This window comes from Mesoplodon densirostris, chromosome 1 (genome assembly GCF_025265405.1).
Source record: "Mesoplodon densirostris isolate mMesDen1 chromosome 1, mMesDen1 primary haplotype, whole genome shotgun sequence".
NCBI lineage: Eukaryota > Metazoa > Chordata > Mammalia > Artiodactyla > Ziphiidae > Mesoplodon > Mesoplodon densirostris.
This window is the reverse complement of record NC_082661.1, coordinates 234,267,060-234,555,417: the sequence shown is the minus strand read 5'-3', so window position 1 is coordinate 234,555,417 and position 288,358 is coordinate 234,267,060. Positions and strand designations below refer to the sequence as shown.

The 288,358-nt window shown below is 43.7% G+C and overlaps 2 protein-coding genes across 4 annotated transcripts; one reads left to right on the top strand and one right to left on the bottom strand.

Annotated features, from left to right (window-relative positions):
- Positions 1 to 66,370: 66,370 nt before the first annotated feature.
- On the top strand, positions 66,371 to 148,769 carry GATB (glutamyl-tRNA amidotransferase subunit B). Of its 3 annotated transcripts, XR_009534101.1 has the most exons (15): positions 66,371 to 66,574; positions 68,517 to 68,667; positions 99,336 to 99,449; positions 101,798 to 101,996; positions 102,408 to 102,530; positions 111,455 to 111,568; positions 113,767 to 113,851; positions 114,565 to 114,609; positions 116,601 to 116,790; positions 128,395 to 128,528; positions 135,809 to 135,887; positions 142,607 to 142,741; positions 144,105 to 145,430; positions 148,048 to 148,170; positions 148,610 to 148,769. XR_009534101.1 is itself a non-coding variant. In XM_060116335.1 (13 exons), exons 1-13 carry the CDS (start codon positions 66,399 to 66,401, stop codon positions 144,231 to 144,233), a joined length of 1,674 nt encoding a protein of 557 aa, XP_059972318.1. In that variant the 5' UTR covers positions 66,371 to 66,398; the 3' UTR covers positions 144,234 to 146,365. The 3 variants fall into 3 exon arrangements, 1 of the variants encoding a protein (XP_059972318.1); XR_009534102.1 differs by lacking the exon at positions 148,048 to 148,170 and having other exon boundaries at positions 148,610 to 148,768; XM_060116335.1 differs by lacking the exons at positions 148,048 to 148,170; positions 148,610 to 148,769 and having other exon boundaries at positions 144,105 to 146,365.
- Positions 148,770 to 151,969: 3,200 nt separating this feature from the next.
- Positions 151,970 to 252,711, bottom strand: FHIP1A (FHF complex subunit HOOK interacting protein 1A). Its single transcript, XM_060095220.1, has 11 exons — positions 252,607 to 252,711; positions 241,107 to 241,733; positions 229,707 to 229,865; positions 227,483 to 227,569; positions 186,213 to 186,380; positions 180,644 to 180,723; positions 169,771 to 169,961; positions 165,062 to 166,204; positions 158,367 to 158,545; positions 157,943 to 158,081; positions 151,970 to 152,223 (listed from the first exon to the last, which is right to left on the bottom strand). Exons 1-11 carry the CDS (start codon positions 252,709 to 252,711, stop codon positions 151,970 to 151,972), a joined length of 3,132 nt encoding a protein of 1,043 aa, XP_059951203.1.
- Positions 252,712 to 288,358: the final 35,647 nt, after the last annotated feature.

Here is a 288,358-nt window from a genome sequence, read left to right as displayed (position 1 = left end):
CAAAAACTAATTGCATTGGCATAATAAGCGTGTCAAGTTATGGTATAATGGACATTCTGTGGTCCTTTTATTGAAACTAATAGAGTAACATTAAAGGAATAAAATACTCAAAATGATAACAGTTTATGGCTTTGATTTTTTTTCTAGCCTTTTACATTTGATGGTATAGCATATTGGCTCTCAATCTCCTTGTATGAGTATTTAGTTGGAACCTGTTAAAAATGACAAAGAAATGGCTAAGAAGAAGCATTTTCCCCTCTCTGACCCTTAGCCAGTGTGGTCGAGAAATAGCCACGCTATGGCACCTTCATCTGCGAGGATCATATGTCAGCTGCTGCTGCTGGGAAGATTCAATGAGGGAGAAGAGTTATGATGTTAATGTTGACAAATCAGCCGATCTCAGCTCTTCATTTCAGAAGTACCTCTACCCAAGTAGAATCGGATGAAGTTGAAGTTGGTCATGCTAACCCAGGATGACCTTGAATGAAATAGATCTCTCTGTTTACCAGGCATAAATATTACAGTGGACTCATCCATCAGGAGGCCCACAGTATCATAGACTTATCTTACTAATTTGAACTTTACAGGCATTGGAAACTAAAGCTTCATTGCTAATTATTATTGTGGTTGTTACTTAATGGGATTTGGAAGCCTCCCCCAAAGCAGATGGGCTCTCTTCCTTGATACTTATCACAGTTGTGGCTGATAAGTAGTTTTTGATTATATATTGAATGTTTGACTCCCCCACTAGGCTCTAAGTGCTATGAAGCCAAGAAATGTATTCATCCTCCTAACATGACAGCCCCAGTTGCTAGCACAGGTCCTCAGCAAGTGCAGGGACCAGTTTGTTCAGTATCAGTTTTCACCTGTTGTCTTGTAATAATTATTAAAACCTACAGTCTCTCTATCACTAAGAATGTGTTAGAGAGACAAGTGGATGAGTCAGCACTTGGCCACATATTGGAAATGGCTGTGGGCTTGGGGTCGAGGGTAACTGGTTAGAGTCCTAATGACTCTGTATCAGTTATGTGACTTGAGCAAGTGACTTAAGCTCTCTGAGGTTAAGCTTCTTCACTGTGAGATGAGAAGAATCTAGAGCAAATATAATGCCTACTGCACTGGAACTCCTCAATGCGTATTTCTCTTTTTTCTTCTTCCAATACAACTTTCTGCAATAATGAAAATGTTCAGTACCTGCCCTGCCCAATATGGTAGCCAGCAGCCCCAGGTGTATATTGAGAGGCTGAAATGGGACTAAGGCAACTGAGGACCTGAATTTTGAATTGTATATAATTTTTAATTTAAATAGCCACATGTGGCTAGTGGCTACTATATTGGACAGAACAGATCTAAGGGGTTTTATAGGTTTTAGAAGAGCCAAATGGGGGGATTACATAAATAACTAGTTTTAATAGAGCCCCCAATAACTGTTCTGGGGTCTTCAACATCTAGGATTAATGAGTATATTTCTTTTCTTTTTGTAAATCACGTATTCTGGAGTTGACCAGTTTGCATTGCCTTAGTAAACTGTCAACATTTGGATACTTTTTCAAACCCCAGGACAGTTCTCATAATTGTAACACACATTTGATATGAAATGATTTCTTTCCACCCATGAGAGACCGACCACCCCATAGAATGACACCATGCTAGGAGAACCCTAGTTTTTCAACACTACTTGGCTTCCATCAAAACTGTGAAGCCGCCAAATGTGATTTATTTATGAAGTAAACAACTTGTAGTCACTGGGACTTTTTTTGAACTTTGGTGAGTTATTTAAATGTCAATTTTTTTAATTTGAGAGTTAAATCTAAAGTGAGGGAATAGGTCTTATTCAATAAAAACTTCAGACTTGCATTAGTCCTTGAGCAATAGTTAATTGTTCCCTTGAGGGAGGAGGAAAATGGGGTGATATGTTTTCACTGGATTCCAGAAAAATTAACTGGAAGAATTATGTCAACACTTCACCTGGAAAGAGGACATCATTTAAAAAAACTCAGATGCACTTTCTCTGTAGCTACCATTTAAAGCTGCAGTCATGAGTGGTTCACTCAAAACACAATAGCAGATTGCACTGAAAGCTGATTTTTAGGTGTCGTGTATACATATTAATAGCAGAGCTCATGATCGCTGGAGGAATCGAATGTATACTGGTCAAAAAATACTCAGTATTGGAATTTCAAAAAGCTGAAAGGAGATCACAAACGTATTTTTCATTTGTTTAGATGAATTCTAAAACCAGGTTTCTCTGGAGCTAAAGCAAGTTCTTTCTTCACTGCAGTAGAGAAAGGACCATTAATACCTAATTGCCCAGGCTTACAGGCCACTGCTTAAAAACAGCAGTACTAGAATATCATTTTGTCCCTTTTGGTTCATTTAGGAGTATTTTCTTTATAGACCTTTCAGCATAGGTCTAAATGAGAAATTCATTTTGAGTCATCGTCACCACGCCTCTAGCTAGAAAACCAGCTATATCTGTTCCAAATCAGGACAGACTAAAATCGTGTGCTTCTTACAGGCGGATCCAGTTTCCCAACTGGCTGTCCTCAGAAGCCATTGTGCCCACTTGCCTGGTTCTTGCTGACCAAAAGGCAAGCCAGAAAACATCCCCGGGTAGCTTGGGGCCACCACCCATTCATTCTGACTCCAGTGGAGAGCGGTTCATGAGATTATATACAGTTACAACATGATTAACTCTCTGCTCATCAATTCAATTTTTTATTGGAAATGTCACTGCAAATGTGGCATAAATTTCCTGGGCACAGCATTCGGTTTCACCTTATTATTCAGCACAGCTTTCAGAGATAGGAGGTACTATGGCTAATCCGAATTTAATTTCAGAAGAAGTTAGCTCTCCTGCTTGCTAGAAGCCGAGCTCCATTTCTGATGTTACCCACGACGCTAACCAAGACAGGCGAGAAATACCTGTGTGAATTGTGGTACCAAAGAATAACCCTGAATCCGGGATAAAAGTGCAAAGTCTCAGAAATTTCCTGGCACCGCCAAGTCTATGCCTGCAACAGAAGCAGCTAGATCCTGCAGCACCGTTGACACGTGGCTGTCAGCATCTGTACACACCCAGAATCTCCTCTGAAGAGCATCTCACAATTCTCAGAATCAAGCCACTAGCCTTCCAAGACAGAACTCGGTGTGAAGAGAAGTTCCTCTCTATTAGAGGAAATATATAACTTGATGCCTCTTTAATCTGAGCAGATGCGTGGAATTTCTTATGGGGAATTCTCACAAGGATATTTTTACTTGCATGTTTTTCTGCAAGAGAGAAGGAAGAGCCTGGTATCCTCCTGGATCAAAAGTACAGGTTTTTCATGCACTTGTGATGAATATATATGTATCAAATCCACATCCACTTAAAAAGGTGGAAATTACCCTCATGGTTTATTGCACCAGGCAGGGACTATCAGTTCCATCGGTTCTTAACAGAGCTTTGACAGCTCCATAACTGAAGAAATTCTTCCAGGACCATGGATATTATTTAGCTTTTCTGTTACCTAGGATCCACACCAGGAAGATTATGTGCAAACACAAATCAGATATTCTCCTAGGACTTATTTGCTGAATGTTACTTGGCGAGAATTCCCGCAGCATCAAAATTATGTTTGGAGAAAAAAAAAAAAAGGAAGCCTCATAGCGAACCATGATGCTTTTTGCAGGAACAAAGCAATACAGAAAAATAAAGCCTGTGACAAACTATTTTCCTCCTCAAGTCCACTCTCTTGTCAGAGGCATCTTTTTAAAGTTTGTGGGCCAGCCTGAACGTGAAAGAGCTTCTCAGGCCAACGCTGTGACAGTTTCTGTGTCTGGAGAGTTTTAAAATATGCTGAAGCTAACAAACAAAAAATCTTTATATAGGAACCAAAAATCTTCACATTAGTACATATTTGTGGGTGGATGTGTGGGTACGTGCGCACATGCACACGCAGGAGCTATGAATACCTCACATAACCCCGTGAAGTGAAAATAATATTAAGGATGAAGCATCTTTCAAAAAAATTAAAGTATAGTTGATTTATAATATTGTGCTAGTTTCAGATGTACAGCATCGTGATTTTGCAGATTATATTCCATTATAGATTATTATAAAATATTGGGAAAATTCCCTGTGTCATACAGTAAATCTTTGTTGCTTATCTATTTTATGTATAGTAGTTTGTATCTGTTAATCCCATACTCTTAATTTGCCCCTCCCCCTCCTTTGGTAACCATAAGATTGTTTTCTGTGTCTGTGAGTCTGTTTCTGTTTTGCATGTAGATTCATTTGTATTATTTTTTTGATTCCACATGTAAATGATATCATATAGTTTTTATCCTTCTCTGTCTGACTTATTTCACTAAGCATAATATTCTCTAGTCCATCCACCTTGTTTCAGATGGCAGAATTTCATTCTTTTCATGGTTGAGTAATATTCCATTGTATATACACACCACATCTTCTTAAGCCAATCGCCTGTTGATGGACAGTTAGGTTGTTTCCATGTCTTGGCTATTGTAAATAGTGTTGCTATGAACATCGGTATACATGTGTCTTTTCAAATTAAGGTTTTCATTTTTTCCGGATATATTCCTGGGGGTAGGACTGCTGAATCATATGATATTCCTATGTTTAGTTTTTTAAGGAAACTTCATACTGTTTTACATAGTGGCTGCACCAATTTACTTTCCCACCAACAGTGTACAAGTGTTCCTTATTCCCCACAAGGACTGAAGCATTTTAAATTACAGCTGCTAATTTGTCCCTCCATGATTTTGCAAAAACTTTACAAAATTGTCCAGTTGCTCATCTAGAAAAAGAAACATTCAAGAAGGGGTAAGAAAAAGATTTAAAAGAATAAAGGAGAACTTGCTATACTAGATTTTAATACTTAGGATAAAGCTGCAATAAATAAAACAGTGTAGTACCAGCAAAGCAATAAATGGTTAGACCAATGGAGCATGCACCAAAAAAAACTATATATATGGCTTCTGCCATATATATATGTGTGTGTGTGTGTATATATATATATATATATATATATATATATATATATATATATATATATATATATAAAGAGAGAGAGAGAGAGAGAACATTTGTGGTGTAACCTGGATTTAAATTCCAGTTGTATCACTTCCTAGCTGTGTGCTCTTAAGCAAGTTAATACTCTTACTGAATATAAATTACCTAAATCTAATGGGGTTGATGATATGTGTCTTGAAAAGTGTGAGGACTTGAGGATCAAATGATATCCTGCATGTATCAAGCCAGGTTTTCAGTTCCAAGTAACAGAGATAAACTCTGGCTAACTGAGGCAGAAGAAGAATTTATTCAAGACTATCATGTGGCTTACAAAATTTCTGATAAAGTTGGAGAACCAGACAGGGGAAAGGAAAGATCAAGGAAGACTGGGTGGGAGCCAGGACAGCAGAAATTCATGGCACCAAAGAGCATGCGGAGACTTCCAGCCCCACCACTGAACACCAGGCTGCCACAACTAGCCCTGCTCCATGAGCTCTTGGAAAGCAGGAATTGTTGACATAACACAGCAGAATGGCCCTTGGTCACTCCACCTTCCCGGGATCAATAAATCCAGTTGTGAAGCCTAAATGGGTCCGTTGGTTGATTGAGCCTAAATCACATGTTTCTCGCCTGAGTGCAGAGGAACATGGGAAATAAGCTCTTGGCATTTTCAGGTTTTATAGTCAAGGCAAGCACTCTTTCCCAGCAAGAGTCGTAAGATGGAGAATTTACCAAACAAAGGAAGGAACTTCAGATTCTGAGTCACATAGAAGATGCACAAGCACATTACAAAAGATATCAAAGCTCCTGACACATAAGAGGCATTCAGTAAATGGTGACTATGAATATTTTCCTGAATCATTGGGAAAAGGAACAATCCATTATTCAACAAATGGTGCAGAGACTATTAGTTACTTGGGAGAAAAAAATATACAATTCACCAAAGTAAATTTCAATTGGATCAAAGATTAAAAAGAGAAATCAATCTATAAAAAATTACACATCCCACTGTGCCCATCAGTGCCTCCTGACCCACCCTGAAGGACCTTGTTTTACACATCTTTGAGTCCTATTATGCCTGGCTCAGTGCTTTGAACATAGGAGGCTATCAAGTCAGGATAGAGGAAGAAACCTGAATTGCTTAACCCTAATTGGTTAACTGTTTTGAAATGTCTGGTAATGGTTTCAGCTTTGAGAGGTAATTTAGATAAAGTAACCTCTCTGTTCCTCAATTTCCTTTCTTTTAGAAGAACAAGTACACTTACATTGCCTACTGCCCACATAGTGCTACACTGTGCCTAACTTCACATAACATCAAATATTGATTATTTCAGGCTCGATGAAACAATTCATAGATGACAGCTCTTAGTTCACAGATGGACAGCTTTCCAGAATGTATACCACTTTTTCCTCTCTTATCTATAATCCTTACTGTTCCCAATTTCCAACTGCCACTCCTATATCCAGTTCTGAAAGACTAGTCAAAAATGAGTGAGGTTGGGCTTCCCTGGTGGCGCCGCAGTGGTTAAGAGTCCGCCTGCTGGTTCAGGGCACACGGGTTCGTGCCCCGGTCCGGGAGGATCCCACATGCCGCGGAGCGGCTGGGCCCGTGAGCCATGGCCACTGAGCCTGTGCGTCCAGAGCCTGTGCTCCACAATGGGAGAGGCCACAACAGTGAGAGACCCTCGTACCTCAAAAAAAAAAAAAAAAAAAAATGAGTGAGGTTGGTCAGAAATTCTCTTTTCTAGCTGTATTTCTTGTTGGTTACATTTTTCTTTTTAATTTACTACTTTTCTCTGATGTTAGAATAGACACGGGATCTGAAATATCTGAAACATTACTTTCCTCATGATTGAAGTGATTTTTGCTTTTCCTTTGGCTTTCTAAAAGCTTCTGATGTTATTTATTTAAGTTGAGAGACCACTTTGAGACCCTTAAATGCAAATAAATGAAATATGTATATTACTAATGCTGCTATTGCAAAAAAAGAGGGAAAAATCCATCTCTTACATATACTATATTTCCATATTTAAATCTTAAGAGCAAAAACACTTTTAGCCATGATACATCCCTAAATAACACATAAATAAGGATTTACCGTCTCTGAAAAATTTTCAACTCCAGACCTGAAAAAGGGCATTTGCTGCCCTGTTTGATTCATCTCTGAGAATGAAAAGAACCAAAAGTCATTTCCCTTTAGTACAAACTCTCTTTCATATTTTATTTGCTAATGTACAGCTAATTTCTAAATTAAGAACATGTTTACATGAAAGGTTAGGAAGCTATCCACTCCAATCCATTAGTAAGTCTGGTTTTGACTTAAATTTTAAATAACTTTTGATAATTATTGCATCATGGCTTTTGGATTTCAAGTAAGATGAAAGAATCCGTTTTCTTTTTGATTTAAAATTACAGTAGATTCAGCCCAGTCAAAAGATTCCAGAGTTTCTCCCAATGAAACATTTTGGGAAATTTCTTAATTCTCACAAGGGAAATATGTGCTGACTATATATGCCCATCACCAAATTTTAAGTGGTCATAGTGTTGAACTATATTTGTAATGAGGTCAGAGGTCAGAAAACTTTTTCTGTAAATATCCAGATAGTAAATCTTTTAAGCTACGGTCATATGGACTCTGTCACAACCTCTCAACTCTGCTACTGTAGTGCAAAATCCACCATGGACACTATACAAATGGCTGAGTATAGTTATGTCCCAGTAAAACTTTATTTATAAACACTGAAATTTGAATCTCATATAATTTTCATGTGACATGAAATATTATTCTTCTTTTGATTTTTTTCCAGGAAGTAAACATCATTCTTAGATCATGGGCAATATAAAAACAGATGGTGGGCCATATTTACTGAGTGGGCCATAGTTGCTGACCCCTGCTTAAGGTGAACAAGGGATGAAATTCCTGAGAAGTTTTTGCTTTTATTGATGCCCAAACTTTGCCATATCTTGCATAATTCAAGTCTAAATTCTTTCAATTTATGCTATACATTCATTTAAAAGAAGGATGTGGCTGTTACGTGCTCTGATATTGAATGCTCTCCCAGGCACACGTGTGGAGTAGGCTCTCATTTATGTTTAAAAAGGCAAACTATATACACATATATACCTCTATATGCAAAGACCTTATGAAGGATACACCAGAAAATTGTAACAGTAGTTGCCTCCATCGAGAGGAATTAAATGACAAGGTACAAGAGTGAGAGGGTGATAATTTTCACTATATACCTTTTGGCTTTTGCACCATTTAACTGAACCTACTTTTTATCTTTATTTTTAAATTTTTTATACAATTTTTAAAGGTTACTTTCCATGTACAGTTATTACAAAATATTGACTCTATTCCCCGTGTTGTACAGCACATCCTTGAGCCTGTCTCACCCCCAGTAGTTTGTACCTCTCACTCCCAGACCCCTGTATCGCCACTCCTCCCCACCACAGTGGTAACTACTAGCTTGTTCTCTATATCTACGAGTCTGCTTCTTTCTTGTTATATTCACTAGTTTATTTTCTAGATTCCATGTGTAAGTGATATCATACAGTATTTGTCTGTCTCTGTCTGACTTACTTCACTTAGCATAATGCCCTCCGAGTCTATCTGTGTTGCTGCAAATGGCAAAATTTTATTTTTTTATGTCTGATTAGTATTCAAATGAACCTATTTTTTAAATAATACATTAATTTTTCAAGATTTTAAATGCTGAAAGGAATGACTAGAGGGATCTGAAGCTGGTACTTAATATCCTTCAAATTAAAAGAGGCCCAGAGCAAGAGTACCAATGAAGGTCCTGGCCCAAATGATTCCAACTTGAATTCTCTTAAATTCATTTTCACTGTCACTTGCCATTTTTTCTGCGTCCCAGCCTTGCATCATCTGCTAATCTGGAGATCTGGATTTCTGTCCTTCTGCTCATTGCAGTCTGTAGATGAACTGACAGAGATCCAGTGATTCCCAGAGCTCCTTTCATCAGCTAGCGGCCCTCTTATGCAAGGGGCCTAGGAAGGGAGGGAGGAGGAGAGTATGCAACAGAGACCATATGTGGACACTCAGAGCTGGGAGTAGTTACTATCTGAGCCTTTACGGACAAGTTTGCCAGCCCTTGGTTTTGGAACAACCAAGAGGGTAAATAATACCTTAGAGGTCCAGCGCTTGAAAGAAATCAGGTAGCAGACTGAGAGGGTATCTGTTAGCTATTTTCACAATAATGCTGCAGAGCAAACTATCCCAAATCTCTGTACCTGAATATCGCGGTTTACCTGTCTGTGGATGGGCCAGGCTCAGCGGCAGCAGCTCTGCTGATCTTGGCTGCACTCACTGATGCATCTGTGGGGTAGGGGGTGGACTGAGCTGACACAGGCAAGGCTAGGCTGGGGCAGTCCGCTCCACACTGCAAGTCCGCAGGTCTGGATCTCCAGTGCTGTGTCTCCCCTTCCTTAAACCAGGCGGCTAGCGAGGATATGCTCTTCTCATGGCTGTGACAGAGCCCGAAAGAGAGTGGAAATATGCAGCAGCTCTTAGGGGCCTCCTCTGGGAACTCACACATCGTCACTTACTTCCCCAGCCTGCCACCAGTCAAAGCAAAGCAGCAGGGAGATAGTCACCTCCCTTAGAGGAGATGCCTAGTCTCACGGCAAGGATGTGAATAAGGGAAGAGGGAGAATTGGGGCTGATAATGCAGACTGAAGCTCAATTCACCACATACCGAGCGCCAACACATGCCAGGCACTCTTCTGTGCCAGGGAGCTATCAGCAAACAAGACTGGCTGTTGTCCCCGTGCGGGAGCTTAATTCTAGTGGGATATGGAAGGGATTTAACCTCCTTCTTGTCTGTCTTGTTTTGTTTCACTAGCGGATGAGCCCATTGGCATGTTTGCTCCTGGAGGCCAGGCATCATCTCTGCTTGGCCAGCTTTGTGTCTCCCAGCACCCAGCACTGGGCTTGGGGCAAGGCAAATGTTCACTAATAAGCGAGGGAGGAAGGGAGGCATTTTCTCTCTCTCTTTTCTGGGAATCACTGAATCTCCGTCCATTCATCCACAGATTGCAAGGAGTGAAATGACGGAAATTCAGATCTCCAGATTAGCAGACGATGCAAAGCTGGGACACAGAACACATGACAAGTGACAGTGGAACTGGATGTAAGAGAATTTGAATCATCTGGGTGAGAGAGCCCACAGATGGCACATGCCTGCTCAGGGTAGAAAAATGGGTCATGGCTCCCAAACCAATCACTACACAGCCTCAGAGACCAGAGAGGAAAGCAGAGCCTTTGTGCCGTGGGCCGGTCGTGGAAGAGCGTGGGTAGATGTGTGGGGACTCCTGACACGTGGGGAGCCATGCTCACAGCAGGATGGTAAAGCGAGCTCAAGAGGGCGTGCTGTGCTCAGTGAGCTTCTTGATCTTGGCCTTCCTGGGTAGACTGAGGGCGAGGCTGCCCAGAGGGTACCAGCGCTGCTGCCACCACGGTGCCTGAAAGCGAGAGCCAGCCCTTGGTGTCCAGGATGGCTGGGGACAGGGAGCCAGAGGTCCTCATCCCAGCCCAGCCCTGCTTCCTGAGAAAGGCTCCTTGACCTTGCTTCCTTCCTCTGTGAGGTAGGCCTTATGCTACCTGCCCTACTTACATCACAGGATTTTAGTGAGATTGCAAGAAACAGCAAGTGTAAAAATTAACCCAAATAAGCCCGACTCAGAGAAGATGGGTAGGATTTGGTCTTCTCTTCAGCAAAGCTATGCTACTCTGCATTTGGGGAGGGGATGGAATGCATGGGGATGAAGAAATTTCAGAACCATGCAAGAGATGGTTTCCAAAGTTGAAAGTAAGACACTGAGGAAAAGAAACCGTGAGGAATGAGTTTCCAGAGCTTGACTTGTGAACGTTTCAGAGGCCCAACTGCTTCTCAGGAGGGTAACAACTGTGGGAAATAAATGACTGTTGAAGCACAGTGTGAACAAGCCCAAAACACACCTACATCCTTTTCAAATGAAAGGGAATAGAGACATTAAGAAAGAAGGTCAAGGGGGGTGGTGAGAAAGGGGGCAAGAGGCCAAAGGTCAATGTGGAAAAGACTGACGTGTTCTTTTTCTCAGACGGTTGTGATCTCAGACGTGGTGCTGCACAGGCAGGCAAGTCCCCAGCCCAAGAGCACCCTGTCCCTTCTGACCCGCCAGGGGTGGGTGCAGTGGTACCTGCCATCAGAATGTGCCCTGTGAGCTTCCTCTGATGGTGCCCCCGTTCCTCTTCATGGACCATCACTGTTACCTTTATTTCAAGCCCTTCCTCTCCCAGACCTGCTGAACACTAAGAGGAAGAAGGAGAGGGGTCACAGCGATGTGGTAACAACGTTATACATCCATTGGCCTGAAGCCAACAGCAACAACGGAATTTATGTCATCCATGAAAGCACAGGATTGGGTAGTAAAACTGCATAAATCGTCTCTCTTTAAAAAGCAAATTCTCACCAGCTGCCACCCCGATAACACATGAGAAGCATCGCTCTTCATCTGGACACACCTGCCCCCCTAAAAATGAAGTGCCTGGACACCTCTGAGAATTATGCGAATGTAAGCAGCATTTACACATCGGGGTGATGCATCAAGGATCGGAAGGTGTTTCCAGGTATGAGTTAGTTACAAGGCCTCTAAAGGCAATGACTCCTTTATAGGGTTTTAGATGATGCTGATTTTCTGTAAATCCGGCCCGAGCCACACAATAGGTCAAGAGCAATTAGCCTTAATTAAACGAGCCCCGTAAAGAGGTTGCTGCACTGACACATGGATAACCTGTAAATGCGCTGAGCATGTGAACGTTCTCGAGGGCTTGCCTTCCACAGCACCATGGCTGCAAGGCGGGCCCCTCCTGCCCCAGGACTGCACACACCTGAGTGTAATACTGATCAGCTGGAACCCAGCCCTGGGACCACCGCTCTGCAGGCTGAACCACCTGAGGATCCTGTTAAAATGAGATTCTGACTCAGTAGGTCTGGGGTGGGGCTTGAGAGTCTGCATGTGTAACAAGCTACCCGGCGGTGCTGAGGCTGCTCCACCCCAGACCTCACTCAGAGAAGCAACAGAAGCCCTCTTGACAGTCCCGGGGGGGATGGCCCAGGTCAGGGTCAGGGAGAGCAAGCCAAACCATCCAGTGCACTCCTAATGCGCTGGCCTTTCTGCCCTGCTTTTCTAACCGCCCGGGAGCTATAGTGGAGGAGAAATAAGCAAGCGGTACATTGCGCAGACACTGAAGTTAACCTCTAAGTCACCCCAGATACTGGAAGCCTCATCTTCTATAGAAAGGAGCAGAGATAAAAATCAGCCACTGAGAAAGATGAGTCCAGGAGTATCTCCACCCTTGGGTTCTCTGTATCCCGCGCCTTCCTGGGAGAGTGAGCCGCCAGGGATGCGGCCCACCACTATGATGTGCGGCTTTTCCAGAGATGGAAGGATCGGGAGCCCAGTAAACCTCTCAGTAGCGCCAAGAACCCTTATCCCTAGGCACAGCCTCCTGTTGTAGCCATGAAGGGAAAAAATATAAATATATATTTACAGGAACAATTCCCCATTCTCTGGGACTCTTAGAAAAAAAGATCCATTTTGGGGGGAAGTAAAACAAACAGTGGAGACAGGTGTAGCCCCGTCCCCCAAATCACCAACCGCCAGGTCCCCAGGCCACGCCGGTGCTGACGGGAGGTGAACCCAGGAGTCCTTTGAACCCGCCCTTCTCCAGCCTGGAATTCACACAGGACAGGCTTTATGTCCCTCATCCCTCCCTCCCAACTCCAGGGACACTTAAAGGGTCCTTTGTACTCGTCCACAGGAAATTGGGGGGCTGGGACGGAGGGAGCTGAAAATACACATTTGGTATCAAAAATAAACACTTGGGGGCGGCAGGAAGACCTCCCCCCAGAATCCCTTCCTTCCCACCCGCCCTATCTCAGATGTAGGAAGAGATGCCTCCCTCTCCCCTATTGAAAAGCCCTGTTTAAAAATAGATTATACTACCAAAATGGCAGGGAGTGGGGGACAGGGGGACCTGGAGTACTGGCTGGAGGGGCCCCCCTCTCTGACTTGACACCGTGGTGCACAGAGAGGACCTGGATTTAAAGGCCAGCACAGCATGTGGCCAACAGTGAGGCGGAGGGGGACTGTGCAGGCAGGCAGCGTGTGTGTGTGTGTGTGTGTGTGTGTGTGTGTGTGTGTGTGTAAGGAGAGAATGTGAGCAGTGGGGGTGGCAGGCAATGGGCAAAGATCAAATATTAAAACACAGTTGGCTGAGAAGCTTAGGCAGGACTGACCGTGGTGTGGTGACGGCCCTGAGGAGTTGGCCAGCAGGAGGAAGGAGTATTCCGTCAGGACTGGGCCAGAAAAGTCAGAGAAAATAGTACAGAGAACAAGAGAGAGAAGTTAGGAGGCTCTCAGCACCCATCTTTGGGAGCAGATGTGAGGTATGGAGCAGCCCTATAAAACTGTAGGCCAGCCAGTCATAAAACTATATTATGATAATATAACGATGTGTCTGCAGAAAGCTTCAGTAACAATGTATTGCCTGTGGCCAGTTTCCACTTCAATTCCTTAATGATGTGATTGAAATTAGAAGTCTGCCATGAGGCTATGGAAAGGCGCCTGCGTACTTTTCTTAAAGCAACCTCGTATCAATTTCCTGACCCCAAATAAAGTCCAGCGTGCAAAAAGTGGGGGAGGAAAAGGGGGAATATTTGCTTGGGTGGATGAGATCTTAGCAAAAGAAGTCACAAGAGCCGTGCGGGGAGAGCCCACCGGGGATACCTCCTTTACACAGAGAGCTCTTGGATTCCTTAGAGACTGGAGTCATCTGACCAGGAAATTTGCCCTTGAGCCTGTGGCCTTTCCTTTTTCTTCTCTCTGTGACCCTTCCTCTGTAGCATTTTCACTGCAACTCAAGCTAAGTCGGCTATTTATAGAGCAGGAACAATTTTACCACAGGGTGTGGTGTTTAATTTGAAAAGACTTCAAAGAGAGAGGGGCAGATGGCGGGGCCAGCCGTGCCTTTCGGTGACCTTGACGGGACCCCCAAGCCCACGGACTCACCCTGAATTTCATCCATTGGATCCTGAGTTGATCAAGCTCTGGGGAAGAAAGGATAAATTGATAATCCAGGTGCCTACTTATTAACTTCTAGAGGATCTAGAAATGAGAGCAGTTCAGATGATCCATTCTGAAATTACTCCATTTGAGACACAATATATATCACAAGATCACTTGGATTTGGAAGATCCCAAATCTTTTTTGGGGGGGCGGTACATAATACAAACTGTAATGGCTATGCTACCGTGTGGTCCAATTAAACATTAAGCACCAATTCAGCATCTGGTATTAGCTACCATGGAGGCAGGTTTGGAGGTAACAGTGGCTATGGCTGTTCCCTGCCCTCAAAGATCCCACCATCTATTAGAGGCGGAATGACTATTATATGAGTAACTTACTTAGCTTTTTCTCCCTGGCTGCAGGAGAAAGTTTAAAATGTATTGATGCAGAGGTTCTAGCCCTGACCAATGAAACTAGAGCCCCTGGGATGGGACCAGCAGTATTAGTATATTTTAATAGTTCCCCAGGTATGATGGTCAATTGTATGTATTGACATGACTGGGCTACAGGGTGCCTGGGTATTTGGTCAAACATTATTCTGGTGTTTCTGTGAGGGTTGAAGGTCTGAATAAAACTAAAAGGCTGACCCTCTCCTGAATAAGAGGGAATTCCTCCAGCCTGGTTGTCTTCATGCTGGAACATTGTTTTTTCCCTGCCTTTAAACTTGAACTAAAGCATCGGCTCCTTCTAGATCTTGAGTCTGCTGGCCTTTGGACTAGAACCACACCTTGGCTCTCCTGGTGCTCCAGCTTGCTGACTGCAGATCTTGAGACTTGTCAGCCTTCATAATCATGTGAGTGAATTTCTTATTTTATATATATATATATATATATATATATATATATATATATATATATATAATTTCCTTTGGAGAACCAGGTGATCTTAATATGAAACCAGCATTATTAAGAACCACTGACCTATACATAACAGACAAGGGAATGATTAAGTCTGACTGGCGGGGAGACTTCACAAAAGCCATCACATGTGAGCTGGGCCAGAAAGAACGAGCAGTATTTGCCTTGCCAAGCAGATGGGCACAGAGGAAAGAGTATTAGCAAGGGAAGCAAAGAAGGAGGAGTAATTGGAGATGAAGCTACAATGGAAGAGTTGGGACCTGATTCTGACCTGCTGCAAACACCATGGCTCAATGGTAAGAATATTGAAAAGTGTTACATGTGGGAGTGGGGTGCCATTTCTGCATTTTAGAAAGATGGATCTGAAAACTGTGTAGAAGAGACTGAGAGTGGGGGGAGCAGTTAGGACACCGGTGTAAAAGCCTGCTGTGGACTGAATGTTTGTGTCCCGTCCAAATTCATGTGTTGATACTCTATCCGCCAAATGGTGATATTAGGGGGTGGGGCCTTTGGGAGGTAATTAGGTTTCAACGAGGTCATGATGTTACCAAACTCAGGTCTGGCTGCTTTGCCACTCAAACACCAATACCTGAGAGGCAGCTTTTGGTAGAAAGGAAAGTAGCTTTTAATCAGAATGCCTGCCGGCAGTCTGGGGAGAAGGTGGATTCATATCCCGCCCCCAGAACCAACTACCAAGATTCTGCTCGGCCATGAAATCTTTTAAAGGGAGAAAAGGGAACTCATCTCAGTTAATCATTGACATAGGGGGTCGGAGTGGTCACCATCTCCCACTATGTGCAGGCTTGTCAACTTCTTGTGATCTTTCTGTAGATGCTATCTTGTTCGTGCTGTTTGTTTACACAGTTTGTTTGCGAGATTACTGAAGGGGAAGCTAGGGAAGAGATCTGGTCGTCTGTTAATGACTCCTTCTTCATTTCTACTTATTTGATCTATGGAAAGACCCAACAGGTTAGGCAAGAAGGTATTGTGTGATCAAAAGATTTGCAAGGTGTGCTAGGGCCAGAGATGGGTAGAGCCTGTGGGTGCCTGGTTTCAGGTTAGTTACAATACAGCTCTGCTAAAGTGACAAGACAAAGGGGTTTCCTTCTCAGGGCTATTTCCTGCAAAGAGCTGCTTACAATGAGGGTAGAGACCCTGTGGTTGAATTAATACTCTTGTAAGTAGAGGAAGAGACACCAGAGCTCTCTCTCTCCACTGCACAGCAAGAAGGCAGCCATCTGTAAGCCAGGGAGGGGGCTCTCACCAAGAACCAGATCTGCTGGCACCTTCATCTTGGACTTCCTAACCTGTAAAACTATGAGAGATAAATGTCTGCTGTTTCAGCTGCCCAATCTTTGGTATTTGTTATAGCAGCCCAAACTAACTAAGAAAAATCTCAAGCAAGAGATGCCATGGTCCTGGACTAGAGAAGAACAGAGGATCTTTGGTATGTTTTAGAGCTAGTCAACAGGATTTTGGTGACTGGTCTTGGGAAATGAGGTCGTGTCAAATATAACTTCAAAGTTCCTAACTTAGGTGACTGAGAGGATAGTCCTGTTAAGATTGGGAGGACAGGAGGAGAAACAGATTTTGTGAAGAGCATGATGGATCCACTTAAATTTGAGGTGCCACAGGACATTTGCATGGAGATGTCCAGTCAGCTGATAAAAATAGATTTCCAGCCCTCAAAAAAGGGGTTGTGCTCTTTATAGATAAAATTCAGGAATCATCAGAATAACAGAATTGATAGCAGAATTCATGGGAGTGGGTAAGATTAGCTAGGAGGAAAATGAAGAGGGCTGAAAACAGAAGCCTGGGATATATAACTGTTTAAGGAACAATGAGGCAGGGGAAGTTATCAAAGAAGCTAAAGATGAGTAATCAGTCAAATAAAAGTAAAACAGGTGAGGGTGGGGTAGCAGAAGTCTTCTGAATCTGGATCTAATCAGTAGACAAACCACACATTCAAAACAGAAATAGAATACAAAGAATTATTAAGCAATGATAAAGATAGAGAACTCTCAGGTTTACCCTTAAACTGAGGGAGAGTGTGCAAGGAGGAATAAACTTAGAATTCAGAACTTATTGAAGAATATGTAGGTAGGAACATATCCTCTTCCCATGGAAGTCAAGGAAAGGATTTAATATTTGCCAAGTAATAATCTAATCTAAAACAAAAGTGATGATTGTCCAGTAATTAGAGGGAAACCAGAGAAGAGATACACTTGGCCATCCCTGGGGTAAGTGATTAATATTCCAGAGCATTATCTTTCATTTTAAATCAACTGTGAATATATAATGGAACAGAAGGGAAAATTAGCACAAATTTTAAAGATTAAAAGGAGAATTTCAGGAAGTGTGTTTGCAGGTACATCTAGAACTACTGATACAAAGAACTTGGGTCCTAAGTTCTTCTCCTCTGCCATTAGGGGTGCTTTGTTGGGAGAGTCTGAGCTGGTTCTTCTTGAAGAAAGTGGACCCACTTCTGAGAAAGTGCTCAGAAACTTCAGCTAAGTAAACTACCCCTTGAGTCTAAATTCCAATCTAGGGATTTAGAGCAATCATGGTAGTCCAGTGACTTTTTATTATTATTATTATTTTTTTTTAGAAAAAAGTAAAACCTGGGAGGCAATTTGGCATTTAGCAAGACTCATCTTACTGCTTCCCAGGATTTCTTTTCTTTAGAGAGAAATTATTCAGTTCCACAAACGTTTTCTTCTAATAAAAGCCTATAAAGCAAGAGAAACAGCTTTCCATTGGCTGGTATGAATTCAAATAAGTGGCCATCTGGTCTTCCCATCAAGGCTTTCCAGCGACTCTTTGATCAGTCATGACCTAGTATACTTTGTCTAAAAATATAGCAAAACCTCATTCTCTGAGGCCTGCTCATTGAAAATTGGTCCCTATCTTTTTTTTTTTTTTTTTTTTTTTTTTTTTTTTTTTTTTTGCGGTATGTGGGCCTCTCACTGTTGTGGCCTCTCCTGTTGCGGAGCACAGACTCCAGACGCACAGGCCCAGTGGCCATGGCTCACGGGCCCAGCCGCTCCGCGGCATGTGGGATCTTCCCGGACTGGGGCACAAACCTGCGTCCCCTGCATCGGCAGGCGGACTCTCAACCACTGCGCCACCAGGGAAGCCCTGGTCTCTATCTTTGCAAGACTTCTTTTCTTTGCAAAACAAGTATGGTTTCTTATCTTGCGACTTCTTTAGGAGAAAGCCCAGAACATTCACACAGCCCCTGTGGATGGTAATCATCAAGATCACAATGTCCTCACTGCTTTGGACTAGATGGCTCTAAGATTCTATCTCCCCCGGTCTCAGGGTCTCTTTTAAAAGGATTGCTAGAATGAATGCTCTGCCTTGCCTCTTGTGACAGTTCATTACATTGATGGACCCACAGAACACCCCTCCTGATACATACATGTCCTGGAATTATTGACCTGTGTATTCCCCTCCCACTGAATCAGGGCTAGGCCCGTGACTTGCTTTAACCAAGAGAATGTGGCAGAAGAGACGCTGTTCCTGTTTTAGGACCAAGCCTCACGAAGGCCTGGTAACTCCTACTTCTGCATTCTTGGGAGCCCTGAGGTGCTCTGTGAGACGTCCGGCTTCTCTGCTGGAGAGATCATCTGGAAAAGGTGAGGCCCTGAGCTCTCAAGTAGAGGGAGAGAGAGAAAGAAAAAGAGAAGGATGCAGCCATGCCAGCATCCCAGCTGAGCCAGCTCAGAGCTGCCTGGCTAGCTGACTATAGTCACATGAGGCCAGCAAAAGAATCACCCACTTGAGCTCAGTCCTAATGGCAAATCATGAGCAAGTAAAGTGATTGTTGTCTTTGACCACTACGTTGGAGGGTGGTTTGTTATACAAGAATAGACAGCCAAAAAACAAATACTATTATGATCCTATAAAATGAAGGTTGTCAAGAGTTGTGTGCTATGCCAAGGATCTGACACTTTTCCTTGCAGAGGTGATAAAAGGTAGAATTACTACTTTGCCCAACCGATTACTGTATTAACCATGTCTTTTTATTCTGCATTTTTGATGTTCACCCCAAAAGGATTGCCCCTCCCTGGCATAACCAATTCTTAGAGAAAATAAAGGGCTCCATACCTTTCATATGGAAACCAACCAATCCAGAGCCCATACCCCCACCACCTCCTTTATAAAGTGCTCATACTCTGGGCCACTATTCACCTGCCTTAATCACCCCAGGGCCAGTTACTAGACCACTAGGGTAGCCCCTATGCCCCAGAGCCCACTGAAATCATTCAAACTGGCCAATTCTAAGCCTACTTACCCTGCCTTGCTTATTCCTTCACTCAGAAACCACAATAAAGGCCCTTGTCCAAGTTTTCTCCTGCTCCCTCTGCCTCCTGACTAACCCTGGTGCTTCCCCGTGTGGCTCCCATAGCATGGCACGCCCCCTCCTCTTGGGATATGTGAATATAACAAACTATTTTTTCAATGGCAGTCATCACCTGATCTGTTGGCCTTGCTACAGCTAAATAATAATAAAACCTGTATAATAAGACAATAGCTTGTGAGTAAAAATGAGAGGGCAAATATGGCCAGTGTAACTCTCACAGGAGACTAAGACAGTGAGGCAGAAGTGATTGGGAAGGACCACCTTGTAGCACTGTGCAACAAAAAATAATAACTACTATTTTTGAATGCTCCTCATTAATCCTCAGGATAGGTCTAGAAGGTGGGTTTTATTGTTCCCATTATCCAGAAGGGAAAATTAAAGTTTAGATTAAATAATATGCCACAAGTTTAGTGGCAGAACCAGGATTCCAACCCAGTTTTGCTGGAATCCAAGACCAGAACTCTTCTCCTATGCTGTCCCAACAATCTTTGCCAGACTCACCATAGTTTGCCAAGACTTCCTACATGTTATACCATACCTTGGTAGGTTTTCTGTGTTGAATTTTTGAAAAATTAGTTTTATCTTCTTTAATCACCTGATTATAAAAGTAATAACTCTCACTGACAATTTAAAATATAAGGAAGAAATTTTAAATCACTCCTACAAGCACTCAGAGATAACCACTATTAACATCTCGGTCTATGTCCTTCTGGTCTTTTTTCCATACTTATTTTGCATATATTTTACAAAACTTACATTAAACTCATTCTCTCTTATAACCTATTTTCTTTTTATGCAAAAATATATTGTGAGCATTTTACCATGCCATTCGTTATTCTCCTAAAATAGGAATTTTAATGGCTAATTTTTAGTTTCCTAGTTCATAAATACTATAGCCATTTATTAGTGCTCCATTGTTATGTGAATTATTTCTAATATTTTGCTAATAAAAATGCTCTGCTTGGGCTTCCCTGGTGGCACAGTGGTTGAGAGTCCGCCTGCTGATTCAGGGGACACGGGTTCGTGCCCCGGTCCGGGAAGATCCCACATGTCGCGGAGCGGCTAGGCCTGTGAGACATGGCCGCTGAGCCTGCGCGTCTGGAGCCTGTGCTCCACAACAGGAGAGGCCACAACAGTGAGAGGCCCGCATACTGAAAAAAAAAAAATGCTCTGCTTAATATCCTCATATGTCCTTATGCATAATTTTTTATGAACACCTTTGATATCTTAGGAAAAATCCCTAGGTGTAAGTTGCTGAGTCAAAGAATATGCATATTTTTAAGACTTTTGATACTTTAAAATTTTTTATTGAAGTACAGTTGATGACAATATTACATAAGTTACAGGTGTACAACCTAGTGATTCACAATTTTTAAAGGTGATATTCCATTAATAGTTACTACAAAATACTGGCTATATTCCCTGTGTTGTACAATACATCCTCATAGCTTATTTATTTTATACATAATAGTTTGCACCTCTTAATCCCCTACTCCTATCTTGCCCCTCCCCTCTTCCCTCTCCCCACTGGTAACCACTAGTTTCTTCTCTATATCTGTAAATCTGATAATCATTTGTCAAATTGACCTGCAAAAATGTCATACCAATTCCCACTTACCACAGAGCCCTTTGTTGGTTTTTATTGTTAATGTGTATTTCTGTTTTGAGGTATAGTTGATTTACAATGTTGTGTTAATTTCAGGTGTACAGCACAGTGATTTGTTTTATACACACACACACACACATATATACACACATATATATATATATGTGTGTATATATATATATATATATATTCTTTTTTCAGATTCTTTTCCCTTATAGGTTAGTACAAATTATCAAGTATAGTTCCCTCTGCTATACAGTAGGTCCTTGTTTGTTAACTACTTTATATATACTAGTGTGTATCTGTTAATCCCAAACTCCTAACTTATTCGTTCCCCGCCCCCCACCTTTCCCCTTTGGTAACTGTAAGTTGGTTTTCTATGTCTCTGGGTCTACGTCTTTTTTGTAAATACATTCAGTTGCATTTTTTTTTTTTAAGATTCTACATATAAGCGGCATCATATGATATTTGTCCTTCTCTGTCTGGCTTACTTCACTTAGTGTGATAATCTCTACATCCATTCATGTTGCTACAAATGGCAGTATTTCATTCTTTTCTATGGCTGAGTAATGTTCTATTGTATATATGTATCACATCTTCTTGTTCCATTCAATTGTCGATGGACACTTAGGTTGCTTCCATGTCTTGGTTATTGTAAATAGTGCTGCAATGAACACTGGGGTGCATGTATCTTCTCAAATTATAGTTTTCTCTGAATATATGCCCAAGAGTGGGATTGCAGGATCATATGGTAGCTCTGTTTTTAGTTTTTTAAGGAAACTACATATCATACTCCATAGTGCTGTACCAATTTACATTCCCACCAACAGTGTACAAGGGTTCCTTTTTCTCCACACCCTCTCCAGCATTTATTATTTGTAGACTTTTTGGTGATGGCCATTCTGACTGGTGCAAGGTGTTACCTCATTGTAGTTTTGATTTGCATTTCTCTAATAATTAGTAATGTTGAGTGAGCCTTTTTTCATGTGCCTTGTTGGCCATCTATATGTCTTCTTTGGAGAAATGTCTGTTTATTAGATCTTCTGCCCATTTTTTGATTAGGTTTTTTTATATATATATATTGGCTGTATGAGCTGTTCGTATATTTTGGAAATTAGTCCCTCGTCAGTCTCATTGTTTGCAAATATTTTCTCCCAGTCCATAAGTTGTCATTTAGTTTTGTTTATGGTTTCCTTTGCTGTGCAAAACTTGAGTTTAATTTCTTTATTTTTGTTTTTATTTCCATTACTCTAGGAGATGAATCCAAAAATATATTGCTGTGATTTACGTCAAAGTGTGTTCTGCCTATGTTTTCCTCTAGGAGTTTTATAGTATCTGGTTTTATACTTAGGTCTTTAATCCACTTTGAGTTTATTTTTGTATATGGTGTTAGAGAATGTTCTAATCTCATTCTTTTACATGTAGCTGTCCAGTTTTTCCAGCACACTTCTTGAAGAGACTGTCTTATCTCTATTGGATATTCTTGCCTCCTTTGTCATAGATTAATTGACCATAGGTGCGTGGGCTTATTTCTGGGCTTTCACTCCTGTTCCATTGATCTATGTGTCTGATTTTGTGCCAGTACTATACAGTTTTTTTTTTTTTTTTGCGGTATGCGGGCCTCTCACTGTTGTGGCCTCCCCCGTTGCGGAGCACAGGCTCCGGACGCGCAGGCTCCGGACGCGCAGGCTCAGCGGCCATGGCTCACGGGCCCAGCCGCTCCGCGGCATATGGGATCCTCCCAGACCGGGGCACGAACCCGTATCCCCTGCATCGGCAGGCGGACTCTCAACCACTTGCGCCACCAGGGAGGCCCTATACAGTTTTGATTACTGTAGCTTTGTAGTATAGTCTGAATCCAAGGAGAATGATTTCTCCAGCTCCATTCTGCTTTCTCAAGATTGTTTTGGCTATTTGGGGTCTTTTGTGTTTCCATACAAATTAAAAATTTTTTTGTTCTAGTTCTCTAAAAAAAAAAAAATGCCATTGGTAATTTAGTAAGGGTTGCCTTAAATCTGTTGATTGCCTTGGGTAGTATAGTCATTTGACAATATTGATTCTTCCAATCCAAGAAGATGGTATATCTTTCCATCTGTTTGTGTCGTCTTCAAGTTCTGATTTTTCATTGTTAGTGTATAAAATGCAACAGATTTCTGTGTATTAATTTTGTAACCTGCAACTTTGATGAATTCATTGAGCTCTAGTAGTTTTCTGATGTTGTCTTTAGGATTTTCTATGTATAGTATCATGTCATCTGCAAACAGTGAAAGTTTTATTTCTTCTTTTCCAATTTGGATTCCTTTTATTTCTTTTTCTTCTCTGATTGCTGTGGCTAGGATTTCCAAAACTATGTTGAATTAAAGTGGTGAGAGTCGGCATCCTTGCCTTTTTCCTTATCTTGGATGAAGTGCTTTCAGCTTTTCACCATTGAGTGTGATGTTAGCTGTGGGTTTGTCATATATGGCCTTTATTATGTTGAGGAATGTTCCCTCTGTGCCCACTGTATGAAGAGTTTTTATCATAAATGGGTGTTGAATTTTATCAAAAGCTTTTTCTGCATTTACTGAGATAATCATATGGTTTTCATTCTTCAATTTTTTAATGTGGTGTATCACACTGATTGATTTGCAGATATTAAAAAATCCTTGCATTCCTGGGATAAATCCCCCTTGATCATGGTTTTATCATCCTTTTAATGTATTGTTGGATTCGGTTTGCTAGTTTTTAATTGAGGATATTTGCATCTATGTTCATCAGTGATATTGGCCTGTAGTTTTCTTTTTTTGTGGTATCTTTGTCTGGTTTTGGTACCAGGGCATTGATGGCCTCATAGAATGAGTTCAGAAATGTTTCTTCCTCTGCAGTTTTTGGAATAATTTCAAAAGGATAGGTGTTAACTCTTCTCTAAATGTTTGGTAGAATTTACCTGTGAAGCCATCTGGTGCTACACTTCTGTTTGTTGGGAGTTTTTAAATCACAGATTTGATTCAGTAGTTGAAATTGGTCTGTTCATATTTTCTATTTCTTCCTGGTTCAGTCTTGGGAGAATGTACCTTTCTAAGAATTTGTCCATTTCTTCTAGGTTGTTCCTTTTACTGGCATATAGTTGCTTGTAGTAGTCTCTTATGGTCCTTTGTATTTCTGTGGTGTTGGTTGTAACTTCTCCTTTTTCATTCCTAACTTTATTGATATGGGCCCTCTCCCTTTTCTTCTTGATGAGTCTGGCTAAAGGTTTGTCAATTTTGTTTATCTTTTCAAAGAACTGGCTTTTAGTTTCATTGATCTTTTCTATTCTTTTCTCAGTCTCTATTTCATTTATTTCTGCTCTGATCTTTATGATTTCTTTCCTTCTACTAACTTTGGTTTTTGTTTGTTCTTCTTTCTCTAGTTGCTTTAGGTGTGAGATTAGGTTGTTTATTTGAGATTTGTCTTGCTTCCAGAGGTAAGCCTGTATCACTATAAACTTCCCTCTCAGAACTGCTTTTGCTGTGTCCCATAGGTTTTGGATCATTGTGTTTACATTTTCATTTGTCTCTAGGCATTTTTAAAATTTTCTCTTTGATTTCTTCAGTGATCCTTTGGTTGTTTAGTAGTATATTGTTTAGCCTCCACATGTGTGTGTGTTTTGCAGTTTTTTCTTGTAGTTGATTTCTAATCTCATAGTGTTATGGTCAGAAAAGATGCTTGAGATGATTTCAGTTTTCTTAAATTTACCAAGGCTTGCTTTGTGGCTCAGCATGTTATCTATACTGGAGAATGTTTGATGTGCACTTGAAAAGAATGTGTATTCTACTTTCAGATGGAATGCTCTATAAATATCAATTAAGTCCATCTGCTCTAATGTGTCATTTAAGGCCTGTGTTTCCTTATTGATTTTCTATCTGGATGATCTGTCCATTGATGTAAATGGGGTGTTAAGTTCCCCCAATGTTATTGTGTTACTGTCGATTTCTCCTTTCATGTCTATTAACATTTGCCTTATATATTGAGATGTTCCTGTGTTGAGTGCAGATACATTTACAATTGTCATATCTTCTTCTTGGATTGATCCCTTGATTATTATGTAGTGGTCTTCTTTTTCTTTTGAAACAGTCTTTAAAGTCTATTTTGTCTGATATAAGTATTACTACTCCAGCTTTCCTTTGATTTCCATTTGCATGGGATACTTTTTCCATCCCTTCATTTTCAGTCTGTATGTTTCTGTAGATCTGAAGTGGGTCTCTTATAGACAGAATATATATGGGTCTTGTTTTTGTATCTATTCAGCCAGTCTGTGTCTTTTGGTTGGAGTTTTTAATCCATCTACATTTAATGTAACTATCAATACATATCTTATTGCCATTTTCTTAATTGTTTTGGATTTGCTTTGTAAGGTTTTTTTTCTTTCTTCTTTTATCCTCTTGTGATTTGATGATTATCTTTGGTGTTGCTTTTGAGTTTCTTTTTCTTTTTTGTGTGTATATCTACTATAGATTTTTGTGTAAGATTACGACGGTTACCATGGTAACCATGAGGTTTTGGTATAGCAGTCTATATATAAACAAGATTGTTTTAAGTTCCTGACCCCTTAATTTCAAATGCATTTAAAATATATTGCATTTGTACTCTCCTTCTCTCACAATTACTGATTTCAATATCATATTTGTGTGTGTATGGTTTCATGTCTTTACTGTATGTTTGCCTTTACCAGCAAGCTTTCCCATTTTGTAATTTTCTTGTTTCCAGTTGTGGCCTTTTCTTTTCTGCTTAGAGAAGTTCCTTTGGTATTTGTTGTAAAGCTGGTTTGGTGGTGCTGAACTCTTTTTGCTTTTGCTTGTCTGCAAAGCTTTTGATTTCTCCATCAAATCTAAATGAGAGCCTTGCTGGGTAGGGTGTTCCTGGTTGTATTCCCTTTCATCACTTTAAATATATTGTGCCACTCCCTTCTTGACTGTAGAGTTTCTGCTTGTAACTTCTCACTGTGTGCATCCATTCTTTTCTGGAGGTCTTGGATCATTTTTATGATCATTACTCTTAAGTTTTTCTTGGGTAGATTGCCTACCTCCACTTCACTTATTTGTTCTTCTGAGGTTTTGTCTTGTTCCTTTGTATGGAACATATTCCTTTTCTGTCTCATTTCGTTTAAATTTCTGTTTGTATTTTTATGTATGTAGTAGGTTAGTTATGTTTCTTGATCTTGGAGAAGTAGCACTCTGTAGGAGATGTCCTGTGTGTCCCAGCAGCACACTCCCATCTCATCACCCAAGGCCCAGGGACCAGCTGGTTCCAGGGTAGTTTCTGACCTGTGTTTGCAGACTCTGTTCCACAGGCTGTGGGATCATAGTTTTCTTGCTTCTGGTATCTGCACCCTGGTGTGTGAGGCTGGTATAGAGGCTTGTGCAGGCTTCCTGGTGGGAGGGGCCGGCGCCTGTGCACTGGTAGGTGGAGCTGGGTCTTGGCCCTCTGGTGGACAGGGCCTCTCAAGAGGCATGTCTATGAGCTCAGGATGACTTTAGGCAGCCTGTCTGCTGATGGGTGGGACTGGGTGTTCCCAGTCCCTGATGGGCACCCTGATGGGTGTTGCCACCCTGTTGGTTTTTGGCCTGATGCATCCCAGCACTGAAGCCTACAGGTTGTTGGATGGGGCCAGTTCTTGGTGCTAATGACCAAGGAAGATGTTTGCCTCCAGCAAGAGTTCCCATAGATGAACCCTCTCAGATATGTCTGCCACCAGCTTTTATGACCTTAGGGATAGCCACAATGTCCCCCCACCTCCTCAGGAGACCCTCCAAGACCAGCAGGTAGGTCTGGCCCAGGCTTCTATGAAGTCACTGCTTTTGCCCTGGGACCCGGTGCACATGGAACCTTGTGTGTGTCCTCCAAGAGTGGAGCCTCTGTTTCCCCCAGTACTGTGAGCTCCTGCAATCAAGCCCCACTGGCCTTCAAAGCCAAATGCTCTGGGGTCTCCTCCTTCTGATGCTGGACCCCTAGGCTAGGGAGCCTGACATGGGGCTCAGAGCTCACACTCCTGTGGGAGAACTTCTGTGATATAATTAGTCTCCAGTTTGTGGGTTGCCCACCTAGGTGGTATGGGATTTGATTATATTGCAAGTGAACCCCTCCTACCATCTCACTGTGGTTTCTTCTTTACGTCTTTGGATGTAGAATATCTTTTTTTGTAGGTTCCAATGTTGTTTTTTAATCAATGGTTGTTCAGTGGTTAGTTCTGATTTTGGTGTGCTCATGAGAGGAGGTGAGCAGAGCCCTTTGTTTTTAACATAAAATGACTTACCACTAGGAATTGGTCTCTGTGTCTGTGTGTGTGTGTGTGTGTGCTTGAGTGCGTGTGACTAAACCACACACAGGGTCCTTTTCATGCTAAGTACAAGCAAAGTTTAGTCTTTAATTATCTCTATAGTTGGTGAATAGAGATAGTCCCTAGACTTGAAATCTTTGTTCTAAAAGATCAGCTCCCTTTCTCTGAGGGGCTGGCCAGTCTGATAGTGGAGTCACTATTGTTTTTCAGCCACACAGAACTATGACACATGACTACCTATATTGTTTAAATGACAGGTTTCTCTGTGTCCCTCTAATGTAGTCAAATATATTGTGAGGAAGCTGTATACAGTAAGTCCAGAGAGAGAAGGCCAAAAGGCAGTGCAGTGCATAGACTTCTAATAAAGGAAGTGTGGCTGGAAGGGGTGGCAATTTACCTGATTCTAAAGAAGTGAGAAATGCAGAATCCTGGAATGCAAATAGGAGGCTGGATTGTTCCCCTCCATGCCTGGGCAAAGGAATGCACTACTTACCTGGTATGAATAAAGTGTCCCCCAAACAGATTCCTGCTTCCAAATGCCACTCCCCACCAGCCTTTTGTTGTGTGCCCTAAATTCTAAGTAGTAACACCTTTGGCTTTAAGCTGAAAGGTCCCTGTTAAGATGCAAATAGATGAGTTGGAAGGGCTAACACCTTAAACCATTAGCAGCATTAATAACTTAGCTCAGAGGAGTTTATCAAGTAGCTGTAGTCACCTAGAAAGGCCCCAAGGAAATGAGACCAGAGTATGCAATATTATACAAAAGCCAAAGTCAGGGTACAGTGGGTAGCAAAGTAATGTCCTGGATGATCTGGAGACAGAGGCTGGCTCTGGTGGCAAAGGGGACAACATAGGGTGTTTTTAAGGACCCTGAGGAGAGAGGCTTCTAGGGAAGTGTTCAGTGGGGTTCAGGCAAGTCATTGGACTTGTTGGATTGTTGGACTAAAGCTAGAGTCCCATTCCCTGCTGGTCTCTCAACCACACTGGTTCAGAGCAGAGGTCACATCTGTGGCTTCTACTCGCGGCCACCCACAGAACTTGTAGCAAGCAAATTACTCCAGGTGGCCACACGGCTTATGTCTCCCTCCTCCAGAGGTATAAGCCCCATTGTATCCATTAACAAGGCCCCGGTTCCATCAACGGCAACCCTGAGGAGATTCTTCTGTGCAGAAGGAAGGCACTAAATATAATAGCCTCTTAACTGGCACATTGTTATTAGTATTATTATGGCTTCTTTTTCATGTCTGTCACTGGATTATGGTAAATTTTTTAGTCATGGGTTTTAATCAGAGTTGAAGTCTCTGAGTTACTGACAGCTTGGGAGAGCTGTAACTGCTCCAAGATTGACTTCACACTGTCACAAAATCATAACACAAGGAGAAAGCTAGAGCTTCGCAAAAGCCTCCTTCTGCCAATTAAAATCAAAGCAAGTTTCTAAACAGCAGGCTTTCTTTCCAGGCTCCACACAAAGGGGAGGGAGACACCCCCCTCTTCCTCCCTGCAAAGTTCAAACCAGGAAACATGATCCTGGCAAGGGAGGTCCTAGAAGCAGACATTGCAATTTTGCTAATGGTACCTACAGGAAGCTAGAAATCATTCCTTTGACACACTGAAGCACTTACACAGCATCAGGCCATGTTGAGTTCTCCTGACCTCGCATTGCCTCTTCCCAGACGTTGTCCGCGATCACTCATGTGAATGACCACCATGGACCAGAGTGAACGGGTAGCCGTTCTCTTTGGAGGTGATGAGACAGAGGCAGTCAGGGCCCTGGCCTTGCCTTCTTATCATCACATGTCATGGAAGTCCCTTCCTGACCAGATGGGATGATGACTGCAAGGCATCTAGCATTAGGCCATGTGTTAGGCAGAGATCACTACATCTTTTTCCTGTCACCAACCTTCGACAGACCCTAGATATGGCTCCATTCTGCCTTTGGGGTCCTTCTACTTCCTCCACGTGCAACCGCATTCCCTTTTAGTGCCATAAATCTTGGAACCCCATGACCAGCATCTAACTTAGTTTTGTCCTTCATGTCTATCCAAACCCTCATTGACTGAGGTCCTGATCTCAAGTAACTCTTGTGGAGAGTTGACCTGAATACATCAGGCAGGATAGGCTAGGTGATGCTGCAGTAATAAACAATTCTAAAATTGCAGTGGCCAGAACAAGGGTTTCTCACTCCTGTTGCCCATCCATCGCCAGTTGCCAAAGGGCTCTGCGCCTCAGAGTCACTCAGTGACCCAGGCCACCATCTCAAAAGTTGCAGTCATCATCAAAGGAAAGAAGGCTCCAGAGTCTTTTCCTGGCAATTAAATGCTGTGGTTCAGAAATTATAAATATTACTTCTACTCTCAAGTCATTGGCCAGAATTAACCACATTGCCCCATCTAACCAAAATTATCCAGGAAGTACGGTCCTCTTCCGTGCATCAGAAGTATAGAAATATTGGGTGCATTACATAAATGACTAACACACCAATTCAATAATGTTCACTAAGAAGAAAAAATGAAGATGTACAAGGTGTTACCCCTCCCAGTGGTATTCACTAGTACAGTGATGCTTATGATAGTCAAATCTCCAATGCTGGGCAGGGGCAACCAGATCACAGAAACAAGAAAAACCTCTCAATTCAGACCCTATACTTGCTTGATTTGCTCACAGTTCTCAAAGTGGTTTGCCAGAATGAAGCAATAATTATATACATATGTGCTGATGATAAAAAAGGATGTGGTGAGAATGTTTATCCAAAAAATGCTAAATAATTTAAATTTAATTTGAGGGGATCAGGGTAGAAAGAATTGGAAGCCAAGACAGGAATCTGAAAGGGACTCTGGGATGATGAAACTGGAGCTGGACAAGGATAATGTTTGCCGCTGGCTGCTCACTTTTGGGAAGCAAGAAACCAAAAATGCCAGTATGAAAACCATAACATCAGTCTAACATGGAGCAATGAAGGCTTGGAGTGGAGTTGGAAGGAAAGAGATATCTGATCTCAGAATCTGGGACTCTGGTGAAGGAATCATAGATATGATGAGATGGTGGTGTGGGGAGATGAGGACCCTTGTTGTTCCCAGATCTAGGAAAGCAGCCGGGCACCAGCAGGAACTCTGGACATGGGCAGTGAGAAGCTGAGTTTCAGCAAACAGAAGGATATCAAAATAATCTTGTGCCCTGGCAAATGCACTATATGTGCCCAGGGCAAAAACAGCAAAGGCAGAAACAAACCCCAAGTATGACCCATGGTGTAGTGTTGAGAACTCGTCACCAGAGCAGGGGCAGGAGGGGTCAGAAATCACAAGGATCTCTGTGCACCTGGGCAGCAACTCCAGGCTAGCGGGCCTGAGGGGCGACACCACATCCCACCTGGCAGCCAATTCTGTGGGCTCTTCCTTCAGCATGTAACCAAAAGTGGACTATGTCTTACCACCTCCACCTGCCACCTTCCACCAAACCACTCTACTCTCGTGCCTGGGTTTGTTCAATAGTAGCTTCCTAACTGGTCTCTTACTTAAACTCTTGCCTCCTGAGTGTCCATTTTCTATGAAGCAGCCAGATTAATCCTCTTGAATAATCATTTCTCTGCTCAATGAGAACTCAGTGTCTTCCCAATCCACTCAGAGGATCCCGAGGCCTTCCCATGCCCTAGAAAGCTCTGTAGGATACAGTCCTCTGAACCTCCTGGGACTTCATCCCCTGTCACCCCTTCCCCACCCACTCACCTTTTGTGACATCAGCATTGCTGCTCCTTCTACCAAGCCTTCCACCTCAGGGCCTTTGCACAGACTCTCCTCTCTGCCTGGAAGGCCCTTCCCTCAGAGATCTGCCTCAGGCCCAGCTCTCAGACCTCCTTTGGGTCTCTGCTCAGATACCACCATATCAGGGAGGTCTTTCTTATTCATTCTATTTAAAAGAGCAACCCAGCTCCCGGCCCTGTAGGCCCTATCCCCCCTCAACTCTCTTTCCTTAACCAATTTTGTGTGAAATGACTCGTCACATGGAAATAACATATTTTATATTCTACTTGTTTAGCTGTAGTATAAGTAAGCTCCAAGAGGGCAGGAGGGTGTCTTGCCTGATTTGTTTACGGCTGTAACCTCGGCATCTAGAACATACCCTGCCACATAGTATGAGCTCCATAAATATGTTAACTGAATAGACTGAAATTTATCCCAATCTTACCACCACACAGATTTAACATCAAAACCATATTCAAGAGACAGGCATTTCTTTTTCTTGAAACGCCCTGTGAGGATTCGGAGAATCTGCCTCCTCCTACCTGGTATCAGCTGCCATGGATACAGATTTCTTAAAGGGGTCAAGGATAGGACAGATGCTTTACATTAGCTTTTATATTCTCCATAAAATTAACAACAAGCAAACCCTGAGGAACGGAGCTATAATTCTGTCTTGCAATTCTGATCCAACACAGAGTGTAAGAGCTTGGCTCTAGAGGCTAAAAGCTGTTTCCAGAAACCCTCAATGGAATGATACCTCTGTAATTCATTTACTGTTATTCACTTTATATATGTTTACAGATAGAACCCCCGAAAATCACACAGCCAGCAAAACCAAAGCAAAGAAGAAAAGAAAACCTAGAGGTTTTCATGTTTAAATTACAATCATTATGTAAGATATAATATTTTGTCACCCTACAGCTCTTCTAGACTAAATATGAAATACACTTCACAGCAAAGTAAACATAGTATAAAAGCTTTTTTAAAGAATGAATATCACCTCACTCTGCCTTCAGGGATGTTATTCTCAACAGCAATATCAATTCACAAAGAAAAGTCAAGAGAGTATTACGGCTCTTTAGCCAATAAGACTCATGGATGTGAACAAGAGAAGCAAAAGTATTGGATAAAATCCTTGAAAGTTCTCCACAGTTATTGTTCGGCTACATGACCAAACACAATCCAACAAGCCTTCATCATTTATGTCCCAGTTTCTAATGAAACAAACCTCATGCAAAATAAACAAGTATACAGATGGACTTGGAGAGATCTGGAATCAAATATACCTCATATTTTTTTTATTTAGTTTAGTTTTAAAACCATCCAGGGCAATCAACAGTGGTTTGTTAGAAAGAAACACTGGGGAAAAATGGCATTTTCCACACACCAGAGACAATGTAGATAAAGATAACACGGATACACTTTCTCTAGCCAATGAGCTCCAACCTCACTTGGGAAGGAACGCAGGGACCTAACAGGTTCTTGTGGTGTTGATTTCTATCCACAGGGCATTTGTCTGTCACTTACGACCCATTTCATATATAGGCCGCTGAGCAGCCTCCAGATGGCATGTATAAGATTTTACAAATGTTTTTCTTGTTCCAATCAGACATGACCTTTCAAATGTATAAAAGCATACACAAGAGCACTGCCCACAAGACTCCTAGAAAAATTCAGCAAATTCAATTCACAAATACTTTGGAGCACCTACTGTGTGTGGAACACCATTCTAGGTACTGAGGAAACGCTCATGAACAGAATGGACTTTAAACCCCTGCCTTGATGAAGCTTCTATTCTAGTGTGTGTGTTGGGGTGGGAGAGGGGTGCACAGACAGTAAACAAAATAAATTATATAGGGAGATGCAAGAGGGAAGGGATATGGGAACAGATGTATATGTATAACTGATTCACTTTGTCATAAAGCAGAAACTAACACACCATTGTGAAGTAATTATACTCCAATAAAGTTGTAAAAAAAAAAGTAAAATTAATTAAATAAATAAATTATATATTTTGAAGGTGATACCTGCTAAACTCCTTTCTAAATAGAATTGGAGTAGGCTTCATTGGGAAAGAGACATTTAAGCAAAGACTTGATGGATGCCAATATCTAGAAGAGCCTTCCAAGCAGAGAAAACAGCAAGTGCAAAGGTCCTGGGGTGAAAACTTGCCTGGCGTGTGACTGGAGCAGAGTGAGCCAGAGGAGAGCAGTGGGTGAGGTCAGGGAAGTCGTGGGGGCCGTATTTTTTAATGACTCTGGGCTTCTCTCCCCGTGAGGGAACCATGGAGCAAGGTAGTGACATGTGACCAATGTGTTCAAAGCACCACTCTGGCTACTTTGTCGAGTATAGCTGTTGTAAGTAGGGGGATGGGAGGTGAGGGTGAAAGTAGAAGCAGGGAGACCAGTCAGAAAGCTATGGCATTAATGTAAGCAGGAGAGGATGGCTACCACCCTGGGACCAAGGTAGTAAGTAGCCATGTGGATGATACAACACCGTCAGATCCTGAATATGTTTTGACAATATATAAGGTAAGACGGGAGCAGCAGGACTGGGCCGCTCCCACAGGCTCATATGTGGCTGCTTTAAGTATGTATCATCCTCTTCCAACCAGGTCCAGAGGAGTGTTATTTACATCATCACTCACCCATCAAAACCTCACTGGCATTAATGAAAATTTTGAAGGCTAGTTCAGAAATGTGGCTTATTTTGGAAGATTAAGGACCACCTTAGAATTTGAGTTCCTGAGTCAACACAAGGCGTCACATCTCAATATGACATGTTGGAGGCGGTCAGGCTGACCCATCCCTGTGCTGGGAGCTGCTAGCAGAAGAGCCACCGGGGTACCATACGTGTGCTCAACGACTCCCAGTCTGGGATACGAGGTGACCTCCTCCTTTCTTTCTCTGCTCTTCTTCTCTGGTTTTCTCCTCCCCCTCTATCTCTGCCAGGGCTCCGTGGGGCCCTCGAGGCACCAGGATCCAAAGAGCCGCTGACTCACACTGCTGACAAACATGAAATCCATGGAGACTGCTCTCTCCCGTTTGCTCCTGTGCTCTTGTCTGCTGCCCGATGCCCACTTATGCACAGCTTCCCTCTCGGGAGTGGGGTGGCCCTGCCTCTGACTTCCTTCTATTTCTTTCGTTAGCTCCTAGTTAATAAGGTAAAGCCCAAACCAAACAGGATGCGGCCCTATAAACTCCAGGATCAACCTAAGATTAATGACAACGAGACCTTCTGTGGGGCCTTTAACTTAGATGTTCTTCGACCTGCTCCTACCAGGAAGAAGACGCAGTAGAGCATTCCTTTCTGAACGGCTGTGGTCCATGTTCCAGGTTACTTGGACCTTTCATTAAATGCGCCCTCCCAGTGACGGAGACCTACAGAAAGTCACTACTGTTTGGGTTCCTGATGCCTTTGAAGATACAAAAGTTTTGTACTGGGGATCATGTGGGCCTAGGAAATCAGAGTTTTACTGTCCACTTAGTTTGTACACCAAGTCTTTTTCAGCATATGCTGTGGCAGATGGTAGGTGATACCACGGTGTATTCAGTTAGATGGGCTTCTTGCTAACATCCACCCATCCTACCTGCACGCTCCAGAGGCCGGGACATTCTTCTACCTGTGCTAAGAAATCCACCCAAACCAAGAAGACATTGTAAAATGGTCAGTAACTGTATCGGGTTTGTGCTAATGAAAATTCAGAGCTTCTCCACTCAGTGGAAAAAAACCAAGTTGAAGCCGGTATCAGCGACTTTCCAGCGAGGCTGTCACTGTGATCTGTGATGCGCTATCAAGATGAAACTGGAACCAGTGTACTTTATTCAGGACATCTGTGAGATAAAAAATATAATGCTCCTTTTCTATCTTTGTGACATTGTTCGCAACGATGTGATTTGGCTGTTAAAACCACTTGCGCTCTATCTCAAGGCTAAGGCTGACACTTCAAATAAAAGCCTCTCCCTGTCTTTGGTTTGTTATCAGAGCCGCATTAGCTCTCATGGCTGCTCTACACACAGGGGCCTTGGGGAGCGGGCGAGGCATTTGACTGACCTGCTCTAGCTTCCCATCTGCCTCTGTGTTTCTGATCTCATTTAATTGCCTGGGGGTCCTGGAAAGTTTTTTTTTTTTTCTTTTTCAGTACCCTCAAAACCAAGTGCAGTGTTAAAAGACAAAAATGATGTTTAATTTTTTTTTTCTTTTTTTCGGTACGCGGGCCTCTCACTGCTGTTGTGTGGCCTCTCCCGTTGCGGAGCACAGGCTCCGGACACGCAGGCCCAGCCGCTCTGCAGCATGTGGGATCTTCTCGGACCAGGGCACGAACCCGTGTCCCCTGCATTGGCAGGCAGACTCTCAACCACTGCGCCACCAGGGAAGCCCTGATGTTTAATTTTTAATAATTTTACTGTATGTACTTTGTAGAAATTTTAGAATATACATTATTGGTACAAAAAGGAAAATAGGATGCTACCATTTTCAATTAGCACTTTGAGTATTTCAACGCATTTCCTCCCAATCTTTTATTCTATGCGTTTGTGTGTGTGTGTGTGTGTGTGTGTGTGTGTTGGGCTTGTTTTTGTTCAAGGGCAGGGGTCTGAATGAAAACTTTGTGAACTCCTCTTTAACGATGTATAACAAACCTTATTCCAACAACCTTTAATTCTCACCAGATGTGAGCACGCTATTTTTTTGCCATCATCATTAATCTGCCAGGAACCCCATTTCAGACAAGTGTCTCTCTGATTTGTCATAAATCACTCTAGAAGACAATCAAAAGAAACCCTGTGAAACGTGTCTCTCTACAGAGATGCACTGTTGCAAACAGAGAATCTTACCGAAAACACTCAAGTTCACTGGCCCTTTTGACTAGAGCTGCAGCAAGCACTGCATTCTTGTTTGCTTAATCTCAGAACCTCCAATATGCCTTGGATGGGGGGCCTTTCTGCCCTGCAAAGGGTCCCCCCAGGGGTCCTACTTACTCCTCTTTCTCCCCCAAGAGTGTTTCTGGCTTTCTGCAAAATAAGTCATTCTTACAACTAAACCCAAAGGGATTAGTCCTCTATAAGAATGCAACTTTCAGATAAATATATTTGTACATTCTCACTGGAGAGACTAGGTTATTGAGTTGATATTGAAAATCCATTAAAGGCCCGTGGTGCAAAGCAGGAGAAAGAAGCACAATTTAAATCCCAAAAAAGGAACACTAAAATGTCACCCGCTGGGATCTAGCATTGGCTGACAGCTATTGGGGCACCCCCAGTATGTGGCACTGTCTTGTGACCATGGTATACCCCCCATTAAGGAACCTCAGGAAAGCTGTAGTGGTTTAAGGAGGGGCATTGTGGCCTCCTTGAAAAAATTTCACTTTTGGAATAAGAAAAGGCTGTGCAGTACACTCACTTGTCTTTTGTCCTCTGAACTGACCTGGCATCAAATTGGGGTCAAGATTTCCATCTGGGAGGTGGAGCAGTTAGGACTAGCGGGGGGCTGCCATGTCACTTCAGGTGCCTGGGACCAATGTTCACGCTGACACCTCAGGCAGAGAGTTGCTTGCTTATTTTCTTTTTACCACAGTCAGTGTAGACATCCATTTCCAATTGCATACAACATTTTTAACATTTTGAAAGATGGACATAGAGAAAATGAAGACACAATCATTGTTTCTTGAGGGCTAGAAATGGCAGTGGACTATGAAACAGACCTGAAATCTCATCTCTATCAGCAGGGGATGAAGAAAATCTGTTGTATTAAGTCATTATTAAACTCCCCTTTCCTGGGCTGTGGAAGGCGAGGAAAAGGGAGATGTGCTCAAACTTGACTGGAACATTTAGAAAAAATCTAGCTAAGACATAGCTCATTGATTGCTACTAGAAGAAGCTGCATGTGGGTTCTGTAATAGTCTTATTATTTAAGGGCAATCACAATCCTGCAATGGTTTTTCCATCTCTACCCCTGATGATTTCCCCCTATTCCTTTCATCATTATAAGTTACTATTTCATGTATTTTTAAGTAACTACTGCTATCCAGTAGGTGAATTCCAGGCTTCTAAGCCATGAGAGTTTATTTTTTACATTAGGACACACAACCTGAAGTAAACTCATTGATTGTATAATTAAAAATCCACAGGCATTAGTGGCAGTCTCTCAGCCAGTTGGTTACACTTTGTTATGCTAGTTTTCATGCTAAAATTAACCGAAGATCCAAGTAAAAACTGCCAGTATGGATCAGAGGGGAAAAAAGCTAGGAAAAACAGCTTTCAAGTATAGAAATATTGGGTTCAAGACCCGGCACAAAACTGAGAGAACATAAAATGAAATTTCATTTTTATAGAACAGGTCAGGGTCAAGGGCACTACCATTAAAAATACTATTCTATAAATATGGAAATCGGCCCATTGTTCTCTGGGAAATGTTGTGACACCTAAGAAGAAACTTGCAGGGGCTGGCATTTTCCGTGAGTAACAAATGCTGACCACCAAAGAAATCCATCAACTAGTGCTTAACCTAGAAAAGAATAAAAGGGAACTCTAGGAGAAAAAGACACCTCCAGAGAAAACCTGAGGGGTTCTTGTAAACTGAGGAGGGTGGAGGAACTGGGAAACTTGAGTGGAGAAGTAAATCTCAGATCTGATGGTAGGAGGAGAAAAGAAACCAGCCAAGGGGAACAGGAACACTACATGAAATGGACAAGCTCGCAAAACAGAAATCCCAAGTAAGGGGCATGTAATGGAGGGTGTTTAAAGGACAATTCATTGAAGGGAATTGCCCGAGACACTAACACGGGTACCTCTGGCATCCCCTTGTGTGGAAGGCAAGATTTTACACTGCAGATTGGAACAGTCATTTCCATTTCATAAAGCCTACATCTCTGGAAAATTGGGTTCCATGAATTGAGATTTTTGTTACATTAAGCTTTACTTTTAACTTTCCAGTAGTTTTACAGGGGTAATTTATTTGAACCATTCAAAAGGATAGAACAAGCTTGTAAGATAAAAATGAGTCAAGAGTTTTAAAATTAATTGAATAAATCAATTTGATAAGTAGTCAAACAACACTGATTTTTCAGGAAAAATAAATTGCATATCAATTAATAAATCTGAAATTAAATGCAGTCAATTTTCAAATATCAATGTTAATGGAGAAAAGGCAGAAATGAGAAACAAGATCCACAGAAAATTCTGAAATCTCATTTCCATTCAACCCTTTCCCCCATTTCCATTTCAGTCTTATTATTGAACAAATTCGAGTTTTAAAAAACCTCTCTGTTTCCTTGCTGGTCATTAAATAAACATTTATGAAGCACCTGCTATGTGCCAGGCCCTCAAAAAAACATTCAGAAGAAAGAGACCAGGGCCAAGGGGCTGACCAGGACCCTAATAATAACAGATTTGGTTTCAGTCATTTCTTTTTATCACCCCAGCAAAATGCAGAGCATAAATTAGAATTAATAAAAAAGAAAAAAATGCCCTTAGAACGTATGGATATCCTTATCAATTTTCTTCTCGAAAATAGAGTTTTCACTGGCTCTCATTTTTAATCCTGATCTCTGTATGAGCAAGAAAATAGCAGCTGGGAAAAAATGGAGAAGGAACAGAAACTAGGCAAAAAGCAAACGCAAAGTATATAGAAAATTAAGATACGAACAGAAAAGCAGAGTATAATTCATCTACGAACAACATTGAAGTTAACCTCAATTTTTCCTAGCAGATGAAGAGCTATAAAAATGGATTTATAAATGGGAATGTCCTGCTTGACAAGCAAAAGGCTTATGTAGAGAGGATGTAGGAGTAAGACAGAAATGATGTCCATCCCAACAAATAGCCAGGAGGAAAGGAAGCTGGAGAAATCAGTGAGCAGGACCATCTGATCCACATTCATTACAGAAGAGACCGGTCAGGGAGTCTAGGACACAAGGAGCAAGTCAGGGCCATGATAAGAGGAGCTCCTTCTACAAACTGTTTTCTTTTTTTTTTAAAAAACCATTTTTTTAAATTTAAGTATAGTTAATTGACATGTTGTGTTAGTTTCAGGTCTATAGCAAAGTGATTCAGATAATATATGTTATTCTTTTTCAGATTCTTTTCCATTACAGGTTACTACAAGATATTGAATAGAGTTCCGTGTGTTATACAGTAGGTTCTTGTTGTTTACCTATTGAATATTTTATATATAGTAGTGTGTATCTGTTAATCCCAAACTCCTAATTTATCTCTCCCCCCCACACTGCTATCCCCTTTGGGATAAGTTTGTTTCACAAACCATTTTCTTACCTACTTATTCCACAAACATTGGAGGTGCACCTATTGTGAGCCAGGCAACAAACGAAACCTATCCACCTCAATGGTGTGCAATAAGGTTTTTTTTAACCAATAAATGAAAGAAGAATATAATGAATGATCAAGCCAATGTTTCAGAAAATCCATCTGTCCTTTAATACCTGCAGCCCCTGCTAGGTGTTTCCTTATCCTCGGCTTCTGTTGGGCTCTTTCTCATCTACCCATTAATAAGGACTCTTAAATCCCAGTCGCTATGACTTCAAACTCTCATGGGCCACACCAACCAAGTGAACCCAAGTGAATCTGGTCTATTAATGTTGAGGAACCTGAATAAAGGCAAGCTGTAGAATTTCAAGAAATAAGATTAATAAATATTCTTACTCCCGTCACTCATGGGCAAAATGGAAATATAAGTGTTACATTGCCAAATACCACAGAGAGAGCAGATATCTCCATTAGATAGTTCTAGTGTCTCGTAGAGAAAAGTGCCCCTAACTTGAGCTCTCACGCTCGGCCGCATGCCTTTCTGCTGTAATAAGACATGAACTGTGCATGATGTGATCTCAAGTGTCCATGACACTGGGTGGGATGACATTGCAGGTCTTGACACGTCTGTCCCCAGTGGTCTAACAGTGCAGCACAGGCTCACACTAAAGTCAAATATGTGATGCCAAGGGTTGAGAAGAGATGCATACCAGAGGCTGAAGATTGTCACCCAAACACACGCCAATGCCAACACCCGGAACAGAAGTATCATAGACCCAACTTAACTACAGAAATACAGCAGGAATTCTTCCAGAATTCAGTGCCTGATCAACGCTGTCCCAGAAACCAGAGCTTAAGTAATAATAAACTCTTTACACCTGACATGTATATATATATATTTTTTAAAGCTCCCCAGGTGATCTCAGATTGAGAACCACAACTACAGCATCACAAAACTTCTGGTTCTTCCTCCTCCTCCTCTAGGCTCCTTCGTGAAAATGACAGGTTCTTGAAACATTAAAAATTCACTAGATAGGGTATTTGAGAGCGTCACAAGCCTTGCCCAAGACTAAATCCTTAGGAACATGCTTGTCGATCCAAAATAATTGTGGGAAATTGTAGAGTGAAATTAAGTGGTTGACTGATCAAGGCAGTGGTGAAACGTGGTCCGTGCCTTAAGGAAGAGAACAATACGGTCTCTTGGGGCCCTTCCCCTAAGTTGTTTCCCCCTGTAGGGGAGGAGAAAACCTTTCCTTTACCCATCTTAGGTTCATTGGCTAGAGCCCTGCAAATTAGACTGGCAAGAAAAACCAAACAGATCAACAAGAGAAAAACAAACAGAAGTTTATTCACACATGCATTGCACAGACACACAGGAGTACTCAGCAATAAGTAACTCAAAGGGGTGGTTAGAACTTGGGCTGATATAACATCTTAACAAAAGATGAATAAATTTTGTAGAAAAGTGACAAGACAAAGGAAAAGAGCTTTAGGCTTTCACGGGTAGCAAACTCTGGGGAGGTAAATATATGGGGGAAACTAATGGAAGAGAAGCGTTGTTCTATGGATTTCTGTGGTGCCGCCACCTCTGGGCTGATAAGAGTCTAGAGTTGTCTCCTGTGGTTAACAATTGCCTTACCCTTCCTAATAGGAAGGCAGAGGGCAGAGAGGTTTTCTTGTCTACTTTTTTTTTTTTTAATTGCCTTCGGCTCAAAATAATCCTTATGCCAGAGTGGCATATTTGGATGGAGCATACTCTGAACTCCTACACCCCTTCAAGGCTGTTTGATGGGCTGGAAAGCCCTCTGTGCTCTCCCCACCAAGTTACTCTCTCTATGTCATCACCCAGTTGATTTCTTCTTTGGCACTTGTCACTGAGTAACTAGTAATTACTTAGTATATTCGAAGTGATATTTTGAGAATTATTTAATTAGCTTTTCCTGTTTGCTTTTGTACTAACAGGTCCAAGGTATCCATCTGCCATGGGGGAGATTAGAATTTGCTGTGGGAAGTAACAAACAAAAAGGATAAGGGTGGTATTCACTTGTAACATGCCAAATAGGATTAGGCAGCAAAACAATAGCTTTACTAGCCAGGCCTTTGTATTGAGAGGATTTTCCAAAGTCCTCTAATAGCCACTTTATGAAGGGCCATTGGTAGGGCTCTTCTGTTGTGGTGAGAGAAGCTATCCCTTTCCTCCTAAAACAGGAAAGCTGATGAGGCTTGTTGCTTAATAGGGGGAGGATGTAACAGAGGGGAAGTTAAAGAACTAAAACAAACAACAAAAGCCTGGGGAAGACTGGGGTAGTGGAGAGGAAGAAGAGAGAAGAGAGAGTCTGTGGACCAGCTTTGAACCAGACAAGGGTAGTTGCCGTAGATAAATGAGGATGTGAGGGTAACACCAAGGGCAAGTAGGGGCTCTTGCTCCCACCTTCTGTTAGGGTTCTAGAAGAGACCCCCCGACTTCGAACTTGGCTGCTGCAAATTGGCCCGGCAATGTCATTGGGCAGAGAAGGCTCAGAGCCACTCTTGTTCCCATCGGATAGGAATTGAGTTGGGAACAAAGAATCCTGACATTTTGGTGAGCCTGTGCAGACTTTCTGTAGAAACATGTACCATCTCTGTCAGGTTTATTGAAAGAGTGAAACTAGTATTACAAAGGGAAACTATAGTGTTTGTACCCACTCCAGCCAATATTCTGCAGGATAGTGAATTCTAGACACCCAAGCAGGAGTCAGGGGCCCTTTTCTATCAAGTACCAACATTTCCCCAACTCCCAACCCTGTAACTGTGAATACAGGCATTTGCTTATTCACCCCTCAGTCATCATTTATTAAGCACTGTGGTGTCCCATGTTCTGGGTATGTACAGCTGAGACAGAAGTGTCCTCAAGGGGCTCACAATGCAGTAGGAAGAGGTGACAAGGTAAAAAAAAGATTAAAATACTGCTATGAATTGAATTGAGTCCCCAGAAAGATATGTTAAAGTCCCAATCACTGGTACCTCAGAATGGGACCTCGTTAGGAAATAAGGTTTTTGCAGATGTAATCAGGTGAATGGTAGCAGAATCGACCACCCCAAAAAATGACTGTAGTAGTTCAAGACAGGCCACCTCAAATCATGACCCTTTAGTATTTTGATGATTTTGAGCTGTAAGCACTTGAGAAATAGCAAGTGCAGGGAGAGGATTTCTGTGAACTCCCCTTAACTACCTAAAGACAGATCCTCCAAAAGGAACTCCGTTATCATAAATCCCTACCCGGGGGTTTCATGAACCAGGGAAGATGGACTCTCATCACAGGAGAAGACATTAGAGGTGGGCACCACAGCCAGACAGTCTTGGTCCCAAACCATCACACCTTCTCTTCTTCCAAGGGCTCCTTCATCTTTCCCAAGAATCATTTCCTCTCCCCTAAGAGGCCAACATCCCCCTGCCCCCTTCTCTATTAAGATGGCATTTAAGCCCGAATTCTAAGCCACCTCAGAGAGTTACTCATTTTCCCTTGAGTGTCTCCCATTTATACAAGAGGTATACATGTTAATAAACTTCTGTTTGGTTTTCTCTTTTTAATCTGTCTTTTCTTATAGGGGTCTCAGCTAAGACCTCAGAAGGGTAGAGGGAAGATTATTTTCCTCTCCTACACAAGTTAAGATGAGGTCACACTAGAGAAGGGGGGCCCTAATCCAACACAACTGGTGTCCTTAGATGAAGAGGTTAAGAGACACAGATGCACACAGGGGAGGACACCACGTGGAGGAGTAAACAGAGACTGGGGTTAGGGTGCCACAAGCCGAGGACAACAAGAATTGCAGGCAGCCCCCAGGACCTGGGAGAGAGACGTGGAAACAATTCTCACTCAGAACCTCCAGTGGGACCCAACCCTGCCGACACTTTGATCTGGGACTTCTAGCCTCCAGAGCTATACAAGGATACATTTCTGTTGTGCTAAACCATCCAGTTTGTGGTAATATTTTACAGCAGCCTGAGGAAACCAGCACAAGTACCATGCGAGGGATGCTTCAATGGGGCATTCTTACAGGACTGGGAAGCACAGTGAAAGGAGCATCTTTTTCTGTAGAAAATGGAACTCTCTGTCTCATGGGCATGGTACAGAGGTGACTGCAAGCAGCAGCTGCACGAAGTTGCCAGCTCAGCCAGAAAGACGCAGGAAACCTAAAAAAGAGACTTCTCCGTACACAGAACCTGTTTTGTGGTTCCCAGAGGAAACCAAGCCTATGGTGGACCAAGATGGAAGTTAGTCTCAGCATGTAGGGCAAAGACGTCTCTAACTGTAGAACAAAGGAAATGAGGAATTTATGACAAAGCTTGAAAGCAGGAGATGGAACAATGATTCTCTAAGTCTGTGTGAGTTGCTTTAGTGCCTTAAGTGGAGGAGCCCTAGGAAATGAGGTATCAAGGGAGCAATGGAAATTCATAATATGCAGATGCAGACAGCTGGCCACTGATGTTCTGTGGAGAAAAAGGGACGAAATGATGCTCAATCTCTTTCTCAATGAGATATTATCATCTTTATTAGTATTACTTCCACTTTATCTACTAAGCTGGTATTTCAAGAAAGGATTTCTCAGTTGAAATGAATTCCTATCTTTTTCTACCGGATTCTGAGAATAAATGCCTACCCCCAGAGAATGCATATTTGGAATTCCAAGGGGTATTCTAGGTAAAACCTACTCTGCCATTCTTTTAAAACATACGAGGTTGGTTGCACAAATACATTCAGGCCAAACCATTTCTAAAAGAAATGCACATCAAGCTCCACAGATCATTTTTGAGTTTTTATTCCCATATTAAATGTCATTGTAAATCATAGAAAGAGTAGAGGTAAAAAAACTTGAGCTATTGTTTCACGTTGCAGGAAATGTTATTTTTTCCCGATTCCAGCTTAACTGAAATTATGTACCTTGCAGGGAAATGTTTCAAAATACAGGTAGAAGGAAACACGTACATTTTTCTCAGTCAGACGATTGAGCAGGATCATTGGCAAGTCTTCTGAAAAAAACATATTAACCTTCTGTTTTTCAGAGACTGAGTACCCAGGTCTGACTACTCCCTCCTACTGTTGACTGATCAAAGTCAAGGAGAAAAGGCTGATTGAGTCAGGAGCCTCCCAGGCCCTTCTCAACCCTTCTGATATGTTTGCATTTTAAGCTTTACCTCTATGAAAGGGTATTTGGTTCAGAAAGCATTATTTTATGTGGCACAACCTAAAATTTCAGGACACAGTAAGCAACATTCTCTTCCTCTTATGGATGAGGCCAGCTCTGCAAGTCCAGAAATAAGTGATATTAGAAAGAAAGAAACAAACAGAAAATTTCGATGCAATTAAGGACCCCAAATCCAAATGGGTAATTTTGATTAACATGTACTCTTTTCCTAACGCTCATTCATTCGTTCATTTATTGAATTTCAAAATTGCACCCTATGCCCTCCAGGCTCAGCAAACAAAGACATAATTTAAAATACTGAGACACAAATGTGCTATTTATTACTGTGTAAAAGAGCCATTATTACAGTGACTTCTTTTTCTCCAGGAAGCTAGCTCTTTTCAAGTTATTTACCATGTTGTCAATTATTACTGTCATTAATAATGATAATGATAATCATTAAGAACTAGCCATGCACTAGGGAATAAATAGAGCACAGAGCCAGGCATGGTCCCAAACTAGTGAAACAATGGTGATTTTTGTTTCACCCCAGATTTCACAAAGTGAGGATGACAGATAGCAGGACAGTCTTTACCCATTATCCTCCCTCATCTTTTTCATTTCAAAGCTCCCCTTTTGCAATTCCTTGGGCACACAGAGGGTGCGAATTCACAGTCGCCCTCTTTTGCATGACCTGGCATGTACCCCAGCCCATGCAATTCCTCAGGCTGGCACTAATTGCCAGATTCCCCCAGCAGCTGAGAGGGACTGGATGTTAGTCCCACTGGGTGTGCTATTAGTGGAATCTGTTATCAAGTCACAAGACAAGATGCCAGTCTGGCACTATTCTGCAAACTGGAAGTATATGGGGGAAACACAGACACCCTGTCTGACGATGAATAGCTAAGCTGTGAAACCAAGTGACGGGGCACCTACTAGAAATGAGCCTGTCAAAAATGATTGCACTGTATGAGATGGAACATGATGTATTCTTCTGTCTGTCTCTTCGCCTGCCTGTGCTTCCTTCAGCTTCATAAATGCATGTGTATGTCTATAACAGAGTCAATAACAACTGAATTTCTTGGGAAGTATCTTGCTTGGGTTAATGTGTTCTGATAACATTCTTAACATAAATCTAAGTGAAACAGTAGGGCAAGAGTAGAAACTATATAATAGTTCTTTTCTAAGGAATAAGTCTTTGGAATAATTTATCTCACTATTTTCATGGATGCTTAGAATGAAATAGACAATTTATTTTTATCATATTATAGAGTTTGACTTAATACAAACTTAAAGGCATACCCCTCCCTACAATGTCAATGCTTTTCATCCCAAGATTCTGAAGCTTTACATTAAACATGAGGAATATGGCTATGAAAGAAAAGCAGCAGCCCTTCCTGTTGTCCTCTGCCTCCTTCTTGGCTTAGCTGTCCATACGACAGGGGTTGGAAAGAAAACCACGCAACACTGGCGAGGGGAGCACTGGCGGATCGTACCCTGGTTGGTGACATTTCTGTTTCATGGCCCCATTTCCTATTTATCCTATTTCTCTTCCACCTAGAGACTACCAAATAAACACAGAGGATCGGAAAGGCTCTCCATGTGCATGTGTTTGTGTGCACACACACACAAACCCCTAAAACATAAGCTTTTCTGAAAGCCAGAAGTAGAGATCATGTAACAAGAAGAAAGGCAAGTACTCATTCTCTTAACCCTCGTAACCTAGTTACTCAGTTTTCCAAAACTTTCTCTTCAAAGGCAGTGGATAGAGACCCAGAAAAACTATGCATACATACAAACACTACATAGGGACACAGGACACATACATACATGATACAGATCAACTTCTGCTCTTGAAAATACACATATTATTCTGAGATCCAAATACAACCTTATCTTTTGTATAATTATCTCAGCGGGAGTTATCTGTGTGTATCAAAGGGTGAAATTCAGTCTAGGCTAATTAAGTTTGTTTTCCTTTTATCATTTAGACATGTAGAGTGGTATTCCCAAAATACATTTATTGTGTTTTTAAGAAAAACTTTTTCTTACATACACTTATAAGCTAAAAGTGCTGTGGATAGGACTTCCCTGGTGGCGCAGTGGTTGAGAGTCCGCCTGCCGATGCAAGGGACACGGGTTCGTGCCCGGGTTTGGGAAGATCCCACATGCCGCGGAGCGGCTGGGCCCGTGAGTCATGGCTGCTGAGCCTGCGCGTCCGGAGCCTGTGCTCCACAACGGGAGAGGCCACAACAGTGAGAGGCCTGTGTACCGCAATAAAAAAAAAAAAAAAAAAAAAAAAAAAAAGTGCTATGGATAAGGACTTAGTTGTCAATAACAATCAATTTTTCTTCATTGGGAGTTACAGACCTATATCAGATTATTTCTCATAAAGACATTTTCCTTCAATTTTTAGAAGAGGGAGAAGGTGGAAGGAATATTGAGATTTTTATTTAAATGACCTGAGATTTGTGCCTTTAAACTTCCAATTAAAGAGCACAGTTTTGCAGCTGAACCTTCTGTAAATCTATTAGGTAAAAGCCTGTGTAGTTTGATGGCATGTCACCTCCAACCCCTGATTAGCAAATTGCAGGCCAAGCTTAAACACTAAAGCAATGCTGCTGCTTGTCTCAATTTGGAGGACTAGATCATTACAGTTTGGTAATTTAGATAAATCCTTACAGCCTATACTTCTTCTCTCTGTAGAGATCTGTAGAGAAGGCACTCAGGGCCAAATTACACACTACATTTTCCTTGTAAGAACATGCCAAAGAAATGTGCATTGATGGAATTATAAGAGTTCATTCCATTCACTATCTGAAATTACCTTGTTCGTTTACTCATTTATGGGTAAATGAGATAAACCTCATTTAGGAGGTTTATCTCCTCCTATAAAATGTAAGCTCCATGAGATCACAGACCTCCTCTCTCCTGGGCACTGCTGTATCTCCAGATCATTGCACAGAGCTCAACAAATATTTGTTAAATGGATAGATTCATTCATTCATCCATTCCTCAGGTATTATAGATGAGAAAAATAAATTCCCTGCCTTGGAGAAGTTCAGTCCTTTAGAGGAGACACAAACACCAGACCACTACAGTGCAAGTACGTGAGCCTTGGGGAGGGCAGCAAACACTAGATATTACTCTTAAAAATATAAGTTACATATTACCTTCATGTATCATATATGTGCTATATATGAACATGGACATATTCACTATATTACCCACCAGTGATTACTTATTCAACAAATATTCATTGAGTACTTGGGCAATGCTGCCATGCTTATAATTTAGAACCAAGTCAGAGCATGAAGCTGGCAGTCCCAGGGCAGAGGCAGCTTAGAGTCAAAGGTAAGCCCGGGTAAAGCTGGGGCTGATGAGTGGCTTAGCCAATCTAGTTACTGGTTGAGGTAGGCAACTAGTCTTGGAATATTTGAAAGTCAGGAGGGCAAAGTTCAGTAAGTTCTATAAGTTCTCAAGTTTTTCATCAAATGGAAAGGCCATGATGTCTGAAGCTATTCACAGATGCCCATGAAGTCAGGAAGACTGACTAGGAGGTAATTCAGCCCTCTTTCCCTTGTTGTTTCCCAATTTCAGGGTTCTACTTTTCAAGACAGAATCAGTACTTGGCCCAAAGCCCTGACATCAAAATGTCTTCAAATGTTCTCACTCTATCCACCCCTGGCTTAAGGACCTAGGGGACCAGGGACACAGGACTGGAGGCCCTTTAGATAATGAGCCACCTTGTGCCAGGACAAGTCATCTCTATTTATTTATTATGTGCAAATTTATTTTAGCACTCAGATTAAATTACATGGCTCCAAATGATGACTCAATTCATGGTTGATACAGTTGCTTTGTTGTTTAGCAGCTAATAACAATATAGTAGCTAATATTCACTGAGTGGTGATTATGTGCCAGGGCACCATTCTAGACACTTTCCATTGACTAACCTGTTTAATATTCATAACCACCCTATAGGGTGGCTACTGTTACTATCCCATCTTACAGATGGGCAAACAGGCCCAGAGAGGTTGAGTAATTTGCCCCAAATCACACAACTCATAAATGGTAGGATGTGACAGAACACACACACATGGCTCCAGAACAAGCAAACCCCTAACCACTGAAAATTGCTACCATATTTTGAATGCCAGCTAAGTGCCAGTGGCTTTACATTTATTTTTATCCCTGTAAGTCTGTTTCAAACAGCAACACTGCAAGGTAGGCATTCTTTTCCTCATTTTTCAGACAAAGATATTATGGATGGCCCCAAAAGTTCTGAAATCAGGGTGTGAACCCTGTCTGTCTGTCTGTCTGAAAGGCCTATGCTCCATCCGCTGCTCAGAGCTTCTTCTGTGATCTTCCTTCCCACTGACCTTGAATACTATCTTACCTGAGTCTTGCTTTTTCTATTCCTGATTTATTTAGTTTTCCCTGGTCAAAATAGCAACAACAAATTTTAATTAAGTCTTCATTAGGAGGTGCTGTGTTCCTTTCTGAGAGCCTTAATCTTTCACACTAATATACCACTATATATATTTCCAATAATGTTCATTTACATGCCCTCATTTGATCATCATAACATCCCTAGCATAAAAGGTAGGCATTATTGTCCCCCATTTCTGGAATGAATAAACCTTACGAGAGAGAGAGAGAGAGAGAGAGAGAGAGAGAGAGAGAGAGAGAGAGAGAAACATGCCCAAGGGGCTTGCACCTGGTCCTGCTCTATTTTCATTTACTTGCCTTTGTTTCTACTTTGTGTAAACATCCCGAAGCAAAGGTCGATAGGTGGGAGAATCGGGCTAACAAAAGGAAATATGGCTCCCATCTCAGAGAGACCCATATGGATTTCTGCAGTAGCTCCCCTGCCTGAAATAAAAATATCTGAAAAGATATCACAGGGTTCTAGTTAAATACAGAGGACTGGACACTTGTATTTACCATTTCTTCTTCTTGAAATTATATAAAAATGACAGAAAATGTATAAACAGAGCATAAACCCACAATAACAAAGATATTGAGACAGAAGATGATCAATCTAGGTGGCCCAACATCTGAAGAGTAGGAGCCCTGGGAAGAGAGAACAGAGAGGGATTACTAGAAAAATAATTCAAAATTTTTATCCACAACTGAAAGACATAAATTTTCAGATTGAGATGTTCAATGGAATGCCCAGCTCAAGAGATGAAAAACGACCCACATAAAGAGATAATGTTATGAAATTTCAGAATGTTAGGAATAAAGAGAAGATCCAAAAAGCACCCAGAGAAAAAAACAGGGGACATAAAAAGACTGAGAAGCAAATGGCATAGCACTTCTCAACAGTAGTATTGAAAACTAGAATAAAACAATGCCTTCAGGAAGCCTAGGGGGAAAAGAAAAAAAATTCTGAGGAAAATTATTTGTTAAAAATTATATCTGAATTTTAAGCTCATCCAAATTACCAATCAAGTATGAGGTCAGAACAAAGATGCTGTAAGATATGTGTCTCAAAAATATTTACTGCCAATGCGTCCTTTCTCAAGAAGCTACTAGAAAATGTGCCTTACCAAAACAAGGAAATAAAGCAAGAAAGAAGACAGCAGATGGGAATGAGGAAGTAGAAGGTCCAACATATTCACAAAGTGAATGGGATCCCCAGGATGATGATAGGATTATTCAGGAATACAATTGTGTATCAGGACCAGGAAGCAACCAGCTCAGATTGGAACAAGAGGAAACAGAATGTTCCAGGAGTACGTCTCTAAAACAAAGATGAAATTGATAGACAAATATACGTTTGGCTGTCCTGAGATGCAATTTACACTTAAATTAAAAGCTTAGGAATAAATTAGGGACATACAAAACTAAGCACAGGAAAAATAATTCAGTAAAAATTTTAAAAATATACGTAACTACAATATACTACATAATCCAGCTTTGAATCATATTAACATAATAATATAAACATTGAGTACTGAGTGAATAAAATTATGACATAACTGTATTGGAAGAATGGGTGAAGGAAACTGGGAGTGGTATAGGCATAAGGGTGTAAGAGCGGTAAACTTCTCATTTTCAATAGTAAAATAAATAGATACTATTTAAAACAAGAAAACAATTTGCAGCACAATGTTGTTGTTTTTGTCCGAAAATGAAGGTAAATATTAGGAGAAACAGAAAAAAGAGTTGAAAATAGTTGCCTCTAAGAAATGAGAATCAGAATGAGAAAGAAGATGGCATTGAGGATATAGTTCTTAGCAATTCTGACAGAAATGTTGTTGTCTACCATTCTTCTCTTTTTCCTTGGTAATAGAATCCCAATTTTATTCAGGAGAGCAGTATGCCAAGATAAAATACCAGGTTTCTCTGTACCTCTGCAACTAGATGTGGCAATATGGGCTTCATTCTGGCCACTGAGATGTAAGCAGAAGTTGTTGAGTATGACATAACTTTTATCTTTCCCTTTTTTCCTTTCTGCTTCCTGGAATGCAGACATGAAAATGGCTGGAGCTTATTGTGACTAAGGACAGAGAAGCAGAAAGCTAGAAGGAGCTTATGTTCCTGATAACATCAGGAACTGCCAAACAAGCCCTGGACTATCTAGCACTAAACAGCTTGTACTATAAATAGTAAGCCTTATATATTTAAGACACCATCATTTGGAGGTTTCTGTTAAATGCAGCTGAATCTAATTCTAAGCAATCCATATAATTTAAGTATGTATCTGGCTTATTAAACTATGCATGTGTACCTTGTATCAAAATTAAAATTGAAAGAAGGGATGGATGGTCAGCAAATGCATAAAGAAAAGAACTGCCAAGTACCCACTTTGGAAAAGTTCTTTAGGACCCTGAATATCCATGTGATGAATGACTTCATTGCTAAAGACGAGATAAAAAATACACTGGATGGAACTTATGGTAGATGAGACATTAAAGACATTAAAGACATTAAAGAAAGAAAAAAAAAGATTTCTGACTTGAAGATAACAGTAGTAGAAACTATCTAAATAAAAATGCACAGAGAAAAATGAAATTTAAAAAATGAAAAAACCCTCAGTAAACTGTGGGATATCTTTAAGAAGCCTAATATCTATGAAATTGGAGTTCCTGAAAAAGAGGTGGGGTGAAGGAAGAGATGGATGAAAGAAATATTTGAAGAGATAATGATTGAAATTTTTCCATATATGGTGAAACCTACATATCCACAGATCTAAGAAACTAGACAAATCACAAATAGCATCCTTTAATAGAATAAAAATTTTATTACATTTTAAATTTTTAAAATTTTCTTAAATTGCTAAAATCCAGTGATAAAAAGAAAATCTTAAAATCAGCCAGAGGGGGGAAAATCATGCTAGGTACAGAAGAGCAGTAATGATTACAGCAGATTTCTTATTAGACACAATGGAAGTGAGAAGACATTGGAATGATATCTATAAAGTAAAGGGGGGGGGGAAACCCCAACAATTGTCAACCAAGAATTCTATCATGAGACAAGTAAAATGAAAACCCAATGATCCAAAATCTATGGGATGCAGCTAAAGCAGTTCTAAGAGGGAAGTTTATAGCAAAACAAGTTTACATCAGGAAACAAGAAAACTTTCAGACAACCTAACATCAAACCTAAAGGAGCTAGAAAAAGAAGAACAAACAGAATCCAAAGGTAGTAAAAGGAAAGAAATCATAAAGATCAGAGCACAAATAAATGGAATAGAGACCAAAAAATAGAAAATATGAAACTAAGAGCTTGTACTTTGAAAAGATAAACAAAATTGATAAACCTTTAGCCAGATTCATCAAGAAAAAAAAAAAGAGAGAGGGCCCAAATCAATAAAATCAGAAGTGAAAAAGGAGAAGTTACAACCAACACCACAGAAATACAAAGTGTCATAAAAGATTACTACAAACAATTATATGCCCCAAAAATGGGCAACCTAGAAGAAATGGACAAATTCCTAGGAGCATACAATCTCCCAAGTCTGAACCAGGAAGAAATAGAAAATATGAATACACCAGTAATCAGTAATTTAATTTGAATCAGTAACTTTAAAAACTCCCAACAAACAAAAGTCCAGGACCAGATGGCCTCACAGGTAAATTCTACTAAACATTTAGAGAAGAGTTAACACCTATGCTTCTCAAACTATTCCAAAAAATTTCAGAGGAAGGAATGCTTCCAAACTCATTCTAAAAGGCCAGCATCATAGTGATATAAAAACCAGACAAAGACATTACAAAAAAAAGAAAATTACAAGCCAGTATCACTGACCATAGATGCAAAACTTCTCAACAAAATATTAGCAAACCAAATTCAACAATACACTAAAAGGATCACACACTGTGATCAAGTGAGATTTATCCCAAAGGTGCAAGGATGGTTCAATATCTGCAAATCAATCAACATGATATACTACATTAACAATTGAAAAATAAAAATCATATGATCATAAATGTAGAAAAAGCTTTGGACAAAACTCAACATCCATTTATAATTAAAATCTCTCAACAAAGCGGGTATAGAGGAAACAAAACTCAACGTAATAAAGTCCATATATGACAAACCTTCAGCTAACATCATACTCAATGAAAAGCTGAAAGCATTTTCTCTAAGATTAGGAACAACATGAAGATGCCCATTCTCGCCACTTTTATTCACACATAGTATTGCAAGTCCTAACCACAGCAATCAGACAAGAAAAAGAAATAAAAGGCAACCAAATTTGAAAGAAGTAAAACTGTCAGTGTTTGTAAATGACATGGTATTATGTATAGAAATCCTAAAGATGCCACCAAAAAGCTGTTACAACTAATAAATGAATCTAGTAAAATTGCAGGATACAAAATTAATATGCAGAAATCTGTTGCATTTCCATATACTAATAATGACCTAGTCAAAAAGAGAAATTAAGAAAACAATCTCATTTACAAGTGCATCACAAAGAATAAAATACCTAGGAACAAATCTAACCAAAGAGGTAAAAGGCTTGTACTCTGAAAAATATAAGACATTGATGAAGGAAACTGAAGGTGATATAAATAAGTGGAAAGATATTCCATGCTCATGAATTGGAAGAATTAATATTGTTAAAGTGACCCTACAACCCAAGGCAATCTACAGATTTAATACAATCCCTTTCAAAATACCAAAGGCATTTTTCACAGACAGAACAAACAATTCTAAAATTTGCATAAAAATGCAAAGAACCCTGAATAGCCAAAGCAATCTTGAGAAAGAAGGATAAGGAAATAAGTAAAGCAAAGAAAGACAAGCACCATGTGATTTTATTTATATGTGTGGAATCTAAAAAACAAAGCAACAAAACAGAAACAGACTCCTAGATACAGAGAAGAAACTTGTTGTTGCCAGTGTGGAGGGGACTAGGAGGATGAGGAAAATAGGTGAGGGAGATTAAGAGGTACAAATTTCCATTTATAAGATAAATAAGTCAAAGGAATGTAATGTACAGCATAGGAAATATAGTCAATAATATTGTAATAATTTTGTATGGTGATGGATGGTAATTTGACTTATTATGGTGATCATTTTGTAATATAAAAAAATATTGAATCACTATTTTAGACACCTGAAACTAATATAGTATTGTAAGTCAATTACACTTCAATTAAACAGTGGAAAAATTTACATTTAAAAAAAGAAATTAAAATTTTAAAACAGTACCATCTATAATAGCACCGAATATAATATACTTAAGGATAAAGCTGACAAAATTATGCCAGACATATACACTGAAAACTGTGAAACATTGCTGAGAGAAATTAAAGAAGAACTAAATAAATTACACAAGACTCAATACTGTTAAATGTCAGCTCTCCCCGCCTTAATCTACAGATTCAATGCAATCTCAAAGTCCCAGCAACTTTTTTTGTAGAGATTGAGAAACGGATTCTGAAATTTATATGGAAATACAAAGGACTAGAATAGTCAAAACAACTTTGAAAAAGAACAAAGTTGGAGAACTAACACTAACCAATTTCAAGATTTATTATAAAGCTATAATAATCAACACAGTGTGATACAGGTATAAAGATAGCCATATAAATCAATAGAAGAAAATAGAGAGTCCAGAAATAGATCCAAATATACATGAACAACTAACTTTTTTTTACAGTGGTGCAAAGGCAATTCAGTAGAGAAATGATAGTCTTTTCCACAAATGGTGACAGAACAATTGAATATCCATTAAAAAAAGAGAAAAAGAAAGAAAAAAAAAAGAACTTTGATCCATACCTTACACTACACAAAAACTAACTCAAAATATATCATAGAACTAAATGTAAAATCAAAAACTATAAAAATGTCCAAAAGGAAAATGTATGAGAAAATCTTCGTGACTGGTTCCCAGATTCATAATTATGGAGTTCCTCTTCTACAATGCAAAAACTCTTTTGCACATGCAGGGTGACACCTGGTTATCATGCTGCTCTGAAAGGGGAGAGTAGAATGTGAGGAATATATATATGTTTAATAAACTTTTAAATCACACTATATGCCCCCCACCCCCAGATAACTCCAGCACTCTCATGGTCTTAACCCCCACTTATCTTCTCATGATTCCCAATTTATATTTCTAGTCTAGACTTCTTGGTGTTCACACTGGTATTTTCACTAGCCCTGCGTGCATTCACTGAGATGTCTCACTGACACCTCAAACTCAATGTGTCCAAAACTGCACTTGGTATCCCCCCGCTACATCCACTCATCTCTACCGAGTCACCCATGCCGGAAACCTGGTGATCACCCAATGCCCATGACGGTTAAGAGAGGCAAGATTCACTTATAATTTCAATGCTTGTAGCCAGAATAACTGAGAGAGTAGTTTCTTATTAACAGAAAAAAAAAAAAAGTCCAGGGATGGAACATAACATTCAGGTGGGAAGATGCTGAGATTGTGGACGTGTTGATTTCTAGGTACTGGCAGGGCATCCAGGTGGAGATTCCTAGCAGTCAGTTGGAAATGCCACTGTACCTGACAGATTGCTGATCTTGGTTACAGAAATGAAAGCTCAAGAGCTTTTCTGAAAGTTTAAGCTGTGGTTTGACAGGAATCATACTGTTTCTAAGAGTGAAAACACTCAGAAGCATTCGGCTGTGGAGCACAGACCACAGGGAGGAAGGGAAAGAGAGCATTGAGAAGGTGGAGGCGTGGCATTTGGAGAATGATTCTCTGGCCAGTTAAAGGCCAGGCAGCACCAGTCACAAGTTTTGTGGTAGGTCCTTTACTAGAGAGGTCTTCACTATATGACTTCTCTCTCCTCTGCCTGACAAAATCTCTTCCCTCTACTCCTGTTACATTTCTTTTCCTATTTTTCTACCCTGGAGCCCTGCATGGGAGAAGGCAGCGTGGAGAGCAAAGGTCTGGCTGTAGGTTTTTCACTCCACTGAGTTAGGAAGGCAGACAGTGAGGAAGAGGTTGGTAGGAAAATTCTTAAGGCTTTGGCTGCCCTTTTTTTTTTTGCGGTACGCAGGGGCCTCTCACTGCCGTGGCCTCTCCCGTTGCGGAGCACAGGCTCCGGACGCTCAGGCCCAGCGGCCATGGCTCACGGGCCCAGCCGCTCCGCGGCATGTGGGATCCTCCCGGACCGGGGCACGAATCCGTGTCCCCTGTATCGGCAGGCGGACTCTCAACCACTGCGCCACCAGGGAAGCCCCTGCCCTTTTGATTTGTGCATTAATGCTGTGGAGTTGATAGCCTGCCTCAGAGAGGCTGAAGGGATGTGTGTTCTGCATGTCTGGAATTTATTCCTTTGGCTCTGTAAGATGTGACACCACATAATGGCCATGAAGAAGTAATTTTGATCCTGTGACGGGCGATCTTGGCAAAAGTTCCAGAAAGACATATGGACATAATCTTCTGAACATTTGTAGAGGAGCCTTCCCTTAGGGATGGTCTTTGCCGGCTTGGGTTCACTTCAAGACCTATGGCTCTCACTAAAGCTTTAGTCTGTTGTTACTTAGGAGATAAAAATCTCAATTGTATTCAATTGAAAGAACTAAACATACTCATGTAAGAGCAAGTCTTCATTACTGCCACATATCAATTTCTCACCTCTGAGGCGGTGCACAGAAGCAGGGCTCTGAGTAATAACCCAGCCATGATTAGGACAAAAGAGCTCTAGTGCATCTTAGTACACACTGTGAAAATATGAGTTTTCACCATGATGGGAGCCAGTATCTTCAGCTATAAACTTACAGAGAGGTGACATAAACAAACAAAGTCTTCCTAGGAATGAAAACTTGCTTAAGTATTATTCTGTAACAAGCTATTATGAATCTAGGACCCCACATATCAGGTATATTTAAGGAATTACTTATTTCTCACTGGAACAGATTTCAATCTATATACATTTTTATTTTAAAATAGTTGAGAAAGCACAATAAATCCAGCTAACTTTCCCCTAAGTTTCTGTATGTGTTTGGGAAATAACCACTTATTCAATGTAAACTTCATTTATGGCCTTCATCTAATCCTGGTCCTTGTTTCTTTCCTTGATAAGTCTAATGTGGTGATAGAAAACACTCAGAAAATACCAAAGCCCAACCTCAGTCCATGGAGAATGACCATGCCTGCCCCCAAAGGTGCCCCTTAAAACTAGCTCCCAGAAGAATGCCAGTTAAGAAATCTGCCAGGAGACAATCTTTATTCATTTACTAGTGTTTTGTGAATCCCCTTTGAGAAAACTGTTTGGAGTTGTACTACTGGCAACAGGAGAAAGAGAATGAAACTGTGGAGACAGATGTTCTCTGGGGTATGAGGTCTTCTTTGCTCCATGGTTTTCCCCCAAAGAAGCACTCAGAGTCACCTTGCTAAAAACTTGCCTTGGCTGATGGCCAGCCTTAAAAGGATGGGTTGGTTTTCTTTTTTTTTCTTTCTTTTTTTTTTAAATCTCAGTGGTCACTACACTATCAAGATCTAAGCAAATGACTGTTCTATGAACCTTGGCTGAGAAAAATGAGTGATCACGAACTTTTCTGTATTCCTACTCATCATGGTTATACATGAAGTCAGTCTTATAGAATCTGATGATAGATCCAGAGAATTACAGATCTTGAAAAGGCTCAAGAAGGCATCTGATCCAGCCTCCTGGTGCTCAAGGCTAGTGGATAGTACATTGCAGGGGTGCAGGGACCGCTAGCAAGCTATCAGGACCTTAGCTGATGTTTGGGCATGTACAAACTAAATTCCCCCGCACATGTCTGAGGCAGAGTGGAGGGATGTGTGTTCAGCATGTTGATGGCTTTCTTTTCATGGCTAAAGACTAGACTGCTGAAAGGTCTTCAGTTTTACACAAGTGGGACAAATTGTTTTCTTAGTTCTGGTCCAAAAAAATAAACCAGGAAAGGGCTCCGATTGGTCTTACTTGAATCAGATATTCCCTTCCTCCAGGACCCAAGAAACCATGCTCTGTGTGTACATGCATACACAGTAGGACTGGCTTCATGGGCATGCAACCTGTACAGTGGTATAGGGACCTGTGCTTAGAAGGAACTCATGCTTGGCTCAAGGCTCTGCTGTTGCCACCTAGAAATTTTTAGTAATGTTTGAACAATGGATTCTGCATTTTAATTTTGCACTGGACCCCATCAATTATGCAGCCAACCATGGCATGGAGTCCTACCTCAGCTTGGCAGTCCTGAACGTAGTCACATGGATGGTGTAGGTGGGGAAGGGGAAATGATTCCCATGATCAGTGGGTAGATGTGGTGGCCAGTATAGCTAGCATAGTTCTGAGAACTAAAAGGACATGAAACATAAAAGATATGGTCCTTATACTCAAAAATCTCAGTCTAGTAAGACAGATTCTCTTTTTTAAAATTTGTTTCTGCAGTACACACATATCCAAATGAATATATTTATCTTGGGTGCTAATGGGAATATCCAACTGCTGTAGGAAAGCAGAGGCTCCTCAAGGAAAAAAATAGAACTACCATATGATCCAGTAATTCCACTTCTGGGTATATATCTAAAGTAAAAAAATTGCTTGAAAAGATATCTGTACTATGTTTATTGTAGCACACAATAGCCAAGGCACAGAAGCAACCTAACTGTATATATATGGAGAGAGAGACGTTTAATATATGAATAATAATAGATGGAATATTATTCACCCTTTAAAAAGAAGGAAATCCTGTCATTTGTGACAATATGGATGAAACTGAAGGGCACTATGCTAAGTGAAATAAGCCAGACAGAGAAAGACAAATACTGCATGGTATCACTTACATGTGAAATCTAAAAAAAAAAAAAAAATGGTTGAACTCATAGAAACAGAGAGTAGAGAAGTGGTTACCAGGGGCTGTGGGGTGGAGGAAATAGAAGAAGTTGGAAAAAGGGTATAAACTTTCAGCTGTAAGATGAATAAAATCTGAGGATTTAATGTATAGCCTGGAAACTGTAGTTGATAACACAGTATTATATAATTCAAATTTGCTAAGAGTGTAAAACTTATATGTTCTCACCCCTCCAAAAAAAGATAAATATGTGAGGTGATACATGTGTTAATCAACTCAGTCGTGAGAATCCCTTGACAATGTATCTGTATACCAAATCATCATGTTGTACACTTTAAATATCTTATCATTTTATTTGTCAATTATACTTCAATAAAGCTAGAAAAAATGTAAGTAAAGAAAATATATGGAGAATGTCCATCTTTGCTTTCAATATCACAAAGACTGGTTTTTATAAAACTGTAAGCTAGTCTATGATTACAGATGGAAGTAAGAGTCCCTTGTACAACAAGAGTAACACCATACTAGCAGCAGTCCCTTACTATTACAGACTGTTAAAAAAAAATTCTTTCTACCAAAGATACATGCACCTCAATGTTCATAGCAGCACTATTTACAATAGCCAAGACATGGAAGCAACCTAAATGTCCATCGACAGATGAATGGATAAAGAAGACGTGCTATATATATATATATATATATATATATATATATACACATATGTGCTATATGTGTGAGTATACACACACACACACACACACACACACACACACACACACACACACTGGAATATTACTCAGCCATAAAAAAGAATGAAATAATGCCATTTGCAACAACATGGATGGACCTAGAGATTATCATGCTAAGTGAAGTAAGTCAGACAGAGAAAGACAAATACCATATGATATCACTTACATATGGAACCTAAAAAAAGATACAAATCAAATCAAGTATAAACTTATTTACAAAATAGAAACAGACTCACAGACATAGAAAACAATTTAGCAGATATACACTACTGTACAGATAAACAACAAGAACCTACTGTATAGCACAGGGAACTATATTCAGTATCTTATAATAAACTATAATGGAAAAGAATCTGAAAAAAAATTCTTTCTACCAAGATCCATGAAGACTCGGACAAAGTAAGCCCTGGAATGGTGCCTGTAGCCTAGTAAGGACTCAATGCGTAGATGGACTATAAACAGGAGAAAGAAGTTGAGTGAAGAAGAAAAGGAAGGAACGGAGGAAGGGCGGAGGTAACTTGGCCACGCTCTGTTTTTCAAGGTAAGCAAGTGGTCCAGGAAGATGGTGGGTGGAAACCATAAAAATGAAGGGTAAGCCATAACCAGAGCAATAAATTGTATGAAATGTTAACTGGGTTAACTCTCAGAACTCTTCCTTTCATTATTCTGTTTAACAGCAAACACTAAAAAATTAATCAGAAAATTCCATCTGGCCAACAATTTTGATTTATGAAATTCCTTTTGCTTCTGAAAATTAAAAGCAATCCTTGGAGTGAATTGAGCATTCTAAGAGAGCCCCAAACAGCCCTGAACGAAAACTCTAGAGTGTTGCTTCCTTTTATATTGTAACATCTTTGAGTCACTTACAATCTATAAATAAATTTGCATTTAACAGGAATGGCTCTACAAAAAGCAGCCCCATGCTGGAATTCAGTACACAAGGCTATTTTTTAAAGCGTTTTGATTTTTAAAAATTAATTATAGGCCCTAGATAACACAGCAGTTATAACTTGGCTTACTACAAGTTTTATGTTGCTTAACAAGTCTTTAAAACAATTCTTACACCTGTGCTTTAAGGGCACGTCAATGTTACTTGAAGACTCCATTGAGTGTGGCTGCCCTGTTCTACAGCAGGAAAAATGGGATCACTAATATTCTGAAATCAGCAATTAATATTGTTTACCTTTAAATATATATATTTGGTGCTCCTGTTTTTAGATCTCTTTGGTTTCCCTAGGTGTAAAATAAGAAGCTGTCTGACACCAAAATGAATCTTTGAAACAGAAGCCCTTGCCTTAAAAACTTACAAGAGAAAAGCAAGGAAAATTTTGAGGCAGTGTTCATCTTGGCAGAGAGGCATGTTCAACTGCAATGCTGTGAAAAAAATATCATTATGAAATAATGAAAACTTTTGACCTAAATATATTTTTCCAATTGAACTTGTTAGTTGATCCTATATCGGGGATAACAGAGAAGAGTCCTTGACATAGAGGAGAGTTAGGTGAAACCACTAATGCCTGGGAAATATTATAGCCTTTTTCTTATGTCAAAAGGCATAGATAGTATGATATAGAAGTTGTAGTATTTGGAAATTTTAGGCCTCAGAAAGTAAATGTTAACTGCTCTTTCAAGAGTATGGGATTTAAAAGTATAGGAAGCAAGGTGATTATTTCCGCCACTATCTTAATTAACAAAGATTAAATGCCTAAGTCTTGTCTGGGTTTTGCTCTAGAAGAACAATCTTTGAGGATTTTCTCCTAAGAAGTCCTTTGGAGAGGAGCAGACATTAGCCATAGTCACCAGAGACAGGACAGGACCTTGGATATGTGACTCCTGTAACAGAAACAAATCGATTTTCCATAATTTGGCCTGTCTTGACACATTACATTTCAGACAGAGGGAAGATTACTACTTCCAAGCTTGTTTCTTGCCAATGGAAAATAAATAGCAGCATTTTTTGAAAGAAGAAAGCACAAACACAACATATGATTCAAGGGTGCCATAGAAATACAACAAAAAATATGTACTCAAGTTTACTTTTCAACTCCATGGACAACAACTACTAACTTACACAGTGAGAAGCACAGTTCAGGTGCTCTATTACACAATAGAACCGATGCAAAGGGATATTATCACTTTGAAATAAGTGATACAATAGATGATTTTTCAGAGACATTAGTCCGCCATCTTCTCAGTCTGCCGGCTTTCCAAATAAACTCGTATTCCTTGCCTCAAAAAAAAAAAAAAAAGAAAAGAAAAGAAATAAGTAACACCTTAGATCTCTGTTAGGCAAAGAGAACAGAAGGGCGTAAGGATAATCTAGTTGGAGTTTCTAGAAAGATATAATAAACAATGTAAGCCAACAGCAAAATATTGTTGGTCTTCCTTGGGGAAGTGAGCTGCTATTCCAGTAAACAGAATTGCTATAAGAGAGGTTGTTATACAGCCATGAATGTCCTCTTGCCATAGATCCCAAGAGAAAGGCCCGGGCACCTAAAATGGTTGCTGGTCTAGAGAACTAAGCAAGACGAATTATTTTCTTTCCTAAACTCAAGATTCTTCATTTTGACTTCTGCTCTGGACACTAAACTCTGAGAGACTGTGCAGTGTCAAACCAACCCTCATAAATTGTGAGAAGATTTCATAAGATTGTGTGAGTTTCAGTGTGAAGTAGAAGGTAATGAATTTATTTAATAAATCTACATAAAATTTTAAAAATCATGGGCTCTGAATCACGGCAAAATGTTTCCCAGAGATACTTTACCAACGTACTATGGCAGCCAAAATAAAGATAACAGCTTTAGAGAATGAACACAGAGAGAATATTAGGCTAGATGGGCCCTTGTTATTTGCTAGCATGGCATTTTACATAATCTTACTTTCCCTTGTCTTTTAAAAAACACAGTAACCAGTCCTATTCTTAACATCATTTCTTTTCATTACTACTACATGAGAAAGGGGTGAAAATGCCTTTTAGCAGGAAAGCTGGTCTAAGTGTAGAATCAACATCAACTTGAAATCATTGTTGAGTCAAGCTATCAAATCTTATTCTTTGATAAGAATAGAATCTAGAGTCGGACTCCAAGGAGACATGAATAATGTCTGTGCTGGTCTTTCCCTTCCTAATTAGTATTCATGAATCGCTGGGAATTTTTTTTGCTGTCTCTCTCTTTGCATTTATCTCAGTAGTTGTATCATTTGACTGCTAATGTGTTTGAATTAAGCTGCTTGATTTTAATTCAATCTGGCACCTCTTCGTGGAGTACTAAATTTCCCCTCAACAGCCATACGTTGAACTGTGGGGAGCCCTGAAGGCTCTGCCGCCAACAAGATTTCAGCCTTTATTGCTTTGTGCAGCCCATCCATTCTTGGTTCAATGGCAGCCTAGATACAGAGATCCCAGTTCAGATACTCACAGGTAATGACACCGATTACCTGGCAGGATGTGCAAGGTGATCCTATCTGTTCTCTTCTGTACCACCCTGGTGGACTCTGATATATCTTCCCTTCAATTATCAAGTAGGGGTTCACCCAATGAGGGAAAAGTGTCATCAAAGCTTATGCGTCTGGGCTTCCCTGGTGGCGCAGTGCTTGGGAGTCCGCCTGCCGATGCAGGGGACGCGGGTTCGTGTCCCGGTCTGGGAAGATCCCACATGCCGCAGAGTGGCTGGGCCCGTGAGCCATGGCCGCTGAGCCTGCACGTCCGGAGCCTGTGCTCCACAACGGGAGAGGCCACAACAGTGAGAGGCCTGCGTACCACAAAAAAAAAAAAAAAAAAAAAAAAAAAAAAAGCTTATGCGTCTTGGTGGAGTAGTTCTTCAAAAACAGGCCCTTCTCTAGTGCCAATGTCCTTCCTATGATGCTGTCAGTGTTTGTCATCCGTACATCATCTCAAGTGGACTTTTTTCTTTTTTTTTAGAGAATTTATCCTGACCTTCCTTCCTGCCTCCCCACATGATGTAACATTCAAGACAGCAGGCTAGCTGCTGTAGCCATAGAACAGATAGAAACTAACAGTTGCACAGAGGAACTAAACTCACAACTGTGTTAAAAAATACTAAGATAGCCCTCTACGTCCAGCTCTGTTAGACTGCAAGGGACACTATGTTTATTAGTCTGCTAGATGTCTTTAAAGTGCTGCCTTTGCTTCCACAAAGCAAAAGTCATTCATCAAAGAACAGGTTAGTTAACACAATTTTCAGATTCAAAATTGTATACAAATCGATTTTGAGATATACTGCCAGGATACATTATTAACATGAGGAGTGGAACCTACCTCCTTTTAGTTTTACTTGAAATTTTAATGTTTCCATTAAAACTGTTTATTTCATTAAAAAAAAATGGAAACTTAGAGCCACTTGTCATTCCCTCACATTGTACTCATGATACTGAAGAAGTTCTAAATCCTAGAATACCATGTTTCCACACATCATTTTGCCCACCTCAAACCAGTGAAAGGATGAGAAAGAAAGTGATTACAATTAAACACCACTTAGATTTGGGAGGAAACTTATTTGTATTAAGAAACCAATGTGTTTATACAGATACCTGGGGATCTAGAGTCAAGCACAGAGGTAAGCCAGTCTGTTCCAACTCTCATATTCAAAGACTCTCTGAAGAATACTAAACAAAACCAAGCATGTTATTTTAGGTATACTTCCTAACGACTGCCGTTTATAAGTAACAACTCAAAATTCTGTCCTGGCTTCCATAGCTTTTTAGGGACCTGTTCTAAATTTATTTGTCCTGTGTCAATTATGTGAATAAAATAAGAGCTGAGAGACTCTTCCCTAAGAAAATGTTTTTGCTAGGAACCCTGTCCTGCCACTTTCTGAGCTTCTTGAAAATGAAAATCTCTGTGTCTTCCAGATGACAGCCACCTTTTCGGTGAAACCAAAATAACTCTCTCAGCTAGAGAGCTGTCAGTAAGAATTCTGATAGATATCAGAGTTGGCATGCAGGAGGAACGCAAGAGAAATGGTTCCATGGTAGGAGGTTTGCTGGGAGCCCCTGACTAGGCAGGAGGGGAAACAATGCACCCCCTAGACACTAGACCAAGCACGAGGAAACCAATGGGCTTTTCCGGAAATGACAGATAATCTTGGGGGAGAAGGGAGACATTAGGTCCTGCAGGATTTTTAAAGGACTACGTCATATGCGTCAAGCTGGAAGGTGTCCATTTGTTAAAGCAATCAAATACACTTCCATGCATAGGATTTTCTCTCCCTCTAGTGGTGGGGTGGGATATGCTATTACTACATGATACTACCTTGTAAACAAAGATGAGTTTCCATTATAGCACATTTTGCCCATAAATAAGGATTTTCATGAGGTGTGCTGCTCTCTCTTACGGTGGTTTCCAAACACCCCCAAACCCTTCATGTTAGGGAGTGAATTGCCTCCTAAGCAGGCTGGTTATCAGTGGGAAGGTAGCAAGGATCTCCTTGTCCTTTTGGCTAAAGAATGCCCATGCTCACTTCCAAGATACAGGATGCTCCTCTCCCCTGTAGTCCCGATCAACAGGTTATTGATCAATAACTGCAAATCTATCAGTGTGAAATATATAAAGTATGCAGCTTTCCCCCCTGCTCCATACCATATGCAGTTAGGCATCAATGATGCTTATTTGACTTCTCCTCTTGTATGTCTCCAAGGCAACCAAAGTCATATTTTCCTGCAAACCTGTTTCTTTTCTAGTTTCCTTATCTCAGTGAGTAACTTCATCGGCTATCCAGTTGTACAAGCCAGAAATTCAGGAGTTACTTCACCCCCACCTAGTCTTCCACCATCATATCCAATCCATCACCAAGTCCTTCAATCTCACCCTCCTTAATCTATCTCACAGAGGTCGATTTCTCTCTGCCTCAACCACCCCACTATTTCATCATCTCCTTCATACACAACTAGTACTCCAAAGGGCATCCACTCCATCCCTTGTCAAATGCATTCTTCACACTGCACTACTTCATTCAACACATATTTCTGAGGGGCCTACTCTGTATTCTGGTAGTACTGTGTTGAATAAGGCAGACCAATTCCCCATTCTCAAGGAGCTAGTGGAGACAGGATATAGACATTAGTTAGTGTAAAATAGGGTGATCTAATAGAGCATGGTGAATGGCTATTCTAAATTGTGTGTTCAAATACAAGAAATCAGTGGGAGTTTCAAGAGGGGATGAGTTTTGAAGCAGGAAAACAGAAGAAGTCCACTGGGATGATGGTAGCTGCTATCAAGACTTCCTCGTAGGTAAGGAAATTGTTTCAAATACTGGCCAGGATCCAAAAGAATACGTTAAATGTTCCTGATGTTTGTCTCCATGCACCTCTGCTGAAATATAGTCCTTATTATCTATGTGAAAGCATCCCATTTTCGTTGACTTTTCGGTACGTCTCGTCTACCAGTAACGTAAGCTCCATGAGCAGAACGGCCACAACTGCCTTGCTCATTGCTGAATCCCCAGTGCCTAAGAACTGTGTCTGGTATATAGTTGGCATGCAAATAGTTATTTGTTGCATTAATGCACAAATTGGTGTGTGAAGTGGAAAAGGAAACAAAAAATTTACTGAGTGGGTTTGGGGTTCACGAAGCCTTCGCGGAGATGTCAAGGTCATTTACTTCAGCTCGAAAGGTTAACTGGACTATAAAATCCTGGCCAGGTTTCTCCGCTTTGGATCTCTGGCACCACCTGCTCTCTCTCAAACTCACACACGTGCTCACAGCTACAAAGCTCTCCAACTCCCCGCTAGGAGTCACACCTTCCGACACAGAACCCCTCCCACCCTCTCCCTTATTTCTCATTCCCTCCTCTCCCCTCCCCGCCCGGTTCCGGAAGCCTTCGAGTCGCAGTGCCCCCTGGGAATAGTAGTCTTCCGGTCCGAGCCTAGCGCGGTTTATCCCTTTCCAGAACTACGCTTCCCAGAGAGCCTTGCGGCAGAGGGCGGCTGTATCACCTGACCAGGACTCTGGAGAGGCAATGGCGACGCTCATGCTGCGATGGTTCTGGCCTGGAAGGCGTTGGGTTTTCGCCGGGATTGGCGGCGGTTCTCGCCACGGAAGAGGGGTTCCAACTGGGTCCACGTCCAGCGGGAAGAGAGGGCGGAGCTCAGTCGCTCAGCAGCCCTTCATCACGGCCCAGAAACCGAGGAAAGGGTATATTATTTCGTACCATTACTCCCCGCTTAAGCGTGAGGTGGAATTGCGGGACTGGAGAGATAATGGTCACTGCAGCCCAGCCTTCAATCTAGACGTTTTGGTGGGCGGGAGGTGCTGGGCTATACGTTGCAGCGCTGAAACCTAAATGAAAGCACGAAACTGGCCCTCTATCAGCCCCGCCCCCACACGTAAACCGCTGTCCGCAGGTAGACAGGCATATTTGGGTAATTCGCGAGTGTAAAATAGCTCGTGTTTTCCTGACTCGAAAGCTGCACAGAAGAGTGGATTCAGTCACCTTAACTAATAGCACCAGTAGCGGGGTCGGTGACAGTAGAAGATGAATCTTATTTACCTAACATACATTTAGAGCTATTACGAGTCAGCAGTGTTGTAAATTATTAGTCAGAAAACACCACCTATCTGTGGAGGCGTTTCATTTTGAACATGTGTGTCTAGACCTAGGAGAATGCAGCCAATACAAGAGATCTTCCCTCTGGTTATGTAGAAAGTGTTGCTTATTTTGCTTAATATCCACTGAACAGCTGTTTATATTTCACTATATGAGACCTAAATAGTTTATTTTTAAGTACAGAAACATAAGGCATGTGTCTAATATTCAGTTTTTCTTTTGAGATAGTTAGGTTGCCGTTATTTTGCTTTTCTGTTGGAGGAACAGAGGGAAAATGTCCAGAAACACTGTTTCTGTTCCTTTCATAAATTAGGTTGTCTCACTGTGAATGGAAAGTATTTTTTTCTCTCATGTAATGAAACTGCAAAAATACATTGAATAAGGTTTTGGTGAATGCAAACTTCTGGTAAGTTCTTCGTTTAATTCCTCTCAGTTACAGGTTGTGCTTCCCAACTTTAAAAAGAAGGAATTCATCAGTACAACAGATGTAGAACTTCATGTGTTGAAATGACTGAAACAAAACCAAATACATGTAAACAAAAATTTCGATAATATAGAAAATTGCTTGGGGGAAGAGCAGGATAGGAGCAGGCAGACTGTGGAGAGAGTAGGTGTTCACCAGGTGATCTGCAGATTCCCCAGGATACATGGGTTTAATAATAACCCATGGAATAAGCACACTTATAAGAACCTGGAGAGACCTCTGTATGGAATGTTCATACAGACCCAGTAGAGTTGGGGTGGCCAGATAAGAGATTATTGGAGCATTTAGGTTGCATTATTGCACCTTCTTAGGTTTGGTAGCAATCAAGTATAAAACAAGCAAAGGAACCTGACACTAGATCTTTGGAATTTAAAGTGATCTGGGGAACCAGAAAAAAAAAAAAAGCCACTTGCAATGGTTTAATGTTTCCCTTTGCACAAAATTCCCAGGAAGGGTGTCATTTAGTGGTGATCTATTATATCTTCGTCACTCTGGTTACTTTACTTGCAAACCATTGTTAGAAAATGAATTCCAAACATGACTGAGAATTTCCCTTCCTTTTTAATAATGAGATGTGCAACTATTTACCATTATTTCTCTAGTAAAATCCTGATGTTTATGTTAATTCTAAAAACGTTCACAAGATCAGCTTTCTTCATTTACTGACTGATTAATTGACAAAGCACAGTTAATTTAGAAAATGCTGCTTTTCATTAAAGTCAGCCAAACGGTCACCACCTGATACCCATTTCTAAATTGTTTTCAGATGCCCAATTGTTCTTTTCTGCTACCTTCTTGTTTGCACAGTGAACTCTCCTTATGCCATGTTGTAAGTGAATTTTGCTTTGCCGGCCTTGTAGGTGTTCATTTTGCATTGCTTTTATTTAGTCACCAATACAATAGGACACATTTTTTTAAAGTAGGACATAAAATTTTAATAAGTTAAAAACACAAATAGAAAATTAACATTGGTGGTTTCAGCTCTTAGAAATTCATGCATGGTGACAGATCTAAGAACTTCTTAACCACTTTGTCTTCCTCTGTAGTGAACGGGAGTGGGCAGCTGTGGTAGGTTTGGAGATTCACGCCCAGATTGCCTCCAACTCCAAACTCTTCTCTGGATCTCAAGTCGACTTTGCAGCACCTCCCAATTCGTTGGTATCTTTTTTTGATGCATCTCTGCCTGGAACTTTGCCGGTAAGATTTTTATTGTATGCTGTTTCCATTACACAATGTTCATGTTTTATCGAAAATAACTCTTAGGAAATACTTGTTTAGGGAGCTTTGCATGAAGTGGGTTGGACTAAATGTTTTCCAAAGACTCATCTCTGTAGTTCTGTTCCTAAGTCTAAACGTCATCCGTTTGTTCATGTATTCATTCACTCATCTCACACACAATTTAGATTGTTTACTCAGTACCAGGGTGTGCGGTCTGTGCTATGAACTGAAACAGAAAGATGAGCGACAATCCTTGCCTTTGAGGAGTTCAGAGACTAGCTGGGGAGATGTGTCTTATGCACAGAGTACTGTGTCACTGCTCCTGTGGAGGTCATATGTGGAGTATGGTTTTGGAACCCCATGCAGGGACTTACCGAATTCAGTAAGACAAGGACTGTTGTGAGAAATTGGGGAAGCGATAGGGTTGGTTAAGGAGGGGTTGTTGGAAGAGCAACAACCTTCTGAGCTAGCTGAGAAGGCAGGCGGGAGTCAGGCTGATACATGGAGGAGGGGGAGGAGGGGGAGTCTCGTCAAAGGAAGCAGCATATGTCACGTGATATTACAGTATAAGGTCAATAATGATTGTGGTTTTAGAAAATTAAGAACTGGTCAGTAATGGAGAAAAAGTCAACCACAGTATGCTTTGAGTGAACTACTCATTTATCTCTTCATTCTCACTGAAACTGGCAATGACTGGGTCCAGTGTACTAACTCATCAGCACGATTTTTCGCATATATTTTCACATAAGTGGATGACGTTTTGAAGGAAAGGATGGAAGGAACAATGTGAATATTTGGGCTAATACATGGCTCATGGTCTGTCCGGGACACATAGTATCAACTGGGTGTGGGGTTTCCTGCCCTCCTATCAGGGAATGTGTAAGTGGTGGTGATGCGGGCAGGGAGAGGTTTCCTGGGTGAGTTACACACTTTCTAACATTTAAATACAAGAGAAAACTGGTTGAACTGCGCACTGCCAGGTGTGCAGAGGCAGAGGTTTTCTTTTCCCAGAGTCACTGCCATGGAAGGTCATGGGCAGTGCCTCCAAAGTACCTGCTGCACCCAAGGTTTTGGTTATACTAGGGCAGTGTCTGTGTCTTGGAACTTTTTCCTTACTTGTGCTTTTTGTCATGGAGGACTCCTATTCCTGTAAACCATGCCTACGGTCACCTTTGACTTGCTGTTGGGTCTTTCTGGCAGAAGACAAGTATAGGAGTGTCTGTCCCTCCCTCCCTCCCTTCCTCTGCCCTAGAGTATCTACTGATGGAGAGATTGTTTTGATTTGAGAAGAGACAATTTTCCAGTTATAAATGTACAAATTCTTTTTTGGGGCAGAGACTCAGCTATAGTAGAAATAAAGTAATATCTATCTAGACAAGTGAATGGAAAGCAATTCATCACAACACCTCTTCTTTCTTCCTTCTGAGCTCAAAACATTTTTTTTCCACGTGGTGGTTTGTTCATTATCAAGAGACTAGACATAACTGCTGAGTTCTTTCTAGGTTTCTCCAGCTGGGAATATAGTATCTAGCAAGGTATTTATTATAGTTCACATTGAAAACATCTATTTGCAGGTAGACATGTTTTCTATAGATAGGCTCTTTACTTGTGGCTAACTGTGGTCAGATATTAGAGACAATTCAGAATGACTAAATGTCAACATGCTTTGAAGACATCTTGTTATGCCCCCAAAGAGGAAGATACTTGCCCAGTGATAGGCATATCAACATGACGGTGAAGTCGTTTGGGACATTGGAGCATTGAGAGCTTGGCTTACATTCACTAAATGACAATCAAAAGCTAGAAATCCAGTTTTGCTCGAGCTGGGTTTTGTTTTTCCTCTTTGGAGCCTACCACACTCATTGTTTGAGCAGCCTAATAGATTATTCTCGCAACAGAGCTAACCTGCCTCTTTTTCAGAAATGTTTCTGTCTTTAAAAGAGCTGTGTTGGTGTGTGACCTAAATTATACCACAACTACCAGAATAAAACGTTGTCATTCCCACAGCCCTTCAAAACCCAGTGATTTACCTAGATAGAGATTTTAAATATACTGAAACATTTAGACAGTTGACCTTCTCTAAGCCTGTGGAGATGGTGTGTTGATGCTCTGATATTCTGACTATGCATTTGGTTATTTTTATGCAAAAAATGGTGACCATTTGTTAGATACACTGATAAGAAGATAGAAATAGGCAACCAAAAGAACTTAGGTTATAGTGTCAAGTCTTTTTCTGTAGACCAGATTCATTTGCTCTGCTGGCCCATTAAAGAGAAAATATGATAAAGTGTGTCTTTCTGTAAGTATTTGATTCTCCCCCTCTCTTGATTGTGTCTTTATTCATTCGCTCAACTGACATTTATTGGATGCCTCCCATGCACTAGCCATTGTAGAAGTTCTAATGATACAGGTTTGAAGAAGGTAAAAGATCGCTGTGGGTCTTGTCCTCACGGAGCTTGGACAATTAAGTGGGCAATTGCAGTACTTTTCAATGAACATGCTGGTAGTGGAAATACAGTGTGCTCTAGGAGGGGCGTTCAACACAGATATAGGGAATTTGCAAAATTTGGCCAAATAAAAGTGAATAGGATGCACAAAGACCAGAAGAAAAACAGGGCTTGGCTTGCTCTGGGAACTGAAAGAAGTTCCGCGTGTTGTAGCATAGAACTGGAATATGGTGTGGCAAGAGGTGAGGCCAGTGTGGAAAGCATAGTCTGTACCATACAAGCCCTGCTAAGGAGTGTGCATCCCATTGCAAAGAGGTAAGAAGATGTAAGGAGAGTACCGGGTCAAAGACTCCAAGGGACGGCATATTTTGAGGAGTGAGTACACAGTATCTAACTTACTGAGATTCAAGTAAGGTGAGCACTAGGCAGTGGTCATTGGATCTATTAAGGGGGATATCCTTTATAAGAAGCGTTTCCACGATGGGGTTAGGAGGCAGGTAGCAGAAGGTTGAAGAACTCGGGGATGTTGAGGAAGAGATGAGAGAGTGTGGGCAACTATTTCAAGAAGTTTGGCTTGGAAGGAAAAGAGAATGCAGTAGAGAATTCCCTGACAGTCCAGTGGTTAGGACTCCACGCTCTCACTGCAAAAGGCCTGGGTTCAGTCCCTGGTGAGGGAACTGAGATCCCGCATGCTGCAGGGCGTGGCCAAAAAATAAATAAAGAGAGTCGGTTTAAAAAAAAAAGCCTCATTTTCCTTAATGTTGGAGAAACTTGAGATTGTTTCAGTGCTGATGAGTTATAGTCAACAGTAAGGTATCGTCCACTTAAAAATATGTTAAGAGGGTAGATCTCATGTTAAGTGTTCTTACTGCAATAAAATAAGATTTAAAATAATTTTAATGCTGATGAGAAGGAGCCAATGAGGGGGCAGTTAAAGAGGCTTTGATTAATGTGGCAAATTGAACGTATACATGTTAATCTGTCCTTCTCCTCCTACCCCAAAGAAACCCCACTGAAATGACAGTGAAAGAATTCAAAGTTATAAACCTATGAGAGAATGGGAGAGTAGACCAGCGTGCATGAGAGACGCTAGATGGAGGAGGGCCTGACTTGGCAGAACGAAGTTAAGTGTAACCCAGGAAAAGGACAGAAAGCCTTCAGAAAGAGACACTAGTCAGAAATGAGATGGTGTACCCTATGCAACCCCAGAAAGGGTCCAGATGTGAGATCAACAGGTATTGTGGAGGGCCAGAGGGAGGTGAAGACAAAGGGATTAATTCAGAGTCTGAATACAGAGCAGTTAGACCTGAAGTCCTCTCCTGCCCCTTGGTAGCTGCCCTACCTTCATAGGAATCTATAGTTTGGGGAGAAATTCAGCTTGTGACACACTCCCTCGAGAGACCCCAGGCAGAGCAAGAGGTACTGGTGTCAGAGAGTGTCTGTACTCTGAACCCCAGGGCCTGCCCGATCCTTTCTCTGCCCTGTTTGAGGAGCTCAAGTAAACTGGTATGGCCATCTCTTCTCTTTCCCACCTCCCCCAAGCAGGAACCCATAGGAACCTGACAGAACTTGACATTTAGGGGGATCTCAATTAAAAAAGCTACCTGGCCACCTCATTGATTGTTCTAGAATGAAGGCCACCAATCAGCAAGTCCTGGATATTTACATAGAATGCTTAGTCAGCATTTTAGTACCTTACTTTAAAATATAACTAGACTGGGAGTTCCCTGATGGTGCAGTGGTTGAGAATCCACCTGCCAATGCAGGGGACACGGGTTTGATCCCTGATCTAGGAAGATCCCACATGCCACGAAGCAACTAAGCCTGTGTGCCACAACTACTGAGCCTGCATTCTAGAGCCCGTGAGCCACAGATACTGAAGCCCGTGCACTTAGAGCCCACGCTCAGCAACAAGAGAAGCCACCACAATGAGAAGCCCACACACTGCAACGAAGAGTAGCTCATGCTCGCTGCAACTAGAGAAAGCCCGCATGGAGCAATGAATACCCAACGCAGCCAAAAATAAATAAATTAAAAGTAAATAAATTTCTTAAAAAAAAAAGATCATTTCAAGAGGTAAATTTAAAAAATATATATATGTGTGTGTGTCTGTGTATGTATGTGGTGTGTGTGTTTATATATATATGTGTGTGTGTATATATATATATATATATATACATATATATATATATATATATATATATATATAAATTGACAGCCAAATATCACCAGACATTTGAAGAAATTCTCCAACGTAGTGGACAGAGCCCAAAATAAAAAGAAAACAACAAAATAAGAGGCACCAGATAATGCACAGGGTAAAAGAATTCTTTAAAAATTAAAAGCTTTTATAAATATCCTTAGAAAGATAAGAGAAGGTAGCTGCATCCTTGAAACAAGAACATGATACCACCATTTAAAAATAAACAATCAGGGCTTCCCTGGTGGCGCAGTGTTTGAGAGTCCGCCTGCCGATACAGGGGATACGGGTTCATGCCCCGGTCCGGGAAGATCCCACATGCCGTGGAGCGGCTAGGCCTGTGAGCCATGGCCGCTGAGCCTGCGCGTCCGGAGCCTGTGCTCCACAGTGGGAGAGGCCACAACAGTGAGAGGCCCACGTACCGCAAAAATAAATAAATAAATAAATAAAAATAAAAATAAACAATCAGGGACTTCCCTGGTGGTCCAGCGGTAAAGACTCTGCCTTGCAGTGCAGGGGACGCGGGTTTGATCCCTGGTCAGGGAACTGAGATCCCACATGCCGCGGGGCAACTAAGTGCACATGCCTCAACTACTGAACTTGTGAGCCTCAACTAGAGCCCACGTGCCACAGACTTCAGCGCCTACGTGCCCTGGAGCCTGCGCACCACAACTAGAGAAGAGAAAACCCGCACGCCACAATGAAGAGCCTGCGCGCCGCAACAAAAGATCCCACTTGCCTCAACAAAGACGAGCCTGACTACACATCATTACAGCTACACTTGAATCTCAGAATGTCAGGGTGCCCTCCCGCTCTATTTTTCTAGGTTAAAGTTATGATTGAAAAGTAATTGGCGGGCTTCCCTGGTGGCGCAGTGGTTGAGAGTCTGCCTGCCAGTGCAGGGGACACAGGTTCAGGCCCTGGTCTGGGAAGATCCCACATGCCACGGAGCAGCTAAGCCTGTGCGCCACAACTACTGAGCCTGCGTTCTAGAGCCCGTGAGCCACAGGTACTGAAGCCCGTGCACCTAGAGCGCATGCTCCGCAACAAGAGAAGCCACCACAATGAGAAGCCCACAAACCACAACGAAGAGTAACTCATGCTCGCTGCAACTAGAGAAAGCCCACGCGCAGCAATGAAGACCCAACGCAGCCAAAAATAAATAAATAAAAAGTAAATAAATTTCTTTAAAAAAAAGATCATTTCAAGAGGTAAATTTAGGGCTTCCCTGGTGGCGCAGTGGTTGAGAGTCCGCCTGCCGATGCAGGGGACACGGGTTCGTGCCCCGGTCAGGGAAGATCCCACATGCCGTGGAGCGGCTGGGCCCGTGAGCCATGGCTGCTGAGCCTGCGCATCCAGAGCCTGTGCTCCGCAATGGGAGAGGCCACAACAGTGAGAGGCCCGCGTATCACAAAAAAAAAAAAGAGGTAAATTTAAAAAATATATATATGTGTGTGTGTGTATGTATGTGGTGTGTGTGTTTTTATATATATATATATATATAAATTGACAGCCAAATATCACCAGACGTTTGAAGAAATTCTCCAGTGTAGTGGACAGAGCCCAAAATAAAAAGAAAACAACAAAATAAGAGGCACCAGATAATGCACAGGGTAAAAGAATTCTTTAAAAATTAAAAGCTTTTATAAATATCCTTAGAAAGATAAGAGAAGGTAGCTGCATCCTTGAAACAAGAACGTGATACCACCATTTAAAAATAAAACAATCAGGGCTTCCCTGGTGGCGCAGTGGTTGAGAGTCTGCCTGCCGATGCAGGACATGGGTTCGTGCCCCGGTCAGGGAAGACCCCACATCCCACAGAGCGGCTAGGCCCGTGAGCCATGGCTGCTGATCCTGCACGTCCAGAGCCTGTGCTCCACAGTGGGAGAGGCCACAACAGTGAGAGGCCCACGTACCGCAAAAATAAATAAATAAATAAATAAAAATAAAAATAAACAATCAGGGACTTCCCTGGTGGTCCAGCGGTAAAGACTCTGCCTTGCAGTGCAGGGGACACGGATTTGATCCCTGGTCAGGGAACTAAGATCCCACATGCCGCGGGGCAACTAAGTGCACATACCTGAACTACTGAGCTTGTGAGCCTCAACTAGAGCCCACATGCCACAAACTACAGGGCCTATGTGCCCTGGAGCCTGTGCACCACAACTAGAGAAGAGAAAACCCACACGCCACAATGAAGAGCCTGCGCGCCGCAACAAAAGATCCCACTTGCCTCAACAAAGACGAGCCTGATTACACATCATTACAGCTACACTTGAATCTCAGAATGTCAGGGTGCCCTCCCACTCTATTTTTCTAGGTTAAAGTTATGATTGAAAAGTAATTGGCATATGAAATGTTTTTATCTCACCTGAGATGTATAGAGTAGTATTTTTTCTGAGGATCACTCTTACCTCTTTTAATCTTGACGGCGTTACCCGGCCTACTTCCCGGTTGCCATCACTCAGGAGAGGAGACCAGAGTGGGGCCTGTGCAAGGACTCAGACCCCGAATGCCTTGGGAACCATGATTTTGATGATTTTGCTCTTATGAAACAGCTATATGATTTTTTTTTTTTTTTTTTTTGCGGTACGCGGGCCTCTCACTGTTGTGGCCTCTCCCGTTGCGGAGCACAGGCTCCGGACGCTCAGGCCCAGCGGCCATGGCTCACGGGCCCAGCCGCTCCGCGGCATGTGGGATCCTCCCGGACCGGGGCACGAACCCACATCCCCTGCATCGGCAGGTGGACTCTCAACCACTGCGCCACCAGGGAAGCCCTGTATGATTTTTTTTTTTTGTACTAATATGAAGTTTTTCCTCAAAATTCTTCTTCTCCATCCTAGAGAGAAGCCAGCCCCAGAACGGTGAATACTGTAGCGTTGTTGTGCGATTTCCCCTGTAGTTTTTCTGTCCGTGGACTTGAACCAAGTGCCGCTGCCACATCGGCCTTGAAAGTACAGGCTCAAGTGGGGCCTCCCCAGAGGGTCTCATCATTTGGGGGGAAAGTTTGTATATTTTTTCGGTTGGCTTTTCTTTACCAGTTTCTGGCTTTTATTCTCAATATATTTTTGCTAAACTTGTTTCACAAATTTAAAAAAAAACCACAAAGATCCCATGTGCCACAACTTAAGGCCTGACCCGACGCAGACAGAAATAAATAAAATAAATAAATAATAAATAAATCTTTTAAAAAATTAAAAAATAAACAATCAGAACAAAAGCTCTTAGAAATTAAAATTAGGATGGAAAAAAAAAATCCAGAAGAGTCAGAAGATAAAATCAAGAAAATCTTCCAGAAAGTGTAACACACATGCAATCGGACAATCGGGGAAAAAATAAGAAAATTAGAGAATCAATCCAGGATGTCCAACCTCTGATTAATAGGAGTTCCAGAAGAGAGAAGAGAGGAAGTAGACAAGAGGAAACTATCAAACAAATGACACAGATTAATTTCCCAGAATTGAAGGACATGAGTCTGCAAGTCAGAAGGGCCCGCCAGTGACCCAGTGCAAGGAATAAATAGCCTCCCATGCAGAGCTGTCATCATGAAGTGTAGAATTAGAACACCAGGGGTAAAGATAAGATACTAGAACTTACAGAGAAGGAGAGTCACACGCAAAGGACTGGGAATCAGAAAGGCATCGGACTTCTCAAAGCAGCACTTAAAGCTGGAAGATAATGGAATGGTGCCTTTAAAAATCGTAGGGAAAAAAAAAATCATCCTAACCTAGAATTCTGTATCCAGCACTATAAATCAAGTGTAGCAGTAGAATAATGATATTTCAGACAGGCAGGTTCTCAAAAAATTGTCCTTCCATTAAACGGGAACCTGCTGAAGTCATGGAGAGGCTTCAGATTGCTGGCTGTGTAGCAGTGGGAGAGGAGGAGATGGCTCCAGAACAGAGAGGTTTCGAGAAAAAAAGGGAGGTGGGGAGGGAAGAGCAGGTATCTAATGCTTGTGTAAATAAGAGATTTTACATAGAAACTGGAGTCTTTTTATATATTTTATTGAAGTATAGTTGATTTACAATGTTGTGTTTCTACTGTACAGCAAAGTGACTCAGTTATACATATATGTGCATTCTTTTTCATATTCTTTTTCATTATGGTTTGTCGCAGGATATTGAATATAGTTCCCTGTCTCATAGGACCTTGTGTATCCATTCTATATATATGAGTTTGCCTCTGCTAACCCCAACCTCCCTGTCCATCCCTCCCCCACCACGCCCCGCCTTGGCAACCACAAGTCTGTTCTCTGTGTCTATGAGTCTGAGAAACCAGTCTTTGAGAATAATAAGGAATAGGCAGTAAGAAAATAAAGCAAATGATAAAATGAAAGACCTATCGACTCCAGGAAGAAACAAAACGTTCAAGAAAGGACATGTAATCAGTGTGTACTTTACAGCTCACTGGAGAGACATATTTACATAATAATAACAGAAACACCAACCACTCATGTAAAAAAAACTGTGATATAATTGGGATACTGGCAAGTAAAAGAACTAAATTCTTGTCTACCATAATCAGAAGTCATGTCCTAAATTGATAACGTAAGAAAAAAGTAATGTAGGAATATGCGTCTGGAATATTTTGGGCCACAGATTAAGGGGAGCCTCTTTTTCCTTTTCAGGCCCTAAGTTGATTGATTGGTTTTTGCTTTTGGTTTTGTTTTTTTAATTGGCTGTTACTATTTCTTTTAGCTTTTTATTTTTTTAATAAGATAATGAGTGAAAGATTTAGAGCTCCCAAGAGACAAGTTATTAGGCAAAAGGTTTTTCAACAGTTTTAAAAGTTTTTATATAAAGATAATATTAAGTAATAGTCAGATATCACCTCTGCTGGTTTCTCAGCCTTCTGTTGGTGAAATTTTCTCTTTTTTGTTCCCAAAGTTCGAACAGTGACAGCGTCCCACCTCTTCCCCCACCTGTAACTCCCACCCTTACCCTACTCTTAGGAGGAAAGACTCACCCACATTCCAGATCCTTCACAGCCAAGTTCAGGCATGTGGCAGGAGTCCCTGCTTCCCCATGGGTGGAATGACTTACCTACCTACCAACCTGACTTTTCCACTTCAGTGTCATTCAGGTCATCATGGGCTTGCACTTAGGGGCGGCTTATGTTGTTCTCGAATAGAAATGTGATAAAGTAACAAGCACGGGTAAATTCTATGGGACAGAATAAAACATAAAAGTATTGCAAAATATCTCCCCTTGTAACTGATATACATTCTCTCTTGGGAATGGCATGGGCCTAGTCTGGTGGCTCCATCTTCCAAAAACAAGAACATTGGGTCCTTGGGGCAGTTTGTCAAGTCTGTCTTTTCCCCAGATTTAGGAAGGATTGTTATGTGACAAATGGCCAATAGCCTTGGCCAGAAAGTGATGGATTTTCCAAAGGTCCCCTGGCACAGCATATTATTTAAAAATAGGAAGGTAAATACCAGACATGACAGCTCAAAGATCTGAAGGTGGTTCAGGACTAGCGGCGGAGGGTGGCGGGAACTGCTGCTTTTCGTTGTAAATTGTTTCTAAATACGTGCCTCTAACATTTTGTTAAACAGTCAAAAGTTAGGTTTAAAGGAGTAACATACAGGGGAGAGGAAATTATTGATAGAATCAGGTTCCTGAGAAATCAGGAGCTGTCCCTGGAGCACAGGGGGAAAGACAGCTCTCCCACTGCAACCTCAGGGAAGGGGTGCCCCTCCACCCACAGCTAAAGGCAACTTTTGGGGTTGGCTTGTGGAAGGTTGAGGAGGCCCCCATCTGATTTTTCCTTCTCTAGCAAACACTGTTTCTTGCATCTCACGCTCCTCCCGGGTGCTCTTTCCTGCCTCTGTTAGTGTGTCTTGAGTTCTGGGTCTGTGGGTGATCCACTCCCTCAGCTTTGCTGGCCTCCGGTCCCTTCTGTTTCTCCCTGGCTCTTGAATGACAATGTAGAATCCCAAGCTGACAGTTCTGTCCCCTCAGCACTTGGAAGACGTGATTCCGTTGTCCTCAGACGTCTGTTACTGCCGACGAGAAGTCTGTATCCTTTGTAGGAAATCTGTGTTTCCCCTCTGATAGCTTCGGCCAGGATATGTCCAGGTATGGGTTTGTGTCTGTTTATCCTGCTCAGTACTCAGTGGGATATCTCCACTTAAAGACTCGCCCCTGGACTGTGGCGGCATCTCTGGAAGGAATTCATGGTGACTGTGTTAGGGCCCATTGGGCTTTACTGAGCAGACAGTTTCTCTGTTCATTTATTGGCCCCCAGCTGTCACGCCGCTTGGATGGTGCCGCCCTTCAAGCCCCACACCCACGCCAGGAACTGGGCTGGGGGCTCTAGGTGGGTAGCCTCCTGCATATCAACTCCTCAGTTGGTGGCACAAGATTTTCTGGCTGGACCAGGATTTTGTGGCTCCCGGCTCCCTGCCCCCAGTGGAATGCCAGCCTTGACTTCTGTGCCATAGGTGCTTGAAGTCGCCAACAACCCGTGTCTCTTCAGTGTGGTTGTGGTAACAGTGCTGATGGTAGGAAAGTCAGCTAACATTTACTGAGTGCCTTCTTCGTGTGTGTGTGGTTATTTTCACCTCATAAACTTTATGAGGCAGTTCCTGTCATTATCCCACTTAGAAAGTAAGTGGACAAGCTAGATTCAAACCCTGTAGTCTGGCTTCCAGGTTCATACTCTTAACCCCTTTGCTGTTCTGTCTCCTGCAGTTATACCCCTGGGTGATGTGGGCCCCGGGAGATTTCCTTTCTTTTGAGCTTGGCTGTGTGTATTTATAAATTTATATGTGTATGTAGATGTCTGTGTGTGACGACGTAATACTTGTTCTCATCCCCCATGTCCCCCCCCCCGCCCCAGCATGTCTGCACTACCAGCTCTGTATCACTCAGGCTGCTGTCTTTACCGGTGGTTACAACCTCCCCCCTCCATTCTGATTAGTGACCCTTCTTCTGAATGTTTCTTAGGACTGCAGGCACTTTATCTTCTAATTTTACCTTTAGTTTTAGAATTATGTGGAATCCCACCATAAATCTTCAGACTGAAAAGGTTACTCAGTCTGTTTTCCTGCTGGTAGGCAGGAGTACAGCTAAACCAAGGACAACACCCTTTGTTTTTATGAGCAGGCATTCAGCTTCGCTCCTTGCTTTGACCTAATAAGACCCCTTACTCTGATACAGAATCTCCCTTAATTTATTAAATCATTATTTGTCTGTAGAATTATAGACAGAATCTTAGGTTATTTGCTTCGAGTCAGTTATTTCCTATTTATCAATGTCATTCCAACTCTCTACTTGTAATATTTTGTATGTGAGATGCGAAATGGGAAGAAAAATAGGAAAGGAAATGTATTGGTTTGATAAAACGTCTTGAGATACACAAGTCTATTTGTTCATAATTTACAAATGTTTCCAGTAATGGCGAGATTTCAGCAAGGCATCAAGTCTGTTTGACATTTATGCCTGTGCAGACCACACACACACACACACACACACTCTCTCTCTCTCTCTCTCAGTGCTTGCTCCCTCCTGGTGTTGATCCCTGTGTAGGAGAAAGCAAAGCGAAGAGAACGTTGTTGCTTTGCTGATGCCGGCTGGTGGGTGGCTCATCGGTCTGTGGCCAGGAGGTACCTGCTGCTGCTGATCAGGCTGTGCCACATTCCATTAATGAGAAACTGGTACCTCTAACATGTTAATAAACAATACTGGTCGATTTCATTTCAAAAAAAATATTAAAGAAACTATTCTTTAATATTTTTAATTAAATATCTTTAATTCTGCTCTTGTTTTACTTGTTGGAAAGCGTTTATCTGTACATAACACGGAACTGCCTAGTAACTATGACTGCCTTTTGCTCCTAGAACTGGAGAAAGGGCAATAGAAGCTTTCTTCCCCATGTGTATGCAAGAATGTTCTCCGCTTTTCTCAGGATCAGCCTGTCTGAAAAAGCCTTGGGAGTTTTCCATGTCAGAGATATTTTAGATTGGCCCTGGCAGCTATGTCATGAAAAGTGGAACTGAGATATTACTTACCCATTTTACAGAACTTTTCTTTTATTCACAAGAGTGTTACTACTGTTAGCAAGCAGAAGGGGAATGAAGAGAGAGGAAAATCTGTTGTGAATAAATCCAAAGTGATGCCTGCCCTCTGGGAACTAACAAACAATGCAGTTACCATGCTTTATGTTGGAGATTTCTTCTTGAATGTGTATGCAAATCGCTCTGAAAGGGATCCTGCCCCTTTAAGAAAAGATACTGTGAATGCTTATGTAAAGTACTTTGAGATTAATTTATTTTTAAAATTTCGTACAGCAGATTTATTTAAAGCTGGGTAAATCTGCAATATTCTAGCTCTCTGAACATAGCAGATATTGGTAATAACTTTTGTTTTGAAGGACCTAATAGATTTAGAAATACTTAATAGTTCTAGAGAGCATTAGGCTGAAGCGCTCTTCTGAGCCTTACTTCTAAATGTAATTATAAACCTTTTTTAACTCAAGACTTCTAAACAAAATAGAAATTCAAGAAAAGAGCATTCGGGAAAAGTGTTTAAATGCATACATTTATAGTCAGATCTGCATTTGCCTCTCTGTCCATTCACACTTAAATGATGGTTAGTTATTTGACGAAGAAGACAAAATGTGACAGTTTTCTATTAAAAGGTTTTTCCGTTTCAGTGATTTGCTTTAATGTAACCTGTAGAACTTATAATTACATTGTGTTCTCAGACGCTAATCTTGCTGTTGTCTGAGCCACTGTTACACTTTTTCCTCATCCCTCTGTAGAGTGGGGTGTTCCAGGGGTTGCATTGTTCTGCCCCGTGACCCTTGCTTCTACAGAAGAGGTGTGTCCGCGAGCTCACACGCACACAAACGTGGAGAGGCTCCCTATGAGCTCTTAAACTCTGTGATGGTCCAGACTTGTCCTCTGACATCATTAACTGGATTTCCCCCGTGGACTCGGCTGACGCATGACCATCATGGACCTTCATGTCCAGTAGGCAGCATGACCTCCCCTCCCTTCGGGGAAGCATTTAACTCCTTCCTGCCTTGGATCTTTTTCCAGCGTTCGGTGGGTTCTTGAAAGCCTCCCTCTTCACGACCATTCTTCCTTCCCCCACGCTTCTGCCATTCTCACATGCAGTATTCCCCACAGTGAAATCTAATACTAGTGCTTCTACATTGTATCAATATATATTTTGCAGTTGACTGACCATCCTTTATGTATGTTGTTTATGGGGATTTCTGTGTTTGATTATAAGGTTCTAAAAAGCAGCTCATAGATCATGCTCGGGCCACTTGACAGTACCTTGCACAGAACATGTATATATAACACCCATAATAAATATTTCTCTATATAATTGCAGATACTTATGAGCACATACATGAGTCTACTTGAAAGAATTTTCCAGGTATCTAAAACCCTTTTGATATGTTTTAGCTTCTTTATAGGAATCTTTCTAAAATGTATTTTCGACTTTTCTCCTTTTAAATAGGGTATGTTGAACATAAGCTAACCTTTTCTTGATTGCTCAAGGTTATCAGCAATATGTTGTTGTAATATAATGGTGCCTTCAGGGTCTACTGAGGTGTGTAAAATTATCTGATCCTACAGGAAATGGCTAAAGATAGCCTTTCTTTTTAGGTTTCATATTACAGTCTTTGTTATTGCAGTCATCTACCCGTCAACTCCTTCGTAAAGCTACTGTCAGTATATTTGATTCTAGGAACCACTTCTTGCTCATTTTTCACTTCTCAATTATTACTTCTGGTCTGCTTCAGCCCAGAAAGCCAGATGATTGCATTTCTTAATGTAAGTAAGAACAGGCTCTGGGTAGAGACCTGTCCTACAAAATAAAGTACACGAATGGTATGAAGCTAGTTAGCTTCTCGACATTGTAAACAGTGTGAGAATAGAGTCGGAGGAGATCCTGGAAGTCATTCAATTTAGTTCTTTTAACTTAGATGAGAGAACTGCTGTTGTGACTTGCCCGTTCCCATCCGTCACTCAGTGACTTCATGTCCTAGTCAGATTAGAACTCGTGTTTCTGACCTCAGTTTAATGCTCAGCCTCCAATCTCTGTTCTACCATAACTGTTGGAAGTCTGATTTATGTAGCTGCTATTATTTTGCAGGTATGTGTATATTACAAAACATGGATACCATCAACTGGTGTATATGTGGTAATGTTAATAGATGTATGTCCACATACTGTACACACACACAGGCATTGACTGTTCAGCATTGATGCTGATCATATGTGCTGTTTATTAGTGTCCAGTAGGTGAGAGATCTCAATCTGGGCGGGGGAGAGAAAAGAGGAAAAGCGTGCTCCTTCCAAAGAAGAATGGGTGAAAGGAGATCTGACCAAATAAGCTACCAGTTCAGTGCCCCGGACACTGGATTTCTCCAGACCCCCCACTAAGAGAGCAGCCCTGACTCTGGGCAGCTCCCAGCTATACATTTTACCGTGCAAATAGTAGCCATAATGAAATATTCTTTTAGAATCTTTTATCGATGTTTCATTCTGGGAAATTTTCTCTACATTTTCTTCCAGTTCACTAATTCTCTCTTTGTTATATATACTCTACTCTTTAACATACCCACTGAGTTGTTTTTTGTTTTTTGTTTTTTCACTGAGAGTATCTTTTATTTATAGAAATTCTGTTTTTCTCTTTTAAATCTCTCTTGTCTTTTTGAAAATACCTTGTTCCTTTTTCATGTATTCAGTTCTTCATTTCTTTTTTTTTTTTTTTTTTTTTTTTTTTGCGGTATGTGGGCCTCTCACTGTTGTGGCCTCCCCCGTTGCGGAGCACAGGCTCCGGACGCGCAGGCCCAGCGGCCATGGCTCACGGGCCCAGCCGCTCCGCGGCATATGGGATCCTCCCAGACTGGGGCACGAACCCGCATCCCCTGCATTGGCAGGCGGACTCTCAACCACCTGCGCCACCAGGGAGGCCCCTTCATTTCTTTGGTAACTTTAAATCTAAATATTTTATAGCCTGTGTTCAGAAATTCTATTACCTGAAGTTCTTGGGCTATCTTGTTCTGCTTTTTGATGTGTCTGCTGATTCTGGCAAATGGTAGATGATCTTATTGTTGTATTTTGTATTTTGTATTATGAAGTCACGTTTGATAGGACTTTATTAGCGGGAACCTTCTGGCTGGGGTAAGAGCGAATCTCTCCAAAGAGCTTTTACTTGGGCTTTTGCCAGATACCCCAGGTCTAAGCCAGGCCATTTTTCATGTTTATCGCTTAGCTTGGGGGTTCTCAGACCACAGAGTTAGTAAATTTGAACCCCAGGTTTGCCTGAGAGCAGGTTGTGGCAATCAATTCTTAGGGCAGACTTTTTTGTTTTGTTTTAACCTAAGTCTGGGCTGAGACTTTACTACAATTGAAATTTTACAGGAGGGATCAGAGGGTGTGACCACGTAGCTGGGTCTGCAGCCCAGGCTGTGAAGGTGAGCGACTTAGACTCCGAATGGGACAGGAAGGCATCTTTGTGTTTCTCTCAGGCTTCCTTTCCTCTGCCACCGAGATATCCTTCCTTTCCGATTGCAGCTGAGGCTGAGACCTGTACACCTCCCAGCTCATCCTATCCGTCCTCTTATCACAGACACAGATCAAGTGATTGAGCTCTTTCCAAATTCCCTCTGGTTGTGCAAGGATGCACACTCTCCCCCATTGCCTTTAAAGGTTATCACCTTCCAAAAGCGGTTCAGCCTAAATGAATTGTTCCCTCCACCTTTGTGTGGAAATGGTGACGCCATCTTGTTCGTCTCAAGGGACAACAAAAAGTAAGACAGTAGAATTAAGAGGGACAGCGGATTTTGGTGGAGGGAACCCACGAGGAAGCCGAGGGGTTGTTTTCCCATCCACCCCAGCCTCAGGGAACCTGAGGGACCTTGTCTGGCCTTCTCCCCAGGTGATTCTCTGACGCGGCCACATGCTCCTTTCTGGGAAAGGAACGTCTCCAGGCAGCACACTCATCTCCCCAGAGATTCATTCCTGAGCAAGAAACCTTCAGTATTGGGCTTAGGGCTTTTCTCCCTTTTCCACATCCCATTAGGCAGGTTTATTTTCCTCTCAGAATATGCCCTTGGATGAGACATGGAGTACAATAACACCAAGCCCTTGTTAGAGAAGATAGCGCTCTACTTGGAACTCCTAAGTGTTTAAAACGAATTTTGTACACCACTGCACCCACAAGTCTGTAATGCTAAAAAACGAGGTGGGAATGTGTAGAAAATAAACTGAAAACACATTACCAAAGGTGCCCAGGAGTACGAAAACTTAGAGGTCTTCTGTTGATATAAATAGACAGTAGTTTAAAAAATTACCTAACACTGTTCTGTGACATAGTTTTTGTCTCTGCCGTTCAAGCAGCTCATACTGGCTTTGTTCTGGTGATTTACGTTAGAAGCCTATAATAAAAATGCAGCCTGAAATCATGCAGCTGGGTACCATTCATTTTTCTTCCACGGACAGTTCCAGAGCTTAAAAAATTGCAGCAGACCTGTAAAAGCTCTGCACCCACAGGACATGCATCCTCAGCCATGACAGCTGGCTCTCTCTGGTTTCTTCTACTCTATGGAGTCATTGGTGATGCTGTCGGGGTTTCTGGATTGGTTTAATGCGTACTAGAAAAGAGTTTCCAGGAAGGTATTGTGCGGTTTTAGGGCATCAGTAAAAATAATACTCCCTTCCCCTCTTGAGTCAGAACCAATTGAGAAATCAGCATAGAATTAAGACAAATGGAGATGAACCTACCAGCTTCATTACTGATAACAGCTTGATTGAAAAATGTAACATGGGGCTTCCCTGGTGGCACAGTGGTTGAGAGTCCGCCTGCCGATGCAGGGGACACGGGTTCGTGCCCCGGTCTGGGAAGATCCCACATGCCGCGGAGCGGCTGGGCCCGTGATCCATGGCCGCTGAGCTTGTGGGTCCGGAGCCTGTGCTCTGCAATGGGAGAGGCCACAACAGTGAGAGGCCCGCGTACCGCAAAAAAAAAAAAAGTAACATGATATATCCAAATGGCTTCTAGTACTTTCTGCCTCAGTTGAACTCAGCTCCCCCAAAACCGTAGGCGTTTCACTTGCAGAAAGCTTATCACATGGCCAGAGTAAACCAGAATATACCATCTCGGTGGGCATGCTGATCAGAAAGAGCTGAGACGGGCTGTGTTCTGGTGATTTCTACTAGAGCCTGTAGTAAAAATGCTGGGCCATAAGGAGCCGACCACTTGTGCTCGATTCCTTTTCCCAAAGTCACTCGTCAGAAAAGTCACTCCTCTTTGAGGACAGAAGAATACGGAATAGAGAGCAGAATCCAGCCACATGGAAACATGGGGGCGGGAGAATGGAGGGTGCTCAGTTCTGCCTTCATTAGCCCGAGCCAGTTTTACTGTGTCTGCCTGTGTCTGTGGAATTCTTTCTCTACACCACAGGTATAAACACCTGTCTTCTGAGGCCATTGGGATAGACCTTTCTTACTTGACCATTTCCAGATGTATTTTCAGCTTCATATTTAGTTTGGGGGAAGAAGTTGGCTATTCTCTACACTGCAGCATCTTGGGGAATTTTTCTCCTTAGCTCTTTTAAAAACCTTGGCCAAGTTAAGAAGTCATTTGCCATTGGCATCCCAAATATGACAAGCATAGGCTTGGTGATTCTGGCATAGTTAGTGTAGTCAGGCTGGGCTCCTCTAAAGAGCGTTTTGTTACTCATGGCAGAGGGTTCTTGCTAGCGAGCCTTCATGTTTCCCAGCCTTCCACCACTGGTTGCATCCTTATAATAAAGCCTGGGTGCTGGGGCAGGGAGAATAAGTGGGAATCAGAAAACGTTAGTGTTCCCAGGAGCCTTAAAAGTACTCTATTCCAAATTTTGATGCATGAATCTCTTTTCTCAAGTATAAAAGCGGGAAGCATAGTCAATCAAGAGTCTTTGTCATGCTCTGCAGCTTTCTTAGGAGATGCAGACAGGCAGTAATATGTGATTGTCAACAGCGTCTTGAATTTTCCGTGATGCTTGCCAACTCATAGACCACCCAAGTGAGCAAGGTTGGGGCTCCAACCCCAGTTGGTAGGAGAAGAAATTGAGGGCCTTCTGGACTTATGCAAGGTCACAAGGTCAGGAACCCAGTTAAAAATAGAAGTGAGACTTGCCTGGTTCCCATTCTTAGCATAAAGCACCAGACTGCATTCCCTTCTGCAGAATTTGCTAATTGTTCATTTCTGACAACACAACAGGGAATTTTTCCTTTATAGCTGGTTGTAAACATTTAAGATGCCTGTCATCACTCATAACCTTTGTTTACTTATCACAGCTAGCTAGCTCTCTTATTTACGTATTTCTTGTTCTTTTCCATTTTTACTTCTATGCAGAGAAGTTAATGTATATGAAAGCACTTCATAACTCTCAAGTGGTATGTAAATGTTACTTGTTATTATTATGGTACTCATATTCTTAACTTTGCACCATTAAAATATTATTAATACAGATAGTACTTCTATTTTATAGTGGCCAGTAGGTTTCAGCACTTAAAATGGCACAGCTCACAACAGCATGAATGACAATTAATATGAAGTTCTTCATCACAGATGTATTTCAGAGAAGCACAAATTGAGAAATTGCCTGTGTGTTTACATAGTGAGGCAACAGAATGGAAGCATTAACAGAAAATAAGATACCTATACAAATTTGGGAGACGCTAAAAGTACTTTTCAACTAGAAAAGATATAACTGGGGAAAATTATTTTCCTACCAGGTAAAAGAGCACGTCTTCCCTTCATATTCTTGTTTATATATATGTTGTCTATACTTATATATAGATGGTACAGAATTCCCCGGTAACAGATTTTTCACATGTAAAATGAAATACTTAATAGTCCTATGAGTGTTGTACTATATACTTCATTATCTACACAAGGAACTTAATGTGTTGACAGCATAGGAAAGTTTAAACAGATTATAGTAAGTAGAATATTTTCTTTTCTACAACTGATTTTCAGCAATGCTGAATGGGAGCTTCCAGTACACATGTATGGTTTACAAGTTAGCATCCGTTTAAATAACTCCGGCCTCCTCTAGGCTCTCCTCCTGACTTTAAGGCATGTAACATCTCCCCATCCTCTTAGGTAGGAGAATTATCTACTCCTTTCTTCCTCCCCCAGACTTTTTATTTCGAAAGAATTCAAACTTACAGAAAAGGTGAAAGAATAGTACGTTGAACGTCCATCCTGCACCTAGATTTTTTTTTCCCCCTTTGGATTAGCCATTTGAGAGTAAGTTGCAGACATCATGGCCCTTCACCCCCAAATATTTCAGCATCTGTCTCCTAGGAACAAAAACATGCTCTTACTGATGGCTGTATAATTATCACCCTCAAAAAAGCTTAACCTGGTTACAGTACTGTTATCCAAGACACAGTTCATGGTAATCTTAGTATTAGCCTTTAGTTACTTCTTCCCAACCCAGGATCCAGTCAGAGATCACACACCACATTTAGTTGTCATGACTCTTTAGTCTCATTTTTTCCTTTTCTTTGTCCTTTGCCTTTCTTTCTCTCTCTCCCCAATCTCTTCCTCCTGCTTTCCCTTTTCTTCCTTTCAGGACATTGACATCTGTTTAGAGTCCAGGCCAGTTCTTTTAATACCTACTCTTGAAGCAAACATAGCTAAGGAAATAGGGGGTTTGCCTTATGAAGGTTTGTCTTTTTTTTTTTTTTTTTTTTCCCTTTTAGCCTCCATGATTTCATGGCTTGCCGTGAAGCCTCTAAGGAGATGCCGTATACCTACTGGATGCATAAAATACAGGATGGTTTTTTCTTCCTGAAAACTTGTGTCCTGATAGACTCTTCCAAAGGCCCACTCCTCAGGGCATTCCTGGGACTGAGGAACAGAGCCAGTGCACTTTCAATAGGATGGCAGGTGTCTCTGGGAATTGCTTTCGATATTCACAGGCCTTGTTCCCTATCCAACTTCCCTGTCCATACCAGTAGTGAATACCTAGCTAGCTTTTCTTACAGTTCAGTTGGTTCAAGCCAGTTGCTTCGTTTCTCAGCAATAGTCAAAGCTTTCAACTAAGTACTAACCTTTTATGTAAAGATAAAGTAGATCTCTTTCTGGGTCATTAGAGCTTTTCACTCATGAAATTAATGTTTCTTATCACTATCACTGATTACTCCTTTTTTTTTTTTTTTTTTTTTTTTTTTTTTTTTTTGCGGTACGCGGGTCTCTCACTGGCCTCTCCCGTTGCAGAGCACAGGCTCCGGACGCTCAGGCTCAGCGGCCATGGCTCACGGGCCTAGCTGCTCCGTGGCATGTGGGATCTTCCCGGACCGGGGCACGAACCCATGTCCCCTGCATTGGCAGGCGGACTCTCAACCACTGCGCCACCAGGGAAGCCCACTGATTACTCTTAATATGAAAAAGTTTGTCATTCCATTGAATCTCTAGGTCTTGGGAGTAAATTTTAGGGTAGGTTAGAAAAGATGTGGCCATTTCAGTGTGGGGGCAATGATCTAAAATGAATGGATTTGTATGCTTTAGCCTTTTTAATAGTAATATACTCTTCTTAAAAGCTATAAACAAGAGAAAGACATATTCAGAGTTAAAGTTAGGGGAAATCTTTCTCCATTAAAGATCCTGGCCCGATCCCAAAGTTTTATTCAAAAAGGACAGTTATTGGGACTTCCCTGGTGGCGCAGTGGTTATGAATCCACCTGCCAGTGCAGGAGACACGGGTTCAAGCCCTGGTCTGGGAAGATCCCACATGCCGCGGAGCAGCTAAGCCTGTGCGCCACAACTACTGAGCCTGCGCTCTAGAGCCCATGAGCCACAACTACGGAGCCCACGAGGCACAACTACTGAAGCCTGTGTGCCTAGAGCCTGTGCTCCGCAACAAGAGAAGCCACCCCGATGAGAAGCCCGCGCACCACGACGAAGAGTAGCCCCCGCTCGCCGCAACTAGAGAAAGCCCGTTCGCAGCAACAAAGACCCAACACAGCCAAAAATAAATAAATAAATAAAAACTTTTTAAAAGGGACAGTTATTTTTTTCCCTGAACAAACTCTTTATTTTTTTAATTGAAGTGTAGTTGATTTACAATGTTGTGTTAATTTCTGCCATACAACAAAGTGATTCAGTTATACATACACTCTTTTTTAATATTCTTTTCCATTATGGTTTATCATAGGATCTCGAGTATAGACCTCTGTGCTATACAGTAGGACCTTGTTTATTATATCCATTCTGTATATACTAGTTTGCATCTGCTAACCCTAAACTACCACTCCGTCCCTCCCCCACCCCCTTCCCCCTTGGCAACCACAAGTCTGTTCTCTATGTCCGTGGGCCTGTTTCTGCTTTGTAGACAGGTTCATTTGTGTCGTATTTTAGATTCCACGTATAAGTGATAGCATATGGCATTTGTCTTTGTCTTTCTCTTTCTGCCTTAGTTCGCTTAGTATGATAATCTTTAGGTCCATCCATGTTGCTGCAGGACAGTGATTTTTTTAAAACGTGATTCCCATGTCTCCTTCATGCCTTCCTACATCTCTTCTCCGCAGACTCTCTTTGAATTTCAGAAGTAGCTGGGATCTTAGAAGACAGGAAGTCACAGATATGTGGTGGGCAACAATGAGATGGCAGTAAAAATGGACTCAGTTATCTGGTGTTAACTGTTCAGCTTGTCAGAAGGTAGTTTCTCTCACTTAAGAAGGGGAACTTTTTCCAGCCACAGGCAAGCATACAGTTTATCCAAGAAAATTTTGCTTCACGATAAAACAGAGACAATGAAATCATATAAGGTTCCTGAGACGTTAAGAAATATGATCTCTATTCCTCTGCAGATAACAAACTAATTATCACAAAAGGCGTTGGTTATCATTTAAGCGGGAAGTATGATGTTGACATAACACATAATTTCAGCATCTATTGTGCCTTACTTTGGATTGTAAATCCAGACTAATGGGTCTGTGGAACTGTTTTGACCCTTTCTTATTAGATTCCCTTGCCTCTTAGAAAAGCTTGCATATGAAAGATTCAGTTGATTTGGGCGTTTTGCATTTAATAACACTTCCATTCTGAAACTAGTATAATGTCTACCATATGTCGAGTAATTTTATTGAATTCACCAAACAATCCTGCAAGATAGTTATTTTTTTCCCCCTCACAGATAAGAAAACTGAGGCTGAGAGAGGTTACATGATTTGTGCAGGGTCACACAGCTGATGAGTAGAGAGAAGACTGAGCCTCGGGTCTTTCCGACTCAGTCTCGACCCAGTTTGTCTTCTCGAGATCAGGATAACTGCCATGCTAGTAACTGCCCGAGTGCTCTGGGAGCAAGGAATGGAGACCAGCCAACCTGCACTCCCAGTCTTGCTTTTCACTGGCCACCAACCATTCTCAAACCTTCCTCTCTAACCTGGCTCACTGGCCAGGTCTGAGGCTTCACAAGTGAACACTGTAGTAGTTGTCTTGGCCTCCGACCCCAAAGTGAAGTCCGAACAAACCAGGCTGTGTCACATGAGAGCTCTTTTTACCTGGGCTAGAGGGAGGCCTGGATCTTTCCCTTCTCTCTCCTACAAGCCCAGAGGTGAATGTCAGGTCCTAGTATCCGAATGGTCCATGGAAAAGCAAGAGGGATTGCTCCAGTGTCAAAGGCCAAGATGGTCCAGGCTGCCCTCTCCAGCCCTTCCTTGTGGGGGGAGTGTGGGTACCAGCCTTAGGCCACCTGACCTTGCCAGGGAGGCGGGGGCAGGAGGAGAATGGAATCCCAAGTGAGGAGAGTGGGCCTTCTGGCACTTTGGACCAGGGAAATATCCTTGCCCTTGATCCTGACCCATCCTGGGGAGCGGAATTGGTACAAGAGGGCTGAGAACAGAGAGGATCGTGGAGCTGAGGGACCCCTGAAACTGCCAGACCACACCCCTCCTCTTTGAACAAGAATTGTTTCCTGTGATGGATATTTGATGTTTTTTTCCCTTTTGTGAAAGAGGGAGTTAAACAAAAGAAAAATTGTTGCATTCACGTTCTCCTTTTCCGGAGGCAACGCCCATGTTTAGGTGTAAAGAACATATATATTTATGTGGGCATATCTAGATAAATATTTAGTATCTGCAGAAACCTGGTAACTTGATGGTAGAAGTCCACTTTTTAAAAAAATTGTCTTAACTGAACAGTTTTAGCAAGCTTAGTCGTCAGTGCTCAAAGTGTTTGTATTTGTATCGAGTGTTGATAAAAGAGCTCAGGGATGAGAAGGAATGTGGTGGGGGGAGCCGATGGTATGGGGAACAACTTTCTTTACCATAATGAAAATTTATCTGTGTGGGAACTTTCGCTTTGAATATGAATCAGAGGGAGTTTGTGCTTTGAGACAAATTTATGCTTAGCGGTAAAATAAAAGCACGTTTTAGTGCCTTATTTTTACTTAATAAATCTTATTACTTTCTCTCCATAAATTAAAGCATTTACCATGCTATATCTTAATCATCAGGTTTGTCATGTATAGCATTAATTTCATAGAGTAATTGCCACTTGGGATTTTTGTAAAACATCCCCTTAGAGTCTTTGTTTGAATGCTCCAGAGGAGTTGCTAACTGGATTTTCAGTGAGTTACACTAGTCTTATCATGTTGCCTCAATTTTTTAAGGAGGTACTGGTACCCATTGGACTAACTTTGGGTATCATGTCACTGTTGGGTCACCAGTTGAGGGTAAAGGAGGAAGGGGAGAGAAATGGTGTGAACTGCAGACTCTTTTGAAGACTATGCAGTTTTACTCCTTTGAAGTATATCACAAAGTATTTCCTGGCATAGGTCCCCAAGACTGACTTCTGTGAATTGATTTCTTTGTAATTTGTAGAGTTTCACATAAATGTGCTAAAATCCTAGGGAATGTTTTGTTGACTAAATAAGTTACGGAGTCTTCTTCATTCCGTGAACTTACTTAGCAAATTGCTTCCTAATAGTCAGTGTCACCTTAGAGTTCGGTCCAACCCAAATTGAATTATCACAAATCCTCCTTATAAATTAGTAACATTTCATAATTCTTGGATCCCAGTATGTGAAAAAGGAGTCCACAAGATTTTCATTTGTATGATGATTGGATAGAATTGAGAGTGGCGTCGTTTGATCAATTAGATATTTAACAAAAGAAAGAGTCATAGAAGTGAATATAAAAATGGATGGGATTTGCTGTGTGGTCGTGGCGTGCGTTCCTCAGTTCCTCGCCTCACCATTCGCCCGCTCTTTTGAGTATCACTGCCGGGGGGGGGGGGGCGGGGGGCATGTGCCCCCTCAGGCTGACGTTCCTAGTGTCCCCTCAACCCACCCCCATCAGCTGGCTTCTGACTGGTTGGGCGGGAGGCTCTGATGAAAGACTGGAGCTGGGACGAAAGAAGCAGCAGGGAATTTCTGCTTCCCTCTTCCTCTGTCAGCATCTCAGGTAGTGGAGAGGTCATGTCTACTGTCTCTGCTTCTCCCCACCCAGCCCCTCCATCCCTGGGGTATGAGTGTCTTCCTGCTGCTGAGAAGCTTCTAAGTTGCCTTTTTGACATCCCGGCTCGTCTGTCATCTGTGTAATAAGGTCTCTGCATGAAATCTGTTCTATTTTACATGCTAAGAGTGGTTGCTTTTTCCTGACACATATTTTATAGAACAGTTTTGCTTTTATTTCATAGCTTACGGAGTTTGGGATGTTGATAAAGGGAATGCTGAATTATTCATTACCTCAGTTAATGTTTAATCAGCTGGTTTGCATTTGGTAATGGCTCAAAGAAGATAAAATGACTTGACTGCCCTCAGGGAGCTCAGTCTGCCTGGGGAGCCAGTGCTTTTCCAGAGCGCACGGGAGCTGAGAAGGAGGGATACCCTACACTGAGGTACTGGTGGGTCAACCGGGAGTCTTGCCAGGTGCTAAGATCTTGCTCAAGTGGATGAGGAGGAAGGGCGTTCCCAGCAGAAGCAGCAGTTTGTACGAAAGCATGTCACGTGATGAGCTGCATAAGCACCTGTTGGGTTAGGGGTAGTGGAGGGAGAGGAAGCCAGCAAGGTGATGATGGGCCGAGTCACAGAAAGCACTGAAGACTCCACCAAGCACTTGAGTTTATCCTTTCGGTGGTGGGGAGAAAGGAAGAAGGATTTTAAGCAGGGGAATTACATGAACAGATTTATCCTTTAGAAAGATCACTCTTGAATGGGTGTGGAGGAGAGATTATAGGGCTGAGGGTGGAGGTAGAGAAACCTGGCCAGGTGGCAGGTGCAGAAGTCTTGATTGGAGGGGGGATTGTTTGAATGGAGGCCTGAATTAAATCAGAGGATTTGGGAGGAGGGGAAAAAATCAAGACAGACCAAGAAAGTAGAATGTGAATTAGTTGATTATTTATTTATTTATCTTGTATGTGTTCGGAGTTGTTAAATGATCAAACGATTGTTGTGCTCAGAGATAAGGAAATGTTCCTTTGGTTAGGCTAAGTAAGTCTTAAAACTCGAAGACTGCTTCTCATATTGGGGTCACAGCGTGTCCTTGGAGGTCTCATGATGTTTCTGGGCTGTTTATGCTGCCTTATGCGCTGGATGTATTTTAGGTTCCACACAAGTTACGGTTTCAAGACTGCTTATTTTTCAAACAAGCCGAACAAGTGATGATTCTTTTTAAAAACCATTCACAACCCCCCCGCCCCCGTATCCTTTTTCTGGCCGTGATCTGCCCGGTCTCTCTGCTGGTCATGACATTTATTGGCTATCTCATCTCCTGCCTCCGCCTCTCATACCTTTCTTAACTTCCGATTAAGGAATTAGCTCTTCACTTACTCAATAAATCGTTTCACAGGTACTTGTGTCTAACGGTTTCAGAAGTCGAGCGATACAGCATCCCCTGCTGATTGAGAAAAACTGTAGACCCACTCACTCTCCAGCTCCCACATGCCAGAGCCTGTGTACAGAATGTTCTACAGAGTTCAAAGAACATGAGGCTCACCCTCTAAGAGCTCGACATCTGAAAACAAGACTGTGCAGGTAGAAACTGGCAGGAAGAAAATACTGGAAACAATATCTGCCTTACACTCTACGGAAGGGTTTGGTCTGGGCCGCTGCTGCAGAGTTATGGCCTGAAGTTAGGGTCTGGAGGGTTAACACTAATGCACTTCGTTCTTTGAAGACTTACGATGAGTGTAGCCCAGGGCCTGGGTCCTGGGGGTCTGGTGTCCCGGCTCTGCCACTTACTGTGTGTGTCGCCTTGGGCCAAGTTCCTTAATCTCTTGTGTTTCCCTTCATTATGTGTAAGGTGAGGGTTATGAGAGTATCTTCCCTAGGACCACGGAGGGGATTAAATGGCACGTGCGTGTGGTGTGCAGACCACACCTCCTGACACAAGCTGAGTGCAGTCAGCACTTGCTGTTGACGGTTCCCGAATCCAGAGTGAGGTGTCCTAAGGCTCAGCTGAGAGAGATGTGCTTTGTGAGTTCCAAGGAGCATTGCTTTCCCTCCACGCGAAAGCTGCTGGGGTTAGCTGTGAGCTCCTTTGTAGTCACTTTATGTTAGTTGCAAAGAAAATTCTGTAACAGGCTTCTTCAGGACAAGCTAGTCTTTGGAGTTTTTGAGTTACCTCTTTGATCATATCATACGTGATTGGTCGTCACTTCAGGGCACTTCCAGAAAGAAGTCTGAAGGCCAGCAGGAGGCAGGTAACACCTTGGAGGAGGGTGAGGCATCACTGCTTCTCTGAGACCCTCCCTGGATACCCGTCACCTCCCTCCTCATTTGAGTTCGGCACACATTGAGCACCACTGGCTTTCAGTTCTGTATGAGGCTCCTGGGGTCCAAGGCTGACCAGACAATTCCCGTTCTCATGAAACTTAGTTTAGTGGAAATATATGTAAACACGTCTAATCCACTGTGATACAAGCACAAATGGAAGCGTGTGGAAGGTCAGAGAGGTACACTGGAAGAAGCGTAAGGAAAGTTGCACAGACTTGGTGACATCTCAGTAGACCGTGAATAAGAATAGGGCAAGTCAGCAATCAGCATGGTTTGTACAGGAGAACTGGACCGTGGGGTGGGGTTGGGTGCGGGGATATGTGATGGGAGATAAAATTGAAAATGGAGGCTGGAGCTAGACCGTGTAAAAGCTTGGCCTTTATCATGTGGACGTGGGGGCCGCTGAAGGATTTTAGGCAACAGAATGCCATAAGATGTGCATTTTTAGCAGGATCATCCTCACGTGGAAGATGGACTTGCAAAGGATGTAGGATGTGCTGGCAGGTTCATGTCCTCAGTGCACATTCCTTGAGGCCAGCAGCGGAGTCGTGTCCCTCTGCATTCCTAAAGCCTAGTATTGTGTAGACACTGAAGACACGTTTTGGAATAAAGACAACAGCCCCAGGTGAAGTTTCCAATTCTGCTGCATCCTCTCCTCAGGACATGCTGACCTGGACCTCCATCTGTCACAAGCAGCTTGACTAGGATCGCAATAAATTCTTTCTTCTTGGCATTCTTTTAACTGGCGCTCTCTATTTACTAGCCCTTCTGTGCAACTGTAGTGTGGTGATGATTGATGCTTATAATTCTGACCCTGAAGTGCTCCAAGCCTTCTAAATCATCCAGAAACGATGAAAGTATATTCAATATTGCTGTAATGTTTGTGTGTTTTACTGAATTCTTATTCTTTGGAAATGGATGGTTTATCAAGTGCTCGTGTACTCCTCATGTGCACACAGGGACAGTGAGAGTCTCTGATCACCCATGACTCTTCACTCCCGCACAGCACCAGGCGAGGGGTGTTTATTAGCCATGCACACTCAGAAATTAGCAAGCAAAACAGACCTGGGCTCTCTTCATGCCTAGAAGGAAGCAGGTTGGCCCCAAAGGGGCAGACTGGACAGAGATGAGAGAGGAAGCAGTGGTTAGAAAACAGTGGGAGTGATAAAGCAAGAACTGGACAGACAGCCAGTCGGGCAGTTTCCAAGCACACCCATGCCGCAGCCCAGCCCCGGAGGAGTGGGGTTCGGGGCCGGGACCCCAGCTCAGGTTCTCGTGTGCCTTGACCCGGGTCAGATTTTCAGGCTTGGATTTGGCAGGATCTTCCACCAGCTCTGTTTGTATTGCAGTAACAACTGTTCAGTAAAATGCCAAACATTAGCAAGTGAAAACATCAATAATTAGAGCATCCTGTTCACGCTGCACACACATCTTATCGTGAAAACCATTATAACTGCAGAGCTGACAATATTATTTGGCCCAGAATGAAGAGCTCCAAATGGAAGCTGTGAGATGGCTCCATTTTGTAAACCAGTTTCCAGAACCAGGCACGCGATGATGTTATTAGAAGGGAGGCTTGCTGTTGGCTTTTCCTCTTGGTGGTTGTATGTTGCAGTGAGTAGAGACACCTCTTACATTTTCTTGTACAGATTTGTTTTTAAAATCTGCGTGTTTGGGCTTCCCTGGTGGCGCAGTGGTTGGGAGTCCGCCTGCCGATGCAGGGGACACGGGTTCGTGCCCCGGTCCGGGAGGATCCCACGTGCCGTGGAGCGGCTGGGCCCGTGAGCCATGGCCGCTGGGCCTGCGCGTCCGGAGCCTGTGCTCCGCAATGGGAGAGGCCACAACAGTGAGAGGCCCGTGTACCGAAAAAAAAAAAAAAAAAATCTGCGTGTTTGATCAACAAGTCCTGCCTGTGTCTAGGTGCCTGGTCCCCGCACCACAGGGATTCTATTCTGTTTGTCACCCTCTGGGCGAGGGCACTTGCGGACTCTCGAGCTGTTTTTAACATTTTCTGCTCTGAGATTCCAGTGAGTCTCTTGGTCTCTCTGGGTCTTAGTTTTTTCTTTTTCTGACATATTGGAATAATACAAATTCCCTCTTTATAGGGTTGCTGTGGGGCTGAAATAAAACGGCGGATGTAAAAAAGCTTAACTGGAAAGTCCTACGTAGATAATAACATGGTAAATACACTAAAGAACATCATAAATAGTCTAATAAAAATAGAAATATGTTTCATCAGCAAGCATAATGTCCTCAAAACTTTCCCCAAAGCGGTGTGGGGAAAATGAACCATTTATTGAATTCCTGCTGTGCAGTAGATTCGCCAGCTGTGACTTTGTCCCCTCTGCAAGGTAGACATTGAACCCCTCTCTCAGAGGTGAGGAAACTGAGGCTTCCAGCCCCACAGCTGTACATCTACACAGCGGAAGTGGGGTCTGGACCTGACTCCAGAGCTGAATGCTCTTTCTCCTCATCTCTAGTTGTCTACGTCTTTCCAGCCAGCTACCCACCCCCACAAAGTGCTAAGAGCTGTTTACGTCCCTTGGGGCCAGAAAGTTGGCTAGCCCTTTCTTGGTCTTTTGCTCCTGAAAGCGGGACAGGGTGGGATCCAGAAGGAGCTCAGGAGCCCCAGGAGCCCTGGAGGGACCAGCAGCTTGGGGAGGTGAGGGGGGGGGCATGCTCAGCCTCCATTTCTAGGGAGTCGGCCAGGCCTGGACCGAGAGTAGGAGGCAGGAGTGCGGCATTTCCCAGCCCTTGAGGAGACGGCTGCAGTCCTGTCGTTTCCAGAAGTTCGTTCTTTCCGTGTCCCAGTGTCTCCCAGCCTCACCGAGGTTGTTTGGAGAGCTGCTTCTCAAATCCTCCTCTCAGGAATCAGTGCCTCCTGTGTGTTCTGAGCGGCTCCTTGTTCTTCCAGCAGAGGCAGTGACATTAAGTTTATTTCCTGTAGTAACTACTCTGCTGAGCTTTTCTGGGACCTTCCCTGTTAACTTTGATGTCGTGTCAGGTATGGGTAGGGGGAAGGCCCCCCGGTGTGGCAGTTACTAGGTGCCCAGTGGGACGCACGCATCTTTTTTTTATATGAACTTTCCCCAACTCCAGATACACTGAGTCGGCTTGTAAGCCGAGCTGCCCACACAGAACCAGAGCTGATGCCCGTCGAAGGGCCGGATGGCCAGATTCGGGGGGGATGTCCGCAGGCAGAGGAGCGTCTGTTCAGAAGGCGGGTCTGAGAGGAGCCGCGTGTTCTGTGCCCCCAGGTCCTCAACAGGCGGTGTGTGGAAGCGGCCGTGATGACCGGCCTGGCCCTGGACTGCTACATCAACAGGAGGTCCTTGTTTGACCGGAAGCACTACTTCTACGCAGACCTCCCCGTGAGTATGCTCTGCCCTCCGTCCATCCATCCGTCTGTCCACCCACCCAGAGCTGGGGCTCAGCCGCGGGAGGGGGCTGAGCGCACCTTCAGCCAGGGCTCCGTCCATCCCGACGGGAGGCCCTGGCCAGCCTGAGGAAGCCAGTGCCCCCCGACGTTTACTAGATTGGACGCCAGGGTCCTGATCGCCGGCTCTGGCGGAGCCTCGTGCTCTGGCGGCTCGCTCCTGACTGACTGCGGAGGGGAAGCAGCCCGCGCGCTCAGGCTCAGCCCAGCTGTGGGGTTTGGTGCTCATTGCCGTTAGGACAGAAGCTACTTCCGTGGCTCATGCAGCAGTCAGTGCATCCCGTGGCTCCGGAGACAGAGTGAGAGCGTCCCTCTGTTAAGTTGGAGGTCCCAGTAAGAGGACCGGCTCCTCTGCAGACGTTCATGTCGTGCCCAAGTACTGAGTAAGGGGGCAAGAGCAAGCAGAAGCGTGAGCCAGAAGCCTGGACGAACGGCAGTAATTGGTCGAGCAGTAAACCCAATATTAACCTGCTTTTTCCTTAAAATTAGAAAGGTTTTTTCTTTAAGAGGAAAGCCAGTGTGAACTAGAGCCAATTTTTCATAATACTGAACTGAACCAAAACTGTAATGTCAAGTGTGTTGCCCCAAATAATGTTTGATTTGCTCTGAGCCTCTGATAGTAAGTGTGGCCCTTCTTGAGGTTTACAAAATCAGTAGTGATTATATTGCTTCACGTTATTCTCTCTGAACTGAAGGCGGGGGTGGGGGGGGGGGTTGAGCTGTTTTCAGCAGGTGAGGGCAGGAGTAGAATTAAATAAAAATACAGCTGGAACCTGAATTCTCCAATTGCTGCTGCTTTTTCCCTCTGGCTGCCAGCCTTGTAGTAAATTCTACTGCTTGGTAGGGTGGAGAGAATTAAACTGCATTTTTTTCATCTTTTAAGAGTGATACTGAGTTTGGTTCAGGTGGGAGACTTAGCAATATGTGACTAAAATGAGATGTTTTATTAACTCTGGCTTTCTGGGTTTTCTGGCCCAGGTAGCTCAGATCATCTGGAGGTCGTGTTGCCAAATATTACATGAGACAGACACACTTATACTAAAAAAAGATTCGTTTTTATCTAAATAAACAACATATTCAAATTATTCCAGTTTCACCAAGCATCTGTATTTTATTTGGCAGCCCTACCCAGAGTTTAATTTTCACAGATTGAGACTTCCTGTCTCAGCCCAGAGAGCAAATTGACCTAATGCAGTGGTTCTCAAAGTGTGTTCTCTAGACCACTAGCATCAGCATCTCCTAGGAATGTGTCAGACATATAAATTCCCAGGCGCCACCCCAGACGTGCAGTCAGAAACACTTCAGATGCAGCCAAAAGATCTTTGTTTTGACCACTCTACCAGATGATTCCAGTGCAGCTAAAGTTTGAACAATGCTGGCCAGGTAACTAGGGGCACAGACTCTGAGTCAGACCATCTGAGTTCAGATCCTGACATTGACACTTACTGGCTCTGTGGCTTTGGGCAAAGCCCTTCCCCCCTCCATTCCCCGTAGCCCCTTCCTAGGGTTGTCTTGAGGATTAAATGGTGTGAAGTGCCGAGAACAGTGTCAGGGGACACTAACCGTGTCAGTGTCAGTCTCTGTTCTTCCCCAGTTCTCCGCCCTGCCCTGCCTTCTCTTTAGTGTGTGTTGATGCACGTGTGCGTTTGAAAGTAATTCTTCCTCCCCACTGAGAAGGTGGCCAGGGGCTCCGTGCTTTGCATTAGCCGGCCGTGAGTGCCACAGCATTTTCTGGCCCGAGGAACAAGGCAGGTCGGGTCAGGGAGGGCAGCTGACATGACTGGTGAGCTCAGAAAGCAGGAACGAATCCAGCTTCACCGCACTAGCAACTGGCGTTAGCTGTGCTGAGAGTAGATGGCAGGATGCTTAGCCAGCACTTCCAATAAGAGGGTCTGTCAGGAGCCCAGTAATCAGATGCAGGGCTGAGCTAATGAGCTTAGTGGAAACAATACGTTCCTTTCTTAGAGGCTTCAGACAGAGAGGTTATTGTCAGTCCCCAAAATGGTACTCCCTAGGGAAGATAGGATCTGCGTCGTTGACTGCTTCATTATTGGGGGTGTGGGTGCAGGGACGGGGAAAGGGGCGTCCAGAGAAGCCAGAAGAGGCCAGGCTAAATTACGGCTGCAGCACATAAACTGATTTGTGTCTCCTTTTCTTTTTTTTCCTTTTCTGTTCTGTTGTGGTTTTAAGTAAGCCTGTAGTTTTATGACATTAAAAGGAATGATCAACTAGTTCCCAGCTTTGACCTACAGACGAGTGACTCTGGCCCACATTTGCATGCAGGCCGGCTACCAGATTACCCAGCAGAGGCTGCCGATCGCCGTGAACGGGAGCTTGGCGTACAGCGTCTGTGTGGGGAACAGGCGGAGTCAGATGGTCACCAGGACAGCGGGGGTCAAGCAGATCCAGCTGGAACAGGACAGCGGCAAAAGCCTCCATGACAGCCTGCGGTCCCAGACGCTCGTTGATTTGAACAGAGCGGGTAGGCTTGGAGAGTTCCCATTTTCCTTCCCGCCACTTCCCCTCCCCTCCAGAGTTTGCCCAAACCGACTGAGGAGGCAGACCCCGGAGCCTGACCGGTGGTGATGGGAATATCAGCGTTGGTGTTGGCAGAGCTCATCAGAGAGCCGGGCTGGGACTGTGGTTTCTGTGCGCTTGCAGCTAACCCACGCCTAAAACGAGACAGCGTGGCCGCCTAGTCACACACCCAGCAGCTTGACATCTGAAGCAGACATTAAAAGAAAAGAACCAAAGTTAAAAATCCAAAAGTGAGGGGAAAGTGAAACGATTCAGGGCCTGTCAGTGCTGCAGGGTTTTCCCAAGTTTCAGCCTGATGTACCTGCGGGTCAGACTGGAGAGCTCCAGTCAGACTGACTCTGCCTTTCTTTGGTAGGGGTCGGCCTTCTGGAAGTGGTCCTGGAGCCTGACATGTCCTGTGGAGAAGAGGCGGCTGCAGCCGTCAGGGAGCTGCAGCTGATTCTTCAGGCCCTGGGCACCAGCCAGGCGAACATGGCAGGTAGCGGCCACAGAGGCAGTGCCCGCCTCTTCCCCATCTCCCTTTCCGCTCCTGGGCTCTCTCCTCACTGGAGTCTTATTCTCTGCAGCAGCTGCAGTGGGGTTGTTTGCATCCTTTTCTCAGCCTTTTCTACCTCAGGGTTTTGGGGTTTTTTCCTTAGAATTTTCCTTGGATTTTTTTTCTGAGCCCCCGACCAAAAATAAACACAAACAGCGGCCCTGCAGAGGTGCTGAACCGGAGTGTGAGATTAGGAGTCCAGGGACTGGAGGTGTCCTCCTGGCCTCTTGCATCAGGACGTTGTGAGAATTAATAAAATAATGTGTTTGAACAGCTTCATCGTCCTCAGAAGACCCTGTGTTTATGCACAGTAGCTCTTCGTTTGTGAGTTCTGTGTGGGCAGTGCTTCATTGCTACTGGATGCTTTTCCTCTGGGTCTCTTTCCGCCTTCTATAGAATTTCCATCCAGGTAAGCTGAAGCCAGATTGTATCAACTACAAACCAAGGTTATGATTTCACAAAACTTTAACTTTGAGATAAAGTCTGAAATTCAATAGAAATATAATAGGGAATTAAACAGAAGAAACAATGCAAAAACTTGGGATCAAGGAAACTATACATTTTAAGTGTTTGCAAATTGGATACAAAGATCACTAGTTTGGTCAAACTCAGTTTCTTCATGAGCCTTTCCTAGCACTGCCTTGCCCGCCCTTACACCCCCGAATGCTCGTCTCTCCCGTGGTTTTCCCCTATTTTCTGTTCCCAGGGGCTTTTACAAAACGTCTGCCGCTCGCAGAGCGCTCCCTGACAGTGTGGGAAAAGGGTGCAGGTTCTGCATCTGCAGTGGTTAATCCATCTCTCAGTACAGTGTGTACTAGTCAGGGTTTTCCAGAGAAACAGAACAAACAGAATGTGTGTGTGTGCACGCGCGTGGGGCATGTAAAGAGATTGATTATAAGGAGTTGGCTCATGTGACTGTGGAGGCTGAGGCGTCCCTAAGATCTGTAGTCATCAAGCAGCAGGAGAGTCAGTAGTATAGTTCCAGCCCAGGACTGAAGGCCTGAGAATCCGGAGAGCGGAGGACGAAGTTCCAGTCTGAGCCAGAGTCCAAGACAAGACCAGTGTCCCCGATCCAAGGCAGTCAGGCAGAGACGGCAGATTCCCCCGATGCCGAAAACTCGGCCTCTGTGCGCTGGTGCCAAATCGAATCTCAGAGACAGAGTTTGGGGTGAAGTAGAAAAGAATAGGTTTACTCCTTTGCCAGGCGGAGGGGAACACAGTGGACTCATGCCCTCAAAACTGTGTGTCCCAACCCAGGGGGATTTGGTGAGGAGTTTTACAGCAGTGGTTCAAGGGCTGGGTTGCTGATGAGGATCAGGGTGTGTGCAGGGCCTGCATTCCTTTAGTCTGGTCTCAGGTGATCTCCTGATGAGCTCCTGTGGTTATCAAACTGTGACCTTCTCTGGAATGAAGAACGCTTCATCAGGTGGTTAATGTCTTCCACTTGTTGGGGGTTTTAGTTCTGTAAAGAGCTCAAAGATAGTGTTCTGTGTGTCACTTGAGGGGACCCAGGACCCTGCCCCAAGGCTGCACTGTTGTTTCTTGGCTGCGCCTCCCTTGTCTCTGCATCCCCTCCCTTCCCTGATTAGCAACCGTTTGAATCTGCACTTTGAACTCAGGGAAGGTCATGGACGCTGAATGAAGCCTATTTCCTTTAATCAAGAAATGAGGGACACAGAAAGGCTTCCATGTCCAGGAGCCCCGCAGGGTCCTGCTTGGCTTCACCCCGACTCTGCCTTTTGTTCTATTCTGGTTTTCAGCGGATTGAATGAGGCTCACCCACGGTGAGCAAGCAATCTGCTTTACTCAGTATATCAATTTGAATGTTCATCTCATTCAGGAACACCCTTACAGACACACCCAAAATAACATTTAACCAAATATCAGAGCATCCCTTGGCCCAGCCAAGTTGACACAAAAGATTAACCACTGAACATGTCACAGAGGGTGCCACTAAGTGCCATTGATGGGGATGATTCGTCTCCCTGTCGGTTTATCATACCACTTACCAACCATTTTGTCACACGTTTATTCACACGTTACAAAGGGACTTCAGAATTTGTCATGCCACATTTGTCACATAGGACATCTAATGGGCAACAAATTGTATCATCAAAGCCCTGGTACAAGTTGAATCTGGAGATGGAACTTGCCAATTTGCTCTCTTCTTTAAGCTAAAGTCTGGAAAAACAGCCAGCCACACGAGTTTGAGTGGAGCGCTCTGTGTTAGAGCAAGAGAATTCTCTATTGTAGATTTATGGCTCACGCTGTCTTTTTACCCACAGAACAGAAATGAAATATGGGCAGATTGGATGGTTCTCCTACGCACTGTTGCTTTAAAAAAGTTTTATTATTCCATTCTTCTTCAAAATAACTGTGATTCCTACCAAACCTATGGAATAATAAACAGGCCACCTGTTAGCTGAGAAATAGTCCCATCGGGTCCTTGCCAAGAGATAAACCATAACAGCGAGAACTCATCAGGCAGTGACAGCTGAGAGGGTTCATTAAATCTTATTTGTTGTGACACTTTTTGTTGCTTTTAAATACAAATCAGACAGCTTTGCCCCCAGCACAGCAGCAGAGTGGCTGAGGTTGTCCTGAAGTGCTCTGGGTAGTGAAGGTCTGCCTGGAGTCTGCAGGTGTCCGGCTTTCAGTGCTCTCAGCACTTTATCAGCACAGGCCCCTTTCCCATTTCTGTCCCACCACCATAGGCCACTGTGTCGCCATTGGAGAATGCAGCCTGGGAACCAACCGAAGGCTGCCCTGGAGAGCGCCAGTGGACCCCCAGCGTGCTTTTGGAATGAAACTTAAATTGCTCCGGGCTGTGCTTCAGTGAGTTCCTGATAGTTTTGCTAATGAGCGTGGACTAGCTCAGCTTGGGTTCCAGAAGTCACTTCCTTCTCAGGATGTTTGCCACTGTTGAGATCCTCAAAGCAGTCTGCTGAGTTGAACGTGTACCAAACTGTATAGATACTCTGAATGTTTCCAAGGTTGTAATATCTGCCGGTTTGAACATCGAGTATGTGCTCATCAGCTCAATAAGCATTTTTAAAATTAATTTATTGTCTCATTTAAACTTTATGACATTCCTGAGAGATGGGTATTACTGCGCCTACTGTACAGGTGAGGAGTTGAGGCTTCCAGAGGTTGGGTTATTTGGCCAAGGTGCACAGGAAGTGCCCGAGCCCGGGTGTGTCTGACTTCAGGACGCCTTCCTTTGTAAGCACTGTCACCCTGCTTCCTAGTGCCAGGCATGACAGTGTCTCCGCTGCTGTAGATAACAACCTTGAGGGCTTCCCTGGTGGCGCAGTGGTTAAGAATCCGCCTGCCAATGCAGGGGACAAGGGCTCAAGCCCTGGTCCAGGAAGTTCCCACATGCCTCAGAGCAACGAAGCCTGTGCGCCACAACTACTGAGCCCGCGCTCTAGAGCCAACGTGCCACAACTACGGAAGCCCGAGTGCCTAGAGCCTGTGCTCTGCAACAAGAGAAGCCACCGCAATGAGAAGCCCACGCACCGCAACAAAGAGTGCCCTTGCTCGCCGCAACCAGAGATAGCATGCGTGCAGCAAGGAAGACCCAATGCAGCCAAAAATAAATTTAATTAATTAATTAATTAAAAACAAAAAAACAAACAATCTTGGGAGCTGGGTTAGCAGAGTGTGAGTGCTGAGGACACCGCAGGCCCAGACCTGGGTTGGAATCTTATCCTACCGCTTCTAGCTATAGAAACTGGGCGAGGTATTTGACTTCTCTGAGCCTCCCTTTCCACACTTGTGAAATGAGTCCCTAAATAACTGTATATGGAAAGAGACAGGAAGAAACCAAAGAGGAGAGGAAGTCATCCGTCATCAAACAGTTGGGGCAGCAGGGTGGGCAGGCGAGGGCTGGCCTTGTGGAAGAAAACCTGGAACACCATCTTGGACGTGCCAGGTGTGAACTGCCTAAAGGACGTCTTAGTGGATGTGTCATGAAAGCTCTGTTGTAGGGAAAGAACGTGGTAATGTGCAGAAAACGTATCACAGGTCCTGACACATAGCCTGTGCTCATGAAATGTCAGGTGCTTCTATTGACAATGATAAGTAGTATTACATTCACAGAATCACCACTCATTGTGGATGAAGAAACTTTGTGAAATATGTTGGATAAAATTGAGCCACATTATTTATTTTACTTTATTTTTTGTCAAACCCTGTTATTTAAGTTCTGGAGGGTATTCAGTGAACAGAATGAGACACTTTAATAGACTTTCTCACTAAATCTTCAGGCCCCTGCTGTTTACAGAAACAGTTTTCTGCCCTGATGTTATATTTCTGATGTGTGAATGTGTTTTAAAAAAAAAAAAATGTGACTGCACCATATCACTGTGCTCAGTAGTACAGTTTTTTTTTGTTTTGCTGTTACAAATCTCTACTTCTAGAGGGTGGAAATTGAGCTTGATAACGTTCTTGTGAAGGCCCTCCCCCAGTGTTGCAGAATGCATTGAAGCAAACGTGACTGTGAGGCTTTTGTGGACTTGAGGCAATTTACCTTAATTTGTTTAAAAGGTATTTTGTCTTCACTGGGTAAATGCCTTTTGTGAGTGTTGGATGCTGTATTTGAATCCAGGCAAGTGAACTGTCTTTTTTTTTTTTTTAATTTTATTTATTTATTTATTTATGGCTGTGTTGGGTCTTCGTTTCTGTGCCAGGGCTTTCTCTAGTTGTGGCAAGCGGGGGCCACTCTTCATCGCGGTGCACGGGCCTCTCACTATCGCAGCCTCTCTTGTTGCGGAGCACAGGCTCCAGACGCGCAGGCTCAGTAATTGTGGCTCACGGGCCCAGTTGCTCAGCGGCACGTGGGCTCTTCCCAGACCAGGGCTCGAACCCATGTCCCCTGCATTGGCAGGCAGATTCTCAACCATTGCGCCACCAGGGAAGCCCCGAGTGAACTGTCTTTCAACACTGCAGGACGCTGAGTCCCCTCAGACATCTATGGAGTGCAGTCTTCTCTGGGAGAGACTGAAACTCATGCTTTTATTCCTTTTCCAAATTAAAAGTCTAAATCGTGAAAGATGGTTTTATTTTTAAAAGCAGGAGAGGTCCAATTCAGGGTTCTCAGGGCTCAAAAAAAGTTCTCTCCCAAGTATCGAGGTTTGGCTGGGCAGAGCTCAGCATACTTGGGAAGTTTTCCTTTGAGCTGAATGGGCCTTTCATAGGATTCAGTAGCTTAGTCCTATTCAGACAGAACTTTAGAACCTGTCGGGAACCTACTGTGAGACCAGTCTGCTTACTCGTGGCTCGGGAAAATACCAAGGTATGAATTTATCGAACAATTCCCATGTGCCAGAGGCAACTCTGGGTTCTGAACAGAGCAGTGGAAAGGGCATTGTTCCTGCTACCTAGGGGAAATATTGTATTCATGAGGGAGACAAATACATTAACAAATAGAACAAAGTAGTTACAGTGATAAGTGCTTTAAGGAAATACAGAGGGTGCCGTGATAAAGAATACATTGGATGGTGAGGGCCTCTGGAGAATGACCCGAGCCGCAGCCCCAGGGAGCTAGAGGATGAGCATCCAGGAGAGAGCCAAGGCAAAGTCCCTGAGGTGAGGAAAACGTAGAGCGTGCTTAGAGGTAACGCAGGTAGCAGAAGACCACTGTAGGGAAAGTGCAGGAGCAGGGCAGTGTGGCCTCAGGTAAGGCTGAAAAGGTCTGCGAGGGCTAGATCACCAACAGTGATAAGAAATTTGGATTTCATTCCAAGGGCAGTGGGAGGTCAGGGAGGGGCTTTTAAGTCAAGGAACGACATAGTCGGATGACCGTTTTGGAAAACCGCCGCGGCTGCTCCGTGGACCATGGGTTTCAGAAGGGTATGAATAGAAGCTGAGCCCGGTTCCGAAGCTTTGGCAGTAGTTCAGGCGGAGGATGGTGCTGTTGTGGACAGGGCTGGTGTTGGTGAGGATGGAGAGAGCAAGATGGTGGATTCGAGGTGGTTTTTAGAAAGAACAGGATTTTTGTTAACAGGCTGGTGTAGAAGGCAAAGAGGCCGGAAGAAGTCAAGGACGCTTGAGGAACGAGGTGGCGGTGCCATTTGCTGACACTGGGAAGATGAGGACAAACGTGCCTGTGTTGCAGGGGCAGATCCTTTAGTTTTGGAAACTGAAATGCCTGGGCCACCTCCACGTGGAGATGAAGTAGGCACAGAGGTCAGGGTGGATGGAGCTCAGAGTAGGGTTTTGGCTGAAGAGAGAAATTCAGGAGTTATCCGAACGTGGATGGTGTTTAAGACCATATACATTTACACAGAGAGTGCAGGTAAAGAAGGCAGTCCTGAGTCTGGATGGGAACAAATGACACGGACATGGAAAGTGTCCAGGAGGTAGGGGGCAGCTAAGGGTGAGTAAGGTCACAGCAGCCGAGGGAGGAAGATGTTTCAGGGAGGAAGCGTTGGTTGGTGGGTCACATGCCGCCGAGGGCCGGCGTATCCAGTGAGGGGAAGACACAGCGTGTCCTGCGTCCGTGGGATTTGGCAGCCAGGGGTTGATGGTGACTTTGACAAGGCGTCTTGCAGAGAGGTGGGGCACAGAAGCCAGGCTGGCGTGGGGGTAGGAGTAAATGGGAGGTGAGCTCACGGAGACGAGACGCCAACAAGCAAGCAATGCTGTTTGAGAGGTTTTGCTGAAAAGGAAAGAGCAATAACAGCAGAATGATGAAGAGAGAACTGGGCTCAAGGGAGTGGGTCTTGGGTTCTGTTTCTAGTGAGAAATGCTGTTGATTATGGATACACATGCATAGAGGGAATGCTGAGGAAGAGAGCTAAGGAGTGGTGTGGGAGAGGGGAGAGAACTGAAGGAGTGACGTCTTTGGGAAGGCAAGAGGGGTGGGAGTTTTAAATCTGGGCTCCACTCCCAAGGGCCCTCCATCTGCTCTCAAAGACAAGACTGATTCAGAATAGACTACAGTCACGTGCTCTCCTGATTGCATGTATCCTGGTAGCTCCGAGGAGCCACCGGTGGAGGCCGGCCTACTGATGAGGGTTTCCAGGAGGAGAAGGTGGTACCACTTACGTGGGACCTCGAAGGATGAGCCGAGGTTGAAGGAGGGACCGTACCGGTGATGACGAGGGCCTGTGGGAACCCGCGAGCAGACAGAAGCTCCCCTGATGGGAGGAGGCTTTCTCAGGGAATGAGCCGCAGGAAATGCGGGCTGCGTCAGTCAAGACCAGACGAGGGCTCTTGCATACCAAGCAGAGGAGGTGGGATGACCCATTGGGAGCCAGCTGTGCACTTGGTCAAGCGCTGGGAGTGATGCAACCGTCCTGTAGCAGGATGTGGCCGGAGCTGAGCTGGGGGGGGGGGGCTGGACCAGGAGGGGTCACTGAGTTGAAGGTCAGGATGGGATGCGGGTGCTCAGGCAAGGATGGCAGCCGTGGGAAGGGAGAGGAAGTGCCAGCTCTGAAGGATGTTTGGGGGAAGGAACTGACAGGACCTAGTCAGTTAGACTACAAAGGGCCAAGAAAACCAAAGGATGCCGCAGGGTTCCTAGACCAAGAGTTGATGATATCAGGAGTCGTTGGGACTTCTTGAGATTCAAGGAAGCACATGTTGTCCTAAAGGGGCTATGGGATTTTGTAGAAACGTGAGAGGTCCGTGCTGGAGACATAGAGTAATTTTTGGGCTGAAAGGCACCTTTTCCCTGCCTGTCAACGTGGGTGGCCGTTGGAGCGGCAGAGTGGGAATGACAGAGACCTGTTGCAAGGGTCTCTTTTTCTTGGCATAGAATATATTTGAGCTATTTTATTATTTTAATATGCTTTTGCTATGAAACCTTGGGAAAGAAATTGCTTTCTTCAGCCCGTCGACACATTCCTCTTTGGCAGATTCTTTTTTAGTTCAAAGACTTGCCTAAGAAAAATCCAGCATTTTGTCTTCCCCTTTCGTTCTGTTTTAAATATTGTAAGTGGAATTGGAGAACAGAGCATTGGGGCCTTACCTTGCAGGGTATAAAATGTGATGATTTCTTATCTTTATCTCTCTTTGGCTTGAGATTTTGCCTCCCTCTCCTCCTCAAGAGCCTCTTGGCCCTCTCCACAAACCACCTGCTTCCTTAGGGATTACTGTTCCCAAAATGGGGGGGGCTTGCAGGGTCAGAGAAGGTCCTCCCAGGATGGGCATGGCCCCCTCTGAGTCCCTCCCCCACAGACCGTCCCCTTCATAACAGCACACTGTCTGTCTGCTGGGGCAAACCCTTAACAGCAGTCAGGAAGGATTCCGAGTCCTGTTTACGGAAGGAAGAGATCATTACAGTCCCTGGAGGAAGGACGAGGGGAAAAGCCCAGGTTTCTGGCTCTTGCCCTTGAGCTGTAAATTCTCAAGGACTCTTATAAATCTCCCGGAATCACGGTTGGAAATCTACATTCCATTGGAGAGCAGTGTAGCGCTATATCACATGACCATTTCTGAAGCCTTCCCCCACAACCCAGCTTTGACACTTTGAAAAACACTTCGAAAAACACTTCGGAATAAAACTGCAGGGTAAATCTCCATTTTTAACAGTGTTGTTTTTCTTATTTGGCACGAAAGAAATGAGATTTCTCAAGCCAGTGTATCCAGAATTTCTCCTGCCTTCTGCATGTGCACAAGTGCACAGACATATACACACACACCTACACACACACCCCCCTCAGATGCCTTAGGACCATCATTCTCGCACGTGGGCGGAAGTACTAGCCATGAACTTCAGGACCAGCCTTCCTTCCTCTGAGGTTAGGCTGCTGTCACTAAACAGCAACTAGAGTTAGACGTTGCTGGCACTCTCTTGCCTTAAAAAAACCACGACTACCTCAGAGAATTTCTAAAGTGGTGTCTTTTTTCCTTCCTTACAGAGGGCCAGTTGAGAGTGGACGCCAACATATCTGTGCACCACCCTGGGGAGCCTTGGGGCGTTCGAACCGAAGTAAAGAATCTCAACAGTGCCAGGTTTTTGGCCAAAGCTATAGGTGAATGTCAGCTGTTACTCCTCATATACTTCTTTGTATCAGGTATCTGTTGCTGTGTAACAAGCATTCCTCCCCCCCAACTTAATGGCTTACATGATAACATCTCAGCTTCAGAGTTTTGTGGCTTGTCCTGCCTCGGCTCATTCGTGTGGCTGTGGGGAGCCGGCAACTCTGCTGAGATATGGGGTCCAAGGTGACCTCACTCACGTGTCGCAGCCTTGGTGCTGGACATCTGCTGGGCTGCTCGACCCACGTGGGCTTGCTTCATTCACTTGCCTAGCCCAGCCCTTCTTATTTGGTGGAGGGGGCATCCCAGGAGGATGAAGGCAGATGCCTCAAGGCCTCTTGAGTCATTAGCTCTAGAACTTGCACAGCATCTCTTCCAGCACATTCCATTCAAAGCAGGTTCAAGGGGAGGGGAAATAGACTTCACCTCTATGGGAGGATCTGCAAAATCCTGTAACTGTTTTTCCATGTACCACATTCCTTCTGACCAGAGCAAACTGTATAAAGTTGTATTTGTTCCTTATAGATTGGCCACGATTTGACCTAACTGGTCAGTATGTTTTTCTGCTTTTTACCATTTTAACTAATAGATTGCTTGGGCCTGTGTAATCAGGTATTGGTCTTGTTTGTTGACATTGTGGATCTTTCAGTGTGGACAAATGTATACTAGTAGTTAAAGTAGAACAGTTGAGCAAGATCAACACCTAGGGTGGTCCATAGAAGTTGATATCTGTGAATGTGAGGGGAAGACATCTCAGAGGAATGAAAATATTCTTTAAAACCAAAGGTATCTAGAGAGGAAGAGAGGAGGGAGGAGGTGGAGGTTAAGGAGCACCCTTCAGGGTGCACAGAGAACGGGATGGATGAATGTGGAGGCACAGCCAAAAGGTTTAGTAGCATCCTGGGTAGTAGAAGGAACACAAAAAAGATTTTCTCATCTTGTATAAAACTTTATTATCCTGAACCTGAAATGATCAACCAGCCTCAGTGAAGACACTTTGAGTCTACAAGTTTTCAGGAAAAAAGCATTAAAATGGTCAAGGGGATGACTTACAGGAGAGGAAGGTGTTGGGGAAGGTCCCCGTGTGAAGACAGACTAATGATGGTGGACTCTTCTGCCTGTAAAAGGAGACACAGTCCATATTTCTGAGGCCATGATAGGTTTGGGTCAGGGAAAACCCTCCAGCTCAGGTTTGTGAAGGGGAAGCTTGGAATGAACAGAAAGAAAGTTCCACTTCACCTTGTAGGTGGTAAGTGTTCTGGAACTCGTTATTCTAAGAGGTGGTGATGGGAACCTAAAAAACAAACAAGATTTTAGGTAGATTCATCCCTGATGACTTATGATGGAGACCCCTGCCTGATTTTGGCTGTCCCTAACCTGTTATCTTATGAAGGACCCTTTGGAGTAGTCTGAGACAGAATTCTACCTGTGGTCTGACTCAGGCTGGAAGAACTGAAGCTTTACTGTTACGGGCTTAATTCTCCAAGCCTGTAATTTTTCTACCCCATGTTTCTCCCTACGTCACGCCTTTTAGCCATCCTCTTAGTGTTGCTGCTTTTTATCAGCTATGATAAGAGTTTGGATTTGGGCAAGGGCAGGTGGTACATGTTGGGCAGGGAGTTGAGGTGGGAGGGGAGGCTAAAGCTGTTTTCATAAGGAAGCTTAGCAACGGTGGCTGTGCTTTGCCTACCACTTCTGCCTTGTTGGGTGGTGAGGGAGCGTGGCATAGAGCAGTGGCTGTTCATCATTTGGGGTCATAGATCCCTCTCCAAAATATGTGCCTGTGCACACATGCACGTTTGCATAGCATCTCAGGAGGTACTAGACCCCCTTGAAGGCCACCCATGGATCCTGGGATAAAAACTCTTGATAAGCAGCCGTCTTAGATCTGGGGTCCTCCTGCCTCGATATTGGTCCTAGCCCTGCTTCTGCCACGTTCTGTAGCCTGTACTGGGTCCCGCAGTCTCTCTGAGCCTGGGTTTTCTCAAAAAGTGAAGGTGCCGAGCTTCCTCAAAGGCCCTTTCTAGCATGATTATTCTGTGACGGCAGCAAGAATAAAACATAGCATCTGTGGGGAAAATTATAAACAACTCCCTTGATTAGTTTTTGACATGAAGATGGAAAAAGATGTCTAATTATTGCTACACTGGATGAAAGGAATCAAAATATGCTACTAAACTATTTTTTTTAGACTATGAAATTCAGAGGCAAATCAATGAACTCGAGAATGGAGGTAAAATCCTGAATGAAACCCGCTCGTTCGATTACAAGCTGGGGTGAGTTTGCATGACAGCATCTTGAATACAGGTAGGTGGGGCTCCAGTCTGGGCTCACCACAGACCAGCCATGTCACCTTGGAGAAGGTACTTAGCTTCTCTGCACTTCGGTTTCCTCATTAGTAAAATTAGGAAAATACGGTACCCTACAGGGTTGTGATATGCCCTCTAGGGCTGGTAAGAGGTTTCACCTGACTGCCATCAGACTTGCTGAGTCTTAAGTCCTGGCACTTCCCTGGCTTCCAGCTTACCTCCTTGGTTCCAAGAATTTTTACTTCCTTAAATTCTATCAGACCTAAGTTCTGCCAATTTAAGCTAGAAGTGGAAGAAAGCTTAGAACTGGTTGTAGAGGTGTCTTTTTCTGTTTAGATATCTTTGAGTCTAACTTTCTGACTCTGAATTTTGAGGATTTTATACACTTAACAGAAGACTGGGGAAAAAAGCTCAAGAGCCTAGAGTTTGAGCTGGTTAAATGTTGGAAACGTTGAAGCAATTTCTTTTCGGTTCTTTTCTTTTTCTTTAATTATCATGCTAAACATTGGTCTTTCTTTAATATTATTTCTGCAATGTATTCATGAAACTGTCTCCTAAGGAAGGCTGAGGAGCTTGAATCCCCTGGGTCCCCTATTGGTAGGGGAACCCCTGTCTGCATCTACACTAGCTGATGCTGCATGCAGCATTTTTTTAAATGTTTTCTCGTTTAACTGTCACAGGTTCACCGTGCCGATGAGAGACAAAGAAGGAAAACAAGACTACAGGTGGTCACTCCTCTTGTCAAAACACCATTCTGTATTTGGGTCATATTCCAAATCCACTTACAGACCAACATGATCCTAGATTGCTTTTAGGAACCACTTTTCCTTGTTGTTGTCGCATAATGGAAAACCTAAGCTTCCTGTTTTATGTGTACTCTTGAGAGGAAGAGTATTTTCTTGATTTGGTAGCCTTGGAGTACCTTATTTGACAGGATTCAACAACTGGAAAACACTTGTTCACTCCCCTCTGTGTCAGAGTTTTCATAATTGAGCTAAGAGGATGGCAGTTGCGGGGTGGGGCCTAGGCTGTTCTTATTCTCATGTTCAGTAACTAATGCAGTAACACTGAAGTTCTGTGAGAAGGTAGAAAAAAGAGATGTATATGTCAATGGCAAGTCCCTTCAAACCTCAGGTGATGCTGTTTAACACCGTAGACCTCATTTGAGATCCAGAAATAAAGCAGATAATAAGAATAGCTTCCAATAAATTGAGACTTTTGTTTCCTCCCAGTTTAGCAGACTGCAGAAATTAAAGATTTAAGCAACAAAGTTGTGGGGGTTGGCACTTCCCTTTGCGAAGGGCAGGAGGAGGTAAGAGTAGCCATTGCTGTCAATGAGGAACAAATATAGCCTCGAGATTCAGGAAAGACGAAGCTCACAGACCCTTAGAATGCATGTCACCTCGAGGACTCCTCTTGTGTGTCTGTCAGAGTCACCATCGTTCTAATTACAGTGATCCCTCTAGGTTCAGTCTGTTCTTCCTAAGAACGTCTTCGTTTTCCAGTGTCGCCCCTACTCTGTTTATGCCGCTTTCTCACTGAGCGTGGAGTTGGCTTTTAGCACAGCCAGTGGCTTCAGCTCAGTCTCTCAGGTTAACAGATGGGATTCAGGAAGCCTCCCTTTGGTTTCCTCTTGCCTTCAGAAGTCAGACTAATTCATAGCACAGATTTGGCATTGAGGTGATGGGTTGCTTGCCCTTCTGAGCTATTACCTTGGAGCCACCATTTATTCTGCATTACCCTGCTTTTGCATAAGCCCTTTGACAAGTATGGGCAGAGAGAAAACGTTAGATGCTAGAATAGAACAGAGGGAAGGACATCTTTATTTCACAAGAGCATATGCAACGGTGCGGCTTCCACATTTTTAAAAAAATTAGTTGACTTTTTTAGAGCAGTTTTAGGTTACAGCAGAACTCAGTGGAGATTACAGAGTTCCCATATACTCCTTGGTATGTGTCGTATCCCCCCCCCCGCCCCCCGCCCACACACACACAGAGGTTCCTCTGATAACATCTTGCATTAGTGTGTAGTGTGGTACCTTGGTTAATATTAATGAACCAATATTGATACCTTATTATTAAGTAAAGTCCATGGTTTACATTAGGGTTTGTGCTTTACGTGGTCCATTCTGTGGGTTTTGACAGATGTATAATGACATGTAGCCACCATTACAGCATCATACAGAACAGTTTCACTGCCCTAAAAATCCCTTATACTCCCTTTATTCATTCCTCCTTCTCCCCTAGCTTCTACATTTTATTTAGGCAAAATCCATTTATTTCTTGCACTTCTCAAGAATGAAAGTTTTCTTTTTCTTTGACTTTTCATCTGTTACACAAATACTGCTAAAAATATTTTAAAATTTATAATCTTTCTTCCTAAAAAGTAAATTGTTCTCATTTGGTCCTATTTTTTCCAGCTTATGTCTTTATGAATATATACTTTATCCACAATTATAAACCACCGTGGCATCAACATGTGCTGTGCCTTTTTCACTTAATGCTCGTTTAAGCATAGAGAGTGGTGGATTTGGTCATTTTGACCTTACACTTGTACAAGGACTAGTTCCTGGGAAACTAGGAGACTTGATATTATGGGATGTTGGAAAATATTTGCGAGTAACATGGCATCCAGACACAAACTTTCATACTGACTATAGGTTTGTTTCTTCCAGCTAAACTGAATACTCAGTCATGCCATCTCCTCTGTGTGCCAGGTTCATGCCGGAGCCCAACCTGCCCCCGCTGCTGCTCTACGACTCGGAGTCCCTGCCCACTGGCACAGACCCGCAGCAGGTGATCAACATCGACCGGCTCCGGGAGCAGCTTCCCGAGCTGCCCCGCGTGACCCGGGAGAAGCTGGTGCAACAATACGGGATGCTGCCGGAGCACAGCTTTGCCTTGCTGGTGGGTACTGATCAGAGGCTGTGATCAGCCCAGCCCAGCAGTTGGGGGGGATGCTTCTCAGGGGGCTCTAGGTGCAGTGGCCCATGCCTTCAGCTGTACCGTAGAACCAGGCGTGCTAACCTTCCTCACCAGCCTTTTTGGTAAATGCTCCTCTGAAAACCAGAAGATGAGGCAGGATCTCGTGTCATTCATTTCTTGTGTGTAGACATGAAGAGCTGCTCACAGCGGCCGTGGAGGCTTCCTGAAGACAGTCCAAATGTTATGGATGAGTGTTCTCCCTTGCGTCTGTAGGACAAAAGGAAATCAATATATAGGCTTTCTAGATGTCTGGCAGTATCGAACCATGACAGGGTCTGGCAGGAAGTGGGGTTCTCAGAAAGCCAGCCAGTTGTTTTACCAGTTGTAGAAGAAACATTTATTCCACACAAAATGCTGAAAACTCTGACTAAAAGTATTGGTCCTTGGAGGATGCATCTGAAGGGGCTGTTAAGAATCTGACACCATGGAGATGTGCTCAGGGATTTTCCATCCTTTCCAGGGCTGTTGGGCTTTGCGGTTTCCTTTGTCACGGCAACATTAAAGTGACACAGCGTCCATGAGGGTGGCATTTCGTCACAGCTGTCTTCTGCTTGTCTGTCAGGGAGGATGTGGAAAGTTTCTCTGCTGCATCTCTCGGGGATGAGGTGTCTGCCACACTGATCATGCGGAGCGCAGAATCCCTGGAAACTCTGGGCTTTTGCGTTGTAATTGACCAATAATAACTATGTAGGGATGTTAGAATATTCATATTCATATACGTATGTATACACTTCAGTAACAAAACCTGGCCATTTCTGGTACAAGGTAGGCGAGCGAATGCTTGTTGAATGAATGAGTCTCTTTATCATCCATAGATCAGCTCATTTGAAAAGTATCCAGAGAGTATACAAAACTCAGTTTTGTTAGATCGACCTTGGAAAAACACACGAATCCTAGCAGGCTTTCCGGTTAATAGGTGTTCTGTACGAGATGCACGTGAACCCTCTTTCACCACCAGTGATTCGACATGATGGGTTATTTTCTCATGCTTTAGGCAGAGTTGCTCACCACCTCCCACGGGCTGCTGCTGTATCTTATTCACACCTCTGAGGCGATTATGTCACTGTATTTTAATTCTTTGTTAGTGTATTTCGTTCAGTGCCTTGAGGGCGAGGACGGTTTCATCCTCTCGCTCTGCTCCGTTACTCGGCGCAGATGAGCACATCAGCAGTGCCGACTGCCAACTCCTTGTAGGAATCAGTTAGTGAGCTTCTTGTTCAGAACACCTCTTAACCTGAAACCTCTGGCAGGTCACGGCCTGTTCCTCAGTTGATTTAACAAACCTGAGTTTTAGCCTTACACATCTTCCCCACCATCTGGACTTTCCCGCCCACTTGAAATAAACTTCAGACTCAATACTAAACGCTAAATTCCAGTCCTGCGCTTCATAACGGATTTGCCAAATTAAATAAGGGATGGGAGGACACAGACCGAGGCTTCTCAGCCCCAGGGATAGTACCCTCACCGCCAGCAAGTTCTCTGAGGCAGAGACACGTCCGCACTTGTGTCTGTGTCCCAGGCCCTGCTCCCGTGACCTTCAAGTGCCACAGCCTAGGAGGTCTTGGATAGATGATTGCTGAGGGTGGCAAGTGAGTGAGTCTCTGGTTTCATAGTTTAAGGCCCTGTTTAGGGAAACTTATTTTTGATCTCTTCAGTACAGCACTTTTACTAGCATCTCCTGTGTAGCAGGTACTGAGACAGGGACAGGGACTCTCTTGTTTGTTTGTTTGCTTTCCAGGAATATGTACAGGTGACACTACCACTAACCAGCCCCCAGGGCAGACTGCACTAGATAGATGTGTGATGTAGGCTGGGAGCCCAGAGGAGGTAGTGATTACCTTGATGGAACAGAGGGGAAAACTCTCAAGAAGGAGGTGGTTTTTGAGCCAGTTTTATAGGGACTTATTTTCTTTTGATATACTAAAAATATGCTTATTTGTATAGCTTGCAGATAATGTAGTAGGTGACTCATTTCGGTTTTTTCTTTTTCTTTCAATGGCTAGTACTTGACATTTTCAAGACGGTTGAGAAGAGAACTTAGTAGGAATGGAAAGAGGATGATTCAGACAAGTTTTTTTTCCTGAAGTTAGGCATCCCGAGCCCTTGATGACTTGATCATCACTGGAAGCTGAGTTACTTATACCCGGAAATGGTCTGTTCACGTTTTCTCCTCCCTTCCTCAGAAACACAGCAGATTGCTGAGAAAGGCAGATGCACAAACCTGATGAACTCTCAGTTTAAAGAGCGCCCAGGAGTATTCATTAAATCGGTAGCCGTGGTGGAGGTCTGCTCTGCAGAGCTCCGAGTCCACGCTCCTGCCTTTGGGTCACTTATTAAATTCAACATTAAGCACATACCACCCCGCACGGGCCTTACCCACAAATGATTTTAAAAAACTTCAGAACTTAACTCTAATCTTTAATTTTTTTTAATGAAGTATAGTTGATATACAATATTATATGTTACAGGTGTGTACAATATAGTGATTCACAATTTTTCAAGGTTGTACTCCATTTATAGTTGCTATAAAATACTGGCTGTCTTTCCTGTGTTGTACAACTCTAGTCTTTATCTTGTCATCCTACTGTGTGGTGAGCGCTGAATTGCGTATTGATCATTTCTCCTTGGCATTTACAAAACTCTAATATGGGTCTATCTTAGCATTCACCACAAAGTCTGGCACACAGTAGGCATCAGTGAAGGGATGGACGCGTAAGTGGATGAATAGGGTACTGTCACAATACTCATGAAAGTCCTGGGAGAAGCAGCGTTCCTGATAAAGCATCCCTGTTTCCAAAGGTCAGATACATAAACCACCCTTTTGACAGCCCAGCAAATCACAGGGTGGTACCTGTGTCCTTGAGCTCCGGGGGAGAAGCCTGGGGTTTCCACCATAAGCTCACCACGTGCCGTGACCGGCCTCAGGTCACTTGGTCTCTCTGACTCTTGTTTTCTGAACTGGTTTCTTTAGGACATTAAATATCTGCATTCTGATTTCATCTCTTAAACCCATCTGATAATCCCCTCCCAACAGGTAACCTGTATGACTGTTTCTTCCTCTGGCCTCATGAAAAGTATCATGTCCCACCTGAAACGTCAGCCTAGTGAGCTAACTCTTCCTCCCTGTCTTGTGTCAGACTCCCTTGATTTCTGACCTCATTTGTAAGGATTATGGAATGGACATACGGAAGCTGAGGATTTTGAAAACAGAGATTCTAGTAGCGGAAGCACAGCAAGTTCTTCTCTGAGTCAGTGTATCCAGGGTTAATTATGAGAACAGTCAAGGTTATATGCAGGTACGTTTTTCTTAGTAGATAATCCCAGGTGTTTTCTTTGGGGGCATCTCTTCCTAAACCTTGCTTTGCTGGACTCGGAACGCAAACAAGTTGTTGTCATTGTCTTGATAGGCAGCGCAGAGTCGAGGCTGTTGGCTAACAGCAGGGTCTGCGGTTCACAGCAGACCACTTTCTAGTCCATCCTCCCAGCATCCCCTGCTGTCGGTACCATCCATCGCCCCATTTTCCCGGTGAGGAAACATCACCTCTCTGGTTGAGTGGTTGAGTGTAAGATACTGAGTGATTTCGTCAGGCCTGTGAGGGAGCTGACTTCAGGGCCCAGACTCTTTACTTCCAAGCGCTTCTGCCTGCTGGCACATACAATGAGCCACAAGGCCAAATGGAAATAATGTTTCAAGTTCACTGCTGGGTTTTGGTTTTTTTTTTTTTTTGCGGTATGCGGGCCTCTCACTGTTGTGGCCTCTCCCATTGCGGAGCACAGGCTTCGGATGTGCAGGCTCAGCGGCCATGGCTCACGGGCCCAGCCGCTCCGTGGCATGTGGGATTCTCCCGGACCGGGGCACGAACCCGTGTCCCCTGCATCGGCAGGCGGACTGTCAACCACTGCGCCACCAGGGAAGCCGTTCATTGCTGTTTTGACTCACCTAACAGAGAAAACAGAATGTTTACTTTTGTGGATATTAATGCTTTATCCAGCCCCACTGATGCTTCATGAAACGGAGCCATAGAAATCAGTCTATTTAAAACTTTTGCCCACCCCTCTAGGTTTTTAAGATACCAGCCTGCCCTATAAATAAACATAAAAAGTGCTGTCTACTAAATTTAGTGAAAATCAGTCAACTCCAATGAAAAGCAGAAATTTTATTCATTTTCCAAGTAGAAGATTTAAGTCAGAGGAAAGAAATGTAAGCTCTTCTCTGCAGTTTTATTTATTTTGTTTCTTAGACTTTCTGCCTTAGGTATTTGGCCCCTTCTGACAGAATCATTGAGAAGGGCCTCCGTATAGTGCGTGGGGTTTGTAGGTTTTGTGGGATGATTTTGCCCAATTCCTTGTGTCGTGAACTTGGTAAGAATGCATCTGAGCTCACAGGGTGGCTGGCTGTGTATGAATTCAGTGGACAGATTTCAGTGTCATCTGTCGTGGGAGGTTTAGTGGAGGAATGACGTAGCAGCCTCAATTCAGTGTTTCTTGAGAGCCCACTCTACTCACCACAGTGCCCTGTGCTGTTGTCAGATGTAAGAGCTTTATCTTTTCTGTGTTGTGTTCAATTCTCCTGAGGAGCCCTGCAGGGCAGTGGGTTAACACACTGACTAAGAGACAGACACTCTTTTTTTTTTTTTTTTCCCTGACACATAGTTGATCTACAATGTTGTGTTAATTTCTGCTGTACAGCAAACTGACTCAGTTATACGTGTATGTACATTCTTTTTTATATTCTTTTCCATTATGGTTTATCCCAGGACATTGAATATAGTTCCCTGTGCTATACAGTAGGCCCTTGTTATCCATCCAGTCTGCATGTAATAGTCGGCATCTGCTAATCCCAAACTCCACTTCCGTCCCTCCCCCTCCCCCCTCCCCCTTGGCAACACAAGTCGAGACAGACACTCTTTCTTTTTTTTCAAGATTTTTTTTTTTTGATACGGACCATTTTTAAAGTCTTTATTGAATTTGTTACAGTATTGCCTCTGCTTTATGTTTTGGATTTTTGGCCCCAAGGCACGTGGGATCTTAGCTCCCTGACCAGGGATTGAACCTGCACCCCCTGCATTAGAAGGCAAAGTCCTAAACACTGGACAGCCAGGAAGTCCTGAGACAGACACTCTTGAGTCCAGATCTCACCTCTGGCACGGAGGAGCTGGGAGGACTCTGAGAAGGTACCTGAAGCTGTTCCCTCCCCAGAGGAAAGAGGAGGGGAATGAGTCACTTACCCCAAAGGTGACAGGCATAGCAGCATCTTCACGGAATCTAAAAAATCTACATACAGCTGACCAGACTCCCAGGAACATGCGGCCAGGGTAAAAGAGCAGCAGACAGCTGCTGACACATCAGGAGCCACGCAGGGCAGAATTTTAGGAAAAATCCAGCATGGCTCCTGTGAGACCGGAGGGAGATGTGATTACCCTCCGAGTCAGTGCCTTCTGCTGCTATGTGTCTGTCCGTCTTTGTGTGCAGCCCCAAGATATGTGGTCTTATTTGAACAAATTCATTTGCCCAGCTGGTTATTCCCCATTTAAAGTCATCATCTTTTGTTTCTGACATCATGGAAAAGAGTAAGATGTCTCCGAGGAACAAAGAAACAGAAAGGATATCATGGTGATGGTTGGTTGTCGAATGGATTGTTTTCCAAGAGTTTTGCTCTGGGTCTCTCGTTACCTTGAAATGGCCTGGTTTTCTGTCTGGATGAATTGCCTGTAAAATAATTTCCCATGATAGATATCTGTATATCTCATAGGTAATACTACTTTAAAGCTAATAGTTAGAAAAGCAACTGAACCTTATTGACTGCTTTTAACTGCCCAGACTTATTGAGGAGCAAAGGACTCACCGTGTAACCATAGCTGAAGGAAAATCCATTTGGTCAACACCATCGCTCACCATATTTCAGCTTCATGCACTTTTCAAAATCGATTTTACTGTTCATTTTATAAAATTGCCCCCAGGGCTCGTCAGCTTAAGGGTGCTTTCACAGTTAGTCTGTGCACCGAAAAAATAACCAATGTTTTGTTCTGGTCAAGTTGAATCAAAAGGTGCGTCTTCTAACTTGACTCCCGCAAACCCCACAGTTCATTCACTTCAGGTGCAAGTGGCAAGGGGCTTTCTGAGGTGAGTCCCCTGTGGGCCCAGGCACCTGCCCACTGTGGGGTGCAGTCCTGAGCGCCAGCCTTGGGGACCCTCTGGGGCTCTGTCCCCAGCCCATCCCGAAGCCTCATTTCCTGTCTGTACAGTAGATGGGTTTCCTTTTGGGGACAGTTAACAGAAAGCTTCAGCTGAGTAACACAGGTTTCGTCCGTGTCGGGACCATTTTGGCAGCAGTGGTTTTAGGCTCACTGAAGTGTGATCACCATCAGAATTGATTTCTTGACAACATCCTCTTTGTGTCCGATTCTCGCAGTCTTTGATTATGCCTGTCTGCTGTCAACTTTTATTACCTGAATTGTTTGGATTTTGATTGTCCAAGGGAAAGTCCTCCTCTCAAATTGGTTTCTCTCAACGTCTCTCCTGGAGTGAATGCATCACAGAGGATGTAGCCTCATTTCCATGCGTCTAAGGCAGGGGTCAGTGAGAACGCTCGCGGAGTCCAGCTCAGAGGTGTGTGCTTCCTTCCCGGCTTTGCTGGCAACAGAGCACAAGTGAAATGGATGGGACCGGAGTTCCGCTCAGATTGTAGGGGCTCCCAAGCTCTCTGGGAACATGACCCAGAGGTGGAAATTGCGGGGACCAGAATAGGACTGTAGACCCATCTAATCATCTATTTCTTGAGTCAGGCTAAAGAGCATACCCTTGGTGTTTGGAGTCAGTTTCACAGCTGCCTGAAAGCGGCAGTGAGGGTCCAGGATTCCAGCTTCCTCCACACACTCGGAGGAGAGCGATGTTTCCTGTGCCAGCCTCACACCACCAATGAACTAACTACCTCTTGTTTTTCCCCACTGATGAATCCTCTGGATGCGTCTTTTTTTTTCTCCCTTCTCTCTCACTGAAGGATTTCCACAGCCCCTCCTTGTTTCCGTGAGAAGCAGAGGGAGGCTCCGTTCACAGCGTAGGCCCCGCCTCCCACCCCACTGCAGGCCCCGGTCCCTCCCGTGGCCGCGTCCCTCGTAGGGGCCTCCTACCACCTGATTTCCATTTCCACCCCAACACCAGCAGTGATGTCATCTTCAGGGCCATGTTTCACCAAGTTGTGGGGTCCCAGTTTTTTTCTCACCTTGTAAGAGGGATCAGACTCACAGGAGTGACGGGAAGCACAGAGCTCCCGTCCACGTGCAGATGCCGGGCCCTCTTCCCGTGGCGCGGCCCCCGTGGGTACCTCCCTCCGTAGGGCGGCTCCTCCTGGCTCCTGCCAGCACGGCCCGGGCGGAGCGGCTGTCACTCAGCTGCAGGTACGGGGTCCCCCGAGCCGTCAGCCACTCCCCCGCCCCACAGCACGACCTGCCCAGTGAGGTGTAACCTCGTGCGTGAGTCACCCGCATCGGAGGAGCCAGAGCGCAACGAAATACCATGTGCTTGACGCGGAACTCTGAGTGACAACAGGGTTTGTTTAGCCGTGTCAGGGATGCTGCAGAGTCAGGCGGCGCCCATGCAGGCGCGCTCCCTGACTTCTCCGGGGAGGGGCTGGAGGGACGCAGGAGAGAGGCCCCGGGGGCGTTCCGGCCGCCCTCCCGTCCCCCCGGAAGCCCCGTATGGGGGGTGCCACCGTTCCCCCCCCAACCCCCCCGACCTGGGAACCGGTGTGTGTCAGCCGCCGCGGAGAGCACCACGTGGTCTAGGTGTACCTTGGCAACGGCAGCACCTGAACTCACCATTTTCTCCTCCTGATTTCTAAGCTAATTGCTGAGGGCCTTTGCTACATTTTTAATATGTTAAGAACCTTTCAGCAGCTGGCAGCTCTCAAAATAATGCAAGTGGTGGGGAAGTGCGTTCTTTGGATGGGCAAGTTGCCTCGTGTTGTGCCCGGCCCTGGCGGGTGCTCAGTTTCAGTCCCCAGGAAGGCGGGGATGTGACCGTCCTTCGTCAGCGGCAGCGGAACCCGGAGGGTGAGAGCACAGGCTGCAGAGTCCCAGCTCTACTGTTTTCTCGCCTCAAGGGGACCTCAAGCAAGTCAGTGCTCAGAGCGTCCCCACCTGTAAAAGAGAACTCCACTAGTACATCGCCCACAGAGTCGGTGTTGGCACTGGATGAGTTAATGTAGAGAAAGCACCCGTTCTTGTTGCTGTTGAAACTACTCTTAACATCATTAGCAGCAGCAGTAGCCACGTGCCGTCCCCACCCCTTCCCCCCGCAGGGCTGGCCACTGATCCCCGTGTAGCAGGTATTCAGGCAATAAAGCCAGGGTCCCCATAGCTGACGGGTCACTCCCTGCCACATAACCAGCTGTCCCATAATGTGTGCTCTGTGGCCTTTTTCTTCTCCGAGTCTGCCACCGGGCAGCTGTCTCTATCGGGTTTCATTCTCCTTCTAAATATAGTCCAGCCTTATCCTGCCCTCTCATCAGATTCCCAGGGTGTGTGACTTAGGACAGGAATGGCAGTTGAGAGATCAACCTTCATCCTCTTGCAGCAAGATAGTCTTCTGGCATTTGGTCATCTCTGAAGGTAGGCTGGAAAAGTCGGCTGCGGGGCACCTGGCTTCAGGGCCCCATACAAGTGTGGGTCAGGTTCCTTCCCAAAGCAGCAGGGAAGGGAAGGGGACCCCTCTGCCTTGCTTCACCCCAGCAGTGACCAGTGGACAGACCCACTGGCAGTGGAGGGTTCGTGTCTGCATCCAAGAGGCTGGCCTGGCATTGGCTCTGGGTGTCATGGGATGCTTTGGGAAATTTGATTAAAATGTGAAAAGGACGCTTCCCAGTTAGTCGCAGAGCTGTAAAGAGTGTCTGGTGTTACACAAAAGCCAGGACCAGTTGTCCGTGCCACTTGGGCTATCTCTTGAAGGAACAGGTTGAGACATAGTCGGCCGGGAGACTTGATGCCCTGTGTAGCTGAAGGTTCAGCTCTGTCTGATGTGGGATAGATTAGTGCTGGTTTGTTGCCTCTGAGAAGGACGTTAAGGGTTCCCTAATGCAGTGGCCTTTCTGCGTTGCTCTTTTTTTTTTTTGGCTGCCATCACGTGGCTTGTGGGATCTTAGTTCCTCAACGAGGGATCGAACCTGTGCCCTAGTGCAGAGTCCTAACCACTGGACTGCCAGGGAATTCCCGTGCGTTGCTCATAATATGGTTTTCATGTAAGGGAATTAACTGGTCCATTGTTTTCCCGAGAAAACCAGATGGCTGTGCAGCCATGTTCACAGGGACTTCTGAGATCCGGGCCAAGCTTATTAGCATTTGCCAATCTCACAGGAAAACGAAGAAGGCCTTTCCTAGAATGCTGTGTGTTTTTTTCTTGGTAAGCAGGCTTCTGATGTAAAGAGCCCGAGCGGGCAGCCCATGTGTGACTTTGCATCCATCTGTCATTCTCCGGGCGGGGGCAGCTCGGCCTCCTGCAGCCCCGCTGCCCACAGCTCGCCCTGTCACGATCGCAGACTTCCCCGTTCACTGCAGATTGTGTACTGAACCCACATATCCCCCAGTGAAGCACAGCTCCAGCTCGGAGAGGCTGCCTCACAGCACTGACATGAAAAGACAAACAGAAATCTGACTTGCCATGTTATCCATCCAACAAAAAAACCACCCAAGGGCAGAGGAATAGATATTCATCACGTCCCAGCAATTCAGCCAGGCCTGTGAGTTCAGTATTTCTAGGTGGATTTAGAAAACCTTTCCTCGGCAAAGCAGTGTCCTCCTCCTGACAGCTCTTTTCACCAGCAGGCCAGCCTCTCTGGGTTAGAACAAAGGGAATCCTGCTTATCTGATTTGGGCCGGTAGCGGGTTTTCTCCCTCTCCAGTGGTTTGTGTGCCATTGTGGAAGTTTGAATACTTTTCCATAAGTTAAACAGAACTTTCTCTTCATGCTGCCTGGATTTGCCTTTATCTGTAGTCAAGCTCTGGCTGCTGAGGTGGCCTTTGCCCAGGTTTGGCGTGAGCAGAATAATACCATCAGCTTGAAAAGAGATTCAGGAAATGATTATGGGATGATTCAGTAGGCTTGTCACCAGAGAATGCAACTGTTATAAAGGGCACGTAGTTTGTTTTTGTTTTTGTTTTTTTACGGAATTTCTACTTTAGCAGCTGTGTGCCTGTGTATATATCATAGCATCGACAATAATGAAACATTGAGAGCACTTTTGTTAGTGTGTCTCACTTCTTCCCAGTATTGTATTTTTCCAGAATGTTCTTTTGGTTAAGGAAGGTTCTCTGAAAGGGGCGAGGGTGAGAGCCTTACCTGCAGTATAAAGTTAAAAAGGAATATTTTTAAGGAAAGTGTGGTTTGATTTGAATTTCAGCAGGTAGGGGAAACCTACTATCTAAAATGCATTTGGAAACTTCAGCCTCCCAGATGTGGGTGGAACATGTTTTTATTTTCCTCACTGAAAAACAAAGGGTGGGGCTTAGCCACATTTCTTGGTTTTGCCAAATCCATCTGAGCAGGCAATGTAGTGTATAATTCAATGAGTGCCTTGGGGATTACTCTTAAGCATAATTGTGGCAATTCCAATATTTAAAGGTGAACATGGTATGATAAAGGGTGAGCGTTCACATGTGATTTTTTTTAAGAAAAGACAAGGTGATGGGAGACGTTGATTCACTCATCGATGCTAACCAGGCAGCTGCCATGACCCAGCACTGATGTAGTTCTAGTCACAGAGAGAACGGGCAGCGTGGCCCCTGACTCACAGAGTTGGTGGTCCAGAGGGGGAGGAACAGGAGGGGCTTCTTCAAGCACGTCTCCTTGATGAGCCAACCCAGGTGATTGTTTTCACAGAGCGCAGTGAGAGCCAGGATCAGCTGGGCCTCGCTCGGCTCAGGGGCCTGGCACCACCCTCCACCCATCATGTGGTCTAAGTGGGTCACGTGCCTGTGTTCTTACTCATTTTGAAAACGTGAAAACCACTGCTGTTCCCTCTGGGAATGATGTGAAGATGAGTACATTACGATCCACTTGTGATTTTTCAGACGTAGAATATTCTGTTTGTTCCTTGGTCTGCTGCTTTCCTTACCTTCTTTTTCTAGCCATCGCTGGGACTTACAGGAGAAGACAGGCCTGGAAAGACACAGGACGGTAAACTCAGGCTAGACATGCTGCTCAAGGATAAAGGTTGTAGGGTAGGGTACCCATGGCGGACACTGAGAGGGCGAATGAGTTTAGGGGATGTCGGGTTTCAGCGTCCTCCGGTCCACAAAGTCCAGGCTGTCTGCAGTATGTTCATTCCTTTGACAGAATGCTGTGTAAATGCATGGTGACCGTAGCAGAAGTAGTAGAATACTTGCTGTTTACTGAAAGTGATCAGAATTTTCTGGTGACATCTCTGTGTTTGGGGAAGTACCAGTAGATGTCTCAGGGATGCAGAGGGTGACAGTTTCAGAAGGCTGATCTTTCATTTTTGGAGGCTTTATATCATTTTCTTTTTCCTTACAGAATGAAGTTGGCCTACTGGAGTTCTTCCAGAATGTGATCAAAGGAACTAGGGCAGAGCCAAAGACAGTGACTAGTTGGGTCCTCAACACTTTTCTGGGCTTTTTAAAGCAGCAGAACCTTGCCGTCAGTGAGAGGTGAGTGGGGTCTGGGGGCGCCTTTTCCTTTGTGGTGACCTCTGTGTCCAGAAGCAGTTGACACAGGGCAGGGCTGGTGTTCTGCGTTCCTTCTTCCCCTCAGGATCTCCTGACGAGACACAGACATCCCCTGTGCATGTCAGAGTCTAAAGCTGTCCGCCATCCACTTCACATCTGAAAGCTCGTTTATTCCGGTCTCTGACCGTCCACGCTGTCCTTTGTACTGGGCTGGGCTGGGGGCCTACAGATGAGTAAGATGAGGAGTTTCCTACCTGCAGGGCATCCAGAGTGTAAGAAAGCAGACAGTCGGCTCAGTACGATCCCGTTACACCGCAGGTGTGTTCAGGCCACCATGAATGCACAGAAAGGGGACCTGCACCGAGGCTGGGGCATCAACCAAGCTTTCCCTCAGGAGGGAGAGCGAGTGTCCCTCAGAGACCAGGCCCTGAGGACTTGCCAAGTGGAGGGAGGGTTCCGAGCCTTCTGGACCATAGATGCAATCGTGCGACACTCAGAGACAAGAGGCGTGGCGGGCTCAGGAGGCCCAGAAGCTCCAGGGTGCTCGGAGGGAGCAGGGGAGGTGCCGGGATGGGCAAGGCCACCCGGGAGGCTTCACACGCCTTTGTCAGCAGCTGTCAAAGGCCTGAGAGCGCACGCTCACTCCAGTTGCCCTCTGGGGGGATGGGATGGAAGATGGAGCCGAGGTGGGAAGCCCAGTTGGGTACCTGTTACGGGAGCGCGCGTGCGGAACTCCCCGTGCCTGGGCCCGAGCGCGGTGGGCCAAGATGAGGACAGTGATCTCAAGTCCACACGACTTCCACCTCCCTCTCGTGGGCAGTGGGGTGAGGTGCAGTAGAGCCGTTCAACCTGGTGGGAGGTGAAGGAAGAGGCACAGGTGGGGAGGACACCATGTTCCTTTTGGACATGCAGGGTTTGAGTTGCCTGTGGGACAGACGTCCCCCTCGTGGGGTGACTGATAGGCAGTCAGATAGGTGGGCCTACGTCTGCTGGGAGGCGTCTGGGAGTGTAAATCCGAGAGTTCTCACTTGTTCAAAACTCAGCACGTGTCAATTGAGACTCCGCCCTATGCTAAGTTCTGTGCCGAGCGTGGGGAAAGCCGGTCCACAAGACAGACGCGGTCCCCGTGGTCCTTACAAAGCAGCGAGTTGGGTGCCCTGAGAAGGGGGAGAGAAGAGCTGAGCTCCCTGCTGAGTGAAGGGTGGGCGGGGCCCAGCAGGCCAAGGAGGGCAGCGTGTGCGCGTGGTTCGAGGGGAGCCCGAGCGTGGCATCTCGGGGCAGCCAGTGCACGGTCCAGTATAAGCGGATCACGGACTCAGCAATGTGTAGACGGTACTGGGAGCCGTTGGAGCAGGTGAGAGCTGTCGGGGAGGATACGGTGTGACCGGGCCTGAGACTCCCTGGACTACCCAAGGAGCACGGGCAGGGAGGGAGGGAGAGAACCAGGAGCACGGGTGTCACAGGAGCCGGAGAAAAGGAGAGTGTGGGGAAGCAGAGAACGAGCAGCAGGTTTACATGTGGGTGTTCATCAGGGGCACACAGGCAGGGGCCCCGCGGGAGGCCGAGCTGTTCTTGGGGAGCGTCGTTGCTGCAGCAGCGCCCACGGCCATATGGGGAAGGAGAGCCGGGGAGACAGGCGTGTGCGGACTGGTACGTGAGTCCAAAGAGTCGTCTGTTCAGAGAAGTTACCCCTGCGCGATGCTGGCTTCATGTTCGGCCTCTTGCTCGCAGTGTGTTTGCACAGGTACCAGCGTGGCCACGTGGCTCTGTTTCACCTCCTCACGTGGCTTCTTACCAGCCGTGACCTTGGATGAGCCACCCTCAGTGCCGTCATTGTAAATGACAGTGATAGTGCCTGCCTCCAAGGGTTTTTGAGAGGAAAACACACGGCGCCCGTGGGCCCTTAGTGTCCGTTTCCTTCTCTATTCCGTGCTGCTATGTGAGGTACCAAAACGATGCCCCCCCGCCCCCGATCCCCAGACTCCCACGGCATCTGTTGCCTGTTTGTCTTTCCTTCTTGTCCTCTCTACTCAGAAACTTCAGTCTTCACACTGAAAAGCCCGGGCCCATTCAGGCAGAGTTGATGGAGGAGGTATAGCTGTACCAGGGCCTGAAAGGATGGAGAGGTCTTGGTGAAGGAGGGGCCGGGCGACATCTGTGGGGAACCAGGGCGTGGGGATGGCGAAGGAGCAGCAGCTTTGGGGGGCGGGGTGGGGGGGAGCATAGCTGGCAGGAGCAGAGGCTGGAAAATGGCAGAAAAGGACAGTTGACCATATGATTGGGGTCAGGCCGGAGCATGGAGGGTGTGGAAAGTCGCGGGAGCTGAGCCGTGAATCCGGCGCTGGCCATAGAGCACCCTCTGCAGAGCTCGTGGAGAGCCAAGCAGGACCCCAGCCCGGCCCTTAAGAAGCTCTGTGTCCTGGCGAGGACTGGACTTGTGCACTAACGCTTTTACCTCAAGGCAGAACGGGGTGCTTCTTGTTTAGAACTACTCACAGAGTGGTGCAAGCACAGAGGGACGAGGCCACGTTCACCTGAAAGGCTCCGGGAAGGAGTGGTTGGAGCTTTGGGAGGAGATCTAACTCTTAGCTTTCAAAAGCGTTTTCCACGTTGCTGACTGATTGCTAGAGTCACTGAATTTCGGTCTCAGCAGAGACCTGAGCTGCCTCTGGTTCAGCTCTTTCATTTAGCAGGGGAGGGAATCCAGGCCCCAAGAGGTAAGGTGCACACCTGCTCAGACGGGAAGCCAGCCCCCTGACTTCCAGACCCGTTTCTCTATATATTGATCTGTGACATGAGGGGTTTGCTAACAACCATTTTAGGAGCTTCTACAGGAGCTGAGATTGATACATTAGCCTGTCAAGGGAACTTGGAGCCTCTGGTATTTATCCAAACAATTCGTAAGCACTAGAGTCTTAAGAACTCCAAGGGGGGCTTCCCTGGTAGCGCAGTGGTTAAGAATCAGCCTGCCAATGCAGGGGACACGGGTTCGAGCCCTGGTCTAGGAAGATCCCACGTGCCGCGGAGCAACTAAGCCCGTGCGTCACAACTACTGAGCCTGCGCTCTAGAGCCTGCGAGCCACAACTACTGAAGCCCGTGTGCCTAGAGCCTGTGCTCCACAACAAGAGAAGCCACCGCAACGAGGAACCCACGCACCGCAACGAAGAGTAGCCCCCACTCGCCGCAACTAGAGAAAGCCTGTGCGCAGCAACGAAGACCCAACACAGCCAAAAATAAATAAATAAAATGAATAAATGTATCAAAAAAAGAAAAAAAGAACTCCAAGGATACGAAACTGTAAATAAAAGTGTGCTTGGTTGTTCCAAAGTCAAGTAAGGAGGAAGCTAAGCAACAGTTCTGTGCTAGAGTTTATGTAGAACAGGAACTGAATAGGAAACAAGCTCTGTGTAGCAGCTCTCACAGTCTACACAGTTCAGGCAACCCTTGCCTGGGCTGCACATACCAGCCTCACCTGGAGCAAACATTAACCAGTGAGCAACCTCGGCAGCTGGGCTAACGTTTCTAAAGCCTAGAAGAGCAGTAGCTGCAAAGCTAGCAGTAGTCTCATGATGACACCAGGCAAGGGACACTCCAGAGATCACGTTGGCAGGAAGTGATTTTGCAAGTGAGCGTTCATCTTTAAAGACCCCTCAGAAGACTGGTGTTTAAAGGGTCTGGCCGGAAAAGTGCTTGTTGAACTTGGCTTTTTCATTATTTTGAGTATATTGCTTTTTTGGTTAATAACTCATAACTGTTCATACCAGGTTTGATTTAGTTAGGGAAGTGGAAGTTACTGATTCCCTGACCAAGTATTTCCTGGTAATATCAGGCCGGTGCAGCTGTCCAGTTGTTCACTCCAGCCGAGGGCCTGAACTTGCGGGTCAGCTGCGGGCAGCAGCTCCTGAGGCGCTAGGAAACCAGGGAAGGCCTTTGAGCTGAGAAGGGGCTGAGGCTGACAGGAGGATTAGTCCGGCAGCGTGATATGCGGGGCAGCGTCCAAGAATGGGATGTAGGAGGTGGGAGCCTGTTAGAGGTCACAGCCGCAGGCCTGTTTGTATACAGCCTGTGAGCTAAGGAGGATTATTACCTCGTATATTTAGAAACCAAAACAAAGACTACATGACCGAGACCAGGTGTGTTGCACAGAGCCTTAAAGATTTGCTCTCTGGCGCTTTCCAGAAGTTTGCCGACCCCTGGCTTAGAACATGTGTGGGGAGACAGGAGCCCGGGCCACTCCTGGCCAGCGGGAGGAGGTGGAGGAGGGCACTCAAGGAGGGGGGAGAGAATGGGAGGCCCAGGGAGGAGGGGTTTTCTCAGGGGTGCGGCAGGGTGGGAAGCTATTATGTTTGGTAACTAGTGAGGGGAGGTGATTTTAAAAGAACAGCATCTGCAGAGGGATAGGGTTGGGATCCAAACAGCAAGGGCAGACAGTAGCCACTGATGCTCTTCATTGGTAAAATAATAATAATAATAATAAGGTCAGGCAGAAGCAAGTGACTGCAAGATCACTTGGAGGTACTGTCAAGACAGGGCAGATCTGAGCACTCGTGAAGGTGTGGGGTTAAAGCCGCAGGAGGGAGGAACCCAGCATCCAAGTAGGATGCGTAGCAGTGGCAGGTGATGCAGGCAAGAGCATGGGTCCAGGGGGCTGTCTGATGGAAGAGGAGGAGGCGGGCACCCTAGAAAATTCTGAGCCTTCCATCAGCGGATGACCTTATGATGTGGGAGGTGAGGGTCCGTGCTGAGAAGGGGCGTGGGAAGGAGACGCTCTAGAACAGCAGCTTGGGTGGGAGTGCCAGGCAGGGACGCTGGCACGTTAGCAAGATGAGCAGAAGGATTGCTGAGCAGCCACCTAGGTGTCCGTTTCTCCCTGTCTTTCTCCACGAGCCTCTGCGTCCCGTGAGCTTGGGCCTAAAATGAGCTTGGGGGTTGCGACGGGCCGCACGTTTCACAGGAACGGGGGTGGCTGTGGAGGTGTCAGGGTGTCTGCTTCCAGAATCCAGGCTGGAGGTGGAGTCGTGATCCCATAAGAGCTCCAGGGGACTGGGTGAAGTTGGAAGGCTTGAGAGATGCCATTTCCCCTCGTCTGCAGATGCGCCGGGCTGGGGATGGGAGACTAGCCTTCCACGTTGGGCTCTTCTTTAGTGGAGACACACCCACGGCCCAGAAACCAGCGTAATCTGACAGCAGCCAGTCAGTAGCTTGTGCTTCTGCTGCCGTTCTGTTCCAAATCGGCCGATTTATTTGTTGAACCTGATGAGGGGGGCCTTTCAAGGCCAGGGTGGCAGGTCCTGATCTTTGTCATCGTCTTACTGGAGGTGAGCCCTGGCCCAGCTGGAATTAGTCGACGCAGTGTCCCAGCCGTCCCTGTTGGGGGGGAAGGACTCTGTGACACAGATACTGCTGACCTACTATGTGTCGAGCACTGTGGGTACAAAAGGGCGATCGAGAAATCCCAAGTCAGTGGAGATACCTCCTAGTGAATGAGGGTCATTGGCCGAAAGGCAAAGTATTTTTAGTCATGCTGTATTCTATTTCTGTCCTCACATCCCTTTATCATCAGCTCGTGTGGGAGTGGGGACCCTTTTGTTTGCAGGCTTGAGAAATCTAGTTCAACCTCAGTGCTTATTACAGGTTCTGCACACAGTCTACACTCTAATTGGCCTTTACGTTTACTAGGATCGTAGAACATCCAAGAAACCTGAATTTTTAAAACAACCTGGATTCTTTATTACTTGTCAATAGGGTGGGAAGTTAGAGAAAGGGTGTCTTGATTCCCCAGCCCTTTGCCCCTCGTCCTGCTGAGATTTAATCAGGGTGGTCCAGACACTCTGCAAACCTAATATCCTCTTGGAATGATCTTTTATCCATACTTCGGGATAAGCAGACACTTGCAGGACAGTGGGCCGCCTCTGTGTGTCACCTGCCTCACGTGAACAGCCCTGTGAGGTTTCACTGCACCTGAGTCAGACCTGGTGCACTTGCACTCGGTTGGCCTGGAATTCCGGGAAATTGGCGTAGGGGCTAAGCAGTAGTTTCCTTTTTACTATCTAAGAGCTTAACAAAGAAATTAATAGTGAGTGATGGGAACTGAGACTTAAACAGAAGGTGTTTTCAAGTAGTGTTAAACGTTCCAGAAGCTTTCATTTACACAGACACAGACACACTAACGTGCTATTTATAAGTCATTCCAGTCTATTTAAAACTGGTCCCCTCATGACCTCAGACAGACAGCGTTTCATTAGTCTAGTTGCTGCATGTGTTTAAAAGTAGCAAAACCGTGTATTTTAAAAGAAATAGTCTGTAATTCAGTCTTTCCACTAATCCTAGGCACTCACCTCCCCCTTCACCCCAGAATGTCAATTAATGACTCTTTAGGCCTTTGGTTGCCTCTCGTCCTTTTATATCATGGGATCTTGGCAAATAAGTCCCTTCCTAGAAGTGTAGGCACAATGAATTCCAGGCCCTTCTGTGAGAAGCTGTTGAGAGCCTGCGGGAGAGAGCAGTATGTGGGTGCCCATGAGGATGGCTGACAACATGGCTGGTAGTCATCACGTCCCTAAAAGACAAGCTCTTACGATTAAAAAGAATTTAATATTTGCACAAAAACACTCGAAAACTGGCCTTGTTAGCTGTTTTGTTTGAAGTAATTTTTAGGCTGATCTTTCAGTCGAAAATATTTAATGACTGGGTTTTGGTTTTTTTCTCTTCTCCTCATGGTTCATGAAGTTTGCACCCACCTCCTTTTTTTGACTAATTAAACTGAGCAGTTGTCTGTCACTACAACTTCTGCCAAACTACGGTTACTGTTGGGTAGTAAAATAAAGAAAAACAACACTGGTCACAAAAATGTGTTCTATCCTAAAGTACAAAATAACTGGGCTTCCCTGGTGGCGCAGTGGTTGAGAGTCCGCCTGCCGATGCAGGGTACACAGGTTCGTGCCCCGGTCCCTGAAGATCCCACATGCCGTGGAGCGGCTGGGCCCGTGAGCCATGGCCGCTGAGCCTGCGCGTCCGGAGCCTGTGCTCCGCAGCGGGAGAGGCCACAACAGTGAGAGGCCCGCGTACCGCAAAAAAAAAATAATAATAATAAATAAATAAATAAATAACATAGAGCCTAACTGGCCTGTTACTTTTATTCCTGGGTGTGGATTTAATTATTCAAACCTTCAAAATCACGTGCTTTGATTTTAAATAACCATAAATGCATACACCGACAGTGAAATGTACATGTTTCTTCTCTCCTTTTTGGGGCTGCTAGTCCTGTCACACCCTCTGCCCTGGCTGAGCTGCTTGACCTGCTGGACAGGAAAGCCATCTCTTCATCCGCAGCTAAACAGGTATGTCCCCACCTCCCAAAGGGTCCGACCACCCTGCCAGCCCCGTACATGTTTTATGTGAAACTCAAATGCCATCACTAAGTGAATTTCATCTTTGAAGTATTAAATGCTTCTAAGTGCTATTTTTATACTGAGAGGTAGAAACATTATTTTAGCAAATGAAATAAAGCCAGTACTATGTATGACGCAGGTAATTTGCTTCTCATCTTTGCTAACCAGACGGAGTAGTTGTTTGGCTTTGCCCGGAATGTTTCCCAAACATTTGTTTATGTGAAAGGCGGGCCCTGAAGCTCCTGGGGGCTTCGGCCTGTGCGCTTCCCCCGTGGCCTGTGTGGCCGACACTGCTCCCTGGCCCTTGTCCTCCCTCTCCCGTCCTCTGCAGCCTCCCACCCAGTACCAGGGACTCGTTTGTCTTGTCACGTGGTTGCCCCTGAAAGTCAGTCTTCCAGCAAGAAGGGTGAGGCCAGAGAGACTGCCTCCCACTTAGTAGATCCAGTTTGACACACAGGCCCAGTGTGTGAAAACCCAGAAAAATAGCATCCTCATCAAAGACGGCCCTCCGCCTCACCTCCAGCCCCACCTGACGGTCTCAGGTGGGCGCAAGGTCCCTGGAACTCAGACAACTCTTACAAATAAGCACCCAGAAGGATAAAGAACACCAAGGCGGCCGCCTGATCTCGACTTGAGATATCACAGCTGTCAGTTATTCAGCCAGTAACTTAATGTTATTTTAATGGTGCCTTTGGCATTTAATATTTATACATGTCCTCAGTAGTGGCAGGTTACACAGTGAGGCTTTGGAAAAGCGGCTGCTTTTGGCTAATTACGAGGCACCATGGAGCATACACCCAGCTCTGTGCTGTGAAACTGGGGATGGGAACTAATAAAGGCTCTGTTTACCCACCACCAAGTGAGGCTGTCAAGTATAGGGACTGCGCCACATTTAGGAAAGGGTTTTGGTTGCCTGGATGTCAGAGGAATACAAATGTTTATGACAGTGCTTAGCAGTAGCAGAATGATTAGATGGCCTGAGGGCAGAAAGAAACTCTGTATATACACATAAGAGCAAATGAATTGTTGTATTTGAAACCAAAGAGGAAAAAAACCTTCTCCTTCCTACTCCTCCTGCCCCAGCAAAGAAAACCTAGGGCAGATAATATGTTAGGTTCAGAGGGGAGAGACTAGAACTGCTGGGGGATGCTGACAGCTGGGTTCAGATACAGATAGAGACATTTTTGGATTCTGTCGGCTTCCAGCGTGTTTAAACGAGGTGGGGTGAATCCTGGCTTCTGTAAGGCAATCACAGAACCAAAATAAAAGTCTGATTGTGTGTCCCATGAGGGCATCTCCCTTATACACCACTGCCTTAGGGGATTTGCTTTTTAATTTTTCTACCTTGTTTTCTGTTTTGTAAAAAAATCGCTGATCTTCTGGTGGAAAAAAAGTGGTATTTGTTCATTGTAACAAACAAGTAATGCTGAAAAATATAAAGATTTTCCAATACTACCACCTTGAAATAACTACCATTGACACTGGGTGAACGGGACTTCCCTGGCGGTCCAGTGGTTAAGACTCCGCGCTTCCATTGCAGGGGGCGCGGGTTCAATCCCTGCTCGGGGAACTAAGATTCCACATGCTGCACGGCGTGGCCAAAAAATTTTAAAAATTAAATATATATATATATATTGGGTGAACATCATCCCAGGCAGCTTTCTGTGCATACATACAGTTAGCAGGATGGATTGTGGGCTGGGCAGACAGGAGCTTAGAAAAATAAGGCTTTTGAAAATAAGAGGTTTTAGTGTACTGTTTTTTAGTTTTATTTTTTAAGAAGTGTGCAGTTCATTGGTTTTTAGTATAGTCACAAGGTTATAACCATCACCACTATCTAATTCCAGAACATTTTCATCTCCGCAAAACCATAACCCTGCATCCAATTAGCAGTTTCGCCCCATTAACCCCTTACCCTAGGCAACTGCTAATCTACTGTCTGTCTCTATGGATTGGCCTAGTCTGGACATTTAAGATAAATGGACTCATACAATATGTGGCCTTTTGTGTCTGGCTTCTTTCGCCTACTAGTGTCATGTTTTCAAAGTCCAGTACTTCATGCCTTCTTATGGCTAAAGACTATCCCATCCTGTGGACAGAACCGCATTTTGTCTACCATTCATCAGTAAGTGGACGCTCGTGTTGTTTTCTGTTCTTGGCTCTTATGAATAATGCTGCTTTGAACACATATGTACAGGGTTTTGTTGGCGCATATGTTTTCAAATCTCTTGGGGCTGTACCTATAGGAATGGAATCTCTGGGTCATGTGGTAATTGTATGTTGAACATTTTGAGGACCTGCCGGACTGTTTTCCAAATGGGCTGCACCATTTTACAGTCCCGTCAGCAGTGTGTGAGGGTTCCAGTTTCTCCACATCCCCGCCAGCCCTTGTAATTGTCCTGCTTTTTGATGGTTGTCATCCTAGTAGGTGTGAAGTAGTAGCTCATGGTGAATTGATTTGCATTTCCCTGATGACTAATTACATTGAGCGTCCTTTTTATTTTTAGAGTCTACTGTAAAATGTGACACATAAATGTGTTATAATTAATTTTTACTGAATCTGACAGAGGAATCCAAGTAGGCCTTAGGCTTTAGAAACCCTGTGAGACAGAACGACTCTGGTTCCACTGGTTACTGGTGTTTCCTCTGACAGAACTGGAAGAGGTCCTACTAGTGACTGAATAACCAGGAGATGAGAAAGCACGTTGACTGAGAAAATGACTCCTAAGGATGACAGATACGCAGAAAGAGTCATCCTGCCCTGAGAACGTTCTGAACTCCAAAGACTCTCCCACTTTACGTCTAATTTATTATTAATCCACCTCTTGCCATCCGGCTCTCCCTTCCATGATTGTCCATTATTTTCATCCCTGACACATTTCACTGCACCTTCCCCCGAGGTGTCCCAACAGTGCTTCTGAGGTTTACAGACCTCATCCCCTCAGCTCCCTGGGCCCCAGCGGAGTTAAGAGGTTGCTGCCGTGAGGTAGCCCTGTCTTTCAGAAACAGAAACTCAAAGGTTATCACCCTGAGCAAACCTCCTGGTAACTGTAGACAAAAGCACCCGGGCTCCTCTCACAGGATCCGGTTCTGTCTAATGAAGGAGCCCCCGTCTCCTCCCCTCGCCAAGGACAGGGCACACCACACTCCCACCTGCAGAATCACAACACCCCTGCAGCTAGCATGCCAGGGTCCTGAGCCTCTGGGGACTCGGAGGCCCCGGGCGTTGTCCAGATTGCTGGCCAGCCAGGCCCCAGGGGAAATCACCCCAGATGCCTACGTGTGTCCTCTGTGCGAGCCTGGAGTAGGTGCAGACGGTCCACCGTCTCCCAAGGATTGTCCCTCTAGTGCTTCCTGTGGGACCAGGCTGGACTGGGATTCCACAGAGATGGAAGTCGAATTATAACACGCGAATGTGCCATTTAAGCAATTTCCTCTTGTCTACTTTGGGGCCTACTTTAAACAGAAATCACCAAAAACCTTTTAATGTAGAAAATGTTACGTCGTGCAGTAAAACTTACGAATGATTTGATGTCTTTTTCTCCCTTTTAGTGCGCCAGTTCTTTGCACATATTCCCGTGCCCTGCTTCTCTTAAGGGCCTAGATTGATGTCTGTGCCTTTCTAGAAGAATGAGCTTTCACGATACGTGCCTTTGCCCAGAGGGGCCCCTCTCTGTCTGTCTGTCTGTCCGTCCCTCCCCGCCTCTCCGGTCTTTCCGCCACCCTCGGACCCCGGAAGCCCCACACAGGCAGGGACAGGCCAGCAGCCTGTGTGCTCTCCTCCTGTCCTTCCCTCAAGATTCTTTAAAAATAGCTCTAGCTAGAGAAATGGTTGGCTAGTAGTTAGGAGGGCGTGTGCTCGGTCGCCAAGAACTGAAGCCTGAGTTTCCGCCCCATGCGTCAGAGCCGGCTTCGGTGGTCGGGGTGTGATCGGGGGTCCCCAGCTTGCAGTACTCCCAACCCCGGTGGCCATTTATTTTTTTATTATTTTTTTTATTTTTTGCGGTACGTGGGCCTCTCACCGTCGTGGCCTCTCCCATTACGGAGCACAGGCTCCGGACGCGCAGGCTCAGCAGCCATGGCTCACGGGCCCAGCCGCTCCACGCCATGCGGGATCCTCCCGGACCGGGGCACGAACCCGCGTCCCCTGCATCGGCAGGCGGACTCTCAACCACTGCGCCACCAGGGAAGCCCTGGTGGCCATTTATTAACCCAGATGACCGGCCCTGCACCAGGACCCCCTTGTGATGTGGTCCATCTTGGGTGAGCAGTAGCAGGCCTGGGAGCTGCACGCCTGGCCAGAAACAATTGTACTTCGATAGCACTTCCCAGGGTGGTGATTAAACACAGACAAAAGCTGAGGATTTATGCCGCAGCACGAGGCTGGCAAGCACAGAGCCACGATGTCTGCAGCCAGGAGGCCCGGGGAGGCCGCAGAGTCTGGCCTGGAGGCGGCCGGGCCCCCTTTAGTGGCTCCCGCCCTGCTGGGCTACAGCCAGGAGGGCACAATCTGTGCCTTAAATAGGAACAAGCAGAGGATTGGATTCCGGAATCCACTGTGTCAGCCCAGGGGTGCTAATTTGGGAAGTGAGTAAGCTGACGTGTCACTCTGGGAGTGGGAGAACCGTGCAGCCACCGGGCATTTGCTCCTGGAGGCTGCTGAGGTGTGCTTCCCTAGGTCACTCCTTGGTACCCCTCCCCACTCTCCCAGGGAGCAGCCAGCCTCTCCGCGTGTCGAAGCATCGTCCCAGCCTCGTCCTGCTTTTCCTTCTGGAAGGTGTGGTTCGGCCTTTGGTCCCTGCCTGCCTCAGTTGCCTTTATTCTTGTGATTTGGGCCCAAGCAGATCCAACCAGTGTTTGGGCCTGTCGGGTCCCAGCTGTATTGGGTGTCAGGCAAAGGCTGACCCCTGGGCGGCCAGCTCAGCTCTGCACTTTCAGCCACAGTGGCTGCAGGGGCCTATGACCGCCAGGCGTTCAGCTCCTCCCAGGCCTGGGCTGCAAGCAGCGTCCACCCCTGCCAGGCTTTCCTGTAGAGAGTTGCTGCGTAGATTCTCATAAATCACTCTTGCAGGTGATTTCTGTTATAAGCTAGGGATCTGATCTCTCTTGAGATCTCCATTCTCTCTTCCTGAATGTTGGACATTTTCAACTAGAAACTTTTTTAGGAGACTCTGCAGATGAACAAAATAAACACTGGTCAAAATCCACCAGTGGGGGGTCATTTAAGTAAATCATGATGAATATTAGATTTTTTTGTTAATACAAGAAAGTACTTCTGTAATCAGTGAAACAGAAGCAGGTTACAAATTGTATATGTGCTGTGATCACAGTTATGTTACAAAACAGAAAGAAAACCATGGAAGGTTTTCTTATACCAGTATACCAGAATACTAACATTGGTCACCTTGAGGGGATGGGAATCGGGTAAGATTTCTCTTTGTCTTTTCTGTATTTCCTCCCTTTTTTTCTACAGTGAACACGTATTGAATTTTATAATTAGGAACAATGTTTTAAAATTGTAAGTCTTATTCAAGAGAAATAAATCTATCAGGGAAAGGGGGCAGAGAAGCTCTTCAGACGCTGAGTCTTATCCGCATCACACATTGTCTGTTCTCCGGTTCCTGTGCTGTGGGTGCGCCATCAGTACGTCCGCTGAGAGCAGGGGAGGTTCTTACCCACTGTGTGCCCCTCTCTCCTCAATGCCTTTCTCATTGTCGGCTGAATACACATTTGAAGAATTGAGTTGGAGGCACTTATGTTCAGTATTTTTCTAAGAGCGGGACAGGTCTGCGTACGTGGCCAGGGCTGTGTGGTGGTCGCCAGTGTGTGCCCTGTAGGCGCGCTTTCGGAAGGATGCCCCAGAGACGCCTGTGGGCCACGGTCACCGTGGGCGCCTGACAGCCGAGCTGAAGGCACACTGCTCCGGGCAGAGGGGCTCCTGGCTGGAAAGTGCTCAGTGCCGACTGCTGGCTGAGACGGGGATCCCCTCCCCTTCCAGCTCACACTAGAGAAACAGGCACCGTGGAAAACTGCCCTGGGTCACCCCTTCTTTACAAATGTCTTCCTTTTTTCTAACTTTATTAAGTTTGGGAATTGGTTATCTTTTTAAGTAGAAAAATACCCACACCGTCAACTGCTAATTATCCTAGCCAGGTTCGGGGCCACATCCACCTGTGGGGATGGATGTGGTAAGCCTTGGGCCCTAAGGATTGTGATTTATGTTTTTCGTCATTTTCCATTCTGTATCTTCATTATGGGCCCCTCTCTCGCCCCCTCCCCAAAAAAACTCCCGTTTCCCAGCAGAGGCCAAGTTTTCATGACCCCCTCTAAGCGCAGTGGTTCCCTCTTGCAGCCCGTGTGGCCCCATCCTTCACCAACATGTCACCGCAATTAATTAATTCAGTGGCACTCCCGTCAGCAGGGGCCCTGTGAGTGATCATCTTCTCACACTCCCCGCCCTCCCTGCTGCGCCCTTGGAGTCGGCGAGTGGGGACGACCCGTCTCCACCAGCGTCTCCACTGGCAGGGTCTCGGGCTCTGTTCTGAGGGCGCAGCTCAGCGCGGGGAGGCCCCGGGTGTGTCTGCATGCAGCTGGGGATCCACTGACTGCTCTTGCACCCCAGCAAGTGGAGCTGGCAGAGAGCTGACCCCGCCCCTCTCCGCCCGCAGGTGTTTGAGGAACTGTGGAGGAGTAAGGGCAAGACGCCGGCACAGATTGTTGCAGAAAAGAAGCTTGAACTGATGCAGGATGCAGAGGCGCTGGAGCAGCTCTGCCGCTCCACGCTGGAGGCACATCCTCAAGTGGTACTTAGCCCCTCGGGGGAAGGGGGTCTTCACGCGCAGTGGCAGGTGGGCAGGGGGTCGCCGGCAGAGGCCCAGGGCCGGGGCCACCTGAGGACTCAGCCAGGAGCCCCTCTGATTCTCCCCCTTGCAGCCCAGCGGTGCTTCCTAATAATGGTTGGCCCGGTTTCATCAATAATCCCCCAGTTATTTTTGTCAGTTTTAAGCTAGAATCAAGAGATGAAATGAGGTGACTATTGGAAAAATACAGCTTTTCCTAGAAGGAAAATTCCCCCCTGGAGCTTAATCTCATGGAGGTTCGGTTGAAGGGGGGTGTTAGCAAGTTTCGACCTCCCAGGCCTGCGGCCCTCTCCCAAGGTTGCCGAGCTCCGCTTTGTAAGAGGACCTCTCTATCAGGAAGCAGCAGGCAGCAGTGCACAGGGGCAGAGACAGGGAAACACTTCAGTTCCGTGCCTTTGAGAGCCGGGAAGAAAGGCAGAAGGGAAAATTATTTGTAAATTACGGAGAAAATCCTTGACAGGAACATAGCTGGAAATCAAGTCATTCTGTGTTCTGAGCGTAGAACAAAATAGAAGAGCTAAAATAAGGAGCATCCCTCCCTCCCCAAGTCTAATCATATTGTCCAGAGATATTTTTCGGTGGGGAGAAAAATTGCTCGCATCCCTTTCAGAATGATACCACCTACCCATCAGCTTGCGGGGCCACTAACAGCTCTGTAAGGAGCTCTCGATGAGGACAATGAGCCTGTGCAGGGTCTCGGCAATCTCCATCTTCCAGCCTCATCTGGAGTGACTGATAAAGACACACTGAGTTTCAGACTCAGAATGCAGCACCGCGTGCAGATACTCGCAGACGCTGTTGCCGATCAGAAGCAGGACGTCGGGCGGGTGGCCCTCACGCGGTGGCTGTGTGACAGGCACTCAGCGCCCCCTGACCCGGCCCTTCCAGCCTGCCAGCCAGGCTCTCCCCAACCAAGATGCTCGGGGAGCGTTGCCATCTCGTGGCTTTGTCTTCTAGCAAACGAGCTTCTTGGCAGGGAGTGGGGGGAGGAGAGCCCGCTGAGCCCCCCGGAGGGTCAGGGGGCTTCACGATCCGGCACCCGGGTCCTGTGCACCAGCTCCTCAGCTGTGACACGTCACAGTCCTCCTCATTCCCTTCTAATCAGGAGACGGGGTAGCAGACACCTCCTTTGCCAGGAGCCCAGAAACCTCCTCCGAAGGTCACCGCCTCCCCTTTTTCCTTTTCTCATTCTAGATCTAATACAGAAAAAAAGAAACTGAATTTAAGTTTCCATAAACGTAAACTTGATTTAAGATTTTTAGGCGAGAGCCTCTGTTTTCTCCTCTAAAATAATTTGTCTTTAAAGGTCACAGATGTAAAGAAGGGAAACCCCAGGGCCATAAACAAACTGATTGGGTTGGTCCGAAGAGCGACTCTCAGCCGAGCAGATCCAAAGGTGATAAGGGAGGTGCTGGAGAGGCAGCTGTCGTCGTGACGGGTTCAGGTCCCCCTGCCACGGCCGGGCTGGAGCCTGTGCGCTGACGTCCTAGGCCCCAGCCAGACGCCTCACCCGACCTGCGCCTTGAGGTGCCACCTCCACGCAGACCAGGCCTGGTGCCGTTGCTTCAGCGACATCACACGCTTCCGGGGGAGGTGCAGCAGTGGTGAGAAACAGCACGTCCTAGTGCACAGTGACGCCGAGCTCAGTGCCACATGCTGCTTCAGATACTGTCACCACCCTAGGAAAACGTTTCATTCCGCAGGTCCCTCAACAAATATTTTTAAGCACATGCTAAGGGCCGGGCGTTGTTCCAGGTGCTGGGGATTAGCGATGATGAAGAGAGGCCGTGATCTGGATGCAGTATTTTGTTTCAGGCGCTCTCATTAGTCTTAGTACCAAGAATTAGCTGTATTCTCCCATCACTGAGTAAAAGTGATGTTGCCCATTCAATGCCCAGGGATCCCAGAAGGCAGAGGTCTGAGAATAAATGTTTTTTTGTTTTTTTTTTTTTTTTTGGTAAAAAAGACAACAGAAGTTTTCAAATAAATTTAATGAATAAAATTTATACTGAAACATCACATAAAAAATTAACTTACATCAAAGATTGTGCAGTGGACAAACCCCCATCCCCACCCTCAGACCAAAAAGTTTTAAAAGGTGAAAAAAAAGCTGTAACATTAAACTGATTTGTTTTGCCTGGAAAGAATAAGATGGTAAGCTAGTAAATCAAAATCTTGACCTTTAATGGTAACTGTGGTACAGTTAACAGTAGTCCATGGAGGCTGCATTGCCCTCACCTCTGTTCTCATGGCAATAATACTATTTCTGTGTCGCACTTGGGCACCCCTTTGTTCACTGCACGCCTTTGTTACCTCTGACTCACAACACTAAAGGCCAGTTTTGCAAGTGCTGTTTTTTAAAAGCACATGTCAAATAAACTGTGACATAAAAGAAAATCACTGGAGGCCCTGATTTGACACTGAATTCTCTCTTGTACTAAGAAGAGTACAAACATTTCCGTCATGAACGGTGCTCCAGTGGCAGCTGGGGACCCGGAGAAGAGTCACCAACTTAGCAGCTCGTGGTTCCTGGTTGTAGACGATCGCTCAGGACTTCCCTGAGGACTGCCCCTCGTCCCAGCCAGAAAAGCAGGGACCAGTCATCTGGCTTATTTCAGACAAGCATGAAGAGGTAAGGTTTTTTTAAAAACTAACTTTTTAAAAAATGAGTGACTTAGAAGTGTTAAGAGAATACGGTACGTTACATCACCCAGGAAGCTGCGTGCCCCTCACGCATCCCGTTGCAGTACTGAAAACTCCTGGGCCTGACAGTAAAATATTTTCATCAAACCTCTTTTCGAGAGAGAAAGGCAGAGCCAGTCCCCACCCCCCCACCCCATGGCTCTTGAGTCTGGAATCTGGTGGGATCATGATTTTGTAAGAAATGATAAGATTCAGTTTTGTTTTACAAACTCCATTCTCACCAAAGTTCTGGCTTCTTGGTCATCAACCCTTACAGAAAGCACCGGACGATGTTTCCAGACCATTTTAAATCAAGGGCTTACTTAAGTGGGGTCTGGGAGGGGCGGAGACGGCCAGATGGAGGCCATTTACCAACAGTATCACGTCATATGTAAACCGTCTTACGGACTGATCATTTCAGGAGAAGAATGCCATTGCTGGGGGTCGGGGGTAGAGGGAGGGCGAAATGGGTAAAGGGGGTCAACTATATGGTGGCAGACAGAAACTCAGCCTTTGATGGTGAATACACTGTAGTGTATGGAGAAGTCAAAATATAATGTTACACACGTGAAACATACAATGTTATAAACCAGTTACCTCAGCACACGAAAAAGCACTTGATCTTTAAAATGCTAACTGTCATCCAGCTCTGACAATTGCTTGTTGTCTTGAACGCCCACTTCTGAAATCCTTAAAATGAGATTGTGTTGTTATAACTGCTCATAGAAAGAAAAAAACATATCAGAGCACAGCTCAGATATCTTACCTGGAACCTGACTAGATATTCAAAATATATGCGTATCTAACACCCTAAGAAATTCACAAAGTATGGCTCTACTTGTAACTGGGCTTAAGTGCAATACAACTTTAAATACATTTTTGCATGAGTGTGAATTTAGTCTGGTTCTGTTTGCTATTCAGGGGGAAATCTCATTGAAATGTATGAGTTGGCGCCACAGGGGAAGCCAGTGCCATTTGTCATTGGAGCCCACACACCTGGAGGCTGGGAGGGCAACGTGCTGGAAGACTGGCTCCCCCGGGTGCCCTGTGGCTTGAGGAGGAGGTTGGTTGGTCGGCTGGTTCTGGGGGGAGGGGAGGGGCGGCGGCCGCAGCACTCGGCGTGCTACCTGGCACAGGATCCGTTTTTAGCAAAAGTTCACTAAGTTTATAAAGCAAAATTAATGGACAACCTTTTGTGGAAGTCCCTCTGTATGAGGGGTGGGTGCTGCCATCCACTAGGCTTTTAAACTCTGGGTCTAGGAAGGAACTTCTTGACTCTGTCCAGGCTTACGCATCAAGGTGAACTTCTGTTCCCATCTTTTAAGATGTAGACAACCCAGGGGAAAAAACTTGTCATTATTTATACCAAGTTAAGGATGTTTTTAGCTGAGCTCCCTCCCTCCCTTCTTTTTGGTAATTATGGCTAATCTGGAAGAAGGCTATGAATTGTTTTCAAGTAAACACTCTCCTAGAGCTTTGCGTTGGTTGGTTAGTTCGATATATAGCTTACGGCCAGGACCCACAATCCATATTGTATTTTTCCTGTCTATTGAATTTAGCCACATCATTTCAAGGATTCTACATAGGACTATTTGAAAAAAACCACTAGATCTATATGAAAGGCCATGTTATTTACCCACCACCAAAAGCAGCGTGGAAATGGCTGCCATGCCTCTTCAGCAGATTTTAGACAACTTGCATTTGTGGATTATTTGTGAACAGAGCGGACCCCCGATGGTGAGATGGAAAGCGCTGATTGAAATCCTCTCTGTTGTCTCCCTTAGTCAGACGTCTTAGCAAAAATCATTTGAGTAATATTGTCAACACCAAATAATCTTTTAAAATATCTGCAGGGCAAAATGGTACCTCATTATAGGTGGGCCTTTTCTAGACTTGTCCCAGTAAAAAGTCAGCTGCTGCCCTAAGAAGCACAGACTTCTGCAGCCTCAGCTCCATGAAATGCATAATCTGGACTAAGAGCTGCCATAACCCTTGTCAGGTTCGGAAAGCACACAGTAAATGTACGGTTCCCCAAAGATGCCTGAGATACGTATGGAACGCATGCAGGCAGACCCTACTGGCGGCCTTGTTCCTTGTGTGGGTGACAGGAACAAAATTCACAATGATGACAGGACAGGGAGGGGCATTCCCAGCTAAAATCGGCCCCTGTCTTAGGATTCCAAGTGCGGAGGCCAAAGAACTTTGCCCCTGTCCCTCTGGTCCCTACAAAGCCTCAACGAAAATCTTTCACTGAAGCCCTCGTTTATCCAGTTAATGAGCTGCCAGGATGATCTGTCCTCCAAAACAAGTAATGGCCTAATAAACGCCTGAACATAGAGAGGATTTACTGAGGCAAAATTATCCCGAAAACAATTCTTAGTCTTTTGAGAGCTCTTTCGAAAGCGTTAGGTTTATGATGGTCATTCAAAAAGGAAAAAAAAAGTCAACTCCATTTTCTTAAAATGTTTCCTCCATGACATGATTTAAGAAATGGAGTATAAACCAGTTTGACAGTGTTCTGTCTTAAGCTGTTATCTGATGGAGAATGAGTGTTGTGTGATTTACAGTCTGATGGCTGAAGCGAGAAGGGGCCGAGAATATCTTCTTAACGACTTAAAGTGTTACGGTCTCAGCTACAGAGGGCTGCTGTTCAGGAAGAGCTAATACCGCAAGGCTGGCTGGGACGCGAGGTGAGCCACAAAGTACCCCGGCCTGGCCAGTGACTCGAAGTACCACATGCAGTAATAGCTGTCCCGCAATAAAGTGTTTCTCATAAAAATGGCCAAGCGTGCCAGCCATTTCAGTAAATACACGGCTGGTAGTTAGCAATTACATTGACCCATCCCTACGTGAGAGCTGGGTGTGCCCTGCAGACATTCACCGTCACACCTGTGACACGTCCCACCCCCGCCGGGGCCGCACTTCCCAAGGAGAGCAGCCCAGGCACACTGACCCACGTTCAGAACAGGCAGCCTACCCACAACCCCAAACCTCTGAGCTGGAAACTCACCCACACTGACCCTGGCAACCAGGCTGATTCCAAGACATCAAAAACGACTTTCAACCCCGAGTACCACGGGCTGCCCAAAATTAACAGGTAACCTGAACAGTCACGTATCCTGTCTCTAGATTCTACTCATAAGAGGATGCTCTCCTGACAACACCCTGGAGCCAGGATGTCTTAATGGACTGAAAATCAACTGCATCAGACCTAAGTAAAAGCCACTTGATGAGGAAAAGATACCCCTGAGGACCCGCGGAAGAAGTGAATGCATCCTCCCTACCCGTGACAGAGGCATCGATTCCAACCCCAGCTCGTCAAAGTATTTTACTAAGTCAAATGGGGACCATTTCACAGTTCCCCTAAATACCGGGGAAGGAAAGGAAGGTACCTACTAATAAAACCACATCTCTGATTGGTTACTCCAGCATTCCCACTTCATGTCTGGGACTCTGTAATTCACTCCATAAAACTGTATTTTAGGCTAAACTCAACCTGGAGTCGCTTTAAAAATTTTAAAACAAACGTTTTTAAACATTTGGGCACTTCCAAAAATCAGTTTTAAGTATCCCAGTGCTCTCCTATATTTTGAAGGACAAAATCCACTCCACCTAGAACTTTACGTCAGACTCTGAGTTATGAATCAAGGTGAAGGATGTGATGCTCCAGAAACCCGTGACTCACCTCCGCTGCCCGGGGCCACCAGGCTCGACACAGCGACGCCAACCTCAGGGGCTGCACCAAAGCCTGTGTCCACTGAGTCCTGGGGTGGGGGGGGGGTGTCGCAAAGGCATCCACACACTGGCACATTTTCAAGCATGCCAAGTATTGTTCAAAATCCTTCCCCAAACTCATCGCAAAAGAGATTTCTAAGGGTGTCACCTATTACTTTATGACTAGAACATTCTACTTCATTACCGAGATTTTTCCCATCAAGGAATTCCCATCGCCACCCCCTGCTGTTCAGTATCTTCCTATCTGCCTCGATCAGTGTTCATTCCTCCAAACCCCCCAGCATTTGTTCTTCTCCCATTTTAGCTTCCGGTTTCTGCTGTGTTCCCTCTCGCATGTCCACACCACCCCCGAACCATCCTTAACCTAACCCACCTGGCTGTTCCCCTCAACTGCATGGGTTCACAAGTTCCCTAGAATATATTTCCAGGCCCATTTTATGACTTCATTTTGAGAAACGCTGGACTCAGTACTCTGGTGGAGGGCTGCCGTGGTTTCAGAAACCTGAACCAGTGTCCACCTCCAAATAGGTTGGGTTGTCATGTGTGTTTGCTACCAGCACCCATCCGTGGGAGGTAGTTAATTTTCCTGCCTCTCACCCCACACCGGTCATCGCTGTCCTCCTTTAAAGCAAATCTACTTTTTTTTATAAGTACCTACTTAATAAAATACTCTTTCCCAGATGATGCCTTCCACAAAGGAAACTGTGGTTTTCTATAATAGAGCAACATGGACTCAAGGAGAAGAATCGACACCATCACCAGATAACGGAGAGACGTGGAAATCATACCAGAAAGCTGAAGAATATGGCTCTCAGACGTGACTTTAGCTTCTTATATACCTGGTGAGTCCACACTGGAAGACAAATACTTGTGCAAAGCAAAGCTGGAGGATAATACATTACATTACATTACAGCTCAAACTCGTCTCCTGCTCCTCTCTCTCCATCTCTGAGCCACTGACTTTTCCAGTAGAGACACTTACGCAAATACAAGTGGATGTCGGGAAGCCAAGAGCAGGCCCGTCCGCTGGGCCTCGTACATTCTGGCTGCTGCACCGCAGCCGGGCAAACCATCTTTCAAGACAGATAAGTTTGAAGTCAGAAATGTACAACGAATCACTATCTTTGGTTCCTTGCCTAGACTTGCAAGCACCGCGAAGCTGGACTCCTGAGAGCCACCCAGCGCCGGCCAGAGCTCCTGAGGCTTCATTCCAGGACTGGCTCACTCGCTTCAAGATCCCTGAAACACAGAAGGCAGCCTCCGCCCTGCAGCGTCTCAGATGTGCTTCTCTCCTCCACGCCCTTCCTGTACTAGGGCCTGATTGATAAAAACCAAGCCAGTGCTCCTGAGGCACCACCACCAGCCCTGTGACTGCCCCCAGGGCCCAGCAAGATGCCCACAGAAAGAACAGAGAGACCCGGGGCTTCCAATTTCCTTCCAAACATGGGGGGGGGGGGGTCATCCTGCTTACATGCTTCTCACCTGCCCACAGTACAGGAGAGTGGAATCTAATATCCATGAATATCAGTCGTTTATTGTCCTGTTCTTTTTTAGCCCACAATTAATTATTTTGTGTGTTTGCCCCTCTCTCTGTGGTAGGAAGACCATGGCTCTAAGTATAATTACCCTCGGCAGAGCAGGCTGCAGAGCAGAGAAGCACTAATACATCACGGTGGGGCCTCGTAATGAACCCCATTACTCAGAAGGCAGGGTTCCTGTGTGGAGTGAGCCCCAGCAGGCTCCCAGCGACCTGTTTGCCTTTACATCCTGGTTCCGTAAGTGGCTGTACAGTTCCCGTTTCTCTACAAAGTGCAACATATTAGAAAGAGCAAACAGATTTTAAAATAATTACCAAGGTTTGTACAGATTGTATTTAGTTTACTCTTATCCTTTCCCCCACACCATACCCCTCCAAAAAAACCCACTATGAGACAGTTTCACAGATGAACCAGTTTGTTTCATAAAACACTTAAAAAAATAATGATGGTTGTCTTCTTACATAAGCATATACCACACTTTGTTCATCACACCGATCAAAGTCCTAAAAGCCAAAGAAACATTTTGCATAGGCATCGTTCATTTTGTGCAAATCTGACTATAATAAGGCTATTTTCAGTGTTTAGGTAGTGATGATACACTGAGCAAGGAAAGCTCTCAAGCAACAAAAACGTTTCCCTGCATTTCAGATTCTCTCCAACTACATCTGACTTCCCAGGCAGAGAGCTGAGACCAGTGGATTTGCCTGCACTGTAAGGCAACCCGTGCTGGGCGGAATACAAGTCTTGGAAGTAAAATGCAAAGGGACGGATGCTGTGTGCTTGTGTGATGGAGGCAAAAAGGGCTCCATCTTCATTCTCTTTATAAGACGGAAGCCACGACGCAGAGGCCACAGGGGCAGGTGTGCGTTCTTACGTGCTGTTGAAGGTCCTTCTGAGGTGGGCACCTCCAGAGATCACCGCGTCCCGGTGTTCGCTGGGTGTGCTCTAAGCCGCAAGCAGAGTGACTCCGAGGGATGGGAGGATAAGGACCAAGAGCTCTGAGGAGGAAAAACTGAGCCAAGACTTAGATTCCAGGGGGTACAAGGTGGGAAGATCCGGCTGGGGAGAGGAGGCGCCCAGCAAAACCCCCTCCCCACATATCAAGTATCGTCAGGAAGTCTCAAAGTAGAGGTGTCTGTAAGCAGCTTCGCATTTAACGTTCAGTCAAGACACTAAAACCTTAAAGAAACAAGAACCTCTATTTGAAAAGGAAAAGCTAACAGTAGCTGTCATCCGAGTCGCCCAGGATCTTGCAGCAGAGAATGGAGTGCTCCTGGGCCAAGGCAGCTAGCTCCTTCAGGAACTCGGGGAAGAGGGCGGCCGCCAGCATGCTGTCCCGCAGGGGCGGGGGCAGGCTGGGGGGTGCCCCGGCCACCTTGGCTCTGTTCGTCAGGAAGGGCTGAAGCACTCGTGGGGGGCCATCCAGGAAACTCCGGCCGCTCCCTGTCCTGGAGGCATCCTGAACGGGATCTGAAACTAGAAGGAAGACGGCCATGGTGATCCTCCAGAGCCCTTTCCGCCCACCCCTTAAATGAACGTGTGTGTGTTGGGGGTGTGTGGAGTGGAGTGTCTCGTGCGGGTTCAGCTCCCGCTCTGACTGGAGTCTCAAGACACGACCCCCAGTCCCCGCCTCACTCTACTCTGAGACACATGGATCTGCCCAGATCAGCTCCAGCACTGGGCATGTGACGTGAGAGTTTGATGCCAAATCCGGTAGGAGGACCTTCATGTAGACACTGTGGCAAGAATACAGGTTTATCAAGGACCCTCCCCGCCCGGGGCCTGGCGACGGGGGAGAGGGAAACAGGCACGTCCTGCGGCCACATCAACCAAGTGAGGACACAGGTCACTGCGATGGTTAGTTAGGAGCGTTCAGGGGCTCCACCTGTTCTCCCGGCCTCCCAGGGTCGGGGTGACCGTCCGCCCTTTGCCAGCGGAACCCTGACCACCCGGCAGAGCTGCAGGAGGCCACCCGAGTTACACACACCACGCCCTGCCGTCCGCAGCCTGGGCTCCGGCCTCCTGGGCTCCCTGCTGACCCCCAGCCCCTCTGGCCAGGACTTCCAGCCACCGTGGGCAGCTCGTGGCAGCAAGTGGCTTGGACCTTCCATTCAAGGAAGGTTTCCAGGAGTTTCGATTTCAGTTTCAAAAATGTAGGTCTAAGATGATATGAACCAAACTTCAGCATACCCAAGTGATTTGCATTTTCATATCAAATCAGTTTTACCAATTAAAATGGTTCACCCTTCCCAACTATTTAATTCCTGGAGATCTCCAGCCTTCACACTGACAGGACTTATGTATGCCGCCTTCCGCCCCCGACTCACACAGACTCATTACTCCTTATAAATCATTAGATTCAAGCTCTTCATTATTTTGGCTGCTTTTTAGAATTCAGTCCCATTTTTCAACACTCTTCTCAGAGTGTCGCTTAACTGTGGTACTAAAAATTCTTGACATTTATAGTACTTTCCACATCTCACTACTATCGTCTTTAGTGTTAAAAAAAAAAAAAACTTCCGCTTTACTGCTTTAAATATCCTTTTCGATTAAAGCTTATCACAGTTCATGCCATAAAGAACTGGAGAAGTTGTTGAGAATCTGCTGCTACCTTTCACCAGAAACTCACACTATGTCTTGACAACAGAGTGAGGACGGAAGTGTTGACCTCCCTGAGGACACTGCCACCCTTGGGGACCACGCCTGAGTACCTCCATCCCGGCCCTCCAGCACTGCGGCACCCGGCTCTCCAAAGGGCCCCCGGCGAGGGTCACCGAGAAAGCTGGGCTGATGCCTCGGGGGGTGGGACGCTCCGGGCACCAGCCCCAGAGCCACACTGCTCGTGCTGGTTCCCCCAGCTGGCGTTCCCTTGCCCGTGTCTGCACACCTAAACCTCACCAGGCTTAGACTCTGCCACTTATCAGCTGAGCGACATCAGGCAAGTTGCTTTACCTCTCTGTACTTTAAGGTCCTCATCTGTCAAAATCTCACGGCTGTAAGGATTCAGTGAGTCAGTAGGTATAATGTACACAAGGACCTCTTGGTCGTGTCAGCCATCACACCACCGTCAATGCAGCCGTCACTGACTTTACAGACCACTCCCGTTTCCTGCCCTGGAAGTGATCCCCTGCTCTAGGCTCCCACTCATTTTATGTACCAACTGGGGCTTGCAGTGCCCTTCAGACTTGCGTTGCTGTTTATGTGCTTTCTCCTCTACCAGACTTTCAGGTTTCTGAGAGCTGAGCCCCTAGACGATGTGTCCTTCATGGCCCTAACACGCTTCCTCATCCACAGAAGAAGCTAATAAACATTTGCTGAATGAACGAGGGAAGGGACCGACCAACGTCAGGTCCTCCCTATACCTGATCTTCCTGGAGCTGGTTCATTTCCTCATCTCCGTCTTCCTCTTTCAAATTCACTCCTCTTTTCCCCCAAAAGGGCTTTTGCGGATCACTTATCCAGCTCGATCCATGAATTTAAAAAGCGTCATCGCTTAGGCTCATTTACCCAGCTTGAATCTAAGAATCAACGCTGTCTTCCCTAATGAAGGCAGGCGGGCGCCCAGGGAAGGAGACGGATGGCCAGCAGGGAAGTCCTGGCGGTGGTTTCTGTCCCGTCAGCATAGGACTGGCCCTTCCGTGAGTCAGACTCAACTCAAAAACAAGGAGACCCGAGTTATGGTCCCTACCTGGCAACTAGCTAATCATATAACGTCTCAGTTTCCTTTTCCACAAGATGGGGATAATACCTACCTGGCCCCCTTCTAGAACTAGAGATCAGTGAAAGGACTCTGAATACAGGTAATACTAGAAAATACCACCTCTGTGGTTTAAGGGGAAAATGAAAAGACTAGCAAGTAGCTGAGCCTCAGAGACCAATAGTCTCAAGAGTGACAATGTGACAGGGGCACAGGAAGTCCACCCGGACTTCTGTTGGAAGCGTTAGGCTCGTTTCACCAGGGCCTGTGTGATGGAGCAGCTCGGGCTGCGGGCGCCCCTCATAAAAGGGCCCAGGGCACGGCTGCAGCGCCCGGAGCAGAGGCAGGGAGGAGGGAAGTTTACGGAAACGTCAGAACCGGGAGTGGTTTCCTGAAATGTTACCCTGGGTCTGAAAAGCCACAACAAAGGGTTTTCAAGATACTACTGGGAAGACTTGAGAAGTGAGGAGAGAAATCCGTTACCCCTCACCTCCCTGTCAGCGGCATCAGACAAGGCGCACAGCGCACGGACCTGGACACCCCAGTATGTGGCCTCTCACAGGATTCTAATCACTCATTGCTCTGTGTCCCGGTGAGAATAGGGCTCCCAGATTCATCTCATTTATAGACAATCACATCACACGTGAGGCTTCAGCTTTGTACAAGGGGACGGAGACCTTCGTCATTCTGTGAGTTGAGAGATTTTTGAAGTTGAGGGGAGGGTGTCACTTTGCTAACCTGAACGAAGTTAGGAGGTTAATCTGAAAAGTTCCATCAAACGGAAGTCTTCTATCCCGAGAGTAGCTTCCTACAAGTCAATGTCCCCTGAGGGTCACAGACCTTGGAAATCATCCCCCACAGCTGCCTAATTGACAACCTTACGCAGTGGGAACAAGACCCCCCTGGGCACGTATCTGGCAGCCGCCACCATCAGTCTGAGGCCAGGACAGGGCACAAGGCATGCTCACCTGGATCGTGTAAGTCAAGGAGGCTGGTCAGGGTGTGTAGGCACCGGGGCTTAGTGATCCTGGCTGACCACCCGGGCCTCTAACTTCAGCTTCCTTCTATGAAAATGAAGCTAACAGTACCTTTCCTGCCCATTGCACAGTGCTGTTTGAAAAGTAAAACTGTCTGGGAAAGCACTTTACAAACTGCAAGATACAAGTGAAGACCAAGCCCAGAGTGCAGTGTGGGGAGACTCAAGTCCCCTTCTGTCTGGAAGCCTGCAAGAACTGCCATAATCCCTTGCAGCTCTTCCCATCAAGGGGGGGGGGGGTCTGCTCCACTCCTGCACCTGGGCTGACCAGTGGCTTGGCCAACAGAATACAGCAGAATCGACCCGGTGGAGTCCCGAGCTGGTGCCTCAAGGGACTGCGTGTGCTCCTGCTCTCACTCTTGCAACCCTACAGCCGTGAAGCTGACAAGCCAGGGCTAACCTGTTGGATGACGAGAAACACGGACCCCCATCACCACGGCCAGCAGCCACCCCTGTGAGCCGGGCCACCTCAGATGCCCAGCCGCCCGCTGATGGCAGCCCCCGAGCAAGTCTTACCAGCATCAGCCATGCCCACCCAGGCCAGCAGGCCACCCGGGCAACCACACAGACTCACGAGCACACGTGATGGCTTTGTCTTGAGTCCCTGAGCTTTTTGTGGTGGTCTGTTATGCGCGAAAGCTAGCTGAGGCACCGTCTCTCGCAGGGTGAGTCACACAACGTGCCCCCTGTGCTCAAGCCAACAGGCCGACTGTCCACGGGGCTAGGAGAGGCCACGTGGGGCCCGCAGGCCACCTTCCCACAGACGTGGGCACTCCTCCCTTCCAGAGATGGCCCACTTGCTCTCATCCAGGGCCAAGGCTAGAAGCTGGCCCTCATTTCACCAGTGGCACAGGGCCCCCCTTTCTTTCAAAGTGTGCCTTGCGGTGTCCTAATGCCCCTCACACCCCGAGTCCTACAGCCAGAAAGGACTCGAGAGATGGAAGACAAACCCTTCACTTAAAGAGTCGAGGAGGGACTTCCCTGGTGGCGCAGTGGTTAAGAATCCGCCTGCCAATGCAGGGGACACGGGTTCGAGCCCTGGTCCGGGAAGATCCCACGTGCCGCGGAGCAACTAAGCCTGTGCACCACAACTACTGAGCTCGCGTACCACAGCTACCGAAGCCCGCGCACCTAGAGCCCGTGCTCTGCGACAAGAGAAGCCGCCGAATGAGAAGCCCTCGCACCACAACAAAGGGTGGCCCCCGCTCGATGCAACTAGAGAAAGTCCGCGCACAGCAGTGAAGACCCAATGCAGCCAAAAATAAATAAATAAAAATTAAATTAAAAAAAAAAAAAAGTCGGGGAGCATGAGGCCCAGTGAGGCCAAGTGACCGTGATCAAACAGCTACACAGAGGCAAGGTCATGCCTTCACAGGGCTGGGGTTTGTTCAGCTTCCCTCAAAGGTTTGACACTGCCCTGAGTTACACTTCTGCCTCTCACTCCAAATCGTGTTTCCGATCACATGCTTTAGCCCCGGACCAAGAGCCCTGCTCTCTTCACTGTTCACCTGCCACAAAGAAGCCTGGCTTGTCCTGGGCAGATGAGCGAAAGCCAGCGCAATGTGGGCCGTTCCCTGGTCTGCCCTCTCACCAAGGCTGAAGCCACAGCTCAGGAGACAACTGCCGTCAAACCTGCGCTAGCAGAGCCCACCCGAGGCCAGGCAGCCCCGTCCCCAGGCCTGGCCACCGGCAGGGTCCTCAGGCTCCGGTCGGCGGCCACCCCACGCCCCACGCCCACTTGGCCAGGCCTCCTGAGCCGACGGGAGGCGCCCTCAGGACGGCTAAGGGGTGCATAAACTTTACTGCTCTTGCTCCAAGGGAATGGTTTTCACCTTCCAGAGCCTAAAGCACATTCATTTGGGGCCCGAGAGTATCTGAAAACATAATAAAGAGAACGGATGCCCTCCTCAGGGTAGGACCGGCCAAAAAACGGCTCAGGGTGTGCACATAACGCTTCCTTCTGGCCCACACGTGCTAAGTTATTTATTCTAGCGGCAGTCCCCACATCACTCCTGCCCTGCAGTACTCTCGGTCAGGAAAGCAAATGCCCCACTAGACCCTCCAAACTGGGACCGGGCCGGGTGCGGGCAGGGTAGACTTTCCTTTGGGTTTAAGGACGCTCAGGGGAGGCTCCTCCCTGCTGCTTAAAAATGGAAATCTAGGGCTTCCCTGGTGGCACAGTGGTTGAGAGTCCGCCTGCCGATGCAGGGGACACGGGTTCGTGCCCCGGTCCGGGAAGATCCCACATGCCGCGGAGCGGCTGGGCCCGTGAGCCATGGCTGCTGAGCCTGTGCGTCCGGAGCCTGTGCTCCGCAACGGGAGAGGCCACAACAGTGAGAGGCCCACGTACCGCAAAAAAAGAAGGAAATCTATTTAGATGCTTTTAGGGTCCAGGAGCTCAGGCAGCCCCTGTGACTCCACGTCGGGAAGCCGGGGGAAAGGGAGGAGCGGCTGACCTTTGGTGGGTGCCTCGGGGCTCGGGCCGGACAGGTCCACGCGGAAGAGCAGGTACTGCTGTGCTTGCATGAGGAGGCCCGGGAAGTCTCTCTCCCCCGAGGCGAACTGCTCAATCTTGTTCTTCACAGACGCGAGGACCTGTCAAAAGCAGCACCAATGACGCTACGCTGCAGCACAGAGTTCCACCTGCATCATCAGGACACCTGCCAGGCAGAGGCCCCGCCGCAGGAACGACAGGGTTTTGACTGCCTGGGTGTTCTGGGGAGGCCCTCTCGAAACGTCAAACCAAGCGAAGCTTCTAAAGCTTCGCAGTTTGTCTAGACACATCAACACAACCAGCGTAACAGGTAACAGTAGGGGCAGGAGAGCAAATGAATGAGAACGGGGCGCGGCGGGGCGGGGCGCGGAGGGGCGGGGCGGTACCTGGTAGAGGGAGCGCACGCTGGGCTGGAAGACCATGTTGGTGTTGAGCAGGAAGGAGCGCAAGAGGGGCTGCGGGTAGCTGGCCAGCTGCGTGATGATGCCGATGAGCAGCAAATTCACGTGCAGCGAGTTCTCCAGCATGTTCTCCAGCTTGGACAGGACCACGCTGATGAACGGGCCTGTGGAAGGACACGAGGCTTCAGGGCCGGCTGGGGGCACGGGCCATCTCTCCGGAACACCGAGGAGCCGCCGGGGCCACGGGGGCGAACCGAATTCAGACAAGCGCAGCCGACGCGGCCACGTCGCCTCCTGCCTCAAAACCAAACCACAAGACACACCACCGCCACAAAAAGAAAGCAGAAACACGGGCGTGGTAGCTAGTATTTTGTTTTGACTCCCAGAGGAGTTTTAATGCTTTGAAAATTATCATAGACCTTTAAAAAAAAAAACAGATGACCAATAATTTAATTTTTAAAATCAAAATATACTTTTCATACTATTTCTGTATCTCCTGGGGCTGCCAATGCTCAAAAACATGGCATGCATCATCCCGTGATGCTGCGTGCTGTAGGGCGTCATGCAAACATTAGAGGCCATCAAAAGTTCTAGTAACAAAAAAATCTTCGTGTCGTTAAAGAATAGTAAACACATACAACTATGTTTACCAAACAGCAGCACTGTGAACGGGGGACTGTCTATATCCCCCAAAAGCACCTGAGAAAGACTCTGTCTTGTCAGTGTCACAATGTGGAAGAACCAGAAGAGAAGATGAGAGGTAAAGGTGGGCTTGGCTGTAATTTGAGAGCCATGCTTTAATTTTCAGGGGGAGGTGGGGATGAGAGAGAGGGAAGGGACTCCGTTAGGGGAGCTGGAGTTTGGTGTGTCGTAGGTTCGTTAAACAAGAAAATCCCTATCATTATAAAAGCAGTTTGTAAAAAAAAAATAGGCAAAAAGAAACTGACTAATCTGGGTCACTAGAAAAATAATATGCTTTCTGTTTGAGTTCACTGAAGACAGGGAAAATCCAGACAATAAATCTGGCATTAATAAAACTACTTGAAGATGTTTTCCATTTTCACCATAAAAGTGGTCCATTAAACAAAATCAATGAGAATTTTCTATTTCCCCCAGTGGAGCTATTGATGATGTCACTAAACCATGGCATATTTATGACAAAAGCACATAACCCTCGATAAATAAACATGCCTTATGAAGATTTCACCAACATTAATATGAGTTTAACAAAAACATACTTCATCGCAAGATGCTTCATTCAGAAGCCTTGGTAGCGGAAGAGGGTAAACCCTTTTTGTAAGAAAGCAGAAGCTGTAAGAAATGGGAACAGCAAACCACACCGGCAAGTAACAGGATAATGACAATATTCCCGGTGCCACAAGCACAGAGGATGTCTTCTTAGGGGCCTGGGAACTCAGAAGAGACACTTGCCCTTTGTGTGTTGAGATTAGCCCCAACGTCCCCATCCTTGGGGGTCAGGGGCAGACCTCCTGAGTCACTTTCCATGACACAGGAGGTCAACGAATTCTTTGAATAGAGAGCCCTTGCTTACAAAACTGGGAGAGTTTGCCAAACACATTCAGGAACTCTGGACTGGAACCCCATTCTGAAAGCACCTTGATGGGGTTCCATCAAGAACCCCGAAAATGTCACCGGTAGCTCTTCTTGATTCTAGTCTTCCAGGCAGACCGGGGAAGGCTGCTGCTGGCCTCCCTCCTCCACCCCAGACCCGGGCTTTCCCCGCAGTCCCTGGGGCTCAGCATCTATTTCCTTCCAGAGTAGAGACAGGTGAATCAGGTGATACTTGGGTGGGAAGAGTCTCCTCTAAAACCTGTCTCCTTAGTGGAGCCCTCAGCTTCTCTGCCATAGGCCCAGACTAGAGCTGGCCTCACCTGGCCATCCTACAAAAACGAAAGCTGCGCGGTGCAGCGGCAGGGGAGAGAGTCTACAGTCCATCACTACTGAGAGGGAGGGAAAAACCCAGCCTGCCCCCCCCGCCCCCGCGCCCTGTGAGAGTGAGGATCGTCACTGTCTCGCTTGAACGACAGAGTAGTAGGTCAAGGTCAGCAGATTGTCCTTATCATCCACTAACAACCTTAATTACAGCTGCTTAGGCGTGTGCAGTAAGAAACAGATATTAAACACTTTCAAGTTCCTGTTTTATTCCTAGTTGCTTTCTAGCACTTAAAAAAAAAAAAACCCTCCTTAGCAAAATGCAGTTGCTAGGGGAAACTGGCAAGCAGCTGAAAACGAGAAAACTCAGCTACAATTCAGAAAGCTACAGGTGTGTGTGTGGGGGGGGGGTGGAGGGTGTATTTTTTCCCCCTTTTCTTGCAGGAAGACAGATAAATTCCGCACCCATAAAATACTGAATCTTCAGAACAACTAATACTATGCCGTTTCCTTCTCTCCCCGCAAGCCCGCTTTTCCCTGCCTCAGTGGCCCCCCACCCCAGCTCCCAGACTCCAAGGGGAGCTGCCATCACCCTGCACCCCAGCTCTGCAGAGTCCACCCTGGAACATCTCCCAAGCGTGGACCGCCACCTCCCCTGCCAGACTGCCTGACGCCAGAGACGCTTCATTTCTTGTCTGGACTTCAGCAACGGTTTTTCTATTTTAATAAAGACTAAAATGATTTGAAATTTCGCTGCTTCAAGCACTATAGGAATATAAAGAACAGGCCTCTTCCCTGGAGGCAACCCATGTTAACAGATCCAAGTGTATTCTTCCAGAAATGTTTCACATATGTAGTAAGTACTAATAACTGAATTATCATTCAGAACATTTATTAATCACGTATTATGTGCCAGGCAGTGTTCTAAGCACTCTTAAAGTATCAACTTACTTAAATATTCACAACAACCCTACAAAGTGTGCTTGTTATTTATTTATCCACATTTAAAGGTGACCAGAATGCCAAGTGCACAGTTAGTAATGGAGTCACGATTTTAATTCAGACCATCTGTTTCCAGTGCCAGGACTCTTAACCAACACACTATCTTGCCTCCCAGGGTGTGTGTGTGTGTGTGTGTGTGTGTATGTGTATCTCCTGGTATTTTTTTAAAAACAAATGATAAAATGACAACACTGTCTACACACTGTTCAGCCCCTTGCTTTTCCACTGCACAACAGCCCCCAGAGACCGTCCCACATCAGCACACACAGAACTGTCTCATTCATTCACAAGATATTTGGTTGCCATGGGTGTTGCATGAGCAAAACAGTCCCCTACTGGTGGACATATAGGTTATTTCTAGTCTTTTTCTATTATAAACAATGCTGCAATGAACATCTTTGTGTACACATCTCCGGACATCCGTGTGAGCACAGCTGTGAAAATGTTCCTAGAAACATTATTACTAGTGCATTCCAAATCCTGATGTGATGACAAGTCTCTTACTTTGATCTTCCTGGCACTAACCTCTCCTCACTCCAGTGCTCTCTCCCCACTCTCCAAGGCTGGCCTTTCCAAACACAGATCTGGTCACATCATTCGCCAACTCTGATCATTCCAGGGCATCTTCAGTGCCAGGAGCACAAGGCCCCCATTCCTCAGCGTGGCCCAAAGCCCCTCCTGGGCCGGCATCAAGCAATTTTGTGGCTTCCTCTCTACCCCCCAAGACCCATGCCTTGTTACCCCCATGTGCTATCAGGCTCCTTTTCCTTGCCTGTTGTTTCCTCTGCCTGGACTGTCATTCTCAGCTCCTTTTACCCAGAGCTTCTGTTCACTGTGCCCCTCCTCTGTGAAGCCTTTCCCACTCCCCACACTGGGCTCCCATAGGATTTGGATACAATGACTGATAACACATTTCCTACTAAGAGGGTATAAGAGGGTATAGTTCTTTATTGACGTCTCCTCTGAACGTCTACAAATCCCTTCATTTTGTGTCCTTAGTACCTAGCACAGAACCTGCCAACTATTAGGGGATCAATAAAAGATGGCTGACTTCATGAATAAATAACATTAATTAGATAAATGAAATGCAATGCTTTGATTTTGCTGAGAAGCAAATTCATTTCAGTGGAAATCAGGATTCCATGGAGAGAGGGAAGTTAAGCAAATGCTGCAGAACAAACTCAGAAGTTTAGACACTACAAAGTTCACAAACGTGGAAAGAGAAAAGACGTTTCCTGAAGCTGTGTACAAGCTTCAAAGGAGGAAACAGGCAACGTTTTTGTTAAATTACCTATATGTATCCAAATCTCAGGTTATGTTTTGGCGGTGTTCAGGTGTATCATATTCAAAATATTGATGTTATTTTATAGGTGGTGTATTAGCTTTTTTTTTTTTTTGCCCTAAGCTATACTTTATTTCCTCAATTTACATATTGCCCAGGGATGAAGCTCCTTGTATAGGCTGGCATTCTAAAGAACAATCTTCATTAGCAGTGGGTAGTCCTGATGTCTCGGAGAACACTGCAGACAAAGCTAGGATTCCTGCTGGGGGAGAGTAAATGGCGCAGCCCTCGGGCAGAGTTGGGACTGAGCTGGGCTACTCTGCCCTCTGCCTCCCACCAAGCTCTCCCCCACCCCCTCCCCTCCCTCTTCCCTTATCAACTGGGAAGAGCCAGATTATCTAATCCTTTTTACTTATGATTGACTGATTGAATTTTAATTAAAACCCATTCGCACTGAAATGTTATCTGGGCTAGAACCTCAAGCCTTTTAATTGTGGAATTAAAAAGCTTTCTCCCCATTTAAATAAATTTTCAGGCATCTGTAAACCGATGAATAAAAGTTGGAGGAGGGCCGAAGAGCTCCTTGAGATCACGTTAAGCCTACCTGGCTGGACCCGAAGATGCTGTGACTTCGTGTATTTTGGGTGATCCAAGGAGATGGGAGCATGATCTCCGCCCACCGAGCTGCCCCCTGCTGGCCAGGGAAGGACAAGCCTCAGCTGAGGCTGCTGGAGGCTGCCTGTGATAACAGTAATGACACGGCCCACCACCCCAGGCCAGGATCTCATTTGGTCCTCCCAGAGTTAGGGCACCAAGACCACATGGCTGGAAGCGCCAGAGCCAGGAGTCCCCACAAGGCGTGACTGCAAGGCCAGTCTGTCCCGCTGAGATGTTGGCTCCTTAGGACCCTCTCCTCTAACTGAACACCATTCAGGGGTCCCACCCCAGCTGTCCCTGAGCCTGAGGACCCCTCCTCTGTGCCAGGTCCCTCTGTACCACCATGTGCAGATTTCAGATTTTGTAACAGAGCAGGACCCTGTGGGGCCTTCCCAGGACAGACCCCCTCCCCCCACCCCTGCCATGTCCTCCACCTGCCTCTTGCCTGCAGGAAAACTTTAGCCAAAGAATAAATTTAATCAGAGAAATGAGAAACTAAAAAAGCAAAGGAAAATAGTCAAGCAAGACAAAATAATAACAGTCTAGCCATGAAACAAAGTCAAGGCCCTTTAGTTCCTCCTCAAGGGCTGTAGAAAATATTCTGAGCCATGTCCTTTGAGCTGTTTTGTAGATACTGAAACCCTCACCAGGTGGAAGAAGTGAACTACATGATGACCTGACTGCATACCTGACATAAGCTGCTGCAGTTCTAAGAACTGGCCTCCGAGAAATGGGAACAAACCAACCCTGGAACTGAAGACTAACTGTACTTAAAACAACCGTGATGAGGATGCTGATCAGACCACTGTGTGACTCATTTCAAGATGACTGTCAGAGCTCACTGTGCTGTTTCTGCAGGGAGCGCCCCCCTCCGCCTATACACCCCTGAAGCTCCCCTTTAAAAGCTCTTGCCCCCTGATCGGCAGTGGGGAATTGGCTTTTGGACACGAGTCCACCTTCTTCCCAGGTTGCCGGCCTCCTGAACACAGCAATCTTCTTTTCCTACCGACAAGTATTGGCTTTGAAGCAGCGAGCAGCCAAACCTGAGTTCAGTAACAATTTTACTTGGGTAATAATTTAAGGATAATAATTCTATCATAATTCCTAATCTCAATCCACTTACCTGATACCCCATCCTACCCCTTTGCCTCGTCCTCCATTTCTACCTGCTGTTAGGGGTTTACCAGTGGAACACAGCCAGTCTTTAGCACAGTGATGAGTTTATGTGGGTCTACTCTACTTATTTTTGGATGAAGATTTTGTGATTAACTGAAATGAGCCCCCAGGCCCAGGCAAAGGCACGACTGGCCCCAATGGCCTCTGCTGTGTGTACACAGCCACGTTGATTCAAGGGGTATTCTGAGTACCTACTATGTGCTCTCTGCACTGTTCAGCACCAGGGATAGAGCAGAGAACAAGCCAACATCTGTGCCCTCAGGAAGCACACATGCCAGTGGGGGAAACTGTAAATATTTTTTTTTAAATACACATAAAAGCAAATGCTAAGGAGAAAAATAAATTAGGCTAGAGGAAATGAGGCTATTAAATAATGAGACTGGATTTCTTGTGTGGTTTAGTCAGTTCTACTACTTTATCAAAGGCATATCAAGGGAAGTTACTCAATGGCAAAAATTTAGCCTCTCATTTGCTGGAGAAAAAAAAAAACAAACGACAGAATAAGATAAAAATAAAACCACCCCTCCCTGCTGCTTACAAAAATATCCCACCCCTCTGGTAGGTAAGCTGATAACGCTCCTTACCTGCACCTACCTCACTCTCCGGGTGCCATACGTACAAGCGCTTTCAAAAGCAGAAACCACAAAGCAATCTAAGAGCGTCACATCACCTGTGAATGGGGTGCTCTGAGTCCTCGCGGGACGGCGACTGGCAAAGGCAGCCTCATCTCTCGCTCCGAAGGGGGACGGCTGGGTCTCTGCGGCAGGAGCCTCGGCTATGAAGGAGTCAGAGTCGTCCTCCTCCCCTTCTGGTTCCTTCCTCCCCTCCTCCTCCTCTCCTTTGCCCTCCTCTTCCTCCTCTTCCGGCTCCTTTGTAAGAAGCAACGGATCCGGCGGGGAGACATTCTGCTCCATCAAGCCCTCGGTGCTGGGATCCAGGTCTCTCATGATTTGGTCGTACTGGGCGATGAAATCGTCACCCTCAGGGTCAGTCACTGTCCGGCGTGCACCGCGCTCTGCCCCGGGGTTGGGGGCCGCTACCTCGGGGCTTGATTCTAGGGCGACTTCAGGCTCGTTCTCTCCTTCTGGTTCCTTGGACACACCGTGAAACACGTCCGAATCGTGCCTACCATGTCCCTCCTCTGAATCTGTCTCTGACTGAGGGCCGGGCAGGGGGCCGTTGCTCACGGGGGGACCCTGGGCCTGGGTCTGGGCTTGGGTTGGGGGCCTCGCGGCGTCCTCCCGTGAACCGCTGGTGTCCTCAGCATCCTTCTCAGCACACAACCGGTACACCATCACGTCATCCTGGAAGTCAGACTCTTCGATGTAGGCCCCTTTGAAGAGCAGGATGGCGTTCTTCTTCATCTCCTTGATGTGTCTGGGAGGATCCACGGGGGCCGGGGGGCCCGAGCTCCCTGCATCCTCATAGGGCCCAGGGCAGCCCCCACCCACCCCCGAGGAGATCCCGGTATCGTAGCTGTCGTCCCACTCCAGCTCCGTGTGGCTCTTCTCCTTTCCGGGAGCCAGCTGGGGCCCCGTCGTCCCGGGGACCGGCTGCGGGAGCCCGAGCACAGGGTAGGTGGCGCTGGGAGCCCTCTCCTCGGGCGGGCCCAGCAGAGCCGGGCAAAGCGCCTCGGGGTCGGGGGAGTCTCCATCGTATAGGGCGGACCACACGTGGCAATCCCGTATGCAGCGGAGGATGTTGGTGTGGGCCTCCCAGAGGTACTGCAGGTAGCTGATGTCCAAGGCTTTGCCGTACTCCACGATGCAGGCCGAAGGTGAGAACGCCTCGGGGGGCGGCTGCTCTGAGGGCCCTGCCCCGGGAGACACACAAGTCAGAACTGGGCAGGGGGACACAGGCAATGGATAGGAATGCAACTCATCCAGCTGCCAAGGCTTTGTCCCACCAGCTACTTTGGTTCTAATAATTTCTGATGAAATGATTTCCAAACAATAAAAAAAAGTGAGATTTTAATAGGGAAAAATAAGAATAGAAACTCTATCCTCATAGAAGATACAAAGCCAATCTGGCTGGTCAGATACCGGCCATCACCAACAGAAGTCTGTTACTTGGTATCAGTCTTTAGAGAAACGTGAGCTAATGAAGGCAACCTCTCAAGATTTTGCGAGTGAGACAGGCTGGGACCTGGGACCCTTTGCTGCAGTGCTGCAATGCTTGCACCTGGACACACCTCTCCTCAAGCAACAAAATACAAAGAAACTGTATGGGACTAAAACTAACTGCGTGCATACGCAGTTGGGGCAAATTCTGGACCCAAAATATACAAAGAGAGCAAAAAACCCAACTGCCACTTTTGAAGAGCCTGGAGCAAAAGCAGGGCACTGCGCATGCCCCCTGCACTCAACACCACCTAAGGAGTGGGCGAAACACCTAAGCCAGCCCTCCTGACTGACCCCTGGACCCACCCGTACCCTCACCCCATATAAGGAGCCAGCTCGGCCCCCACTCAGGGAGCCAGCAAGGGAACCTGTTCTTTGCTCTCGCCCCGCCCATGCTCCAGCAGGGGACCCAATAAAGCCTCGCCTGAATTTCTTGTCTGGCCTCTAGTCAACTTCTATTGATTGGGGAAGGCCAAGAACCCTGGTCAGTAACAGGAGGATTAAGTTAGGTAATATATCCAATGTAGTACCTGCCACTGGGTAGGCAATTAAGAAGATTTTTACTTTGACTCTAAAGTGGAAAGCCTACATAATCCATGGATTTGGGAAACAGATTTTCTCTAGAAAACCCTGGGTTTTTCGAAAAGGCTGTTAATTCATTCTGCCTTCCTGGGAATTATTGGGAATTATATGTACCAAACAGTGACTTAAGATAAAGTCATATTCACTCCCAAAATAGCCCTTTTAACCTAAGAATGATACCCTGACTACCTTTGATGTTAAAAGCTCTCAACCGTGTAACTGAAATAGGTATGAAAACATCTGCATTTAAGTTTACATTTTCCTTTAGGGAAAAAAAAAAAAGAACTCAGACAAGGGAAAACACAAACTCTACCATTTCTTAAACATCTACTACATGGCAGGTGCTTTCTCAGTCAGTGCTATCTAATTTAATCCTCACAACAACCCTACGTGGAGATACTATTTTCTCCATTTACTGATGAAGAAATTTAGACTCAGAGACAATGATCACCCAACGAGTCAGTGGCAGAGCCAGAAGTCAAGCAAAAGCTGTCTTACGTCAACCTCTCTCCTTTTTTCGTTCGATGCCACACCTTTCAACCCTATTCATTGTCTAAATCTCTACCTGACTGGGCCACAAGTGAACCTTTTAAGAATACACATTTTCACGTCGTTAGGGTGGACATAATCCATTTTTTACAGCTCTGTTTTTAAAAGTTTACCTCTTATCCACTTCGACTACTGATAATATTTATTTAGCACTTACTACATACTAGGTAGTTTTCTAACAGCTTTGTATGTCCTATATCACTTATCCTTGGAACAACCCTTTGAGGAAAGCAGATGAGGAAAAAATCTTAGAAAGATCAAGTAGTTTGCCCAAGGAGGGAGCACAGCTGATATTTAGAATCCTAGCTCTTAACTACTGCACAAAAATCACATTATCTATCTACCCACCTACCTACCTGTGTAACCCCCTATCCATCAGGGCACTTAGCCACCGTAAGGCAACCTCAGAGAGAGGAGAGCGGAAAGAAATGGAATTTGGAATCAGAGGACCTGTGTCCTCTGTGTAACCTTAACTAAGTCAATCCCTCACTCTGAGTCTATTTCTTCATCTATAAAATGGTAATGCTGTCTTCAAAGGATTAAATGTGATAACACAGGGAAAGAATGTGGCGAGTTGCAGGTACTCAATCATCATACATTTAACCTGAAATTTGAATTCTGCAGAAAGGTCAGCCACAGACTCATTCTTAAAACAACTTTTTTAGTAAACAAAAAAGACATCAATTTTTAAATACGCTTTTAAAAATGACAGTTGGGTAGGAAAATATAAGATATGCATACTAGTTTACCTAACAGGAAAATATACTGAAAGTACAGCTTGTTACACTGCCACGTAAAGTATTAATTTCCACGATACACTGTATCTTTATTTAAAAACTAAGAATCAGTAAGACAACCTTAATTTCTAAGAATTACATTTATACCAAATATGCTGATATTTTCTTAGTCAAGTAGCCCAGCTCTTAGACAAAATACTTTTTATCGAAGAGGACTAGAGCTGGGCAGACAGAATGACACTGTTTTGGGGGATATCAGAATATAGATTGGAAACACGGAAGTCAGCACGAGGCCGGGACCATGTCCTAGTGGTCACAGGATAGGCAGACCCCTCCTGAGCTGAAGCAGCCTTCTGACCACCAAAGACACACACACGCCCCTTTGCTGCTTGCCAGAGGGAGGGCCGCAGTTGACACCGGGGGGCCATTTAAATTTTACTTGTACAAGATCGGCTGTGGCTGGCAAACACCAGAGGGTACTGTGACTTCTGGGACAGTAAGTATTTATGAAAAACCCCTCATGATGTCAATCAAATGGATCATATACTCTTGCCATATCAGATATTTCACATTTTAGAATGATATATCATTGGCAGGCAAAAGCATCCACAAATGGGTCCCTTTGGAAATTAACATAGGGGCTAATTCTGTCTTAGCTATAGCCACCCTCCACACCCGCAGCCCCATGTTGTTTAAAAAGACACACGGGTACACTATTCACACTGGACTCCGAGGATGGCGCTAGGAAGCCTAGTTAAAATAAAGGTCTGGGAACACTGAGTAGGTAAGAGCTGGGCACGTCAAGGAACACTGATTCCCAAATATCCAGTACTCTTTACAAAGCAGAAAAGGACCCCCAGGTAGTCAGTCATAAAAGAAATGGGACTCACTGCATCATTCCCTGTCTACCTAGAGACAGACACATCCAAGGAGATCCTTTTGTTTAAAGATGACCACTCGAGAGGTCCTCCCCTGACAGGCTGGGACCTGGGACCCTTCGCTGCAGTGCCTGGACCTGGACAAACATCTCTTTGGCTCCTCCAGCAACAGAATACAAAGAAACTATAAGGGACTAAAAATAACTGTGCGCCTTCACAGTTGGGGCAAACTATGAACAAGAAGATACAAAAAGGCCAAAACCCAACTGCCACTTCTGAGGTGTCAGGGGCAAAAGCAGGGCCCTATATTTCACCAATTCGCACCGCCCCCACCCCACTTAAGGGACCAGCTCGCCCCACCTTGGGGAGCAAAGCAAGGGAAGCTGTTTCTTGTTTTCCCTCCCTCGGGCTGTAACACGAGTCCCCATAAGGCCTTGCCTGAATTTCTCACCTGGCCTCTCTTCAATTTCTATTGATTAAAGAATCAAGGACCCAGGTCGGTAACACTCCTACCTGGACTATCATGCGTGCACTTTGACCAGAGAATATAATCCCTCTCTTGGTTCCCAAGCGTCAGGGTGATCCCGCTGGAGCAGCAGACGGGGGTCAGGGCGAGCAGCTTGGCCGCAGAAACAGAGTAACAGTCTCTCTCCTTCACAGCCCACCTCTGACTCAGCATCATGTGATTGCAAGGGATCAGATACCTGGAAAGCCAAAAAGGGCCAGCGTTCAGTGTCTGCAGGTCCGTTCCCAGTCCGCCACCACCTAAGCCACGATCGGGACCAGTCACAGCCAGGGTGGCTCATTCTCTCCCCACTCTCACTCCAGCCATCCCACCAGCCCCCGGGGCTCACTCCCGTGCTTAAAACTTGTCAAGGGCTTCTTTCTTCTGACGCGGATTTAAGGGCCTTCACAGTTTAACCTCCACAGACTTCCCCATCTTCTAATGGATCCGCTCTCCCTCTGTGCCTCCGGGCCTTTGCACCTACCCTAACCGTCCCCTGCGAGGTGCTTTCCCCTCCCCCCGCCTGACAAATGCCTTGTCATCCTGCAGAGTCTGGCTTCAGTGTCCTCTTCTCCGGGAAGGCTTCTGGGCTTCCTACTCCAAGATGGAACTACCCTCTCCCTCCACTATGCTCACAGCTTTCTACTAAGGCACTATTACTGGAATCACAGTCATTTCGGGGTCTGCCTTCTCAACATAATGTGCTATCAGAGCACGCACCTCCTTCAAGAGTTTTGTCTCATGATCCCGGAAACCCTGGCTCAGAGTCGGTACTCACTGACCGCAGTTGCACAAAAAGGCAAAGGGGCCCGTCGTGGTGCTAACCTCCTCTCATATTCTCGCGGGTGATCACGAGAACACATTGTGCTACACGTGTGCCATCACCAGTTCCAAAGGGTGGGTGTGTGTCAGGCAGGGGCAGGAAGTGCCCACCCCACCAAGCAACCAATGGTCCAGACATGAAGGTGTCCTTCAGTTCTGCTCAGGCCTGACGCTGTCTAGCCGGAGACGGCAGCGCACCCCACAGGTTAAGGGTTCGGTCCTACAAGGCTTCCCCCGACACCCCCAACACACACACACACGTCAGACGCCACTCACAAGTCCAGGCTGTCACCTGTGCTTCCGACTAACCGGCTATACATCAGAGGTGCCAACGACCCCCCTCCGTGGGTTCGATTAATTTGCTAGAGCGGCTCACGGAACTCAGAGACATTTTACTTACCAGGTCGCTGGTTTATTACGAAAGGCTGTAACTCAGGAACAGCCAGATGCAGAGATGCACGGGGCAAGGGTGGGGAAAGGGCGTGGAGCTTCCATGCTCTCTCCAGGCTGCCTCTCTCCCAGCGTTCACCAACCCAGAGGCTCTCCAAACCCGACCGTTGCGGGGCTTTATGGAGGTTTCATTATATAGTCATGGTTGACTGAATCACTGGCCATTAGCGCTTAATTCAACCCTCTCCCCTCTCTGGATATCAGGGGGATGGGACTCAAAAGTAAAAGGGCAAAGACCAAATATATATTTCTCCTTATAAATCACAACATTACAGTGGCCAAGGACTCACCAGGCCCAGTTTCACACAGAACCCTTTTGGGTGGTGAGCAAAGCATCTCAGGATCATTATGAACCTGGAGAGGAGAAAACCTGGGCAATCGTTTCTGACACACTTGGAGCACACCAGCGGGCTGTGTGGGTAGAATAAAGTGTGTTGAAATGGCTTCCTTTCCTAACAGGGAGACAGACCATACTGTTTATTTAAACAAAGATGGCACAAATGGGATGGAGGCCTCACGGCCAGAGCCGAGTGTCCCACGTTTGTGCAGGAGCCGACTCCAGAGACCCCGAGCCCGTAGGCGAACAACCACAATCTTCAATAAACCAGAATGTTCTTATTTCTGTATTTAGCTTTTGAGAGAGACGCAGTACAGAGGAAAACAAGCTGCGATGACGGATTCAGTGAAAAAGATAAAAGTACCACTTCCAGGGCATGGCTTGAGGCCAGTAAACATTAAGCCGCCTCCCACAGCTCCTGGTGGTCCAGAAGAGGAAAACCTATGTTTGCATTAATGGCTGAGCCACTGCAAGTGCCTGAGTCAAGGAGGAAAAGAGACTTAATTCTCTTCAGAGCAGTTTACACTTAGGGTCCTAATAACGTCCACGGTATAAAATGGCAGACTTGCCACTTAACCTTCTGTTCTCAAAAAATAAATCAAACCATGCCTCATTCAACCTAAACCTCAGCTAGGTGGCCAGGGAAGGGGGTCCCAGTCTCCCCTCCCCGCACTCATGGGCATACAACACACACTCACACTCACACACACACACACACACACACACACACACAAGCCTAAATCCCTCTCCCTAAGATGTGGCGGCATCTATTTGCATAAGTTCAGTTGCATGGGAGTCAAAGGTTCTAAAAACAAAAAGGAAAGATTGGGGCGGGGGGTGGGGAAGGGGCCAGATCTGTTCTAATCCTTAGCCCAGCTTTGGGGACTTGTACCTGAGCCCTATTGCAGAAGAAACAGATCCTGTAGGTAGAAGATGAAGGAGCTCTTTTCACGAGGATCTGTGTGAGCAGAGATGCTTTGTGGACCAAGAGGGAGGCAGAGGAGAAAGGCCTTCTCCCACCTGTCTGAAGCCAGCGCAGCTCTGGCCCCTGGAACACTCAAGGGGACAGCGCCGCTCCAGCACCAGAGCGCCATCCCCGTCCCCAGCACTCTCAGGAGGGGCGGGGACACAGCAGGGACAGAGGGGACGCAGCACCAGCCAAAGGGGCTCAGCAGAGATGATGCTGCAGCAACTGTCTTGATCATGAACACACGTAAGGCCCCTCCCTGGGGACCCGCCCCAGACGTGATGGCTGACGCTTTGCAGGGGGCCAAGGTCTTACATGAGGAGCAGGGGTGAGAGTGAGGAAAACCCATCCTGTGGTTGTTGACGTGAACGCTTCTGCTCTCACAGGCGAGTGAGGCTCAGGGAAGTTCAGATTACATAGGATTTTTATTTTTTTCATGGTTGAGAAAAACTTTTTATTTATACAGCATACATATAAGTTAAAAAGTGGGAGAATGTTAACAATTACTGAATCTACATACAGAATACGTGGGTGTTCATTATACTATTCATTCAAATTTTCTACATATTAAAATATTTCATAATAGAAAACTGGAACATAATAAAATTAAAAGGGGCCTAAATGCAATGAGGTACCCAAGAACAGGTCCCTGAGACAAAAAAAAAAAATACATTAGTAGAAAAACTGGCGAAATCTGAATAAAGTCTGTACTATAGCTAATATTATTGTATTAATGGTAATTTCCTAGTAAATGTGCCATGGTTATATAAGATGTTAAGGGGAAGCTGGATAAAGGGAACTCCCTATACCGGCTGTGCAAATTTTCTGTAAATCTAAAATTATTCCAAAATAAAAAGTTATTTTTAAAAGGGGGCAAAAAGCTAGAAGTTTTCATTGATTTTTTTTTGACAGAATACATGAAATAGGACTACTTCTTAATAATGCTAGTCAATCAGTAAGGAAAATAAGTGATCAGTAACCCAAAACATCTGACTGTAGGTCTTCCAAGAAAGGAAAAAGGACTAACAAACAAGAATAGAGTGCTTTACCATTTACAAATGGTGAATACATACATTCCATTTGACCCTCACAACATGGCTGTGAGGTAGGCAGCACAGATATTATTCCCATTTAACGGATGAGGAAAGTGAATCTCAGAGCAATTAACTGATGTGCCCAAGGTTCTACAATTAGTAAATAATTTGTATTCATATCAGTCTTTGGCCTAAAAATTCAGCACACCACCTCCCCTCAGACTTGCCTACCTACTTCACAGGGGTAACGAAGATAAGATGAATTCAAGGCTAGAAAAACACTTTGAGGGAAATAATTTTCCACGATATATGGCTCCTTCCCCTTCTCGTCCCAGCTTGTGCGTGAACACAGAATTTTATATTGCCTCTGTTCTGTGTTCAGCTAAGCAACTAAGTAAGACAGGGAACAGTGTGATCCTCTTTAAAGTTATATAAATTACAATCAGGGTAACTGCTATTATAGCAAGTTGAAAAACAACACAGAAAGGCCAATGTGCAACTATACAGGATTTATTGTATCCTTATTTTCATCATTAATTATTTAAGAAACAAACTGCTTCAATGCTTTTATATACTGCAGGAACTCAGTGACTGCTTACAGCTCAAACAAAGCATATTTCATGATTTAAGTTGATAGATGTAGACTTCTACTCTTTGTTTGAAGCACTAAAACAAAATGGAACAGTGGATCAAACCTAATAAAGCTATTTATCAAATATCACCAGTGGGTAGCTTGAAATTATATTAGGATAAAGAGTTACTGGGAATTTGCAACTCTGCAAATACATGCTTTCAGTAGAAACTAAGAACTTTCTTCTGAGTAAATCAAATAAAGGGAGATCCCCCATAGGTTGAAGGAGGAGGTTCTATAAAATTGGAATAGGAGAGTCAGTTCAAATGAATAACACCCCTGTATTCAAAGCAGTACTTCTACTTCTGTGCCTTTAAAACGAAGGATTATCCCAGTGGGAAGAGTGGGAAAACTGTACACTGACCCTCTGTCTCTCCGTCATTTACACAGAAAGATGACAAACAGAATAAAGTCAGAAGCTCCCCAAGCGTCAAACATCAAATACACCACCATGTATAAAACAGATAGCTAGGGTTTCCCTGGTGGCGCAGTGGTTGAGAGTCCGCCTGCCGATGCAGGGGACACGGGTTCATGCCCCGGTCCGGGAAGATCCCACATGCCGCGGAGCGGCTGGGACCGTGAGCCATGGCCGCTGAGCCTGCATGTCCGGAGCCTGTGCTCCGCAACGGGAGAGGCCACAACAGTGAGAGGCCCGCGTACCGCAAAAAAAAAAAAACAAAAAAAACAAAACAGATAGCTAGTGGGAACCTGTGGTATAGCACAGGGAGCTCAGCTCGGTGCTCTGTGATGAGCTAGATGGGTGGGATGGGGGGCAGGGGGAGGTCAGTCCAAGAGAGAGGGGACATATGTATACATATAGCTGATTCACTTCATTGTACAGCAGAAACTAACACAACATTGTAAAGCAATTATATTCCAATAAAAAAATAATAAAGTGGCTGTCGATAGCAGAAAAATCACTTAGGAATTTAGTACAGATGTCTGTCATCAAACTATCTCTCCATTTCAACTATATTTGCCTAGGGTGGGATTTTATTTAAATTCAGGAAGCAGTAAATATAATCAGAGACTAATAAATGGCTTTAGAGGCTCAGATTACTCAAAGCCATCCCAGTACAGCAGGAAAAATATATTCCCCACATTGTCCTCCTTTTTTTCATTATTTCCCCAACCCTCTGCAACCCTGGGTCCATTTTCTATTTTATTGGATATTACTCATTAAAATAAATCACCATCACTTCTGAAACAATTCAGTGATAACCAATCAATAACAAAGGACACACATTGCCTACTGCTACACTGACAATAAAAACAAACAAAACAAAGCAGTGAAGTATGATGAAGTAAGCAAGGTGTTTCTTAAGAGATGACGATAACCTCAGTAATATACCAACAGGTAAAAATCTTAAAAGCAACGTTAGTGAATTTCAAAAAGCTCGTTTGTTTTTCAGAGGCATTCTGGCTGTGTTTCTCCTGTTCATCTTACCCTAGACTGGCATTTTTTCTCCCTTCTCCTCCAGACACCCAATGCCCACGTAAGATGCGAATGTTCCTGAAGAGAACAACAGGCAGCTTCTCTTCGAGCAAAACAGCCTCTATCTGAACACAACGGGCGAAGCAGTTCATAAACCTGACAAATGACCAGCACTCCTGAAAGAAACACCCCAACCAGAATATTCAGAAATGGCATTCAGGGTATTAAGCAATTAAATGTTGCCTAAACTGGGAAGTGCCAAGAACATGCAGTTGATCTGTCACTTCACTGCTTGTCAGCATTTCCTGCCTGCCTTAGGACTATCATAGGTCACATCCCTGGAGGTGGGCAATTTCTCCTTGGATTTCCTGCTCCCTTAAATAGCCTCTCTTTTGGGGGACCTTATTTCAACTTACTTTTCTAATATTTTGCTAAAGGAAATAAACAGATCAGTTACAAATGGATTATCACTTTGAAATGTCAATAATTAAGAGTATTTGGGTTGCAACAAAAATTGATGCAGTTTATTTAGCATGGAACAAATAACTTCATTAAAAAGATTCACATAATCTTCACTGCTCTATTGCCTCTCAGATCTACAAGTTTGTCATGTATATTCGAATGACTACAGTGGCAACAACAAAAAGGACAGGTTATAAATCTATTTTTTAGGTCCCTTAAAGTTTAAATGACTAGAAAAATAAGGATTTTTCATTGTCCTTGCATTTGGTACAGATTCTAAATCAGAAAAGACATTGTTTTCATTACAGTAACCCCCCGCCCTTATCTGTGGAAGATACATTCCAAGACCTCCAGTGATGCCTGAAACCACGGATAGTACTGAGCCCTATATATATACTATGTTTTTTTTCCTATACATACATACCTATGATAAAGTTTAAGTTATAGATTAGGCTCAGTAAGAGATTCACAACAATAGCTAGTCATAAAATAGAACAACTATAATAATACACTGTAATAAAAGTTATGTGAATGTGGTCTCTCTGTCTCTCAAAATACCTTATTGTGCTGTACTCACCCTTCTTCTTGTGATGATGTGAGATGATAAAATGCCTATGGGATGAGATGAAGTGAGGTGGACAATGTAGGCCTTGTGAGGCAGGCTGCTATCAACCTTCTAACATATAAAGGAGGACCATCTACTTAAGGTGATCCTGGATCACTGAGCCATGAGGACGTTGATGGCTGGATATCAGGGGCAGACGATGTCAATGGCTAGGGATCCTGCGTGGGACGGCGTGAGATTCCATCACAATACTCAGAACAGCGCACAATTTAGAACCTATGAACTGTTTATTTCTGGAATTTTCCATTTAATATTTTTGGACCACATTTGACCCTGGGTAACTGAAACCTCAGAAAGTGTAACCATGGGTAAGGGGGTTCTACTGTAGTTTAAAATGTATATTCTAGAAAATTCCCCTCCCTGAAATTTGTGTAGTGCTTTACAGTGTTTCAAAACATTTTCACAGACATCACCACAGTTGATCCTCCCCAAAACCTTATGGGATAGCAAATTCCAAAACCAGAATAAGTCAAGGGGTCCTAACTGGATTCATTACACCCCATCACTCCAGCCACCATTGTTCATAGCCTTGTTCTCATATTTTTAAATCTCCTTATGTCTTTCTGCTGCAAATTTAGTACTAACTTCTTCAATAGATCTTCTAGTTCATTAATTCTCTCTTAATGTGTATCTTAAATGCTATTTATACCAAACACTCAATTTTTCATTTTAATAATTACAGTTTTTACTTCTAAAAACCCCAGTTGGTTCTTCAAATCTGCCTGTCATTTTTGCTTGATTATCAAAATGCCATTTTTATTTTAACAGAAAGAAAGTAACAAGTACTGAAGAGGATGTGGAGAAACTGGAACCCTGTGCACTGTTGGTGGGCATGTAAAATGTGCAGGTGTTATGGAAAACAACAAAAAAATTTAAACAGAATAACCATATGATCCAGCAATTCCACTTCTGGATATATACACAAAAGAAGTGAAAGCAGGGTCTTGAAGAGAGATATTTGTACCCCCATGTTCATAGCAGTGTTATTCACAACAGCCAAAATGGTAAGCAATCCAAGGGTCCAGTGGCTAAGATCCCACGCTCCCAATGCAGGGGGCTAGGTTCGATCCCTGGTCAGGGAACTAGATCACATATGCTGCAACTAAAGATCCCGCATGCCACAACGAAGATTCCACATGCCACAACTAAAATCCGGCACAGCCAAATAAATAAATAAATATTTCAAAGTGTCCATCGGCAGATAAATGGGTAAACAAAATGTAGTATAAATAACATAACATTATTCAGCCTTAAAAAGGAAGGGAATTCTGACACCTGCTGCAATATGAATGAACCTTGCAGACACTGTGCTAAGTGAAATAAATCAGGCACAAAAAGACAAATACTGTATGAGGCGACTTACATGAGATAGCTAGAACAGTCAAATTCACAGAGACAGAAAGTAGGATGGTGGCTGCCAGGGGCTGGGGGAGGGAGAAACGGGGAGTTAGGGTTTAAGGCGTGCAGAGGGTTTGTTTTACAAGGTGAGAGCAGTTCTGGAGACGGATGGTGGCAACGGTTGTACAATATTGTGAATGCATTTAATACCACTGAACTGTACGGTTAAGATGGTAAATTGTAGGTTCTGCGTATTTTACTACAATTGAAAACACTTGTTAAATGTGGGGGGCGATCAGCAGTTCAGAGGACAGAGACCAGGAAGCAGAGGCTTCCTGCGCGTCTACCGCGTGCTGACCTCTGACCTCTGCATCTGCCCACCCCCCACTCACTCTTCTCAGATTCCCCCAGGCAGCGCGACAGAATTAGAAATACAGGAAGTATTAAATAAAGGACAACTACTATTATTACGGTCTCACCATCATCCTCATTAAGGAAGCAGAGAAGAAACTCAGGCTCAGAGCGCAGGACCCACGGTTACGCCCAGCACTCTTTCCATGACTCCATTCAGAACCTGTGAGCACGTGCCCTTCAGGCGCTTTCCTGGGAAATGATGGGTCCTTACTCGCCCTGGAAGTCACAGCCCTGACTTGGATGCCAAAGTATTTCAATCACGAGCTGATTTCTTCACCTTCATAAGGCACAGGTCTGGGTCTCAAAAGATGCTTTGACCTGTACAACCTCTGAGGACGGTTTTTACAACAAGTACCGCCCTACGAGTAGACAAAGGCCACTGAACAGAAGTGTCCACCCCCTGGGTTCAGTCTCCCCTGGTGACCCAGAGCTGGGACGCCGGGCCAGGCTTCCAGGTCCACTGAAAAAGACAGCTGCTATCCATGCCATCAAAGAAGCAGCATTCAAGAATCTAACATCTGGGCTTCCCTGGTGGCGCAGTGGTTGAGAGTCCGCCTGCCGATGCAGGGGACGCGGGTTCGAGCCCTGGTCTGGGAAGATCCCACATGCCGCGGAGCAGTTAGGCCCGCGAGCCATGGCCGCGGAGCCTGTGTGTCCGGAGCCTGTGCTCCGCAACGGGAGAGGCCACAGCAGTGAGAGGCCCGCGTACCGCAAAAAAAAAAAAAAAAAAAAAAAAAAGGATCTAACATTTAAATATAATCAGGATTTACCCTTGTTGGAGGCACAGTCTGGTTTGGGGCAGTAAAAGGCTCTAATGAGTTGCTCTGATGGATTTCTTTCAGGCCCTGCTAATGCACTGCTACATCAGTAGAGACTTGATGGGAAGCAAATGTAATCCTTTTAGGACAGATAACTAATGCTCCCCCAGACTCCCAGGGTGTTTCTTTATGAGCGGATTTATTCTTTGCTAATGCCCTAAGATTAGTTACTGATGACCTGATCTAAACCCCTAACAAGTCCAAAAGCTCTCTTTAAACTAAAAAAATTAATAGGTGATACTCTTCCATAAAAGAGTGACTCCGTAAGGCCACCGCCGTTCCACCCACCAGCCCCCTGTGGTATCTGCATCGCTCCCTTTTGCGGGACACCACGTCTACACTGCAGCCTTCCTCAAACCAGTGGTTCTCAAACTTAGCCTCGCATCAGAATCCGCTGGAGAATTTGTTTAAAGCACAGCTTGCCAGGCCCCACCCACCACCAGAGTTTCTGATTCAGCACATCTGGAAGAAGGCCAAGAACGTGTGTTTCTCACGAGATCCTGGGGGATGTCTCTGCCGCTGTTCCCAAGATCGCACGTCACCACCCCCTTACTTTTCCACAGCCACTTCTGTGGGAATGCTGGGCATCCTCTTGGAATGCCAGCTCCTCGGTAATTCTGCTCACGTCATGTCTAAACCCCAGTGGGGACCAGGGGCAGCCCAGGTCTCGTCCCTCTTGCACTGCGCTGAACGAAGGGGTCAAAAACAGGGTCTAAGGAAGGAGAGGTGGAGGGTGTGCCCGAGGACCTGGTTGGCTCTTTCCTTTTTCCTTCCACACCACCAGAGGGGAGTGAGGGAGCACAAGCCCTCACCAACTCTCTTCCTTCATAAAAGGAGATGCTTCTCTCAGGAACCCTGAGAAGCAGAGGCAGGGGCAAGGCAGGATTTGGTGTTCCTGAGTTTCCTGCCAAATGACCAAACTGATGTTGTCTTAATAGCAGTCCGCTTTGACTCCTGTCTTCAGATACCAGTCCCTTCATGAAACCTTTCCCGCCTGGACGTCTGAAGGACACACCTTTTCCGCCTTGTATACGTGTATGTCCTTTCCAGTTCGTCCCCTCCATGCCTTATTCCCTTCTGAATTGTACACAGAAAGTACTCATTAAATATTTACTGAATTTAATTGAAACATACTCACAGGTCAGACAGTGAGCACTGTACCATTTCTAAAGCAAGAGTCATAGAAATTATACATCAACAGCATTTAATATTTAGAAACGTTGTTTTCAAAAACGAGTCCCCTAAAAATGTACTTCAGGAGAAAGACATGCAGCCACGGACCAGAAGAGCGTTCATAAAACTTCTGAAAGTTTCCAAACATTTATTCTTCCCAGGAGCACATGTCTAATATAATGCATTTGGCCCCCTAAAAACTGGTAACAGTCAAACGAAAATTAACCTTGGGAAATAATGCAGAAATTAAATTGATTTGCTCGATGATTTTCTTTCTTAGAGGCATGGCCCTTACTTCACTTATATTACCAAAGAAAAATGTAATAGCGATAGTGTAGAGCTTTCCTTTAAAGGGAACAAAAGGTGGCAACTCACCTTAGAATTAGTTGTAACATTACATCTTCACAATGTAAACCGATGAGAGTTCTAAATAATGCCAGGGACACCACACAAAGCTGGGAAGCAAGAAAAATATCTATTTCAGATATTGGAAGGACAGCTCTACCCCAGACAGATGGTAAATAAAACAGAATTACAAAATAAAATGACCCTTTTCTTTTTTAGCAGTCTTAAGAAAAACGTAGAATTACCCTCCTAATAAAATGCCTGTGCTCATACTTCCAACTTGTAAAGATCCAGATAAATATGTCCCCTACAATTCCCCAATACACCCACACCCAGACACCCCCCCCCCCACACACACACACCATCTCCTATTTATGTCATTCGTTTTCCTAGTTATTTTCAAATACGACACTGGTTATTTGCAAGACAGGGCTAACAGAAGATTGCATAGACCCCAGCCATCTCTCTCTCTCCAGAGTCCTCAGCCCTAAGCCTCAGCTCTTCTTGACTTATCTCTTGGCTTTGGGGCAAACATTCTCCTGGGTTCCATTTCCCATAGTGCTGAGGGGTGATGATATACTTTCCTAGGATGTTCATTAAAAAACAAGATTTCTTGCAATCTCTGATTTCCAAAAAGGAAAGATAAACTGTCCAACAGAGAAGGTTCCCAAAGGTGCATTATAAAACCACCATGCCTTTTGGGAGTAACTTTTTGCTGTTCCATCAGGCCAGTTAAGTAATTTAGGCTCTCATTCTTGTACCGGAGAATAAGGGCTAGCCTGTGTTCTAGGCAGGACAGGTTTACAAGCTGGTCAATGAAGTCCGTAACGGTGTTGTAGAGAAAGAGCTGTACTTGGCGTGCCCCAAAACATCTCTTGTGCTCAGGACAGGTCACACCTTACAGTTAGGCAGAAGCAAATACTTCATTCCGTTCCTTCCACGCCTTTGCACATGCTGTCCCTCTGCCTGGAATGCCTTCCTCTGTCTCCTCTGCAGGATAACCCTACTTATTCTCAAAGACTGACCGTAGGCATCACCTCTCCTAGGAAATGTTTCTTCTCTTTCCCCCAGGATTACCACTCAACACCCCCTTTCCCCAGTCCGAGTCCTCTCTATATGTTGCCATAGTAACCTGGGCAAATCACTGTCAAGGGTGCTCAGCACCCTGTATCTGTCTTTTTATTACTGAGTCCAGGGAGTTCATTATTCTACATACAAGTATCTTTTCAGACACATGATTTGCAAAGATTTCTTCCTATTTTGTCAGCCGTCTTTTCAATTTCTTAATGGTGTCCTTTGAAACACAAAAGTTTTTACTTCTTTACAGATTTTAGATTTCTTCTTGAATCAGTTTCAGAAGTTTGTGTCTTTCTAGAATTTGCCTGTTTCATCTAAGTTACCCAATATTTTGGCATGCAGCTGTTCATAGTATTCCCTTATAATCCTATGTATTTATTAACTACACTTTTTATCAATGCATACAGATATCATTAACTATGAAGAAAAGAGAAGGCATATTTATTACAAAAATCAGAATCATGGTTATTTCTGCAGGAGAGGGAGAGGGTTGTAATCAGAGAGGGCTACCGAGGGGCTTATGAAGTGTTGGCAATGTTTCATTCTCCCCTGAATGATGATGACATGGTGTTTTCTTTACAATTAAACTGTATATTTAGGCTTTATACAGTTTTGCTCTGTATGAATATTGTATCTCATTATAAACTCTGACAAGGCATCATTCCACTGGGCAGAAGCTGCAATAGTAGTTCTCAATGTCTGGTCCAAGTCTTCCCATGGGTACAATGGATATAATCCTTTTTAGTTCTATAAGGTCAACAGGAATATCCCCTTTCATTCTGGATTTTACTAATTTGACTCTTCTCACTTTTTTTCTTAGTAGTCTAAAAGCTTGTTAATTTTGTCAACTTTTTCAAAGAACCAACTTTTTTATGAGGTTTTTTGGTTTGTTTTTATTGAATGAAAGATTCTTTAAATTCTATAGTGCTTTACAATTTTCAAAAGTTTCACACACATTGATTCCATATAATCCCATAATATCTCTTTTCCCCCCTACCCCTATATTGCCTTTCCTTCCTTCCCCCTCCCCACTGGTAACCACGTTTGTTCTCTATTGAGTCTGCTTCTTTTTTGTTTTATTCACTAGTTTGTTGTATTTTCTAGATTCCCCATATAAGTAATATTAAGACAGTATCTGTCTTTCTCTTATGACTTATTTCACTTAGCATAATGCCCTCTAAGTCCATCCAAATTTTGCAAATGGAAAAATTTCATCCCTTTTTATGGCTGACTAGTATTCCATTGAATATATATATACCACATCTTCTTTAACCATTCATCTGTTGCTGGGTACTTTGGTTGCTTCCATACCTTGGCAAATGTAAATAATGCTGCTATGAACATTGGAGTCCATGTATCTTTTTGAATTAGTGTTTCTTTTTTTTTCAAATATATACTCAGGAGTGGAATTGCTGAGTCATATGGCAGTTCTATCTTTAGTTTTTCTGAGAAACCTCCATAGTGTTTTCCACAGTGGCTGCACCAATTTGCATTCCCATCAACAGTGTAAGAGGGTCAAAGAACCAACTTTTGGTCTTGTTGATTTTCTATTGATTTGGTTGTTTTTCTAGTCTTCATTTCCTTAATTTCTACTCTAATCCTTATTATTTCCTTCCTTCTGCTTGGTTTGAGTTTGTTCTTCTTTTTCCAGTGTCTTAAAGTAGAAGGTTAGGTTACTGATTTGAGATTTTTCTTCTTTTTTAACGTAGGTGTTTATAGCTATATATTTCCCTCTTGGCAGTGTTATACTGCATCCCATAAGTTCTGGTATGTTGTATCTTCATTCTCATTTATCTCAAAGTATATTCTCATTTCCCTTGTGATTTCTTCTTTGACCCATTGGTTACTTAGGAGTACTGTTTAATTTCTCTTTCTGTCAATAAATTTTAATTTCAATCCATTGTGGCCAGGGAACATACTTGGTATAATTTCAATCGCTTTAAATTCATTGAAAGTGATTATCACATGGTCCATCTTGGACAGTGTTCATTCCATGTGTACTTGAAGAGAATGTACAGTCTGCTGCTGTTGGGTGGAGTGTTCTATAGATGTCTGCGCTAGGTCTCGTTGGTTTACAGCATTGTTCAAGTCTCCTATTTCCTTATTCATCTTCTGCCTAGTTGTTCTATCTATTATAAAAAAGTAAGGTGTTGAAATATCCCACAACTATTGTTGTATCTTCTATTTCTCCCTTAAATTCCATCAGTTTTTGCTTCATAAATTTTGGGACTCTGTTTTTAGATGCTTATATATTTATAATTGTTATATCTTTCCAAGGGGTTGACCCTTTATCATTATAAAATGTCCCTCTTTCTCTCTAGTAACATTTCTTGTTTTAAAGTCTAATCTGTGGCTTATTAGTATAGCCACTCCAGCTTTGTTTTGGTTGCTGCTTGCATAACCTATTTTTTCTATCCGTTAACTTTCAATCTACTGTTATCTTTGAATCTAAAGTGTAACTCCAGTTGGCAGCACATAGTTGGATCTTGTTTTATCAAGTCTGAAAATATCTGCCTTTTTTTTTTTTTTTTTTTTTTTTTGCGGTATGCGGGCCTCTCACTGTTGTGGCCTCCCCCGTTGCGGAGCACAGGCTCCGGACGCGCAGGCTCCGGACGCGCAGGCTCAGCGGCCATGGCCCACGGGCCCAGCCGCTCCGCGGCATATGGGATCCTCCCAGACCGGGGCACGAACCCGTATCCCCTGCATCGGCAGGCGGACTCTCAACCACTTGCGCCACCAGGGAGGCCCAATATCTGCCTTTTGATTGAATTTTTAATCTATTTACATTTAATATTATCATTATAGTTGGATTTATATCTGCCCTTTTACTTTTTGTTTTCTATATGTCTGATGTCTTTTTGTTCCTCTATTCCTATTTTACTGTCTTCTTTTACATTAAGTGAGTATTTCCCCCACTGTAACATTTTAATTCCTTTAATGATTTTTTTACTATTTTTCTGAGTTACTAGTGGTTGCTCTAGACCTTACCATATACATCTTAATTTATCAGACTCTACTTCAGATTTATACTAAATTAATTTTAGTGAAATACAGAAATGTTACTCTTATATAGCTCTATTCCATCTTTTTTTTTTTTTTTCGGTACGTGGGCCTCTCAGTGTTGTGGCCTCTCCCGTTGTGGAGCACAGGCTCTGGACGCGCAGGCTCAGCAGCCATGGCTCATGGGCCCAGCCGCTCCGCGGCACGTGGGATCCTCCCGGACCGGGGCACGAACCCATGTCCCCCGCATCGGCAGGCGGACTCTCAACCACTGTGCCACCAGGGAAGCCCACTCTATTCCTTCTTACCCCCCTTTGTGCTATTACTGTTATACACATTACATCTACATATGTTACAAACAATAACACTGTTAATTATTCCTTTACCTTTTTTTGCATTTTTAATAGAGTTTTTTTCTGAAGTATAGTTGATTTACAGTATTATATTAGTTTCAAGTGTACAACATAGTGATTCAATATTTTTATAGATTATACTCCATTTAAAGTTATTATAAAATATTGGCTATATTCCCTGTGCTGTATAATGTATCCTTGTAGCTTATTTATTTCATAAATAGTAGTTTGTACCTCTTAATCTCCTACCCTTATCTTGCCCCTCCCCTTTTCCTCTCCCCACTGGTAACCACCAGCTTGTCCTCTACATCTGTTTCTGTTTTGTTAAATTCATTCATTTGTTTTATTTCTTAGATTCCACATGTAAGTGATAACACACAATATTTGTCCTTCTCTGTCTGACTTATTTCACTCAGCATAATGCCCTCTAGTTCCACCCATGCTGTTGCAAATAGCAGAATTTCATTTTCTCTATGGCTGAGTAATATTCCATTGTATATTTATACCACATCTTTATCCATTCATCTGTTGATGGACACTTAGGTTGCTTCCATATCCTTGCTGTTGTAAATAATGCTGCTATGAACATTTGAATGCATGTATCTTTACAAATTAGTGTTTTCATTTTCTTCAAATATACCTTTGCTTTTAAAACAATAATTGCACTTAAATAGACAGCCTTTGGGGAGAGGGTTGCAAAGGATTACACTAATGGTATAGAGGATTTTCAAAGTTAATCAGAGCACCAAACTAAAGAATGACTAACTAAATTCACAACTGCCCAGACTTGCATTTCAAAACACTTATGGACAGAAATATGATCTCTAAATACCCAGACTTGATACACTTTGGTTCCCTGGCTTTACCTGAACTTAATTAAGCCCATATGCTCCCCTGTACCTTGTCTCCTCAGAAGCACATTCTGCTGGTTCTACAGAAGAAAGTGCCAACCCAGACAAATTGAGAAAAATGGTCCTATGAAAGGCAGTAACTCCCACCTCCCTGACAGAAGGGCTCTTGATAGCAAAACAAATTATCTAGTTCATCTCTTCCAAAATAGAAACGTAATGGCTGAAAGAAAACAGAACATTCATAATTTTATTCCAAAAACAAACTCTCCTGAAATCTGTCTTGAGCTATAAATTCCCTTCCTCTGGGGCCTTCCTTACCCGAAATGGGGTGTTGATTCGGCTCGTGAGCGTATCTAGGATGTGGACGTTCTCATGCTGGTGCAACAGGATAAAACGGAGGAAGATCTCAAGTAGCGCTGGCTCAGAGATGCTACGCAGAAAAAGGTCCAGATATGCAGTTGTGGTCATGACCTCCTCCACAGTCACCTGGGACCAATGACAGAGTGAGCACAGGTGAGCACCCCCTCAATGCTCTGGTACATGCCTCCTCAATGGCCCCCAGCCTCACCGCAGTGACCCCATCAAGGCAAGAACACGCCTGCCACAAGAACACACTTCAGAGCTTCATCTGAAGCCCATAACCTATTCACATTCCACAAAAACTCATGCTGCTTCCGCCCTTTAATTCAGTAAGGGAAAAGCAAAGGCAGAAAGAAGCAATTCAAGTGTTCCAACAACTCTAATCACCAGATGCAGTTTGAACACCATCAAGATTTTAGTGTGTAATCACAAAGGAGAAAAAAAGATAACAGAAAGTATTTCCATGGTCAGTAAGGGATTAATTAGAAAGCGCAGTACAACTTGTTTCATTACTAGTCATTCAATAAACCTTTATTGGGACCTGCTACGCACAAGGAGCTAGGAACATAAGAACATATTTTCTGTCTAGGAAGTTGGGTTATATATACGCTCTAGCAAACAAAATAATAATATAATAAATAGCAAATGAGAGGTCCAGACACAAAATGCTGCTGAACACAAGATGTTCAGATATGTTTCTGGAAAATTGTAAGCCAAATTTTTATAACTGAATAATATATATATAAGTATTAGTTATAAAGTGCTATAAGAGTTTACTGCTTATGAAGTAACTGTGACTTTTTTTAATAATACAGATTACTATTTTCTATGTGGTGTGATTTTCCCACGCAGTAAAACATTGATCTTTCAGGAAATAGAACCCTCTGAACAGTCAAGTTTTTCAAAGAGCTGAGGATTTGATCCTTAAAGCATCAAAATTTTAATTTTACACATTTTTATTGGGAATATTTTAAGAGCTAATATACGTTTCTTTGTCCTCCTAAAAGCAGCATAGGGGTCATCAATTGCCTTACCGTCTGTAATATAGAAAGACTCAAACAGGGGTACGTGAAAATCACCAAGGAAACAGTTCAAAATTTCAGATTCCAACTTTATACCCTAGAAAGCTTAGAAATCTCCCCTGCCATGAGTCTAATGCACTTGATGCTAAATGAAACAGATGGTGATAATTTTTGAGTGATTACATCTTTTCTTTTCCAGTATTCCATCTTCTTTCCTCCTCCCTTTAAAAGTGTCAACTGTCACTTTATCATACTGTTACTGGGCCATTCCTTTAAAAATACATTCCTCCTCTCCTTTTCTGCCTTCAAAAGCCACAAATCGGTTTAGAGAGCAGATCTCCAGACCTGCTATGTAAGTGTAGATAGGCCTTGTGTGGATGCATCTGTGCAAAAAGGCTTAAATTACTTTTACGAATTTCTTGGTTCTTAAGGATGTTCTAGATAGATGAGTCCAAATAGATAAGATATTAGCAAATCAGTTCTGTCTGTTCTCTTTATTCTAGGCACGGCCCCTACAGGACCTCTGAATCCACTCTTGGACTCTATGGACAGCTCACCCGGCAGTACCGTGAGCGGCCCGAGCACTGCGTCGAGCCCTTCTCTCCCCAGCTCAGAGCCAATCCTGTGAGCCCTCAAACACTCAACACACCCCTGTGTCATCTGGTTAACTGTAAAGGGCTCTCCATGGCCCAAATATAGCAAAGGAAACAGGTAAGCATCAACCGCATGGCAGATCAATTACCTCGAGAAGAGTGCTTCATGTGGGCCGCCCTGCTTCTGAAACAAGCTGCTCCTATCCTGTGTTTTCCCGTGTTCGCTAGTCCCAGGCTCACGGCACTTGTAATACTGTCCTGGGACAAAAGCTGTGACTTTTTCTTTATTATTCCAGCGCAATGCAAAGAGCCTAGCGCATAGAAGGTACTTAATAAGCATTTCCCGAACAAATGACAATCCCCAAGGACCTAGCAATTTACATTTGCCAGAGTTGAGCTTAAGTTTTTAATTCCTCCCCCTTCTCTGCATGAGATCTGAAGGCCCCAGCGAGTGGGGATATTTCTTTATAAAGACCTATAGAATAACTGATGTCACCAGTATAGCTAAGGAGGAAAGCCTTTAGGCAAAAATCTAATTCCCTAACAGTCTTGATCACTAGAAAAAAACTAGCGCTAATCATTCCAAAGGGGCCTTGCATGTAGTTCCTGCAATACTGTTTTTTCAACTTACCTACGGAGTGCTGCTAAGCTGACACGTCACACAGAATTCCAGGAGCTGCCTCTGCATCAGTAATGCAGCATGAGTTTTTCCCCCCGTAAGTTAGCATGACCGTAATAAGCTCAAAAGCACAGCAATAAACTCTTTAGAATCTAAGTCTTAGTGTTCGGGGCCTGGCATGAAAGAAGGGAATTAAGCATCTATTGTTTACTACCCTTAAGCTGGATAAATGAAAAGATTTTTTTTTTTTTTTTAAGAAATCCAAGCTGTCATTTATAAGCTAAGAGGATTTAAGAAAGCACTTGGAGGGGTGGCATTTACATAACATGCTATAAATATTAAAAGCCCAATTCTATTAAGCATCAAGTTGCAAAGTCTTTATAAATTGAGGTCACACTCATCTTAAACTAATACCCCAACCAAGAAAATCTGGTTCCATTCTCTATCCATCTCTTCCCTCCTCCATATTCTCAGAGCCCTTAGAAGCCTTTTTATCCCAGAAAATCTTCTCCCGCCCCATTACCTTACTTCTCAGAAACTTCCTCTAATCCTCTAAATAGGTAACCTCCTTAGTGAGAAAGAGACTAGAGCCTAAGTGTGATCACTTGAAAGCTAACGATGAACCACCATGGGAAGGCGGCTCTGCTGGGCAGACTGTAAAACTCAGGTTCCCCTGACGCCCAAAGAGCAAGTACCAGCAAAACGGGAGAGCAGCCTCCTCCTCGTGGTCCAATTATGAAGGACAATCGGCTGTTGATGTAAGGAGGACCTTCTGCCTTATGGCTGACTGTCAATATTTATTGGCCTGTTCTATAAAGAACTGCAGGTAGCTACGAATTTACATAGAAATTCTACTAGAAACGGTAAATGAGGTTCTACCACATAATATGCAATAATAAAGCTTAAGAATGCTAAAGCTTAGGAATGTTCTTTCTTCTTAAAGGTAGACTGCAATGGCGGCAATGACGTCAGGAAAACTCGGTTCCCACAAACAAATAATTATCCTTGACAAGAGAGGTACAGCCATGAACCCAAACAGGATATCTGTTCAGGCACGTCCACATGCTTACTTGTCAGCCCAAGTTCTAAGTGGAGCTCTGACTCAGGTACTTAACTTTACTGCTATCCAGTCCAGTTTAGTCGATCCTTTGAAATCTCTTTCCTGGCCACCTTCTCCACCTCCACCAGCCCTTACCTGAGTCCTCCTTCATGCCAAGTGCCTTTCACCAAGCCCTTAAACTGGTGTTTTTCAAACAACAGTTTGAGACCCAAAAGCGGGTAGTAAAATCAATGTATTGGTCCACTCATGGTTTACACCAGATTCAAATGGAAAATATTAGAGTACACTGCACGTAGCATGAGTAAGTACTGTTTTGTGAAACTTCTGTATACATATTTTCTTCAAACTATATGTAATACAATTTATTATGTATGTGACTTCTTACATGTTCAATTAAAAAATACACACACACGCAAGTGTATGAAATAAATTTCTGGCCATGCGTTACAGTCAAAACTATCTGAAAACCACTGAAGTAGAACTGCAATAACCCAACCAACTCACAGTCCTTTCTGCCTTCCTTTCCCCACCAGTTCCTTCCACTCCAGGCCATCACCCAGCACGGCCTGAACCTGGGTGAAGCGCACATAGAGCTGAGATCGGCTCTCTGAACAGGATGGCCACTAAATTTACAGTCAGTCTACGCCTTTTTATCTGAGCCTAAGAGCTCCAACAGTGCATTTTTATTTTTATTTTTTAATGAAAATTTCAAGTTTCTCAGAGATGGACAAAATAGAGGTTTTGTTTTCTTTGAAAAAGGGGGTGAGTGGGAAGGGAAAATTTCAAGCTTCTCAGAAATGGACAAAATAGAGGTTTTGTTTTCTTTGAAAAAGGGGGTGAGTGGGAAGGGAGGAGTTGACACTGTGCATCACATTCCACCTCTACAAAGTCAAAACTCTCTCAAAAGTGAAGGCTAGAACCAAGCCCAGCCATCATGCCCACTTAATACACAGCATAGGAGGGAAACTGAGCAAACAGACATCTTGACCTTTCTGTAATCAGCTCCAGTTGGGCAATTCCATGTGCCTCTAAATTAGCACCAGAATCCTCACTGTAATGGCAGGTTTATTGTGTGTCCTGAAAAATATATTTCCCACCTGCTAATTGTGTGTGTGTGTGTGTGTGAGTGATATCTAGTCACATTGGGACAAACAGATGGGTCCTACTTTCTATCGCCCAGGGAGGTGTCAGGCAGTGGGATCAGGTGACTGCAGCACCCTCTCCAAGTTAGAAGCCACCCTTCCTTGGCTAGTCCTTTGGTGTAGAGGAGAAAACTAGCCAAGCTAGGGTTCCTCTGGGTCCTCTGTGAGCCCTCAACCCCAGCGGCTCCACCCAGAGAGCAGGAAACAAGGAGACCAGGGGTCCTCTGCCCACTGAAAGCAGCAGCGGGGAAGGAAAGATGAGGCTGGATTGCATGAAACAGGTGTGAAGGGGTCTTTGCAGGGAACACAGGCTAAGACCCTTCCTGCTGCTGCCAGAGAAAGACAAGCTAACAGACAGGTAGGAGGCGTGTCCACCCAAGTGCTGTCAAGGGCGGCAGATGGATGGGCTCTTCCCATGCATCTCCTTCCCTCCAAGGATACAGAGCACAAGGAACATTCAGGAACAGAGGGAAGACAGTCACCCTGGTTCTCAGGGAGCGGCCCCACGGTTTCAGCCAAATTCAGGGCAGAAAACATTCAATGATTCTAAGTCTGAAAAGAGTCTGCAGTTGATGACTGAGGCTCCCTCCTGCCTGGCTCCTTCTGCTTCTCGACCTGCAGGCACTCACTGCATTGACCCCACTGCCAGAGGCAGGCAGGGGACCATGAGTAGACGTAACATCCAAAATCCATAAGTGTGGCTATTCATTCCTAAAACATCTGAGGAAGGAGGAGATTACAGTGATGGCTACAATGACTTCAGCAACATATCTTTAGGAAAAGATGTTAAAAATAAAGCCAGTCTCTGCCTCTTTCCCCCAGGATTTCCTCAGTGTATCTGTAATATGTTAAACATAATCATTAATTAAATCAATTAAATATTAATTGATGGACTAATCACCTATGATAGGGACTAATCTCCACCGGGGCGGGTGGGGGCTGGGAGCTCTTACGTATGATAAACCTCTCCCTGGAGAAGTCAACAAATTATTTCTAGAGCCTTTCTTCCTACTCTATGTGTGTATAATCTGTACCATACTACTTCATTATAATGTAACCTATCAGAGTATAATTCAATATATGATCCGTTATATTTGAACCACATCCAATAGAATTTTGTTATTGAAATACTCCAAATATCACTAAGAAAGGTATTTCATAGCATGGCTTTCAGGTCAGAAATAACAAAGAAACTCTGGAGTAAAATATATTTTAGCCGAGAAGCAGAGATCTGAAGAGTATTCCAATGATCATTTGATCCATCCCTTTCCTGTTACTAATTGTTCCAGAAAGATTCTTCTTAGTTGCAATACAAAGAACTACAAAGACAACAAGGGAGACCGTCAAGATGGCTGAAGAATAAGACATGGTGATCACCTTCCTCCCCACAAATACATCAGAAATACATCTACACGTGGAACAACTCCTACAGAACACCTACTGAAGGCTGACAGAAGACCTCAGACCTCCCAAAAGGCAAGAAACTCCCCACGTACCTGGGTAGGGCAAAAGAAAACAGAATAAACAGAGACAAAAGGATAGGGCCGGGACCTGCACCAGTGGGAAGGAGCCGTGAAGGAGGAAAGGTTTCCACACACTAGAAGCCCCTTCGCGGGCGGAGACTGCGGGTGGTGGAGGGGGAAGCTTCAGAGCCGCGGAGGAGAGCACAGCAACAGGGGTGCGGAGGGCAAAGGGCAAAGCGGAGAGATTCCCGCCCAGAGGATCGGTGCCGACCGGCAGTCAGCAGCCCGAGAGGCTTGTCTGCTCGGCCGCCAGGGCGGGTGGGGCTGGGAGCTGAGGCTCGGGCTTCGGTCAGAGCGCAGGGAGAGGACTGGGGTTGGCGGTGTGAACACAGCCTGCAGGGGGTTAGTGCGCCACGGCTAGCCGGGAGGGAGTCCAGGGAAAAGTCTGGAGCTGCCGAAGAGGCAAGAGAGCATTGTTTCGGGGTGTGCAAGGAGAGGGGATTCAGAGCACCGCCTAAACGAGCTCCAGAGATGGGCGTGAGATGCTAAGGCTGCTGCTGCCGCCACCAAGAAGCCTGTGTGCGAGCACAGGTCACTCTCCACACCTCCCCTCCCGGGAGCCTGTGCAGCCCGCCACTGCGAGAGTCCCGGGATCCAGAGACAACTTCCCCGGGAGGACACACGGCACGCCTCAGGCTGGTGCAACGTCACGCTGGCCTCTGCCACCGCAGGCTCACCCCGCACTCCGTGCCCCTCCCCCAACCCCGGCCTGAGTGAGCCAGAGCCCCCGAATCAGCGGCTCCTTTAACCCTGTCCTGTCTGAGCGAAGAACAGACGCCCTCAGGCGACCTACGCGCAGAGGCGGGGCCAAATCCAAAGCTGAGACCCGGGAGCTGTGCAAACGAAGAAGAGAAAGGGAAATCTCTCCCAGTAGCCTCAGGAGCAGCGGATTAAATCTCCACAATCACCTTGATGTACGCTGCTTCTGTGGAATACATGAATAAACAACAAATCAGCCCAAAATTCAGGTGGTAGATTCAGGAGCTACGAAATATATATTTTTTCCTTTTTCTCTTTTTGTGAGTGTGTATGTGTATGCTTCTTTGTGTGATTTTGTCTGTATAGCTTTGTTTTTACTATTTGCCCTATGGTTCTGTCTGTTTTTTGTTTTTTGGGGGGGTTTTAGTATGGTTTTTAGTGCTTGCTCTCATTGGTGGATTTGTTTTTTGGTTTGCTTGCTCTTCTTGCTTTCTTTTTCTATTACTTTTAAATTTTTTTATTTTTAATAATTATTTTTTATTTTTATTATTTTATTTTATTTTTATTTCTTTCTTTCTTTTTCTCTCCCTTTTCTTGTGAGCCGTGTGGCTGACAGGGTCTTGGTGCTCCCGCCAGGTGTCAGGCCTGAACTTCTCAGTTGGGAGAGCCGAGTTCAGGACATTGGTCCACCAGACACCTCCTGGCTCCACGTAATATCAAACAGCAAAAGCTCTCCCAGAGATCTCCATCTCAATGCTAAGACCCAGCTCCACTCAAACACCAGCAATCTACAGTGCTGGAAACCCCATGCCAAACAACTAGCAAAACAGGAACACAAACCCACCCATTAGCAGAGAGGCTGCCTAAAATCATAATAAGGTCACAGACACCCCAAAACACACCACCAGATGCAGTCCTGCCCACGAGAAAGACAAGATCCAGTCTCATCCACCAGAACACAGGCACTAGTCCCCTCCACCAGGAAGCCTACACAACCCACTGAACCAATCTTATCCACTGGGGGTGGACACCAAAAACAAGGGGAACTATAAACCTGCAGGCTGCGAAAAGGAGACCCCAAACACAGTAAGTTAAGCAAAATGAGAAGACAGAGAAACACACAGCAGATGAAGGAGCAAGGTAAAAACACACCAGACCAAACAAATGAAGAGGAAATAGGCAGTCTAACTGAAAAACAATTCCAAGTAATGACAATAAAGATGATCCAAAATCTTGGAAACAGAATGGAGCAAATACAAGAAACATTTAACAAGGGCCTAGAAGAACTAAAGAGCAAATGAACAATGATGAACAACACAATAAATAAAATTTAAAATTCTCTAGAAGGAATCAATAGTAGAATAACTGAGGCAGGAGAACGGATAAGTGACCTGGAAGATAAAAGAGTGGAAATAACAACTGCAGAACAGAATAAAGAAAAAAGAATGAGGGCTTCCCTGGTGGCACAGTGGTTGGGAGTCCGCCTGCTGATGCAGGGGACGTGGGTTCGTGCCCCGGTCTGGGAGGATTCCGCATGCCGCGGAGCAGCTGGGCCCGTGAGCCATGGCCGCTGAGCCTGCGCGTCCGGAGCCTGTGCTCCACGACGGGAGAGGCCACAATGGTGAGAGGCCCGCGTACCACAAAAAAAGAAAAAAAAAAAAGAAAAAAGAATGAAAAGAATTGAGGACACTCTCAGAGACCTCTGGGATAATATTAAATGCACCAACATTCGAATTATAGGGGTCCCAGAAGAAGAAGAGAAAAAGAAAGAGACTGAGAAAATATTTGAAGAGGTTGTAGTTGAAAACTTCCCTAATATGGGAAAGGAAATAGTTAATCAAGTCCAGGAAGCACAGAGAGTTCCATAAAGGATAAATCCAAGGAGAAACACGCCAAGACACATATTAATGAAACTATCAAAAATTAAATACAAAGAAAAAATACTAAAAGCAGCAAGGGAAAAACAACAAATAAAATACAAGGGAATCCCCATAAGGTTACCAGCTGATCTTTCAGCAGAAACTCTGCAAGCCAGAAGGGAGTGGCAGGACATCTTAAAGAGATGAAAGGGGAAAACCTACAACCAAGATTGCTCTACCCAGCAAGGATCACATTCAGATTAGATGGAGAAATTAAAACCTTTCCAGACAAGCAAAAGCTAAGAGAATCCAGCACCACCAAACCAGCCGTAAAACAAATGCTAAAGGAACTTCTCTAGGCAGGAAACACAAGAGAAGGAAAAGACCTACAATAACAAACCCAAAACAATTAAGAAAATGGTAATAGGAACATACATATCGATAATTATCTTAAACGTGAATGGATTAAATACTCCAAACAAAAGACACAGACTGGCTGAATGGATACAAAAACAAGACCCATATATATGCTGTCTACAAGAGACCCACTTCAGACCTAGGGACACATATAGACTGAAAGTGAGGGGATGGAAAAAGATATTCCATGCAAACGGAAATCAAAAGAAAGCTGGAGTAGCAATTTTCATATCAGACAAAATACACTTCAAAACAAAGACTATTACAAGAGACAAAGAAGGACACTACGTAATGGTCAAGGGATCAATCCAAGAAGAAGATATAACAATTGTAAATATATATGCACCCAATAAAGGAGCACCTCTATACATAAGGCAAATTCTAACAGCCATAAAAGAGGAAATCAAGAGTAATACAATCATAGTAGGGGACTTTAACACCCCACTATTACCAACGGAGAGACCATCCAAAATGAAAATAAATAAGGAAACACAAGCTTTAAATGATACATTAAAGAAGATGGACTTAATTGATATTTATAGAACATCCTATCCAAAAATGACAGAATACACTTTCTTTTCAAGTGCTCATGGAACATTCTCCAGGATAGATCATACCTTAGGTCAAAAATCAAGCCTTGGTAAATTTAAGAAAATTGAAATTGCATCAAGTATCTTTTCCACCCACAATGCTATGAGACTAGATATCAAATACAGGAAAAACATCTGTAAAAACTACAAACACATGGAGGCTAAACAACACACTACTTAATAACCAAGAGATCACTGAAGAAATCAAAGGGGAAATCAAAACACACCTAGAAACAAATGACAATGAAGACACAATGACCCAAAACCTATGGGATGCAGCAAAAGCAGTTCTAAGAGGGAAGTTTATAGCAATACAATCCTACCTCAAGAAACAAGAAACATCTCAAAAAGACAACCTAACCTTACACCTAAAGCAATTAGAGAAAGAAGAACAAAAAAACCCCAAAGTTAGCAGAAGGAAAGAAATCATAAAGATCAGATCAGAAATAAATGAAAAAGAAATGAAGGAAACAATAGCAAATCAGTAAAACTAAAAGCTGGTTCTTCGAGAAGATAAACAAAATTGATAAACCATTAGCCAGACTCATCAAGAAAAAAAGGGAGAAGACTCAAATCAATAGAATTAGAAATGAAAAAGGAGAAATAACAACTGACACCGCAGAAATACAAAGGATCATGAGAGATTACTACAAGCAACTCTATGCCAATAAAATGGACAACCTGGAAGAAATGGACAAATTCTTAGAAATGCACAACCTGCCAAGACTGAATCAGGAAGAAATAGAAAATATGAATAGACCAATCACAAGTACTGAAATTGAAACTGTGATTAAAAATCTTCCAACAAACAAAAGCCCAGGACCAGATGGCTTCACAGGCGAATTCTATCAAACATTTAGAGAAGAGCTAACACCTTTCCTTCTCAAACTCTTCCAAAATATAGCAGAGGGAGGAACACTCCCAAACTCATTCTATGAGACCACCATCACCCTGATACCAAAACAAGACAAAGATGTCACAAAGAAAGAAAACTACAGGCCAATATCACTGATGAACATAGATGCAAATATGCTCAACAAAATACTAGCAAACAGAATCCAACAGCACATTAAAAGGATCATATACCATGATCAAGTGGGGTTTATCCCAGGAATGCAAGGATTCTTCAATATACACAAATCAATCAATGTGATACACCATATTAACAAATTGAAGGAGAAAAATCATATGATCATCTCAATAGATGCAGAAAAAGCTTTCAACAAAATTCAACACCCAATTATGATAAAAACCCTCCAGAAAGTAGGCATAGAGGGAACTTACCTCAACATAATAAAGGCCATATATGACAAACCCACAGCCAACATCGTTCTCAATGGTGAAAAACTGAAACCATTTTCACTAAGATCAGGAACAAGACAAGGTTGCCCACTCTCACCACTATTATTCAACATCGTTTTGGAAGTTTTACACACAGCAATCAGAGAAGAAAAAGAAATAAAAGGAATCCAAATTGGAAAAGAAGAAGTAAAGCTGTCACTCTTTGCAGATGACATGATACTAAACACAGAGAATCCTAAAGACACTACCAGAATACTACTAGAGGTAAACAATGAATTTGGTAAAGCAGCAGGATACAAAATTAATGCACAGAAATCTCTTGCATTCCTATATATTAATGATGAAAAATCTGACAGAGAAATTAAGGAAACGCTCCCATCTACCACTGCAACAAAAAGAATAAAATACCTAGGAATAAACCTACCTAAGGAGACAAAAGACCTGTATGCAGAAAACTATAAGACACTGATGAAAGAAATTAAAGATGATACCAACAGATGGAGATATACATAATGTTTTTGGATTGGAAGAATCAACATTGTGAAAATGACTAAAATACCCAAAGCAATCTACAGATTGCAATCCCTATCAAACTACCAATGGCATTGTCCACAGAACTAGAACAAAAAATTTCACAATTTGTATGGTAACACAAAAGACCCTGAATTGCCAAAGCAATCTTAAGAAAGAAAAACGGAACTGGAGGAATCAGGCTCCCTGACTTCAGACTATACTAAAAGCTACAGTAATCAAGACAGTATGGTACTGGCACAAAAAGAGAAATATACATCAATGGAATAGGATAGAAAGCCCAGAGATAAATCCACACACATATGGTCACCTTACTTTTGATAAAGGAGGCAAGGATATACAACAGAGAAAAGACAGCCTCTTCAATAAGTGGTCCTGGGAAAACTGGACAGCTACATGTAAAAGAATGAAATTAGAACACTCCCTAACACCATACACAAAAATAAACTCAAAATGGATTAAAGAAGGGCTTCCCTGGTGGCGCAGTGGTTGAGAGTCCGCCTGCTGATGCAGGGGACGCGGGTTCATGTCCCAGTCCGGGAGGATCCCACATACCGCGCAGCGGCTGGGCCCGTGAGCCATGGCCGCTGAGCCTGCGCGGCCAGAGCCTGTGCTCTGCGATGGGAGAGGCCGCAACAGTGAGAGGCCTGCATACTGAAAAAAAAAAAAAAAAAAAAGGATTAAAGACCTAAATGTAAGGCCAGAAACTATCAAACTCTTAGAGGAAAACACAGGCAGAACACTCTATGACATAAATCACAGCAAGACCCTTTTGGACCCACCTCCTAGAGAAATGGAAATAAAAACAAAAATAAACAAATGGGACCTAATGAAACTTCAAAGCTTTTGCACAGCAAATGAAAACATAAACAAGACGAAAAGACAATGCCTGCCATTGTCTAATGCCTGCCACTCCAACCCCCCATTCAATCTGCCTGCTGGGTTCCATGTATTATTTGGGATGGCATTTTATACACAGACAATTTTCCTAGACACTAAAACTATAACAAAGGCAAGTTCTGATGATAAAGGATGGATTTCACTCCCGGCTTATTTTCCATGAGAGATGGAAAGCCCTTAACACAGGGAAGACTGAGAAAACACACAGGTGGCGGCCCCAGGAAATTCAATAATTCTAGGCTTTCTGGTTGTTGTTGTTGTTGTTGTTGTTGTTTGTGGTACACGGGCCTCTCACTGTTGTGGCCTCTCCCGTTGCTGAGCACAGGCTCCGGACGCGCAGGCTCAGCGGGCATGGCTCATGGGCCCAGCCGCTCCGCGGCATGTGGGATCTTCCCGGACCAGGGCACGAACCCGTGTCCCCTGCATCGGCAGGCGGACTCTCAACAACTGCGCCACCAGGGAAGCCCCCTGGTTGTTTTTCTCTGTTATCCCAAACCTGCTCATCATCAGGCACTGGATGATCACAGGGTAAGGCACACAGAGGGGCATCCTGTCAGAATTATTCTTTCTGTATCTCACCTAAAATGCAAGTCAGACATAAAAATGATGGGAGAGCAGGTCCTTAAAAGAAGTTAGTGTAAATATGTAAATATTACAACTTTCTATGCTATTATGTAATCTTCTATTTACTGGAAAAGTCCATTGAGTCAACCTCCCCAGCCATGTAACTAAATCACTTTTAGAATAAGGAAATGAATAAATAAAATAAAATACACAATTTTTTAACCAAGTGAGTGTGGGGCAAAAGAAAATTATACCAAGAAGGTAAAATAAGCAGACTATAAGCTCCCTTTCTGTTCTCCTTGCTTTTTGGTTTTCTTGCAACTACTTGAAGAAAAACTTGCAGGGCATTTGTTGCTGATACACTTTTAATGGTCTCTTAGGAGGGGAAGACCTCCTTAGGAGGGGAAGAATAAAAGATGTACATCAACTTCCAGACCAGATTCTCCCTCGCCTCTCCACATCTGTTTCCAAGACAAGTACCGCCTGGCCGCCTTAGATAAGGTGGAGTTTTGTGTGAGTTATTTTTTGTGTTTCTCTGTGTGGAGTAGGTGGGACCCTTCCTATCTTTTCATAATCCTGATGCTTAAGAACTGAATCCTTTGGTAGTGCATTATCTCCCTCGTGCACTTGTTGAAAAAGAAAAGAAATGTGATTTTCCGTTTCAAATCAAAAAGTAAGTGTAAGCTTAATTTATAGCCCTAATTTTCCTCTCCTGCAACAGGAGAAAAGTGACGTGAAGAACTACAGCAAGGTCAAAGATGAGGAGGCTTCACAGTACCTGGGATCTGCTCAAATGCTAAAACGTTTACCGTGTGTGTGTGTGTGTGTGTGTGTGTGTGTGTGTGTGTGTGTGTGTGAGACAAGGGATACAGGTTGGTCTCCTAACTTCTATAGTTTTTTTTTTTGAAGTATAGTTGATTTACAATATTGTGTTAGTTTCAGGTGTACAGTATACTGATTCAGTATTTTTGCAGATTATATACTCCATTATAGGTTGTTCAAGATAATGGGTATAATTTCCTGTGCTCTACAGTATATCCTTACTGCTTACTAACTTCTATAATTTTTTTTTTTTTTGCGGTACGCGGGCCTCTCACTGCTGTGGCCTCTCCCGTTGCGGAGCACAGGCTCCGGACGCGAAGGCCCAGCGGCCATGGCTCACGGGCCCAGCCTTTCTGCGGCATGTGGGATCTTCCCGGACCGGGGCACGAACCCACGTCCCCTGCATCGGCAGGCGGACTCTCAACCACTGCGCCACCAGGGAAGCCCTAACTTCTATAATTTTTGAAGTAGCAAATCCAGGGGAGAAGAGCTGTCCTAGAAAAGGGAGCAGAAGGAGGTATATCTAGGGTCACGTGTTTAAGGTCCCCTGTAGACTACCTGGGACCCTGCCTCTGAGTCAAAACCAGCCTGTATAGTGCAAGTCTGTGAAGCAGTAAAAGCCACGCCCCGCCAATGCCCCCCCCGACCCCCGCCACCCGACAGAGTCACCACCAGGGCCACAGTTCGGAAAGCAGATGGCTCTGCCAGAACAGAAAGTGCCTGCTGCCCATTAGATCAAGGTGCCCGTGCTGCAGGTGGACACGTCCCCACGCGAGGTCACAGTCAAGCAGGAGGTGCACTTCATTTCCCCCTCTGCCTGATTAGCTGGGCATCCCTGTGCCGTGGACAACCTGCACAAGCCTATGCCCGGCCAGCTGGCGCTTTTTCAGTCATTACAATAACAGAAACTTCCAGCTGCCCATCAACAGAAACAAGATTTTGTTAGCATGTGAGATATGTTGAGGTTTGGGGTAGGCACTTCTAAATGTCCCCCGATACTCAGTCTCCCTTTCTTCCTTGGGAAGAAACCCGAACTTTAGAGCTAAAAAACTACATTCCCTTCTTCCTTTACATCTAGCTGGGGCGGCGTACGTCTTGGCCAGACAGGTGTAAACAGAATTGGTGGATATAACACGAAGAGATTATTAAAGGGAGTTTTCTGTTATCTACAGTTAAACCCTATGCAAACTGATACAGTGTCTTCTCTGAAAATAAGATGATTTGCTTTGTAAGTAAACTGCTAAAGAGATCTCATCCCCTGCATTTAGAACAGTGACTCCCATATACTGGGTACTCAAAATAGAAAAGAATGTTCTATACCAAGAGAAGACCAACTAATGTTTGCAGTACATGATAAAGCAGAAATGTAGCATCAAGACTAATTTCATAACCCATTTCCAAATAATCCTTCAAAAAATGATAACTGTCTTTTTCAAACTTTTTCAAACCATGACCCATCATAAGAATTATATTTTATGTAAAATAGATAGCTAGTGGGAAGCAGCTGCATAGCACAGGGAGATCAGCTCGGTGTTTTGTGTCCACCTAGAGGGGTGGGATAGGGAGGATGGGAGGGAGACTCAAGAGGGAGGAGATATGGGGATATATGTATATGTATAACTGATTCACTTTGTTATAAAGCAGAAACTAACCCACCATTGTAAAGCAATTATACTCCAATCAAGATGTTAACAAAAAAAGAATTATATTTTACAATAATATATGATATTTACCATTACTAAACACAATGCACTCTGATATTTTCTATTTTAATGTTTTGAAGTGCTAACTGTGACCTACTCAATTGACTTTGTGACTCATTAATGTGACAAGACTCAGTGTTTAAAACTCTGTTTAATATATATATATATTTACTTACCTGTTAAATTTTCTGTCAACTAATAAATGAATAAGAACCAACACTGAAGTATAAGTTTTTAATTTAAAATGTAATGGAAAGAAACAGTGGTAGAAATAACCAAAACATTGTGCTTATTTTGTTTGACATTTTTATACGATATTTAAATATGATCACTGAAGTCCTGGGGCCTCTACCACATGAAGCAAATATTGAATCTGCACAGGGAAAACCTGCTTGGAACTTAGGAGGCGCAGAGAGCTGGCGAGGTGGCCCAGCCCCCTCGGGTCTCCACTCCTGCTTTCTGTTCCTCCCTGACAATGGGCAGCATCCTCTCTGCACCCAGCAAAGCCAGGCTGTCCTTGCTCCAAGCTTGGTTCCTAACTTTCTACCCTGGGTGGGTAAATACTTGTGTTAGCTGTCCTTTCTTTCCCGAGCAGGAATTCAAAAGTGTACGTCCTTTCTAAGCTGGAATTCTCAGAATTTAGAGATAAAAATTTAAGAAAGAAAAAGGGCATTTTCAAAAGGCAGTTGAAATGGACTGCAGTGGGAATACAAAACACTTAGGAGCTGGGGACCTTGGGCAAGTCAAGTAATCTTCGGCGTATCAACTGCTGTGGCTGTACACCAAGCATGGAGCCTCTGACCTGCAGCGTCACCTCGCATAGGAAGTTTACCAGATGTTAACGAAGAAGGTCAACAATGAGACGTGGTGACAGCTTCTGTGAAAAGCGCTTTTCTCCCCAGATTTTGGTGAGAACATAAAGACGTGAGCCTCGACAACATAATAGAGAAGCACTTTGGAACACTTAGAGGACAGCAGAATGTAAATGTAAAGCCGCCACATCAACCTTCTGTGGATGAGATAATGTTAAGGAACTGAAACATCTATTCCGTATCCTCTATTCCTCTCACAAATAGAGGAATAAGCTCTATTCCTCACAGACTCTGGACTGAACTTTTCCAATCAGGAAGGAGCCTTAGTGTTCTCAGCTGGAAAATGATGGTTTGAACTAGATGATCTCGCCTCTCAGTTCCCAAAATATGAGATTCTTTGATTCCATGTGAGTGGCATGAAACAAGAGCTAATTTCAGTTCTTTGTTTTGGTAATTTTATCTTCCAGCATAACAAACACCTAACTCTATTCTAGTGCAGTGCTAAGGGTGCTAGCCACTGTTTTTTGATACATTTTTTTAACCAACTGCATATTTATTGAGTGCTGTTCATGTGTACAATATAAATACTAGCAGCTGAGGGTACATAAAAGAAGTATAAGAAACAGCCTGTCCCTCATGGTACTTAGAGCAGCTGGCTGGTGAAATTCACGTGATGAGACAAGTGCTAGACTGCCTGGTCCGTGGTCAAAAGCGCAGCAGCAGTTTAGGGATGAGAGAAAGCAGTGTGTGTTTAAGTGCAAGGTGGTAGCCCAATATGGGGACTGTACTGGGATTTAACAGATGAACATATTCTGGACAAACAGACAGGCAGTAGAAACAATAATCTAGCAGGAACACTGTAATAAGCATAGAGGACCATGAGGGCACTGCTCTGACTTCAGATTTGCACTTGAAAATCATGGGGATGGTGGCCTCGTAGAATGAGTTTGGGAGTGTTCCTCCCTCTGCTATATTTTGGAAGAGTTTGAGAAGGATGGGTGTTAGCTCTTCTCTAAATGTTTGATAGAATTCACCTGTGAAGCCATCTGGTCCCTGGGCTTTTGTTTGTTGGAATTTTTTTTTTTTTTTTTGCAGTACACGGGCCTCTCACTGTTGTGGCCTCTCCCATTGCGGAGCACAGGCTCAGCGGTCATGGCTCACGGGCCCAGCCGCTCTGTGGCATGTGGGATCTTCCCAGACTGGGGCACGAACCCGTGTCCCCTGCATCGGCAGGTGGACTCTCAACCACTGCGCCACCCGGGAAGCCCTGTTGGAAGATTTTTAATCACAGTCTCAGTTTCAGTACTTGTGATTGGTCTGTTTATATTTTCTATTTCTTCCTGGTTCAGTCTCAGAACGTTGTGCTTTTCTAAGAATTTGTCCACTTCTTCCAGGTTGCCCATTTTATTGGCATATAGCTGCTTGTGGTAATCTCTCATGATCGTTTGTATTTCTGCACTGTCAGTTGTTACTTCTCCTTTCTCATTTCTAATTCTATTGATTTGAGTCTTCTCCCATTTGTTCTTCATAAGTCTGGCTAATGGTTTATCATTTTGTTTATCTTCCCAAAGAACCAGCTTTTAGTTTATTGAGCTTTGCTATTGTTTTCTTCATTTCTTTTTCATTTATTTCTGATCTGATCTTTATGCCAGACAAAGATGTCACAAAGAAAGAAAACTACAGGCCAATATCACTGATGAACATACATGCAAAAATCCTCAACAAAATACTAGCAAACAGAATCCAACAGCACATTAAAAGGATCACATACCATGATCAAGTGGGGCTTATCCCAGGAATGCAAGGATTCTTCAATATATGCAAATCAGTCAATGTGACAAAGCATATTAACAGACTGAAGGAGAAAAACCATATGATCATCTCAATAGGTGCAGAAAAAGCTTTTGACAAAATTCAACACCGATTTATGATAAAAACCCTCAGGAAGGAGGCATAGAGGGAACTTACCTCAACATAATAAAGGCCATACATGACAAACCCACAGCCAACATCGTCCTCAATGGTGAAAAAGTGAAACCATTTTCACTAAGATCAGGAACAAGACAAGGTTGCCCGCTCTCACCACTATTATTCAACATCGTTTTGGAAGTTTTAGCCACAGCAATCAAAGAAGAAAAAGAAATAAAAGGAATGCAAATCGGAAAAGAAGAAGTAAAGCTGTCACTGTTTGCAGATGACATGATACTACACATAGAGAATCCTAAAGACACTACCAGAAAACTACTAGAGCTAATCAATGAATTTGGTAAAGTAGCAGGACACAAAATTAATGCACAGAAATCTCTTGCATTCCTATACACTAATGATGAAAAATCTGAAAGAGAAACTAAGGAAACGCTTCCATTACATTGCAACAAAAAGAATAAAATACCTAGGAATAAACCTACCTAAGGAGACAAAAGACCTGTATGCAGAAAACTATAAGGCACTGATGAAAGAAATTAAAGATACACAAACAGATGGAGAGATATACCAATTTTTTGGATTGGAAGAATCAACACTGTGAAAATGATTCTACTACCCAAAGCAATCTACAGATTCAATGCAATCCCTATCAAACTACCAATGGCATTTTTCACAGAACTAGAACAAAAAATTTCACAATTTGTATGGAAACACAAAAGACTCCGAATGGCCAAAGCAATCTTGAGAAAGAAAAGCGGAGCTGGAAGAATCAGGCTCCCTGACTTCAGACTATACTACAAAGCTACAGTAATCAAGACAGTATGGTACTGGCACAAAAACAGAAATATACATCAATGGAACAGGATAGAAAGCCCAGAGATACACCCACATACCTATGGTCACTTTACTTTTGATAACAGAGGCAAGAATATACAATGGAGAAAAGATAGCCTCTTCAATAAGTGGTGCTGGGAAAACTGGAGAGCTACATGTAAAAGAATGAAACTAGCACACTCCCTAACACCATAGACAAAAATAAACTCAAAATGGATTAAAGAGCTTAATGTAAGGCCAGACACTATCGAACTATTAGAGGGAAACATAAGCAAAACACTCTATGACATAAATCACAGCAAGATCCTTTTTGACCCACCTCCTAGAGAAATGGAAATAAAAACAAAAATAAACAAATGGGACCTAATGAAACTTAAAAGCTTTTGCACAGCAAAGGAAACCATAAACAAGATGAAAAGACAACCCTCAAAATGGGAGAAAATATTTGCAAATGAAGCAACTGACAAAGGATTAATCTCCAAAATTTATAAGCAGCTCATGCAGCTCAATATCAAAAAAACCAACAGCCCAATCCAAAAATGGACAAAACCCCTAAATAGACATTTCTCCAAAGAAGATATGCAGATTGCCAACAAACACATGAAAGGATGCTCAACATCACTAATCATTAGAGAAATGCAAATCAAAACTACAATGAGGTATCACCTCACACCAGTCAGAATGGCCATCATCAAAAAGTCTACAAACAATAAGTGCTGGAGAGGGTGTGGAGAAAAGGGAACCCTCTTGCACTGTTGGTGGGAATGTCAATTGATACAGCCACTATGGAGAACAGTATGGAGGTTCCTGAAAAAACTAAAAATAGAACTACCACACGACCCAGCAATCCCACTACTGGGCATATACCCTGAGAAAATCATAATTCAAAAAGAGTCATGTACCACAATGTTCATTGCAGCTCTATTTACAATAAGCAGGACATGGAAGCAACCTAAGTGTCCATTGACAGATGAATGGATAAAGAAGACGTGGCACATATATACAGTGGAATATTACTCAGCTATAAAAGGTAACGAAATTGAGTCATCTGTAGTGAGGTGGATGGACTTAGAGTCTGTCATACAGAGTGAAGTAAGTCAGAAAGAGAAAAACAAACACCATATGCTAATACATTATATATGGAATCTAAAAAAAAAATGGTTCTGAAGAACCTAGGGGCAGGACAGGAATGAAGACACAGAAGTAGAGAATGGACGTGAGGACATGGGGAGGGGGAAGGGTAAGCTGGGACGAAGTGAGAGAGTGGCATGGACGTATATACACTACCAAAGGTAAAATAGATAGCTAGTGAGAAGCAGCCACATAGCACAGGGAGATCAGCTTGGTGCTTTGTGACCACCTAGAGGGGTGGGATAGGGAGGGTGGGAGGGAGACACAAGAGGGAGGGGATATGGGGATATATGTATGCGTATAGCTGATTCACTTTGTTATACAGCAGAAACTAAGACAACATTGTAAAGCAATTATACTCCAATAAAGATATTTAAAAAAAAAAAGAAAATCATGGGGAAAGTTAGGTCAATGGGTAGGATGGAGTCAGATTAGGAGGGGTTTCTAAACACAAGTGAAGGAATCTGGACTATCTTCTGCAGGTAACAGGGACCCATTATAGGTTCTGGAGCATGGGAAGGACATTTAAACCACCCTATTTGTTTTTTTAATATGATTTACTAGTTGCAAATTTGTTAGCATTTAGAAAGGTTGGATTTTTACCGGCCCGAAAGAGAACACTGATGTCTCCAACCCTGAAGCTTCCTCCCCGACACAGGATCTCCTAGCAGGGTGCTCCGGGACTCGCCCTGCGTCCCTCAATTACTCTTCACTTGGGGGCGGGTGTCAGGTAACTTGTCACTTTGCTGAGCCTGTCCCTCCCTCTCTCATTTCTCTGGGAGCCAGGCCACCAGCAGGAAGTACTCATTCTTCTCTGTGTCTGGGAGAGTCTGTCTAATTCTGGGGCTCAGTATCAGGAAATCTTACCCACAGATGTAATTCCTATTCTCCAGCATCAGTTTTACTGATAATAAAGGTATTGTGGTCCTCTATCTGCCTCACTCCTTTTTTCTCAACTTGCCAGAACCCAGATGGGAAAGAAAGCCCTTTATACCAAATTAGACTATACTGACTTTTCTGAAACTGCATCACAGGTCGCTTAGCTACACGGATCCAGTTTATACTGATTCATAGAAATGCTTCTGACTCTAAGCCCAGTGCTTCAATGAATCAGCACTGTCCTCCAGACACTACCAACTTACAGCAAATTACCAAGGTGGTACCAAGAGAAACTTATGGCAACACACAGGCAGTCCTAACAGGGACCTCGGTCCAGCCATTCAAAACAGCCGATGTGTTTGGGCCCTCACCAGTCCCCCATCCTGGCATCTCCTCTTCTCGGCTTCCCAATGGTCAAACCCTTTCTGTCTGTCCAAGGCCCACACCACCCCATTGTTAGGGAACCGCTGACCGAAACTGCCCACCTTGGCCAAGCAGGATGATAACCACTTGCACAAGCTGTCTCGCAACAGGAGGTCCCGATAAGGAACCCGGTGCTGTGGCCGAAACTAACTGGGAGAATTCAGGAAGGACCAGAAGGAGGCAGGAGACGCCAGCCCATAATATGTCCTGCCAACCTCCCAGAATCCTTCACGCTAGAATCCATCTTGGCTGAGAGAGATGTACCTGCCACCAGAAAGGACCCTGAGTCGGACTAAGTATGGGCCAAGCAAGACGACTGGCCAGAGACAACCCAGAAACTCACCCCATTACCAAAAACCTGAGACTGCGAGCCACGTAGCAGAGCCGTCCTCCTGGGTTCCCTTACTCTGCTGCTCTCCGCCCCGGCGCCCCTTCCCAGTAAAGTCTTTTGCTTTGTCAGTAAATGTGTCTCCTCACACAATTCATTTCCGAGTGTTAGACAAGAGCCCACTCTCAGGCCCTGGAAGGAGTCCCCCCCGTTCCTGCAATACCATGGCACCAGGTATGGCTTATATTAAAGCCCCCACGAGTCACATTTTCCCTTCTTCCCTGCTACACCCCCGTTCTACATTGTTGAGATAAAAATCTATGTTCTATTCCCTCTGGGGTAAACAAGCAGAATATACACAAGATGAGTGATAAGTGAAATTGACTCTTCTAGGGAGCAACTACACTTTAAGGGATTAATATGTGATGAGGCTAAATTATAACATGTTGGTTATGTGAGGATGAAAATTCTGAATACACCTTTACCAGCTGGGACCCCTGTTAACACTGCTTTACCATCACCCTTCTCAGCCCACCAGGAGGACAACCGGACACATGGACCACGAAGCTACTTATCTCAGGTACCATTTCCAAAGGAGATGAAAAACGTTGTTTATTACTATCATTATCATTAATTATTACTTTGTGTGTGTGTGTGTGTGTGGTACGCGGGCCTCTCACCATTGTGGCCTCTCCCGTTGCGGAGCACAGGCTCCGGACGTGCAGGCTCAGCAGCCATGGCTCACGGGCCCAGCCGCTCTGCGGCATGTGGGATCTTCCAGGACCGGGGCATGAACCCGTGTCCCCTGCATTGGCAGGCGGACTCTCAACCACTGTGCCACCAGGGAAGCCCAATTATTACTATTATTAATAGTAGTTCCGGAAACAGCTGCCATTTATGGAGTCCCAGCTCTGTGCAAAGCAATGTGTTAGGTGCTTCACATAAATACATTACCTGAGTTAATTCACCTGCAGGGTAGGTTGATGGGGTTCTCATCTTACAGATATGAAAATTGAGGCTCACGCACTTGCCCCCCAAAGTACACAGTAAGTGGCAGAGATCAGACTCATGAGAGATCAGGTCTGCCCAATACCAAATTTTATGTTCTTTACACGATACTATTGTCTTGGAAAAGCCAAGACAAGGATTCTAACAATTCTCATCCCCTGCCCTCTGAAAACACAGCAGAAATACTTTGAAATTGAACAGTTGTATCAACTATGTGGACTGATTAAGATCAAAGACACTGCTTCCCATGGTAAGAGTTCAATTTATGGCATTTTGGAGGATTTATACCCATCCCTATCCTTTTACCACCACACCCCTCCTCCAACCAATTCAGCTCCATTTCTCAGAAGCAAGCTGCTCCCAGTGACAGAGCTGGACTTCATTCCAGAAAACAGTTTCTCCAAAGAACTCTCTGAGCACCTTATTCCTGGACACCACAGAAAGAGGTGAAATTCATCATGAAGCCAACAAGAGAAAAAAATAGATTGAATGTGAGACACTGGGACAAAATGCCAACAATAGAGTCAATGCCCTCAGCAAAGGACAAGTGTAAGAATACATTAAACTGCCACTCACAAAAGCATTCCCTTCTGGCCTGCTCCTGTCTACCCTGCAAGTACTCCGGTTCCTCGGACCCAGATCACACACTAGGACTGAGTCCACGAGCACCAGCTAGAGATGTGAGCATGGAGTCACTTAGACACAATGATGACCTCATTACTTCAGTCACAATACAGTACCACTTCTGGTCCCAAAGAGAATACTGGTTTTCAAATATGGATCTCCAATATTCAAACTTGATTTGGAATCCAATGATTCACAACACGCTTTCAAGGATATCATACAGCAGTGGTTCTGAACCCTGGCTCCATGTCAGAATCACCTGGGGAGCTTTTTAAACTTACCCATGCTCACATCCCACCTAGATCCAAGTAAATCAGACTCTCTAGGGGTGCGGCCAGGCTTCCTTTGTTGATTCCGATGTGCACCAAGGTGAGAACCACTATCACAAAGGATGCCTACACTGCACAGGTGATAAAGAAGTATTTAAGATATTGTATTTCAGCTGCTGTCGTAACAAAAGTAAAAAAAGAAAGAAAGAAGCCTGGTTTTCACGGAACAGTAGTCTATAAATATAAAGATGACCAATCATATTCTTTCCAAAGAAAACTCAGGCCCAGAAGGTAATGAGCATTTCGGATCTCAGGGCAAAGTCAGTGATGAGACCCCGCCCTGTGTTGCCCACTCAGTCGTCAAGTTACCCTGCTTGACAGACACCATCTTCTGCCACTGATCACATGAGATAAGTATTTTGCAGAGCTTGAGAAAAGATTTAAATCTCTATTGAAGGAAACAAAAGAATAATTTGGAAGCTTCCCCAAACTTCATTTATCCAACCGGGTAGAAGAATACTGTGCATTATTGAAAAAGTTAATTGCCCAAATGAGTACTAGTGGATTTCCCAGGAATAACAGCAGGATTTGACTAATTCCCAACTATTATGGGAAGACCCATTACAGAAGAGTTACTGTTCTGAATTAATGAGTAAAAGAACCCAAGCCCTGGTTGCAAAAATAGGTTGATATACTACCCACTTCCTTACCTTCCTTTCATCATTAAAAGAGCCTGGTCATGAACATGCCATGTTGTGAGCACGGTGAGGTACAAAGGGACCCTACCATCATTCTGGGCTTCCACCCTCACTCTCATGATATGAACAAAGGGTTCCATGTGAGAATCTGCAGATTAATAAAGTAAAAAAAAGCTCCTTTCTTCTTTTTAAAACAGGGCCACCAAAAAATTAAACCCAAGAGCCTCTTCTTAGATCCACTAGATGGTGCAAGCTCTCCTTTTGGAACAGACTTACCAGGAGGACAAACTCAAGCAGAACATTAAAAATTTACTTTGGGCGCACCCAAGCAGCCCCTGCACTGCACAGGAGCCTGCATGGGAAGGGTACTTGCTGTCTGAGAATCTTTCTATTTTGCAACTTAAAAAAGCATAAGGAAGGGCTTCCCTGGTAACACAGTGGTTAAGAATCTGCCTGCCAATGCAGGGGACATGGGTTCGAGCCCTGGTCCGGGAAGATCCCACATGCCACGGAGCAACTAAGCCCATGTGTCACAACTACTGAGCCTGTGCTCTAGAGCCTGCGAGGCACAACTACTGAGCCCAAGTGCCACAACTACTGAAGCCCGCGCGCCTAGAGCCCGTGCTCCACAACAAGAGAAGCCACCACAATGAGAAGCCCGCGCACCACAATGAAGAGTAGTCCCTGCTCACTGCAACTAGAGAAAGCCCGCGTGCAGCAACGAAGACCCAATACAGCCAAAAATAAATAAATTAATTTTTAAAAATTATCTAAAAAAAAAGCATAAGGAGAATTTTTCTAAATTCTGCATTAGGAGCTCAGGATTTAACTTAACGCCATGGAAAGACTCACTGGAACTAAGATTTACTTCGAGGGGAGTAATGGGAAGAGATGATACCAAAGCCTCAAGACCTGGAGATCTCGGTTGGGTCCAAGCTCAGCCGTAAGCAGCTCTGTGAGCCTGAGCAAGTCACCTAACCTCTCCAGTCCTCAATGTTGGTATCTGAAAAACGAGGAGCTGGGACTAGACCAACTCTGGAATTAGGTCTAGCGCTAAAATTCGATGAGTGTACATAGCGCGTTACGTTTCTATCTCCAATTCAATCTCTGCATTTTAGATGTGGCAAGAACTTTAAACACGAAGGATATGTTTCATGAAATCCATCCAATCTGAAATTTGTGTAAATTAGATATTAATTCACTTACTGAAAAACTGAGATGTTACTAATTCCTTTACTGAAAAATATCTATAGAGTGCCTACTGGGTGCCAAGCATCAGGCCACCACTGTCAGGGAATAAGGACATGGACACAGATGAGAAACACCCCCCCACACCCGGTCCACACGTAGCTCCCCAACGAAACTGAAATCCAGTGGACTTTAAAGTTCTAAACTTCAAGTTCTAGGAAAAACTGCACAGCTAAATCTACTAGTTCTATTAAAGCATTTAACACAAATATAAATATCACACATCTTACCCAGATAGTTTGATGTCTTGATAACTAACCATGGCAACCATATATTGTCAATTATTTTAAACTTGATATCTCATAGGCAACTAAAGCCAAAAACAATACGGAAAAGTTTGCCCACTTCGTATAATTTCATTATACGAAGATGTGGAGAGCACGTTTCAGACATGAATCTTAGAGCCATCACTGATTCTTCAATAGTATTTTTTGTTCATTTTCCTTCTGCTTCTTTCTGTAAAATATCTATGTCTTCCTTTACATTCTCCCAGCAATATCTGTCTCAAATCTGGTCATTTCCCTTCTGGACCTCCACAACAAATAAGCGTTGTCTCGCTTTCAGCAAAAGTCACCTCCAGCCAATCCTCAACGCCCCTTCCCTCAAGTTCCTCACTTGTCTTCCACTCCACGCCGTCCCAGAGTGCCCGCTGTCAGCGAAACACCAGTTCACCAACCTGACGTGACCACGACAGCTCTAAACCATCCCATCTCTCTTCAGCTTTCTCCTCACTCCCTCATATCTGCTCCACACACACACACCCCCGCACCTGCTCACCACATCCACGTTCACACATTCACTCTTATTCAGAAAACAGTACAATACCTATTGTGCACAAGGCAGTGTGCTAGGTATGCTACCACAATACTTGCTCAATGAAGAGAGGAATAAATACACATGTATGGTCTCTACGCTCATGGCATCTACCTCCTGATAGCACAGGCAAGACATTAAACCCATAATGATCGTACGAGGGGATCTTGAAGTGCCACGTGAGTGATACCAGCCAAACTCTAAGAAGTGAGGAGTGATTGCCTCCTTCTGGCTTGATCACGAAGACTTCCAGAAGGTGGCATATGGTCAGGATCCTGGAGGAGGAGAAGGATTGGGGTAAGTATAGTCTCAGGAGAAAGGCCGCTCAAGGAGAGGGAAGCATAAGCACAGGCTTTTAACTAGAAGGCTAATTCGCACTCAGTGTAGAGCAAACGGTCCAGGGGAGCTGGAGAAGAGGGTCTATGGAGAGAGCAGGAGAGAGACACTGGGATTGGCCTGGGGAAGATTCAGAGTCACGCTCTACCAAGTCTACGTCTGAGTTATTTCTCCAGTACCTTGATGTCTACAGTTCTCTGCCCATTTCCTCCTGGCAATGTGCCAAATGTCATGTTCATACAGATAATAATAATAGCAGTATTACAGTATAGTATTACAGACCAATGAAAGCACTGCTGGGTCATCTATAATTATGATTTTCCAACAAGTACATAGTAAATACAGAAATCATTATAATAGAGTTAACACATACATAGCACTCTGTGCCAGGCATCATTTTAAAGCCATTCAATCCTCACAAATCCTATAAGATAGGCACTGCTATTATCACCCCCATTTTACAAATGGAAATGAGGAAAATGGCTCAGAGAGGTTACAGGTTCTGCCCAAGGGCACACAGCCAGCAAGTGGCAGGGCTGGGATATCGACCCTGGCGGCCTGACTCTCAAGTCCACATCGTATTAAACCCTTTGCAAAGACCTCATTCACTGGAGACCACTACATCTAGGTTTGTGTCAATGAATGAATAAATCTGCCCTCCTCTTTGCTCTCTATTTTAAGTCTGTTTACTCAGGCCAGTATTGTTTGGTTTTTGTTTTTATTTGTTTTGGCACAGCATTAGATACAGCAGTGTAGAGACAAGGATGCCCCCAAGACACCATGAAGCTGTCAACACCAAGGTGATGACATCAGGAATCCTATGGCCGGTTAGTTCACTATTTGTTCTGTGAACATGCAAAATGGAGGGAAATATTTAGATTTTCATTCATATAACAATATGCCCAGGCCTTGGCTGCACACACACCACGTGCCTTACCTGGAACCTCCGTGTCTACAAAATATCCAAAGACACAGCGTTTAAAGCAGGCTGGAAACTTAGTGCAAGACCTTAGATATTAATTATAAGATTTTGTTTAGGAAAAAAAAAAAGAGGTGAATGTTCCAATAGCTTCTATTATAATCTACTGCCATATTCTCAGATGCTTTCCACAATAAATACTAGACATATCATCTTGTTCCACAGTTGGTCCACAAGTGATAGCTCTGGGATAAACAATGGATTCTCCTAGGTTTTTCTATATATTGATAAAGAGAAAAGAATACTTGTGTATGGATCTAAATATCTGTACATGTCATCTTTCCACTTAACATACAGTATGAGAAGTGAAAAAGTAATAATGGTTACCGTCAACCCGAGAAAATCCGCCCATCTCCTCTTTATTGTGTAACCTCCAGTTACAACCTCCTTTTCCCTTCTGCCCACGGCACCAAAGCACCTGGTAAGACCAGGTCGGCAGTGGAAAGGCGATGCCCTGTAATATCCTGGGATACACATGACATTGAGCGGCCAGTAATCCCACTGCCAAGCTGACATAATTTCCATGTGAAAGGAGTTTTTATGGTCTTGACATCACTGTTTGCATATCTTAACAGCATCACAAAGGAGTGCGAAGCTGATTTCAAGGTGATGAGTCATAGCACTTGCCCAGCATCCTGAACAAAGAGAGGTACTTCCCTCAATCAAACACCATGCACACATCCGGGGCAGAAACACATTCCTAGAACCCAACAATCTTCTTTCACTACTCAACCTTTAGATACTATGACTACTAAGTCTTTAAATCATGCAAACTATTTTCACATCTGCCTTGCTGGCTAAAACAGCTCCAGAGGGGGCAGACCAGAACCTCATGCCCATTTTAACACCTTGCTCACTTGGAAGAGGCTTCACGGCTTCCCAGACTGTTGTTACCTACCTTCTTGTCTGATGTTCCCCACAGTCTTGGGAAGCTGACAGGGTGGGATTACTACACATGAAAAAACTGAATCCTTAAATGAGTTAAGATCCTTGCGATCACACATAAAACTAGAACCCGGGCTTCCCTGGTGGCGCAGTGGTTGAGAGTCCGCCTGCCGATGTGGGGGACACGGGTTCGTGCCCCGGTCCGGGAAGATCCCACATGCCACGGAGCGGCTGGGCCCGTGAGCCATGGCCACTGAGCCTGCGCGTCCGGAGCCTGTGCTCCACAACGGGAGAGGCCACAACAGTGAGAGGCCCACGTACCGCAAAAAAAAAAAAAAGAAAAAAGAAAAAACCTAGAACCCATGTCTTCCAAATCCTACTTCAATAAAAGAGCATAAGCAGCCAAAGGGTCAGCAGAAGGTCACAGATCGGTATGATCACCCGAGTGTGGCCCTTGGAGCACCTGGGTGTTGGCTAAAGTGTGAACTCCTGGGCCTCAGCCTCACCCATGAAATCCAAATACCCAGCCCTCGGGAGTTTACATGTAAGAAGTTCCCAGGAAACTGTTTTCGCACATTTACGTTTGAGAACCTCTGACACTGAGAATTAGAACAAAGAGGGAAATAACTCTATGAACAACTGAATCGACATCACATTCTGAGGGAAATAGGGAAGAGTAAATCCAAAGTCATGCTGTCTATGAAATAATGTAAAAATCTGCTAAGGAACAATACGTATATTACCTAAAATCAAAACACGATAGTACTGAAAATGGTAAAAAAAAAAAAAAAAACCAACACAACTCACTGTCCAGTAACATACAGTGCCATGGGAGGGATGTGTCATTTAGAGACTCGGCTGGTTAAGTTAATGGTAATATGTATGTAGTGCTAAGTGCCAGAGACAATAAGCTCGCTCAGTGCAGCATCTCCTTTATTCCTCACAAGAACTCGATAAGGTAGATGTTATTACCCGCAGGTAATACATATACATAGATGAGGGCACTTGCCACAAGGCGCTGCTAGTTAAATAGCCAAGAGCCAGAATTCCAACTAAGGTCAATCTCAAAAGCCATTTCTCGCAACGTTAAGCTAGATTGCTTCCCCGAATTGTATTAATCAAATATAATGCATTAATAGAATGTATTAGATTGCACATACTTTCAGTTTTCAATTAATAAATCAAGTATTTCCAAGTCAAAGCCTCTTATAACTGTTGCTGAAATCTTCTAGGTCTGTTTAATAGCTGGGTCTCATTGGATAGAGCAATGATTAATTTAGGCTGTCTCAAGCTGGCCTGCTTAATATGATTTTTTTCAACCCAAGTTTAACAGTGTCACATAGCTGCAGGCCCACGACAGGACTGGGCCTTCTAATTATCTCATTCGACTGCCCTTACGGATGGACGACAGCGATAGTCACATCTGGCCCCTCTGTTTCCACAGAGCTCTCCTGTGGAGTCCAGGGTAACAGGAGACACAATGATTGCTTGGGCTTTGTCCCCGCCATCCCAGATCCTCAGTCACCCCTGCATCCCCAGCATCAGACAGGAACCACAACGCTATAAATGAGCTTGAGGTGGCACCAGGCGCCCCAAGCCTTCCTGCTGAGCTCACACATCACAGAGCACGGCTGCCCCCGCTGCCAGCTGGCCCTGGAGGGACCCCTCCCTGCCCTGGAGCCTGCTGGAGCCGCCTCAGAGGCTGTGAGGCCATGGCAGCAGCTTCCAAGAGGAATAACCTCATTTCAGCAGGACGCGCCTGAGAGCCCTTCCCCTCACACAGACCGGCATCTGTGGGCCCAGGTGGGCACACAGCTATGCGTTCAGCACAGTGGAGATGAGAGTCATTCCAAGTAACTCGTTTACTCCAGGCATGGTGAGAAACAAAGTTCCATATGAACAAGGACAGTTCAACATCACTGCAGGAAGAAGATAAGGAGGTAGCAGAAAACAGAGCAGCATTTGGGAGCCTTCAGTGATTGCAGAGGTTGGGTCAATAACGTAGAGAATGCATGTTAAAAAGCAAATTGTTGGGCTTCCCTGGTGGCGCAGTGGTTGGGAGTCCGCCTGCCGATGCAGGGGACACGGGTTCGTGCCCCGGTCCGGGAGGGTCCCACATGCTGCAGAGCGGCTGGGCCCGTGAGCCATGGCCGCTGAGCCTGCGCGTCCGGAGCCTGTGCTCCACAACGGGAGAGGCCACGACAGTGAGAGGCCCGCGTACCGCAAAAAAAAAAAAAAAAAAAAAAAAAAAAAAAAAAAAAATTGTTGAAATGCATAAATAGAAATAGGAAAGGGAGAGACCAAAATATGATCCCACTACAGTTTTCGGTATGGTTCACCCCAGAGCTGGAGTCTAGTGTAGAGCTCCATGACTCAACAGAAAACTATAAAAGATTTAGCAAAGGACCACCAGATTTGAAAAATAAAATCTCAGATTTCCAGGGCCAAGATGGCATCCTAATTTCCTCCTTCTTCCAATTTCCCACCGAAAGGGGAATGACCTGATCAAAGAAATTTTACAGCATTATTGGAAACCAGACATAAAACGTCACGGTACTTGTCTTCTGGAGGCGACATAGATGATAGCAAAGTGATGAAGGGCACCAACCTGCTTGGCATCCAAAAACGCAACAGGAAATCGGCCAGAAGAGCAAGTAGGGGACTTGTCTCTACGCTCGTGCCACCCCGAGCACCACCCCCATCTCCCAGACAAGAGATGCGTGGAGAAGGACGGATATAAGTGACAGTTAAGTGACAGGCTGCCCCGTCCACTCCTCTCTGGAGACTGAAACACCAGCAGAAGGGACCAGTGTAAACCTCCTCTACACTCAGCACCCAATTATAGCTCATTAACACTCATTAACGGTGATAATTTGAAGACGGTATGCAATTGCTCTTAAAATCTTCAGTCACTAGTTTCACTGGGCATGAAAGTCAAAAACATCCCTGGCTAGTGGGAGCCCCACTGGGCTCTAAAGGGGTCCCAGCCCACCACACCCACAGACACACAAAGAGCAAGCGGGAGACTCACAGGTGTGGCTGCTCCCAGCCTCTCAAAATTTCCATCTTTTCTTCTCTAGTCCCCAAAAAACTTCCATCCATGAGCCTAAGTCAATAAGCCATGAATTATTGAGCTCACAGGATATAGATCATGAATATGTATGTGTGTGTTTGGAAGATGAGATTCTAAAGCAAATGGGCCACATATATACAATGGAATATGACTCAGCCATAAAAAGAAACGAAATTGAGTTATTTGTAGTGAGGTGGATGGACCTAGAGTCTGTCATACAGAGTGAAGTAAGTCAGAAAGAGAAAAACAAATACCATATGGTAACACATATATATGGAATCTAAGAAAAAAAAAAGGTCATGAAGAACCTAGGGGTAAGACAGGAATAAAGACACAGACCTACTAGAAAATGGACTTGAGGATATGGGGAGGGGGAAGGGAAAAGAAAAAAATAAAAATAAAAATAAAAAATTTTAATGGGCTCCACAGTGGCTTATAAGAAGCCAGCACACATGCATGCCTTTAAGGAAATGGCTGAAACTAGTCTACCCGTGTATATGGCTCAAACATGATTTTAGCACACAAGAGATGGTGGAAAAATCAGTGTTTCTGGTGGGTTTTTTGCTTCTGTTTTTCCAAGTGCACGTGTATGGAATAATTTGCTGAATGAAACACGGCTGGCTGCTCTCCGCAAAATCCAAAGGTACGGGCTTTCTTTGAGGTCATGGTTATTGCAGCTAGCGCCTGTGAGCTGCCATCGGAAAAGGATGGTGTGTCATTATTTTTCCTTCCTTCCATCCTTTACCTCAGCACACTCCCCTCAAGGTCTCCACCCCCAACCGCCACAGAGAGCCCCAAACTCCTGTCCTAATTCCCTCACAGTCTCCAAATAAAGGAGCCAAAATAACCCACAAAACAGAACAGCCTAGTTTACAAGATACTTGACAGAAATAATATGACGGAGCCCAGCATGCTCTGTATGCAACGCCACCCCCTCTTGTAACCTTGCTGGGGCCAGGGAAGCACTGAAGCCATCTTTGGCTGCTACTGCCAACCATCCACCGGTCTCCCGCCAGCCCAGGGCCCCTAATCGACAACCTGGACAAAGATTCCTCTAAGCTGGTGACAAAGCCAATCAGCCTGCTCCACTTCTGGGCTTGTCTGTGGCTCCTCAGCCTGATCACTACGTTCAAAAAAAAAAAAAAGAAAGAAAGAAAAGGGGGTGGGGGGCGGCATCTCTCTCTACCTGGGGACTTTCTTCTACTATTACTACTATTATCATCATCCTCAAACATTTATTGATCACCTAAAATGTCCAGGATACCATGTTACCCCCATTGCCAGGATCAGCAAACTTTTTCTGTAAAGGGCCAGAAAGGAAATATTTTAGGTTTCCCAAGTTACATACAGTCTCTGTCATATACACCTTAAAAAAAAAATCTTGGAAAAGCGTAAAAAAATTCTTTTTAAAACTTGTGGTAAAGTACACATAATATAAAATTTGCCATTCTACCCATTTTAAAGTGCACAGTTCAGTGGTATTAAGTACATTCATATTGTTGTGCAGCCAACACCACCCTCCACCTCCAGAGCTCTTTCTGTCTAACGAAACCGAAACTCTCTACCCATTAAACAACTCCCCATTCTCCCCTCCCCCAGCCCCTGGCAACCACCATTCTAATCTGTCTCTGTGAATTTAAGTGTTCTAGATACCTCATGGAAGTGGAATCATACAGTACTTGTCTTTTTATGACTGCCTTGTTTCACTTAGCATAATGTCCTCAAGGTTCATCCATGATGCAGCATGTGTCAGGATTTCCTTCCTTTTTAAAGCTGAATAATATTCCACTGTACATATATACCATGTTTTTGTCTAATCATTCATCTGTAGATGGATGTAAAAACCATTCTTAACATTCAGGATATAGAAAAACAGGCCCCAGGCCAGACCTGGCCCAGAGGTCGTAGTTGCCAAACCCTGCTATAGAGGTACCAAAAAACATACAACACAAACCAGAGGTTCTGAAAGTTTCTCAGTCTCTGGCACCTTCAGTATATCAGTAATTTTTCACAGCACCCCTAAGCCAAAAGAAATACCCAACCATCCCGTCTATTAAGGATTTAAGTCCAAACAACTTACTATGTGGTTAGGTTGGGCACGCGAACCTCAGAACCAGACTGGACACTGCCAACCTCCCACCCTGTTCCATGCGGATTTTCATGTGATACTTGATTTTAAGCACAGCACCCAACAAAAACTCGGTTTTGCAGAAACTGTGCCCATATTGAAAGGAATGTATATTTAATGCAGAAACTGGCTTATTTCAAGTTAGTTAATTCACGTGGTGTCCAACAGGTGTCACTGTATTTCCCTCATAAATGTAGGCACTTTTCACTGAGTTCTCCCACCAAGAAGCCCAGGGTTCCTTGGCACACTGTTTGGGAACTGCAGATAGAGACTCTTCCAGGGGTTTCAGATAAAGGTGGGGAAACAGAGTCAAATACCAAGAATATGCTGATCAGGAGACAGGAGCATATGCTCAGTGTCAAATGACCACTGACAGACACTGAGCTACAGATTCTAGACAAGGGACAGCCTAGAGCCCCAAAGTCAGGGAGAGCTGCAGGCAGGCGTGGGATTTAGGCTGCCCCTTGAAGAGGGAGTAAGACCCGACAGGAGAAGAACAAGCGAAGGGAACAGACTAAGTACAGGAGAGGCTCCGACGTAAGAACGCGGCGGGTGGGAGGGGGGCCCTGGAGCAGCGTGCACACTGAGGAGACCTAGGGAATGAGCCACTCAAGGTTTCAGAGGAAGGTGATGCATTTAAAGATGTGTTTAGAAAACTTAATCCAGCAGCTATGGGTGCAACAACCTGAAGAAAGAAGTCGTAGCAATGAGACCCATGTCGAGGTGTGGTCGAGGTGTGTACAAAGGATGACCTACATGGACACTGTTGGGAGAAGAAACAAAAAGGATCAGACTAAAGAACCTTATGGGAAAAGGCTGGCCTTGTAGCAGGGGGGAGCATGAGAAGAGATTCAAGAATAATCAAGGTTTCTAGACCAGGTAACTAGGGGAAATGATGTCATTCACACAAAGGAATTGTGCAGAAGCTGCGCTCAGGTGGCCCGGAAAGAGAATATGAGTGTTGCTTTTGATATTCTACGTCTGAGGGCATGGCAGGTCGCTCAGGAAAAGGGATCCAGCTGGTGGTTGATCAGCAGAGCCCAAGCCCTGGGCACGCCCACACGCAGGGCAGGAAAAGAGAGAGGTCGGACAGACTCTGAAGGAGAGTAGGAGAGTCTGGAGGGTGGAGGTCAGACGGGAAGCAGGCAACGCTGGTCCAGGAGTCAGAAGCCTCAGGTTTGTAAATAAAGCAATTCTTTAAAATCCCAATATTTTAAACAAATGTTTAAAGTGCATTTAAAGATGTGTCGAGAGGAACGCTGGCGGTTGTACCCGGGGAGCAGCAGTCTGCTCTCTCAGGTACTTTGGAGGATCTGATGCTTGGTGATTGGGACCATCTCTTGTCCTAGGAACCTTTACTCCCTGCATCCCTACTTTCTCCAGCCCCTTCCCCTCAACCCTTCACTTCTCTTGAAAGTCCTTCCTTTCTGTTTTTTCAGTTCCCCACCGTGCTTCCCAAAATGCCAGTGCACCCGCCGACCTAATTTTGTCCCCCCCGGACTGTCCCTGAGCCCCTCATCGTCGGAAGCCCCCTGCACTGAAACTCCTTGCTACGGATATAAAAGCTCACCTGCCCTGGGAGTCAGTGTAGGGCCTTTGCCCAGCCCCCATCCTCCTGGGCCTCCCCTGCACAGCCACACTCCGGGTGTAGTGCATCCAAACACAGCCCCCGAGCCTTGGCTCCCGCCAGTGCTCAGTCCCCAGATGTCCTTCCCCAGCTGCTCACCTTCACGGCTCAGCACCCAGTCACTCTCCCTAATCACCCACTCCGTGTCACAGTGCACCCCTCACCCACCCGCCCCTGCTGCTTTCTCTGTCACGGCACTTATCTTAGTCCATCTTGTTTGAAGATGGCCTGTCCGTCTCCTGGGTCCCAGATCACAAGCTCCACGGAGACGAGAGGGGTTTTCAGTCACCTCCATCTCCCCACAGGGTCTGATCACGTTTTGCACCCAGCGCACACTCACCAAGTGGTCTTTGAACACACGATATTACCCTCTGCCTGCGTATGAGATGGCAGACTCTGTCCTGGAGTGAGTACCGTAATACCTTTGCGTGTGACAGTATACTGCTTTCAGAATGCTCTCATGGAAAGGACTTGAGGACACGGGGAGGGGGAAGGGTAAGCTGGGACAAAGTGAGAGAGTGGCATGGACATACATACACTACCAAATGTAAAATAGATAGCTAGTGGGAAGCAGCCGCAGAGCACAGGGAGATCAGCTCGGTGCTCTGTGACCACCTAGAGGGGTGGGGTAGGGAGGGTGGGAGGGAGGGAGATGCAAGAGGGAAGAGATATGGGAACATATGTATAACTGATTCACTTTGTTATAAAGCAGAAACTAACACACCACTGTAAAGCAATTATACTCCAATAAAGATGTTAAAAAAAAAAGAATGTTCTCATGTTTGAGGCAAGAGGAGTGTTACTATCCCCACTGTGCAGCAGAGGAAAATGAGACTCAGAGAGGTTAAAAGCTTTGCACAAGGTCACACAGCAGTAAATACAAGAGCCGGGATTAGAACCCAGATCTTCTGACTCATGGTCTAGAACTCTTCCACCACACACCCTGCCTCTGTGTGAATCCGTGTAATGATAAGCTTGACTTGGTGATGGTTACCTGTGCTTGAGATATTGCTCTGCTGTTTATTCATGTCTCATATGTTGTTGGCATATCTGCCTGTCACATTAAAGTCTAACTATGTTTTAGGTTCCAGAGGATAAGGATCAATATACAGACTTAGGCGGTAACTCTAAACTGTACTTTCTCGTGTGTTTCTAGAAAATTTCAAGCCACAATTTACTTAAGCACTAAACCCAAACACGCTCTTACAGTCGCCATCTCTCACTGCTGATGAACGCTCTACAATGCTGAAGCGAGTACAGACATGTGCTGATGGCTTCCATGTGCCCGTGCATACCCACTCTTCATCTTTTCCACCCTGCTCTGAGCCCCGATTCACCTGTATGCACCAATTTTCTCCACGATTCCCTTGCCACCTGGATTCCATCCGGGTTCACCCAGTGGAGTCCAGCAGGAGACTGGAGGCAGGGAGGAGAGTGAAGTTTGGCTATTTATTCCCCTGACTCCCTCCCAGATTGGCTGTGACCCATGTCTGAGCTTCCTGGTTCTTATCAGGGAGTCTCTGCATATAGCTCTCGGACCCTTTATGCACAAATTCGGTCTCAGGGTGGTGACCGTGGTAAACCTGCCCAGAATATGGCCACAAATTCTTTGACATTCCTATCGTCAAGATGTGGGGTCTATGTCCTCTCCCCTTGAAAGTGGGTGGGCCCTGCAACTACCAGGAACAATAAAACATGTCAGAAGTGACACTGTTTCCGTGCACAGACTGGCAGCTTCTACCTAGGGATGCTGGGAAACGCAGGCCTCCTCTGAAGGCCTTTCTCACACTGCATAGAAGTCTCAGACACTCTGGCCAACCTCTCCCCACTCCCTTCATCCGGAGTCAGGTTTGCATTGCAGTCTGACAGTTCCCCCAGCCTTCCCCACCTTGCTTCCTATTTTCTCTCTCACAAACACTTCCCCCAATAAAATCCTTGCACATTTAATCCTACCTTGGCATCCTCTCCTCTGAGGACCCAGACTAATACAACCATCCCAATAAATATTCAGCCTTGAAAACTGAGCTTTGATATTAAACATATAAAGACAGTAGAACTAGCTTCTGCTGAATAAGGGTGGTCCCATGAATCTAAGGTCATAAATAACCAGTCTTATATTGGGTTGGCCAAAAAGTTCATTTGGGTTTTTCCATAACATCTTACAGGAAAACCCGAATGAACTTTTTGGCCAACCCAATGCAATCGGATGTCTGTATGTATGGCTGGATCTAATTCCTAAATGATCTATATTAACACAGTATCATTTTCTTTAATAAGACTTTTACATTGTATGATTTTCACCTATCTCCAGAAATGTATCCTTCCCCAGATGTCCAAAATAGGTTCTCAATCCCTTGTCCAAAACCTGGAGACCATGTGCATTTTGGAATTCAAAACTTTTCAGGAAGTAATATGTACATCTGCCACAGTTGACATAACAAACCCAGCAGGTCTGGCGCAAAACTCTACAATCAAATACATTAATACAGCAAGTCCCCTACACATGAACAAGTTCTGTTCCGAGAGCACATTCATAAGTCCAACTTGTCCGTAAGTCCAACAAAGTTAGCCTAGGTACCCAACTAACACAATCGGCTAATTAGTACTGTACTATAATTGGGTTATAATACTTTTCACACGAATAATACGTTAAAAACAAACACAAAAAATAAAACATTTTTAATTTTACAGTACAGTACCTTGAAAAGTATGCCAGACACGTGAACCAACTTATGTGACTGGACACGCGAATGCACATTTGCATCTTTGAAAATTCGCAACTTGCAGGTTCGTACGTAGGGGACTTACTGTACTATGTCCACCAGGAAACATACAAACATTAACACACGTGGTATAAAAATAAATAGCCTGGAGACAGTGCAGGGATGGGTTTGCCACCAAAGGAGTTCAGCAAAGGTTAGACTGCACTGCCATATGAATTATTAAAAACATTCAGTTTTCAGAGCTTTTTGAATGTCTGAGTGTGAATAAGGGATTGTGGGCCTACATATCCACACTAAACTATGCAGCCCTTTAAAAAAAATAACAAACCAGATACTCCTTTGCACCAACACAGAATAAACGGCCATCCTCCAGCGCGGGATGAAGACGGCACCGAGCGGGACCCGTGCAGAGGCAGGGTGACATTACGCGTCTCCAGAGAGGGGAGAAGAAAGGTGGAGACGATCTGCACTTGTCAAAGCCCCACGCCCACCTTTTACTGCCCTCAGCCCTTTGTAACGACTTCATCTCTGGTTAAGAAAGGCTGTGGAAATATTGTTTATGAGTATTGACTGTGATGTGGGAAAATTTTAAACCTGAATTTATCTCTACTATTTATGAGACAGAGAAAGTTCACCCCTGCAAACTGCCTCCGTTGATTGCAGGCAACTAAAATGTTAGACGTAAATTAGGAGCTGAGATAGTCCACAAAGGAAATGTATGTAGGGTATTAAATAAGCCTCAAGGCGAGGGACACTGAATATGAGAAATGTGGACCAGAGCCGCTCCAGTAGCCCTGAGACTTCCGGGTGTCCCTTCCCGGGTCAAAGGCGAGGACACGGGGTGTATGTGCTCCCACGGGGGGCTCCTCAGAAACACCCAGCCTTGCACTTCTCTCCTCCGCCCTGAGCCCCTGTCCTGCCGCTCACAAGAGGCTCTTCTCTGCGTCGGCCACATAGGGAGCTGAGAGCCAGCAGAGAGGCCGTTCACCTTCCTCCTCTGGCCTGCTTCCTCCTAAACCTCCTCATTCTAAGTGATAAAAACACAAACAATGGAAGATGAAGAGCAGGGAGCGAAATAAATTAGGAAGGAAATATTCTCCCTAGTCGCTAAATAGCCCTGGGAGAAATGGTCTGCAATGGGTCAAAGTTAAGGAATCTTATTAGGGATGGGAAATTCAAATCTAGTAATTCCACTTAGTATTTCATATACTCAGTATCGACTGCTTTTTCCCCCAATAAGCATGTATTAACAACTTCATGATTTTTCAGTCTCATACTTTAATGATGGGCATAACTGAGAGAACAATGTTAGTTAACACATGTAGGTGCTGTTATTTTTCTCTGGGAACCACCGTCTGGGAAGGTACCAACACTCTGCCCGGCACTTTAACAAACATCATTCCATACTTGTGCTGTTTATTCAACCCCCAGGTCTAAGGGACTGCGCTCAGCACTGGAGATTCCCCAGGAGACAAAACGGGTGTGAGCCTTACCCTCAGGAAGCAGGCAGAGCACCGTGGAGACATTACACAAGGTCCTGCACATTGAATGATTTAATTCCACTCGTGGTAAGTGCCACGAAGGAGAAGTACTCAGAGACCAGTCAGAGCCTCCTAACAGCCCTCTGAGGTGGATCTCATCCTCGATTGTAGATAAAGAGTTATCATTAATATTTGTAACATTATGGTATGCTAATTATAATAACATAAAATGTCCTGGACAAATAATAACCATTATCACTATTATAATAATGACTCGGGAAATAATTTTATATCAGCCGGTCAATGAGAAAAAGGATGGGAATAAATGAGGAAGAAAGTCTAAATGCGCGAGAGAGTATGTGGATAATTACTGTCAAAGAATTTCCAGGGCCCCATTCTATTCCCCCACAAAGGAAAATTCCTCCATGCAGGGGCTTAGAGACCTTCAGACACACACCCCTCCTCCAGAACAGCAAGGTACTAACAGAAGGACAAGGTAGAAACAAATACAACGTTTGTATTTTCCAGAGATGTGTCCCATATTTTACAAGACAAATTTAATTTCAAAGACTTGGTTCCTTGGTTTCCATAAACCAGTGAAATAACCTGGAACCCTCAATATGTTGAAACCACAACCAAGATTACCTCCTGAACCCAGAAGTAACACAAAAATCCTAGTCAGACCAAGTACCCTGTTTGTGTTGTAAAATATTGCTACTGTGCTCAAAAGGCACTAAATGGTAAGAGATGAACATCTTCCACCAAGACCTGCTGCTCTAAACGAGAACTCCCATCAGCACCACAACCAGGCTTCAAAGTTGCCATGATCAGGTGTTCTTGGTTTCTATAAGACGTGAGCCCGTGGAAGTGGAACGTCCAGATATACAAAGGTGGGCGCTCCATCAGAAGGCACGTGATACGTTGCTCCTTGCTTCTCTCCCTGCCAGGGCTGTCAATGCCAATAACTTGACAAGGATCCTCTGAACTAAGTATTGTATATGTGTCTTTACTTAGTGAAAAAAAAAAAAAAAAAACTCCTTAAAATTAGAATGCTAGGTCCATGATGTCTCCTGATAGCTCACAGTAGAAAAGATATCAGTTGATTTATTCTATAAAATGAGAGTGTCATAAGGAATTCAGAGTGATGCTAATGAGACAGCCAACCTTTGATGGGACCTTCACTTGGCTTCACTTTAATGTTTGCTGTCACAAAGCTGTTATAATAAAAAACTATGTTCTGTTAAGTAGATGGCAGCTCCAGGGCACTTGTGCTACCAGTGCCCCTCTCCACGTCCACAGGAAGCCTCACACTCTCTATGACAGACCTCTTAAGCTCAGAGGACAGCTTCACAGAGAGTTCCAAGTAGCCACTACCTATGAACTCAAGTAGACACAAGAGCCAGTCCAGCCAATGCGTGTTTAGACTCCCTTACTTGACATTCACAATGTCCTGTTCTATGACATCAAATGGATCCCATCAGACTTAAGCTGTTGCCGTCATTAAGACCTGTAATTGATACTGGTAAGGAATATGGATGGAATGAGAAGGAAAATAAGGCTAAAGTCTCCATCAAGTCAATTACACTGTGTTCACCTTCCTCAGTTTCCATCAGTTGTACTAGAAACAGGTAAAAGATTACATCAGCCAATCACTGACCTTATGGAGAGCTGGAGCCAAGACTGGTACCAAGAATCCATTGTAAATATAGTTGACAAGCTGATTACGAATCAAGGGGTGAGCCACCTAAGAGAGAAACGGGAGTCATGAAAAAGATAAGGAGTGCAATCTTTAGGTCTTCTTAAAATCAAACATTTCTCTGTACATCCTGAATTCAACAAGGAAATCCAAATTTTGGCCATTTATTCCATGGTTAAAGAAAAACTCAGACTTCAAACCAACATGTAATTTTTCCAGATGGTTTATTCCATTATAAACAGCCTGGACTTTCAAATTTTAAAACGGGTAATTTTAAGTTTCTATCTGAAAAAACAATAATAAAGAGACTGATTATGTATTAGGGACTCAAAAATTAAATCGACAAACCGGGAAGTATAATTTTTGTTCCATAACCTCATCTATGTCCTATCTCAACCTATGACTAACTAAAAAAATAATAAGAACTGTCAAAATAGACAATTAAAAGCATTCATTTTGGTAGCAGAAAAAAAATTCTCATTTTGAAATGCATTTTCTGATAATCATTTATATTGGGGAAGAAAGCATTTAGAAAATTTTTTCATAAAAAAGATACTGTTAAAAAGCAGAAAACATTATCAGAGGTACACCACTTCCTATATTTAATTTTCAAAATATATTTAGCATGGATAAGCCTTACTAATATCTTTTATAATTACAACCATCCCTGGGTGTCTGTAGGGAACTGGTTCCTGGATGCCCACCCCCACCAGGATACCGAAGTCGGCAGATGTTTAAGTCCCTTATATGAAGTGGCACAGTATTCGCATATAATCTACACACGTCTTCCCATATACTGTAAATCATCTCTAAATTACTGTATAATACCTAATACAATATACATAGTTGTAAATACAATGTAAACGCTGTGTAAATAGTTGCTGGTACACAGCAAATTCAAGTTTTGCCCTTTGGAACTTTCTGGATTTTTTTTGAAATATTTTCAGAGTCTCTGTTGGTTGAATCCACAGCTGTGGAACCTGCAGATACAGGGGTCAACTGTAATCTGTTCACTTATACCCCCAAACAAAAAATCTTCAAAGTATATGGCTTCAATCTCAAAATATAATACAAAATATATCATTTCTCTGTTCTTAACCATGCCCGTTAGCTTTCTCCTTCTCTAAAAAAATAAAAATAGCATCAAACAATAAAGTAAAAAGCAATTTCTAGGGAAGTGAGGCTAGATCTTTAAATTACTGACAATCTCTCTCTGTGTGTACATTTGGGGAGAAACTAATAGTTCCATCTTTTTTATTTCCACATTCTTCTGCAAGAAAATGTTGACAGACTGTAATATTAAAGGAAAAAATAACTTAAGATGTAATCCATTTATCTTATACATAAATAAAATTTCCTTTGCCTTAGCAATAAAAAGGAGATGGGAACTAAAGTAATTTACTTGCATTTTCTTCCAGAAGGTATTTCTTTATTTGGTAGATAAACAGATTATAACTAACATTTTTCACCTTACAATCACCATAAAGAAAATTTGATTTCTTAATAAATCTAAGATTAAGGTAATATTTGTGCTATATAGAAATAAGACATTTTTTGATGAAAGCCTACTACACCCTTGAGTATATATAAAATCTGTTTTTTTTTACTGAAAACAGTAACAAGAAATCTGAAGGTAAAAATCTAATCAAAAAGCCAATATACCAGAGTTCAGTGGTTATTTGTTCCCCGAAGCAGGCCAATTTCAAACCAAATTTAATTTGTGTTGCTAAGAAGATGCTTAACTTCTTCTAAATTCAATTGGAATAACAATATTCTTTATGCAGTAAGCACCATTAAGCAAAATAAAGTGTTTTCCTTTGTAGACTCCCAAGAAGACCTTGAAGTAAAAAGTGGTATAATTTGGAGTACTTAGAAGCCTAAAATTATCTATTTACTGAGTCAGGCATTGAACTTATTTTTGATGGTTAAGTGGATCATCAAAACAGAATTAACACTTTTTATAACGAAGGTAAAGAAAATCTACTCTTTTTTTCTCAATTGAAACTTCCCAGAAACCTCTAAACTAACACTCTTACTCATTCGAGAACATTCAGTAGGCTTAAAGTAAAGCATCAGTATTCCACAAACGTTGATTGAAATAAGAAAAGGAATGTTTATCAACTGATCCTTCCCAAAGCTTGTATCCCGAATGGACCACGACAGAGGGTTCCTTGCCCGCTCCCACCTGAATGACGGCGTTGCAGAACTCAAGGGAGTTCATGAACTGGACCAGAGGAGGGAGCAGGACCCAGTCGTCCGTCAGAAGGCAGTGCCATTCCTCGTCCTTCTCTTCCAGCTTGGCAGGCAGGGAAGAGTACAGACCACTGAGCCCGGTTGCAAGCACCTGTGTTCAGAAATAAAAACGTAATCAACACTTTCCCCAGGTTCTTAACCTGCAACAAACAGCTCCCAGGTGACGCCACTGCCACGGGTCCAGACTGTACTTTAGGTAGCGAGGTATTCCAGCATCAGAGGCTGTCAGCTAGGAAGGATTCCACAGCTGGAGGCGGGAGGGAAGGACAAGTCCAGCAGAGGGAACAGGAGCCCCAGAGGTCTTCGGCTAATACCTACGCGAGGCTACAGGTTGTTGATCTCTTATGTGCCAGGCCTACGCTGGGCAGTGGTAGAGGGAGTGAGGGAGACACATGCAAGATGAAGAAAAAGCATGGTTCCGGCTCCCAAGGTATGCAGGAGAGGAGTGAACTCGTAAACAATGTGTTCTATTACACGACGCTGAGTGCGCACACAGAGACGACCCACCCCCCCACCCCCCGTTCCATGGGGACACACCCTGGACTGAGGCGGCCCAGGACAGAAGATCTCACACGAGCAGCATGAGTAGCTTTATGAGAAAGATTCCTGCAGGCATGTTGAAGCTCATGACTGACACGTGCGTGTTTCCAGTTTAGAGAGGGCTTTCATCTCATCTCCACAAATGATAGCAAGAAGAAAGAACTGGGGGTCACGGGTCAGTTAGATGGGACGACGATACTTCAAACAGAGCTAAAGCGGGTCTAAACGGAAGCATCAGCAGTGGGAAAAAGAGGAGTAAAGAAAGGGGAGGATCACACGTAAGGTGGACGTGAGGGTGATCTAACTATCATACCTACCTATCCAGTATTAACGCAAAGCTCACAAGGTTTACTTTCTTCCCCTGCTCGGTTTCTAAATGACACTGACGGCGTTTGGGCTCAGTTAGTGACGGTGAGTGAGAACTCCAAACTGTCACTTTATCCAGCTTGGTCATTAAGAAAATGTTGATGCATTAAATTGAGACAGAAATATAGAAAAGGAACACACACGTTGACTGCCTATTAGTTTTATCTTGTGGAGAACAGTACCAAGGAAAACAATGAATTTCACAGTAGGGGGAAGTGATGCTAGCCAAACAGCACCTTAGGGCTCCTGATCTGGTAGATGTGCAAAGGATGGACAGGAAGTGCCCAGAAAGAAACACAGAAGTGATTTATAAAAGGTGCTGCTCTAGGGTAAACCCTGAGGTTATAAGGAACTCAAATGGGATAGAAACATTCAAGAAAACACTCCATTATGAGTTAGGCCCAGAAAAGAAACAGCAAAGTATTCACTGATCTCACAGTCTAATAAGAGATGAACAGGCAATTATAACAGTGTAATAAATGCTCAAACTACATAATAGAAAATATGTCACCGTGGATATACAAACCCAGACTTGGAGTGTTGGGAGCAGGAAATGTTCTCAGAAGAAGTGATGTCGGGCTCCCCTGGTGGCACAGTGGTTAAGAATCCGCCTGCCAATGCAGGGGACACGGGTTCGAGCCCTGGTCCGGGAAGATTCCACATGCTGCAGAGCAACTAAGCCCGCACGCCACAACTACTGAAGCCCGTGCACCTAGAGCCCATGCTCTGCAACAAGAGAAGCCACCGCAATGAGAAGCCCACGCACCACCACGAAGAGCAGTCCCCGCTCGCCGCAACTAGAGAAAGCCCACGCCCAGCAACAAAGACCCAATGCAGCCAAAAATAAATAAATTAAATAAATTAATTTTTTTAAAAAAGAAGTGATGTCCAAGCTGCTGAAGAATGAATAAGAGTTAGCCAGAAAAAGAATGTTGGAAAGAAGAATATTCCAAGCAGAGGATGTACAAAAGCTCAAAGGAGCAAGAAAAGATGGCACCTTTTGGAACTAAGAGAAGTGCAGTATTACTGGAGCATATAGTTAGAGATGGGAGGAGCCTGGCAAGGTTCGCTGGAGCCAGATCCTGCAGGGTTCTGTAGGACAGAACACAGAGCTGGAGCCCAGTGGAGAGTCCAGCAGACAGTGTGTGGGTCTGACGCCTACGAGAGGGATCTGGACTAGAGATAGAGCCCTGGAGCTGTCCACATGGCGACGAGACCCCAAGCTACACAGACCAGAGAGAGAAGGGAAAGGAGGTTTAGACCGTGAGCTATAACAAAATAATCCATAGTGCCTGGAGTCAGACACAGAAAGTCAGAAGGAGGGATAGGGACCTCCCTGGCAGTCCAGTGGTTAGGACTTCTCCTTCCAGTGCAGGGGGTGCGGGTTCGATCCCTGGTCGGGGAGCTAGGATCCCACACGCCTCGGGGTCAAGAAAACCAAAACATAAAACAGAAGCAATATTGTAACAAACTCAATAAAGACTTTAAAAATGGTCCACATCAAAAAAACTCCTTAGGGACTTCCCTGGTGGCACAGTGGTTAAGAATCCGCCAGCCAGTGTGGGGGACACGGGTTTGAGCCCTGGTCTGGGAAGATCCCACATGCTGCCGAGCAACTAAACCCATGCACCACAACTACTGAGCCTGCACTCTAGAGCCCGTGAGCCACAACTACTGAGCCCGAGTGCCACAGCTACTGAAGCCCGCGCGCCTAGAGCCCGAGCTCCACAACAAGAGAAGCCACCGCAATGAGAAGCCCGCGCACCACAATGAAGAGTAGCCCCTGCTCTCTGCAACTAGAGAAAGCCCACACCCAGCGACGAAGACCCAACACAGCCAAAAATAAAATATAAGTAAATTTATTTTAAAAAAAGGAGGTGTGGATCCTGGCATGCCGAACTTGGAAAAATTACCTACAGACTGTTGCCTCTCCTCCCCCTGTCTTGATCCCAGGGCACCCTCTCGAGCTCCCTGTGTAGCAACTGTCCTCCGTGCATTTATTAATTTATCAGCCCTCTTCTCCATCTCACCTGGCCTGACGTGTTCATTCATGTCCACACGGCAGATGTGGGTGACTTGCCCAGTCAGATGCTAACAGTACTTTCCCTGAGTAACACATCTGTCAACAACAGAGGATGGGCCTGAGGATTGGTCACCTGGAGGTCTCAGTGCAGAGAAACCAGATGCTGCCAGGGGTGGAAATGGGGGAGGGGCGGGATGGGGGGGATGGGGGCTATGAGCCCACAGTGGAGTGTGAGGGCAGCGAGAGAAAGCCACGAACCATCTCAACAGTGGAGAAACAGAAAGGTTACATACATTTCTCTGTTCTATTTCCTAGTGACCTTGATTTACTCGTTCATTCACTCACTCATCTAAAAAAAAAAAAAACCAGTGAGCACCTTCAGGCCAGGTACTATGTTAAGTACGGGACATACGACAGTAGACAAGATAGTGCACGTATCTCTTCCAAAATCAGGGCATCTGTGGTCCCAGAGGAGAATGTCCCCGATTTAAAAGCATTTAACTCCTTGTCAGCAAACCCAAACAAATCACTTTAATTCCAGTTTTGAATGTGACCCCAAGTGAGCTGTTTGTTATAAATTAGAAACCGCTGGCAAGAGAGAACAGAGACCAAAAGTTCTCCTTGAAGGGAAATCTAATCTTGATGCCACATTTTTAAAATCAATTACATTTGCTAACTCATGCTAAATTAACCAGAGAACAAAGGCTTTAATTCTGCATACTCCTGATTCCTTAACCACTTTGAGGCTTTGAAAATGAATTCATAAAGACAGCTTAATTTGTCTGACTAAGAAGCTGGGAATAACTATTCAGTATATCAGTATAATTACAGCAACATTAATTTTCAAATTACATACATCAGTGGCAGTAATTAAAAATAACACATACCTAATATTCACTTTTTTTTTAAAGAGTGTTCTGAAAAGGGCATGGCTGAGATGCGAACACGGCCTGCCTGTGCGGGAGGACAGTGCGGTGTGCCCGCTGGACACGCACTCCTGCCATGTGCTTGCCCCTGGAAGCAGAGCCAGAGAATGTTTCTGCAGTGGTCTCCAGCGTGACGGAGAAACACAGAAGAAAACAGTCTGCACAATAAAGAGGACTACACGGGCTTAAGAGCAAGATTCCAAATCTTTACTGCTAAATATTTATCCTTTCCAAGACTTTGCTCAGAGTTCAGATTCCTTCATCCAATCCACAGATACTTCTAGAAGACCAACGACAGGCCAGGCACCGCGTCAGGCCGGTGCTGGGGAAAGAGCATTGAGCGAGTCAGACTGGGTGAGATGGCAAAGACCACCAATCAACCAATAAATGCAAGAAAGACCATTACTTCAGGAAGAGATGCGGGTGGTGCTGTGGGAATAGGAAGAGGGGAGAGGAGGGGCAACAACAGGTTTGCAGGTAATTCTTCCGGGAGTTTGACGGCACAATCTATTTACCTTCAAGTTTAATTTTTAACTTAAAAATGTAAGAATATATAGACATTCAACAGCGAATTTTTTTTAAATGCTCATCCACTCTTTTAGCCTTTTACTGATCCTGACCACAAAAAAAGTAACTGTAAAACATTATATTTATTCCCAACAGATTAAGTATTAATTTTTTTTTTTTTTGGCCACGCCGTGAGGCATGTGGGCTCTTAGTTCCCCAACCAGGGATCGAACTCGTGCCCCCCTGCATTGGGAGTGTGGAATCTTAACCACTGGACCGCCAGGGAAGTCCCATAACCCAATATTTTTAATTTATCTTTTCTCAAGAGTCTTAAAAAAACAAATCACCATATAAAACCACAAGGATGACAGACAATTTAAAAACGCAAACCACTTCCCTGACGGCAGTACAGCATGGTAATTGTCGAGACCATGGATTTCAGTATCAGACTAACGTGGTTTTGAACCTGTCTCTGCCATTCACAGGCAGAAAGTCCCTGAAAGTTCAGTTTCTTCACTGAGCTGCTGCAAGGATTGAAGGAAATCGTGCACGTAAAGAGGTAGGCATGATGGTTTACACACAGCAATGCTTCCGAGGGAGGGAAGAGAGATGATGCGCACAGAGCAGTGAGCAATCTGGAAAGGTCCATCTTTAACTTTCAACATCTAATAGCACCCAGTTAATTTCAGCAAAAACAAAAAGATCGTAAGCAGATGGCTTTAGTCTGAAGCTAGCAGCAAAACACCTGGTGGGGACCATATGTGACAACTTGCCGAAATAAAAAGCCTCATAAATTTTAGATATGGGATAAATAACTTTCTACCTGCGGCTGTGTGTGTACCGAAAAGTTGCTTATTTCAATCTGCATCTCCTAATGTATGTATAGGCTGTTTTCTCCTTTTGCCAATATGCAAGAAGTAACAGGGCTTAATCATCAATACTCGGTTTAAAAAAATCAAAAGAAGCTACGGTCATATACTCCTCAACCATTCATTGGCACTAAATCGTTCCCTAGGGTATCCTCATTCTCTTTCTTTTCTTGGGAAAACACAGCTTGAGACAAGAGGCAGCAAAACCAGCAAGCTCTTCCTATCAACCACAGAACAAAAGTTTCCAAAAGTGGTCCAGTTTCCTGAAAGAGTCATGACTCTTCCCAAAGCCTGATGCTAACACACTTTGACAATCATACTAATTAGAGAAAGCTTTTTGTCAATTGTGGTCCTTAGCTGGATGGTTAATAGAGTATGCTTTTATCTTCAACATAAAGAGGTCTTTTTTTTTTTTTAATTATGTTGTCAGTTGTAATTATAGAAAACCGGGTACAAATGAGATTATGGGATCTATCCTGAGGGGCAACTTAGCACAAGGAAGCTCTGTGTTCCATTCTGGCAAATAAGGTCAGCTGGAGATGTTTTTCCTCTAATTTTAATGAACTGTACAGGGTTTTAAAACACTTTTTTATGAAAGCAACAACTACTCAGTGAAATCTGCCTATAACTTAGTAAGTGGAAATCTAAACGTTAAAAGCATGCTCCATTCTAGTCCTAATATGTTTAAATGTGTAAAATATGCAATATTACAAAAACGTAAAACATAATAGAATAGAAAACCATCCACAAGGTTTAAGATTTTAATATTTTGCCATAATTTCTTCAGAGTGCTCTTTGTTTTTTAAAAAATAAAACATTACAAATAGAGCTAAACCCTACTCCAATCCCATGACCATCCCTCCTCCTTCCTTTGCCCCCAAAAGTAACCACAGTCCTGAACTTAGTACCTATTATGCCTGTGCTTGTTTTTGTACTTCTACTGTATTCATAGGTATCCAAAAACCAGTATACACTAAGATTTCGTCTTAAAACTTCATGTAAATTTTATGTAAATATTAACATACTATATGTAACCTTTTGCTACTTACTTTTTTATGTTTCTAGATTTCACGCTTTTTGTTTTTAGGTTTATTGGTGTTCACACATGTAGATGCAGTTACATGCTAATAAATGTGAAATGTGATTCATTCATTTTTTTATTGAAGTACAGTTGACTTACAATATTATATTAGTTTCAACATAACATAATTTGATATTTTTATAGATTACACTCCAGTCAAAATTATTATAAAATATTGACTATATTCCCTGTGCTGTACATTACATCCTTGTAACTTATTTACGTTATACCTAGTAGTTTGTACCCTTCACCTATTTTGCCCTGACCCCAACCCCTCTCCCCACTGATAACTACGAGTTTGTTTTCTGTACCTGTGAGTCTTTTCCTGTTTTGTCGTATTTCTTCATTTGTTTTATTTTTTAGGTTCCACATATAAGTGAAGACATATTTGTCTTTCTCTTATTTATTTCCTAAGCATAATACCCTCCAGGTCCATCCATGCTGTTTCAAATGGCAAAATTTCATTCCATTTTTATACAAAGAAAACAAAACACTAATTCGAAAAGATACATGCACCCCAATGCTACTGAATATCTTTGTGCATGTACCCTTGTAAACATGTGCCAGATTTCCCTAGGGCAGATATCTAGAAGTGAAGATGCAGGATCACATGGTATGCAAATATTCAATTTCATTAAATATTGCCATATGGCTTTCCTGCGTTATTGTACCAATTTATATTCTCAAGAGTTCCTGTTTTTCCACCCCCTTGACAGTGCTTGGTGTTATCAGATGTCTAATGGTTAGCCACTCTGATGCCATTACCTGGTGTCTCATTGTGGGTTCATTTGTATTTCCCTGACGCTACAGAAGATGAGCATATTTTCATATATTTATCAGGTTTGGGGTCTTTTGGGAAACGACTGTTCGTATCCTTCACCCATGTTTCCTCATTTTCTTATTTATTTGTAGTATTACAAATATTTTTGTATATTTTGGGTACCAACCACTTGTAGTTATGTGTGTTGCAACTATCTTCTCCCAATCTGTGCTTTTGCTTTAAATTAATTTATTTATTTATTTATTTATTTATTTATTTATTTGGCTGCTCTGGGTCTTAGTTGAGGCACACGGGATCTTTGTTGCCACGTGCAGGATCTTTAATTGCAGGATGCGGGATCTGGTTCCCAGACCAGGGATCGAACCCGGGTGTGGTTAAGAATCCACGCTTCCAATGCAGGGAGCAGGGGTTCCATCCCTGGTCAGGGAACTAAGATCCCACATGCCGTGCCATGCAGCCAAAATGAAAAAAAGAGTCACTTGGGGCCTAACTGGGAAACTGGATATTAGATCATATTATGGAATTATTGTATAATTTTCTTAGTGTAATAATGGTATTGTGATTATGCAGGAGCATGTCCTTATTTGTAGGAGATACATATTAAAATACTGATGTCTATAATTTAATTTCAAATATCACAGCAAAACAAATAAAGGGCATAGGTGATAAATATACAGAAATATGACAAGTATTAACAATTTTGAATTTAAACGGTGTGTACATTTTAGTATTCTTCCAAGTTTTCTGTATTTTGCTTTTCTCCATAATAAAAAGTTGTAAAACATAAATTGCATTAACTTTATGGACTGACTTGCAGAAAAGTGTCCTCTATACAATATGTACAAACTGCAGGGCTTTCCATCTACTTCTATTTTATTTTATGCCCTTCGATAAAGTTGTAAAATTTTCCTTGTAAAGGCCTTTTACATATTTGTTAGATTTATTCAAGATAAATTATGATGCTTTTGTGAATGGTACCTTTTTATTTTTAAAAAAAATAAATTTATTTATTTATTTATTTACATTTTTTATTTTTGGCTGCATTGGGTCTTCGTTGCTGCGCTCGGGCTTTCTCTAGTTGCGGCAAGCGGGGGCTATTCTTTGTTGTGGTGTGCAGGCTTCTCATTGCAGTGGCTTCTCTTTGTTGCAGAGCATGGGCTCTAGGGGCACAGGCTCAGTAGTTGTGGCTCGCGGGCTCTAGAGCGCAGGCTCAGTAGTTGTGGCACAAGGCTTAGCTGCTCCGTGGCATGTGGGATCTTCCCAGATCAGGACTCGAACCCGTGTCCCCTGCATTGGCAGGCGGATTCTTAACCACTGCACCGCCAGGGAAGTCCAATGGTACCTTTTTAAAATTGACCTGTAGATACTGAACAGGTGAACCACGCAAATGTTCTGATGATTTCTCTTAATACCTGCACTCCTTCTTTAATAGCAGAACGACCCAAAACAATTCACGTAAGCCCAAACTCAAACCTGTGCAGAGCCCCTGCTCGAAAAAGCCCCATTGTTTAATGAGCGGCTGCCTCCACATCACTGCTCAGATCCAGCTCCTCTCTTACGTTCTCATTCCTGCCACTCCTGTTTCTCGACCCTAATGTGTGTTCCTGCTTCCTCCACAGCTCCCAAACTTACTTAGTCAGATTAAACTCCTACAAGAATTTTGATCATGCTGTGTTCTTGATCAAATCTCTTCAAGAACCCTCCAAACTGAATGAATATGCCAAGTGTGGTAGGCAGAATCATGGTCCCCCCAGACCTGTCTGTATCCTGGTTCCTGAGCCTGTGAACACATGAGGTTCCACGGCAAAGGAAAATTAATGTGGCAGATGGAATTAAGGGTGCTAATCAGCTGATCTTTAAATAGAGATGATCTTAAAAATCTTTAAATCCTGGATGATCCAGGTAAACACAATGTCCTTGTGGAAGTGGGAGAGGCAGGCAGAAAGAGCAGAGTCAGAGGGAGACGTGACTACGGAAGGATGGTCAGAGAGATGCAGTACTGCTGACTGTGAAAATGGGGGAGGGGGCCATGAGCTAAGGGGTATGGGCAGCCTCTAGAAGCTGGAGAAGGCAAGGAAACGGCCTCACCACAAGAGTCTCCAGAAAGGAGCACAGCCCTGCCGACATCCTGATGTTAGCCCAGTGAGACCTTCTGGACTTCTAACCTACGGCAAGACACTACTACTGTAAGATAATAATTTGTGTGGTTTAAAGCCACTAGAGTTTTTGGTAATTTGTTACAGGAGCAGTAGAAAACTAATACAGCAACGTATTCCAAAGATGCTTAGATTCAGGGTGAGACGTTACATTATTGCCTGAAGATACATTCTTTAAAAAGAGTTTATAGGGCTTCCCTGGTGGCGCAATGGTTGAGAGTCCGCCTGCCGATGCATGGGACGTGGGTTCGTGCCCCGGTCCGGGAAGATCCCACATGCCGCGGAGCGGCTGGGCCCGTGAGCCATGGCCGCTGAGCCTGCGCGTCCGGAGCCTGTGCTCCGCAACGGGAGAGGCCACAGCAGTGAGAGGCCCATGTACCGCAAAAGAAAAAAAAAAAAGAGTTTATAATGTAGTTTATAATTCTGTTGAAGGAGATAAGGAAGGGAGATTTAATATGTTGGCACAGATGAATGGAATCAGTTCTTCACTTCCCATTTGATTCTTAATCTTTGTGCAATTTCTTATTCCGTTGGTCAGAAGCCAGAAGAGAAGAGATACATGGCACCCTGAACTTAATTGAAATTCTATTTTTCAAAATTTTTAATCATTTGTTTCCCCTGAAATAAATATTCACCACACACTAGGGGACTCTGGTTTATTAGTGAAAATAGGACTCAGTAGTATAAAGAAGATTACTGCTTTTGAACCTCAAAGCAAAATACAGTATGTTACTCACTAGGATTGCTATTAGCATCTGGGGCAGGTCAGTTCTCTCTTGTGCATGACAGTTCCACAAGCTACTAGACATTAAGCATCCCTGGCCCCTGCACACTAAATGCCAGCTGACCTCCCTCCCAGGTGACCCCATGTCCCTTGACAACCAAACACACCCCACATACACTTCTAAATGCCCTCACCCCAGTCAAGAACTACCCACGGAGTGTTAATTAACAATGAATCTGATCTACTTACGGCAACTTGCCTGGCCTGTTCTAATAAAACTCACTAATGGTCTTAACACACGATTCCAGCAGAATCAGGAATATTTAAGGCAATACAGTTTATAAAGTAACATAATGAGATGACTGGTACAAAGAACAGATAATGGAAATAAACTGGAAATGTTCACTGATTTAGGAAAATAAAAATAGCTGTGGCCCAACATTTGACAAACCAAGAGAAGATATATATCTATAAATCTGTCATTTAAATAATACCAAAAAATAATCAGAGTCCTAAGGCTTCTTAAGAATCTCAGACAGCTCCCAGTATTTTCTAGGATTATGACTGGGCCTGGCTACTCGGGCATCTCCAAAAGACCTTACCCTTTATTTCTCACCAACCAACTATTAAGAAACTACACAGGGACTTCCCTGGTGGTCCAGTGGGTAAGACTCCTCGCTCCCAATGCAGGGGGCCCGGGTTCCACCCCTGGCCAGGGAACTAGATCCCGCATGCATGCAGCAACTAAGAAGTCCGCATGCCACAACTAAAGATCCCGCGTGCCGCAATGAAGACCTGGTGCAGCCTAAATAAATAAACATTAAAAGAAAAAGAAAAAGAAACCATACAGAGGACTTCTTGCTACTTCAAAGTGTAAATATGTATTCCTTTTTTTTTTTTAAATAAAATCAGTGCTTTGGATCTACGATTTTGGTCATTATCTTGCTGGGAAACAAATTAATTTGTGAGGCCAGCTGTGAGGGGTCTGACCATATGCCATGATTCATTGGCGCAGAATCAACCTGAAAAGCTAAGAATATAAGAAGAGCAGGTTTTACCAACTGCTCAGGATATGCTCTTAGAAAAAACTAAAAACAGCTCGTAACCCAACAGAAACGAACCAAGAAACAGTAAGACGTATCGTTTCCTCTGTTGGCTTATTTCGAGCTGACACTGCTCAGCCGAATGGCATCTCAACTTAAATTCCTCCGCTCCCTCCAAAAGATTTCCTCTAAATAGCTTTCCATAGAAGGTGCCAAGGGCAGTCTGCTGAAAAGAAAGGAATAAAAAAGTATCTGTCATTAGCCCAGGAGAGGAGAAGAGAAGCGGGTGGGAAATGGGCCAACAAGAAGGACTTACTGGACAAAAGTAGGTGTTCTCCACGATGTGATGGGCCACCACGCTGTTCTCAGCAGAGAGAGACATGATGAAGAGCAAAGCATCCCGGGCCTGCTGGCCTACAGTCCCCTCCCGGTGAATGAAGGGAATCAGAAGAGAGAAGATGAGGAAGTTGGCAGCCCCTTGGTCCTCGCTAGTGTGGAAGAAGAGCTCCAGGATGGATGGATCTTTGGCAAGAATGGAACAGAGCTGACTGAGCAGCACAACCAGCTTCCCCTCCACAGTGGGGGTGGCTGTTCCTGAACAGGCACTCAGCAACATCATCAGGGGCTTCAGGATGGGCTTGTGGTGCAGCAGAGGCTGGTGGGACTGGGTGATCAACATCTCATACATCTTTAGCTGCTCCATTTTAGTCTCATCAGTAAATTCCCGTCTCAGACTCCAAAGGAAGAGTTTTTCCATGATGTTCTCAGAGACCACAAATTCCAGGATTGGCCCCATGGCAGCATCCCTGGCTTGCTCCTCAATCAGCAAAAAGAGCATGTGTTCTACATAGTTCTGTACAGCACTGGCCTCATCTGGAGGGATGAACCCATATTTTGCCTGGGTGTTCTTCAAGGGGTCATGCTTCTCTAAGATTTTCACAACCTGAAACCAAATCAAACATGTGTCATCCATCTGATGTTTATCATAACTACAAAAACATACCACTGCTAATCGTACCAAATCTTCAAGGAAAATGTAAGAGCCATGACCCCCAACAAGATACATGTGAGCATTCTGTGTCTCCCTCTCATGAGAACAAAATGAAGGAGTTAAACTACAGGAAGAAGATGTCTGAAGTTGTTCATTTATCATAGTGACAAATGTTGGCAACCTAAATGTCAAAGAAAGTAATATGGTTATGTAAATTAAGCTACATGCATTCCTGGGCCTATTATTATGAAGACTGCTGAGCAAAATGAAAAATAAAAAACCTGTAAGTGATAACGTCAGATGAAAAACTAAGTCACTTGTATATAGTTAGATCCATCATTATTAACTATGTCAAAAACACGCAAGTGAAAAAAGACTGAAAAGAAACATGGAAAAACAGTCATCGCTTTTGTGTTCAAAGTAATGACAAGTTCTTAAATTTTTTTCTAAACTGTCAAGAATATAATTCACTTTGTTATAAAGCAGAAACTAAGACACCATTGTAAAGCAATTATACTACAATAAAGATGTTAAAAAAAAAAGAATATAATAGTGCTTTTAGGGATTTCCCTGGTGGTGCAGTGGTTAAGAATCCGCCTGCCAATGCAGGGGACACGGGTTCGAGGCCCGGTCCGGGAAGACCTCACATGCCGCAGAGCAACAAAGTCCGTGCACCACAACTACTGAGCCTGTGCTCTACAGCCCGCGTGCCACAACTACTGAGCCCGTGTGCCACAACTACTGAAGCCCGTGCTCCGCAACGAGAAGCCACTGCAGTGAGAAGCCTGCACACCACAACGAAGAGTAGCCCCCACTAGCCACAACTAGAGAAAGCCCACGCGCAGCAACGAAGACCCAATGCAGCCCAAAATAAATAGATCAAATAAATAAATTTTTAAAATAATAATAATAATAGTGCTTTTAAATTTTAAAATACACTAAATAAGTAAGACTACCAGTGTTCTCCTACAAATAGAGTTGATTTGGAGATTTCAGCAGCGGGACACAGCTCCTCATATGCCCTTGACAGAATAATAGCCCTCTCTCCTCTACCTGGATTGGCACCCTCTTCAACCAAGCATGCATCATTAGGAAGGATGAAAGGAAACGGATGAACTGATGAACGAGTGACACGTACCTAGCAGAATCCCCGAACATACGGCATATGTTGAAATTTTAAGCACAAAGAGTTTGAATTGTGCATTTTGTTTAAGCCAGAAAAAAATTTTGAGATAACCAATTACAAAATAAAGCCCTAAAGCACAGGGTTTCTATTTGGGGTAATGAAAAAGTTTTGGAAATAATGGTGATGGTTCCACGACACTGTGAATGTAGTTAATGCCACTGAATTACACACCTAAAAATGATGAAGATGGCAAACTTTGCTTTATATATATACATATATATATATTTCACCGCCAAAAAAGAAAAAATCTATTAACTGTAAAAAGTAAATAAATCCCATGTGACAGCCCAGGTGTTTCTCTCCCTCACCGCTGCTGGCGGTGAACGCTTCCTAACTCTCTCTGCCCATCAATGCTTAATTTCTACTTTGGGACCTGAAAATTAAAACAATGTTATATCTCAACCTCCATTTAACTTTATGTCTTGGAATTTCTATGATAATATCCATTCAATTTACTTCCTTTAAAGTGTACGCACGTTCATTGTTTTAAAAATCAAACATTTTATCAACATTTTTAACTTGTTCCTTTTTGCCTTTCTGAACTGCATGTTCTGTGGAATATGGTTAATTTCTGCCATACCCTCCCAGCCCAGTTCTAGGACGTGCTGTTACATGTTCTGGTATTTAGGTTATAGAATTTTTGCAAGTCACTGTGGAAGCTGGCAAAGGTACAAGGCTATGTCAGCATTCGTGAGCAATGAGGGAAACTTATTTCTCAGGGAAAAGTCTAAGTTTTCCCCCTAGCAGAAGGAGAAAAAAGGAACCTTTATAGACTAGGCTAGTATATCCTTATGAATGAGTGGATTTCCACAGAATCTGTACTCTCCACCAACTTCCATTATAAAATTAAAAAGACTGTCAGGAAAAACATCACCCCAACACCCCTGAATTGACAATGTCAACGAGGAAGCCCTTGGTTAGCCACTACCCAGGAGGTACACGGCTCAGTGACTGGTGGTCTGGGTCTCCCCACTGGCCATCCCCTCTCCTTGGCTGCGCGTGGACTGCAGAGTGCCCCCACCATCCCCCAACCTCCAAGAAGCCCTCCAGGACTCCTCGCAGGCCTGAGGACCTCTGGCAGAAACGCTGGGACCTACTGTGCTCCTTTCCCTTGGCTCTGGCCTTGACATCTCACAGCGTAGGGCTGCAGTACCACATTTGTCCAAAAGGGGCCTCCACCTCAACACAGCGTGCTCTCCAGCCCCGAAGCCCCAACTTCAAGGCTCCACATTCTGAAGAACAGATTAGCTCTACATTTTACCGGTTCTATAATTTCAAAGTCCACATATTGAGTTTACTTATGAGAGCTATCTATACAGCTAGGCCTCGGGGTAGAAATGTAATTATACTTGTCATGTGTGCTCAGACTGTCTAAACTATCTAAAATTGGGACTGTGCATTATACATTGATAGTGGCACAGCAAATTAGCTCAATCTTTCTGGAAAGCAATCTGGCAACACGTGACAGAAGCTATAAAGTCGTTCCTGCCCTTTGACTTGTTAATCTCACTTTGGGGAAAATGCCAAAGGAAACAACACAAAATAATTTGTTTTAAAATGTTCATGCCAATGACGTTTTCAGTAATGAAAAATAAAAATATTATTGACCCAAACGGTCAAGAATAAGAGAATGATAATCACGATGCTACATCACTATACACTAAAGCTATTAAAAATAAACACTAAGTGAATCATATCATTACATGCCAATATATACAACAAATAATTTAAGTTAAAAACTAAATATATTGATAAATAGATGTACGATTAGAAGTGAGTCTGAAAAGATACAAATGAGATTTTAAGGTAAATTAGTTCTTCTTTCCTGTAAATTGATCTAATTTCATAGTATAAATAAAACCAAAAAAGTAATTTGGTACTAATGTCTAAGAAAAGGATCAAAACACAGAGTTAAAAACAGTAATTCTCAGAAATTCCTAAGCCATATAAATTTTTACATATGTATATGTATTTATACTATATGCATGCCTGTAAATATTTATAAAATATCTAAATATATATATGTAATGTAGACCAAAACTATTTACCTGATCACAAGCTACATTTTTCTCATGAATTAATCTTCACTTATTTATTCGAATGCAGTCCTCTGCAAAAAGACCTACTTTGGTGGGGGTGGGGAGGGCGGTGGCTATGAAACACCTAAAAACGATTTCATTCTGAGATGTTTATACAGAATGTAAACTATTCAGCAGCTTTAACATGAAGCCTCTCTCTCCACCCCCTTATAGAAGCTCTTCTACCCTGCCTTCCGGGCTCATGGGCAGAGAAACAGGAAAACAGAGCTGTAACAACCCACCAAGATCGAAGGCTTGTTGATCATTTGGAACAGAGCCCTTTACGCATTCCCACCCCCGGCCTGGAGGTTTTCCTGCCTAGAAGATGCGTGTGTTACAACCAGGGCCTGTGAGTCATGGAAAACACAACTCAGCAAAGTGCTGATTATGCCTGTGGTGCCACTTGTCCTTAACCTCCCTCCTTAGGTGTCCGGACCCTCCCAGGCCACCTCCCTCTCCCTTCCAGGCAGGCACACCCATGACCTGCTTTTACCAGTGGGCTCTCGGGGCCCACGCCCTGGGCCTGGTTCCCATCCTGACAGGGAATGCCTAGGAAACTTCTTGGCTAGAGCACAACTGGCATTGAAATGCCGAAGATCCTCTGTTATGATGTCCCAAGTTAGCTGCCCGGGTGGTGTCACAGTTCTTTCAGTTTCTGTAGGCTGATTCCTGATGTGACCTCGACTTTTCCTTATTGTTTCCCTTGGGTCCTCTTCTCACATCACTCCCACCGAAGTCCAATATTCCTGGGCCCCTGATTTCTGCTTGCTGGGATCTACTTTGGATCCCTGATCTCATGCTGCTTCCCCAGGCCTGGCCCACTCCTCTGATTACCCTCCATCTTATACTCTCAACCTTCCCTCCGATTCCCCAGCTCTGGCTGCTTCTCAGCTATATACCCTCAGGCTCAGGGATTCAGTTCAGGGGAAAAAACACAATTAGGGTGGCTGGAGAGATACAAGTAGGAAAATACAGTTTGCAAATATTTCCTTTACTAAACAAGTTCCTTCGTTAGGCTAAATAGCATTTAACAAACTGATCGACCCCTGATAAACCTCACGCTCATTAAGTATGTAAGCCAGCTGAGATCAGATACAGCACTGTAAATGGTTTACCAATCATAGCTAGGCATTTGTTGATCTACAAACTTTAACATATATAAGCTGGTGTGTGTGTGTGTATGTGTGTGTGTGTATATATATATATATATATATATATATATATATATATATATATATATATGGATCATGAGCCTAGATCACATATTGCGACTCTAAAAAGAAAAAAATACACAAAAAATAAAGAAAAAAGAAAAAAATACACAAAAAATCAATAGTGTGAACAATGGTATACAAATTATCATCTGACCAATACAGCTAAATTTTAACCTAACTTCAAAGTCATTTGACCTATAAATATGAGGATCATTGGAGATCAATAAGATGAACAAACAGCATATTTCTTTCATTAAGGATTATCAGCTACTGCTATCCTTACCTCCAATGATGGCCCCCCATCACTCAGTGATAATGGGCCTGAATTTCAAATATTCACAAATTCTAAATAGGAAGTTCAAATGCTTTCAGAATGAAAGATATACATAAATCACATAGTCACACCTCAAGCTAACAAATTATTATTCTTCATGATAAACACAGTGTTTCTCTGACAGAAGATTAGCTTTGACTCCATCTGTCTATCATTCTATTTCTTATACACATGCATATATCAGTAGATGACTATTTATGCTACTTTGGTTAGAGCCTAGTTACTTCAAGAAAGTCACGTGAGTACAACCCATACTTCCAAATCCTTTGGAATGCTACTTTAAAGCGGCATTGTGGAAAAAACCAAGTTGCTAAGCAACATTTTCCATCACACATTAGAAGGACAGGATTTAGTGATCAAGCCAAATTCCACTTAATGTACCAAAGTAACTACAACAAAAGTACGTTTCCATCCAGTCCCTGTTTATTACTTAGCAGCTGTGTCTTTCAATTTAGGGTTATTTCTTACACACCTATTCCCATGGGAGACCTTTACGGAGTCATTTCTTCTCATATTCGGATAACAGCCTAATAATATATGTGTACTTGCAGAACTTAGTTAATGTCAGCTCCAATCCTGAACTACAGAGATGTGTCTACATCTGGAATTAAACCTGATAAAGCAGCAACTATACATGCTATACTTCCTTGGGACCAAAGTAGTCTGGTAATTACTCTAACACAGAAACATGGTAGGAGCATCAGTCAATAAAATAACATAGTAACCTAACCCTTCAGTTAGGTAGATATAAATTTTTTTTTTAATTTCAGTATCAGGGGAGGGACTGAAGAGTAATGATATACGTAAGAACATTCCAGAGAACCCTGTAATTCCAACCACAGCAAAAACAGACTTATCACCGAGCATACAGTGGGACAGCTTCTGACTTCTCAACACGTTCAACCACTTTAGAGTCTAATAGAGGCACAACTCCATGCCCTGGCCCTCTAAAAAAGCATAGCTTTTGTTCTGCTTTACTTTCTACTGTGAAGTTTAGAGCTACTTGAAAAGCTGAGAAGAGAGACATACATTTTTTAAATGTTAACAAACATCACTTTACTAAGATACTGAGAAGTTAATCAGAGTTCTCTAATATTTTCTAACTTTTCATCTCTCAAAGACTTCATGTAATTTCTCTCTGTCATTTAGTTTATGACAAGGCACAGACCAAAAGAGTGAAGACGAAGAGAGTGAGAGAATGAGTGTCACAGGGAACAGACTGGAATGCAGATCTCAAAGCCACGTATAAGTGCTCTTTGCTTCTTTAATGGAGTCAGGCTACTTGGAGCTCTATACAGGTTACCATACATAGGACATATTGTCTATTTTTTATTATTGTAGGAGGACATCTGACTTACTTAATCCAGATGATTCAGTTTTTTCTCATCCCCATCCCCTTCCAAGAAGAAAAAGGCTACTAAATCCACTAGCTTTTCTTTATCCATCACCATTACTCTATCTGAACTCTGAAATGTTCTTAGCTTAAAAAATTGTGTAATAGCTTGTATTTGGAGGCTGAGGGTGGTAAGGAGAAGCTTTGCGCCATTAACAAGCACACAGAAATGTGCATTTCCAATTGATTCTTTTTCACCTCTGTTCTCCTGGCTTTAAGAGCAGACACTGTTTAGTATGTAACTAATACTGATGCGGTATGTGAAAGGAGAGGATAGAGAATGAATAGAGCAAAGGGCCATGAAGTCTCACAAAGTAAAAGTGTGTCATTAAGGATACCTAGTGTGGGACTTCCCTGGTGGCACAGTAGTTAAGAATCCACCTGCCAATTCAGAGGACACGGGTTTGGTCCCTGGTCCAGGAGGATCCCACATGCCGCGGAGCAACTAAGCCTGTGCGCCACAACTGAGCCTGCACTCTAGAGCCCGTGTGCTGCAACTACTGAGCCCGTGTGCTGCAGCTACTGGAGCCCATGTGCCTAGAGCCCGTGCTCCACAACAAGAGAAGCCACCGCAATGAGAAGCCTGCACAACACAATGAAGTGTAGCCCCCGCTCACCGCAACGCAGCGGTGAAAGCCCGCGCGCAGCAACGAAGACCCAACACAGCGAAAACAAACAAACAAACAAAAAGCAACAACAACAAAAGAATACCTAGCGTGTGTGTGGTGGCGGGTTAGTTCACATGGCAATATACTTGGGCAGTTCATTATCTGATGGACCAATGCTTCTTACTTCTTGCTCTCTCTTCCATTCAGAAGAAGCAAAGAAGCAAAGGCAAGAGATAAAAACAACAGTCTACTAGACTATAAACCGTTCTTATAGACTACTATAAAAATTAAACATTCTCTTTCTCTCCCCAACCCCCTCCCCTCAAGATCACTGATCATTAAATGCAAGTCTAAGGTTCTTACTGGTAGCAGTTTATAGCAAATGTTTTAATATTAGTATATGTTTTCCAAGTCTCCTAGCTCTTCTGAAGTTGCATTAACCAGGTGGAGGGATGTTCCAGGCAGAAAGAAGAGGAAGTGCCAAAGGCAGAGAGCCATGAAACAACATGAGGTGCGCTGCCAGGAGAGGGGGTGGCTAGGAACTCCAAGTAATTTTGTATTTCTGGAGACTAAATGAGAGAAAAGCAGTGGAAGAAGCCACGACATAAAGAGCCCTATCTGCTATCCTGGCCTGTAGGTGGCCAGATGCCACTGAAATGTCCAACTACAGGAATGCCCCAGACAGAATCTGGGTTTTAGGTTCGTTGCTCTGTCTACTACAGCACAAGATGGCACCTCAGAAGACAAGAGGACGTACAGGCCAGAGGCTACTTCCTAGAGCCTGGATTCTCCAATGTTAACTATTCCTGGATGTCCACTATAGAACTATTCTGAGGATAACATGAGACCACTGGACCCGGGGACTGGTTTGGAAAGTCAAGTGCACCACTGGGCCACTCAAGCTCTCTCCCCTGGCGACCCTCCCCTGAATCTCGGACTGCTTCAGATGATGCCTTGGATGACGGATGGCTGTATAACCAGCTGTCCCTGACAGACTGCAAAGTGTAGGTGGGTAAGCGGGTATCCTTGACCACCACTCAAGGTCTGAAGTAGAAGCTCCTAGTAAACAGTAGCACAGAACCTGCCGAATATATGTTAATTATGCTGAATTTGTACTGAAGTATCCTAACAAACAGAAGCACTTTGGACACCACTGACTTTTGTTGCCTTCATTTTCCCTAACTTAACATCTGAAAAAGCATGGTACTTGCCAGCTAATGGAACACTTTGGTAAATAGAATGTTGTCACCCAGTTCTGTCTACAGATTTCCTACCAGCCTTACAGTTTTCTTGGGTTGCCTCAGGGGAACCCGGGGGCTACGTCACACTAGTCACAGAAGCTTATGTCAGATTGTAGCTCATTTCCCAATCCTCTGCGAATCCGCCCCCAGCCTGAACAACTCACAGCAAAGCGCTAATGCGTGAAACTCCAAAAACAATAAGTAGCACTTATTTCTATCAGCTGAAAGTCTCATTCCTTACCTCAAACTTAGCCTCACAGCTCTGCCTTGCCCTGACTTCCTCACCTTTCTTATTTCTAACCATCCAAAAAAGGCAAAGCTGAGCATTTGTTCCTAATACCCCTTCTCTACAATGTTCTTTTCCTTTCTGTCATCAGAACCTTCTCTTGGACTTCTCTGGTGGCGCAGTGGTTGAGAGTCCGCCTGCCGATGCAGGGGACACGGGTTCGTGCCCCGGTCCGGGAAGATCCCACATGCCGCGGAGCGGCTGGGCCCGTGAGCCATGGCCGCTGAGCCTGCGCGTCCGGAGCCTGTGCTCCGCAATGGGAGAGGCCACAGCAGTGAGAGGCCCGCGTACTGCAAAAAAAACCCAAAAAACAAAAAACAAACCTTCTCTTCCCACAGTCAAGCTAACAAAATCTCACTTCCTGGATTTCACAGGCCATTTTCATCCGTAATAGTCCCTTCCCTTGACTTAATTCCTGTGATCAATATTATTCATTTTATAACAATGTATCTCACGTTGTCATCCAAAGTAGCTTATACATTCTTTAAAAGCCCAAAGGAAGGCTTATACATTTCTGCGTCCCACCTGTGACGCCCACAGTGAGGTAGCTGGAGGTTGGGCTCAGTAAATCTCCATGTAACAATACAGTCGGTCCTCCGTATCCGCAGGGTCTGCACCTGCAGAGTCAACCGATCAGGGATCGAAAATATTTGGAAAAAAATTTCAAAAAGTTCCAAAGAGCACAACTTGAATTTGCTGCACACTGGCAACTATTTACATAGCACTTACATCGTATTGACACTATTCACATAGTATTTACACTGTATTAGATATTATAAGTAATCTAGAGATGATTTGGAGGATGTGCAGATGTGCGTAGGTTATATGGAAATATCACCTTATATAAGGACTTGAGCGTCCACAGATTTGGTATCTGCTGGTGTCCTGGAGCCCATCCCTCACAGATACCAAGGGACGACTGTAATCACATTGACATCGACATGAATTTCTTCAACCAGCATTTTTATTCATAAAGGTAACAGTAAAGCCCTCAAGAGCCTTTGGAACTAGAGAGACACTGAGGGCATTTTCCAGATTTATTTAAAAGGAAAAATTAAGACTAAAGGGGTCAGAAACTTGGCCAAAGTTAAAGAAATGGCTGAAACGATAATGAGCCCAAGAGTGTACCCACTTTACGAAAGGAAGTGTTTAATAAACTAAACCCCAATCCCTCTGACAAAGTCATCCTTACCCTCAACTCAATATTTTCCTGCATTAAACAGAGGGTGGTATGCATCAGCACTAAAGTACAATGCCAAAGGTAATTACTCTAATTATCTGGAAAATTCCTGAATTACTTTCTTCCCACTGCTAAAGCAGATGTGCCCTTAATATCCAGAGCAAACCCATTAAGACTATAACAGTAAACAGTCAGAGAAGGGGAAATGCATAAAAAAAATCTTGAAAGCTTTACACTGGATAGTGACAGGAAGCCACAAAGTGTAAATGACGCAGAAGCAGAACTGATTTTGTTTTTTATCTAAACTGTGTCCCCTTATAATTGCTGTGATTTACAGGCTCAATGCTTTAACCCATGGGCTGTTTCCAGCCACAGGAAGGAACTGGGTACTCATTCAAAAACTGTCACATAAATAGCCACTTACCAGCTCACCTGGGGAGTGTAATGTTGTACAAGTAGTAAAGAATGCCAATTTTATTTATTTTACTACTTGTAAACTCCCTGAGGAAAGGGGCAAGCTGGTAAGTTTCCTGACCATTCAAGCCTTAATTATCCATACAAGTAGATCAGAGAAGAGTCACAAAGAAGTCAAAATGAATAATCAAAAAAACTTTTACAATCAACTTTGTAATGAATTCAGATACTTCCAGGCACCTTCTTTCCTTAAATGAATAGGGACCACCAGCCTGAAAAATGCTAGAGCACAGAGGTCAAATACACTGGTCTTGGAGTCACGGGACCAAGGTCTCAGTACTTGATTGGAAACTCACTAGTCGTATAATCTCAAGCAAGCTATTTAACCTCTATAATTTTCCATTCCCTCATCTGTAAGATGATGAAGCTAAAACCAACTGCCTTACTGGTTTGCGGAGAAGATTAAATGTAAGGTATTTGATGTATTCGGCACAGCACTTCGCAAATATTTAATAAATATGTATTTTAGTATTGGTAGCGTTTAAGGACTGAATGGAAATCAGCAGGGAGGAGGGAAAGGAAGAGGATGTACTCGTGGTCAAGTGTATTGCAAAGTAAAGGACAAGTCACTCGAAGGCCAACTGCTACTCTTATAAAAATATCTGAGGAACATGCATGTCCCCTAATTGCTTTCGTGAAAACCAAGGTTCTTAACCAACTACCTATTCTAGGAATGCAAGTAGAGAAATCTGCTTTTCTTCCTACCTGAAAGGGTTTCCTCCTTATGTTTTCTGGAAGCCCACCTGTCACACAGGTTGGAAACCCTGGTTCAGTGCAATAGAGGCTTCTAGGGCTACCTAACCAGCAGAGAAGGTGGAACTCATACATTACCTGCGCCCAGTGGTTTTTAAATACAATCATGCATGTTTCTGGGTCAACTCCCTGCAAGCTCACAGCCTGCCGGAGTCTGCCTTCTGTCGCAACCGATGACATCATAAACCTTCAAAAACCAAATGCTTCTAAGTCATATTTAATTTTCAGGAAAATTTGGTAAGCAGTCACTAACTTTCAAGTGTCACAGTAGAAATGTAACTTCTTCACATTTCATTGTCACTTTCGAAACCTGTAATGACAAAAACAAAAAATGCATCCCATTACATTCATATATTAAACAGGACACTGACTTAAGTTAAAATCAAAACACAGACATTCTCAAAGTCCAACAATGAGCAAAAATATCAACAAAATAGACATTTATACTCAACCTAAAGCCTTTCTTCTGTTTTCTCTCACTTTGCTACTAACTATATAAAATAATGATGCTACCAAAGCTACATGAATAAATTAAACAATTATTGGATTTATTCTCTCCACTATCACCACCTAGATTATTAGTCTATATCACTAGATGATTATTATTCTAGATTATTAGATTATTATTATTATAGATTATTATTATTATTAGATTATTATTCTATATCACTCAAATCTAGTTTCCAGAAGCAATAAACTATGTTAGCAATGTTAGTGGTGTGTAGAAACACCCAGAAACAGGAAAATCATTAGTTAACAGTGACTGAAATAAATGGCTTGATGTAACTTAGGGGAGTTATAACACAGCACCCAGACTCCTGGGTCCAATAATACCGATTTTTTAAATCAATGACTGTCATAATGGAATTGAAAGCATTCTCAGTCATTTTGTGGCTACAACCTAAGTTAAGGTTTCCAGCTTTCCTGAAAAATAAGAGAATTCCAAGTAATCTTGACAAATCAGATAGAAATGATCCATCAAAAACAAGAGAGTGCTTACTTGGTATGAGGACAAGGCAACGGTGCACTTATCAATGAAAAATGAGTTATGTGGACAAAATATGAAGAAAGCCTGACTCCAACAGGGCCAGTGGGGAGAAAAAAAGATACTGGGGTCATAGAGTATACAGGCAATGTGATCCAGTTGTGTGGTGCTAACTCTCTGACAAAAGCACTAAGATACTGGTATTATTATCTTAGATTCGTCAGCCCAAAAAAGGACTGGGGACAGTTCAAAACGTTATTTGTTTAGTGTACACACTAGAGAGAGTTCAGAGAAAAGTAATTACATTATAATTACCAGAGCACTGGAAAACAAAGTCCATGATAAAATTTCCAGACTTCTAGTGCCAAAAGATTAAGAAAAAAAAAAAAAAAAAAGAGGCTATTTTCAACTGAGTAACATGAAGGGTATTACAAGGAGAACACTGATCAACTATTTCTTCTATAAACAAGGGACTTCAGGTGATGATTCAGGTTAGACTTCTTGATCAAGTTCTTTGTGGGAAGAGGACTTCAACACTGGAAACTAGTTAAAGGAATATTCAAAACAAGTACCTCTGTTGGGGGCGTGTAGAAGAGTAACCAATCAACATTAAAAGATCTTCATAATAAATTTTAGTACATAAGAAAAGAAAACACGTAAGAATTAATAATTTGGGGGAAAGAAACATTTCTTAAGGAGAATGATGGGGAATTAAGGTGTGTGGAAAGAGGGAAGCCTGTTAGAAGGAGGACTGCATAGATATAGTAAGTGAAACAGTTTACATGTATCTTTCATGACTATGTTTTGTTATGTATATTGGTGAATTCCCCAACATATAATTCTTAATAATACAAATGTATTGTTTTCTTTTATTTATTTATTTATTTATTTATTTATTTATGGCTGTGTTGGGTCTTTGTTGCTGTACATGGGCTTTCACTAGTTGTGGCGAGCATGGGCTACTCTTCTTTGCGGTGCACGGGCTTCTCATTGCATTGGCTTCTCGTTGCGGAGCACGGGCTCTAGAGCACAGGTTCAGTAGTTGTGGTGCATGGGCTTCGTTGCTCTGCGGCATGTGGGATCTTCCCGGACCAGGACTCGAACCCGTGTCCCCTGCATTGGCAGGCGGATTGTTAACCACTGCACCACCAGGGAAGCCCAAATGTGTTGTTGTCAATAAGACACTGTCCATTACCAACATGGCCCTTTGCCACTGAGACGCATGTTACACTGCGCCCAACTGGTGTTTTAAAAATCAGGAGTGTCTGCCCATGCATGCAGAGTATGTGTTCCCAGTCACACACACACACACACACACACACACACACACACACACTCTCTGTGATCCTCCCGCCACTCTCTTGACCTCACTTTGGTTCGCAGACTAGCCCTTCTAGACGGTATCTCATTGTGCAACCCTGTTTTAAGTGATAAGAGATAAAACAAGTTCTGATTCTACTTCCTTGCTGTCCTAAACACTACATTTCTTTGAAAATGTCAAGGTCTCTTATTCAGATGGTGTAATGATAATAACGGAGAAAATCAGAGTGTTTGGGTTTAGCCCAGAGGTTGAAAAAGTAGAAGACTCTCTGAGATGCCTTCCAGCTCTGGGACTCTCAGATTCTTCTTCAAAGGTATAAAGGGAACATAAATCATGCCAATTGCCTCCTCATCAAAAACAGAAAGATGCTCTCTAACATCCTTCACATTAGTTCTCAAAGGGACTTCACGTGCGTCTTTTCAGATAGTGAGACCACAGTACAGACAGGATAAATTTCTTAGCCGCGGCCAAGAACTTACAAGTCAGTTTTGATGGAGACAGAAATGTCTCTTGACTCCTAGTCCAGTGTTCTTTCTAGAAACTGTATTCTCCTTGCTCCTGGCTATAATCCCTAGCCCTAGTCCCTTAAGGAATCTGTATCTTCTCTGAGAAAGGTACATCTCACTTGGTTGATGCTTATCCAATCATACTCTTGAGGCAGATGCCTGAAAAATCTAAATATGCCATGAATATAGAAACCACAACATCGAGAGAACCTGGGAGAGAAAGCAGAGGGGGAGGCAAGTCCAGCAAGCCACGTTTGGGAAGCGAAAAGCTATTGCGGGAGACCCTGTCAAAGAAAACACCACCTAAGCACCCAGAAGCCACTCTTTCTCTCATTCCCAGGTTAAAGTAGTAAAGCACTGGCATGTCCCTAGGGCAGTGTGAAAATGAAAGAGACGACTCCATATTTATGAGCGATGTTTAAGGACCCATTTCCTCAAGCACCAAGGTTTTCAACATGTTTCTGCATTTTCCTGTTATCAGCCTTTCCTTTTTCCAATTCCAAGCATTTTACTTAACCCTTAGACAACAGCTAAAAATCCCAGATGAAGAAAACAGAAGGGCAATACTAAGCAAAAGGCTGTGAGCAGGTAGGAGAGGCTGCAGGCGCTAGATCGTGTGCTTATGGCATGTGGCATCGCTGGATGTCACCGCTTCTTGCCCTCTGCTCTCTTCAGCCTAAGGCACCTGAAGTTGGGAATGGTTAAGGTAAAGCTTGCTGCTCTTGGCACACATGCAGCCTGTTCTTCCCATAAATACATACATGCACATCAACTCGAATTTCATGCCTGAGAGAAAGCTCTAGAAATTGTTTAGCCCCTAACAAGTGATTTTTTTTCTTTTCTTCAAACAAACCACCACCAACAAAAAATACCCAAAGGACTCTCCCCACAGTGGTTGCATGTGGTATTGTGGTATGGTTGTTGAGGTTTTTGGTCTTGGGGGGAAGAGATGAGCTATCAAAATACATGTATGTAGTATGTATGTACGTATGAACGTATGCTGAGATATTAGCATATATAGCTTCTATACTTCAAAGACAGAACCGACTATATTATTTCCAAAGACATTACTGAGTGGTCACATTTATATATCTCATTAATATTATATATAAAAATATTTTCCATCAATAAGGAGAGAAAAATTCTATTAACTATTGTTGAAGACAGAGATAACTGACATAAGAATTACCTATATTTTTATTTGCCCTTTTTTGAAAGTATATGATATCTTTTATTTGACTATGAAAAAAGCACAAGCATATGCTTCCGTATCACAGAATTATAAAATGTACCATATACTCATAAAAGCCTAGATTCTAGTCATCTAGATTATACCTCTTTCCAATGTAAAAATTCCTTCTACCGCCCTCCCAGACAGACATCTTATCTAATTTCAGACCCTCTCAAAAACTACAATACTTAGGAGAGCTGTAAATGGGTCAAAATCACATTTTTTCCTGAACTACCAATGACTATATTTTAATATAGCTCTCTTTCACTATCAGGCTGGACTTATAATGTATACGTTTTGGCATTTAATTACATATTATTACATACCATCCTTCAATTCTTTTACATATTTAAATATAATATCCTCTAATAATGGACTATAAAAAAATCCTAAAAGGAAAGAAGTAGATGGCCACCTTAAGGGAGACACAGCCAAGGGAACATTTTTATTAAGGGAAAAGTGACTATATTTGTAGGTCTAATGAGAAGGAATCAACGAACATGGAGAATTTGAAGATACCAAAGAAAAAAAAGGGGGGGGGGATTTTGATGGGGCAAGAGGAGGAGAAAGGCGAGGTCAAGAGCACAGTTAGGAGAGGCCTAGAGAAAAAAGAGAAGCACGGCCGAGTCTTTTCATAGTGAGTCACCAAATCTTGAACTTGATGGAAAGGCTCCCTTCCTACCTTTCCTTCTCCTTCCCTCCTGATATTCCTCTGGTTGGTTTCTGGAGACAGTCAGAGAGGATAGGTGGATTTAAAGTGGGGAACAAAGCATCAGGGCTAAGAGTTTTTAGCTCAGTTCTCCAAGCATGGAAGTCAGGAAACTTAGGTCCCTACTCAGGGACTTAAGCTTTGACTGGCAGACAGGGCCCAGGACTCTTAGCTCCAGCTCTAACCAGCAGGAGACTCTTGGTTTGGAACCTCGCTTCGGGGGGAGTAGTTAGGACTCAATGACTATTTCTGAGGTCTCTCCCAGCTCAAAAGTCATCATTTTACATACTCTTTTGCAACTGTTATACTAATTGGGGAGGGGTAATCAGATAATCATTAAAGGAGGCTAACGGCCGTGGTACAAAAATCTTTGAGAGAATTCTAGTTGTAAACAGGATTCTACCTGTATTCTTTCATGATTAATGCATATTTCACTTAAGGAACCTAAAGCACAGAAATCAACCATCTCAAATATAATTTGTGTTTGGTTTGTTTTTTTCCGGAGCAACTGCCAGTAGAAAAACTCATTGTTTTAGAATGCACTTCGGAAGGCTCTGAATCGGCTGCTATTAAATACATAAAGAGTCTATTAATGTAAATGTGCTTATCAAGTAAAATTCCATCTAAGGGTGAAGACTCTTCAAATATTGGGAAAACCTGAAGAGACAGGAACCGTGTGCCCTCAACTATAGCTAACAGCAGTGGGGGGAATTCATTCTGGGTCAGACTACCTCAGACAACCTCTACTTAGAGTCTAATAAAATCCTATTAAGACTAAATCCTCCCTGTTCTCTGATCCTCTGGCCCAGTTTCCTTTTCTCTCTTGCTGTCAGTATCACATGGCAATGCTGGGCTGTTGGAAATAAAGCCAGAATCTAATAGCCCCGACTCTCCTGGACCTTGTCCTAAGACTCCCTCAACTTGTTGGCTCATGCATTGTTCACTATCCATCATTTCAGTAAAGTACACCTTGTTTTGTTCCCTCAAGTTGTAGGTCACCAGTTAACACAGAGGGTGTACACAAAGAAAATTCTTGCAACATGTGCATTCCAAATGGTTTCAGGCTTTGATAAATGCATGCCTCAAAATAGTAACCAGACTGCAGAAAACTGTTATTAATGCCATGAAATAATTCCACCATGTTTTACATCTTAATTTCACTAAAACAAGCTGCTAACCAACTAGGTCATACCCAAGTGCCATGCAAGTGACTGGTAAACAGAATAAATGGAGAAGAAAAATTAAAATTAATATTCAAAACATACCTAAACTTTGTTATGGGACTTAATTTTTAAGGCTGCTTAAGAAACTAAACCCCTAGTGGCAAGGATTTGGAATGTAAAAATTATTGAAAATTGTAGCAAGTGAATTGTGACTGAACATGGAGTAATTTGTCAAAACGTGAAAACTGGACCACTCTTGGGCAAAGTCTCCCCAACAACCCAATCAATCACTACCATCTTGGTAGTATGCACCGTCCAGTCACATCACTATCTTTTTTTTTTTTTTTTTTTTTTTTTGCTGTACGCGGGCCTCTCACTGTTGTGGCCTCTCCCATTGCGGAGCACAGGCTCCGGACGCGCAGGCTCCGCGGCCATGGCTCACGGGCCCAGCCGCTCCGCTGGCATGCGGGATCTTCCCAGACCTGGGCATGAACCCGCGTCCCCTGCATCGGCAGGCGGACTCTCAACCACTGCGCCACCAGGGAAGCCCCAAATCACTATCTTGATGAAAGCTATTAAGGGACAACTCAGTTACAATATCTGCCATAAAACCCTAAAATTTAGCTAAGGTAAATTCAGAGATAAATGTATCTGACAAATTCTGTGGGATAGTATTTTAAAGCAGAGATTTGAGGTAGATGCTTGGAATCTCTCTCTAAGAAGAACACTTTCATACTAATGAAGCTCTTCTCAAGAAATGTTCCTGGATAAAAAATTTGTAAGTTTTTGACCAACATGTCTTGGTCACTTTCCCTGGAAAAGTAGGTGCCTTTGGAAAGTTATGCTGTTTAGTCTAATACTTGTCTTTGCAGCTCTATCAATCAGAATTAGTTCCCTACCAGCAGCCTTTCAAATGCCTTTATGTGAAAAATGTCAAATATGCAACCTGCATTGTAATTAAGATGATGTGATGATTATCTTTTGGAATAGCAACATGAAAAAATCTCCTTTTCGAAAATGTCCTTCATCCATGCATGGTTTAAGACATACTAAGTGCAATGAGTGTAGTAACAATAAAATTCCACGTATGTCCACGAATCTCACAAATTGTGAGCATATTTTTCTGAAGAGAGGTGGCTACAGTTTTCAGCCAATTCTAAAAAGGGTCCATGAATTTCTTCCCTTCAAAAATGTTTAAAAGCCTCTTTAAAGATGCATTCATTGTAAAACCATGAAGAGTCCCAAAACAGAGACTAATAGCCAGTTCAAATTCTAAAGGTGTTACTGAAAAGACAGCCATGGAGCTTTTGTGACTTCGGTGATACAGAAAGTTCCATTTCAGCAGCTTGGGGGTTGTTCCAGCCTGTGAGTAACCATGATCTTGAGTAACAATGAGGGCAGGCCTCAGTGCCTTACAAACTTCATGGCTGGTTAGATACTTCCACGCCAACTCAAAAAAACACTGCAAGGTGCGGCATCAGAGGTACACAGTGATTAGCATTTATTATAATGTCAGCAACAGGCTCAAAGAACATGGTCCTATGCCAATTAGGACAAAGCACCTTTCTTCACCAGGCTATGAAATGGGCCACAAGGAGTTTGGGGGCCTTTTGTGCACTACAGACATGACAGAAGTGGAGTAAATCACTGGTACTTGAAATAGCCCATACAGGTATCGTGGAATTACAGGTGGAATAATATTAGCACTTATGTGGTAACCTAAGACCGCAAAGTTCTAATTTCACATTTCTTTACTTTTTATGAACATAAAAATAATGAAAGACTTCCTCACATGTAAATATAATAATCTAACAAGTGGTATCACTGCTGTACCAGAATTTAAAAGACTATATTTTCTCATCGAAGAGTAGGCAAAAGATTCTAGAAGTTCATAGTAAAAACGTACTGGTTTAAAGTAGTTAACCACTCACATATATATTATTGCTATGAGCAGTTTATCATCAAGATGTCATATTGATAAAAATAAAAAGCCAAATCTAGAATCATTGAAAACTTTCAGGGGGAAGAAGGTTTTATCTTGAAATTTCTCCCTCCTCAGTAACAGCTACATGGGCCTCAGTTATATACTATCAGTGTCCAGACTTACACATTTCAAGAGGTGACTTAGGAGAAGTAAAAATGGGTCCATCTCATACACCTCAGGTGAGAACATAAACTGGTGTTCCATCTGCAAAGGGCAATTTGGCAACAGTCTTCAAAACCACTTGTGTGCATTTATCCTATAAATATACTTTTACCTTACAAAATGACATATTGAATAGTCGCAAAGAGTTGACACTTACTGGGCACTTCTCTGTGCCAGATACTACTCTGAAGACATTACACCATTAACTCATTAAATTTTCTCAGCAATCCTGTGAACTACATTTCCCTCTTCTACAGATTAGGAAACTGAGGCACAGAGAGGCAAAGGAGGTGGTCTAATCAAGGTCACACAGATATTCTGGGGTCTAACCTAGGCACATTCTCTTATACACTAGCACCTCTCTAACTACAGAGATATCCTTTGTAGCATTGTTTAGATAGTAAACAATTGGAAAGATCCCAAATATCCATTAGCAACGGTCTGGTTAAATAAATAAGGCACTTCTATATAATGAACTATGTCACAATTTTTAAAAGGACGCAGCAGATCAGCCAAGATGGCAGAGTAGAAAGGCCCTGAGCTCACCTCCTTCCACAATCACATCAAAATCACAACTATTTGCAGAAGAAGACCAAAACCTATCAGAAAAGATCTTTTCCAATTAAAGACATAAAGAAGGAACCACAAGGAAGTGGGTAGGAGGGGCAGAGTTGCAATCTAATCAATACCCACAAACTGGAGAATAATTATATTACAGAGATTCTCCCACAGGAGTGAGAGTTACAAGCCCCACGTTGAGCTCTCCTGCCCAGGGGTCCTGCACCAGGAATATGAGCCCCACAGCATTCAGCTTTGAAGGCCAGCAGGGCTTAACTTCGGGAGTCCCAAAGGACAGGGAAAGAGACATTTCACTGGTAAAGGGAGTACACAATATCTCACAAGCACTGGGACCCAGGGTAAAAGCAGTAATTTGAAAAGAGGCTGAGCCAGACCTACCTACTGGTCTTGGACAGTCTCCCAAGAGTGGCAAGGGGCAACTGCAGCTCACCCTCGGGACACAGACCTGGCGGCAGCCATTCTTGGGAGCCCCTTCTACCAGGTGGACACTGGTTTTGGTGGGCACCATTGTAATGTCCTCTCCCTAGCACAGTAGCACCAAGACCTGGCCCCAATCAACAGCCTACAGGCACGAGCGCTGGGAGGCCTCAGGCCAAGCAACTAAGTGGGTGGAGACACAGCCCCACCCATTGGCAGACAGGCTGCCTAAAGACTCCCTGAGCCCACAGCCACCTCTGGACATGCCTCTAGAAACAGCCCTGCACACTAGAGGGCCAAGACCCAATTCCACCCACCAGATGGCAGACACCAGACACAAGAAAACCACAATCCTGCCGCCTGCAGACCCAGCCAGCCCACAGCAGGCCACACTCACCCGGGACCATCTGGGCCCCGGCCCTGCCCACCTGCCGACCAACACAAGCTTCGTGACACCCCAGACCCTATACCCAACTTTGTCAGGAACCACACCCTCACCACCAGCAACCTGACACCAGCTCTGGGATTCCTGGGCCCTGCAACCAAACTCCAGGACCTGGCTCTGCCTGCCAGTAGGCCGGCACTAACCCCAGGACCTGGCTTCACCCACCAGTGGGTAGGAAACAGCCCTGGAGTCTTCTGGACCCTGACTCTGCTCACCAGTGAACCAGCGCTAGCCCTGGGGCCCCCTGGGGTTCTGTAGTCAGCCACCTCTTAACCAGAGCTCACCAAGTAGAAGCCAGCAGCCTCCACAAAAGTCAGGGCCTGGCAACCAACTGGGACAGGGGCCAAGCAAGCCCACCAGACTGCCCACAAAGTCAACCTGCCACAAGAGAAGGACCCATGCAGCCCTCATGGAGGGGAACCCCTAGAGCATATAGCTTGGGTGATGAGAGGGGCATGCACAGCTGGGATGCACAAGGCATTTCCTACAGAGGGCTACTTCTCCAAGGTCAAGAAATGGAACTAACCTACCGCATACATAAAAATACAAAAAGTAACTTAGACAAAATGAGGAGACAGAAAAATATGTTCCAGATGAAGAAACAAGATAAAACCCCAGAAGAAGAACTAAGTGAAGTCAAAATAGGCAATCTTCCCAAGAAAGAGTTCAGGGTAATGATCATAAAGATGGTCAAACAACTCGGGAGAAGCATGGATGCACAGAGTGAGAAGTTAGAAGTTTTTAATAAAGAGTTAGAAAATATAAAGAATAACCAAACAGAGACAAAAAATACAATAACTGAAATGAAAAATATACTAGAAGGATTCAGCAGTAGACTAAATGATGCAGAGGAACAAATCAGTGAGCTACAAGACAGAGCAGTTGGAAATCACTGCTGCTGAACAGAAAAATGAATAAAGAATGAAAAGAAGTGAGGACAATTTAAGAGAACTCTGGGACAACATCAAGTGCAATAATATTCACATCATAGGGGTCCCAGAAGGAGAAAAGAGAGAGAAAAGGGTTGAGAACACATTTGAAGACAAAATAGCTGAAATTTTCTGTAACACTGGAAAGGAAGTAATCACCCAAGTCCAGGAAGCACAGAGTCCCATACGGGATTAACCCAAAGAGGAACACATCAAGACACATAGTAATTAAAACAAGAAAATGATAAGGGAGAATAGTAAAAGCAGCAAAGCAAAAAGCAACAAATAACATACAAAGGTTATAGCTGATTTTTCAACAGAAACTCTGCAGGCCAGAAGGGATGGCATGATCTATTTAAAGGGATGAAAGTGGAAAATCTACAACCAAGAATATTCTACCCAGCAAGGCTCTCATTCAGATCTGAGGGAGAAATCAAAAGCTTTACAGACAAGCAAAAGTTAAAAGAGTTCAGCACCACCAAACTAGCTTTACAACAAATGTTAAAGAAACTTCTCTAGGCGAAAAAGAAAAGGCTACAACTAGAAACAAGAAAATTACAAAATGAAAAAGCTCATCAGTAAAAGCAAACATACAGTAAAGGTAGGAAATCATCCACACACAAAGCTAGTAGGAAGGTTAAGGGACAAAAGTAGTAAAATAATCTATATCCACAATAAGCAGTTAAGAGATACTCAAAACAATTAGGTGTAAAACATGATATCAGAAATAGTAATCATGATGGGAGGAGAATACAAATGCAGGCTTTTTAAAATGCATTTGAAATTAAGATTTCAATTTAATTAAAATTTAAAACAGTCACATATATAGAGAGATCTCTCTATAAAAACCACATGGTAACAACAAACCAAAAATCTCTAATAGATATACACACAGAATACAAAAAGGAATCCAACATGACACGAAAGACAGTCATCAAATCACAAGAGAACAAAAGAAGAAGAAAGGGGGGTGGAGGAAGATGTACAAAACAACACCAAAACAATTAACAAAATGGCAACAAGAACAAACATTGAAAATTACCATAAATGTAAATGAACTAAATGCTCCAATCAAAAGAGAGTGGCTCAATGGATAAAAAAACAAGACCCCTATATATGCTGCCTACAGGAGACTCACTTCAGATCTAAAGACACACGCAGACTGAAAGTGAGAGGACAGAAAAAAGATATTCCATACAAATGGAAATCAAAAGAAAGCCAACTAGCAATACTTATATCAGACAAAATAGACTTTAACATAAAGACTGCAATAAGAGACAAAGAAAGACATTACATAATGCTCAAGGGATCAATCCAAGAAGAAGATATAAAAATGTAAATATACACGCAACCAACCTCAATATATAAGGCAAATATTAACAGACATAAAAGGAGAAATTGTCAGTAACACAATAATAGTAGGGGGCTTTAACATGCCACTTACATCAATGGAAAGATCATCCAAACAGGAAATCAGTAAGGAAACACTGGCCTTAAATGACACATTAATTGACATTTATATATATATATACAAACTATTCTATCTGAAAGTAGCAGAATACACATTCTTTTCAAGTGCACACAAAAAACTCTCCAGGATACATCACATGCTAGGCACAAAACAAGTCTCAATAAATTTAAAACTGAAATCATATCAAGCATCTTTTCTGACCAGAACACTAAGAGACTAGAAATCAACTACAAGAAAAATACTGCAAAAAACATAAACACATGAAGGCTAAACAATATGCTACTAAACAACGAATAAATCACTGAAGAAATCAAAGAGGAAATCAAAAAATACCTAGAGGCAAATTAAAATGAAAACACAACAATCTAAAACCTTTGGGACATAGCAAAAGCAGTTCTAAGAGGGAAGTTTACAGTGATACAAGCTTACCTCAGGAAACAAGAAAAATCTCAAACAACCTAACCTTACACCTAACAGGACTTGATAAAAAAGAACAAACAAATTCCAAAGTTAGTAGAATGAAAGAAATCATAAAGATCAGAGCAAAAATAAATGAAATAGAAACAAAGAAAGCCTAGCAAAGATCAATAAAACTAAAAGTTGGTTCTTTGAGAAGATAAACAAAATTGATAAACCTTTAGCCAGAATCATCAAGAAAAAAAGGGAGAGAACTCAAATCAATAAAATTAGAAATGAAAAAGGAGAAATTACAACTGACACCGCAGAAATACAAAGGTTCGTAAGAGACTACTACAAGCAATTATAAGCCAATGAAATGGGTAACCTAGAACAAACGGACAAATTGTTACAAATGTACAATCTCCCAAGACTGAAACAGGAAGGAAGAAAAATATGAACAGACTAATTTACAGTAATGAAACTGAATCAGTCATTTAAAAACTCCCAAAAAACAAAAGTCCAGGACCAGATGGCTTTACAGGTGAATTCCACCAAACATTTAGAGAAGAGTAAACACCTATCCTTCTGAAACTCTTCCAAAAAATTGCAGAAGAACACATCTGAACTCATTCTATGCGGTACCACCCTGATACCAAAAACAGGCAAAGACTCACACACACAAAAAGGATTACAGGTTAATATCATTGATGAACACAGATGCAAAAATCCTCAGCAAAATATTAGCACACCAAATCCAACAATACAGTAAGAGGATCATACACCATGACTAAATGGGATTTATTCTAGGGATATAAGGATTTTTCAATATCTGCAAATCAATCAACATGATACATTAACAAATTAAAGAATAAAAACCATACGATCATCTAAACAGATTCAAAAAAAGCTTTTGACAAAATTTAAAATCCATTTACGATAAAAACTCTCCAGAAAGTGGGCTTAGAGGGAATATTCCTCAACATAATAAAAGCCATATATGACAAAGCCACAGGTAACATCATATTCAATGATGAAAGCTGAAAGCATTTCCTCTAAGATCAGGAGTAAGACAAGGATTCCCAATCTCACCACTTTTACGCAACATAGTTTTGGAAGTCCTAGCCATAGCAATCAGGGAAGAAAAAGAAATAAAAGGAATCCAAATTGGAAAGGAAACATGTCATATGCAAACTGTCACTGTTTGCATATGACATGATACTATAACCAGAAAATCCTAAAGATGCCACCAGAAAACTATTAGAGCTCATCAATTTGGTAAAGTTTCAGAATACAAAATTAATATACAGAAATCTGTTGCATGTATATACAATAACAATGAACTATCAGAAAGAGAAAAATTAAGGAAACAATCCCATTTACCATTGCATCAAAAAGAGTAAAATACCTAGTAACAAACCTGGCAAAGGAGGTATAAGAACTGTATTCAGAAAACTATAAGACACTGATCAAAGAAGCTGAAGACAACACTAATAGATGGAAAGATATATCATGTTCTTGGATTGGAAAAATTAATACTGTTAAAATGACCATAGGCAGATTGGTTCAAGATGGCGGAGCAGAAGGATGTGTGCTCACTCCCTCTTGTGAGAGCACCAGAATGACAACGAACTGCTGAACAGTCATCAATTGATAGGAAGACATTGGAACTCACCAAAAAGATACTCCACATCCAAATGCAAAGGAGAAGCCACAGTGAGATGGTAGGAGGGGCTCAAACACAATAAAATCAAATCCCATAACTGCTGGGTGAGTGACTCACAAACCAGAGAACACCTATACCAAACTGGAGAACACTTATACCATAGAACTCCACTCACTGGAGTGAACGTTCTGAGCCCCACGTCAGGCTTCCCAACCTGGGGGTCCGGCAATGGGAGGAGGAATTCCTAGAGAATCAGACTTTGAAGGCTAGCGGGATTTGATTGCAGGACTTCAATAGGACTGGGGGAAACAGAGACTCCACTCTTGGAGGGCAGCACAAAGTAGCGTGTGCATCGGGACACAGGGGAAGGAGCAGTGACCTGATAGTGTTGGAGGGTCTCCTGCGGAGGCAGGGGGTGGCTGTGTCTCATCGTGAGGAAGAGGACACTGGCAGCATAAGTTCTGGGAAGTACTCCTTGGCGTAAGCCCTCCAAGAGTCCACCATTTGCGCCACCAAAGAGCCTGGGTAGGCTCCAGTGTTGGATCGCCTCAGGCCAAACAACCAACAGGGAGGGAACCCAGCCCCACCCATCAGCAGGAAAGCTGATTAAAGTTTTACTGAGCTCTGCCCACCAGAGCAACAGCCAGCTCTACCCAACACCAGTCCCTCCCATCAGGAAACTTGCTCAAGCCTCTTAGATAGCCTCATTCACCAGAGGGCAGACAGCAGAAACAAGAAGAACTACAATTCTGCAGCCTGTGGAACAAAAACCACATTCACAGACAGGTAGACAAGATGAAAAGGCAAAGGGCTATGTCCCAGATGAAGGAACAAGATTAAACCCCAGAAAAACAACTAAATGAACTAGAGATAGGCAACCTTGCAGAAAAAGAATTCAGAATAATGATAGCGAAGATGATCCAGGACCTTGGAAAAAGAATGGAGGCAAAGATCGAGAAGATGCAAGAAATGTTTAACGAAGACCTAGAAGAATTAAAGAACAAACAAACAGTGATGAACAATACAATAACTGAAATGAAAACTACACTAGAAGGAACCAATAGCAGAATAACTGAGGCAGAAGAACGGATAAGTGACCTGGAAGACAGAATGGTGGAATTCACTTCTGCGGAACAGAATAAAGAAAAAAGAATGAAAAGAAATGAAGACAGCCTAAGAGACCTCTGGGACAACATTAAATGTAACAACATTTACGTGATAGGGGTCCCAGAAGGAGAAGAGAGAGAGAAAGGACCCAAGAAAATATTTGAAGAGATTATAGTCGAAAACTTCCCTAACATGGGAAAGGAAATAGCCACCCAAGTCCAGGAAGTGCAGAGAGTCCCATGCAGGATAAACCCAAGGAGAAACACACCGAGACACATAGTAATCAACTTGGCAAAAATTAAAGACAAAGAAATATTATTGCAAGCAGCAAGGGAAAAACGACAGACAATGTACAAGGGAACTCCCATAAGGTTAACAGCTGATTTCTCAGCAGAAACTCTATAAGCCAGAAGGGAGTGGCATGACTTATTTAAAGTGACGAAAGGGAAGAATTTACAACCAAGATTACTCTACCCAGCAAGGATCTCATTCAGATTCGATGGAGAAGTCAAAAGCTTTACAGACAAGCAAAAGCTAAGAGAATTCAGCACCACCAAACCAGCTCTACAACAAATGTTAAAGGAACTTCTCTAAGTGGGAAACACAAGAGAAGAAAAAGACCTACAAAAACAAATGCAAAACACTTAAGAAAATGGTCATAGGAAAATACATATCGATAATTACCTTAAACGTGCATGGATTAAATGCCCCAACCAAAAGACACAAGCTCGCTGAATGGATGCAAAAACAAGACCCATGTATATGCTGTCTACAAGAGCCCCACTACAGACCTAGGGACACATACAGACTGAAAGTGAGGGGATGGAAAAAGATATTCCATGCAAATGGAAATCAAAAGAAAACTGGAGTCGCAATACTGGTATCAGATAAAATAGACTTTAAAATAGAGAACGTTACAAGAGACAAGGAAGAACACTACATAATGATCAAGTAAGAACACTACATCAATCCAAGAACATATAACAATTATAAATATATATGCACCCAACATAGGAGCACCTCAAAACATAAGGCAAATGCTAACAGCTATAAAAGAGGAAATTGACAGTAACACAATAATAGTGGGGGACTTTAACACCTCACTTATACCAATGGACAGATCATACAAAATGAAAATAAATAAGGAAACAGAAGCTTTAAATGACACAATAGACCAGATAGATTTAATTGATACCTATAGGACCTTCCATCCAAAAACAGCAGATTACACTTCCTTCTCAAGTACTCACGGAACATTCTCCAGCATAGATCACATCGTGGGTCACAAATCAAGTCTCAGTAAATTTAAGAAAATTGAAATCATATCAAACATCTTTTCTGACCACAACGCTATGAGATTAGAAATCAATTACAGGGAAAAAAACGTAAAAACACAAACACATGGAGGGTAAACAATACGTTACTAAATAACCAAGAGATCAGTGAAGAAATCAAAGAGGAAATCAAAAAATACCTAGAGACAAATGAAAATGAAAACACGACAATCCAAAACCTACAGGATTCAGCAAAAGCATTCTAAGAGGGAAGTTTATAGCAATACAAGCCTACCTCAAGAAACAAGAAAAACCTCAAATAAACAATCTAACCTTACACCTAAAGGAACTAGAGAAAGAAGAACAAACAAAACCTAAAGTTAGCAGAAGGAAAGAAATCATAAAGATCAGAGCAGAAATAAATGAAATAGAAACAAAGAAAACAATAGCAAAGATCAATAAAACTAAAAGCTGGCTCTTCGAGAAGATAAACAAAATTGATAATCCATTAGCCAGACTCATCAAGAAAAAGAGGGAAAGGACTCAAATCAATAAAATTGGAAATGAAAAAGGAGAAGTTACAACAGACACTGCAAAAATACAAAGCATCCTAAGAGACTACTATAAGCAACTGTATGACAATAAAATGGACAACCTGGAAGAAATGGACAAATTCTTAGAAAGGTATAACCTTCCAAGACTGAACCAGGAAGAAATAGAAAATATGAACAGACCAATCACAAGTAACGACATTGAAACTCTGATTAAAAATCTTCCAACAAACAGAAGTCCAGGACCAGATGGCTTCACAGGTGAATTCTATCAAACATTTAGAGAAGAGCTAACACCCATCCTTCTCAAACTCTTCCAAAAAACTGCAGAGGAAGGAACACTCCCAAACTCATTCTATGAGGCCACCATCACCCTGGTACCAAAACCAGACAAAGATACTACAAAAAAAGAAAATTACAGACTAATATCACTGATGAATATAGATGCTAAAATCCTCCACAAAATACTAGCAAACAGAATCCAACAACACATTAAAAGGATCATACACCATGATCAAGTGGGATTTATCCCAGGGATGCAAGGATTCCTCAATATATGCAAATCAATCAATGTGATACACCATATTAGCAAACTGAAGAAGAAGAACCATATGATCATCTCAATAGATGCAGAAAAAGCTTCTGACAAAATTCAACACCCATTTATGATAAAAACTCTCCAGAAAGTGGGCATAGAGGGAACCTACCTCAACATAATAAAGGCCACATACAACAAACCCACAGCAAACATCATTCTCAATGGTAAAAAACTGAAAGCATTTCCTCTAAGATCAGGAACAAGACAAGGGTGTCGACTCTCACCGCTATTATTCAACATAGTTTTGGATGTCCTATCCGTGGCAATCAGAGAAGAAAAAGAAATAAAAGGAATACAAATTGCAAAAGAAGAAGTAAAACTGTCACTGTTTGCAGATGACATGACACTATACATAGAGAATCCTAAAGGTGCCACCAGAAAACTACCAGAGCTAATCAATGAATTTGGCAAAGTTACAGAATACAAAATTAATTCACAGAAATCTTTTGCATTCCTATACACTGATGAAAAATCTGAAAAAGAAATTAAGGAAACACTCCCATTTACCACTGCAACAAAAATAATAAAATACCTAGGAATAAACCTACCTAGGGAGACAAAAGACCTGTATGCAGAAAACGATAAGACTCTAAGGAAAGAAATTAAAGATGATACAAACAGATGGAGAGACAGGCCATATTCTTGGATTGGAAGAATCAATAATGTGAAAATGACTATACTACCCAAAGCAATCTACAAATTCAATGTAATCACTATCAAATTACCAATGGCATTTCTTTACAGAACTAGAACAAAATATCTTAAAATTTGTATGGAGAACAAAAGACTCCGAATAGCCAAAGCAGTGTTGAGGGAAAAAAAATGGAGCTGGAGGAAACAGATTCCTTGACTTCAGACAATACTACAAAGCTACAGTAATCAAGACAACATGGTACTGGCACAAAAACAGAGATATAGATCAATGGAACAGGATAGAAAGCCCAGAGATAAACCCACGCACCTATGGTCAACTTATCTATGACAAAGGAGGCAAGGATAAACACTGGAGAAAATACAGCCTCTTCAAAAAGTGGTGCTGGGAAAACTGGACACCTACATGCAAAAGAATGAAATTAGAATACTCCCTAACACCATACACAAAAATAAACTCAAAATGGATTCGAGACTTAAATGTAAGACCAGACACTATAAAACTCTTAGAGGAAAACATAGGAAGAACACTTTTTGACATAAATCACAGCCAGATCTTTTTTGACACACCTCCTAGAGTAATGGAAATAAAAATAAACAAATGGGACCTACTGAAACTTAAAAGCTTTTGCAAAGCAAAGGAAACTACAAACAAGACGAAAAGACATCCCTCAGAATGGGAGAAAATATTTGCAAACAAATCAATGGACAAAGGATTAGTCTCCAAAATATATAAACAGCTTATCCAGCTCAATATTAAAAGAACAGACAACCCAATTAAAAAATGGGCAGAAGACCTAAATAGATATTTCTCCAAAGAAGACACACAGATGGCCAAGAAGCACATGAAAAGCTGCTCAACATCACTAATTATTAGAGAAATGCAAATCAAAACTACAATGAGGTATCATCTCACACCAGTTCTAATGGGCATCATCAGAAAATCTGCAAACAACAAATGCTGGAGAGGGTGTGGAGAAAAGTGAACCCTCTTGCACTCTGGGTGGGAGTGTAAATTGATACAACCACTATGGAGAACAGTACGGAGGTTCCTTAAAAAACTAAAAATAAAATTACCATATGATCCAGCAATCCCACTACTGGGCATATGCCCAGAAAAAAACATAATTCAAAAAGACACATGCACCCCAATGTTCACTGCAGCACTAGTTACAATAGCCAGGTCATGGAAGCAACCTAAATGGCCATCAACAGACAAATGGATAAAGAAGATGTGGTACCTATATACAGTGGAATATTACTCAGCCATAAAAAGGAAAGAAATTGGGCCATTTGCAGAGATGTGGATGAATCTAGAGACTGTCATACAGAGTGAAGTAAGTCAGAAAGAGAAAAACAAATATCATATATTAAAGCATATATGTGGAACCTAGAAAAATGGTACAGATGAACTGGTTTGCAGGGCAGAAATTGAGACACAGATGTAGAGAGCAAACGTATGGACACCAAGGGGAGAATGTGGCAGGGGGGTGTGGGGGTGGTGGTGTGATGAACTGGGATATTAGGATTGACATATATACACTAATATGTATACAATGAATAACTAATAAGAACCTGTTGTATAAAAAAATTAATTTAAAAAAATTCAAAAAATTGACCATAGTACTTAAGGCAATCTACAGATTCAATGCAATCCCTATCAAAATACCGGCAGCATTTTTCACAGAACTAGAACAAATAATTTTAAAATTTTTGTGGAAATACAAAAGATCCTGAATAGCCAAAACAAGCTTGAGAAAGAAGAATGGAGCTGGAGGAATCACACTCCTTGACTTCAAAACTATACTACAAAACTACAATAATCAAAACGATATGTGTACTGGCACAAAAACAGACACATAGATCAATGAAACAGGATAGAAAGCCCAGAAATAAACTCACGCACCTATGGTCAATTAATCTACGACAAAGTAGCCAAGAATACAGTCTCTTCAATAAGTGGTGCTGGGAACACTGGACAGCTACATGTTAAAGAATGAAATTAGATCATTCTCTAAATACCATATACAAAAATAAATTCAAAGTAGATTATAGACCTAAATGTAAGACTGGAAACCATAAAACTCCTAGTGGAAAACATAGGCAGAACACTCTTTGACATAAACCATAGCAATATTTTTGGGGATCTGTCTCCTAAAGCAAAGGAAATAAAAGCAAAAAATAAACAAATGGGACCCAATTAAGCTTAAAAGCTTTTGCACAGCAAAGAAAACCAGCAACAAAACGAAAAGACAACCTACTGAATGAGAGAAAACATGTGCAAATGTTATGACCAATAAGAGGTTAATATCCAAAATATATAAACAGCTCATACAACTCAACAACTAAAAAACTGCCAAAGTAGGGAAGCAACCTAAGTGTCCATCAACATGTGAATGGATAAAGAAGATGTGGTATGTATATACAATGGAATACTACTCAGCCATTAAAAAGAATGAAATTTTGCCATTTGCAGCAACATGGATGGACTTGGAAGGTATTATGCTGAGTGAAATAAATCAGATAGAGAAAGCCTAATACTGTATTATATCACTTATATGTGGAATCTAAAAAAAATACAGCAAACTAATCAATGTAACAAAAAAGAAGCAGACTCACAGATATAGAGAACAAACTGGCCTAATTTCATTGCCAGTAGGGAGACGGAATCAGGGCAGGGGGCAGGAGGGCGCAATATGGGGTACAGGATTCAGAGGTATAAACTATTAAGTATAAAATAAGCTACAAAGATATATTGTACAACATGGGGAATATAGCCAATATTTTACAATAACTATAAATGGAATATAACCTTTTAAAATTGTGGATCACTATATTGTACACCTGTAACTTATATAATGTTGAACATCAAGTATAGTTCAATTTTAAAATGGTTTTAATTTTTTTAAAGAAGGTTGCAGCTCTGAATGTACTGATATGGAAAGGCTACCAGGATACGTACAGGACAGCAAGTATATTACGCCATCATCTGTGTAAGAAAAAAAAAGGCATGTGTTACTGTATATGCTGGTAAATGCATATCCCTTCTGTGTGAAGATACCCAAGGACTCTGAGGTGGCTGCCTCAGTACAGGGGCACTGGATGGCTGGGACAGGGAGGGAGGGAGACTTGCTTTTCACTGTGAGGCCTTCTTCACTTTTTGAATTTGGTACCATGATTATGTACTACTTAGTGACAACATTTTCTAATTAACAAAATAAAAGCAAAAGAACATCCGAACAAAAGGAAAGTACCTAAGTCCAGCTTAAGTGTAGCAATTACAGTGAACTTGAAGTCTCCAACTCTCTGGGAAAGGAAGAAGCCTGCACAATGATTATATAGCCTGGTGGATATGAGTAAGGATAAAAGAGTACATTAATGTAATATGCTATTTGAATCAATTACAATGACCACAAAATGTCTGAAAAGTATTAAACAGAAAACACACAAAGGAAACCCAACTCGATTTGTAGCATATAAATTGTTAACTTCCAGTGGAATAAACATAGATGAAAATGACATGTTATGGAAGCGTAAAAAACTCAGAGTAAGAATTCTTATTTTTAAGGCCCACTATTTTTTTAAATGCTTATTTTAATTATTATTGTGCAATAATACTCCAAAAGTAGTCAGAGGAACCCTAGGGTTGCATGAGCTCCTTTCCAGGGGTCTGCAAGTTTCTCAGTAATTTTTAAGAACCTCTTTTTAAGAAAAACAAAATCAAAGTAAATATAGCTCACTATGAAGATTTCTCATACTCAAGAAACCTTCAGCACTGCAATTTGTTGTAGTTGCACTTGAGCAGTGTCACCACTATTCACTACAACCTTTTAAAATTATTTGGCTTTTTTATAGGATTTCTTTCTACTTATACAAAGCCTTTCAAACTATCATTTGCCCTGAAAATCAAAGATCATTATGCACCTGTAAATAAGTTGCTTAAACTTTCTCTTTCTCTTTAAAAATGTTGTACTCACTGACGGCAGATCTCACTGTTCTGAAGCCTCATTTTGCCACAAGCATCATTTTGTGGAATGCTGAAATAGAACCTGGTAAGAGACTGGTTACCCCTGAATGAAGCACTGCTTCACCTCTCTCTCCCTCTCACGCATGGAGTTTCACACATGTCCATGTGTGGGCATGTGCGCGCGAACGCACACACACATCTAGCTCTGCACACAAACGTAAATGCTAATCATTAGTTGCTACCTTTTCAGAGACTCCACAATAGAAAAGCCATGTGTCATTCGCAATTAACAGAGGGTAATGAAGACTCTAATTTCTGCTTGGGGGTCCAGCATTTCAGCTTACTGGGATGCCTTTCCAAGAAATACAAGTAAAAACTGCAACACCTTATATTAAGCAGTTCCTTTGTTGCAACAAGGGTGGCTTATTGACTGGATGGCTGCCAGTCTCGTGAGCAGACTTGCAGAGGGGCTGTCTTCATGGAGAGGGAGGCATTAATTTATCTATAGGCCTCCAGAAGCAACTGAGTAGATCGCAACTCTGCCATACTCTGCTTCAATTTATATACACTTGCCTCTAGAGTGACTAGCACAGACTTGAATGGTTTCAGGCTATCTATACTTCTTTAATTAAAACTCTTCACCACTAAATTAACATGGGGGTATCCATGTATTTTGTATGGAGGGGAAAGAAAGAGAAAGCAAAAGCAAGAAAAGAAAATGAAAGACAGTGTTTTAAATTGAGTTTTCCTTCAGGTAAATTCTGCATTTGGCACTATTTCTCCCTAGAGTTGGTGCTTCCAGTAGAAAACTAGGAGCAAGAAGAGTAGACAAGGATTCCTACTTTCCCCTGAAAAGCATCCTGCACTTTAGAGCTAATTAACCACTTAAAATCAAAGAAGTTGTGAAGAGGGTATGAAAGCAAAAGAGGAAATTTGGTCAGTTCCTTTTTTTTGCAAGAATAATGTTATATAATATTAATATATGTGCATAATAATTCACTCCCATTCTATGCCCTGCAGGATTACCAAAAATTGATAATCTGACTCTATACTATTGGAATAGAACCTATCTGGAGATTAGGTTCTAATGTCAGTATATAAAGCAAGACATAAAAATACTCAAAATTACTCCTGAACACCCCTTAGCAAAAGTATGTTGATTTGGGTTTTTTATAGGATGACATACTTTTTCTCATTAAATTGGAGAAATAGTTGAGTATCCAACAAAGCAGCAGGCATTTGGAGTCGAGTTGTACAAACAATAATGTGTACCTTCGATTGTAAGAATTACTTTCAGCACAGTGTGATAACTCACACCATGAGAGGCGGGTAGAAACTGGGACCAAGCAAAGAACCAGCAGGTATACACAGCTACAGTTCCCCAAGAATAAACTCAGAAGTATCCAAACCTTTTAAATTACTGTCTTCTCTTTCTCTTTCTGATTTTTTTTTGGGGGGGGGGGCAAGGATATATACAGTAGATGAAGTTACCACACAACACTGGCGCTTTCTTCAGAATAACTACCCTGGAGGAGCTTCACAAACATTAATTACACAGCAAATCTGCACTAACTTCCAGGTAAATTATATTTCCTGTTTTCATAGAAAAGGAATCTAATATAGGTAAACCATCCAGGAGACAACTCAAGTAAATTAAAGACAGATTTTTTTCCATTAAGAAACATAGGTTTCTGGGGTTTCCCTGGTGGTGCAGTGGTTGAGAGTCCGCCTGCCGATGCAGGGGACACGGGTTTGTGCCTCAGTCTGGGAAGATCCCACATGCTGCGGAGCGGCTGAGCCCATGAGCCATGGCCACTGAGCCTGCATGTCCGGAGTCTGTGCTCCACAACGGGAGAGGCCACAACAGTGAGAGGCCCGTGTACCGCAAAAAAAAAAAAAAGAAACATAGGTTTCTAAAATATTTTAGATTTACACCCATAAATATAGCATACAAACATTGCCAATTAGCAATTCAGTAATAAACATCATACTCTGGAGAAAGATTTCTCAAAAGTGAGGAAAAGGATGATGATCCAATGGAAACCAAAGAAATATGAGGATTTCGGTTTCAGGTGGACCTGGTCATGTAAATATTAGTATTCCTCTAATAAACTGATAGGGAAATTAGTAGCACTACCTTCTGGCTCTGCCATATGAATTGTTCATGTCTAGGTTCTTTCTGTGAGAAATCTTTCCGTGAGAATTTTGAGCTTTAAATCTGACCATATTTAGCTCTGAGGGCTTATAAAAATAGGCGTATTATTATTAAAGCACATTTAGAATATATGTATTTGCCTTAGCACCAGAGAATCTTCCCCATGTTTATGTATTAAGTATTGACAGAATAAAATGAGTCTCTCTAAAAAGTTTCCACATTTTTCTATCAAGTGCTCTGAGAACTTAAGCCCTGAAGTCAGAAAAAAGGTAAAGGACCGCTCTAATGCTAGAATTAAATACTGTATACGATTATATCACAATAACATCTTCTTTGGTCTAACACAATCAGGATTCTATATTTGTTGCCGGCACAAAACTATAATTACTCATTGATTTGATCAAAATTACTAGCTGACTTGAGCAAATCAGTCTGCCTGCCAGCCAGCCTTCAGGGTAATTAGTCAAATCAACGGTGTACCAAAATGACTAATATGCTTGTGAGTCATGGTTAGACTATCTACGACATCATGGCAATGCTTAGATTCAGTTCCAAAAGCTCAGTTCATCTTGTTTAACTCCAGGCTATTTTCCTCATAATTTAATTTACTCTGTACAAAGTTCAGAGTTTTTCCTCTCCTTCAAGGGAAAAAGGAAAGTGACAATAAGAACCAAAGTCCAAAATTCAATGAAATCAGATACTCTTGTTTCAAAGAAATAAGAGGAGGAGGAGGAGGGGTGTTTCCTTCTTGTGTGACAGGAGTAAGGTCAAGGGGAAAGAAAGAAAAATGGATTCTCACCAATCAAACCACCTGTCAGTGCTTCAGATTCCATTAAAGGCCACAATTCTACTGATTTGATGCCAAACACCTCTAAAATGTTCTTACACTTAAGAAAAGTGTGTTTTTTGAAAGAACAAGGAAAGCAATACATTTAAAAGCTGGAAAAATTTTTCTTCCATTTACTTGGGTCAGTGAAACATCCATCATACAGAGACAAACACCTCACAGAATAAAAGATCAGAGTAGCTATGCTAGTAGAAGATCAAAGAACCAGTACCGCTGGGAGAATCAAACAAGTAACTGTCTGAACAGAGCCCCCCTGTGATTTCTCTCCTAAATCTAGCTGATATGACTGAAGCGGGGGAAGACAGAACATGCCGGCCCCAAAAAAATGTGATTAAAAATAATTAATTCTAGTTTGGCTCTCTGTGGAGAAAGAATCCTTTCAAAGCCATTAAATAGAATAACTACATAATGAAAATTTTTTAAAAAGCAAAATGTTCCAATTACCTACACACTAACTACAACCAAGCATATGAAATTAGCATATGCTCAGCCTAACAGCACACCCAGCGTAAACAATGACAGATACATATAGTAAGTGGTTGCAAAAGTGTCAAAAAGACCTGGATGCATTGAACAGATGCCCTCAGATCTAATTCCACCTGCTTGGGCTTAAAAAAAAAAGCACTCTGTCCATCCCTGTCACATGTACAGTTCAAAGAACAAGTTTTCATTAAAAATTGAGGGATAGAATTCAGAGGAGAAATATAATATGCCCAGTATAATCTAGCAAAAACTTTCAGCATCCCAAAACCTTTGGTGGCCAGGATCAAAAACATTATGCTGAACACCTACTAAGCACCTGCCTTAAACCTGTCCTATTCACATCTTTCTGCTCTAAACCTCTTAGTTTAATTACATCTCCCTATGGTGATGTAGTTTCTGCTTTGTGTTGCAGTTATTTCAGAACCAGACTCTGGTCTCCTTGAGGGTAGAGATGGCATCTGATGTTATTCACGGGTGATTCAAGAAGTATTCATCCACTGCCCAAGATGTGCAGTGTAGAGCATGTGAATCAGATCCAGTCCCAGGCCTCACGGAATAAGCAGCTCACAGTGGGGTGATGTTTGTCTTGGCAAGTAACGGTAATAGCCACCAGTGGCAAGGGGTGCCATCTATTGGGCACTTACTCTGTGCCAGGCACCACATTAAACTATTTAATTCTCACAACCACCCCATGAGGTAGGGACTGTCATACTCATTTTTTACAGATGAAGAAACTGAAGCTTAGAGAAAAGTGAATAGTGACATTAACGAGAGGGAGAGTCAGGAGGATCGGGAGGACGGGGAAGACTGGATGGGAGAGAGGAGGAGTCCACTTGCAGCCGTGGTCAGGAGCGGGAATGAGGAAGGGCTTCAACAAGGATGGGCTCCTTCGCTGATATCACGATAGGATAGGAATGTATCTGAGGTGACACGAGGAAGGAAGTCCCTAAGCAAATGAGAAAGTGTGGTGTGGATTTTAAAAATATGATGTGATTCCCTGCATTCCAGCCCCTAATGAAATATCTCCATTTGCTTATTTGTTTTACCATAACATCCACAGAACAGTGTCACGGAACTTGTACCTATGACAAATCCAACCTTTAGGGAGGTTAAAAGTTTGGGACGAGGCAAAACAATGGCTTGAAGAAGCTGAAACCACTAGTCAGCTAGTCATGGCTACCACTGCAGTGTATCTAAGAGTCCAGAAAACTTGGGGTTTCAGTCACTGGAGATGCTGTGACATTTCCCTGCTTACACAAGGTCTAGCTATGCAAACAAAGTCCCACGGGTTAGTAATTCTAATGCCTGTTAGAAAGATTAACAAAACTGATTATCCTACCAGTAAAAAGAAAGAAAAACCACTAAACATGAGCCATTTAATATATCCAGATTCATCACTTTAGTTCTAAGAGAGAGGATATGTTAACAGCTACTGAAAGATGCATTACCCAAAATGCTAATTCCAAATACGTTTTGTGTTTTCCTTTTCCCATGGTATATATTGATCAATATTGCAAGGAATAGCTCATAAATTCAGTTGGATATCTATGGTAACTTTTTGTATACAATTTAAATTAGCAAATTAAAATGTAACTGCATGTGTTTTTCCATAATTGTTTATGAAATATAAAACCATGCAATATTTTCAATGAAAATTCAGGTCATTAATCCTTACATGAAATCCCCCCTGTGGATTAGACTGCAATTTGGCTCCTGGTTTTATAAAACTTCTGTAGACTGTGCTCATCTTCCCCATGCAGCATGGTCCCAGACTTTCCCTCGGACAATTATAATACAAAGCATATTCCTCTGTGAGCACTTTAAGGATCTGTGACTTAGCCAGATTGGGGATTTAATACTAGAATAAATCACATCATGAATTAGGTAAATTGTATTTTTAAAGTGGTTCTATTTTTATAGGCTTATGTGTCAAACTTTCTTACACACACACACACACACAGAGAAGGGAAAACTGGATTTGCTAACAGACTACATCTTGTACAACTACCCATCTACCTTAAAACCATATTCATCACACAAAGATTATCTGATGAGCTTCTCTCCAGCTTCCCCTACCCTTTTACTGAATTTGAAGAGTTAACGGCACTGTACTGGATGCTGTGACATCCACCAGTCTCTCCAGGATGGAGAGATGTGTTCTCTCAGCTGCTAGGAGGGCCGCTGGCTGTGAGCCCTCTCCAGAAATCGTCCTCTGCTGAAGACAGCCACTTTGCCAAGATTAAACCCTCCCCTTGAAGGCAGCTCACATCCATGCCTGGACTAAGAGAGGGTGCAACTCCCTTGCTCCCAAATCAGGACAGCTCTGTAGGGTGAGCCCAGGCCTTTGTGGAGACTTCACAGCACCCTCCCTTCCGCCACCTGTCTCTCTGCCCAGAGCCGCCTCCTTCTCTCCCCATGGGTGTAGATTCAAAGAGCACACACCCCAACACACTCCTCCATCTCAGAGACAGCGTCCCAGGAGGACCTGCAGCGCACACCCCCACCGTCAGTCAACTAAAACAAAGGCACTTGGACAAAAAGATTTTTACAAAATCAAGATTCTTTAAAATGTTACAAGCCTTCAAACAGAGAACGGACATCACTTTTGATAGGTAAACTAACAAAAGCAATACCAAGGCTGCTTCGGTTATTTAAGTCAACATTTTCCAATATTCAGCCTTTTATTAGTTCTAAATGATTCCCAAACCAATATTAAGAATTAACACACACAGTGGCTTTTACTCTAAGTGCTTAGATTACCATTTTAAAAACATTTATCCCTTAGGTTAGGCTGGTAGGTAATCTAGGTAATTTTAAAGACATACATACACACATACACACATACCAAAAGCCTAAGAAGATAAATAAATTAACCTAGCTACTAACTTTTTCATTTCAAAAATAAACCCTTTTGAAAGATTTTTCAAGTTGTCTAATTACAGCAAAAAGAGCAACGGAGGAGAGAGAAGGAAGGAGAGAATTTTTCCCCCTCTACTTTAACACATGTTCATCTCCCTTTTAAAAAAAACTATTCTTAAGCTACATGAAAAGAAGGACGTGTGTCCTATTAACTGTATTTTGTTTTAAGGGAACTGTGTTTCCAAGAAACTAGCTCATCTATTAACTATCACTCTGATGTTTCCAGAGCAGTTGTCACTATGATACACACAAAGACCACTGGACCAGGGGTCAGAATTCCTGGGTCCCAATCCCAGTGCTGGCACTGACCACAAATGTGATCTCAGGAAGGTCATGGCTACATATGGTGCCATTCAGTGCCAATGTCCCACTAGATCAACGATTAAGGGCTTTGGCTGGTCAGTCACGGACACCTGGGTTCAAATCCAACTCCCATCGCTTACTAGCCATGTGACCTTGGGCAGGAGATCAAGCCTCTCTAAACCTAAAGCCTCATCTGTAATACAAAGGTGATCAACACCCTGCCTACCTCATAGGGCTGCGGGGGAGATGAGCTGTGAAGCTGCAAGCAGGGCTCAGCACAGTGTCTCTCACTGCAAACACAAATAAAAGTGAGCGATTACTATTAGCTCTTCTTCAGGCTGTGCCTGTCAGAACCCAAGAGCTTTAGGGAAAAGCATTGCTTCAGGCATTTAAAAATAATGAATATTAAAACTCTCTAAGGTGTCAATTCATTGCTTTTATCAGATTTATATTCTGGATTTCCATAGAAGATTTTGTTGGGAGAAAAAAAAAAGTGTCTAAGAAAGTTCAAAGAACATTGACTAGGTGACCTTGAACTTCAGCTTTTCTCTCTGTGAGTCCACGCTCTGTTCCAACGGGAGGCTTTTCTCTGAGCGCTGCTATTTTCACACAAGGGTAGAGAAGTGCATCCTGTCTCAGCAGCCCTTCTTTCTAATACGTCTCCAGCACTGGGTCTGCAGGTATTTCTGCCGCTTCTCACACAACGTACGATGCATCCAATGGCCTTCAGTCCCTTATGACAACACTCCAGGGGACAAGATACAGACAATCTATGGCACCACTGCACCAAAGCATGTCATGATGATTTTCGCCTGGTTTCTGAGTCAGAATAATCCATCTAATCAGAACTGCCAACCTAGAGGAAAGAATCTCCACGCAGTGTTCAAACTACAGGAACAACTGGCAAGGCGCGGAGGAGCTGAAGCTGCCGGAGCGGATGCAGAGGGAACCAAAAAGAATGTCTTTGCGATTGTAACCCAAGTCTTCGAATCTCCCCCCACCACCCCCCCCGCACCCCCACTAATGAGGCCTGGTCATGGGGAGAAACAATGTTTAAGTTCTAAAAAGAACAGCAAACGGTTTTTGTTTCTGAGATGAAGACTCTGCAATTAAACCTGAATATTTCCACGGCCCCCTTCTTCAACATGTTGTACATGTAGCTCCACCTTCCCAAGGCACCTCCAGATCTATCCATAGTAGGCATCATCTTCAGATTTCCTCTCACCCCTCGGGTCTCGGCTTACATGGCTCCACTACTAGTTAAGTCTTCCCAGAAAGACTGGACTTTTTGCCCACAAGACGTTTATAAATTCCGTGAAAGCAAAGTCTACCTTTTGTTCATTGCTATATCCCCAATGCCTTACACAGTACGTGTCACACAGTAGGCCTGTAAGACATCTTTGTTGAGTGAATTAACTAATGAGTAAGTGAATGAACAAGTAAAAGGGAGGAAGGTGGATTGTGCCAAAAATTTAAGCCCACTTTTACTGTCACTTCCATGATGTTTAAAAAACCATAACATATCTCTAAAAAATAAACAGGACAAAAAAATTAAAATTAAAAATAAATAAATAAATAAACAGGACATGGTCATCTTTTAAAAGTTCCTTTTCTGAGCTTCTCATCCAAAAGCACATCAAATAGCATTAAGACCTTTCCCCAGAGGTGAGAGGCTTTCAAAGCAGGTTTCTTTTTTGATTACTTTTATGGGAAAATTAGAATCTATCAAGATAATTCTTGTAATGTGTTGATAACATTCTTTGTTCTTTGTTAAGGACCGGGTGATAAAGGGAGGCTATTCTGAGACTTTCTAAGAAAGAAAACATTTTGCCTTGGTAATTTTAGTCAATCTTATTGGCAATAAAGTATTTAACATGTGTTTCCAGCCTTGAAGCTGCTAACCTTTTTATAGCTTAACCATCACAATATCAAATAAAAAAAAAGATTTTAACTGCAAAACTTCATTGCATTTACTTTTCATCCCGCTATATCGATATACAGAGAGAGTAATACACGCTACCCAGACCTTCCTGGGAAACCAAGTGCTCTTAAGAGAAATGCAAAAAGAGTGAGGGCAGTGAGGACTTCCACACCGCAGAACCTGCAGAACAAAAGCTGCATTAAGATAAAGGTTCCCGGTTCCCAGGGCTTCCCCCGGTGGCGCAGTGGTTGAGAGTCCGCCTGCCGATGCAGGGGACACAGGTTCGTGCCCTGGTCCGGGAAGATCCCATGTGCCGCGGAGCGGCTGGGCCCGTGAGCCATGGCCGCTGAGCCTGCGCATCCAGAGCCTGTGCTCTGCAACGGGAGAGGCCACAACAGTGAGAGGCCCGTGTACTGCAAAAAAAGAAAAGGAAAAAAAAAAAAAAGATGAAGGCTCCCAGGACCGTTTTCCGGGGCAAGGTGCGGTCAAGCTGAGCCAGCTTCTGTGGGTTAGCTCCGCACCATAGCTTTTCTCCACACCATGGAAGAAGAGAAAGGCCATGCAGCCAGACATTGCAACTACCACACAGCCCATAACCCTTAAGGAAACCTGTTTCCAGGCACAAAGCACTCTAAACAAACAACCTCATGGAGTCTGAGGTCTCTGTCTATCAGGGAGAGGTCACATTTCAGGTCCCTATCTTCACATCCCTCCGATTTTTTTTTTTTTTTTTTTTTTTTTTTTTTTTTTTTGCGGTACGCGGGTCTCTCACTGTTGTGGCCTCTCCCGTTGAGGAGCACAGACTCCGGACGCGCAGGCTCGGTGGCCATGGCTCACGGGCCCAGCCGCTCCGCGGCATGTGGGATCTTCCCGGACCGGGGCACGAACCTGTGTCCCCTGCATCGGCAGGCGGACTCTCAACCACTGCGCCACCAGGGAAGCCCACATCCCTCCCATTTTATCTGAGTTAGACATTGGCACCTGAGAAGCTCTAAGTGGGGAAAGGAGGAATTAAATGGTGACAAAGCTGGACTGCCTGATGAGGTTAATCTGAATCTTTTACCTTAGTCCCAAAGAGTGGCCAGCATTGATTACTTTGCTCTATGGTCACAAGCACTACTCCCTAATTTGGTCAGCCATGTCAGGGAAGCCAGATGGAGGGATGTTCGATGACTAATTAAGGTAAATGAAAAACTGTGTGACATAGTGAAAAATTAATGACTTTGAGAACCAGAAATCTAATACTCATTCTGCTCCTAACCAGTTCTAAGAACTTAGACAGCTTACTTGACCTCTCTGTGTCTCACTTTCTTTATCTTCAAAACATGGGGCTACATTAAATGGACGGTGTCCTCCAGTTACTAAATCCTAGAGTCCTACAAAGCCCATCACATCCCCACTGAAAAACCAAGTAGATATTCATGGAACACCATGTGCTTGCTACTAAAAGTGCTTTGTGTTCACTGGAACTTGAACCATAACCCTGGCCCTAGAGCATCTATCACATTAGCAATGACTAATCAAAACATTATTGGTAATAAGAACAGTGAACAAGTAGTCAACAAGGACAGTGAAACACGTGGAGTTTCAATAAAACACAGCTTTATTACAGTGGAAGTAATAAATTGGTGCAATCTTTGAAAGGCAATTTTGCATACAGACCAGAAATCTTTTTTTTAAAGCCATGACTGGGCTTCCCAGGTGGCACAGTGGTTAAGAATCCACCTGCCAATGCGGGCAACACGGATTCGAGTCCTGATCCGGGAAGATCCCACATGCCGGGGAGCAACTAAACCCATGTGCTACAACTGAGCCTGTGCTCTAGAGCCTGAGACACACATCTACTAAAGCCCTCGAGCCTAGAGCCCGTGCTCCGAAACAAGAGAAGCCACTGCAATGAGAAGCCCGCGCAACCTAATGAAGACCCAATGCAGCCAAAAGTAAATAAATAAATTAATTTTTGAAAAAAAAAAAGCCATGACCTATGACCCATCTAATTGTAGAAATGTTTATTAGTCATTTAAAAACTGGAAGTAAAAAGAAGACATACAGATGGCCAAGAAGCACATGAAAAGCTGCTCAACATCACTAATTATTAGAGAAATGCAAATCAAAACTACAATGAGTTATCACCTGACACCATTTAGAATGGGCATCATCAGAAAAACTACAAACAACAAATGCTGGAGAGGGTGTGGAGAAAAGTGAACCCTCTTGCACTGTTGGTAGGAACGTAAAGTAAACTGATACAGCCACTATGGAGAACAGTATGGAGGTTCCTTAAAAAACTAAAAGTAGAATTACCATATGATCCAGCAATCCCACTACTGGGCATATACCCAGGGAAAACCATAATTTAAAAAGACACATGCACCCCAACGTTCATTGCAGCACTATTTACAATAGCCAGGTCATGGAAGCAACCTAAATGCACATCGACAGACGAATGGATAAAGAAGATGTGTTACATATATACAATGGAATATGACTCAGCTATAAAAAGGAACGAAATTGAGTCATTTGTTGAGACGTGGATGGATCTAGAGACTGTCATACAGAGTGAAGTAAGTCAGAAAGACAAAAACAAATATCGTATATTAACGCATGTATGTGGAACCTAGAAAAATGGTACAGATGAACCGGTTTGCAGGGCAGAAGTTGAGACACAGATGTAGAGAACAAACGTATGGACACCAAGAGGGGAAAGCTGCGGGGGGCTGGGGATGGTGGTGTGATGAATTGGGCGATTGGGATTGACATGTATACACTGATGTGTATAAAATTGATGACTAATAAGAACCTGCTGTATAAAAAAACAAACAACTAATACTAAACTTTCTTAGGGTTATTTGTATGGAAATATGTTAATATAAATGTTTCAGACATTACATGAAATTTCTAAAAATCCTGTATGTTCTGGTATAATGTTATAAGTCATAATTCTAGTTATTACTTTAAAATGTATATCTCAGAAATAACTAAATTTCCTTGTCAATTGCATTATTATGAACTTTCATCAAATCTTTACCCATGGTCATTTTTAAGTCTTTTGTCATTTCCAGACAGTTCTGGGTGTACTCTGATGCTTTTGCAAAAATGTTCCTATAAAAGGGTTTCATCTTCAAGGAATTCATGGAAAAGACTCTGACAAGTATAGGTTTCTGGTAACTGACTATACTGCTGAACTAAATGAATAAGCATTTTCAGAACTCTAATGGAAAACTGATGAATTCATAAAAGTGCTAACAAAAGATAAAAAATAAATAAATAAAATTGGAAGTAAACAATATGTCCACCATAGACAAGTTAACTAAACAATTAAGTTATCGAACTCATTAAAATGCTGACTTAGAATAATATTTAATGACACAGGCAAATGCTTACACTATAATGTGAAGCAAGAAAAGTGGGATACAAAAATTATATACATGGCATGACCATAATTATATATAATATGTATTTATGTCCTATATTGTCATGTGTATACGTATAATATTTATAAGTAACGCTAGGAGGACAGATAACATGTGAATAGTAGTTATCTCCAGGTGTATTTTATTTCCTTTTTTGATGTTTCCATAGTCCAGATTCTCCATTTTAGCATGTAATAACTTTGTAATAAAAGGAATTTTTCGTACATACACAGGACTGAAAAATATAAAACAATGAGGATTTAAGCAATTATGAACTTATTCTGCTGGATACATGCATTAGGAATTCAGAGAGAGAGGCGTCACTACAAGCTGTGCAGCCGAAGAGATTCCTGGAGGGGGTTCACAAGAAGAATTTAGGTTTATAGAATAGTGCTTAAGAGCACTGATTCTAGAGCTAGTTTTCCCAGGTTCAAATCCTAGCCCTGCTACTTACCAATTGTGCGAGTTTAAGCAAGTCACTCAAAGTCTCTCAGCCTCAGTTTTCTCATCTATAAGATGGGACTGGTATCAGTTCTTACTTCAAAGAGTTCTTGTGAGGATTAAACAAATGCACGTAAGTAAGGGCTTTCTGACAGTGCCTGACACATAGTAAGCATTATATAAGTACTAGCATAATTATTAAAAGGGCATTTTAGACTACATGAGCATAATACATTAGTAGTTCACCCTTCTGCTGAATTCTTACTATGTGTCAGACACACACACAACTCACACTTCGCACTTCTAGGTAGGAAGGACCATCATCATGCCCAATTTATAGATGAGAAATCTGAGGCACAGAGAGGTTAATGGCCCAAGGTAAGTGGCTGAACCAGTACCTGATCCCAAGCTTATCTGACCCCAGTGCCCATGCTCTTAACCATGGCACCGTCCTGTAGGGAGCAGTAAACAAGCTTACCTCGGGCAGACAGATGACTACTTCCAAAGAGCACAGGAACTACCATCAACAGAGGGCGTGCAACCGGAAAATGAAGCCAGACAGGGAGTCAAGCTCCATTGCATTGGGCAAGTGGGAGAAAGATTTCTGAGCAAAGTGGTTACAGGACAAAAGAGGGATGTAAGGAAATTAGTGCAGCAGATAAACAGGGAATGAAGCACAAGGAGGCTGTTGACAGAGAGAGAGCAGTTAGAGCCAAAGCAGTGGTGCGCTGGTGAAGGACTGGGCCAGGTGACAGCACAGAGAGACGGTAGAGCTGGCAAATCAAACAACACGTCGAAGGGAAAAGGAAGAGGACTCAGAGACACTGAATACTGGAAGCAGAAAAAAAGAGAAACATCGTATCTCACAGCCCATTGAGGGCTGGACAAGAAATGATTCCTTTTATTTTGGTTTCTACACGTTTTGTGAAATGTTTAGTGCATTTACTTACATATTTGTAAAGCATTAAAAAAAAAAAAAAAAAAAAAAAAACCTAGGGTCTTCCCTGGTGGCGCAGTGGTTGAGAGTCCGCCTGCCGAGGCAGGGGATACGGGTTCGTGCCCCGGTCTGGGAAGATGCCACATGCCGCGGAGCGGCTGGGCCCATGAGCCATGGCCGCTGGGCCTGCGCATCCGGAGCCTGTGCTCCGCAACGGGAGAGGCCACGGCAGTGAGAGGCCCGCGTACCGCAAAAAAAAAAAAAAAAAAACTAACCAATAGTAGCATGATAAAAAGCAT

Coding starts and splice junctions, on each gene's coding strand:
- GATB (XM_060116335.1), top strand. CDS start 66,399: ATGGCGACGCTCATGCTGCGATGGTTCTGGCCTGGAAGGCGTTGGGTT. Junction 114,610..116,600: donor GAAGGAAAACAAGACTACAG/GTGGTCACTCCT, acceptor TCTGTGTGCCAG/GTTCATGCCGGAGCCCAACC. Junction 116,791..128,394: donor AGCACAGCTTTGCCTTGCTG/GTGGGTACTGAT, acceptor TTTTCCTTACAG/AATGAAGTTGGCCTACTGGA.
- FHIP1A (XM_060095220.1), bottom strand. CDS start 252,711: ATGATGTCATCGGTTGCGACAGAAGGCAGACTCCGGCAGGCTGTGAGC. Junction 241,734..252,606: donor TTAAAAACCACTGGGCGCAG/GTAATGTATGAG, acceptor ATTTGGTTTCAG/GTTGTGAAAATCTTAGAGAA. Junction 152,224..157,942: donor CCCCGAGGCACCCACCAAAG/GTCAGCCGCTCC, acceptor TTCTAGTTTCAG/ATCCCGTTCAGGATGCCTCC.